Source organism: Cryptomeria japonica, chromosome 3 (assembly GCF_030272615.1).
Source record: "Cryptomeria japonica chromosome 3, Sugi_1.0, whole genome shotgun sequence".
Classification (NCBI taxonomy): Eukaryota; Viridiplantae; Streptophyta; class Pinopsida; order Cupressales; family Cupressaceae; genus Cryptomeria; species Cryptomeria japonica.
In genome coordinates, this window is record NC_081407.1 from 795,674,420 (window position 1) to 795,918,212 (window position 243,793).

The window sequence follows — 243,793 nt, forward strand, 5'->3', positions numbered from 1 at the left end:
ATTATTTTAGTCAGGATAGGATTTTATTCAAGGGAGTTCAGTTGTGCATACTTAAGAGCTCCATGAGAGAGAACCCGATAAAAGAGAAACATAGTGGAGGTTTAGTCAAACATTTTGGCATTGACAAAACAGTTGCATTGATGAGTGACTAGTACTTTTGGCCTCAAATTCATAAGGATTCTAAGAGATATGTGTAGAGTTGTAGAGTTTATCAAGTTGCAAAATGTAGTAGTTAGAATGTAGGATTATATAAACCTTTGATAGTACCGGTAAGACCTTGGGAGGATATAAGCATGAAATTTGTACTTGGATTGCCTAAGACACTAAGAGGGAATGATTCTATATTTGTGGTAGTGGATAGATTTTTGAAGATGGCTCATTTCATATCTTGTAAGAAGACATCAGATGCATTGCATGTAGCAAACCTATTTCTCAAGGAAGTGGTGAGATTACATGGATTACCTAAGAGCATAGTTTCAGATAGAGACACTAAGTTTGTTGGTTATTTTTTTAGAACACTTTGGAAGAAGATGAAGACAGATTTGAAGTTTAGTTCTACTTCTCATCCACAGATTGATGGACAGACAGAAGTTGTTAATTGGAGTTTGAGAAACTTGTTGAGATATTTAGTGGGAGATAAAACTGGAAGTTAGGATTTTATGCTTGCACAAGAAAAGTTTGCCTACAACAATTCATTGAATAGAAGTATCGGAAAAAAACACCTTTTGAGATTTCTACCAAAGTGCATCCTATAGGAATATCATAATTGAGAGGCATTAGCAGTGAATAGATATTCAGGTTAAACAACAAATATAAGGAGAAGGTAGATGAGAAGAGGAGACATAAGAAATTTGAAGTTGGCGGTGAAGTGATGGTATATTTGAGAAAAGAGAGATTCTTGATTGGCACTTATAATAAGTTGTAGATGAAGAAGTTTGGACCCTGTAAGATTTGGAGGAAGTTCAGTTCTGGAAATGCATATGAAGTGGACCTACCAGATAGTCTAAGTATTTCACCTATATTCAACATTGCAGATCTTCATGAGTACCATGAACCAAAATTCAGTGAGGATAGTGTTGCAGACCTTGAGAAACAATTGTCCCAGAAGGAACCAAATCAGATTGAAGAGATTTTGGATAGTAGGATTAGGCATAGTACCCAGAATAGTCAGTACAAAGAATATCTTGTGAAGTGGAAGAGCAGACTAGTTGAAGGTTCATCTTGGATTTCTCAGGCAGAGGTAAACCACCTTGGTTTCCCTCTAACCCTAGCAAAGTGAGAGGCACACTTTTTCATTAACCCCAGATGTTTGATGCAAGAGAATCCCCAGTTCACAACAATCTTGCATCAACCAAAAACATTTTACTTTCTCTTTTGTTTTCTGTTTGCAGTTTTAGTTTTCTTTTATGTGTGTCCCGATTTTGGTTCATCAGATCTTTTGGAGTTGGATTCTACTTGAAGACTTGATCACCTTTCTTTCTTTCAGACCGCATCTCATTTGGATCACTTACTAGCAAGATATTGCTATCGGTTTCCATGATAGTTTTTTGTTACTGGTTTCTTTTGTTACTGATTTCCTTTGTTACCGGTTGCTTGAGACCTATTCTAGTGATCTTCTGGAACCCATTCTGAAGCTTGCAGAGCCTTGGGCATTGATTTTGATGTTCCTTGATGTGTGGCCAACCTTTTCCCATGATCCGTGTTTCATCCTTTGGATTTTCTAGAGGAATCTCTTAGCGAAGGCCGACCTTGTTCATTTTGCATGTTAGGTCTTGTTCTTTTGGTTTTGATCCCTTTTGGGACAACTGTATCCTTTGGATCGATATATATATTTGTAATCATGCTTTAGAATGTAATAAATTAGAATTAACCAAAGTATCAAATAGATAGACTATGCCTAGAAGATAGATCTTTCAATTCAAGGTCCCGGTTGTCACCTATTCTACTAGGCTTGTGTGTCGGTCTGTTGTAACCCGGTTGTTACCAATTGGATGTAATCAAATTTCATGTAATAAAACTATATGTTCTACATTGCCTCCATCATATCTGTGCATTTCCGTTGTGTTTACTCTTGCTAACTGGTCCGAGCTCATCTCCTTGAGGTCCCTCCTCACCGGTGACTGCTTCAAGATGTCCATCAAAAATCCTTCTAGTCTGCTCTCATTGTCTCAGTCATAGGACTACAAATTGAACTGGAATTTCTAATGAATTTTTTGTTGAAACTAGCCAAAACATGAAATGATCTTACCTCTCCAATTATTTCCAGTGTAGGTCATTGACCAATCGCTTCTACTTTCTCTGGGTCCATCTTCAATCCATCCACAGATATCATAAATCCCAAATATACTAGTTCTTCCTTCATGAAACTACACTTCTTAAGGTTTATCAACAATTTCTCTTCTCTCGACCTCTACAAAATTTGTGTCAAATCCAACAAATGCTCCTCTTTTATCTTCCTAAAAAGTAAAATGTCATCCAAATACACAGTCACAAACTTACCCATTAATTTCTTCAATACCTCATTCATCAACCTCATGAAAGTACTCAATGCATTAGTCAGTCCAAAAGGCATCACCAATCACTCATATAGTCCTTTATTATTCATGAATCCAATCTTCCACTCATCCCCTTCTCTGATTCTAATCCGATGATATCCACTCTTCAAATTTATCTTTGTAAAATATTTGTCTCCATTCAAATAATCTATTATGTCATCCATCCTAGGCAAACAAAACCTCTACTTCACTATGATCTACTTTATGGCTTTGCAGTCAGTACACATTCTCCACTCTCAATCCTTCTTAGGTGCTAACACAATAGGGACCACACAAGGGCTCAATATTTCTCTAATCAAACCTTTCCTCGACAACTCTTCTACGTGTCTATTTAGTTCTTCATTCATTGTTGGTGTCACCCAATGTGCATCTTTGTTTGGCAAACTAGGTCCAGGAATCAAATCCATACAATTACTAATACTCCTCATAGGTGGTGTATACGGTGAAAAACGATGATGATAAACTATTGTAAAACCACAAAGATCCAACCACAATAAACCCTAGTTCTAGAATTAAACATTCACCATACACCAATGAAGATACCTAAGAACATGCAATTCAATAAATGAAGCAATATTACCATTCACATGCCAAGTAGGGTTTCAATCTCCATTGTCTCCTATCTCCATTGATCTTGTTTGATATATTTTCTCTCAGATTTTGTATGTGCACAAGAGCTCAAGAAAGAATGGATTGTGGTTAGGAAGTTGCTTGATCACAAGAAGGCTTGATTGAATAAAGTACTGATTAGCTGATTGATTGGTTAGAGTTGTGAAAGACAGAGAGTATCCTTTTATATTGAAAATGGTTTAGAAAATAGAGGGATAAGATTAAGAGATGAAAAAAATAAATGGTTGGCTAGGATTAAAGGGTAGGTAGAAGAAATAATAAAATAATGAAGGGGGTAAGTAGAGGAAAATTAAGAGATGAATAACATTTGTCATGGAAGAAAAAGCTAATGAATTAATTAAATACATAAAGATTTATTTAATTAATAGAACAAGTGGGACAAATTAGATAAATAAGATATTTAATTAATTTAGGGAAATATAATTTAAATATATAAATAGAATTAATTTAACTAAGAAAAGGGTTAGAAGAGGATAAATGAATTAATTATATAAATAAAGATTTATTATTTAATAAAAGACTTAGGATAAAGTAATTAAATAAATAAAAATATTTATTTAATTAAAGAGGATAGTTTTAAGTGTCTATAGGTGGCAATCCATGAGGTACGTTGTCTGAAATTATGTCTTCATATTCTATCAGCAACTCCTTTATCTCCTCTAGTTTCAAATCAGACTTCTTATGGGTTTAGACATAGCACATATTTTCACTCCTCAAACCATCCAAAAAAATTTGTCCATCAGCTAAAAAAACTCTAACATTTTTACAAATCACTCTTAACAGTCTCCCTAAGGCAACAAAGCTCATTTCATCCCATTTGCAACAATAGTATATATGTTCTTTCCCCATCATGCAATGCTTATCTATCATATTGTCATGGCCTTTCTAATAGGATATGACATACATCCATAGGATAATATCACATAGAACTTCATCATGGTAGGATCTGATCTTAAATTTTACCAAATACTATTCACTCACCAGTACTTTATGATCATCCCAAATCCATGCTATCTGGTAGGGTTTAGGGTGTTTTAACCTCTATAACTTCAACCTATTCACCAACTCTTCTGAGGATAGATTATCTGAACTACCACTATCAATTATGACTTGGCAAAACTTACCTTCAACCTTACACCTTGTCCAAAATAAATTCTTCTTCTACTACAATTCTTGGTCTATTTCATTCTAACATAGGGTTCTCCTTATCATCAAAGCTTCTCCATCTTCAATTTTTTTCAGGGATCCAGTAGGCTCCTCATTAGAAAAAGTATTTCTTCCACTGTTCTCTGGCCTCCTATTTGAATTAATTTATTTACATTCAAAATCTTGAATTCCTTCTTCTCTGCACTTAAATCAAGTTCCTCCAAACTTCCTCTTTTCATCTCTCTTATAACCCTTATTTTGGTAGCCATTTTGTCCACCATTCCGATAAAAGTTCCTATCATCTCTCCAGTGTAAATTATTATCCTTTCATTCTTCCTTTCCTTTGTTATTCTCTGCAAAAGATCTTCCATTTTTGGTAAATGTTTTGCCTCTTTGAAATCTTCCTTCTCTTCCTCTTTACCTTTGTTCATGTCTTTTGTTCAACTTTTCGTCAGCTTTCAAGGCATATTGATAAGCCTCTTCCACACTCTACAACTTGATTAAACTGATCTCCTCCTATATACACATCCACAATCCATCGATATACCTCACGATATATTCAACCTTATCCTCTATATGTTTGGATATGATGTTCAACTTATAGAATTCTTCGGTATATTTCCTCACACTAGACTCCTTCTACTTTAGGTTTTGCAACTTCTGAAATAAATTCACTTGATAATCCACAAGTAAGAACTTTGCTTTCAACTTACCATCCTATCCCAATATTTAATTTTCTCCTTGTCTTTTCTCTGTCTATCTGTCTACAAATGTTCCCACCATAGGAATGCATGTCCTTTCAACTTTGTGCAAGCATACTTCACCTTCTTGTCTTCACTTGTGTTTTCAAAATCAAAATATTTCTCCATCTTCATGATCCAATCTATCAATTAATCTGAATCCAACTTACAACTATATTTTGGTGGATTAAAATGTAGTTTATTACTTACGTGAGTTAGGGCTCTCAATAATCTTTCATCTCCTTTCTCGAGTTTCAGTTGACCTCCATCTTCTGGTTCAACATTCTGCTCTTGTTCATCATCACTCACATCATCACTATGTAGACCTCTTCTTTAGGTCATTTCAAAAGCTTCCAATTGTACCACAATATATCTCAACATATCCATCACCATCAGATCTGCATCTCTCTATGCTCCACATATAACATTTCCTCTTCATGCCATTTAGACAAGTCCTTTGTAGCTAAAGGTCAGATCCACAATCAACCATCCTACAACAAGTTTCAACAAGACACAAGCTTCCTAGATAAAGAACCTATTGGCAATTGAAACTTATCCGGTGACTTTTGATGCTTGATTTATGGTCTAGGGTTGTCATTGATGGCAACTCTTCTCAGAGATTCAATTTGACGGTCGTGATTCATCCTATCTGGAAGCTGGAGTTAACCGGTAGGTAGTTAATCGGTAAAACAAGGTTGTCTCGATAATGTTGTGATCTAGAATGACTTCTGATGATTGTAGTGATTTTGGTGGTTGATCTCATGTTTTTGGTGAATGACAAGATCTTTAGGAAGCATTTGATTATAATCTTTTGGTCTAGTGCTATGTTTTGATCGAGATTGAGGCTGACTTGGAGCTACACATTACACTTCTTGAAGCCAACTTGAAGGAGATTATCTTTATGTTAAGATTGGATATATAAGATCGAATTGGTGATTAGTTTTTGTGGTAATAAAATTGTGGTGATCTATTTTGGTGTGATGAGAATAGTTTCATGTGCACATTTGGTTTACAGATAATTTGGTAGCTGACTGAGACAGAAACAGAGTATTTGCAAAGCGAGGACAATTAGAGATCTTGTGCTTAACTAAAAATCATTCTTGTATTATCAGATGCTATCTCAAAGTTCATTTCATTGTATTCTTTCAGTGTAACCAAGTTGTAAGTCAGTGCAACTTCCCTAAGGGTTGTAGCCTTTCGAGTCATTGTAATTGAGTGGTGAGCTCTAGGCAGTGAGCCTAAATGCAAGTGTATTCCCCATCTATGTAATATTTGTGTACTCCTAGCCATAGTATATGAATATTGTGGGTTCTAGACCCACTGTAGTTTTTCCCTTTCTAGGTTTCCACGTAAAAATTCTGGTGTTGTGGATCTGTTGTTTATTTATTGCATGTTTATGTTCTTTTCTGTTATGCATTGTTAATTGGTGGATAAAGAATAAGTTTGTGGATTTGATTTCCGGTAGATCACTGATTCACCTCGTCTTAGTGATCCTTGATTCTAACAATTGGCATCAAAACCTAGTTCCTCTGAGGAAGCTTAACCACTTGAGGAAGATCTAAGAGATTGATTCAATGGATTCTGATTTTCAGAGACAACTCAATGTGGCACTTAAGGATCTTGATGCAACTAGAAGTGAGATGTTTACCTTAAAGAAGAACCTGAATGTTGCTGATGAATTCATTAGTGAGTTGAAGGATCAAACAAGTGTCTATAGAGAAAAGAGGAAGGAATTAATGGACAATTTGAAGGAGAAATAAGATCAGATCATGGAATATCAGGACAAGGCTGATGAAGTTAACAAGCTTGAGAAAGAAAATGTTGCTTTGAAGAATGAGATGCAATCCATTGTGATGAGTTTGACTAAGGAGATTGAGGACTGAAAGAAGAATAAGGAGAATCTAGAACAATCATTGAAGGAAAGACCTAATGAATGTTTCAGGCTTACCTATGAGAATTATCAATTGAAGCTTGAGTCGACACAATCAAGGAATAATGGTCAAGAACTTGAAAGAAAGATTGTTACATTGGGGGATGAACTTTCTATTGCCAATAAATATATAGACAAATTCAAAGCCAATTCTATAAGGCTTGATGAGATGCTGGAATGTCAGAGACATGCAAAGGATATGTGAGGCCTAGGATTTGAGAAAGGTGAATCCTCCAGATTTGGACAAGGCAATATAAAACTTGATCAAAAGAAGAGCAAGAATCCTCTGGTAAGACAACCTAATTGGTGCAACTCACCTAGCACTCCAAGAATGTAAGCTTTGATTTTCTTTTAGTTTTGTGTGTTAATGTGTGATGTAATAATGGACCAACCATCGAGGACTTAGTAGAGCCATGGTTGAGTTATCCAAATTTTGTTTTGAGTCAATTGTGCTCACGATGTTGTTAAGTTGAGAAGTGAGATACTTATGTAGTTCACTAGCAAAATACTCTAGATGAATGTATTCATGAATTAGGAGTCAATGGAGTTGTGTTTAGGTATTGTAAGGTGTTTGAGGACCTTCAAGAGTCTTAGAATGCAATAGAATATGAAATTCCATCCTAAAGCAAAAGTTGTCAAAAGTTGTTGAGCAACATTTTGCAATTTCTTGTAAAAGTTGCATTTTTGGTTATGGGAATTAGGTAGTTGGTTGAACTAACTGAAATAGGTGGATATAAGCCAAATTTAACTTCATTGTATGGGTTGGAGGATTGGAAATGCAAGAGAAATTTTTTGGTTTGTGAAGCTATCTTGTTTCCACTAGTTTTTGATAGTTTTTGTCTTGTTTTCATTCCTTGTACGGTCCAGTACGGACTAGATGGTGTAAAATTATTGCCATATTGTATGTTCATTGTATTTTCTTTCAATAAGGTTGATTTGCAGGTTTGATTGTTCCAGATTGTAAAGATTTCTCTCATTATTTGCAACTAGGAGCAAAACCCTTGCAAGTAGGGTTTAAGATCAAGAAATGGCTCTAGCCTCGGCATTCTTTGATGGCACTTGTTGAAATAATTAAGAATACTAGGTTAGGGTTTGTACATAGTTTTGGAATAGAGTGTGTGATGTTGCAGGTCCAAAAGGAGGAGAAACAATGAAGACCTAGGCTCACCGCTAGGAGTAGGTGAGTTAGGACAGTAAGCAAAGTGTGATTTGTAAGCACTTAGAGATTGATGCAGGCCCAATTAGCATATGTATGGAAATACCTCAAAGTGTCATCGAAGGTTTCCAGTGTGTTTAGAGCATTATTTTTTACTAGTGAAAGGTTCTAGACCAATTTTGTCAATCCACCAGTTAAGCCTAAAACCCCACAAAATAGAGAAGCATTGGAAATAACACCTGTATGGATAACTCAGATGCAATTTTCCAGTATTGTCTATAAATTCAAAAAGGGTATACAAATACATGATTTATTCCTGGTCTTATTTGAGACTTCTGCAAATTAAACCCCAAAAACCGCTTAAGGAGGGCTAATGCAATTAGGCCTATTTAGGTGCCAATAGAGACCTAGAAGGCTTGAGAAACCGTGGAGATGGAGTTGGTGAGTTACAAAATTCAAAACACAATGAAAACACCTTATTAATGTAATGGGAAACCATAAGAAGAGTTGGTGTGTTAAGATCCTAGCAGGAGTGGTTGGAGCCCATGAGAGGTGAGTGTGAGTAACTGGGGTGACAACCTCAAGTGGAGGAGTTGATTATCTGGAAACCATTGGCTATACCTAGGAGGAAAGTAAAGAAGGTTCAGACCTTGGAGGTCTCATTTTCATAACCCTTACCAAGTGTCATAAGAAGGACTTGAGTAGTTGTAGGTTTGAGTAGGACAAGTCGCTCAAGAAGGTGAAGAAAACAAGGCTCCAAGACTCTCTACATCAGAGTGGTATCAGAGCCATACTTTGAAAGATTTAGTGTATGTTAGATTGTGAAGAATCAGAAGGAAGTTCAATGCCTCCAAAGGCAATGACTCCAAAATTCATCTGGTAGATGGTGGTAGAGATGATAGAAGGATTGAAGGATGCAGAAGGAAGTAGAGGAACCATAGAGGTAAAGAAGGAGAAGGGAAAGGTTAAGACAGAATGGGGTGATGAGACTGATGAAGAAGTGGAAGATAGAGAGGAACCAGCAGTAGTAGCTATGACTCAAGACTAAAATTTATTCCTAGATGCAGTCAAATCCATTTCGAAAGACAACCTGGATGGATTACCCAGATATGGAGGAAACCTCAATGGAGAAGAGTTGCTAGATTGGATAGAAGCTCTCAATAATCTTTTTTATTACAAAGAGTTAGTAGAAGAGAAAATATTCAATGTGGGCAAACCAAGAATGAGAGGATCAACATTGGTTTGGTGGAATATGATGGAAGAAGAAAGGATACAAGAGGGAAAAAGAAGATAACCTCATGGGAGCGTATGAAGATCAGACTTAAGGCACAATTCCTTCCAAGAGATTATGAAGTTCAAATTCATAAGAGACTGCAAAATATGAAACAAAGGGAGTTAGATGTTAATGCATACACTGAAGAGTTCCATAAGTTCATCTTGAGGGCTAGGAAGCATGAGAATGAGGTGGAGAAGCTGTCCAGGTATATGAATGGTCTTAGACAGAATATACAAGATGAGATAAGTATCCTCACACCAGACACTGTCCATAAGCGTTTTCAATTGGCCCTAAGGGCAAAAGAGAAGATCAAAAGGAGGAGTGAGCAAAATCAGAAACATAAGGGAGTAAAGAATTTTAGAGGTAGAGGGAACTTTGGTAGAGGGCAGAAATCATAAAGAAGTGAAGAGTAGCAAGGTCAAGAAGGTAGTGGAGAGTCTCAGAGAGCAGCATTTAGAGAATCTTATAGAGGAAGGAGCAATTTTAGGGGCAGGTTTGGAAACTCGGGTAGAGGAAATATAGTTTTCACTGGTAGATGTTACCATTACAATCAAGTTTGGTATACCATTAGTAAGTGCCCGGGGAAAGCCTCAAGCTCGATAAATTCATACATGGGGGAAAGAAGAACTCAATAATTGCAAGAGGAGGACACTTAGAGTGTAACTTCTGCAATCAGTAAAGCAGGCCCAGTGACAGAGGGAGAAAATTTGATGATGAGGAGAACAATGCTCAAGATACCCCAAGCTAAAGAGCCACCACAAAGGAAAAGCATGTTTAGGACCACTTGTAGGTCACATGGAAATATTTGTAAAGTGATTGTAGATTCAAGTTCCACTGAGAATATTTTCTCAGTTGAAATGGTGGACAAACTCAAACTAAAAAGATTACCTCACCTCACACCCTACAAGGTGTCATGGCTCAACCGGGGTCAACATGTATTGGTTGATGAACAAGCATTGGTGGATTTTCAAATTGGTGAGTACAAGGATAGATTATTATGTGGCATATTGCCTATGGATGCTTGTCATTTTTTGTTGGGCCTTCCATGGTTGTATGATGTGAAAGCTACTTGTGATGGGGAGAAGAACAACTATCTTATCACCAAGAATGGGAAAAAGTATCAAATGGATCCACTACCTAAACCAAAGGAACAAAAAAAAATAGGCTCAAGTGTGATGTTGATGAGTGGAAAAGAGTTTCTCAAAGTGTTGAAACAAGAAGGACATCAAGGACATGCTATAGTGTTGAAACTTAGTGAAGAAGCTAAGGAAGATCCAATGAGTGAAGTGACTCAAGAGGTGCAAGGACTACTCAAACAATATGTAGAAGTGATAGGGGATGACTTACCTGATTCCTTGCCTCCAGTGAGATATATAAATCATCAAATAGACTTAATACGAGGGGCCAATCTACCAAATAAAGCTGCCTACAAAATGACACCTACTCAAAATGAAGAGATCGACAAACAAGTGCAAGAACTCTTAGACAAAGGGTTTATTAAGAAGAGTTTGAGTCCATGTGTTGTTCCTACTATGTTAGTGCCTAAGAAGGGAGGCAAATGGAGAATGTGCATGGACTCCAAAGCAATCAACAAGATTACTATAAGGTATCAATTTCCCATGCCAAGGATTGAAGACCTATTAGACAATCTAGGAGGTGCAAGCTACTTCACCAAGGTGGACTTAAAATATGGTTACCATCATATCAGAATCAGACCTGGAGATGAATGGAAGACAACCTTTAGAACCAATGCAGGCCTATATGAGTGTTTGGTAATGCCATTCGGCCTAACCAATGCACCTAGTACCTTCCAAAGGCTCATGAATGAAATCTTAGTTGAGTTTATTGGTAGATTTATAATTGTATACCTTGATGACATTATGCTCTACAGTAGGTTCAAGGGGGAACACCTCAAGCATTTGGAGATGGTTTGGAAAAAGTTGAAGGAGGCTCAACTCAAGATTAACCATGAAAAATGTGAGTTTTTGAAAACAGAGCTAGTATACCTTGGTTTTGTTATTTCTCATGGATGTCTAAAAATGGATCCAAGTAAGGTAGAAGCAATACTTAATTGGCCTATCCCTAGGGGCATAAGTGAAGTTAAAAGCTTTCATGGAATGACATCTCTTTATAGGAAGTTTGTGAGAAACTTTATCCATGTTTGTGCTCCTATTCTCAAAACTATTAAAGGAGGGATTAAATGTCACTTTAAGTGGATAGAGGAAGCCAATAAGGGGTTTGAGATGTTGAAAACCAAGATAGAAGAGTTTCCAACCCTTAGATTGCCTGATTTCAATCAGTTGTTTACAGTAGAATGTGATGCAAGCCAAAGGGCAATAGGGGCAGTTTTAAGCCAAGAGGGACATCCTATAGATTTCTTCTCAGAAAATTTAAGTGAAGCTAAGAAAAGGCACTTGACATATAACTTGGAGTTGTATGCAATGGTCCAAGATTTGAAAAAATGGCATCACTACTTGCTGCCCAAATAATTTACAGTCTTCATTGACAACCATGCTCTTAGTTTTCTCAATGGGCAAGAGAAGTTGAACCAAAGACACCTAAAGTGGGTTGATTACCTACAATCTTATACATTCACTATTAAACACAAGAAAGGGACAACCGACAAATTTGTTGATGCACTAAGTAGGAGAATCATGACCATGCAGGAGATTCAATTGCAAAGTGTGGGTTTGAGTGAGTTAAAAGACCTCTACAAGGATGATATGGATTTTCAAGAGATATATAATTTTTGTATTGATTTTTTTAATGTCTCACATGTATCTTATTCAGAATACATGGTACAAGAGGGTTTGTTGTTCAAAGGTCATCTTCTTTGCATACCTCAATGTTCTATGAGACAAAATATTATTCAAGAGAAGCATCAAGGGGGTCTAGGAGGTCATTTTGGCATTGATAAGACTTTGGAGTAGGTTGGTAGGTTTGATTATTTGCCCAAGTTGCAATCAGAAGTGAGAAGGTTTGTAGAGAAATGTACCATCTTCTAAAGAGAAAAAGGAACCTCAAGTAATGCAGGTCTATATCAGCCCTTGGTCATACCTCAGAGGCCTTGGGAATGTTTGAGCATGGATTTTGTGTTAGGCTTGCCTTGGACACCAAGAGGATTTGATAGTGTGTATGTGGTAGTAGATAGGTTTAGAAAAATGGCACATTTCATACCTTTCAAGAGTACCAATGATGCCACCTATATTGTAGGCCTCGTCTTCAAGGAGATGGTCAAAATTCATGGTCTTCCAATTAGCATTGGGAGTGATAGAGATGTGAAGTTTTCGAGCCACTTTTGGAGGACAATATGGAGGAAATTGGGCACCAAATTATCTTTTTCATCTGCCTATCATCCTCAATCAGATGGTTAGAGAGAAGTAGTCAATCGGTCATTGGGTAATTTGCTAATATGTCTTACGAAACAACATGGGCAGACTTGGGATCTAGTACTTGGACATGCAGAATATGCATATAATGACCCAGTGAACAATAGCATAGGTAAAATTCACTTTGAGATAGTGTATGGATTTCATCCTAGGGGCATATTAGAGCTTAGAGATCTCAGTTCAATGACACCTAAGAGTGCACAAGGGGAGAACTTTGCAAAAGGCATTAAAGAGGTGCATGATAAGGTAAGGCAGTCCTTACAACAAAAATCCAAGAAGTACAAGGTTATAGCTAATAAAACAGGGAGGAAGCTACAATTTCAAGTAGGAGACTTAGTGTTGGCATACCTTAGGAAGGAGAGACTTCCAAAAGGGCAGCCTATCAAGCTCATTATGAAGAAAATTGGACCTCTCAAGGTGGTGCACAAGTATGGGCAGAATGCCTATGAGGTTGAACTTCCACCTACCTTGGGGATATCTTCTATCTTTAATGTATGTGATCTCTATCCATACAAGGGAGAGTCACCAATAAATCAGAAAGACATGCCATCACTGGTTCAAGATTGGATAAAGGATTTGCCACCTAGTCAACCAGTTGAGTTAAAGAGTATCTTGGATACCAAGTTAGTAAAAAAGACAAGGAAAGGAGTTTACAAGAACTATCTTGTTAAGTGGATAGAATTACCAGATTCAGATGCCATGTGGATTTCAGAGGTAGATATACTTCAGCATGGAGTGGATATTTTAGACCTTATAACTCAAGGGACTTGAGTTCTTTGACCCAGGGGAGTATGGTGTAGGGCACCTAGTGTTGGCATTACAATAAGCTGGGAGATTGTTGGCATTACAATAAGTTTCTTGGTTGATTATTCTAAGAAGGTTGTTGGAGATGAATGATATAATTGATAAAGGATGATTACTGTCTTAATATTATTGTTTTGTCATTGATGTCAAGAAATTTATTTTCTGATTCATTATGATGTTGCCATATCTTAAAAAGTATGTTTTGATGAGTATATAGATGTTGGTAAATGACATAGAAAGAATGTGAAAATGAAGGGGAGTAATAAGTTATTCAATGGGAGACTATTACCAAGTTAGACAATGATGAGATTATGATGTTTTCATTGTTTTGATATCCTATATATATGTATTCGAAGACTGAACAAGGAGGAAAAATTTCATGCAATAGAATGAGTAATGGTTTGATACTATTCTATTTTACCAAGAAAGGAGCTAGTCAGTAAAATCCAAGGTTATCGATGTCGGTTAAAGAAGAAAAAGTCACCGAGAAGAGAATATCTACCGAGTAAATTTTAGTATTAACTGAGTATCAACCGAGTAGTAACAGAATGCATTAAATGAATGAATACATTATTAAATGAAGGATGCCAATGAGTTGGAGATTTATAGAAGATTGGAATATCGTGAAAGAAGTTTTTTAAGGATCAACGACAATGGAAATTCAAGAGTTAGATCTACAGCACATATTTAATGGTCCTAACCGAGCACAAGCACCAAGAAAGGAATACAAGTTTCAAGGCAAGATAAAACATTTTTTAGATCAAAGAATACAATGAACCTAGTCAAGTTTGAGGATTTGATGGTTAAGATCAATCATGGGAAATGTGATTAAGGAGATTAAGCGGTAAGGAATTTCTTATAAATAAAGTAAAGTTGATGAACAAATTATGCGGGCAAATGGAAACACAGTGATGCTACAGAAGTGATAACCGAATACAAAAGATTGAAGAACAGATTGAGAAGCCCAACAAGGAGAAAGATAAGTCTTATGACAAGATTATCTTGAGTACATTGAGCACATAGAATCTACTTTAACATTTTAGATGTGAAGTTGTAGATATATTTTATTACTATTATTTATTTTTTGAAGTGATAGGAAATCTCTTAACCGAGTGGACTTAACAGTCTTATTTGTAAATCCTCTAGGAAGGTAACATTCTGAATGAGTGTTTGAAATTCTTTGACAAGGTCACTTCTAACAAAGTGAAGATTCTGATAGATCTGAAGGAAATCCCTTAACTGGGTCACATCTAGCAATGTGTATGTAATCTTTAACATGATTTTCTTTTAACCGAGCATACTCTAGAAGAGTATATTTTCTTGTAGGTCCGAAATCCCAAAGTGGTTTTCCCCTATTAGGGTTTCCATGTTAAATCTGGTGTCAAATGTGATTTAATGTTTTATGTTTATTTGTTTATGAGTTTGAATGATTTACAGTCATAGTTGCATATTAAGAAACAGTGCTACCAAGGTTGAATCTGATTAGAATACTGGATTGTGAGTTTATCTGATTCACCCCCCCCTCTCATCTAACTAACAATTGGTATCAGAGCTTGGACTCTAAAAGAAAATTTTAAAGGAACTTGAGGCAAGATCCGAAGATGTATAAAAGGGATGCAACAAAGTTGAACAAGTCAAGTTTCTCCATATGGTAGAAAATGATGAAGCTGCACTTATCAGGAATTGGTGAATATGCAACATATTATTTGAAGAATGATTACATTGCACCTAGCACCTACCCTATGACAATGGAAGAAATAAAGGCAAAGCAAGCACATTTTCAAGCAATGATTGAGATAACATCAACTTTGACTGACTTAGAGTTTAATGATCTAGAAGGTTGTAATGATGCCAAAGAAATGTGGAATAATCTTATATCTATGTATGGCGAAGATGAACATGTTCAAAGAGAAAAAGCAGACAGTCTACAAGGACAACTTGAATCCATGAGAATGAATGAAGGTGAGAACATTATCCAATATAGTACAAGGTTAAAGGAAACTGTCAATCAAATCAAAGGAGCATGAGGAACTATTGACGAAAATGATGTAACAAGTAAGTTGCTGAGAACACTTCTACCTGCTTATGCCATTAGAGTCTCTGAAATCAATGAATTAAGGTATGTACCAAACATGCAATTCTCTTTGGATGCTACTATCGGTAAGCTACATGCTTTTGAGTTAAGTAATTTTGATAATAGTGGGTCTTCGGTAAACAAAGTTGAATTTGCTTTCAGTTCTTTTCATCTTGGTGAATCTGATGATTAAAATGATAGAATGTATAAGTATGCTCAAGGAAATCATAGTGGAGCAAGTGAGAGATTTCACAAAAAAATGGAAGAAGTACACAAACTATATGAGGAAATCAGAAAGCAAGAAGATTTTGAAGCATTATTGGCCAGAAGGTTACCGAGAGGCAAAGGTAAGTATAAAGGGAAGTTACCTTTGAAATGTTTTAACTGTGATAAAATTGGACATATGGCTTCTAACTGTCCTGACAAAGATGATGCTAAATCTGATGAGACTGAGAAGAGGAAGTTATATATGTGGCTATCAAAGATGGATCTGATGAAGAAAGGTATGAAGAAAAATCCTTAATATCACACATAAATAAAAATGATTCTCGGATTATAGATAGTGGATGCTCACATCACATGACAGGTGATAAACACAAGTTTGTTAAATTAGAAGATTATGATGGAGGTTATGTAAGATTTGGTAATGATGCACCATGTCCTATGAAAGGTAAAGGATCTATCACACTTCTTGACAATGCTAAATGTGATGATGTATATTGGGTTGAAGGTCTGAAATACAATTTGTTGAGTGTAGCACAACTAAACAATATAGGATACCAAATAGAATTTCAGAAAGGAATTGTCAAAGTTCATGACAAACATGGAAAGTTGGCTGCTACCAGAACTCAAACAAGAGGTAAATACATTTCACCTTGACTCAACTTGAAACAATTGTTTGTATGCAAAAATAGAAGATACCTGGTTATGGCATTAAAGGATTTGTCATGTAAATTTTGATAATCTGATGAAAATAAGTAAGAAGCATCGTGTAAGTGGTCTACCGAGCTTGGAAAAACCTGTGAATGCAATATGCCAAGGATGTTAGATGGGTAAGATGACAAAATCAAGCTTTACAAGTAAGTCTTACACTTCTAAATAAATTTTAGATCTTATACACACTAATCGTTGTGGTCCTATGAAAGTACAAAGTTATTATCGTGATAAAATACTTCATATTATTTGTGAATGATTACTCAAGGATGATGTCAATTATGTTTCTAAAAGAGAAATCAGAAGCTTTTCAAATGTTCAAATGGTATAAGGCAAGAGTTCTTAAAGAAACAGGAAGACAGTTGAAATGTCTTAGATCTGATAGAGGAGGAGAATTCATTTCTGATGAATTTAACTTATTTTGCAATGATCATGGTATAAAGAGACAAGTGTCAGCACCAAGGACACCACAACAAAATGGGATAGCTGAAAGAAGGAACAGATCAATCATAGATTGTGCCAGAACTTTGATGATAGAAAAGAGAGTACCTCAAATATTTTGGAGAGAAGCAATAAGCACTACATTTTACACCCTGAACCTAGTACAATTGAAGAAAGGAACTATGAAGACACCTTATGAAATCTAGTATGACAAGAAACCAAATGTAAGTTATTTTAAAATATTTGGAAGTAGAAATTATGTTCACAAAGATGACAGAAATGAAAAATTTGATCACAAAAGCGAGGAAGGGACATTTCTTGGTTATTCCTCTAGGAGTAAAGCATTTAAATGTTTGATCAAATCATCTAACAAAATTGTTGAAAGTGCAAATGTGAAAATTGATAAATTTGTAGAAAGGAATGATGAAGGAAATTCCAAAGAACCAGAAGATTATGAAGAGTTTGTATATGTACAACTGACCAGTTTTACCGAGAAAACCAATGAAAAAATTCTCAGTTACCGAGTGATTAAGAAGATCATACAGAGTCTACCAAGCCTATATTAGCAAAATATGTCAGAATAAATCATGCATCAAGTTAATTATAAGAGATAAGGATGCTCCAGTGATGACAGGGAACAAACTGAAACACAACACATGTCTGATATCCGAATTTGAACCTAGAATGGTAAAAAAGGCATTAAGCAATGAAGATTGGGTGAATGCTATGACATAAGAGATTGAAAAAATTAAGGAAAATGAAACATGGACGCTGGTCCCAAGACCAAAAGAGAAAAATGTAATCGATACAAAGTGGATTTTCAGAAACAGGCTAAATGAAAAAGGTGAGGTCATTCGGAATAAAGCAAGGCTAGTTTGCAACGGTTATGCTCAAGAAGAAGGAATAGACTATGGGGAGACTTTTGCACCTATGGCAAGACTTGAAGGAGTAAGAACATTGTTGGCATATGCTGCTTACAAAAATTTCAAGGTATATCAAATGGATGTTAAATCTACATTTTTTAATGGTATACTATAAGAAGAAGTCTATATTGAACAGCTGAAAAGATTTATTGAAGAAAAGAATAAAGATCAAGTATGTAAGTTGAATAAAGCTTTATATGGTCTAAAGCAAGCACCTAGAGCATGGTATGAAAGGTTGCACTCTTACTTAATAAAGATTGGATTCATGAGGACTAGTGAAAACAACAACATGTATATGAAGAATGATGAGGAGAATGGAATATTGATGTTAACCATATTTGTTGATGATATTATTTTTGTGGAAATGATTCTTTATGTAAGAACTTTCGAAATGAAATGTGCAAAGAATTTAAGATGTCACTAATCGGTGAGATAAAGTATTTTATAGGTTTACAAATACTACAAATGAAAAATGGGATTTTCATTACTCAATCCAAGTATATTAAGGAAATCTTGAAGAAATTTGGAATGGACGATTCTAAACCTGTGAGTACTCCTATGACTACTAATTGTAAACTATCAAAGAATGATCAATTTGCATCTGTTGATGAGACACTTTACCGATCTATGATTGGAAAGTTGCAATATGTAGTTCACAATAGGCCTGATATAGCACATGCAGTAGGTATAGCTGCAAGATTTTCTACAAATCCCAAAGAAACTCATATGACAACAGTCAAAAGAATTTTTAGATACTTGAGAGGCACTAAAGATTATGGTCTACTAAATGAAAAGAGGAATGATTTTGACTTAAAAGTCTATACTGATGCTGATTGGGCAGGAAATATTGATGATAGGAAAAGAACAAGCGGTGGAGCTTTCTTTTTGGGAGAAAGACTAGTATGTTGGCTTAGCAAGAAACAAGGATGCATTTCACAGTCAACAGTTGAAGCTGAATATGTCATTGTAGCGTTGAATTGCACCAATATAGCATGGATCAAACAACTGTTGGAAGGAATGACTGAGACTGTTACCAAGCCAGTAACTATATTTTGTGATAATACAAGTGCTATTAACATTTCAAAGAATCTAGTAATGCACTCTAAGACAAAACATATTTCTATAAAGTATCATTATCTTAGAGAAGAAATTCAAGAAAAGAAAGTTGTGCTAGAATATGTTAGCACAAAGGAACAAATCACAAACATCTTCACAAAGCTACTACCAAGGGACACTTTTGAGTATCTCAGAAGTAAGTTAGGGGTCCTACCCCTATCTACCACTCACTTACAGAGTTCGGTGACAATATCAATTATATGACTCCATAGAATACTATTTGTGAGTTGATGGTGATTTACACACTTTAGAAGGATGTCTAAAGTTGTGTAGGAAATAGTGAATGAATACAAATTGCTCTGACTGAGATACATTTGTATATGTTTTTGAACTACAAGGAAATTACTTCATAGGGAGTAATTATGGATCAGTCTTCCTTTTGGCATTGTTGTCAAAGGGGGAGAAGATTATCAAAGGGGAGAATATTACCAAAGAGGAGAAGATTATCAAAGGAGAAGAAGATTACAAGATGTGTTTACAGCTCAAGGATATTAGGAGAAGAATAACAATAGTTCAAATCAATTGGAATAAATCAAGTTGGTATTGCCATCAATGCCAAAGGGGGAGATTGTTGGAATTACAATAAGTTGGGAGATTGTTGGAATTACAATAAGTTTGTTGGTTGATGATATTGAGAAGGTTGTTGGAGATGAATGATATAATTGATAAAGAATGATTACTAGCTTAATATTATTATTTTGTCATTGATGTCAAGCAATTGATTTTCTGATTCAGTATGATGTTGCCATATCTTAAAAAGTATATTTTGATGAGTATATAGATGTCGGTAAGTGACATAGAAAGAATGTGAAAATGAAGGGGAGTAATAAGTTATTCAATTGGAAACTATTACCGAGTTAGACAGTGATGAGATTATGATGTTTTGATTGTTTTGATATCCTATATATATGTATTCGAAGACTGAACAAGAAGGAGAAAATATTTCATGCAATAGAATGAGTAAAGGTTTGATACTATTCTATTTTACTGAGCAAGGAGCTAGTTGGTAAACTCCAAGGTTATCGATGTCGGTTAAAGAAGAAAAAGTCACCAAGAAGAGAATATCTACCAAGTAAATTTCAGTACTAACCGAGTATCAATCGAGTAGTAATAGAATGCATTAAATGAATGTATACATTATGAAATGAAGGATGTCAATGAGCTGGAGATTTATAAAAGATTGGAATGTCATGCAAGAAGTTTGTTAAGGATCAACGACAATGGAAATTCAAGAGTTAGATCTACAACACAGATTTAGCAGTCCTAACCGAGCACAAGTACCAAGAAAGGAATACAAGTTTCAAGGCAAGATAAAATGTTTTTCAGATCGAAGAATACAATGAACCTAGTCAAGTTTGAAGATCTAATGGTTAAGATTAATCATGAGAAATGTGATTAAGGAGATTAAGCGGTAAGGAATTGCTTATAAATAAAGTAAATTTGATGAACAAAGTATGCGGGCAAATGGAAGCATAGTGATGCTACAGAAGTAATAACCAAATACAAAAGATTGAAGATCTGATTGAAGAATAGATTGAGAAGACTAGCAAAGAGAAAGATAAGTCTTATGACAAGATTATCTAGAGCACATTGAGCACATAGAATCTGCTTTAACATTTTAGATGTGAAGTTGCAGATATATTTTATTACTGTTATTTATTTTTTTAATTGACAGGAAATCTCTTAACCGAGTGGACTTAACAGTCTTATTTGTAAATCCTCTGGGAAGGTAACATTCTGAATGAGTGTCTGAAATCCTTTGACAATGTCACTTCTAACAAATTGAAGATTCTGATAGATCTGAGGGAAATCCCTTAACCGGGTCACTTCTAGCAATGTGTATGTAATATTTAACAGGATTTGCTTTTAACCAAGCATACTCTAGAGGAGTATATTTTCTTGTGGGTCTGAAATCCTATAGTGGTTTTTCCCTATTAGGGTTTCCACGTTAAATCTGGTGTCAAATATGATTTAATATTTTATGTTTATCTGTTTATGAGTTTGAATGATTTACAGTCATAGTTGCATATAAAGAACAATTCTACTGAGGTTGAATCTGATTAGAATACTGGATTGTGAGTTTTTTTGATTCACCCCCCCTCTCATCTAACTAACACCTAGCACTCCAACAATGTAAGATTTGATTTTATTTTAGTTTTGTGTGTTAATGTGTGATGTAATAATGGACCAACCATCAAGGACTCAGTAGAGCCATAGTTGGGTTTTCCAAATTTTGGTTTGAGTCAATTGTGCTTAGGTAGTTCATTGGAAAAATACTCCAGACGAATGTATTCATGAATTAGGAGTCAATTGAGTTGTTTTTAGGTCTTGTAGGGTTTTTTAGTACCTTCAAGAGTCTTAGAATGCAAAATTGCATCCTAAATAAAAAGTTGTCAAAAGTTGTTGAGAAACATTTTACAATTTATTGCAAAAGTTGCATTTTTGGTTATTGGAGTTAGGTAGTTGGTTAAACTGACTGAAAAAGGTGGATATAAGAAAAATTTTACTTCATTGTATGGGTTGGAGGATTGGAAATGCAAGAGAAAGTTTTTGGTTTGTGAAGCAATCTTGTTTCCACCGGTTTTTGATAGTTTTTGTCTTGTTTTCATTGCTTGTATGGTCGAGTATGGACTAGATGGTATAAACTCATTTCCATCTTGTATGTTAATTATATTTTCTTTCAATAAGGTTGTTTTGTAGGTTTGATTCTTCCAGGTTGTAAATATTTCTCTCATTCTTTGCAACTAGGAGCAAAACCCTTGCAAGTAGGGTTTAAGAGCAAGAAATGGCTCTACCCTAGGGAATTCTTAGATGGAACTTGTTTAAATAATTAAGAATGCTAGGTTAGGGTCTGTACATAGTTTTGGAATAGGGTGTGTGATGTTGTAGGTCCAGGAGGAGGAGAAAGAATGAAGACCTAGGCTAACCGCTGGGAGTAGGTGAGTTAGGAAAGTAAGCAAAGTGTGATTTGTAAGGACTTGGAGATTGACGTAAGCCTAAGTGGCATATGTATGGAAAGCCCTCAAAGTGTCCTTGAAGGTTCCCAAGGTGTTTAGAGTAGTATTTTTGACTGGTGAAAGGTTCTAGACCAATTTTGTCAATCCTTCGGTTAAGCCTAAAACCCCACATGATAGGGAAGCATTGGAAACCACATCTATGCGAATAAACCAGATGCACTTTTCCATTATTGTCTATAACTTAAAAAAGGGTATCCAAATCCATGATTTATTCTTAGTCTTGTTTGGGACTTTTGCAAATTAAAGCCCAAAAACCGCTTAAGGAGGGCTAATGCAATTACGCCTATTTAGGTGTCGGTAGAGACCTAGAAGGCTTGAGAAACCATGGTGATGGAGTTGCTGAGTTATAAACTTTAAAACAAAATGAAGACACCTTATTAATGCATTGGAAAACTATAAGAAGAGTTGGTGTGTTAAGATCCTAGCAGGAGTGGTTGGAGCCCAAGAGAGGTGAGTGTGAATAACTGAGGTGAAACCTCAAGTGGAGGAGTTGATTATCCAAAAACCATTGGCTATACCTAGGAGGCAAGTCAAGAAGGTTCAGACCTTGGAGGTCTCATTGTCATAACCCTTACCAACTGCCATAGGAAGGACTTCAGTAGTTGTAGGGTTGAGTAGGATAAGTCGCTCAACAAGGTGAAACAAAAAAGGCTCCAAGACTCTCTACATCACTAATGCTCCTAAATTCAATGGTAGATGTTTCACTTACAATAAGTTTGGTTATATCAAAATTCAGTGCAGAAGTGGGATGAATAATGGAATGATGAACAACATGAATAATGTTCCTACCTTTACCGGTCAGTGTTTCATATGTAGTAATTTTAGACATAAGTCAAATATGCGTAGAGAAGTAATGAATAAATTTCAAAACAAGAGATGCCATGCTTGTGGAATATTTGGACATATCTCTAATTAGTGTAGGATAAGACCAAATTAGATGAACTTCAGACCTATGCAAAATAATGTTGTTTGCAGAGCATGCAACAAAACCAATCATATTACAAAGTATTGCAGAAGAAAACACAATGCTCGGGTAGATAAGAACAAATAAGATGAAATGTGAAAGGAAAAGGTTGATGAGACTAGAGATCAAGATAAGAAGATGTGGGTAAAGAAGGATAAATCTAAGGCAGATAATGGATCTGTACCAGAATCTGGTGCAAAACCTTCATCCGATAACTAGGGCTTTTAGTCTTAGTCCCCAACAAACTCATACAAATGTTGCAGTACCCCTTGATGAGATATTTCATCAATGGATCAGAGATGAGAGGAATTGAACTTAAATTGATATCTAGGATTCAGATGGCTAATTTCAGCATCCGATAGTTAATTAGGGCATCCGGTTGGATATCTAAGGTGCATTTATTTCAAAGTGAAATTAGGGTTTTCAAGTTAAAAAGGGCAAATATGAGAGTCATTATTCACTTTGTGAATAGTTTTTTCGAGCTATAGAACAAGGTGAATAGGCATTCCAGGTGATCAAAAAACTAAAAGGCAATCCAACGAGTGATCTAGGGCATTCAGAAGTCCGTTGAGGTATTTTTCGAAGAGCATTTCTGAGTTTGGTTTCCCAAAACTTTCAAATGGCATCCCTGTCTTCCATTGCTACTCTAGTAGTTTTTGAAGTTAGGGATAGACCTTGTCCCATGTTCAAGAAGCACCCCTACAAATCCATTGAGGTTGACCTGGTTGGAGCTTCCTCTTTGATTCCGCATTGAGTTTTGCATGTTGATGATGTACGAGCCTACATTCACTATGAGATTGAGGAAACCGGTAATGAAGATATTTTGGACCTTTATACTGATAGCTTCATGGATGAAATCAACAACCCCAAGATAGAATCTGCGTAGTTGTAAAGAAAGGGTTTCACTCAGTTTGTGAACTTTTCATCATTCGATGAAAATGAATGGGTGAGGTATGTACTAAGTAAGATCAATGTTGAATTTATATGGCTAGAGAAACCTTATAATATTACTGCAGATGTGATTAGGGTGGTAACCTATTTGAATCAAATCAATGACAAGCTAGGGTTACGCAAAGTCATAAACCCTGCAGTCAAAAAATCAACTGGTGCAGAGTTTGATGGGTGTTCAATGAAAATCAACACAATCGAGGATGATGTCAAGTTTGTTGCGATGGTAATTGGTTACAAGGTGTACTAGTCTAACTGACTAAATTCTATATCTGGCACTACCATCCATGTAGCCTATCAGATGGTCAAAGAAGATGCTCATTATGACTTGTGCAGTGTTCTGTTGGAGGAGTTGATTATAAATTTGAAGAAAATTAAGCAAGATAAAAATCATGTCTTCAAATTTGGTTCCTTGGTTATTTGTCTGGTGCTTTACTTTGTGACTCAGATCCCCATAACTGGCAGAGTATAGTGGGCTTTTGACAGATTGGTGGCCCAACAAATAAAGAAGTGGCTTGATAGACTTGGCAATAGGGATAATCAAAATGTTTCTTTGTGGGCATTCTTCAAGACTTTTCAAGATAAAATGAAACAAAGAGTTAGAATCCCCAAAGAAATTGTGAAGAAATATGAGGGGACAATCTGCTTTATGGTGAACAAAGATGAATGTCTTGTGGAAGTGGTTCAACCCAAGACAATATGGATAATGCCTATGGTCTATGAGGTTGATGAAGCCACTTTGGATGCCTATGCATAACACTTGCTAAACATTCTAGTAGACACCAAAGAAGAAAGGTTCAGAACTTGCTAAGAGAAATCAATAGAGTTGCACACCAAGTTCACCAAACCGGCTAGGAAAAGAAAAGTTGCAAAGATTGTGGAGGACATCCTTGTTGAAGAAGGTCACCCTTGTGAGAAGGTCAGAGCTACTAGGGATGCAGTTGAGAAAGAAAAGAAATAAAATATTGCACTTGCTCCAGTCAAGGTGAAGGTAACAGGGTCTTCTCCTACTCCGGTGAAGACACCTCTTGTTGAAGCAGAACCCTTGGGTTCTTTTGCAAAGGGTAAAGGTGTTCTGAGGAAGAAGAAGAAACCCCAAAGAGAGTATGTGGCACTTTCTCTAGTGCAATCTAAAACTAAGTTAGATGTGGACATTTCTAAGGCTCCAAAGAAAGGAGAGTTTTCTATAGTTATCCGGAAACCCCAATCTAGTGCTAAGAGGAAAGTGCAAAAGGAGAAGAAAGAAAGGTCTAATCCTGTATCGGCAAGAAAGCCCAAGTGAGGAAAGAGGATGAAATCTGACTTGGATGAGGATATAGAATCCGGTAAGATGAAGACCTCAAAAATAAAGTATCAGATTAATCCTCCACTGTCTATTCAAGAATTAATTGATGAAATTATTAAAGATGGAAACATGAAGAACATTTTTGTATATTATGAGAATATGGATGATAAGGGTAAGAGGAAAATTGAGGAAGTTATAGTTTTGTACATGGATGTATTTAGTAAAGCACTGATTGAATTAGAAAAAAATCTTCTAAAATATTTGTATAGTTTAGTTGATGCTAGGAGAAAAACTGCTAGCCAAATGGATCGAGAAATAAAGGAGAGTGAACTGGTCAATCAGTGCACCAGTATCACTATTGAGGAAATTCATAAATTGATTTTAATAGATAATAAAAAGGAATTTAGGAGAAAGCATAGAGTAAATATCTTGATAGTTGGAAGAGTTGAAGAAATAAGGAGAGAAACTAGTGCAATCTGGAAGAAGTTTCTTCTTGAGAACCGGCTAGTAGAAACTGTTTCACAAGATGAAGCCACTCAGTCAGAAAATCCTCTGGCAAATGATGTAAATAAAGAGGAAGACACTCAGGATGTTGTAGAGAAACAAATTTTGGATTTTGTAGAGGTTGATTTTGCTAAACAGAATGATAAATCAACTGAGGCAGAGGATAGTGCACCAACTAGTGACTCTGGTGCACAAGAGGAACCTAAAGAAGAAAAATACAATCAACTTGAGGCTGAGAAAAAGGAAGAAGGAGAACAGGAAAAACTGGATAAAGGGAAGGGTGAGGTACCAAAAACTCTGATTCTTATGCAAATTGACACATAAAAAATTCAAAGCCAAGGGAGTTTTCCATAGTTTAATATCAGTTTTCACAAACCTTTCAATTAGATGTCTCTAGTAGAGAAAATGATTGTTGTTGTTGCTCTCTAACCACAACCCAGTCAAGAATTAACACAATCAGATTCAGAAGGGAAGACACCTATTAAAAAATCAGTTAAAGTTTTGGAACAGGTAGTATTGGAACTGCAACTTGATGCAAACACTAGTTCATCTAGTAAGCTTCAGAACATAGTAGATCATATATCCACTTAGTTTGATACTTTGACCAAGGTATCAGCCAGGCACGCTATGGAGAAATTTAAAGACGCCAAAGTTCAATCATTTTTGCAAATGATTAGTAATGATAAGGCCCAACTAGATAAGGAACTAAAACTAATTGATGAATCCTTAGCGAAAGGTGGCAAAATTTATGTCTTGTCTAATTTTGACCAATTTAACTACTGAGATAGACAAGCATTTAGATAATTGTGGAGGACAATTAGCTCATATTTCTTAGGCTTATAATCCTACAGCTGACTTAATTGACAGTATTGAAGGCCAAATTTTAATTGTTATGGAGTAGATTATGAATTTTGAGAAGGAGAAGGAGAGAATGATTAGGCAGACAAGTGAACTTCAAAACCTAATTGGTCCCCAATTGAGATTGGGAGACTCCAATCAAGACTGTGGCTATAGAATTTCATGCTTATGTTTTGAATGGTTTTGTTTTAATTTTGGAAAAGTTCTGGATAGGTCGGAACACATATCTTGGGTTTCTTTAAATGGGATATGTAGATGTCCTTAAGCATGTATAGATTTTATCATCTGGTGTGTGTGTGTGTGTGTGTGTGTGTGTGTGTGTGTACATGCAATTTTATTGCATAACCTATCTTTGGCATTGTTCTGAAAGGGGGAGAGATGAGGTGAAAAATGTTTAGGCTAGTTGTCTGTATGGAGTGTACAGTTCGGTGACATGGATTTTTGGATTTTTGATCTAAGGGGGAGCCATAGAATTATTTCATTCTTTTTCATCTGGTGTACAGGTTTCTACACTTAGTCATTTTTCACAGGTGTTTCCATCAATGCCAAAGGGGGAGATTGTTGGCAATTGATACTCATCTGGTGACTTTTGATTCTTGATTTATGGTATATGGTTGTCATTGATGGAAAATCTTTTGGAGATTCGATCTAGTAGTCGTGATTCACCCTATCCAAAAGTTGGAGTTAACTAGTACAGAGTTCACAGGTAAAATAGGGCTATCTCGATAATGTTGTGGTTCATAATGACTTTCAATGTTTGTAGTGATTTTGGTGGTTGATCTCATGTTTTTGGTGAATGGGAAGATATTTAGGAAGCATGTGATTATAATCTTTTGGTCTGGTGCTATGTTTTGTTCAATATTGAGGCCGACTTGCAGCTACACATTACACTTCTTGAAGCCGACTTGAAGGAGATTATCTTTATGTTAAGACAAGATATATAAGATCAAATTGGTGATTGGTTTTTGTGGTAATACAATTATGGTGATCCATTTTGGTGTGATTGAGCATAGTTTCATGTGCGCATTGTTAGTAGCAATCAAGAACGAAGACTGAGGGGGGGGGGGGTGAATCAGTCTTCACTGAATCACAACAAATTAAACTTCAAAACATACACTTATAAACTGCAACAATGAATTAGATAAGAAAATTAACAGCACAACACACAACACAAATATTTTAATGTGGAAAACCCAATTAAGGGAAAAAACATGGTGGGAACCTACCCACTATAGGATGATACTCTGTAGTAGTATGTGGAAATATTACAACGGGGAATGCACATGCAATCATGCACACTGCATAGAGCTCACTTCTCAAACAATATATATCTAGAAGTCTACAACCCTTAGGGAAGTCTCACTGACTTATAATACGATTCAGACTACAATCCAAAAGAAATGAACTACAATGATAGCACCTACAAATGCCTGATGATAGTTCTAATTAAGCACAATTGTCTACTTTGCAACACCAATCTCACCTCAACTCTACACTAAATGATAAGTCTCTTTTTTGCACAATCACCTCTCTTTGATAATACAGACACAATACCGACACTAAATTACATAAGTATCTCACCTATAAATACAAATCATCAACCTTGATAACAAGGTTGACTAAACCCTCAACCCTCAAATCATAATTATAAAAATTATATTAAACGATATAAAGATCGATCACCAAACCAATATAATGATTTGAATTTTATAACATGGACCTAATTCAAATTCTCAAATGATCACATCCACCGGAAAACATACCAAGATCAACCGCAACACGCTACACTACCAGAAATACTACAAATAACAAAATAATCATCACCGGTTCACAAAAGTCACCAAATAATCGCACAATGATCAATTTGGGTCACCAAAACAAATAGGAAATGACTAAGAAACACCAAAAAGAACATTATAACTATCCAGAATAGTTGCACTAACACCACTTTTCAAATCTTTATCGATCAATATCTAGAAAGATTAAGAAAACAACCAATCAGCAATAGTCACAAAAAAGAATAACTTGCGGAGCACCAAATCATGAACCATCAAAAATGAAGATATACAAGATCATCCCAAACAATATCCCAAAGTCTCACAAAAAGATCAAATCACACTAGAATATACTGGAGGAAATACCAGATTCTGCAATACAGTGATCGACAAAACCAAACTTCAAAATCGGACCAGAAACTCTTTCCAAACTCACCAGAATAAATCATAGGAATATGTTGAAATCAATGACAAAAACATATCCTAGTAGCAATAATGACAACAACCAAATCCAACAATCTGCCCCTTTGGCATTGATAGCAACATATGAATGTGAAAAACAATTAATGCAAAGAAAGAAGATATCACCAACAAAAACTCCCCCTAGATCAAAATAGATAAAGCACTTTTTCACATGATCTCTCTCCCCCTTTGATAGTAATGCCAAAGATCTCCAAAATAGAAAATCAAACTCTCTCCCAAAATAGAATCATGAATCTCTCTCTCCCTAGGATACACAACCAAATCAACAAACTACTCCACCAGTAGAGAAGCATCAACTCATCAATCCAAATAAAAGAATAAGACTTTGAATTACACCAAATCGATGCAACTCAATGCATCTAATTCTCATCAGGAGGGGTGGATACCCCTGACTTGTCTCTCAAATAGAAAAATGTATCATTAGGCAAAGGTTTAGTGAAAATATCAGCAATTTGTTCCTTTGTAGATACACACTCCAAGTTCACCTTCCCTTCACTAACTTTCTCTCTCAAGTAGTTATATTTGATCGATATATTCTTAGACTTTGATTGTTGCACTAGATTCTTTGACATGTTTATAGCACTGGAATTATAACAATATATAATTGTAGGCTCATCATAAATAACTCTGATATCTTTCAACATTTTCTTCATCCAAACTATCTTAGTGCAATTACTAGCAACAACAATATACTCAGCTTCAACAATAGATAAAGATACTGAATCTTGTTTCTTGCTAGTCCATGAAACCAAATTCTTACCTAAAAAGAATGCTCCATCGGTAGTACTCTTCTGGTCATCAACATCAGCAACCCAATCTACATCAGTGTAAGCACATAACATGAAATCATCATTCTTTGGATACCATAAACCATAATCCACAGTTCCCTTTAGATATCTGAATATCCTCTTAACAACAGTGGGATGACTCTCCTTTGAATCAGCTTGATATCTAGCATCCATACACACAGCATGCATAATGTCAATCCTAGTATGAGTAAGATATAGCACTCCACCAACCATAGATTTGTACAAACTTTGATTAGCTTTAGGAGATTCATCTTTTTTGGATAGTTTACAACCAGTCACCATAAGAGTTCCAACCAGCTTGGAATCATCTAGTCCAAACTTATTCAACAGTTCCTTCACATACTTAGTTTGAGATATAAAGATACCTTTTCCTATCTATGCATATGCAAACCTAAGAAAAACTTCATCTCACCAATCAAAGACATCTCAAAATCTTTCTGCATATCACTGGAAAACTTCATACTCATATCATCATCACCACCAAAGATAATGTCATCAACAAAGACTTCAACAATCAAAATGTTATCATTTTCAATTTTAAGTACAAATTACTGTCAGCAGCACCTTTGGTAAATCCTAATTTCAACAAATATTTATCTATTCTAGCATACCAAACTCTAGGAGCTTGTTTCAGTCCATAAAGTGCTTTCTTCAACTTACATACCATGTCTCCATCATCCGATAGTGAAATTCCATTAGGTTGCTCAATGTAAACTTCTTCCTCTAGATCACCATTCAAAAATGCAGATTTGACATCCATCTGATATACCTTGAAATCTTTATAAGCAGCATAAGCAAGTAACCAGCTAACAGCATCAATTCTGGCAACCGGGGCAAAATTTTCTTCATAATCAATCCCTTCACATTGTGAATACCCTTTGCAAATCAGTCTATCTTTATTTCTGACTACTTCACTGGCTTCATTCAATTTGTTCCTGAAAACCCACTTAGTACCAATAATAATGTTTATCTTTAGGTCTAGGCACAAGTTACCAAGTGTTGTTCTTTTCAATCTGATCCAACTCTTCTCCCATGGCTCTTATCCAGTTTTCATCTTTACAGGCTTCAACAACATCTTTATGTTCAAATTTGGAAATCAGACATACTTCTTCTGCAACTACCTTCTTCTAGTCATCACGCCTTTATTCTTGTCACCAATAATCTAATTCTTAGAATGATTCAATCTAACATACTTCGGAGTCTTCTTATTGTTATGATCCTTAGGTTCCTGCACATCATCACCAACAACAACATCTGGATTAATAGTTTCTACCAGATCATTCTACTTAGGCTCTTCAGGCTAAATAGGAGTTAAACAAACATGTTGACCATCATCATAAGCTCTGATCTCCTTCCCAAGGTTCTCGTCCACCTTCACATTTTCACTCTCAACTATCTTTCTCAGTCTCTTGTTATAGCACCAATAGGCTTTACTCTTTGTGGAATATCCAAAAAAGATACCTTTATCACTTCTATGATCAAACTTTCCAAGATCCTCATCTCTCTTAATATAACATTTGCTACCAAAAACTTTGAAATATTTGAGAGTAGGAGTATGACCAAACCAAAGCTCATAAGGGGTCTTACCGATATCACCTTTGATATGAACTCCATTGAATGTATAAAATGCAGTGCTAATATATTCTCTCCAGTAGACCTCTAGAATATTTCCTTCAATCAACATGGTTCTTGCAGCATCCAAAATAGTACGATTCTTCCTTTCAACAATCCCATTTTGTTGTGGAGCCCTAGGAGCAGATAGTTATCTTTTGATTCCATGCATCTCACAGAATGAATTGAATTCACCGGAACATAATTCTCCATCTCTTTTAGATCTCGGATACTTCAGCTTCAATCTAGAATCAATTTCAACTTTAGCTTTGAATATCTTAAATTTCTCAAATGCTTATGATTTTTCCTTCAAAAAGACAAACCACATCATTCTGGAATAATTATCAATTAGCAACATAAAGTATCTATCACCCTACATACTTCTAACCTTTGTAGGTCCACATAGGTTAGTATGCATAAGGTCCAACAATTCATCATATGTATAAGGTTTTCTCTTGAAAGAAATCCTTGTTTGCTTACCCAACTGACACTCCTTACATACCGGATTAATAGGTTTAACAATTTTAGGTATATCTCTAACAACTTGTGTAGAATTGATCTTGATTAATGAATCAAAGTTTACATGACACATTCTTCTATGCCACAACCAACTCTCATCTATTTTAGCAATCAAACAAATTTTCTCACTAGCATTCAAATGAAAAATGTTACCTTCAGTCCTAATCCCAGATGCAATTTGTATACCGGAGGCATTCTAGATCTTGCCTTTACCATCCTTGAATTGTAGATCATAACCCTTATAAACCATATGTCCAACACTCAAAAGATTATGCTTTAAACCTTTAACATACAAGACATCATCAATGTTATGCTTACCATCAAAAGAAATAGAACCTCTCCCACGGATTACATAGGATTTTCCATCTCCAAATCTAATTATTCCACCATCATACCTTTCTATGCTTACAAATTTTCTTTTGTTACCATTCATATGATGTGAACAACCTCTATCAATCACCTATACACCCTTTTCTTCTACCTTGGCAGCCAAAGCTTTCTCCTGAACAAACAACTTCTAGAATCACTAGGTATCAGTCTTATTGGCAATATGATGGATTTGGTCAAGTGTTGTTATTTATGTCAACACTATATCCCAGTTGGAGACTATCCCGGTTGGAGACTATTTCGGTTGGATCTATCCTAGTTAGTCTTGGTGATCTTCTTGGTTTTAGCTACGATTTTGACCCGGTATGATAAGATCTTTGTAATCAGTTTTGGATGCTTATTATGGATGATTATATGCTTGCTATATTCTATCGGTTCATGATTTGGTGATCTGATTGTTATTTATTTTAGTATTTACTTTTACTAGTTAGCTTCTGGCTTTCTTGGTTAGCTTTTGGCTTTCCCAGTTGGCTTCTGGCTTTCCTGGCTAGCTTCTGTCTTTCCCGGTTAGCATTACCGGTAAGCAATATTGGGGAATTGGTCAGTGGATTTTGGTTCAGCTTATGGAATTGGTTTCTATCATGTTGAAGGTGTTTCTTGGTTGTGTCCTGAGTATCTGGTGACTTTGCATTCGATGGTGTGTTGTTATGATGGTCCTCTTTGGATCCAGTTAAAATTTTTGTTATTTCACTGAGGGTTTCTTCCAATTGGTGAAGTGTGTTGGATTTTGGTTTTAGTAGAATTTTAGATGGATATAATTATTTGGATACTTGAATTAGGTCCAAGCTATTTAATGTAAATCATAATATTGGTCTGGTGGTATCATGTGTTGTAATTTTTATAATTATGGGTTTATGGGTTTAGGGTTTAGTTGACCTTGTCAATAAGGTTTATGGTCTCTACTTATAGGTGACTTATTCATGTAATTGTAATCATGGGTATGGATGGATAGTGGTTATGTTTGCATTATCAGAGAGAGGATTATGTCTGAATAAAGTCATATCATTCTAGTGAAGGTTGGAAAAGTTTTGTATTGTAGAGCAGACACCAGTGCTTAATCAGAACTGTATCAAGCATTATAAGATGATACTTTCACAGTTCATTCTTTTTGGATTGTAGTCTGATGTTTATGTAAGTTAATGAGACTTCCCTTTGTGATGAGCAATGCACTCTAGGTTGTTATCCTTTCTACAAGTGCAAACCCCATTGTAATTATACATAATACTACTACAGAGTATTCATCTGATTGTGGGTAGGGTTTCCCACCATTATTTTTTCCTTTCCAAGTTTTCCACATCAAAATATTGGTGTTATGTGTGTTGTGCTTTCATGTTATATCTTTCATTGTGTTGTCCTCTAGTATAAGCTTTATTATTGAGTTAATTGTTGTTCTTGTGTGATAATTGATTCACCCCCCCCTCTTAATTATTTCCTGGTATCAGTGTTGTCTAACAAGTCTATCATCTTTAATGACAATAAACACAACTTCATCTCCTTCTGATTCATCATCTGTAACACCTTCATCTGCATCATAATAACAACTCTTCTGGTTCCTAAACTTTTGGTTAGACTTCTAAGGCTTATCATACTTTCCATGCTTCTCATATCTATCATTCCTATCATACTTATTAAAATTATCATGTTTGTCATACTTAGCCATTCTCTTTGGACATCTAGAAGCAAAATGTCCTATCTTATTACAAGAAAAATATTTCAAGGGAAACTTTCCATCATACTTATCAGCACCTTTAAACAATCTCTGAGCAATTAGTTCTTCAATCTCATCAAGCTTGTTTTCTTTCTCTATTATCTCTCTTCTTTCTCATTCATATCTAGATGTCCTAGACTCATCAAGATCATACTTTTTCTTGCCAGATGCTGATGTTGATGCTCTAAATGTAGTCTCAAACTTTCCATGTGACTCCAAATTTTCTTATCTCAAATGTAGCAAGTTTTCCAACCAACACATCTCTTGTCACTATAGTCACACTCTAGATCTCATTAATAGCACCAACCTTATGTTTATAAGCAAGAGGCAAAGATCTCAGCACCTTAACAATGATCTCATCTTCCTCAATCTTCCCACCGACATTCCTAATACCAAGGACAAGTTCATTCACTTTATCCATGTATGAATGTATGTTATCATCATCTCCCATATTTAATGTCTCATACTTTCCTTTCAACCTCTGCAACTTAGGAACTTTCACTTGGCTGTCACCTTCATATAGGATCTCAAGCTTCTCTCAGATCTCATGTGTGGTCTAAAGTCCCATAACATTTCTCATTTTAGAATTAGTCAAGGAACTAAGCAATGCTTCCTTCGCTCTAATATTATATTTTGCTTCCTTAATCTCATCAGGAGTGAATGGTCCATTCTAAGGAACAACAGAGACATTCCTAGCAATCTTCCAATAATCTTCTCCAAGACATTTCAAATGCACCTCCATCCATCTCCTCCATATAGTATAATTACTTCCATCAAACCTCAGACTATCCTTCTTGAAAATAATACCTTGAGTTGTCATCCCAGATCTCCTCAAGCAATTAAGCTTCTACTGGAGGATATCGCTTTGATACCAATTGTTAGCAGCAATCAAGAAGGAAGACTGAGAGTGGGGGGTGAATCAGTCTTCACCAGATCAAAGAAAATTAAAATTCAAAACATAAACTTATAAACTCTAACAATGAATCAGATAAGAAAATTAATAGCATAGCACACAACACCAAGATTTTGACGTAGAAAATCCAGTTAAGGGAAAAACCATGGTGGTAACCTACCCACTGTAAAATGATACTTTGTAGTAGTATGTGAAAATATTACAATGGGGAATGCACATCCATTCAGGCACATTGCCTAGAGCTCACTGCTCAAAAGATATATGCCCAAAAGGCTACAACCCTCAAGGAAGTCTCACTAACTTACAATGTGATTCAAGCTACAATTTGGATGAAATGAACTACAATGATAGAATCTACAAATTCCTGATGACAGTTCCGATTAAGCACAATTGTCTACTTTGCAACACCAATCTCACTTCAACACTAAACTGAATGATAAGTCTCTTGTTCACACAATCACCTCACTCTGATAATACCGAGACCTAAATTACATAAGTATCTCACCTATAAATATAAGTCATCAACCTTCATAACAAGGTCGGCTAAATGATGCATAATGACAGGAACTTTGTGCATTTGGAGAAGGATGCTAGGGTTACCAGCTCCAAGGATATCCCTCACACTTCGAGGAGGACCAGACAAAGCACCAAGGTTGTGGAGACCCCTTTGCCTCAGGATCTTCTTGACCTCAAGGAAGCTGCAAAGGCCATGATGATGTTGGAGAAAGAGGCTACTGATGGCCTGAATATTTTCATGTAACTGGTCTTGGTATCTTTTTGTTGTTGTGTTCATCAACACCTCACTGGCTTTCTGATATTCTTTTCTTTGGTTGTTGTGTCTCTGCTATCTTTTTCTATTGCATCATGTTTTGTTTCTTTATTGATAGTCTTGGTCTAGTTTCTTTAATTCTCTATCTTTGGCTCTTGATGTAAGGGGTTTCGGGTCCCCTCAAAACCTTTTTTTGCTTAATAAAAAATGAGGTCGGCTAAACCCTCAACTCATAATTATAAAAATTATATTACACAATACAAATATTGATCACCAAACCAATATAATGATTTACATTACATAAAATGAACCTAATTCAAATTCTGAAATGATCACATCCACCAGAAAACACACCAAGATCAACTACAACATGCTACACCACTAGAAATATTGCATAACATGAAAATCATCACCAGTTCATAAAAACCAACAAAAATTTGCACAAAGATCAATGCAGATCACCAAAACAAATAGAAAATGACTAGGAAACACCAACACAAACATTAGAACCATACAAAATAGTTGCACCAATACCATTTTTCAAATCTTCATCGATCAACATCTAGAAAGCTCAAGAACACAACCAATTAGCAACTGTCATGAACAAAGATAACTTGCGGACCACCAAATCATGAACCATCAGAAACAAAGATACACAAGATCATCTCAACCAATATCCTAAAGTCTTAGCACAAGGTCTGATCACACCAGAATATACCGGAGGAAATACCAAATTCTGCAAAACAATGATCAGCAAAACCAAACTTCAAAATCGGATCAGAAACTCTTTCTAAATTCACCAGAATAAATCATAGGAATATATTAACATCAATGACAACAACATATCGTAGCATAATTAATGACAAAAACCAAATCCAACAATCTCCCCAATAATCCAACACACATCTAGTTTACAGACAATTTGGTAGCTGACTAAGACAGAAACAAAGTATTTGCAGAGTGAGGACAATCATAGATCTTATTCTTAACCTGAAATCATCCTTGCATTGTCAGATGCTATCTCAGAGTTCATTTCATTGTATTCTCCTAGTGTAATAAAATTGTAAGTCAGTGAGACTTCCCTAAAGGTTGTATCCTTTCGAGTCATTGTAACTGAGTAGTGAGCTCTAGGAAGTGAGTCACAATGCAAGTGCATTACCCATCTATGTAATATTTATGTACTCCTAGCTATAGTATATGAATATTGTGGGTTCCAGCCCCACCATGGCTTTTCCCTTTCTAGGTTTCGATGTAAATTTTTTGGTGTTGTAGATCTGTGGTTTATTTGTTGCATGTTTATGGTCTTTTATGTTATGTATTGTTAACCGATGGATAAAGAATAATTTTGTGGATTTTATTTCTAGTAGATCACTGATTCACCCCCCCCCCCAATCAATGATCCCTAATTCTAACAAAAGCTTCACTCTGATACCAACTGACGCAACCATGACAGGAGGGTCCTCAAAGAGAATTGTCTGGATCGTGCAGTAAGATCAACACATCAGAAACAATAATACATGATAGAGAGAATGCTAGATCAGGCTTTACCTATACCATGAATTCAAATACATCTAGTTGTCAACATCCGAGCTACATTCAGGCTAATAGGCCTGATTCAAAATACACATTCAATATGAAACCAAAGAGATGTTCAAATTCAATCTATATCTATCAGATTATAATCAAACTATCCACTAACTCATCTAAGATCTAATACATCAATATATAGCATTTGGAACAAATCTGAGTCAGCCAAAGAAAGATTACAATCCCCAAGGCAGGAAAGTGTAATGTGCAAATAGGTCAGCCCTAAGCATGAAGAAAATCCTTCGAAAAAGAGATGAAATGAGATGTGGACCAAAAGGAAGGTCAACCAAGCATAGGGGAACATCGCATGAAGTTCCAATCGGCTCCGCAAGTCAATGAAATGATCTACAAGACAGGGAAACACCATCTAGTCTTTAGAGTTCAAACTGGTCCAGAAACTGAGAACTGCCAGACAATCCGAAAGAAAAATTTTATTGCAAAAAAATGTCTAAATGAGCTGAAATCCAAGATCAACGTACAAGAACATGTCTACAAGCCAAATCTAGCTCAGCAAGGAAAATGAGCAACTCAGAGGGGTCTGGAGTGAAACACGGAAACTAAATTGAACAAGAAACAAAACAAAAAGAAAATATATTTTGGTTCATGCAAGATTGTTATTGAACCAAGGATGCTCCTACATCATGTATTATCCCAATGTCAAGTTGTTGGAGATAACATAAGTTTCATTCCTTATACTCTAGGTCCTAGTTGATATCCTAGTCAGTCTAGTGTCACGGTTGAGTTGTCTTATGGCGCATTGTAGTATTTTGTTTGACCCTTGTGTCGGTTTGCCATGAGAGCATTTTATTATTTAATTAATTAATAATTTATTAATGATAAATAATTTTTTATTATAGTTTGATTGTTTAATTATTATTTGTCTAATTTATTATTGAGGTTTAATATTTATTTGTATTATTTAATTATTTTATATGGTTTATTATTTATGTATTTCCCTTGGTTATTTTATTTATTTATTGGGCCTTTAGATTATTATTTATATGTTTATTTATATAGTTGTGATGTTGATTTTATATTGATTTTGATTTATTAGATTATTGGGCTTTTGTATTTTATTTTTCGCATAAGGTTACTTTATTTAATGGTTTGATTAATTATTCCTCTTGTTACTATATGGTTAATTGATATAATGTAATTACTACCTACCCTTTTATCTAATTGGTTGATTTCATGGGGGTAAGAAAATAAAACTATTTTATATTATTTACCTTGATTTTATGCATGGTAGGTATAATATAAGGTTTATAGGAATATTTTGATTTCCCGATATTCTTCTATAGTTTTTTATTTCAAATATATTTATTGAGTTTTTTGAGAGTGTTGATGAGTTACCATTTGGGAGAAATTTGGTTGCATTTGGAGTTTAGAATTTGGTGGAAGCTTGATCATTGAAGATTTTATAATTGGATTTGGAGTTTTCATGGTTGGATTTGCCGGTTTGGACCTTCTCTACTTCAAATTTTCTTGCCTTCACTTTGATTTTTCCAAGTTGGAGCTTCAACTCTACTTTGACATTTCAATTTGAAAAGATTGTCTTGTTTGTGTTTGTTGAAAGATTTATTGTAAGGGAGATTTTAGTGTTTGAAGATCCCAATTCTTGTTTGGAGAGTTGATTTATGTATATATGTATATATGTGTGTGATAGTGGAAAATTGACAATTTGGGTATTGTCAGGAATGTATATTCAACATTTTCCTTTATGGATATGTGTATTCCCTTCCTTGTGGTCTAGTTGGGCTTTTAAATTTATTTGCATTGTTGTTTGTTATCTCAGTGTACTCTATTGGATCTCCATGATACTATGTGAGTTTGGTAAATTTCTATGCATGATTGTGTGAAGGAGGTGCAGGGATTTGATGTTGGATTTCATTTGTATGATTTGGTGATTTTAATTTTATGTTTTCATAGCCTTATTTTGTCCTCCCACACCTTCTAGGAGTGTTATTGGTCCATTTTGTGAGCCTATGTGCAAAACTAGATATGATCATCACTTATTTTCTTCGTTTTCCATCATTTTTACACTTTTCTATGAATGGGCTATTGTAGACCTCAGATGCGCTAAAGTTTTACATTTTTGTGCTAGGGAATGCATCCTATGTGCTAATCTGGTCTTTGGATGCCCTAAACTCCTTTGAGTTTTTCATATTTGTCAGTTTTGTCCTCTATGGTCATTGTTCTAGATTGTGGGCTTCTAACAGAGGCTTCTTTAGTTTGTTTTGGGTTCCCACACATGTCTTGTGATGTGGTATTAATCATTTCATAGTTTATTTGGGCTCTGGTAAGATGTTTGGTGCCTTACCATTCAAGATTGTGCATATGTGTTGCATAGCTCCAACAAAAGGGAGAATGCCTTGCTGTAGAGGAATGAATTATGTGAGCTCCAATGAGAGGATTGTGCCTCACTATTGAGGGTCTATTTGTATATGCATGAGTAAGATTAATTTGTAGCTTACACTTTCTTATTGTTATGTTTTTGACAATGAAGGCTCTTGCTTTATATGTTGACTTTATGGTCCATATTGTCCCTCAGTTTTGTATCACTAATATTGTGATTTTGGATTCATCTCATGTTGAGCCTTCATGATGTTATTCCTAAGTTATTATGGATTTTATTGACCCTAAGGTCTTGGTCCATGGATAGGGAGATTTCGGCTCTTTCATGTGTAGGACCAGATTTGTCAACAATAGGCTCTAAGAGGTTCCTAGAGAGGATGCTTAGGGTCTAGACCTATCATGGAACAACATGAAGAGTTTACGTTTAATCAAGTGATAACATAATTAAATAATCATAAGTGGGTTGGGTAGAGGTGAATCACCTTAATAAAATAAGAAATATATTTTTGGCCTCAACTCATGACCCTAGGGTAATTATGTTGATCCAGGAATGGTTGAGTAGACCTTAGTAATCGAGGTACGCCGAACTCCCTTGATTTCTCATAGGTTGAGACGGCTCCGCATGGGTATCACAGATGTCGAGATAGGTTCCCATGGTGACTATGTGTGATGACATTCTTTCCCATTATGTGTTTATGATCCTTATGCTATCTTTTGTGGATGTCATGTTGAGTTCCTTGGTTGTTAGGTGTCAACCTAGGTCTAGAGTGTTAGTTGTAACCTTGTGTCATCTCGTAGCATGGGGGGTGGTTCCTTATTAGGTCCACATGGTCAAGTGGTTTGATGCCTTCTTCCATTGTAATGTTCTTCATTGGATTCTAGCTTGCGTGGATATGGATTTATTTCTTCTCTTCATATGGATGGATCGTTGGAGCATAATCTATGTAATTGAGATGTAACCATGTATTTTGTATCATGAGAAATATGTAAATATTAAGATGATTATGTTACTAGTATCTTGTGAACATAAGTAATAGAACTTGTAGTGGGATGAATTCATGATGATTTGTAATGGATATTCATTGTGTATATAATTCTAGACTTGAATTTAATGAAATGATTAAGTGATGTGACTACATTATCCTATGTGTATCTATGGTTGTGGCGAGTTACTAATTATCTCATGGAAATGAGTATGTAAGAGTAGCTTGTAGGCATGTACGATAATTCTTAAAGGAAATGAATTAGATATGCATTAGATGATGTGATCATGCTAGATGGTTTTAAAAGGGCATTATAAACATTTGATTTGGTGTATTAAAATGAATCCAAGAGTTATTGGGGTTATATCGGATATGCATTTGATAGCTCCTATTTCCCATAATAGGAAGGAATTAATTGAATAGGAAATTAAATATAATGGATGTTAATGGTTTCATGGCAATGGTTGTGTATGTAGTAATGATAGTTAAGTAATGACATTGAGATACCCTAGGGAATGAATGATTGTTAGATGTATTATTATTACGCTTGCATATTATGTTGTTGAGATTATGGTTATGCTCAAGTTGATTTTGTATTCATAATACATTATGATTTATACATATGAGTAATGGTAGATTAATATGATGCATTAGTAGATGCATTTTTTTTTAATTATTATCTCCATTTGTTAGCTAGATTAGTTGTTTTATCTAGGGTATTTTGGCGGGTATTACATCTGGTATCAAAGCTCATGTTCATACACTAGACACTCTGGTTTTAGATGAGCCATTATGCATGTTAGCACTTCAGCTTGGGATAGGCTAGAGATTTATCCCTTCTTGTTATTTTCTTGCTTTTATTTCCCTAGATCTTTTAGCTTATAGTTTATTTTGCATCTTGGTTAGACAAGATGCTTTCTAGAGGTAGATGTCTTGGTTGTGGTGGTCATATGGATACTCGATGGAATCCTCATCCTGAGGTTTCTAAAGAATCACAATACGAGGAGGAGCGACATGATCAGAGGTGGAAAGAGCGCAAGGTGGTGATGTGATCCCACAATTGGTTAATGTGCTTCAAGAGCTTCTTGATCATTTGGGTCTGAGATAGGAGGAGAATCAACAAGAGGGATCTCATCACTCTAGTCATCAAGATAGAGAGGAGTATCAGGAGTGAGTGAGGGAGTGTTCATGTTTGCCTCAATAGAGAGTTGACACAGCTCTAGATCAGGATGCAGTGGTAGCAGGTCACATAAGAGATCGTCTTAGGTCTTGCTCTCCCACTTTCAATGGCACTAGTAGTGGTATGAAGGTAGAGACATGGCTTTTGGATTTGGGTAGGTGTTTTTCTATGCATCCATATAGTAGTAACACCAAGGCTACATGTGCGATTATTCATCTTCTCAATTTTTCTTCCACTTGGTGGCATATGGAGGAGCAAAGTTGAATTTGGATATTGCAATAGTGTCGTGGGAGTTGTTTCTTGAGGAGTTTCATGCTTATTTTTTGTCCAATCTTTCGAGGTAGAGGAAGGGTGATGAGTTTCATGATTTGAGGTAGCAAGATATGACAACTGAGCAATACAAGCATAAGTTCTTTGATATTAAACTATATGCTAGCATAGCATATGATGAGCTTATGTTGATACAACATTTTGTTAGAGGTCTTAATGATAGTATTAGTGGTGGTTTTTGGCTTCTTGAACCTAAGACTATGAAGGTGGTTGTGGAGAAGGCACACTTGATTGAGGAGAACCTGACTTTGACATTGGGAGGTATGCCCAGTGTATAGACTATTAGTGCTCCAGTTTTGGGGATTAGTTGAAAGAGGTGCATAGTCATAGGCATCAGGACTTTTTAGGAATCACTCTCCATCATCCAAGAGTGGGAACTTTCAGTAGAAGGAGAGCTCTTATAATTAGGGTTTTGCTTGCAAGTATAGGTCTTATAGTGATAGAGAGCATAATAGGCAGTGTGCTATACACTTTCAGGCTTTGCAGTCAATGCAGGGTTCTTAGTAGAACTCTAGTGGAGGTAGTTTTCAGCAACCTAGTGCACCCCTAATTAGCCATGGTTTTAGCAGAGGGAGTTGTTTCACGTGTGGTAAGAAGAGAAATTATGTAGTGAACTATCCTCAACAATATTCTCAGATGTGAGCTCAAAGGCCAGTAGCTTCAGAACCCATAGTTGGTGATGATAGTTTTGATACTTAATTATAAGTACAGATGCCAACCTAATAAGATGAGAGGGGGGGGTGAATCATACAACCTTAGTCTTCCATAAAAACAATAGATTCAACCTCGGTAACATATACTTCAGTAATATAACCAAAACTGCTAAACATGCAAACTCAAAAGCATATAAACATCATAAAACTCATAACACCAGATTTAGCGTGGAAACCCAAATAGGGAAAAACCACTGTGGGATTTCGGACCCACTAAGAAATATACTCTTCTAGAGTATGCTCGGTTAAAAGAAAATCCTGTTAAAGATTACAAACACATTGCTAGATGTGACCCAGTTAAGGGATTTCCCTCAGATCTGTTAGGATCTTCACCTTGTTAGAGGTGACCTTGTTAAAGGATTTCAAACACTCAATCAAAATGTCACCTTGCTAGAGGGTTTTACAAATAAGACTGTTAAGTCCACTCAGTTAAGAGATTTTCTGTCACTTCACAAAATAATAGTAATAAAAATCTATTTGCAACTTCACATCTAAAATGCTAAAGCAGATTCTTATTTGCTCAATACAATCTAGGACTTATCTTGTCCATCTGCTAGGCTCTATACTGTGTTAATATAATAGGTCTTCAAGCTTCTGTGCTCAGTAATCACTATGTAGCATCCCTGTGCATACACTTTCCTGCATACATTTTTTATCAACAGTTCCTTATTTATAAACAATTGCGAACCGCTTAATCTCCTTGATCACATTTCCCATGATCAATCATAGCCATCAGATCTTCAAACTTGACTAGGTTCAATGTATCCTTCGATCTGAAAACGTTTTACCCCGCCTTGGAACTTGCATACATTTCTTGGAACTTGTGCTAGGGTATTGCGGTACAATCTACACTGTAGATCTTCCTTTGCCATAGATTATTTAACAAACTTCATGCATGACATACCAATCATTTAATCAGTTCTAGCTCATCAACTTCCTTCATTAAATAATGCTTTTATTCATTCAATGTATTTTGTTATTACTCGGTTGCAACTCGGTAAATACTAAACTTCACTCAGTAGACATTCTGCCTTCATTAACCGATAGCGATAACCTTAGGGTTTACCGACTAGGTTCCTTAGGGTTTACTGACTAGGTTCTTTACTCGGTAACATAGTATAGTATTAACCTTACAATTAACAACATATGTAGGATATCAAAACAATCTAAACATCATGATCTCATCATTGTCTAACTCGGTAATAGTTGCCCATTGAAAAATTTATTCCTCCCCTTATTCATCACATTCTTTCTGTGTCTTTTACCAACATCTTTATACTCGCCAAATCATACTTCTTAAGATATGGCAACATCATGCTGAATTAGAAAATCAATTTCTTGACATCAATGACAAAATAATAATATTAAGACAGTAAACATCCTTAATCATTTATATCCATAATCATCAACAACCTTCTCAATATCCTTATTGAAATGCCAACAATCTCCCTTTGTCTATTATAATGCCAACAATCTCCCCCTTTGGCATTGATGGCAAAACCTTTTGATTTGACCTAATTGATTCAGATTGCTATGATTCTGAAATGCTGAAATGCTCTCCCCCATACATTAGTCTTCTCCTCTTTTCTTCAGTCTTCTCCTGCTTTGACAACAATGCCAAAAAGTAAAGAATGAAAACATAATTTCTTCCTGTATGAAGTGATTTCTTGTTGTTATGTGTCAACTTAGTCTCAGTCAAAGCATTTTGTCTTCAATTCCTGTTCCCTGTTATTGTTTCCTACACACCTTTAGAAAACATCCTAAAGTGTGTAAATCAGCATCAACTCCTAAAAGATATTTTGTAGAGTCATCAAATTGATGATTTCACCGAACTCAGTTAGTGAATGGAAGATAGGGGTAGGACCCCTAACTTACTTCTGAGATACTCAAAAGTGTCCCTTGGCAGTGGCTTGGTGAAGATATCTACTATTCGTTCCTCTGTGCTAACACACTCCAAGACCACTTTCTTCTCTTGAGCTTCTTCTCTAAGATAATGATATTTGATAGAGATGTGCTTTGTCTTAGAGTGCATAACAGGATTCTTTGAAATATTAATGGCACTAGTATTGTCACAGAATATAGTTACTAGCTTGGTAACTTTCTCATTTATACCATCCAACTGTTGTTTGATCCATGCTATATTAGTACAATTCAATGTTGCAGCAACATATTCAACTTCTGTTGTTGACTATGAAACACATCCTTGTTTCTTGCTAAGCCAACTCACTAGTCTTTCTCCTAAAAAGAAAGCTCCTCCACTTGTGCTTTTCCTGTCATCAATGTTGCCTACCCAATCAGCATTAGTATAAACTTTTAAATCAAAATCATTTCCTTTCTGATATACTAAGCCATAATCTTCAGTGCCTTTCAAGTATCTAAAAATTCTCTTGATGCTGTCATGTGTGTTTCCTTGGGATCTGCAGAGAATCTTGCAACTATACCTACTGCATGTGCTATGTCTGGTCTGTTGTGAACAACATATTGTAGCTTTCCAATCATGGATCGGTAAAGTGTCTCATCAACAGATGCAGATTCATCATTCTTTGATAATTTACAGTTGGTAGTCATAGGAGTACTTACTGGTTTTGAATCCTACATTCCAAATTTCTTCAAGATTTCCTTTATGTATTTGGATTGAGTAATGAAAATCTCATCTTTCATTTGCAGTATTTGTAAACCTATAAAATACTTTATCTCACCACTTAATGACATCTCAAATTCTTTTCTCATTTGATTTCCAAAGTTCTTGCATAGAGAGTCATTTCCACAAAATATAATATCATCAACAAATATGGCTGAGATTAGTATTCCATTTTCATCATTCTTCATGTACATATTGTTGTTTTCACTTGTCCTTATAAAACCAATCTTGATTAAATAAGAGTGCAATCTTTCATACCATGCTCTAGGTGCTTGTTTCAAACCATATAAAGCTTTGTTCAATTTACATACCTGATCTTTATTCTTGTCTTCAACAAATCCTTCAGGTTGTTCAATAAAAACTTCTTCTTCTAATATACCATTCATAAATACAGATTTGACATCCATTTGATATACCTTGAAATTTTTGTAAGCAGCATATGCCAACAATGTTCTTACTCCTTCAAGTCTTGCCATAGGTGCAAAATTCTCACCATAATCAATTCCCTCTTCTTGGGCATAACCTTTTCAAACTAGTCTTGCTTTATTTCTAATGACCTCACCTTTTTCATTCAGCTTGTTTCTGAAAATCCACTTTGTACCAATTACATTTTTGTCCTTTGGTCTTGGGACCAGTGTCCATGTGTCATTCTTCTTGATTTTATCAATCTCTTCTGTCATAGCATTTATCCAATCTTCACTGTTAAATGCCTCTTTCACTATCCTCAGTTCCAATTCAACTATCAGACATGTGTTCTGTCTCAGTTTGTTCCTTGTCATCACTGGATCATCCTTATCTCCTATAATCTGACTTGATGCATGATGTCTTCTGACATACTTGGCTAATACAGGCTCGGTAGGCTCTGTATGATCTTCTTCATCACTTGGTAACTAGATATTCTCTTCATTTTCTTCAATAGTTCTCTTGGTAAGACTTGTTGGTTGAACATAGACAAATTCATCATAATCTTTTGGTTCCTTGGAATTTCCTTCATCATTTCTTTCTGCAAATTCATCAATTTTCACATTTGCACTTTCTACTATTTTGTTAGATGATTTGATCAGACATTTAAATGCTTTGCTTCTAGAGGAATAACCTAGAAATGTTCCTTCTTCACTTTTCTGATCAAACTTTCCATTTCTATCATCTTTCTGTACATAGCATCTACTTCCAAAGATTTTGAAGTAACTTACATTAGGTTTCTTGTCATACCAAATTTCATATGGTGTCTTCAAAGTACCTATCTTCAGTTGTACTCGATTCAAGATGTAAATTGTTGTGCTTATTGCTTCTCTCCAAAATGTTTGTGGCACTTTATTTTCAATCATTAGGGTTCTGGCACAATCCACAATAGATCTGTTTCTTCTCTCAGCTATCCCATTTTGCTGTGGAGTTCTCGATGCAGAGACTTGTCTTTTAATACCATGATCATTGTAGAATAAGTTGAACTCATCAGATGTGAACTCACCTCCTCTATCAAATCTAAGACATTTCAGTTGTCTTGTTGTTTCATTTTCAACTCTTGCCTTGTACCATTTAAACATTTGAAAAGATTCTGATTTTTCTTTTAAAAACATAACTGACATCATCCTTGAGTAATCATCCACAAATAATATGAAATATTTATCACCATAATAACTGTGAACTTTCATAGGACCACAAAGATCAGTGTGCACAAGATCTAAAATTCCCTTAGAAGTGTAGGACTTACTTGTAAAGATTGATCTTGTCATCTTACCCATCTGGCATCCTCAGCACATAGCATTCTTAGGCTTTTCCAAACTCGATAGACCTCTTACTCGGTGCTTCTTACTTATTTTGATCAGATTATCAAAATTTACATGACAAAACCTTTTATGCCATAACCAGGTATCATCTATCTTTTCATACAAACACTTGTTCCAAGTTGAGTCAAGGTGAAATGTGTTACCTTTTGTTTGTGTCCTAGTAGTAGCTAACTTTCCATGCTTGTCATGAACTTTGACAATTCCTTTCTGAAATTCTATTCGGTAACCTATGTTGTTTAGTTGTGCTACACTCAACAAATTGTATTTCAAACCTTCAACCCAATAAACATCATTGCATTTTGCATTGTCAAGAAGTGTTATAGATCCTTTACCTTTTACCAGACATGGTGCATCATTACCAATTCTTACATAGCCTCCATCATAATCTTCTAATGTAATAAATTTGTGTTTATCACCTGTCATGTGATGTGAGCATCCACTATCTATGATCCAAGAATCATTAGTATTTATGTGAGATATTAGGGCTTTTTCTTCATACCTTTCTTCATTTGATCCATCTTTGATAGCCACATAAACTACTTCCTCTGTATCAGTTTCATCTGATTTATCATCATTGGATTCCTCATCAGCTATTAGGCATGACTTTCTATCTCTTCTTCTGAAATCTCGGTGTCCCCTGTAATGATTATCTTTCTGTCTATCATCTCGGTAATCTCTTTTTTCAATAGATTCTTTGTCAGGACAGATAGAATCCATATGTCCTATCTTATTACAATTGAAACATTTCAAAGGTAGTTTTCCTTTATACTTACCTTTGCCTCTCGGTAACCTTCTGGCTAATAGTGCTTCAAACTCTTCTTGCTTTCTGATTTCCTCATACAATTTGTGTACTTCTTCCATGTTCTTGTGAAATCTTTCACTTGCTCCACTGTGATCCCCTTTAGTGTACTTACTCATTCTATCATTGTAATCATCAGATTCACCAAGATGAAAAGAACTAAATGCAGATTCAACTTTATTTACCAAAGACCCACTATTATCAAAATTACTTAACTCAAATGCATGAAGCTTACCAATAGTAGCATCCAAAGAAACTAGCATATTGGGTACAGACCTCAATTCATTGATTGCAGAGACTCGGATTGCATAAGCTGGTAGAAAGGTTCTTAACAACTTACTTGTTATATCCTTTTCTTCAATAGTTCCACCTGCTCCTTTGATTTGATTGACAATCTCTTTTAGTCTTGTACTATACTGGGTTATGTTCTCACCTTCATTCATCCTCATAGATTCAAGTTGTCCTCTTAGACTATCCACTTTTGCTCTTTGAACATGTTCATCACCGCCATACACAGATATGAGCTTGTCCCACATTGCCTTTGCATCATTGCAGCCTTCTAGATCATTAAACTCTGAGTTGGTCAATGCAGATGTTATTTCAATCATTGCTTGGATATGTTCTTGCTTTTCCTTTATGTCATCCATTGTCATTGGATAGGTTCTCGGTGTAATGAAATCATTCTCCAGATAATATACAACATATTCTCCAACTCTTGATAGGTGTAGCTTCATCCTTTTCTGCCATGTAGAGAAACTTGACTTGTTCAGCTTCGGTGCATCCCTCTTATACATCTTTGGATCTTTGCCTCAAGTACCTTTAAACTTTTCCTCCGGAGTCCAAAGCTCTGATACCAATTGATAGTTCTGATACTTAATGTTAAGTACAGATGCCAAGCTAATAAGATGAGAGGGGGGGGGTGAATCATACAACCTTAATCTTCCATAAAAACAACAGATTCAACCTCGGTAACATATACTTCAGTAATATAACCAAAACTGCTAAACATGCAAACTCAAAAGCATATAAACATCATAAAACTCATAACACCAGATATAATGTGGAAACACAAATAGGGAAAAACCATTGTGGGATTTCGGACCCACTAAGAAATATACTCTTCTAGAGTATGCTCGGTTAAAAGAAAATCCTGTTAAAGATTACAAACACATTGCTAGATGTGACCCGGTTAAGGGATTTCCCTCAGATCTGTTAGGATCTTCACCTTGTTAGAGGTGAGCTTGTTAAAGTATTTCAAACACTCAATCAGAATGTCACCTTGCCAGAGGGTTTTACAAATAAGACTGTTAAGTCCACTCGGTTAAGAGATTTTCTGTCACTTCACAAAATAATAGTAATAAAAATCTATCTGCAACTTCACATCTAAAATGCTAAAGCAGATTCTTATTTTCTCAATACAATCTAGGACTTATCTTGTCCATCTGTTGGGCTCTATACTCTATTAATCAAATAGGTCTTTAAGCTTTTGTGCTTGGTAATCACTGTGTAGCATCCCTATGCATACACTTGCCTGCATACATTGTTTATCAATAGTTCCTTATTTATAAACAATTGCGAACCGCTTAATCTCCTTGATCACATTTCCCATGATCAATCATAGCCATCAGATCTTCAAACTTGACTAGGTTCAATGTATCCTTCGATCTGAAAACGTTTTACCCCACCTTGGAACTTGCATACATTTCTTGGAACTTGTGCTAGGGTATTGCGATTCAATCTGCATTTTAGATCTTCCTGTCGATTTTCCTTTGCCATAGATTCTTTAACAAACTTCATGCATGGCATACCAATCATTTAATCAGTTCCATCTCATCAGCTTCCTTCATTAAATAATGCTTTTATTCATTCAATGCATTCTGTTATTACTCGGTTGCAACTCAGTAAATACTAAACTTCACTCAGTAGACATTCTGCCTTCATTAACCGATAGCAACAACCTTAGGGTTTACCGACTAGGTTCCTTAGGGTTTACTGACTAGGTTCTTTGCTCGGTAACATAGTATAGTATTAACCTTACAATTAACAACATATGTAGGATATCAAAACAATCTAAACATCATGCTCTCATCATTGTCTAACTCAGTAATAGTTGCCCATTGAAAAACTTATTCCTCCCCTTATTCATCACATTCTTTCTGTGTCTTTTACCGACATCTTTATACTCACCAAATCATACTTCTTAATATATTGCAACATCATACTAAACTAGAAAATCAATTTCTTGACATCAATGACAAAATAATAATATTAAGATAGTAAACATCCTTAATTAGTTATATCCATAATCATCAACAACCTTCTCAATATCCTTATTGAAATGCCAACAATCTCCCTTTGTCTATTATAATGCCAACAGGTGATGTAGGGAGGTCTCATTGTATATTTGTAGTGATGGATAATCGTCAGGGTGAGTGTAAGAGTGCAGCCATGGAGACTTTGGTTCATGGAAGAACAACTTTCTTTAGTGACCATGCACATTTTATAGCATCGAGAGTTGATCCTTAGGGGTCGCAACATGGAGAAGTTAAGGCCCCAATGGTACTTCAGTGATGATTCTCTGGTTTTTCAGGAGAATACAACGCAGATGAGAGAGTTATTTCCCTACTTGTTTTAGGCTTCTAGGGGTAAGCCTAGGACAAGGGCGGGAGGATGTAGCGCCCCTCCCTGATTCATTTTTCCTTTTGTGCATTGATAAACTATATTGATATACCTTAGACTATTTTGTGATGCACTGATTTGATGCATATGGATTCACCTATGATTTTGATACTTATTATGGATGATAGACATATCGTATTTGCACTTGACGTTATGATCTCATGTTGATATTTCTAGATTATTATGATTATGGATTAATATTTGATGATCTTTATGCACTCATTTTATATGTATGGTTTATATTTGCCTATGGTGATTTGATGATATCTTATTGTGTACTAACATTAAATATCATGATTATATTGGATACATCGATGACTATGATACGTGCTTGGTTGTTGCGATTGTCTTCTAGTGTCTTCGTGATAGGGACGATGTCATTCTCTATGACATTGTGATTCTGTATGACTTGTCTGATTATTTGTGATATGTACATGTTATTGTATATGTACATCATGGTTATTGGTTGTTGCAGGATTGCACGTACTAGACATCGACTCCTCCCAGTCTCACAGGCCTAAGCGTGTGTTATCCCAATGGCAAGTTGTTGGAGATGACATAAGTTTTCTTCTTTATATTCCAGGTCCTAGTTGATATCCTAGTCAGTCTAGTGTCGCGGTTGAGTTGTCTTGTGGCGCATTGCAGTATGTTGTTTGACCATTCTGTCGGGTTTCCTTAAGATAATTTGATTATTTAATTAATTGATAATTGATTAATATAGTTTATTAATGGTAAAACTAATTTATATTATAGTTTTATTGTTTAACTATTTTTTGTCTAATTTACTATTGAGGTTTATTATGTATTTGTATTATTTAATTATTTTATATGATTTATTATTTATTTATTGCCCTTGGTTATTTTATTTATTTATCGAGCCTTTGGATTATTATTTATGTGTTTATTTATAGAGTTTTGATGTCAGTTTACATTGATTTTTATTTATTAAATTAATGGGATTTTGTATTTTATTTTGCCCATACAGTTACTTTATTTAATGGTTTGATTAATTATTCCTCACATTACTATATGGTTACTTGATATAATGTAATTTCTACCTACCCTTTTATCTAATTGGTTGATTTTGTGGGGGTAAGAAAATAAAACTATTTCATATTACTTACTCAATTTAATGCATGGTAGGTATAATATATGGTTTATAGAAATATTTTGATTGGCCTATATTTTTCGATAGTTTTGATTTCAAATTTATTTATTAAGTTTTCTAAGAGTGTTGTTAGGTTACCATTTGGGAGAAATTTGCTTGCATTTGGAGTTTTGAATTTTATGGAATCTTGATCATTGAAGATTTCGTGATTGGATTTGGAGTTTGCTTGGTTGGATTTGCCAGTTTGGGCTTTCTCTACTTCAAATTTCCTTGCCTTTACTTCGATTTTTCTAGGTTGGAGCTCAACTCTACTTTGGCATTTCAATTTGAAAAGATAGTCTTCTTTCTATTTGTTGAAAGATTGATTCTATGGGAGATTTTAGTGGTTCAAAATTCTCGTTTGGGGAGTTGATTTATGTATATAAGTATATATGTGTGTGATACTGGCAAATTGAGAATTTGGGTGTTGTTGGGAATTTATATTCTGTATTTTCCTTTATGGTATGTGTATTCCCTTCCATGTGGTCTTGTTGGGCTTTTAAATGCCTTTGCATTGTCATTTTGTATCTCATTGTACTTTAATGAATCTCCATATGTTACTGTGCAAGTTTGGAGAATTTTTGTGCATGATTGAGTGAAGGAGGTGCAATGATTTGATGTTGGATTTCATTTGTATGACTTGGTGATTCCAATTGTATGTTTTCATAGCCTTATTTTGTCCTACTGCGCCTTCTAGGAGTGTTATTGGTCCATTTTGTGAGCCTATGTGCAAAACTGGACATGATTGTCACTTATTTTCTTTGTTTTCCATCATTTTTGCACTCTGCTTTGAATGTGCTATATTGGACCTCAAATGCACTAAATTTTGACATGTGTGTGCTAGGGAATGCCTCCTATGCACTAATATACTCCCCAGATGCACTAATCTTCTCTTTGGATGCACTAAACTACTCTGAGTTGTTAGATTTGTCAGTTTTGTCCCGTGTGGTGACTTTTCCAGATTGTGGGCTTCTACCAGAGGCTTCTTTAGCATTTTTTGAGTTCCCAAAGATGTCTTGTGATGTTTTATTTATCATTTCATAATTTATTTGGGCTCTGGTAATATGGTTTGTTCCTTACCGTTTAGGATTGCACATATGTGTTCCATAACTCCAACAAGAGGGAGAATGCCTTGCTATAGAGGAATGAATTATGTGAGCTCCGGTGAGAGGATTGTGTCTCACTATTAAGGGTGTATTTGTATATATGTGAGTAAGATTAATGTGTACCTTACTCTTTCTTATTGTTATGCTTTTGACAGTGAAGGCTCTTTCTCAATATGTTGGCTTTATGGTTCATATTGTGCCTTAGTTTTGTATCACTGATGTTGTGATTTTGGATTCATCTCATGTTGAGCCTTCATGATGTTATTGCTGATTCATTGTGGATAATGTTCACCCTAAGGTCTTGGTCCATGGATAGGGAGAGTGAGCTCTTGCATGTGTAGGACCGACGTTGTGAGCAATAGGCTCTAAGAGGTTCCTAGAGAGGATGCTTAGGGTCTAGACCTATCATGGAACCATATGAAGAGTTTATGTTTAATGAAGTGATAACATAATTAACTAATAATAAGTGGGTTGGGTACAGGTAAATCACCTTAATAAGATAAGAAATGGATTTGTGGCCTCAACTCATGTCCTTGGGGTGATTATGTTGATCCGAGAATGGTTGTGCGGACCTTGGTGATTAGGGTAGGTCAAACTCCCCTAATTTCTCATAGGTTGAGATGGCTCTGCATGGGTATCATGGATGCCAAGATAGGTTCCCAGGTTCCCATGGTGACTACATGCGATGACACTCTTTCCCTGCATGTGTCCATGATCCTTATGCCATGATTGTTGCTAGGCCACTCGGAATTTGTTGGTTTATGATTAGCCTTGTGACATGACTTGATTTATGGTTACTTGGTTGTTATCTTTTGTGGATGTCATGTTGATTTCCTTGGTTGTTAGGTGTCACCCTAGGTCTAGAGTGTTAGTTGGAACCTTGTGTCATCTCCTAGCACGGGGGTGGTTCCTTATTGGGTCCACATGGTTGAGTGGTTTGATGCCTTCTTCTATTGGGATGTTCTTCATTGGATGATAGCATACACAGATATGGATTTATTTCTTCTTTTCATATGGATGGATCTTTGGAGCATAATCTATTTTATTGAGACGGATTCATGTATTTTGTATCTAGAGAAAGATGTAATTGTAAAGAGGATTATTTTACTAGTATCTTGTGAACATAAGTAATAGGAATTGTAGTACCTAGATGAATTCACGGTGATTTGTAATGGATATTCATTGTATATGTAATTCTAGACTTGAATGAAATTAAATTATTAAGTGATATGACTAGGCTATCCTATGTGTATCTATGGTTGTGGCAATATATTGATTATCTCATGGAAATGATTATGTAAGAGTAGCTTGTAGGCATGTACGATAATTCTTAAAGGAAAAGAATTAGATATATGCATTAGATGATGTGATCATGCTAGATGGTTTTAAAAGGGGATTAGGAACATTTGATTTTGTGTATTAAAATTAATCCAAGTGTTATTGGGGTTATGTAGGATATGCATTTGATACCTCATAATTCCCATAATAGGAAGGAAGTAATTGAGCAGGAAATTAAATGCAGTGGATGTTAATGGTTTCATAGCAATGGTTGTGTATGTAATAATGATAGTTAAGTAATGGTGTTGAGATACCCTAGGGAATGAATGATTATGAGATGCATTATTATTACACTTGCATATTATGTTGTTGAGATTATGGTTATGTTCAAGTTGTTTTTGCATTCATGATATGTTATGATTTATACATATGAGTAATTTACAATTATATCCATAAAATAAGGCTATGAGAAGGAGATGGGTGGAATGTTACATTAAAGAATAAAGAAGGATTATATGAGTGGATAGTTGTGCTATTTGGGTTATCTAATTATCTAAATGAATAACATATTTGGGAATGGAAACTTTTTATCATAATACCTACGTTAATGATATATGAGAGTCACCAAAGATAAATTGAATAAAAATAGAATTTGTAATTTTTTTTTATTATACAAAGAATTTGTAGGTTTTTTTATACAAATACAAAAGAGGTAATTAGTTATTAATATTGACAATAATTAATTATTTAGGAGTTTTAACAGCTGAAAGATGTTATGAGTATTAATATTATCTATTGGAAAGTTCAATTTGATAAGGAAAATCAATTGTCTATTTTGATTAAAATTTTAATCAAAAAAAAAAATTAAAACAATTATAATACCACATATATTTAAGGCATTATGATGTTGGAAGTACTCATCTTATTGAATGATAATCAGACTTTGAACAATTGTAATCTTAGGTTACATTGTCTCATAAGTATATTTAATGGATTTCATTTCTTAAAGCTATAACTTTATATATAGGGTGGAACTAAAAATGTGTGTTCTAATATTTAACCTAAGTAAGATACAAAAATTAAGAATATGCTAAAAATAACCAATCAACTATGGTAGTTTATGATAACTAATGGCAACTATTAGAAGTGTAAGCAATCATCTAAAGTTAGGTTGGGGAATAATTACAAAGAGTGTTATAATTTAGGCCCATCTACTTTGGGCACCAAACCTCTCTTGGTGGAAAATGGTTTTTCAAAACCATATCATAGTTTTTAGTTTGTTTAGCATGTATTTATTAGGTTCTTGGAGTAGTAGTTTGTATGGTTGTTTTGTAGTTATTATTATGCTATTAAACGTATTCCATATGAACTAAATAATACATTGGACAACTTTTGAAGTGTGTTTTTATCTTTGAAAGGGTTTCCCCCACACAAATTTTGTATTATGGTATAACATTTATTGTGTTTAATGTGCTCCTTCTATAATTGAACTTTTTAAAAAATTAGCATAATACTCTCCATTTTAGATTAGTGTAAGAGGTTTTTTTTTGCATACCTAGCTTCCTTACCCCCTTTAATGATAGAGTATTTAATTTGCATGCATGCTTGTGAGTGCTACTACTTTTAATATGGATGATTACTTTAAGATATACATGCAACTCAATGTGGGGAAAACTATAATAATGAAATTGATATACCCATGTCATTTCCCATTTAGTTTTATGCTCATTTAAATGAAATGTCTTGAAATGTGTAAATATTGACAAATGATACAATCTTGTGCAAAGATGAGCTCATTTTCTTAGATTTAATCCACCCATATATATAACTTGATACACTTGATTCTTACCTTGTCCTTATATGCACATAATTTTGTACATTCACCTAATCCAGACATGTGTAAATATTGACAGATGACACAATCTTGTGCCAAAATGAGCTCAGTTTCTTAGATTTTATCTACCCATATATATAACTCGATACACTTGAATCTTACCTTGTCCTTATATGCACATACTTTTGTACATTCACCTAGTCCATATATTTATAAGACTAACTTATAAACTTAGCTCCATATAGCTAGTAGGCACTTTGATTTGACTATTTTCTCACCTAAAGCTATTTCCATGAATATAGGGCCAACCCCATATTGTTCATGGACTTGCCTTTTTCCTTTCTAAACTTTAGATTAATTTTTTGTTGATTGGCACCCATTTATTTTCCCAACCTAAGTAGACCAAGTAGGTGTTTATCGAAATCTAACACTATATGCTAGTAGTTAAATACATTCAATTAATTCACTCTAGTCATCTAAGAATAATTCAAAATTAACTCATTTTAGAGCAAAATAAATAGCAACCAATAGCAACACACTTGAATTTGATACACAAAAAGGTGAAAGGAATCTACATGCATCATCTAGGAGGCTTGACTCTCATCTTTCAACTTTGTAAACATTTTTTGGGGGTTAACCTAGTGAGAAATCATCTCTTTGTGATACAACATGGCTTTTCCAAGGTATTTTCAAATATTGCTATCCCTTAGATAGAGAAAACTCAAGCATACTAGTTGAATAACAAAGCAGAGTTTATATTGTGTAGGGTCACTCAAACTCAAAATTTGAATCTTTGACAAGAAACTTATCATAAACCTAAAACTCGATCCATCATAATGTACAAAACAAACATATAATATGAAATATTTTATCAATAGAAAGATACATTTTCTTTAATATATTGTGATCTAATACTAGAATTTTCATTGTTGATATATACCTTATAGACATAAAAGTACTACCTTTGTCACATTTGTTTTTAATAAATAACAAATACAATAATCAATTCATCATTCTTCACTGTAATTATTTCATCTAAACTAATTAATTTAATATTTTGAATTACAAAAATACACTAACATATTAGTTTCATAATTAAAAATAAAGCACATCACTTAAATTAAAAAAAAACCAAAAAAACAACTTACAATAAATATATAAAGCACAACACTTCAATTAAAGAAACCAAAAAAACAACTTACAATAACTATTTCTGTTTTCCAAAACTACTGCATAAAGAATCTAGATTGTAAAATACACCCAAAACAGTGAAAAACGGGGCACAAACCGTCAAATTTTAATCTTTATTTAATGCCCACTAACTTTTTGCTTGTGTTTTTTAAGACGGTGCTTTGTAATTAACCTTCTACATTTTTTTAATTTGTTTTTTAACGATTAATACATAGAACTGTGTTTAAGTATTTCCGGAAAAAAATAGTTTGATCCAGACAGAGCAATTCTTATGCAATCCATGGTAAATGTTTTCCACGATTTTAAGAAGAAACCATCCTGAACTACAAAAGCTACTATCAAAATAGAAAACTATTACAGTTGTTAAACCAATTTAACAGTTTAACAGTTGAACACAATGAAAGGAGATGTAGGGCAGGTAATTTGTGCATCATTTGAACGACCATAGAACAGATGGTGTTCTCCCATGGACAAAATAATGCCGTGATCACCAACAGCAACACTTTCTCTGACATTCACCAGACCCACTTATCCCAGAACTAGAGGTTGGTTTTCTTGGGACAGAGTTTGGAAAAGAGCAGATGATACTGCGTTTAACAGCTAAAAAATTTCAAGTTTCTCCACGTTTATGAGAAATGTGTGAAAAAGATCAGTAGTTCATCCAAGGCATGATTTTGGTCAACAGATGGGAAGGTAGAAGGGGAGGAGTTTGCAAATGAAACAGTTTGGAAGAGGAGGAGTTCGTGAGTATTACAGAAAACTAATAGGTGATGATGGCTGACAGGCTACTGGGCTACCTCAATTTTATTTGCTCTCCCCTATCTCCTTTGCTCCTTCCTATGAATTCCGATATATAGCATTTTTGGCATATACTGAAACATCCACATATATCACAATGATAGGCAGGGTCTTCAACACAGCACATGGTGCAATGCATGTCGGCTGAGATTTGTTCCACAAGGTGTGATGATGGGTGTGCCCTCAACCAGGGTGCATCTTCAAATGTTTGCTTATCTTCCACTTCTTGCTTACTCTGGATCAAATTTATCAAAGGTTCCCCTTCAGTTTTACTTGAATACACTTCCCCTGCCCCATTTCTTAGCTTTATCCTTGAATTTATATGTTTGTCGATATTACTGTCTAACGTGTCCACTAGATCTTTTCCTTTCCCTGTGAAAATTTCATTATGAGTTCCATCAATTACCATCATCCAAACGGTACCATTTCTTCTGGATAGGCAATCAAGAGACAGAAGATCTAGCATTAGTCTCTGAAGGCTCCCTGGTTTTTCATCCTTCTCTTGCTTTTTAGTTGCTATCTCGTCCTTCTCTTCCTTTTAATTGCTATATCACTCTCCTTCTCTTCCTTTATAGACTCTATCTCATCCTTCTCTTCCTCTAATTTTTGTCTCTGAAGAATCCCTGTTTTTTCATCCTTCTCTTCCTTTTTAGTTGCTATCTCATCCTTCCGTTCCTTTTTAGATGGTATCTCAAACTTCTCTTCCTCTAATTTTTCTCTCTGAAGAATCCCTGCTTTTTTGTGCTTCTCTTCCGTTTTAGATACTATCAGATATAACAGATAATGTATGTAGTGCCAGAATCTTTTCACATTCCTACTGGTCAGGCTCAACCAGGCAATTCCATTAATGTTCTCTAACTTCTGTTTATGCACTGGTGCTTCTTCTTCTTCTTCTTCATTGTTAATATGGAGCAGAAAGCTCCTCCTGCCCGCATGGATTATCGCGATTCGGTAGTGATCTTTGCCCATTTGTTTTGTTACATGGTTTAACTTGTAGATAAATTCTGAAATCTTCTCCGGATCTCCGCCATATAACCAGATCATGTTAAAACTGCTCAGATCTTTCTCACTGACCTCCTGTAAAATCAAAATATAATTATTATTCTGTTGGATCCAAAAATTTATCTCACAAATTTGTAGTACGAACACAATCTACGAACTACAAAAGTGCAAGTATTTCTCAGACCATTTTATTATACCCTTAGCATGGTGCTGGGTAAATATAGGTTGATCCAACTTACCATGAAATTTGTGAAGAGAAAGTACAGGTGGGATGAACTCTGTATTTCGCTCAGTTTATTTGAGCCGTAGGCTTCTCCGGAGGATTGGACATCATTGAGAAATAGCCATGCTTCTGGCCCCAATGTGGCCACATTGAGCATCACATCTGTAGCAGAGAAAAGACGCGAAGGAGCCAAGCACAAAAGCATAGGTGTTTCACAGAACCCCATTCTTTCCCTTAAAAAAACTGAGATAGTAGTTGACAGATCCATCAAATATGGCTCTGAAATCCCTCCCCATTGCATGGCTTGTTTTAGATTCTCATAAGTTTGTTCTAACAGATCCTTATCAGAAGTTGTGACTGGACCCCAGATCCATTCAACTTCAAAGCCATACTTTGTAAAAGTGTCTTGCATCTCTTTGTACATTTTATCAAAGTCTGAGATTTGGGGTTTAGATATCTCTAGTGTTGAAATAAGTAGGAAGACCATCTTCTCGATCGTCTTCTCCTGTGGCTGCAACACATCATTTTAAAATACATTAGAAAAAATTCTCATTTTTTTTCTCTTCATGATTCTACTTAAGAATAAAATAAATCAGAAAAATTAAGTACCGGATTAGCCATTCTGGACATGAACTCTGTCTCTTTCTCCCTAAACAGCAGCTGCAGCAATTTTTTGTTGTTTTCATTTTCTGGAGTGGCTAGTACAATCATTTTTTCAAGTTCGTGGTAGTCTTGAATGTTGAAACTTTTCCCCAGTAACACACCTGATATACTCTCCCATCCTTTCAAGAACATACAGCCTGCTGCGTCCTTATGATCAACCACTGTCTTAATTATATAAGTTCTGAGGTCCCAAAACTCAGGGCCTGCAGTTTCTGCTAAGGGTTTATCAAATAAAGAGAGGGCTTCAGAATGGTCAGGTGTATAGGCAATAACTTGGTCTACTAGTTTTGTTGGGATTGCACTGAAAGATTTCCCAACATAAATGACTTTCATGTCTGTCAAATTTGTTAGGAGCTCATCAACATTGTTTTCCAGCATTTCTCGATCCCATCGTGAAATGTTATGATCAAAAATCAGTGCCAGGGTACTGCCTTCTGAGATTTCTCTTGAGGAGAATGGCTTCCCTTTCTTGTTAATCAGAACCGCTTTGCCTCTGAAAAGTTTTTCTGTTGTCCTGTTCAAAATCTTCTCTATTGAGTTGGCGGGCATTCTCTGGAACAGTGAGCATATTAACATAAATAAAAATAAAAATTTTAACATTATAACAAAAGCTATTCTGTAAACGAATAATCCACTTTTAATTGAAAAAAAAGCAAAAAAACTATTCTGTAAACACTTTCAGACTCACTAGAATATACAGAGCTTATTTTTCAAGTAAGTTTGCCACTATTTAAAAAAATAACATTAGAATACAGCAGCGAGGACAATGAGTCAAAACTCATTACAAAAAACAGACTCTTTGATCAGGCTGCTCAAATGGTAATGTTATGACAAACTTACTTGAAAGATAAGCTATTCTGCACAAAAACGGCTATTTAACAGAAGTAATGAGATATATTTTTTAATAAAATGACTAGTGACTGCGAATTGCAATAATACCTCCTTTCCTGTTAGCACAGAAAAACGGCAAAGCTTAATTCTCCATCTTGCCCATTGATCTTGCAGCTGTGGACTTCCTTTAATGTCTACAATTCTCAAGCTCATATTTCTTTCCAATGTCTTCATCCACTTGCCCTCCAGAACAGGACAGTCAGAAAGGTTTAGATCTCTTAACGCCTTAAGGCGACTGAATCGATTACACAAATTTCTCAATTTGTGGCAGGATCTTAGATTTAATACTTCAAGACATATCAGCTGACTAAAGCTCTTTGGAAGCTCACGCAATTTTTCACAACCTGACAAATTCAATTTTCTAAGCCACTTCAATTGATTAATTTGAGAGGGAAGCCGAGGTAAAATGGTGCAATGAGCTAGTGATAGATCTTCAATCATGTTACCCTGGCAAAATTCATCCGGCAGTTCTGTCAAGCTTGAGCATCCTGACAATCTAATGGCAACCAATTTTGGCTTCGACAGGGTTTGAGGAAAGTTATCTGGAAGTTTCTGTAGCTTGCTGCAGCCTCTTAAGTTGAGTAGCTGCAACAAGGAAAGCATCTCAAAATTCGCAACAAGCAGTTTCAAATTCTTGCAATATGAGAGGTCAACCTCTTCAAGAGAACTCAACAGTTCAAACTTGTCAGGAAGCTTCTGCATATTTTGACAATGTGAGAATGTGACTTTCTTCAGTTTACCCAAACACACAAAGCTTTCAGGGAATTGTTTTAATGCTGAACAATAACTCAATACCAATTCTTCTAAAGATTCCAGTTGCCCAAATGATTCTGGAAGATGTCTCAATGATGAACAATAACCTAAATCCAGCTTCACCAAATTTATAATGGTACCAAATGATTTGGGCAATTTTCTTAGGTACTTACAGTCGTGCAGGTCCAACTTTCGGAGAGCATACAACTGAGTCAAACTTTCAGGGAGTTCCACTATACTGCATGTACTCATGCACAACTCTTTTAGTCCTTCACAAGTTCTGAATATCTTGGGGTCAGGTACACCTAATTTTTGAAAATTCTTGAGCTTTAGCACTCTCAGGTTATCTATTTTCCATGGAATCAATTCCTTTTCCTCGTTGGATCTGAAGAGTGCATCTCCACACAGTTTTACAACTTTCAATTTTGGAGGCAACTGCATGAACAATTAAAACATCTATAAGATATCCAAAATCAATATACTAGACATCCATCCATCTAGCTCTTGCCAAAAGCAATTCATCAGGGAAATAAATGGAGAATGTTATACACATCTTTAACAAGGTTAAAGAGTTTTGTTATCATAAGTATTTTAATTTTCACTGTGTGTTTTCTGCTTTGGAGATCTAAGGGTTAATTGAGGGTTAATAAGGGTGGTCTTCTCCACATGAGAAAGCTTTCATAGCAAGACATAGTGATATTAAGACTACATTTATGACTTTGTTCTTAGGTTGGGATGTCCTTGTTCCGCATCTTGTGTAGAAGGTTAGAAGCAATAAGTTGGCTGAAAGGCCTCTAAGATGTTTGATGAACATGCATAGTAGTTGGTTCTAAGATTTGATGATTGACCATCTCCACCCCGTGAGACTAAATTACTCATACATAATTTTTCATAATTATATTTATTTTATGAACTCAAATATTTTATAGGTTGTAATACCAACTGACTACTTTTTCTTGAAAACCATCTAAACCATATTTATATATTTTAAATATTTAATATAGTAAATACAAAATTTAATTAAAAATATGATATGCCAAGAACGTGGTTCCATATTAACTTTAAAATATCTCTTCAGGAACTGCCATTTGTAGCCCCCAATTACTAACAGAAACTTCTTTAATATTCTTATTAAACCAGTTTCATATGATGTAAAACAATTTTTAAAAAAGTTCAAATTATAGTTCATATATATTGCGGTAAATTAAAATTTTCAAGCAACCATACAAACATACTATTTCATAGGACCATTTTCTGTTGTGTACTCCAAAAATTTCTGTTAAAAAATTGTTAAATCCTTCTACCATGGGCCCATTGGATAAGAAATTCATTCCCATTTTTAGAAATAGGGATAATTAAAGACTAGATATACTTACCTGCGAGGGATTAAAATTCACATCTTGATCAGAGCTGAAATAATTCAAGTGCCGAAGCTGGTCTAACTGGAAGGGAAGATTCTTTGAAGATCTACCCACGTGTAAAAATCTCAATCTCTGAAATGACTTATTGTCCTTATCCAGAATAGAGATGGACTTTTTATCCTTATCAACAACAGATATGGAGCTTTTCGATGAAAGAACTCTGAGAGTCTCCATAAGATATAGCTTATCAAAGGGTAGCTGAAGTTCCTCTTTATCATTGGGTAAAAAAATCCCTTTGATCTTCTGCAAAACTAAAGCCTTGCTGCATTAGAACACTTGAATACCAAGAAAAATATCATTCATAACCTGAAGATTGACAGGACAATTCATACCTGGTTGCTATCCAAAGCCTTTTTGAGCTCATCTCTTTTGGTTAATCTTACTCTTTTTGTTCGTGAGAGACCCCATTCACAGAGGACGCCCGGAACGGCTATCTTATTGTTATGACTCTTTGTCACCCATGCATTTTCGTGTAGTGTTTCAACCTCTGTCTTTCCAACGATGAAGGGAATTTCATCCCAATCCCATCCCACAAAGAAAGCACAAATATCAAGAAATGCATCTTGAGCCGGGGCTGAAAGATTCAGAAATGCATTTTCAAGGGCAAATTTGAAACCCGTCTTGACAAGATTTTCTTCGTCAACCCATCCAGAAACTTTCTTTCTGGTGTCCTTATTTGCCTGTTTGCGTCTGTTGAGGTATTCACTGACCATCTCCTGAAGCAATGGAGCATAGCTACGCTCTGAGATAATCTGAGTGTCTCGAGCACCTTCTATTTCATGCTTTTTACATGTAAACCCACACTCTTGTTGGGAGATGTCACAAGCAACCTGACTGTATTTCTACTTCTGATATCCATATCGAACATCTTTCTGAGATCCCCTGCTCGGAGAATATTGTCAATCCATAGGAAGGCAGATTCATTTTTTTTAATCTGGATTCTTTCCCCTTTTTTTCCCTTCTTTCTTCCCACTGAAAAGAGATTTACAATCTCAGAATGCAACTCAGATACATTTGGGTTAAATTCCATATCCTTGTTGAAAATTTTCTTGCACAACTTCCAACCTTCAAAATCGAGCTCCACTTCCAAACGACCATAGATGTCTGCTGCCAAATCTGTCTTGCTCTCTCCACTATCACCTTGTATGATCACAGCCACCTTATTCCCTTTGCTTTCATCCAATTTCAACTGTTTAATTATTTTTTTAACCTTTATCTCTCGTTCTTGTTCTTCTTCCATTATTTTTTCAATAATCTCTTTCTCTGTTTTTTCTTCTTTAACTTCTACTTGCTCAAGACTTTTTCTGGCGGTATCTGCCCATGCAAGTTATATTAACAGCTTATAGAGGATTGGAATGCACTGAATATAGAAAATCAGCGAACAAAATTTGTGATTTGTTAATAGATTTCTTTCAGACACTGACATATGCTTGGAATTCAGCTTACATCAATCAATATCTATATAGTGAGTTTGATTTAACCTGAACTGAAGTCCGGACTATACTCTGATATATGGTCTGAATTAGCAGAAGTAAATTTTTTTGAAGACTGTCTATGTTTTCAAACATTTATAGCTAAATTTAGCCGTTGGATTTGTTTGATCTTAAATATTGGTTTTATAAACTTTAGTCATTTCAAACAATTATTAGGATATATAAAGAGCAGACAAGGTAATATTAAATGTTTTTACGTTTAATGTTATACTATGCGTTTGATGCAGATTAATTTCAGATGAGGTGATTGATAGTTTATTAGATTTTACATTATATTGGAAATTATAGATAACATAGGGTTACCTGTTGGAAGATCTGTATCATTATCTTGTTTAAATCTTGGGAGAATAACAAATTTGAGTGCCACATTTGAATAATTTTAATTTCTTAATATAGAAAGGTGTTAGGGAAATAATTGGGTTGCTGATAAATTTGATTGATGATTGATGATTTATTAAATTGTACTGATATTTATTGTCAAAAAACATATTGATAATATTTTATTATCTTATTAATGTCTTCTTTATTCTCAATTTTCTTTTTATTTATAAATTGTTTTTTAATATTTCCTTGCATTTTCTAAACTTTATTTTGGAGAATATGATTCTCTTTTTTTAATATCATTTTGTAGGAAATGGTTCTATATTTTTATGGAAGATAACAAATTTATTAGATCTTTGGTGTATATTTCGTAGAAATTTTTGTATTAGTAAATTATTGAGAGAATTGAATATTAGTTATCATCATAGCCCAAAACATATCAAATTTAATTATTGGGAGGAAGAAACAACTAATTTATTTTTGAAAAAAGATATAGGAGATGAAATACTTACAAGATTAGAGGTTCTTGAAGCTTGACAAAGCCATGAGAACTTTGAAAAGAAACTAGATCGGAACAATAGATTTGATAGAGATAATTACTAAAGATATAAATCTAAATATGACACAAAATGACAATTAAAGTTTCTTATATTAAAGGTTAATAAAAGGTAAAGATGTTGATAGATCATGAACTCGAGAGTTAGTAAAATACTTTGAGATAGCTTGGGTACTGAGGAAGACAATCCAACTGGAGTTAAATTAGTAACATTAATATGAAGTGGCATACTTCCTTAGGCCAAGAGAACCTACAGTTCATCTTAGAGGAAATTAAATAAAGGAGAAAATTAGATTATGGCCGAGCAATATTCTAATGCATGTAAAGGCTAATTTCTACCATAATTACTAACAAAAATATTTAAGGAGTTCAAAAATCTTAGATAAAAACCATAAATTGTTGGAGATTCTTATATGTAGTGGTGATGAAGTCCATGTTTTGGTGTTGTCATTGATGCCTCATGTTTGTAGAGATATTGGTAAGATATGATGATTTTCATGGTTGGATGTCAAGCCTAATTTTGGTGATGATACTTGGTATGTTCTCATATCATTGATGCTTGCACTTGATGATGATGATAATGATAATGATAATGATGATGAGTTATATTGAAGAATAGCGATAGTGATGAAATTCATGATTAAGTTTCATGGTTCATGGTTGTGTGTCAAGCCTTGTTTGTTGTGAGTAGAGATGTAATCATGATGATATCATATTAAGATGAGGATGATAAGCATTAAGATGAGGGCTAGAAGCATCAAGATAAGGATTAGAAGTATTAAGATGAGGATCAGAAGCATGGTGATGAAGTGGATATGATGTTGATAGTCTTGTACATGCTACAAATTGTTTCTTAATCTCTTTTGGTGCTTCTAAGTGTGTAAATGGTGCTACAATGATGTTTTGGTCTCTAACAGATTGATGAAGTGTGAATAGTATAGGAAAGAGTTATGGAGATTGTTTGGGAGAATTCTCTACATTCCTTTGTTCTTGAAGATATGATCTTGTGGTTTGGGATTTAACAATTATGTGATGTGGATGTTGCACTACAACCTTTTATGGTCAATGTTGTTCCCATAGATGGTTTTTGGTAAATGCAATATGTTGGCAATTTGGTTGCTTGTCAAGGCTGGTCTAAGAAAGGCTTTGTGTTTATTTGCATTATTGTCTCAGCTCATGCAACTTGGTGTATATATTTATATTGAACCTATGAAGTGACTTAGTTCAAATTTCAGGTTATGAAATGTACTTGAAATTTGTTTGTCATTGTTCTACCTCATGACTATGTTGTTTGGGTTTTTGGGTATAAAGAACTTTGTATCTATTTGGTTGCGCTAGCTTATTTTGGCATGATAGTGTGAAAGAAGTATATGTAAATTTTGTTGAATTTTCAAGGAATGTCTCTATGTGGTCCACATTGCAATGGTCGATCTTTTTGGTGTTTCATTTTGTCTAGAGTTGGTTCTCAAGGTGATTTGTGGCTATCTAACAAACAAAGCTTATTTTCTTACTTGCACTATGCATTTAGGGGTTTGTGCTAGCATTGGAGGTTTTTTTGAGTTATCTTTGGGCCATGCTATGTCCTAATGTGAACCATATTATGTAAATTTATTTGGATGTTGTGTTTTTGGGATGACTAGTTAAGCACTACACATTACCTTGTTGCAAACTTGGGAAGGTGTGTGCCAATGTTTTTGATGTTTGGGATTGCAGGGGAAGGTGTAATGATTTTTTTAGGTCCACTCTATCTCCTAGCTTGGAACACTTTTATTATAATATATGTATTTGAGGCTAACTTGTTGGGGTCATTGCTTGTCCCTTGTTCTAGCCGACCTAACTTGATGTTTTCTTTTTCTTGCGGGTGGTATATATGGAAGATCAAATCAAATGCAAGTGTGGATTGTGAAAGATGTGAATTTAAGGAAGTAAAAGTGTGTGCTGGAATTTGTGGAGCTGAATTGCATAATGGTTTCTTGAGACCTAGCATGTTAAGAGAACCTACTTTCTAAGGAGGCTACTAGAGGTTGTAAGTTGAAGGCTTATTCATTGTATCTTAAATTTTCATGTATCCTGCTCTAAGATAGTGAATGTTCTCACTAGGTCCCTTGTATCTTGCTATGAGGTAGTGAACTTCATCAACAAGTCATATACGAGCAGTGTGCTTCCTTAGACAGTGAGCCTTAAAACAAGTTGTAATAGTTATTCATATATTGTAATTTAACTCTCATAGTGGTTTTTTCCCTTTTTGGGTTTTTCATATAAATCTGGTGTTCTCTTGTGCATTGGTTTTCCTTCCTTTATCTTTTATTACTTTGTATTTATTTAAAGCTTTTAATTGTGCTAAAGAGTTTAAGTGAAGATATTGATTCATCCCCCTCTTAGTATCTAGGTGTGTTTGGCAATTGGTACATTAGAGAAAGGTTCCTCTGAAATAATCTTAGCAGCTTAACTAAGGTTAAGGAAAACACAAGATGGATCTTACAAGGTACCTAAGTTTTATGGAAGAAGCTACACCATTTAGAAAGTAAGAGTGGACTTTCATATTTGTCTTATTTAGTATTTTGAGTTTGGAACTCAATTTGAGATGGTTATACTACTCTTGCTACTTCTCCAATAGATCCGAAAAAATTAGGTTTATGGAAACAATGGCGAAAAATGCAATACAATCTTGGGTGGGTTGGTAGATTTAAAATTAGTGAAGGTGATGTGCTGCAACATTGCTAAAGAGGTTCGAGAAAGCTTATAAACAACATTTATGAAGGAGATGAGAAAGTAAAGCAAATCAAGATGCAAAACTTCATATGCAAATTAAAAAAATTGACGATGTCCGAGGATGAAGATTTTGTCAATTATATGCACCAGGTAGATAAAGTGGTAAATAGAATCAGAGGTATTGGCAAAGAAATGAATTAAGATAAGGTTGTGAAAATGGTACTTAAATATCTTCCCAAATCTTATAGTTGTAAGGTATCAACTATTAAGGAAGTTAGGACTTGAATAAATATTCAATAGGTCAACTATATGGTGCTTTCACTATATTTGATATGAGAGAGTTTGACAAAGATTCTCCAAAGAAGGTAGCAACTTTCAAAGTTAGTAAGAAGCTAGAAGATGAAGAAACCGATCAACTTGGTGGCTTTGATGAAGTAGAAGCAAGCTTTGTGAGAAGACTAAAGAAGGACGCTGACAAGTATAATGGTAAGTTACCTTTCAAATGTTTTAATTGTGAAATAATTGGTCATTTTGCATCTAAATTCACCTTTAGAGAATCAATAGATAGCAACAAAAGAGAAAATATCAAAATAAGCCTTTATTAACGAAGGAAAGCAATTGTTCTTTAGTAGATGAGGACCAAGATGACTCAAATGATGAAACACTCTTCATGGCCTTGAAAGTTGGTAACAAAAAAGGTAATATTGAAAAACGTAAGAACTCTGGTACCTTGCAGACAGACAAAGATAGTGAAAAGTCTTTTCATACCAAGGCCTATTCCTTGACTTAAAAGTGAAAAAGCTCATAAAAGAGTTACTAGCATGAAATGCATGACTTTGTGTTTTATGTTCAACAAAGGGAGCTATCAAAACATCATCTCATTGAATTATTGATTCTTCTACTAGCTAATCCATATTTTTCTAAATAAATCTAACTTTGGGTATGCTAGAACCCTTGGTTACTCTAATTGATTGATTCAATCTAGGGGTAGAATATTATCCTTGATTTGAAATACCTAGCAAGGTAATAATTATATTTACATGAGGATTCTAGAAGATCTAGTTAAAGAAACTAATGAGCTATTGGTATCTAGTATTGATAAATCTGTTGGTAATTGACATCATCTGGTAGTCACCTTCTGAGGTGAATTCCATTTTTGGGTTGTCATTGATTGCAACTCATCTTCAGGAGATGGTATCTCCTCATCTAGATTTATCACTTTATCATTTTGTCTAGATAAGGCCAATCGGTATACACCCTATGGTTTAAACTTGTTAACCGGTTATTCTTGGTACCGGTAATTTATATTATGGGACCTGGTTAAGTCATTTGAGGAATTGAAGGTAGTGTGTCAGGCCGACATCAAATAAGATCATCGAGATGATTTGCAATATACTTTATGATCCGAAAGGAAGCCAACAAGTTTAATTTTATTGTGAAGGCCGACATGATGAACAAGTTATAAGGGTATATAAGGGAGATCACTTAGTGATGGATTATATACATACATATGATGTAATTTGAGATGTGAAAGAGAGTAAGATTGATAATGTGCGAATTGATGAGAAAATGATAGTGTATGTGCATAGTTGCACATGCACAATCCTAACCAGTAGCAGAACAAAGTATCAATATCACCTATTTAGTTGAGGATCTTAGAGCTACAACTGAAATTATCTAGCATGGTCAGATGCATCATTTAAGTTCAATTTTGTTATAAACTATTTTGTAATGATCTGTAAGTCAGTGAGACTTCCATATTTGTGTATTTGAGTAGCGAACTCTAGGCGGTAAGCCTGTATGCATGTGCATACCCCTCTATGTAATATTTGTATACTTTGATCAAGTATATAGATATTGTGGGTACCAGCCCCACCGTGGTTTTTCCCTTTACAGGGTTTTCCACTTCTAAATATTGGTGTTATGGTATTGCTTCTTGTGTTCATTTTTTTATGCACTTTAATTTTATATTTTGTCATCCGATTGATCAGCAATAAGTTCATAAATTATTACACTGGTAGAACACTGATTCACCCCCCCCCGCTCTTAGTGTTCTTGGATTCCAACAAAATCTCATGTTTTTTGTGAATTCTTTTTCCTCTTAATTTTATACAACTATTACTTCTTTAATTGAGCCTTGAGTTGGATCAGGGGTTTTCTTCAATTTTCTTTTCTCTCTTATTTGATATTTAATCTCCCTTTCATTAGGAATCATAAACACTTTTTTATCTTATAGGTTGGAAAGATTAATGCTTTAATACTATTGAGATGAATCATAGCTAAGTAGCATGAAAATAGGTTATAAAATAATAAAAGCATTAACAAATAGAATAGAACAACTTATTTTAATTAAAATATGCATTGAATAATTATAATATCTTTTACAAAAATGTAACTATCTAATGAAATTAGCTCTAGAAACCAAATGGTTTTTTCCTATGATCTCTACATCTATAATTTTCATCTTCAGATAATATATGAACACAAATGCTCAAAGTAAGGAAAATTAGACTTTATTTGATAAAATTAAAATATTTATAACAAATGAAGCTACCTAGCTATAAAGAGATTCTAGCATATCTTGGGGCTCAAAATCTTACACCCAAATTCACCTTGAGTGACCTTGGATGGAGAGTAAGGGTCATCACATATGTGTATAGGTATTCGTGCTTTTTACAAAATTATTCACATGGTCAAGTACATGAAACAACGCCCTTTGCATTAGTAAATATATACATTTTTATCCAAACCATGTATCTAAGGGATTCACATGAATTGATAGGGATTCAAAATTCATCCCTAATTCTTATTCAAGGCCACTAATAATTTCTTTGGGTGAGTAGGGTGGTATGTGTTTTTTTTAGTTTGAATGATGGGGTTTATAGATTAGCTTGTTGAAGGGTGTGATTTCATAGACTGCTAAATTCCCCTAGTACCTTATCATTTGGGTCATTTGGGTCAATAATTCCCCTTGTACCTTATCATTAATATTTTTTTAAGGCCCAAGGTTAGTAGTTATAGGAATTTGTTCTAGAGATGTTAGTAGTTTGAATTAGTAGTTAGGGTGTCATTTGGGTCAATAATTCCCCTAGTACCTTATCATTAATATTTTTTTGAGGCCCAAGGTTAGTAGTTATAGGAATTTGTTCTAGAGATGTTAGGATACAAGGGAAATCAAAGGTTCATAAACCTTAAAGGGAGGTACAATGGGATGATAAGAAAGTGACGAATATGATCCTTGTAAATAGATTTATAAGAGGGAAGGTTGGTAGGAAAACCCTAAAGAATTAAAAGAGGAAAGAAATGTGGTGAGTGAGCATCAAGATTTAGAGATACTTGATAAGGATAAAATGTAAAAATTTGAAGATACATGATGCAAGAAGGATTAAGGTTAAGATTGCAGAGATACCTAATCTAGGAAGGAGTGGGGTTTGGGATAATTTAGAAGGAGTGAGGATTGGGTTTTAAGAGATTCCCAATCTAGGAAGGGAAAGGATCAAGTTTCAAAGATACCCAAAGCAAGAGGAATCGAGGATCTATGTTTAGAGATACCTAATGTACAACAAGGAATGAAGATCAATATTTGGAGATATTTGTTGCAAGAGTGGGGATCAATATTTAATTAAATTATACTAAGAAATAGGGAAACAAAGGAAACATATGTTGGAAATGAAGATCCTAAACTCCCATAGAATTAAGACCCACATAAATGTGTCATGGATAAAAAATCATTAGTTCAAGAGAAATCCATATCGCTTCATTACTCAATGGGTTAAAGTAAAAAAATACTCCATATTATTAACCTTATTATACATTAGAAAATAACCATTTACAAATAATGAGAGTTTTGGGATTAGGAGGGAGGCATGTTAGGAAGGAAAGTCATAGGATCCCAAAATGTAAGGAATTGGGAATTGAGGACATGAGGGAAATAACACTAGAGCAAGAGGAATTCAAAAGGTATAAAACCTAAATAATTTGGGGAATGAGGAAATGTATAAAAAGGTGCCAAGGTAAGGAAGGCCACAAAATACATAGAAGGAAAATAATTGAGAAATTGGAAAAGCAAGGGATGTTAGAAAGACATGAGAGCATGAGAGAGTCTAGGATCCTACCCAAGGATATAAAGGAACCTAAACACCCTTATACAAGTAGAAATTGGGATATTATAGTATTATTTAAATAATTCATAAAGGTCAATATGTAATATTGATATGAACTCTGTTGAATGTGTAGACTGTTGTACTCACTACTTCTCTCCAGTAGATGTGAGGCAATTTGGCTTCCATCATTATGGTTCTTATTGTATCCAAAATGGTTCTATTCTTCCTTTCCACTACTCCATTCAGCTGAGGAGTCCATAGTGTAGATAATTGTCTCCTAATTCCATTTGTCTCACAATAACTGTTAAATTCATGAGAAGTGAACTCACCGCCTTGATCTGATCTTAGACATTTGATTTTGAATCCATTTTCTATTTCAACCATTGCTTTAAAGATCTTGAATTTATCAAAAGCTTCAAACTTCTCCCTTAAAAATTCACCCACATCATTCTAGAATAATCATTAATTATTAGCATGAAATATCTATCACCTTGAAAGATTTTGGTCCTTGTTGGACCACATAAGTCAGTATGTATCAAATCAAGCACATCGTTAGATTTATCATGGATACTCTTAAAAGAATTTCTAACTTTCTTTCCCAATTGACATTCCTTACATACCGAATTATGAGGCTTTATAATCTTAGGTATATCTCTAACTGCCTTTGTTGAACTGATCTTAACAATATAATCAAAATTAACATGACATAACCTCTTATACCATAACCAACTCTCATCCATATGAGAAATCAAATATGTCTTATCACCAGTGTTCATTTGTTGAAGTGAAAGATATTACCTCTAGTCTAAGTACTGATTGTAATATCCAAACCAGTTTTGTTAATGATTTTGCATTTTTTGTCTTTGAACTGAAGTTGGAATCCCTTGTCCACCAATTGACCAACACTTAGAAGATTATGCTTTAAACCTTCTACATAGTAGACATTATTAGTATTATGCTTGCCATCCAGAGAAATAATACCTCTACCTTTGATCAAACATGCTTTGTCATCTCCAAATCTAACTTGACCATGACTGAATTCTTGCAATGATAGAAATTTTCTTTTATCTCCAATCACATCATGTGAGTATCCACTATCAATTACCATTCATCCTTGTCTTCAAATTTTGCTGCCAGTGCCTTTCTTCATTTTGGATAACCAGTTCTGGTTCATCTTCCCTTATAGCATAGAACATCCATTCCTTTCTGTTGTCAGATCCACTAGCAGAGTCTCTTGTCGATTCATCATCTGAATCATCACTTACTCCTTCCTCATCTGCTATGTAGATTTATTTTTTCTTGAATCTATATTTGTTCTGATTAGGCTTAAATGATTTCTTAACTCTTTCTTCAAATCTTGCATTCCTTTCAGGATATCTAGATGCAAAATGACCAATATTATTGCATGCAAAACATTTAAAAGATGCTTTTCCTTCATACTTGTAACTTCCTGTCGGTCCTTTATGTACTCTTCTAGCAAATAAGGCTTCAAGATGCTCAAATTCTTCATCCTCTTTCCTCATATCTTCCAATTCCTTTGCATATAGAGCTCTCCAATCACTTTTGTCGGTAGATGATGATGCATGAAAAGTAGGTTCAGAATTTGCAGTTCCAGAAGGTCCAAATTCTTCAAGCTCAAAAGCAGATAATTTCCCAATCAGAATGTCTTTGTTAACTGAAGTGTTTTCCATTGTTCTCAATTCATTAATTGTAGTAGCCTTAATTATCTTCCATACCTTATCTTGCAGTAGCCTTCAAGTTTTCATACCTTACCTGCTAACCATCAAGTTTAGCAATTTTGATAGCAAGGTCACCTTCATTCAGAATTTGCAATTTATCCCACATAACCTTTGCATATGATTTATCAGTCAATCCCATGATTTGTTGATCAGTAAGTGCACACAAGAGGGCTTCTCTAGCTCTGCAATCATTTTCAATATTTTTGTCCAAGTCTGCTGGAGCAGGATTGTCAGATGTCAGATCATAAGGTGTGTATCCTTTCTTAGTGATTTTCCAAATATCCTTGCCAAGACATCTAAGATGAGTCTCCATTTGTATTTTCCATATCCCATAGTTTGTTCCATCAAGCTTAGGAATTTACCATCTCAAGATAGTTGCTGGTGGATTTGAATTGTTAGTTAACATAGGATCTACCTCAAGCGGTTAAGATTCTATAAAAGAGGACCAAAGCTCTGATACCAATTGGTAGAATAACTGGTGGACAACTGAGAGGGGTAGGGGATGAATCAGTTATCGACAGATTATATTAATCAAACCACATAATAACCTTTAATCAGAGCTCATAAACATGAATACCGGAATAGCAAAAACAGATACTGGTAAGCAATAAAACTTAAGAATGAAACAAAGAATTAACACAATGCAACCATACCACATAACACCATGATTTGTACGTGCAAAACCCAATAAAGGGAAAAACCACGGTGGGAAGCCTACCCACAGTCAGATAATACTTCTGCAGAAAGTATGTGATACAATGAGGGGCTTGCACATGCAGGAAGGCACACTACCTAGAGCTTACTTCTCATTACAAAGGAGTCACACTGACTATAGAGAGGTTATAACCACCTCAATATAAAATAGACAACAATCCAAGAGAATGAACTACCAATGATAGTATCTACCATGCCTTATTACAGTCTTAGTTAAGCTCAATAGCGAAGGCCTTTGAACTCTTACATAAACCCAATTTGATCTTCAATGATCGACCAAATCCTCTATCTGAATGATATTACATTATTCACACATTGAATTTCCTTTTCCATGACCACTCCTATTCTCATGATCTATAGTGAGATCTTACATCAATTTATAGAAACCCTAAGACCTAAACCAATTAAGATGGCCACCTAAAAGATATTATAATAAGATCATTACATATAACCACATTACAATGATATGCCATATCGACTTTAGACCAAAACAACATTAACCAATCCATAAATCATCCTGGTAACATGTAGGGAACACATTACATGATATCAGTCCATAACCTGGATAGGTACCAGACCTAATCTGGGTCCGCCACGCCAAAGCAATGTCTCCAATCAATTGAGGCATGAACACAGTCACCTTCAGCATCCTTAATTTCATCTAGAAGCCGCACCAACACCACTTATACATCCTATCAAAGATTCTCAATAAAAATCTCTGCTGGTAAACCTTGAACCCTTATCAATATAGGCTTACTAGAATGTATGATAGCATTTGATCACCAAGTCAATGCCAACTGACCAAAACATACTCCAAAAACATGTAACACATCAAACCAAACATATTCCTTTGATCCAAAAATATTGGTGATGTCCAACTGATAGTTTCTTCTGCTGATAACATTAGTTCTTCTACCGGTAACCAAAACCTGTTTGTTGGTAGCTAGCCATAACGGCTAGTGTTGACATTAATGACAAAACATCAATGTAACACATAATAAATTCCTTCATATTGCCAACATCTCTTAACTCAATTCTCTTCATAGTATGCATTAAACTCACCAAAAATGAATTCTTCACCTCTATCAGATCTTAGACACTTTAGATTCAATCCAGTCTTAGTTTCAACCATAGCTTTGAAAATCTTCATGAACTTCTCCAATGCTTCAAACTTCTCTTGTAAGAAGGTAACCCACATCATTCTTCAATAATCATCAATCAACAACATGAAACACCTATCACCCTACAAGATTCTCACTCTAGAAGGACCACACATATCAGTATGTACAATATCCAACAATCCATTAGAATTATGTTGTTTTCTCTTATAAGTAACTCATGTCTTCTTCCCTAATTGATATTCCTTACATACTGAATTGGAAGGCTTTATTAACTTCATTAGAACTCTCACTGCTTGAGTAGAACTTATCTTAACCATACAATCAAAATTTACATAACACATTCTTCTATGTCAACTTTCATCAATCTGAGCAATCTAACAAATTTTACCATGAACATTTATCAATCTGAGCAATCAAATAACTTATACCACTAGCATTCAAGTAAAAGATATTACCTTTAGTCTTTATACCTGATGCAATCTTTATTCCAGAAAAACTCAAGATCTCACATTTGTCATCCTTGAATTGCAAGTTATATTCCTTATCAACCATCTGACCAACACTCAAAAGATTATGCTTTAAACCTTCAACATACAACACATCATCAATATTGTTCTTACCATTAAGAGAAATAGAACCTCTACCATAGATTAAACAAGCTTTGTTATCACCAAATCTTACTATACCACCATCATACTTTTCCAAATTTATAAATTTACTCTCATCACCTGTCATATGATGAGAGCAACCATTGCCAATTATCCATTCATCTTTCTCCTCAAATTTAGCAGCCAAATCTTTCTTCTCATTAATTCATCTTGTAGATCTGTATTTACAAGATCATCTTCCTTGATAGAAATGAACACAAATTCATCTCCTAAATTTCCCTTATTCAACTCATCATTTGTCACACCTTCATCAACAATATAATAACAGTTTTTCTGATATTTAGGCTTATATGGATTAAATGGCTTCTTAGGATTTCTATCTCTTTCCAGACACCTTGATGCAAAATTTCCTATCTTATTACATGAAAAAAATTTAAGAGGTAACTTTCCTTCATACTTACTGACACCTTTATTAAATCTTCTGGTGATAAGTGCTTGAAGCTCCTCAAGCTCTTTTTCTCATATTCGGATACTCTTGTAGAACTTTCTCTTGGATCATATTTGTGCTTCCTAGAAATAGTAGCTTTGAATGCAGATTCAGTCTTAGGAAGAGAGTCTCCAAACTCACTCAGCTCAAAAGCAACAAGTTTACCAATCAATATGTCTCTTGTCACATTTGTCACGGTCCGGATCTCATCAATAGTAACAACTTTATGTTTGTAAGTAGGATGCAAGAATATGAACACTTTAGCAACAATCTCAAATTCTTCTAATACTCCATTGGTACATCGGATTCCACACACAAGATAATTCACTTTCTGCATAAAAGAAGTAATGTTCCTATCTTCACTCATCTTCAAGTTCTCATATGTTCCCTTCAAGCTCTACAACTTGACAATCTTTACATGACTATCACCTTCATGTGAGGTCTCCAATTTTATCCACATTCCATGAGAAGTCTCTAAGTCCATAACATTAGTCATTTCAAAATCTAACAAGGCACTCAAAAATGCTTCCTTAGCTCTAATATTGAATCCTACTTCCTCTATCTCATCTAGAGTAGTAGGACCATTTTGAGGAACATTATATATATTTTTAGTATTCTAGTACTCCTCTTCAATGCATCTCAAATGACATTGCATCCATATTTTTGAGAGAGTGTAGTTTGTTCCATCAAATCTCAAATCTAAAACTTACTACAACTTAAACCATAAATTAGATCTGATGATTAATAGTTTAAAGCATGAAACAAAACCACATCAATAACACACATAGCACCATGATTTTTGAAATCACAATGGGAGCCTACCCACAATTAGATAATACCTTGCTAGGAGTAAGTGTAAATAGTGCAATGGGGAATGCACATACATTCAGATACACTACCTAGAGCTCACTACTCAAATACAACATACCCAGAAGGGCTACAACCCTTACAAAAGGCTCACTTCCTTAAAACAAGTCTCATTGACTTACAAAAACATTTGGATTACATCTAGAGAATCATGAACTAATTAAATAGCATCTCCACATGCCTTAGTAGAGTTCTAGTTAAGCTCACTGTCAAATCTTCTCTGCAACACACTTCTTTGCATAACTTTGCACAACTTACTTGCTACTAAATGATTGATACATGTTAATGCATCATTTATTCCTCATGATAAGAGCAAGTCATCCTTTAAGATTTTCAGTCAGAGTCCTAATCTTTCTTGTGATACCTCGGTTCAAGTCCTTAGTACATCTGTAAATCCGTTTTCAATCATAAAATTCAAGTTTAGGTAATTGGTTGAACTTTGTGAACATGTTGAACCATTTTGAACTGGGTTCAATAGGTTCATTTAGGTTCCATAGGTTCCTAAGTGTTCAGGGAGGTTTTTTCATACTAATATTTTCTCTAAGTGTCTTGCAGTGGCTCTCTAAAAGTTTCTTGTTCGGTGATATGTTACTTTATTTCTCTTGGGGTTTTGAACTCATTAAACCAAGTTCAAGAGGTTCAAACATGTTCAACATGTTCAGTATAGCACAAGTGGTCAGCAACTTGATATTATTAGTTTTCTTGGCAAAATTCTCCTTGAGCGCGGCGTACATCTTGAACTACTTGAACGCCCATGAAGTCTGTTTAGGATGTTCATATGTGTTTGAAGTTGGTGGGTCCTACGGGTTTTAATGATTTGATGGTGCATTCATTTCTAAATATGAGGAGGCAGAACCATGTCTTAAGTGACATCAATCCTTGGTTTTTCGAAGTAAGTAATCATTTCGAGAACTGGCGGTTACTTCAAAAATGCTGCCATGCATTCAGTGCATGCATGCGATGTCTAATCCACAAACTCAACACACTCAGATTGAAAATTGGAATTATTGAATTCAATGTTTCCATATCATTGCCTTCACTAATAAGGTATGAAGGATTGTTAGTGCTCTGCATTTGTTCCTCGCTACTGTGTCTTTGTTTTTCCTGGATAGGAGTCTTGTTTGCTGCTAGTCGTCGTCTAGCTATTCAACTGTGAAGGTGAGTCTTTTTCTTGTCCTCTCTAGTGGTTTTTGCTTGCATTTGCTCTCTTACAAATTTTTTTGTTGTATACAATATAGGCTTATTGTTTAAAATTATGAAGTCCACACTACATTTGTTTGGGAATATTTTTAGCCTGACATCCACTAAACCCATAGTTAGCGATACTGACCTAAAAGGGGAAAACCTTGAGGTGTTGAAAGAGATGGTGTTCAAGGGAATTGACAAGTCTTTTGGTGTGGAGATTTTGAGTAGCGGTTTCATAGAAACCACAGCTTTTCCCCTAGCCATACCTTGCCCAGAATTGATTCGGGAATGTATTGCTAGATACGACCCAGTGTCTGAAACCATTAGGAGAGACAATGGTGAAACCCTTCTTGCCATAAATCGTGAAGTAAATTCCTTAGTCTTCAAGATACCTGGCTACCAGTTCTCCAACTTTTCCCCTGCTCAGTCAATCACCGAGTTCAACGCTGACAATACTGGACACCCTAACAATGTAGCAAAATTCTGGTTGAAGGTTCCTCAAAGAGGTGGTTCCAGGTTACCCAAGAATCCTAATAAGAATCACATGTTGCCTCACATTCATAATGTAGTGCTTTTGTTGCACCAAGCCAGAGGATCCGCTGAAGCTTATAGCTTCGACGATTGGATTTATTGCTACGTGGAGCTGGTTTTAGAAGGGAAGCAATATTTGGATTGGGCTGAATTGATTGCGAATTCAATGAGAGAACAATTGAGTATGGCTAAACAGTTCAAACAGAACTTCTTTATGTCTTCATATCTCTTGTATTGTTTGGCGTGTGTTAAAGAGTTGGTTGGAATACCGAAATAGCTCACTGAGGAGGATGTTCCCGTATATGAGTTCTATCCCATGCTGCAAAAGGATAAAGCTTTACAGGATTTCAGAAGGGTGCACAATGCTTTTCTGGGTGATTTGTGTCATGAATTGAAGAATATGAAAGCCAAAAGAATCTCTGAAGATGCACAAACTTTGATAAAGAGGTTTGGTAGTTTTTATATCTAGTTTCCATGCTTCTGTTACATACGGGTAGGTGGCTTTGAAGAGGAGCCCTTCAAGCTCCCTCACTTTTGTTCAGATTGCTTTGTCTGGCGGAGATATGTAGGCAACTAACCTCCATAATCAGAAAGGCACAACCTAGGGACAAATGGGAAGGTCATTTTCCCATCCAATTGGGTGTGTTGTCTTGTAGTTCGATGTCTGACGCTTTGAGTATAGGAGCAGACGTCAGGAATTTCAATTTTTCCCTATATCTTGAAAGGAAAGGTTTTGATAATAAGGGATTTTCCCAAAGTCTTGGTCTAATGCCATACCTTCCAATGCCATAGTTAGAGGATTTCTGGGAAGATTGTACAGATGAACTTGAGGTATTCAAAAGGGGAAACATGAGATTGGTGTTAGAACAAGTTGTTTCATTATAGATAAAGTTTGATACTAAGGGGCTCGAAGAGGATTATCTAGAGCTATTTGAACTAGGGTACTTAGCCCATGCAAAAGTTGAAATGCCTCCAATTGACTGGGATGAGGAAGAGAAAGATGATATATAGTTAAGGACCAAAGGAGTTTTGGAAAGGAACATGGCGTGGGTGGCCAATAAGAAAGCAATGAAATCAGGCATTAAGTCTAATTCTGCGAGAAGTAATAAGGATCCTTTACCTTCACCAAAGCGTCTTTCTAACAATTCTTCTATACCTGTTCGTGTAGGTAAGGATAACAAGCCGCCCTAGCTTAGACATAGGTCTACTTCAACTTTGGATTTTTGTACTCCTCGGCATACCCAGTCCCGAAGTGCTGCTCAAAGAAAGATACATCAGGCAAAAGGATACAGGGGTGAAAGATACCATTCTCGATGCCCAGATATTTGAAATTGAAGACTTGGATGGCGACGTTTCTAGTGCCCTAGATTCTCATACGGTAACTGTGGCTATGATGCCACCTTCCAAGATGATCGAAGGAACCACTGGTTCCAGTGCAACTCCTAAGTGGTTGACCACCTTGGTGAACAAAAAATGGAGTTTTCTTCCCGTGACTATTCCAATTCAGAAAATGGTCATTAAGTACACAGAGAAGAATCCAAAGCCGAAAAGGTGCAAGACTACCGCTCGCCTGGACACTGATGAGGGAACTGGAAAATGGGTTGCTGAAATCACCTCGTATAAACCCAAGGATGGAAACAAGGAGGCTAGCCCTGATGATTTCAAGATCACAAAGGTGGAATTGGGAAACATGAGTAGAGACACAGACAATCATTTCTTCCAAGTATCGGCAAAGAAAATGCTCACTAGGTTGGAGAAGGATGGGTGAGAAAAGAGAGAACTAAAGCGACACATAAACGTTCTGGCCCAGTTCATCAATAGTATTGGTTGCCTTGGGGCACTCCCAATATCTCATTCTATAGAGAACTTTGACCCAACTTCGTCAGAAAATAAAAAGTTAATTAGCCAAGTTCAACGGGCCAAGAGTATTGCTGAAGCTGTGGAGAAATAGATTGAGGGAATAATCAAGGACGGCGAGAAGTACATTACTGACTCCCGAAGGCTATGCGATGAGATATAGGGCCTTATTGCCAAAGTTCAAAATTAGCTTGTGCCATGGGAGAAGGAGGAGCACAAATGGCAGAATATCTTGCCTTTGTTTGCCAGAATAGAAGAATATGGAGTTACTAGGTTTTTGACAGAACACTCAATCAAGCTAGTGGCGGATGAATGTCAGCTTTTTATGCTGAAGAAAACCATGATGTGGTGAGTGCTTACCTTCAAGTCTGTGATCACCGATGCAAAGACCCCTTTTTACGAACTCTAGGATCTCTAGTGTAGCATAGTTAATGATAACAAGGTGGTTAACCCTGACCATGATTGGCAGTTGGGAATTTGTGGGTTGAACACACAGGATGCAATCAGGTCTTTCTGGATGAACATGGAGAAAATCAAGGCCAAGGGTAATTTCACTCCCGAAGATATAACAAGGGTGGCTAGGATTGAGTCTATGACTTTCATTGGAAATGATCAACTATCGAAACAAGGCGAAAAGATGGTGAAGCACCGGCGGAATAAGGAGGCGGCGAAGGTGAAGCTCAACGTGATGAAAGTTCCGAGCCTATCCATTGTTCAAGAACTCACAACCGCTCACGACGCTCACGAAAGCAGAGAGGATGATGATGATGGAAAAGTGGCATAATGCATTGATTCAGGCCTGGTTCCCTTTATTCTTGTAATTTCTCATGGTTATGCAAAGACTTCGGGACATCTATCCCAAAATACTTCTTGTTGGTTTCATAACTGTTTACGGGGGAGGTTGAGTTTTCAGGGAGACCTCCCCTGTTCTAAAACTATAAATTAAGGAAAGATAGATAGTATGGGGGTTAGATTTTGTGACCAATTTTTGGTTGGTTTTTTTTTTTTGGTTTTTCCCTCTGTTTTGTGGATTTTCTGTTTTGTAGAAGAATCAGACTGCTAAATCTGGAATGGAAAAGATTTATACATGTATTTTCGTGCCTTTGTTGCATAAGAATATATATATAGAATGATCATACTGTTCTTGGGAGAAGAAAAATCTGTATGTTTTGAATCTGTGTAGATACATGTCTTTGCATATGTTTATCTAATCAAATAACAGTAAGGATCTTTCCATTACAAAAAATTATTATTCTTCTAATATTCCTTCCTTTGAGTGTTTGTTTTCTTCTAGAGAAGATTTATGTTTGAGGATAGATTTGGTTTCTTAAATCTGTTCATTCTTTATTAAACCTATGGAAATGGTGTACTGAACTTTGTTTTAGTTGCTGTCATCTCATATATTAAAAAGATAGGAAAAATTGCTTTCTCCTTTTTAGGAAACATGTGTGAAATATCGGCCTCTCATCCAAGAATGAAGTAGGCAGCCTTACATGCTTTTGGGTTAAAAGCTACTATTCAAATTAAAATAGTTAAAAGTATTGCTTAAAAAACTGAGATAGGGAGCTGTACCTATGAAAAATTAAGAGGGAAGTGGTTTATACAACACTTACCCAGCTATTTAGTGAAACACTTGTCCTTAAAATAAGGCGATAGAGTTCAAAATTGATCATTTAAAAAAATGGACAAATCTGTTCATTAATAGATTTTTGGTGACTCTGCTGGGGAGTTTAACAAAGAGAAAACTGAACATTTAGTAGACTGGTATGCCATAGACATAAAAAAATGGAGCCTATAATCGGAAAAAATTCACAGAGTTTGTTTTGTGAAAGACAGTTCTATAATTCAGGAAACCGTTGAGATTGAGATTTGCTTGAAAGAGCTTAGGATTCCTAAGGGTGATAACACTGGATTCTCGTCCATATACCAAAGTGCAAAGGAGAGAAGGAATAATTGATAATTGTTTTGAAGAATTGCAAGGGTTGTCATTTGCCACAAACTTTACTCCCAAAAGAAAAGCTAAGAGCAAACCTTCCTCTCCTGTCAGAGTTACTCATACACCTTTTTCTTCAAACCCTTGGCAAGCACTAACACTTACTGGAGTTCAAGCCCCTCCCCTTGTAACCATTTATCCTATGTTCATTATGGCCCAACCATGGGGTGTTGCTGTTGGACCTCTTGCTCTCGCAGCTCATAATACACTTCCAAAAGGGGTGAGGGATGTTTTACCTAAATATAATGGAGACGGAAAAGTCTCGGTTGAAGAGCACTTGAATTCTTTTAATGTGGCCACTGGAATTCTGGCAGTCCAATATGAGGATGTGGCCGTTAGGATTTTTGCCCAAACTCTCACTGAGGGGGCAATAGATTCGTTCAGTCATCTGCGAGCAGGATCCATAACTGACTGGCAAACGATGAAAACCGCTTTTGAGAAAAGGTTCAAAAGTGCTGATGACGAACATTTGCTACTGGCTTAGCTCACACAAATGAAAAAGGAAATTCATGAACCAATGAGGGACTATGTAGCCAAGTATAATAAGATTATCCACAAAATTCCTCAAGCCAAAAGACCAACTACGGATAATCAACAATGTTTCTTCATAAATTCCATGCCACCTGATGTGGGTTTTCATCTTAGAAGAGGTAGGTCGGCTGATCTGGAGACTACACAAAATGAAGCTATACAGCTTGAAGATGATCTGGTAATAGCCGAGAAATGGAGGAAAGATGTACAAACCCCTCAGGGCCAACCTCAGGCATCTACCTCTTCTATTGACCCAGTTGTTCAACGGCTTGTTAATGATATTATTGCTTTGAAGAGGCAGATACCCAAGCCTGGAAGTTCTTATCCATAGCCTTATCAGGATATAAGCAGGAAAACTCCAAATCAGTATAACTATGGATGACCATTGCAATTACCTGCTGTTCCACAAAGATTACAAATAGATGGAATTTGATGGAAGCTGCGCCAACTCTGGCTCTGGAGCAGGGGAAGTTTTGCTGTCACCCACTGGTAATATTTTCCTATTTTCTTTCAAGTTTGATTTTAAAAATACTAATAATACTGCAGAGTATGAGGCATTATTATTAGGATTAAATGAGACCAGATGTAAAGGTATCAAATTGCTCAAAGTTAAAGGTGATGCAGAGTTGATTGTCAGATAGGTGAGAACTATTTATACAGTTAAGAATGATAGATTGAGACATTATAGAAATAGGGTTTGGGATGAGTTAGAATTATTTGATGCTTTCTCGATTGAAGCCATTCCGAGGGAACAAAACAATAGGACAGATTCGTTGGCCGTTTCAGCTTCACTTTTATTACCGCATCCAGACTTTAAGGATAATTCATATAGGATTGAAATGATTTATAGGCCTAGTGTCCCTGATAATGTAAATCATTGGCAAGTGTTTGATGCGGATGCATAGATCAAAGATTTCCTAGAATGTGTTTAGTCATTCTCCCAATCATATTTTGAAGGTTCTGAAAATGCCTGCAAGGAGTTTAGTCCAGACCTAGATGTTGATCCTACAAATAGTTTTATTCAGCTCAAAGGCAACAAAATTCCGAAAGGGCTAGTGACTCTAGAGAGGTTTTTCACTAGAGATGATGCATTCATAGGCAAGAAAGTTCCCAAGGATGACGGGAAAGGAAGTTGCGAGAAAATAAATTTGGGCGATAGTCCAACCCAAAAGAGGTAACAATTGGCAAGTGTTGTTCTATGGAGGAGAAGCGAGCACTTGGCACACTGTTGAAACAATACATTAATGTTTTTGCTTGGTTCTACTATGACCTGAAGGAGTTTAGAGATGGGAATTTTCAGCATTAGATTCCGTTGAAGCTAGGCGTCTCTCCTTTCAGGCAAAAATTGAGGAATTTCAACTCCATAATGGTGGATGCAATTTTTAAAGAGGTTGATAAAATGCTTCAGGCCATAATCATATATCCAATTCATCACTCTACCTGGGTAGCCAACATTGTGCCTGTAAGGAAGAAGAATGGGGAGATTCGTATTTGTGTTGATTATGAATCAGGCAAGTCTGAAGGACAACTACGCTTTACCCAATATGGACCACATTCTGCAGACGGTATCTAGGTTAGAGATGATGTCGATGTTAGACGGTTTTTCTAGTTACAATCAAATTAGTGTTGTAGAGCATGAACAGCACAAGACGGCATTCATCATTCCGTGGGGAACATTCGCATATAACTGTATGCCTTTTGGTTTAATAAATGTTGGAGCCACCTTTCAAAGAGCTATGGATTCCTCTTTTAAGGATTTTTGAGATAGAATTATTGTTGCTTACCTGGATGATCTCACAGTATTTTTGAAAGAAAGGAAGAACCATCTTAGGGATCTGAGTGCAGTTCTGCAACATTGTCGAGAGCACGGAATCTCCCTGAACCCAAAGAAATTAGTTTTCTGTGTCACGAAGGGCAAATTGCTAGGACATATTGTCTCAAAGGGAGGAGTCATGATCTATCATGAGAGAGTTAATGCAATTCAACATCTCAATTTAACTTCCAACCGGACTAGAGTAAGGTCGTTCTTTGGTCAAGTGAATTTCTTAAGGAGATTCGTTCCGGAGTTTGTAGAAACTACAAAACACATCATCAGCTTGTTAAGCGAACAACATCCTTTCAAATGGACTAAAGAGGCCAAAGAAGCTTTCAAAAGAATCAAGGGTTCAGTTGCAAATGCGCCTACTCTCATTAACCCGGATTTCACAAAGGACTTCATTTTGTATTGTTATGCATTAGAGCATATGATGTCTGGAATACTATTACAGTTGGATGAATTTGTGGCCAAAGCACCTATAGCATTCATGAGTATCCTGGTCAAGAAGCATGAGCTTAAGTACTCACTCTTGGAGAAACAGGCCTATGACATAGTTAAAGCTGTGAAATAGTTTTGGTACTATATTTTGCACTCCCACTCTTTGGTTTTTGTCCCAACTCCACAGTGAAAATCATTTTAACTCAGCAAGAGGTTGGACTAAATAAAAGAGCAACTTGGGTAGCAAAAATTCAAGAATATGATTTAGATATTTGCCCTATGAAGACAGTCAAAGGACAAGGCTTATGCAGGTTGATACCAGAAAATGAGATGGAAACAGAAGCCGAATTACCATTAACTCTTTTTGTTGGATTGCAGGATACCTAGTTCTCTGATGTGGCCTATTATTTGACTTATGGTAGCTGCCCAAGTCATTTGTCAGCAAAAGAACAAAGGAATCTTAAGTTAAAAGCTACTAAGTATGTAATTTGGCGGGATGTTTTGTACAAAAAAGGTTTAGATGGAACATACTTAAGGTGTGTAGATAAACCTCAACAGCAAAAACTCTTGGAGATCTACCATGGCGAAGCCTGTGGGGGACACTTCTCATTGTCTGTTACTGCTTTCAAAATTTTGAGGAATTGTTTTTATTGGCCAGGCATGTTTAGGGATGCATATATTTATGTTAAAGAGTGTGAGAAATGCCATCTCTTTTCTGGGAAGCCACATTTGGCAGCCTTGCCTTTAAGGCCTATGGTAGTAGATGAACCTTTCAAACAGTGGGGCATTGATTTCATAGGACCAATAAACCCTCATTCCAGTGCTGGTCATATGTACATTTTGACAGCAACTGACTACTTTACCAAGTGGGTAGAAGCCATTCCCACTACAAGAGCAAACTCAGAGGTTGTGTGTAGTTTTCTCAAGGATTACATCCTAGTCCGTTTTGGGGTTCCCCAAAAGATTGTTGCAGATAACACATCATATTTCTCTTTTGAGGAGTTGACTATGTTTTGCTATGAGCATCAAATTACCCTCTCACATTCCTCTGATTACTTTCCATGGGGTAATGGACTGGCAGAGTCCAGCAACAAGAACCTGATAGTCATCATGAAAAAGTTGGTTGATGAAAGTGCTTGAAATTGGCATAAGAAGGTATATGAGGCTTTGTGGGCAGATAGGACCATGCCCAAGAGGGCCATTGGAATAGCACCTTTTGATCTTGTGTATGGGATTGAAGCAAAACTTTCTTTACCTCTGGAATTATTAGCAGCCAAGCTGCAGACAGTAGTGGAAGATTCTTTCTTTCAGAATGCTTTGGAGAAAAGAATTATGTACCTAATGAAGTTGGAAGAGGAGAGGGAGTTGCTGGTGAATAGAATCTCAGAGCTTCAGAGCCGAGTGAAGAGGATTTTTGATATGAGAGCTCGGCCAAGAGGTTTCCTAATAGGAGATGAAGTGTTGTTATGGGATAAAAGGAAAGAGCCAAAGGGTGCTCATGACAAGTTTGATTCATTATCGAAAGGCCCTTTCAAGATCTGTGAAGCGGTGGGACAAAATGCTTTTAGACTCAGCTATGCCGACAAAGTGATTATGCCCTATACCTAAAACGAGCAAGATCTCAAGCTCTACAAATTGTAAGTCCTGTGGTCGAGAGTTTTGTATATAGTAGCTTAGGTGTTCTTAGTTGTGAGTCACCTTATCCTTTCCCCTTTTTGTTTTTGGTCATGCGAAACCAGAGTTTGAGAGTTCTTTGCATTTTCCTTTGTAAAATACAATCCCCAGTCAGAGCCAATGTTACTATGTCATTTATTCCTCATGATAAGAGCGAGTCATCCTTTAATATTTTCAGTTGGAGTCCTAATCTTTCTTGTGATACCTTGGTTCAAGTCCTTAGTACGTCTGTAAATCCTTTTTCAATCATAAAATTCAAGTTTAGGTAACTAGTTGAACTCTATGAACATGTTGAACCATTTTGAACCGGGTTCAACAGGTTCATTTAGGTTCCATAGGTTCCTAGGCGTTCAAGGAGGTTTTTTCATACTAATATTTTCTCTAAGTGTCTTGCAGCGGCTCTCTAAAAGTTTCTTGTTCGGTGATATGTTACTTTATTTCTCTCCGGGTTTTGAACTCATTGAACCAAGTTCAAGAGGTTCAAACATGTTCAACATGTTCAATATAGCACAAGTGGTCAGCAGCTTGATATTATTAGTTTTCTTGAAAAAATTCTCCTTGAGCACGGCGTACATCTTGAACTACTTGAATGCCCATGAAGTCTGTTTAGGATGTTTATATGTGTTCGAAGTTAGTGGGTCCTGCAGGTTTTAATGATTTGATGGTGCATTCATTGCTAAATATGAGGAGGCAGAACCATGTCTTAAGTGACATCAATCCTTGGTTTTTCTAAGTAAGTAATCATTTCGAGAACTGGTGGTTACTTCAAAAATGCCACCATGCATTCAATGCATGCGTGCGATGTCTAATCAACAAACTCAACACACTCGGACTGAAAATTGGAATTATTGCATTCAATGTTTCCGTATCATTGCCTTCAATAATAAGGTATGCAGGATTATTAGTGCTCTGCATTTGTTCCTTGCTACTGTGTGTTTGTTTTTCCTAGATAAGAGTCTTGTTCGCTGCTAGCCGTCGTCCGGTTGTTCAACTGTGAAGGTGAGTCTTTTTCTTGTCCTCTCCAGTGGTTTTTGCTTGCATTTTCTCTCTTACAGAAAGTTTTGTTGTAACCGATTTAGGATTATTGTTTAAAATTATGAAGTCCACACTACATTTGTTTGGGAACATTTTTAGCCTGGCATCCACTAAACCCATAGTTAGCGATACTGACCTAAAAGGGGAAAACCTTGACGTGTTGAAAGAGAGGGTGTTCAAGGGAATTGACAAGTCTTTTGGTGTGGAGATTTTGAGTAGCGGTCTTGTAGAAGCTGCAACTTTTCCCCTAGCCATACCTTGCCCAGAATTGATTCGGGAATGTATTGCTAGATACGACCCAGTGTCTAAAACCATTAGGAGAGACAATGGTGAAACCCTTCTTGCCATAAATCGTGAAGTAATTTCCTCAGTCTTCAAGATACTTGATTACCAGTTCTCCAACTTTTCCCCTGCTCAGTCAATCACCAAGTTCAACGCTGACAGAACCGGACACCGTAACAATGTAGCAAAATTCTAGTTGAAGGTTCCTCAAAGAGGTGGTTCTAGGTTACCCAAGAATCCTAATAAGAATCAGATGTTGCCTCACATTTATGACGTAATGCTTTTGTTGCACCGAGCCAAAGGATCCACTGAAGCTTATAGCTTCGACGACTGGATTTATTGCCAGGTGCAGCTAGTTTTAGAAGGGAAGAAATATTTGGATTGGGTTGAATTGATTGCTTATTCAATGAGAGAACAATTGAGTATGGCTAAATAGTTCAAATAGAACCTCTTTATGTCTTCATATCTCTTGTATTGTTTGGCTTGTGTTAAGGAGTTAGTTGGAATACCGAAATAGCTCACTGAGGAGGATGTTCCCATATATGAGTTCTATCCCATGCTACAAAAGGATAAAGCTTTACAAGATTTTAGAAGGGTGCACAATGCTTTTCTAGGTGATTTGTGTCATGAATTGAAGAATATGAAAGCCAAAAGAATCTCCGAAGATGCACAAACTTTGATAAAGAGGTTTGATAGTTTTTATATCCAGTTTCCACGCTTCTATTACATACGAGTAGATGGATTTGAAGAGGAGCCCTTAAAGCTCCCTCACTTCTGTTCAGATTGCTTTGTTCTGGAAGAGATATGCAGGCAACTAACCTCCGTAATAAAAAAGGCACAACCCAGGGACAAATGGGAAGGTCATTTTCCCATCCAATTGGGTGTGTTGTCCTGTAGTTCGATGTCTGACGCTTTGAGTATAGGAACGGACCTTAGGAATTTCAATTTTTCCCTATATCCTGAAAGGAAAGGTTTTGATAATAAGGGATTTTCCCGAAGTCTTGGTCTAATGCCATACCTTCCAATGCCACAGTTAGAGGATTTCTATGAAGATTGTATAGATGAACTCGAGGTATTCAAAAGGGGAAACATGAGATTGGTGTTAGAACACGTTGTTTCATTGCAGATAAAGTTGGATACTAAGGGGCTCGAAGAGGATTATCTAGAGCTATTCGAACCAGGGTAATTAGCTCGTGCAGAAGTTGAAATGCCTCCAATTGACTGGGATGAGGAAGAGAAAGATGATATACATTTAAGGACCAAAGGAATTTTGGAAAGGACCGCGACATGGGTGGCTAATAAGAAAGAAACGAAATCAGGCGTTAAGTCTAATTTTGCGAGAAGTAATAAGGATCCTCTACCTTCACCAAAGCGTCTTTCTAACAATGCTTCTATGCTTGTTCATGTAGGTAAGGATAACAAGCCGCCCCAGCTTAGACATAGGTCTACTTCAGCTTTGGATTTTTGTACTCCTCAGCATACCCAGTCCCGAAATTCCGCTCAAAGAAAGATGGATCGGGCAAAGGAAACAAGGGTGAAAGATACCATTCTTGATGCCCAGATATTTGAAATTGAAGACTTGGATGGCGATGTTGCTAGTGCCTTGGATTCTCATACGATAACTATGGCTATGACACCACCTTCCAAGATGATCGAAGGAACCATTGGTTCTAGTGCAACTCCTAAGTGGTTGACCACCTTGGTGAACAAAAAATGGAGTTTTCTTCCTGTGACTATTCCGATTTAGGAAATGGTCATTAAGTACATAGAGAAGAATCCAAAGCCGAAAAGGTTCAAGACTGCCGCTCGCCTAGACAATTATGAGGGAACTGGAAAATGGGTTTTTGAAATCACCTCGTATAAACCCAAGGATGAAAACAAGGAGGCTAGCCCTGATGATTTCAAGATCACAAAGGTGGAATTGGGAAACATGAGTAGAGACACAGACAATCATTTCTTCCAGGTATCAGCAAAGAAAATGCTCACTAGGTCGGAGAAGGATGGGCGAGAAAAGAGAGAACTAAAGCGACACATAAATGTTCTGGCCCAGTTCATTGATAGTATTGGTTGCCTTGAGACACTCCCAATATCTCATGCTCCAGAGAACTTCAACCCAACTTCGCCGGAAAATAAAAAGCTAATGAGCCAAGTTCAATGGGCCAAGAGTATTGCTGAAGCTGTGGAGAAATGGATTGAGGGAATAATCAAGGACGGCTAGAAGTACATTACCGACTCCTAGAGCCTATGCAATGAGATACAGGGCCTTATTGCCAAATTTCAAAATCAGCTTGTGCTATGGGAGAAGGAGGAGCACAAATGGCAGAATATCTTGCCTTTGTTTGCCAAAATAGAAGAATATGGATTTACCAGGTTTTTGACAGAACACTCAATCAAGCTGGTGGTGGATGAATGTCAGCTTTTTGTGCTGAAGAAAACCATAATGTGGCGAGTGCTTACCTTCAAGCCTATGATCACTGATGCAAAGTCCTCTATTTACGAACTCTAAGATCTCCAGTGCAGCATAGTTAATGATAACAAGGTGGTTAAACCTGACCATGATTGGCAGTTGGGAATTTGTGGGTTGAGCACACAGGATGCAATCAGGTCTTTCCGGATGAACATGGAGAAAATCAAGGCCAAGGGTAATTTCACTCCCGAAGATATAACAAGGGTGGCTAGGATTGAGTCTATGACTTTCATTGGAAATGATCAACTATTGAAACATGCCAAAAAGATGGTGAACCACCTGTGGAATAAGGAGACAGTGAAGACGAAGCTCAATGCGATGAAAGTTCCAAACCAATCCATTGTTCAAGAATTCACAACCGCTCACGACGCCCGTGAAAATGGAGAGGATGATGATGATGGAAAAGTGGCATAATGCATTGATTCAGGCCTGACTCCGTTTATTCTTGTAATTTCTCATGGTTATGCAAAGACTTCGGGACATCTATCCCAAAATACTTCTTGTTGGTTTCATAACTATTTACGCGGGAGGTTGAGTTTTTAGGGAAACCTCCCCTGTTCTAAAACAATAAATTAAGGAAAGATAGATAGTATGGGGGTTAGATTTTGTGACCAATTTTTGGTTGGTTTTTTTTGTTTTGTTTTTTCCCTCTGTTTTGTGGATTTTCTATTTTGTAGAAGGAAGAGTCAGACTGCTAAATCTGGAATGGGATTTATATGTGTATTTTCGTGCCTTTGTTGCATAAGAATATATATATATATATAGAATGATCATACTATTCTTGGGAGAAGGAAAATCTATGTGTTTTGAATCTATGTAGATACATGTCTTTGCATATGTTTATCTAATCAAATAACAGTAAGGATCTTTCCATTACAGAAAATTATTATTCTTCTAATATTCCTTCCTTTGAGTGTTTGTTTTCTTCTAGACAAGATTCATGTTTGAGGATAGATTTGGTTTCTTAAATCTGTTCATTCTTTATTAAACCTGTGGAAATGGTGTATTGAACTTTGTTTCAGTTGCTATCATCTCATATATTGAAAAGATAGGAAAAATTGCTTTCTCATTTTTAGGAAACATGTGTGAAATATCGACCTCTCATCCAAGAATGAAGTAGGCAGCCTTACATGCTTTCGGGTTAAAAGCTACTATTCAAATTAAAATAGTTAAAAGCATTCCTTGAAAAACTGAGATAGGGAGTTGTACCTATGAAAAATTAAGAGGGAAGTGGTTTATACAACACTTACCCAACTATTTAGTGAAACACTTGTCCTTAAAATAAGGCGACAAAGTTCAAAATTGATCATTTAAAAAAAGGGACAAATCTGTTCACTAATAATACAATATTCACACATAAAATAATACCTCTCAATGATTATTACATTCATTTATACAAGTCATCAACCCATGAAATAGAGGTAAGCTCAACACATGCTACATATTACAAAAATATAATTACACATGCTATAACAATGCATGCAGATCAAAACAATGTCGGCTAAGATGTAGTCTGGACCTAAACAACAACCAAAAATATGAAATACCTCCAATAATTATGCCTTGATCATCTGCAACATGCTACCACATCATGAATATCACATAATACAAAGAACATCACTGAACAAGGAAAATCTTCAATAACATACACAATAATCAATGCAGACCACCAATGCGCATAGAACATGATATAGAAACATTCACAAGCAATGTGAATTGCACCCCAACAACCGCAACAACTCAGATTACTAGAATCATCATTATATCTCTACCAAAGATCAAGAAAACCAACATAACTGATTGTCAACCTGAAAGATTCACTTGTGGATTTCCACATCATGAACCAATCGAACTAAGAATACACATCAACGTTCAGAATACATCCCACATATCCGCAAGTAAAGATATTATTATTCTAGAGCAATACACACAAATTTACCAAAACCTTTTAACGCTAAATAACTAAAATAACCAAGAGGCATGCCCGATAGGTATAATGGATCACAAAAATCAATCAATTCTTTATGTAGACCTGTGATAATTTTGTTGAATCAACTAGAGATAAGTATCTCAAAACCCATTAATTTGAATCAGCTCATCTACAACACACAGGATAAACCAACTCATTCAATTTGACTGCAACACTGAAACACAAAGAGAACATATTCCTCTATCCAACAATTCTCCCCATATGTTGACATCAATGACAACATATCAACCAATGTCCAACAATCTCTAACATGCTACATGCTTTATCTACTCATTACCATGTTGCTAACTTTGGAGGATGTACGCTAAAATGCAATGTTTGGGACTACTTTAAAATATATGTTATAAGATGTTTTTTATTCCTCTGTATCTTTTGACTTGGACTACTTTCATTGCAATTATATTGTATGGCCACCCTTCTAGGATTACTCATTGTCCCATGTTTTGGTCAACCTAATTAATATTTTGTGATGATGTAGATAGTATATATAGAATATTATTTCATTTGCACGTGTGTGGATTAGATTTGTTCGAAAAATATGTAAAATTGAGTTTGTATATGTGTGTACTGGAAATAATAGAGCCTAATTATCAAATGGTTGCTTGAGGTAGTGAGTCAAGAGCAACTACATTTCAGGGAGATTGCTAGATGTAATGGTAACATCCATAATAAATTCAAATGATTAGATTTAGAGGTCAAAATAAAACAAGGATGACATAAATAATTACAAGAAAATATTTGCAATCCTAAGCATGTAGGTATAGAGTAATTTAGCGAAAAATAAAAATTTTATATATATTCCAACTATTTTGGTTATTTGAGAATAAAGCACATAATTATTTTAGAAGGATATTTTCACACAATTAGACCATATTGAATTAGTGCAATATGGACCATCTAACTATATATATGTTGTGTATGATCTTGTATATATGCATAAATGAAAATAAATATAAAGTATGAAAAAAATATATTTTTGATTCATGCAAATTACAACTGAATTTAAATTAAGTTTTCTTTAAATTCTAACCTTGCATTCACTTATAATTAGTGTAGGTAATGCTAGGGGATGTGTTCCTATCATATTTTTGTAGATAATGATAGGATGGTATAGATACAAAGGGAAACATTGGATGTATATGAGCATTGAAATATTAAACACAATTGATGCTTTAAGTATTAACTATGTGCATGCATTTGATCTTGTAATTGTTAGGTCCCGGAGACAACTGAGATGGGGGGGGGGGGGGGGTGAATCAGTTGTCAAATAAATTCAAAATAAAAACAACTTAACCAACTTACTGCTTAATACCAGTGAACCAATCTTTTATACCGGTGGACAGTTTTATCAGATAATTGCAATACCGGTAAAGATTAATGCATGAAACAAAAAGACAAAGTCATCCACAACACTTAACACCAATATTTGTACGTTGAAACCCTATAAGGGGAAAAACCACGGTGGGAAACCTTACCCACAATCAGATGATACTACTGCAGATAGTAAGTGTATACAAATGGGGTCTACACATGCAGAAAGGCCAAGCGCCTAGAGCTCACTGCTCAAACAAAAAATAGGAGTCACACTGACTACAATTGGATGGTTAAATCCAATAAGGATGTACTGCTCAAAATAGCATCTTCATATGCTGAATTCAGTACTGGTGTAGTTCTAATATGCTTTCATAAAAACCTTGCTTCACCTTCAAATGATGTCTGTGTGTATAGCTCTTCTTAATCTCGCATATACCTTCACACAATTCTTCTTCGCATTCCACATCTGATCTTACAAATAAGATCTTACATTTATATCATAACCTAGGACCAATTTTAGTAGGTCATCTCTAAGAGATATTACAATAAAATCAATTTACAAATAAATTAATGCCCGATGCAATAACCGATTCAACATGTCATCTTAATGCATTTACAACAATAATAAGTCATCTCCATAGCGTGCCATGCTGATTTGGAAAAGATAAACCTGCCGGTGTATAACCTGGACCTATTTGATGGTAACAACAAATATGCAAATACGAATATGCTAATAAATGATTTTCCAAGACAAAGTGTCCAAACGGTGTCTTCAACATAACCAAGTGTTTTCCATGCCATTCTAGGTGCCGGTGATCATTATATCCTGCCGGTGTACCAGATACTGGTGACTGTGCATAAGTCATTTGCTTGCTGGTGAATGTTGCTGATTCTCCAAAGTGCCATAGTTAATAAGGTTTAGTAGGTGTTGACATCAATGACAAAACCATACCAAAATACCAACAGTAATTGGATGAAGGGTATCTATAATTGCTAGCCCACGGAGCAAGTAGAAGGTTCATGAATCAATATACTTTAGGTGAAGCAAACTAATATGTTAGTATGCAAATAGTTTAAGTGTTTAGCCATTGTTTTTAACACAAGTAGATTAAATGGCTAACAAACAATCATGTGCAAATCAATTAACTTTTTTTATAAGACATCTTTTCAACACAAATTTCAAACTATTTTATTCATACATGTATTTTAAGTAGGTTAATTTTAAAATATTTTAATTAACTATTTTTAATTTATTACCTAAGATTTAAAGTTTTGTGACTTTTTTTTTTTTAAAGTGATTTATTTAATTTACAATAACTACTTTAATTTTTTTTTATTTATCACCATTTTTATTTTCTACCATGCGTCTTACTATCTTTTCCCCCTCCAAGTGTAAGCCAACCAAGAATGAAGAGGAAGGGGTTTGGCAGGTGGTGGAAAGGAGAAAGACTAGACGTCGAAGGAACACCATCATATCCTTTCAGTCCCTAATGTGATTCTCCTTGGTACAATGACTCACTCTGCATCCTCGACCAACCCGTTGCTCGGAGGCACTAAATACGCCTACTTTCCCCCTTCCTTCCCTCCTCCCTTAGGACACTTCAATAGATCGGTGGGTCAAGTTAGAGAATACAGGAAGGTTTTAAATCATAGATGGCTCAACGCGAATCCTACATCACGGGGCTTTTCTTGGCAACCCATGGTGGATTCCTTTAGGGTAAATAGATATAGGAGAGCAACTCCTCCTCATTCTGCAAAGTATGAAGATCGGTCACAGTCGATTCCATCGACCCCTAAAGGATGAAAACTTGAGATAAGGCTGGATTTAGAGATTCTCCATCAGAACATCATCTTTCACCAAAGTAATAGCTTCATTGCTACGTGGTGAGGCTCTCATCATTCCTTCGAAGATGTCAAAGGTTGGTGGGAGACTAAATTTCATAACCTAGTAAGTACCTTCAATTTGGGCTCTCAATGAATTCTAATTACATGCATTGAATCTAGTGTTAAGTAGGATATGCTCATAAGTAAGGAGAACTTGCTTAATGGATGTATTTTTCACTGCATTGACTGGGTTCCCAACTTTAACCCTAAAATTTTTGTATTCAATAGAAACTTGCATTAGGTCAATATTGGCCCCCTTCATGTTGAATTTCATGTCTCAGAAATAATAGAATCACTTGTGTTACGGCTAGGGAAATGCCTGGCCTTTGTAGGTATACAGGATAATTTTTTTGAAAAAGACAAAGTTACGTATCGATCTCAAAACTACTAACCCTAAATTGAGCCCTTTTGAATTAATCACCTCAACAAGAAAATGGCAGATCATCCCTTCAATTTATAATGGAATTATTGATGCTTTTGATATGGCCATCTATCATAAGAGCAACACAATTAAAGAAACAATAATCAATCATAGCTTCATTTAAAATAACCAAAACATTCACATGAGGCAGCCAATCTCAGCCCCTGAGTCTCACCCCAACCCTCTCCCAACCGCGCCCTCAGTCGGCCCATCTCCCTCTGACAAAATCAGGGCTGATTTGCCTTCCTTTTCCCCACCATTTCACTCCTTAGTAATGGCATCCAAGAAGGATAAAACCACACAATCTACTTCAATTAGCAAAGGAGATCACATTTCCCCTCTTAGGGATCCACATTTAGTCCCAATCCACTCCCCCATGGATAATAGAAATTTGAGCCATCCTCTTCCTGACAAGCAATATCCTCCCAACATAGTGCAAGTTAACAACAATTTGGACAAACAATCTATCTCCCTTAGCAAAGAAGCCCTTAACAACCTACTTGAATTCACCAATGCCTTGAAGGCGGATATAGTAGAACAAATAGAGATAGTGGAACACAACCTGCCTGATAAAGATGAACTCAAAGAAAAAGACCACATTTTAGATTTAGGAGGCCCAAAGGATTTCAACCTCAAGGAGGCCCAGATGGATTCAATAATCAACACTTCTCTGCCTCCACCATCACTACAGTCTTTGACTAAATTCGAGATTCCCGAAGAAGCCTCCCCTGATCTTTGTATTGAAACCCCTTTGGAGGTAGGCCCGCTTGGTCTAGCTCTTAATTTGGTAGGTAGGAATAAGCCAAACTATGGATCTTCTTAGAAGAGAAGAGGGAGAAGATCAAATTTAGAGCTAAGACTCATGAATGGGAAGGCTCTATACCAATCTAGGTTAATAGACATTTTCAATGTAGGGAGGGGGAAGTTCCCTCCCGCGTCACCATGAAGTTAATTACTGGGAATGTTAGGGGCATTAACACCCCTAACAAGAAGCACATCCTCAAGTGCTGCATTGTCAAGGTTAAAGATGAAATAACTATTATTTAGGAAACAAAGCTAGATAGTGATAGAGGAGAAATTTTTGGCAAATGTTTAGGAAGCTTCAATTGGTCAGGAATCCCGATGGTAGGGGCATCTGGAGGTCTAGGTATTATATGGGACCCCAGACATATCTCATTAGTAGCTTTAGAGACTAATAGATTTTGGATGGGTTCAGAAGTTAAATGTGATAGCAATAACCTAAATTTTATTATGATCAATGTTTATGGCCCCACTCCAAATGATTTAAAGTGAATAGTCTGGGATGAACTTTCCTCTTTTATGAATAAATATAATAACAAAAATTGTATCATAGGTGGTTTCTCTAGAGAACCTCAGTCTTTAGTAGATTTCGGAAACTGGACCTTCCTGAATAACCTCATGGATATTCTTATAGACAATGGAGTCTTTATGTGGACCAATAGAAGATCTGGTTTGAGTATGATAGTAGAGAGACTAGATAAGTTTCTTATTAAGGACAACTTAGGAACCCTTAACAACAACCTAGTCAAGGCTTTCATATTACCTATCTTAGGTTCTTATCACTTTCTAATCCAACTAACCATAGTCGAAGACCTTATGCTGATAAACTGCCCATTCAAATTTGAGCTCATGTGGCTGAAGGAAGAAAACTTCATTTGCATGGTAGAAAAATGATGGTCATCATTTAAGGTTTCTAAATCTAAGCTATTTTGTTTTGTATCTAAGTTAAAAATGATCAAACAATCTCTCCTAACATGGAATCATGAAAACTTTGGCAACATCTTTGATACTAAAACCCAAATTAAGTTAGAGTTAAAAGAAGTAAATGAATCTGTGATTAAAGTTGGAATGGATCAAGACTGATATATGCAAGAAAAACTACTTATGAAAAATTATGAAGATATTTTGTCAAAAGAGGAAACCTTCTGGAAATAAAAAATCAAGAGAAACCTAGCTCGGTGAGGGGGATAGGAATACAAAAAAATTCATGCTAGCACTAAAGCTAGAAGAAGCACAAATAAAATAACCAGTATCGTTGATGATAATGGTCGCTTGATAGAAGATCCCGAAGGAATAGCCAAATTAACTGTTAACTTCTTTCAACTCCTACTTAACTCAGAATCCTCCAACCTTGTAACCTTGGAAATTCTTCTACAAAACATTCCTAAATTAATCACTCACGAGCACAATATGTCTTTAAATAGAAGTTTCACAGTAGATGAAATTGAGAAAGTAGTTAAATAACTACACCTGGAAAAAGCACTCGGGTTGGACGACTTTCCAATTGCCTTTTTTCATTCGTGTTGGCATTTTTTGGGATTACATCCAGTGGATGCTCTAGAGGGCGCCAGAAAATCAGCCAGGTTTTTCCAAGAGATTAATAATACCTTCATTGCTCTCATTCCAAAAAAGGCTTTGGCAGCAAGCCTGGAAGAGTTTAGACCTATCGCCCTCTATAATACACTCTATAAAATCCTTACAAAAGCATTAGCTAATAGACTGAAAATCCTCCTCCCAATTATCATCTCAGAAGAACAATCTAGTTTTGTTCCTGGCAAATCAGGTGAAACTGGCAAGACTCCTTATGAATTATGGTTTGGACATACACCTACTCTTAAATATTTTAGAATTTTTGGAAGTAAATGTTATATCAAAAGGGATGATTCAATTGGGAAGTTTGATCCTAGATGTGATGAAGGGATATTTCTTGGTTATTCAATTAAGAGCAAAGAATATAGATGTTATAACAAAAGATTACAAAAAATTGTGGAGAGCACAAAAATGAGAGTGGATGAGAAATATAGAGATCAATCTATATTATATGACAGAGAACCGACAGTGAAAATGAACATAAGGAATCCGATAGTGCCTCAACCAATACAAGACACTACGACAATTACACCGAAACAATCAGAAAATTCAACTATGACTGATGATCAAGACAGAGAACTTGAAGTTCAAAAGACACTAAGGTATGTAAGATTAAATCATTTTGAAGATCAAATCATTGGAGATAGGAACAAGGGAGTTATGACAAGAAGAAGACTGACAAATGAAGAGGTATTTCTTATTTCTCAACTTGAACCGACATTTTTTATTGAAGCTTGTAAAGATGAATATTGGTTAAAGGCTATGGAAGATGAATTAGATCAAATAGAGAAGAATAACACTTGGACTTTTGTTCCCTAACCTAAAAATAAGTATGTTATTGGAACTAAATGGGTTTTTAGAAATAAACTAAATGAGAATGGTCAAGTTATAAGAAACAAGGCTAGACTGGTTTGTAAAGGATATTGTCGAATGGGAGGAATTGATTATGGTGAGACATTTTCACCTGTAGCTAGAATTGAAGCTGTTAGACTATTTCTTGCCTATGCAGTATATAAGAACTATAAGGTCTATCAAATGGATGCTAAATGTGCATTTTTGAATAGTGAGCTTGAGGAAGAAGTATACATTGAGAATCCTGATGGATTTTCACTAACAGATGACAAAGATATGGTTTCCAGGTTAAGGACAACTTTATATGGTTTGAAACAAGCTCCTAGAGCTTGGTATGCAAGGTTGGATAAATATCTTTTGAAGCTTGGTTTTACTAAGGGCAGTGCTGATAGTAATTTATATTATAAGATCATTGATAATGATATTCTGATTATTAAAGTATTTGTTGATGATATAATTTTTGGAGGTGAAGATAAATTGTGCATGGAATTCTCTAATAATATGAAGGATGAATTTGAAATGTCTATGATTGGTGAAATGAGATTTTTCTTAGGTTTGCAGATTACTCAAACTGACAACGGGATTTTTATCTATCAAAATAAGTATCTAAGGGAATTGTTGAAGAAGTTTGGTATGGATAATTCCAAACTGGTAAGTACTCCTATGGTGACAAGTGATAAATTATCTATCAAAGACATATCTGCACTGGTAAATTCGATAAGGTATAAGTCTATGATTGGTGGCTTGTTATATCTAACTCAGACTAGTCCCGATATTATGAATGCAATAAGTATTGTTTCAAGATATCAAAGTAATCCTAAAGAAAATCATGAATGTGCAGTAAAGAGGATATTCTGGTATTTGCAAGGAACAACAAAGTATGGCTTATGGTATTCTAGAGATGATAACTTCATTTTATGTGCATATATAAATTCAGATTGGGCAGGAGATACTGATGATAGGAAGAGCACTTCTGGTGGAGCTTTATTTCTTGGAAAGAAACTAGTTTCATGGATCATCAAAAAATAGTCATGTATTTCTTTATCTACTGGAGAAGCTGAATATTTTGCAACAACAACTAATTGTACACAGGTCTTGTGGATGAAGCAAATGTTAAAGGGTATCAAGGTAAATTGTAGTGAATCGGTAGCTATCTATTGTGATAACTTTGAAACTATTGACATGTCTAAGAATCTGGTATTTTACTCTAAGACTAAGCATATATCAATTAAATATAACTTTATGAAGGACAAGGTGGAAGAAAAGGAAGTCAAATTGGTTTATGTGAACACCAAAGAGTAGATTGTAGATATATTCATTAAACCATTGTCTAAAGAATCATTCGAGTATTTGAGAGATAGGTTAGGGGTATCTACCTCTCTGACAAAAACTTAACTGATGGAGCAATGCATCAGTCTAGTATGCATCATCAACATTATCCTTTGCTCCAGATTGACGTAGTGGTGCGACTACTCATGGGGAGTAGTCAACTTTGAGAATCATGGGATTTTGATATCTATGTCATATCCTTAGCATTGATATCAAAGGAGGAGAGATACATGATATGAAAAATAATGTTATATGGGAGAGATTCAGATCAAGTTTCAGATTGGACTGCACTCCTCAATGGGAGTTGCTAAGATTTTTTAGGATTCTTTAGTTATTCATTGTTATATCTTCTATGAGAAATTTTTGGCATCGATTGGCACTTAGATGTTTTATTTTTCACATCTAGTGTTGCCATCAATGCTAAAAGGGGAGATTGTTGGCAATATGAAGGAATTGATTATGTGTTACATTGATGTTTTGTCATTGATGTCAACACTAGTTGTTATGGTTGGTTACCTGCAGCCAGGTTTTGGTTACTAGTAGAAGAACTAGTGTTACCGATAGAAGGGACTACCAGTTGGAGACCACCAACATGTTTGGATCAAAGGAATATGTTTGGTTTGATGTGTTATTCTGGAGTATTTTTTGGTCATTTGGTATTGACTTGGTGATCGGATGCTATCATACATTCTAGTAAGCCTATACTGGTAAGGGTTTAAGGTTTTACCGGCAGATATTTTAACTAAGAATCTTCGATAGGATGTATAAGTGGTGTTGGTGCGGCTTCTAGATGGAATTTAGGATGCTAAAGGTGATTGTGTTCATGCCTCAACTGATTGGAGACATTGCTTTGGCATGGTGGACCCAGATTAGGTCCAGTACCTATCCAGGTTATGGATCGGTATCATATAATGTGTTCCCTACATGTTACCAAGATGATTTATGGATTGGTTAATGTTGTTTTGGTCTAAATCCGACATGGCATATCATTGTAATGTGGTTATATGTAATGATCTTATTGTAATATCTTTTAGGTGGCCGACCTAATTGGTTTAGGCCTTAGGGTTTGTATAAATTGATGTAAGATCTCATTGTAGATAATGGGAATAAGAGTGGTCGTGGAAAAGGAAATGTAATGTGTGAATAATTTAATATCATTCAGGCAGGGGATTTGGTCGATCATTGAAGATCGAATTGGGTTTATGTGAGAGATCAAAGGACTCCAGTATTGAGCTTAACAAGGATTGTAATCAAGGATGGTAGATGCTATCATTGGCAATTCATTCTCCTAGATTGTTGTCCATTTATATTGAGGTGGTTATAGCCTCTTTGTAGTCAGTGTGACTCCTTTGTAATGAGTAGTATACTCTAGGTAGTGTGCCTTCTTGCACATGCAGGCTCCTCCTTGTATCACATACTTTCTTAAGAAGTATTATCTGACTGTGGGTAGGCTTCCCACCATGGTTTTTCCCTTACTGGGTTTTCCATGTACAAATCATGGTGTTATGTGGTATGGTTGCATTGTGTTAAATTTTTGTTTCATTCTTAAATTTTATTGCTTACCGGTATCTGTTTCTACTATTCTGGTATTCATGTTTATGAGCTTCAGTTAAAGGTTATTAAGTGGTTTGATTAATATAATTTATTGATAACTGATTCACCCCCCCTCCTCCTAGTTGTCCACTAGTTATTCTAACAAGAGACAATTATCTCCTCCTAGGACACCACAACATAATGGTGTTAAAGAGAGAAAGAATAGAATTGTTCAAGAAGCTGCTAGAGCCATGATGATTGAAGGAAATATTCTGCATATGTATTGGAGATAAGTTGTGAGAATTGTAGTATACATTCTTAACCCGGTAAATGTCAAAGGTGATATTGGTAAGACTCCTTATCAGTTATGGTTTGGTCATGCTCTTATTGTTAGATATTTCACAAGTTTTGGAAGTAGATGCTATATCGAAAGAGATGAAGATCTTGGAAAGTTTGATCCTAGATGTGATGAAGGAATTTTTCTTGGTTATTCTACTTAAAGTAAGGCCTACTGATGTTATAATAAAATATTGAGAAAGATAGTTGAAAGTATTAATGTGAAGGTTGATGAAGGTAATGTAAGATAGATTAGATCTTGCAGATATGACTCTGATAATCAAGATGCCAGTTCAGATGAAGGTAAACAAGTACAGACTCAAAGTCAAGTTCATATTGATCCAGAAAAGTCAAAGAATGAAGAGAGAGGTGCAAATGCTTGTGCAGAAGAAAGAGTTCAAGAGCTTGAAATTCATGAAAATCTTAAAACTCCCAGGTATGTGAGGTCGAATCATTTATAAAATGAGATTATTGGTGATAAGAATAAAGGTGTGATGACTAGGAGAAGACTTCCTAAAGAAATTTATTTAATTTATAAGATTGAACCTAAAAAATGATGATGAAGCATGTAAAGATGAAAATTGGATTAAAGCTATGGAAAAAGAACTAAATTAGATTGAGAAAAATGATAGATGGATTCTTGTTCCTAGACCTAAGGATAAAAATGTAATTGGAACTAAATGGGTATTCCGCAATAAGTTGAATGAATAGGGTGAAAATGTTTGAAATAAAGATAGACTTGTTTGTATGGGTTATTCACGGGTGGAAGGAATTGAGTATGAGTAAAAAAAAATTCTAATAGCTAGAATTGAAGTTGTTAGATGATTTCTTGCCTGTGCTACTCACAAAGATTTCAAATTTTATCAAATGGATGTCAAATCAGCCTTTCTTAATGTTAGTTGGAAGAAGAAGTCTATATTGAGCAACCAGATAGATTTCAGCTGACAGAGGAAAAGGAGATGGTTTTCTTGTTGAAGAAAGCATTGTATGGACTGAAGCAAGCCCCTAGACCCTGGTATGCAAGATTATATAAGTATTTGATGAAGCTTAGATTCAATAAAGGTACTCGTGATAGTAATTTTTATTTCAAGGTTGATCAAAATAACATTTTGATTGTTGAAGTTTTTATTGATGATATTATCTTTGGAGGAAATGATTCCCTATGTAAGAAATTTGTTGAAGAGATGTAGAATGAATTTGAGATGTTTGTGATTGGTGAAATCAAATTATTTTTAGGATTGCAAATTACTCAATTGGATAAGGGTATTTTCATATCTCAATCCAAGTATGCGAAGGAATTGTTGAAGAAATTTGGTTTTGAGGACTCTAAACCAGCTGGTACACCTATGGTGACATGATGTAAGTTGACAAAGGATGATGATTCTATGAAAGCTAATTAGAATAGATATAGATCTATGATTGGTGGATTATTCTATTTGACTCAAACTAGAGCTAATATAATGAATGTTGTGTGTCATTTTGCTAGATTTCAAGTTGATCCTAAGGAATCTCATTTTACTATTGTAAAAAAGATTTAAATATTTGAAAGGGACAATTGATTTTGGTTTGTGGTATCCTAAGAATGATGAATTTACCTTGAGTGCTTTTATAGATACTGATTGGGTAGGTGATGTAGATGACTCGAAGCGTACTACTAGTGGTGTAAATTCTTTTTACATAAGAATTTGGTCTCTTGGGCAAGTAAGAAGCATAATGTTATTTCTTTATCTACTGCAGAGGTTGAATACATTGTTGCTACTAGCAATTGTACTCAGGTAATTTGGATGAAGCCAATGTTAAAGGATATAGGAGTTATTTATGATGAGCCTATTGCTATATGTTGTGATAATTCAAGTGATCAATATTTCAAAGAATCTGGTGTTGCATTCCAAAAAAAATCATATATCAATCAATTTTCATTTCTTGAGAGAGAAGGTGAATGAGAAATAAGTTAGATTGGAGTATGTATCTACAAAGGAACATATTGCATACATCTTTATTAAGCATTTTCCTAAAGATACTTTTGAGTATCTTAGAGAGAAGTTAGGGGTGATTTCCCTTCCCGATGAGAACTAAGATGCATATATTTGCATCAGTCCAGTGAACTTCATAGAGATATTTTGTGATCTGGATTGATAAGTGAGGCTGCTACTCAGGGGAAGTAGTTAGTGTTGGTGTTCAGTGGTTCAGATATATAGATTTGTGAAGATAATTCAAAGGGGGAGAGAATCCCGATTCTTGAGCCTTTGTCATTGATGCCAAACAGGGAGAGAAGAGAATGTGAAAAACCTTGAAGCATTTTGGGGTAGGAAATCAAAGATTTTTTATTTGAGTTGTTTGTCAAAGAGGGAGTTGATTCTTGAGATTTTGAAGGAGATTGTTGTGAGTTGATTTCTTTCTTTTCATTGATTTTTTTTCACATTCATATGTTCCCATCAATACCAAAGGGGGATATTGTTAAAGATTGTTGGATATTGGTTGATATGTTGTCATCGATGTCAACATATGGGGAGAATTGTTGGATATACGAATATGTTCTATCTGTGTTTCAATGTTGTAGTTAGATTGAATGAGTTGGTTTAGCTTGTGTGTTGCAGCTGAGCTGATATGGATTAATGGGTTTTGAGATACTTATCTGTAGTTGATTCAACAAAAGCATCAGAGGTCCACATAAAGAATTGATAAAGTTTTGTGATCCGGTATACGTACTGCATGTCGCTTAGTTTTTCAATTATTTAGTGTTGACAATTTCAGGTAAAATCTGTGTATTGATCCATAATTGTAATATGTTTTGTTGTGGATGTGTGAGATGTATTTTGAATATTGATGTATATCCTCAATTTGATTGGTTCATCATTTGGAAATCCACAAGTGAATATTTTAGGTTGACAATCAGGTATGTTGGTGTTCTTGAGGTCTGGTAGAGAGATGATGATGATTCTAGTAATCCGAGTTGTTGTGGTTCTTGTGATACAATTAATATTACTTGTGAATGTTTCTAGATCATTTTATATGTGTATTGGTGGTCTGCATTGATTATTGTGCGCGTTATTGAATATTTTCCTTGTCCGATGATTTTCTTCATGTTATACAACATTCATGATGTGGTAGCGCATTGCAGATGATCAAGGCATACTTCTTGGAGGTGTTTCATATTTGTAGTGGTTGTTTACATCCAAACCATGTGTTAGCTGACATTGTTTGGGTCTGCATGTATTGTTATAGTGTGTATAATTATATTTTTGGTAATATGTAGCATGTTGGGACGACCTCTGTTTCATGAGTTGATGACCTGTATAAATTAATTTAATAATCATTGAGAGGTATCATGCTATGTAAAAATATTGTATCACTCATTCAATAGTAGGGAGGTTGTACGAAGTTATGAGAAGAAGTGTGTTGCAGAGAAGATTTGACTGTGATATTAATCGAAACTATACTCAAACATGTGGAGATGCTATTTCAGTAGTTCATGATTCTCTAGATTTAATTTGAATGCTTTTGTAAATCAGTGAGACTTCATGTAAGGTAGTAAGCCTTCCCTAAGGGTTGTAGCCCTTTTGGGTTTCTTGTATTTGAGAAGAGAGCTCTAGGCTGTGTGCCTGAATGCAAGTGCATTCTCCATTGTAATATTTACATTTACTCCTAAAACGGTATTACCTGATTGTGGGTAGGCTCCCTCTATGGTTTTTCCCTTAACTAGGTTTTCCACACCAAAAATATTGGTGTTATGTGTATTATTGATGTGGTATTGTTTCATGCTTTAAATTGTTAATCATCGGATCTGATTTGTGGTTTAGTTTGCAGTAAGTTTTTGAGCAAACTGATTCACCCACCCCCTTCTTAATTTGTTGCATTGTTGCAAACATAACATATAACCAATCAGCCCAAAACATATCCTTCAAATGTATTAACACAATGCAAATCCTGACAAGGAATAGTAGGACCCAACCAAAACTTAATACAAACTCCAATGGTGACACAAATCCAAAAACCAATTTTACATTAGCTTTTGGGGGGTCAAATTAACTCATTTAAAAGTTTTTAAAAAAAAGTATTTAGTCCTTAACTCATTTAAAACTCAAATATATTTATTGAGTTTTCTGAGAGTGTTGTCGAGTTACCATTTGGGAGAAATTTGCTTGCATTTGGAGTTTTGGATTTGGTGGAAGCTTGATCATTGAAGATTTCATAATTGGATTTGGAGTTTTCGTGGTTGGATTTGTCGGTTTGGATTTTCTCTACTTCAAATTTCCGTGCCTTCACTTTGATTTTTCCAGGTTTGAGATTCAACTCTACTTTGGCATTTCAATTTGAAAATATTGTCTTCTTTGTGTTTGTTGAAATATTTATTGTAAGGGATATTTTAGTGTTTGAAGATCCCAATTCTAGTTTAGAGAGTTGATTCATGTATATATGCATATATGTGTGTGATATTGGCAAATTGAGAATTTGGGTATGGTTAGGAATGTATATTCTACATTTTCCTTTATGTATATGTATATTCCCTTCCCTGTGGTCTAGTTGGGCTTTTAAATTCCATTGCATTATTGTTTTTTATCTCATTGTACTCTACTGGATCTCCCTGTTACTGTGTGAGTTTGGTAAATTTCTATGCATGATTGTGTGAAGGAGGTGCAGGGATTTGATGTTGGATTTCATTTGTATGATTTGGTGATTTCAATTTTATATTTTCATAGCCTTATTTTTTCCTCCCACACCTTCTACGAGTGTTATTGGTCCATTTTGTGAGCCTATGTACAAAACTGGACATGATCATCACTTATTTTCTTCGTTTTCCATCATTTTTACACTCTGCTTTGAATGTGCTATTCTAGACCTCGGATGCTCTAAATTTCTACATTTATGTACTAGGGAATGCATCCTATGTGTTAATCTTCTCTCTAGATGTGCCAATCTGGTCTTTGGATGCGCTAAACTCCTTTGAGTTTTTTAGATTTGTCAGTTTTGTCCTGTGTAGTCATTGTTCTGGATTGTGGGCTTCTACCAAAGGCTTCTTTAGTTTGTTTTGAGTTCCCAGATATGCCTTTTGATGAGGTATTAATAATTTAATATTTTATTTGAGCTCTGGAAAGATGGTTGGTGTCTTACCATTCAAGATTGTGTATATGTGTTGCATAGCTCCAGCAAGAGGGAGAATGCCTTGATATAGAGGAATGAATTATGTGAGCTCTAGTGAGAGGATTGTGCCTCACTGTTGAGGGTCTTTTTGTATATGTGTGAGTAAGATGAATTTGTAGCTTACACTTTCTTATTCTTATGCTTTTAACAGTGAAGGATCTTGCTTTATATGTTGACTTTATGGTCCATATTGTCCCTCAATTTTGTATCACTGATATTCTGATTTTGGAATCATCTCATGTTGAGCCTTCATGATGTTATTCCTAAGTTATTGTGTATTATATTCACCCTAAGGTCTTGGTCCATGGATAGGGAGAGTCGGCTCTTTCATGTATAGGACCAGGTTCGTCAGCAATAGGCTCTTTAGAGGTTCCTAGAGAGGATGCTTAGGGTCTAGACCTATCATGGAACAACATGAAGAGTTTATGTTTAATCAAGTGATAACATAATTAACTAATCATAAGTGGTTTGGGTAGAGGTAAATTACCTTAATAAAATAAGAAATGGATTTTTGGCCCCAAATCATGACCCTAGGGTAATTATGTTGATCCAGGAATGGTTGAGTAGACCTTGGTGATCGAGGTACATTGAAATCCCTTGGTTTATCATAGCTTGAGACGGCTCTACATGGGTATCACGGATGTCGGGATAGGTTTCCATAGTGACTACATGTGATGACATTCTTTCCTAGCAAGTGTCTATGATCCTTATGCCATGATTGTTGTTATAGGCTTCTAGGAGTAAGCCTAAGACAAGAGGGGGAGGATGTAGTGCCCCTCCTTGATTCATTTTTCCTTTTATGCATTGATAGACTATATTGATATACCTTAGACTATTTTGTGATGCTTTGATTTGATGTATAAGGATTCACTTATGATTTTGATGCTTATTATGGATGATAGACATATCGTATTTGCACTTGACATTATGATCTCATGATGATATTTCTAGATTATTATGATGATGGATTAATATTTGATGATCTCTAGGCACTCATTTTATATGTATGATTTGTTTTTGCCTATGGTGATTTTATGATATCTTATTGTGTACTAACATTAAATGTCATGATTATATTGGATACATCGATGACTATGATAAGTGCTTGGTTGTTGTGATTATCTTCTAGTGTCTTCGTGATAGGGATGATGTCATACCGCTCATCGCGAGCATGATATGACGTTGTGATTCTCTATGACTTGTCTGATTATTTGTCATATGTACATGTTATCGTATATGTTGTATCATGGTAATTTGTTGTTGCAAGATTGCACATACTAGACATCAACTCCTCCTACTCTCACAGGCCTAAATGTGTCTTATCTAAATGGCAAGTTGTTGGAGATGACATAAGTTTTCTTCCTTATGCTCTAGGTCCTAGTTGATATCCTAGTCAGTCTAGTGTCGTGGTTGAGTTGTCTTGTGGTGCTTTGCAGTATGTTGTTCGACCCTTGTGTTGGGTTTCCTTAAGAGTATTTGATTATTTAATTAATTGATAACTGATTAATATAGTTTATTAACAGTAAAACTAATTTATATTATAGTTTTATTGTTTAATTATTTTTTGTCTAATTTATTATTGAGGTTTGTTATTTATTTATATTATTTAACTATTTTATATGGTTTATTATTTATTTATTTCCCTTGGTTGTTTTATTTATTTATTGGGCCTTTGGATTATTATTTATATAGTTTTGATGTCGGTTTTATATTGATTTTTATTTATTAGATTAATGGGATTTTGTATTTTATTTTGCCCATACGGTTACTTTATTTAATGGTTTGATTAATTATTCCTTCCGTTACTATATGCTTACTTGATATAATGTAATTTATACCTACCCTTTTATCTAATTGGTTGATTTTGTGGGGGTAAGAAAATAAAACTATTTCATATTATTTACCTCAATTTAATGCATGGTAGGTATAATATATGATTTATAGAAATATTTTGATTGGCCTATATTCTCCTAAAGTTTGATTTCAAATTTATTTATTAAGTTTTCTAAGAGTGTTGTCAGGTTACCATTTGGGAGAAACTTGCTTGCATTTTGATTTTTGAATTTGGTGGAATCTTGATTATTGAATATTTCATGATTGGATTTGGAGTTTGCTTGGTTGGATTTGCCAATTTGGACTTGCTCTACTTCAAATTTCCTTGCCTTTACTTCGATTTTTCTAGGTTGGAGCTCAACTCTACTTTGCCATTTCAATTTGGAAAGATAGTATTATTTGTGTTTGTTGAAATATTGATTGTAAGGGGGATTTCAGTGGTTCACAATTCTCATTTGGGGAGTTGATTTATGTATATATGTATATATGTGTGTGATATTCGCAAATTGAGAATTTGGGTGTTGTTGGGAATTTATATTCTGCATTTTCCTTTAAGGATATGTGTATTCCCTTCCTTGTGGTCTTTTTGGGCTTTTAAATTCCTTTTTATTGTCGTTTTGTATCTCATTGTACTTTACTACATCTCCATATGTTACTGTGTGAGTTTGGTGAATTTTTGTGCATGATTGGGTGAAGGAGGTGCAAGGATTTGATGTTGGATTTCATTTGTATGACTTGGTGATTCTAATTTTTTGTTGTCATAGATTTATTTTGTCCTCCCTCACCTTCTAGGTGTATTATTGGTCCATTTTGTGAGCCTATGTGCAAAACTGGTCATGATCGTCACTTATTTTCTCTATTTTCCATCATTTTTGCACTCTGCTTTGAATGAGCTATTTTGGACCTTTGTGCTAAATTTTAACGTGTGTACTAGGGAATGCCTCCTATGCACTAATATGCTCCACATATGCACTAATCTAGTCTTTGTATGTGCTCAACTGCTATGAGTTGTCAGATTTGTCAGTTTTGTCCTGTGTGGTGACTTTTCCAGATTTTGGGCTTCTACCAGAGGCTTCTTTAGTTTTTTTGAGTTCCCCAAGATGTCTTGTGATGTGTTATTGATCATTTCATATTTTATTTGGGCTCCAGTAATATGGTTTGCTCCTTACCATTTAGGATTGCGCATATGTGTTTCATAGCTCCAACAAGAGGGATAATGCCTTGCTATAGAGGAATGAATTATGTGAGCTCTGGTGAGAGGATTGTGTCTCACTTTTGAGGGTGTATCTGTATATATGTGAGTAATATTAATGGGTACCTTACTCTTTCTTAGTGTTATGCTTTTGACGGTGAAGGCTCTTTCTTTATATGTTGGCTTTATGGTTCATATTGTGCCTCGGTTTTGTATCACTAGTGTTGTGATTTTGGATTCATCTCATGTTAAGCCTTCATGATGTTATTGTTGAGTCATTGTGGATAATGTTCACCCTAAGGTCTTTGTCCATGGATAGGGAGAGTGAAATCTTGCATGTGTAGGACCGAGGTCGTGAACAATAGGCTATAAGAGGTTCCTAGAGAGGATGCTTACGGTCTAGACCTATCATGAAACCACATGAAGAGTTTATGTTTAATGATGTGATAACATAATTAACTAATCATAAGTGGGTTGGGTAGAGGTAAATCACCTTAATAAGATAAGAAATGGATTCGTGGCCTCAACTCATGTCCCTAGGGTGATTATGTTGATCCGAGAATGGTTGAGTAGACCTTGGTGATCGGGGTAGGTCGAACTCCCTTGATTTCTCATAGGTTGAGATGGCTTCGCATGGGTATCATGGATGCTAGGATAGGTTCCCAATTTCCCATGGTGACTACATGCGATGATACTCTTTCTCTACATGTTTCCATGATCCTTATACCATGATTGTTGCTAGGCCACTGGAAATTTATTGGTTTATGATTAGCCTTGTGACATAAATTGATTTATGTTTACTTGGTTGTTATCTTTTGTGGATGTCATGTTGAGTTCCGTGGTTGTTAGGTGTCATCCTAGGTCTAGAGTGTTAGTTGGAACCATGTGTCATCTCCTAGCATGGGGGGTGGTTCCTTATTGGGTCCACATGGTCGAGTGGTTTGATGTCTTCTTCCATTAAGATGTTCTTCATTGGATGCTAGCATACGTGGATATGGATTTATTTCTTCTCTTCATATGGATGGATCTTTGGAGCATAATCTATGTAATTGACACAAAATCATGTATTTTGTATCATGAGAAAGATGTAATTGTAAAGAGGATTATTTTACTAGTATTTTGTGAACATAAGTAATAGGACTTGTAGTACCTAGATGAATTCATGATGATTTGTAATGGATATTCATCGTGTATGTAATTCTATACTTGAATGGAATTAAATGATTAAGTGATATGACTAGATTATCCTATGTGTATCTATGGTTGTGGCGAATTATTGATTATCTCATGGAAATGATTATGTAAGAGTAGCTCATAGGCATGTACGATAATTCTTAAAGGAAATGAATTAGATATGCATTAGATGATGTGATCATGCTAAATGGTTTTAAAAGGGGATTAGGAACATTTGATTTGGTGTATTAAAATGAATCCAAGCGTTATTTGGGTTATGTAGGATATGCATTTGATACCTCGTGATTCCCATAATAGGAAGGAAGTAATTGAGTATGAAATTGAATGCAATGGATGTTAATGGTTTCATAGCAATGGTTGTGTATGTAATAATGATATTTAAGTAATGACATTGAGATACCCTAGGGAATGAATGATTGTGAGATGTATTATTATTACGCTTGCGTATTATGTTGTTGAGATTATGGTTATGTTCAAGTTGTTTTTGCATTCATGATACGTTATGATTTATACATATGAGTAATGCTAGATTAAAATTATACATTAGTAGATGCATTTAAAAGACAAAAAATTATCTCCACTTGTTAGCTAGATTAGTTGTTTTCTCTAACATATTTTGGTGGGCATTACAAATATAACCATGAACAAGAAACAGCATGTAATTGCAAGATGATGCTATAACATGGCTCACATGTTTTCAAATGCATGACCATTATTAGTGCAAATTTTAGAAGGAAAAAAACAACAGAATTTTGTTATAAGAACACTCATAATTTGTTTTAGACTTGACTTTAATTAAAAAATACAAAATTCTAGAAGCTAGAACAAATAAATTGTTCAATATAAACGAAAGTGCACCAAAAAGCCTAGGTTCGTATATTGAATCAATAATTGTTTGTTATTTTTACTTCACACAACATACACAAGAAATAACAGGTCATAGATTTCATAATTAGTGCATATGTAAGTAGGTGTGCACATGTAATACATATCATGTATAACATGCTTTGTGTAATGATTCATAGAATAAATTGGACCACATTTCTTCCACACACAGTTTCGCTCTTGTACCGTGTCTCTTTCCATTATTAACTTTCCTCTATGCTAACAATTGTCACCTTTGTTGCTCTTCAATAGCCATCAGTTTCCAAGCTTTTCAAACCTCACGTGTGTTTCGTGTAGCTGGCAAAAATATCTCATTTAGTTGACTAAGGCTCCATTTAACATTGTGAAGGTACGTTTGTTTGTCTTGAATTTAGCATCCATTTAAATTTTAAGTGGTTTATTCCACTTCAAGTTTGAATTAGCAATTTCTTGTCTAAAGAAGGATTATATGAGTGGATAGTTGTGCTATTTGGGTTATCTAATTATCTAAATGAATAACATATTTGGGCACGGAAACTTTTTATCATAATACCTACGTTAATGATATTATGAGAGTCACCAAAGATAAATTGAATAAAAATAGAATTTGTAGGTTTTTTTATACAAATACAAAAGAGGTAATTACTTATTAATATTGACAATAATTAATGATTTAGGAGTTTTAAATAGCTGAAAACATGTTATGAGTATTAATATTATTTATTGGAAAGTTCAATTTGATAAGGAAAATCAATTGTCTATTTTGATTAAAATTTTAATCAAAGAAATAAAATTAAAACAATTATAATACCACATATATTTAAGGCATTATGATGTTGGAAGTACTATCTTCTAGAAAAGGAACCCATCTTATTGAATGATAGTCAGACTTTGAACAATTGTAACCTTAACAAATATATTTAATGGATTTCATTTCTTAAAGCTATAACTTTATATATAGGGTGGAACTAAAAAGGTGTGTTCTAATATTTAACCTAAGTGATACAAAAATTAAGAATATGCTAAAAATAACCAATCAACTATGATAGTTTATGATAACTAATGTCATCTATTAGAAGTGTAAGCAATCATCTAAAGTTAGCTTGGGGATTAATTACAAGTGTTAGAATTTACGCCCATCTACTTTGGGCACCAAACCTCTCTTGGTTGGAAAATGGTTTTTTCAAAACCATCTCATACTTTTTAGTTTGTTTAGCATGTATATATTAGGTGCTTGAAGTAGTAGTTTGTATGGTTGTTTTGTAGTTATTATTATGCTATTAAACTTATTCCATATGAACTAAATAATACATTGGAAAACTTTTGAAGTGTGTTTTTATCTTTGAAAGGGTTTTACCCACACAAGTATTGTATTATAGTATAACATTTATTGTGTTTAATGTGCTCCTATAATTGAACTTCTAAAAAAATTAGCACAATACTCTCCATTTTAGATTAGTGTATGAGGTTTTTTTTTTGCATCTTCCTTACCCCCTTTAATGATAGAGTATTTAATTTACATGCATGCTTGTGAGTGCTACTACTTTTAATATGGATGATTACTTTAAGATATACATGCAGCTCAATGTGGGGAAAACTATGATAATGAAATTGATATACCCATGTCATTTCCCATTTATTTTTATGCTCATTTAAATGAAATGTCTTGACATGTGTAAATATTGACAAATGACACAATCTTGTGCAAAGATAAGCTCATTTTCTTAGATTTTATCCACCCATATATATATAACTCGATACACTTGAATCTTACCTTGTCCTTATATGCACATACTTTTGTACATTCACCTAATCCAGACATGTGTAAATATTGACAAATGACACAATCTTGTGCAAAGATGAGCTCAATTTCTTAGATTTTATCCACCCATATATAAAACTCAATACACTTGAATCTTACCTTGTCCTTATATGCACATACTTTTGTACATTCACCTAATCCATATATTTATAAGACTAACTTATAAACTTAGCTCCATATAGCTAGTAGGCACTTTGATTTAACTATTTTCTCACCTAAGGCTGTTTCCATGAATATATGGCCAACCCCATGTTCATGGACTTGCCCCTTTCCTTTCTAAAATTTAGATTAAATTTTTGTTGATTGACACCCATTTATTTTCCCAACCTAAGTAGACCAAGTGGATGTTTATCGAAATCTAACGCTATATGCTAGTAGTTAAAGACATTCAATTAATTCACTCTTGTCATCTAAGAATAATTCAAAATTCACTCATTTTAGAGCAAAATAAATAGCAACCAATAGCAACACACTTGATTTTGATACACTAAAAGGTGAAATGAATCTACATGCATCATCTAGGAGGCTTGATTCTCATCCTTCAACTTTGTAAACATTTTTGGGGGCTAACCTTGTGAGAAATCATCTCTTTGCAATACAACATAGCTTTTCCAAGGTATTTTCAAATATTGCTAGCCCTTAGATAGAGAAAACTCAAGCGTGCCAGTTGAACAACAAAGCAGAGTTTATATTGTGTAGGGTCACTCAAACTCAAAATTTGAATCTTTCACAAGAAACTTATCATAAACTTAAAACTCGATCCATCATAATGTACAAAACCAACATATAATATGAAATACTTTATCAATAGAAAGATATATTTTCTTTAACATATTGTGATCTAATATTAGAATCTTCATTATTGATATATACCTTTTAGACATAAAAATACTACCTTTGTCACATTTATTTTTAAGAAATAACAAATACAATAATCAATTCATCATTCTTAACTGTAATTATTTCATCTAAACTAATTAATTTAATATTTTGAATTACAAAGATAATTTGCAGACTTCCATTCTTGGCAGAACAGTCTTTTTCCAAAGAATTTTGGCGCGCAGTATCACATTTAGATTGCAGGAGCGAACCGTCTGCCAGGCTATTCCAAGGGTAAAGAGCGCAAAACTGCTGCGCCACAATGCATGCTGCTTGGGGTTGTTTGAACTGGAGAAGCGCCTGCATGTGTTGGTGGCTTCGCCGCACCAGAATTCAATGCGGGGAAACGGCAGGGTTTGGATGGATTACAGTGGCTTCTTGCAGTGATTGCACGGATTGACTCTGCTCGGCTCATTGTGCACAGCACTGCGGTTGCGCTTCAAAAAAGAAAGTTCGTGATTGGGATAATGACATACGCATTCAAATTTTACTGTAAATTCATGACCGAGGACTGTTAGATTTAGATTGGGGGAATAAGCCACGGGCATTTTCATTTTCATTTTCATTTTCATTTTCATTTTCACTGTAGCAGTGCAGAGAAGGACATTCGAACAGCTCATGACCCGTTTAATTCGCATGACCGTGTATTTAATCTGATGGACCCCTGGTATTCTTATCCAGATGCAGCCCTGGTAATCTGATACAAAATTCAAGTTGTGTTCCACAAAAGTATGGGTGAAACTAGGGTTATTGGTGAGTGGGCTGATGTGGGCTGGAATGATCCACCGCATGTCTCACAACTGGTCTTCACGAAGGGCAAATGGGTAGATATGGCGGCACAGAATTGGTTGAAGGTAGACTTACAAAATTTCAGACCAGTCTCCAAGTATTTTTGAGGCTTTTTTAGAGGTCCAAGCAGTGGAAATTGGCGGAGTATGGACAGATCTGATGAAGGGCATCAACGATTTTTGGATCGTAGGCATTTTGGTCAGGGCCCGCGGCAAAAGTTTATCCCAAATCATTTAAAGGGGTTTCCGGGTAAACGATCTACAGAGTTGGGAGGAAAACCGTCCTATGCAAAAGTTGTGAAGTTTTCATCTGTAAATGAGGCAATTAGGGTTTCTCAGTTGAATGTTGGTGAAAAGACGATGGACAAATAGTCTAACAGTAACCCGCTTGAGTTATCTTCATCACATCAAAGGAGGGATAAGGTAAGGGAAAAAGGCGATAAGGTAAGTGAAAATCAAACCGGCTCTGATTTAGGAGGTGGGTCTTCACAGGTATGGGCTCCTATTCCATACATTGATTTGCTTGATTCTGTTGTGGATTTGAAAGCTTGTTGTTTGCATACACATGCTATTTCTGGGGAAATATGGGAGGATGCAACTAGTTTATCTAAATTTCATCATAAATTGCAGGAAAAGTGGTTTGATATGCGCTATTTTCAATTACTCTCTGTAAATGCATTTATTATTGTTTTCAACTCTTCTTCTGTTAGGGATGAAGTTTTAAAATCTTCACATTACTGGTTTGGTAAAAATTTAGTGTTTGTTTCGGCTTGGAAACCATTATATGTCTCTACTTGGTCAAGCTTTAAATTAGTTCCTTTCTGGTTTGGCTTGCCCAAATTACCGTTTGAATTTATGGACCTAGAGGTTTTGGAACAAATTGGTAATACTTGTGGTTCTTTCTTATCATCAAGATTTGATTTTGTGGAGGGGGAGGTTTCGGTAAAAATATGTGTCCTGACTAACCCTAATAATGTTTGCCCTTGGACCTGTATCATTAAATCTCATGAGGGTATCTGGAAACAACCAATTAATAAGTTGGAGAAAGACTTTGGTAAAACTTCCTTGCAATTAGATGCTCCTTTTCTTATAGCTTTTTCGAAATCCTTTGTTCTGGATAAGGCAGAACATTGCTTGGGTAGTAACGATAATCCATTTCTGGATAAACTATTAGTTAATGGTTCCACTTGGAAACCTCTTGCTACTTTTGAGGTTAAACAGGCTATGAAGGATGTTGGGAAGCGAGAGGTTTATGTTGTGTCTCACGATCCAGAGTCTGTAGGGTTATTTACAAGTAAGGATCAGACAGTAGCTCACCAGAATATTGTGGTTTCGAGGGACAACAATGTTGATGATCTGCTTCCAAATCTCACTACCTCGAATTCCTTGGATAAGTCATTAAATGATAGTGGTGGGAATCTTGTCTGTCCTATGAAATCAAAATAATACTTAGAAAGTTGTCAGGGGATTGGTCAGATTTTTGCGAAGAATGATGGGGTTGTTTCAGAGTCTAATGTTGGGGTTTCTTCTCTAGGGTTTCCTGATGATGCTATCCTTGCTCAACAAGTCAAAGAATTGGTGTCTAATTCTTCGCAGCATGTTGATGTAGATGTGGATAATAACGCCGCCTTAGGAAATAATATTTAGTTAGGGGACATTCCTGTTCTTGTGCCAGATGAAAATCTGGCTCACCAAGTAAATGATCTTTTTAAAGATCATGAGCATTAGATGGATGAGGACATTATGAATAGGGTTATCTGTTCCATTGAGAATGACCTTGGGGGGAATTAAATCGACCCTTCCTATTTCTGCATCTGCTAACCCTTTTGAGGTTTTGGCCTCATCAGAAGTGGGCATCATAGATAATTTAGCCATGACTTCTCCTAAGTCAAGTAAGAGTTTACCAATTGTTCAAACTACTCTAATTAGGGCTTCATCTGTGGTTTCTCCTAGTAGGGGTAGGCCTCCAAAGAATCGAAAGACTCAATTGGAAATTGATGTTGGGATTTAGCAGACTTTGTCTCTTTCTCCTGGTGTTGGGAAAGGGAAGCATTTGGTTTCTCTTGGTGATGCTATGAAAGGAAGTGGTACTCCGAAGGGTAAGAGGAGTAAGAGGTGTATTATCAGTCCTCCTGTGACTAGGTTGGGGGCTATGAAGCATAATCTTCAAAGTAGTTTTGGAGAAGGAAAGTCTTCTCCGTCTAAAGGAAAGAGGGGAGCCTCGATCTCCCCTCGAGAGCAATGAGAATTATATCTTGGAATGTTAGGGGCTTAAATGCCCCTAACAAGAGGCGCTTAATTAAGTCCTAGATGGACTTAGTTAAGTGTGATATTTTCATGTTGCAAGAGACAAAATTGTCAAAGGATTCTGATGATTTGGTTTTTTCTTCTTGGAGAAAGTGGAAATTCCTCTCCTCTCCAACTTGTGTTGCATCAGGGGGTTTGGCATTGCTTTGGAATAACTATAACATTGAGGTTGAGCTAGTTGCTTCTACTATAAACTAGATGTTGGCCTTAGTTAAAAGAAAGCTTTCGAAGGTGAAGTTTTGGCTTTTTAATATTTATGCTCCTTCTGGTATTCAAAGGAAGACTAAATTATGGGGAGATCTTAAGAGAATTTCCTCCCCTTTAAGGCATGGTCCCTTTATAATCTTTGGGGGGGATTTTAATGCTATCACTGACTTGGGAGAAAAGAAAGGAGGTATTCTTCCTAATAAAAAAATTATGGAAGACTTTGGGATGTTTATTAAGGACATGGGTCTTTTTGATTGTCAGTTTTAGAATGGGATTTTCACATGGACAAATATGTGAAGAGATTTTTCTCAGATTGCAAAAAAGTTAGACCGGTTTTTGTTATCAGATGTTTGGATTAATTCAAAGTTCAAATTTTTTTCCTCTATTCTTCCAGTTTTGGGGTTAGATTATTTTCCAATTTCCCTATCAATTCTGGAAGATAAAGCTCCTTTTAAGTCACCTTTTAAATTTGAACCTATGTGGTTTAGAGATTCTTCCTTTTTGCCTTTGCTCAATAAATGGTGGAGTTCTGCTCCTTATTGCTCTAGATCCCGAATGTTTCAAATTTCTAAGAAGTTGAGATTTTTGAAATTTAATATTAGAGAATGGAATATCTTGCATTTTAAGAACATCTTTAAGGAAAAATAGAGGATTCAAGATATGATTGAATGTCTTAATTCACATGTGATTCAACATGGTATGGTGCCTCTTGTTTTTGATGAACTAAAATTGCTATAAGTAGAGCTTGAAGAAGTTTTGTCCAGAGAAGAAATCTATTGAAGACAGAAATTGAGGGAGATCTGGCTTTTAGAGGGTGATAGAAATACAAAAAAAATTCACTCTTCAACAAAAATTAAGAGAAGTAAAAATAGGATATCTTGTATTGAGTGTCCAAATGACAAACTTTTAAGAGAATAGGAGGATATTGCTTCAGAGGCAATTAGGTTTTTTAAGTCACTATTGTCTTCGAAGCATGGAGATCTTCATAATAACATTTCTTCTAATATTTCTTCTTTGGTATCTTCGGAAGATAATAAAATGTTGATGTTCCTTTTTCTTTGGATGAAGTTAAGAATGTTGTTTTTGCAATGAACCCTGATAAGGCTCTAGGGCCGGATGACTTTACTCCTTTATTTTTTCAGAAATGCTGGGATTTTGTGAGAAATGATGTTGTTTTATTGGCCCTTGAGGAAGCTAGAAGGAATAGGTCTATTTTGAAAGAGCTTAATAATACATTGATTACAATTATTCCTAAAAAAGAGGTTACCAAGACATTTGCTAATTTTTGCCTTATTGCTTTTATGTAATACTTTGTACAAGATTTTTACCAAGGCTATTTCTTTAAGGTTGGCTAAAATTCTATCTAAGATCATTTCTTTAGAACAAGGTGGTTTTTCTCCAGGAAGGGAGACAGCAGAGGGAGCTATAGTGGCACATGAGGTTCTACATTCTATTTCTACTCAAAGAATCCCGACTATGATCCTCAAATTAGATATGATGAAAGCATATGATAGAGTAGAATGAGGGGTGTTGTGTGTTGTTCTACTTAAATTGGGCTTTTCCAAGGCATGGGTCAAATGGATTCATTCTTGTATTTCTTCTACAAGGTTCTCGGTTCTAATTAATGGCTCCCCTTGTGGTTTTTTCTCCTCTTCTAGGGGTTTGAGGCAGGGGATCCCCTGTCTCTTTTCTTGTTCATTCTTCTAGCTGAAACATTTAGTTGGGCTGTAAGAGCCGCTAAGCTGGGAGGGCTTTGGAAGGGAATTAGGATTCAAAATGTTCCACAAAGCATTTTGCATTGCTTGTTTGTAGATGATACCTTGTTATTTGGTCAGGCCTCTTTGGGTGAGGCAAGAGTGATAAAGGGGATAATACAGAATTATGCATCCTTTTCTAGTCAAAGAGTCAATGTTGATAAGTCAAAGAATTTTTTCCTTCATGCTTCTCAATTGGTTCAGGATAGATTGAAGATTTTTTGGGGATTTGCATCTGAAAATCTTCCTTGTTCTTATCTTGGTATACCTTTCTTCATTAAGCAGGATAGAGTTGAGTTTCGGTATAAGATCATTTTAGCTATCTCTAGAAGGATCCTATCCTGGAATCATAGATGGTTATCTTTGGCTGGTAAGATTGTTCTTATTAAGTTTGTCCTAAATGTTGTTCCTATTTATCTCATGTCTGTTTTGCAGTCTCTGAAAGCGGCTCTTGTTAGTTTGCAAGATATTCTTAGGTCCTTCCTTTGGAGTAATAATAAAGATGGTAAGAAGAAACTCCCTCTGGTAGCATGGGATAAAGTTTGTTTGCCTAAAAACCTTGGGGGCATAGGCATTAGGAGTCTGGAAAGTTAGAATTTAGCCTTAGGTGCTAAGTTGGTTTGGAAATTGTATGAGAGACCATTCTCCTTTTGGGCACGGATTATGTTTGCTAAATATTTAAATAACGGACCAAGAGAATATGTTTTTCAAGTTTCTAATTTACCGTCTGGTTCAGCTATTTGGAATTTTCTATGTAAATGTAGATCAGTGATTTTGCCTCATCTCTCATGGATTGTACATAATGGTAGAAAGGTCAGGTTTTGGGAGGAAGTTTGGAATGGACATCCCCCTCTGGTGAACTCGAGGGATTGGTCTCCTTTAATTTCCACTCTTTCTTCCCTTTGGGGTGTCTTTGTGGCTAATTATTTTGAAATTGAGTATAGTGGGAATCTTAAGGTGGCAAAATGGAAATCAATTGAGTTTTTAGATATTGATCCAAATGTGAAATTGGAATATGAAAAGAAGTTGGTGGAGAGAGTAATAATTATTTCTGATGGTGACGATGAGCTTATCTAGACAAGGAATATCTCTGGTAAGTACACAGTTAAGGATGGCTATAATTCTCTCTTGGTTGCTAAAGATTTATCTACTTGGCCATTCAAGCTGTTTTGGCATATGGCTTGCCTCCCAAAGGCTGGTGCTTCTTCTTGGCTAGCAGTGCAGGACAGGGTCCTTACAGGAATGAGGTTGGATAGGTTGGGTATTACTGCAGTATTTTCTTGTGTCTTTTGTAATAAAAATTTAGAATCCTCTGCACACTTGTTTCTTCACTGTGATTTTGCCTATGCTTGCTAGTAGTGGTTATTTGAAAAGCTTAATCTATCCTTTGTTATTGGTAAGGATCTTCTTTCCCACTTTAGAGTCTGGCCTCTCTTGTTTGCCTCATCTTTCTATGCATGTCTTTGGATTATTTCTCCATCTATTGTGATTTGGAATATTTGGTTAGAGCGTAATAATAGGATTTTTAAACAAACAAGTTCTTCCTTGGCTGAGGTTTTATTGAGGATTGAATCTTCCATCTTTGAAGTTGCTTTGTCTTTTATTTATAAGAATTTGGAAAGCCTTACCTCTTTTTCTCATTGGGATGGTACGGTAACTCGAGTTTGGAGAATGTTATCAGTCTTACCTTCTCATGGATCTATTTTAAATAAAACTAATGCTATAAGTAAGAGAAATTTTACTTGCTGAAAACCTCCTCCACAAGGGCACTTTAAATTGAATTTTGATGGTGCTTCTCGTGGGAACCCTAGCCTGGCAAGGGCAGGTATGGTAATTTATGATCATAAGGTAAGATTTATTCAGCCTCTTTGTCATGCGATTGGTTTCAAGTCTAACAATTGTGCAGAATTCTTTGTTTTGTCCTTTGGTTTGGATATGGCTATATCTTTGGGAATCAAGCACTTGATAATTGAGGGTGATTCTATGGTTATTATTCAAAGTGTCATGAAAAAGAAGTCGAATTGTTGGCAATTACAATATATACTTGATCATATTTTGTAAAAATTAGACATTTTTGATTCCTTCTTGATTTCCCATTGTTATAGGGAAGTGAATAAGATTGCAGATTTCTTGGCTAACTTAGCCATTGATAGTGATGCTAATATGCGGGAGGTAAGTGCGGATGAGATCCCTTCCTCGGTTTTGGAATATTAGAAGTAAAGAAGTGCATAGTTGTAGTCTTCATCAACCTCCTTATTTGGTGTAGCTTTTCTTTGGTGTGGGTTCTGCTATGCTTGATCACAATGTTTATTTTGACAGGGTGTCTGATTATGGTTTCATTTCTGCTATGTGGTATAATTCTAACTAGTGGTTGGAGAATTGTGTTTCATAGACAGGGGTGGTTCAGACTGGTGTTTTTTGGCAGCAATGGATATGCATCCTTCGGTGATCATACTTTAATCTTCCTTCTATATGCTTCTATTGGCGGCTTCCTTTATATCTAATGCCGCTTATGTAATTGGGATGGGTTTTTTGATGTACTATGCCAATGGGCATTTGGTATTGGGTAGAATAGGCTTGTGTTACTTAAGCAATACTAAAGGGTTTTCTTACTGGTTCTTTTCTTTCAGTGCTTTTTGAACCAAACACTAAAAAACTTTTAAAATTTAATATAATTCAATGGTTCTATCCACTTTTACCAAAAAAAAAAAATTTTGAATTACAAAAATACACTAATATATTAGTTTCATAATTAAAAATAAAACACAACACTTCAATTAAAAAAAAACAAAAAAACAACTTACCTACAATAAATATATAAAGCACAACACTTCAATTAAAAGAAACCAAAAAAAACAACTTAGAATAAATATTTATGTTTTCCAAAACTACCGCATAAAGAATCTAGGCTTACAAAAATTTAGTTGCATACATGCATGGTCTCTTCAATTTAGATTGTAAAATACACCCAAAACAGTGAAAAACGGGGCACAAAACTTCAATTTTGAATCTTCGTTTAATGCCCACTAACTGTTTGCTTTTGCTAAATTTTTGTTTTTTAAGACGGTGCTTTGTAATTAACCTTCTAAATTTTTTTTAAAAAAATTATTTGTTTTTATACGATTAATACATAGAACTGTGTTTAAGTGTTTCCGGAAAAAAATAGTTTGATCCAGACAGAGCAATTCTTATGCAATCCATGGTAAATGTTTTCCAGGAATTTAAGAAGAAACCATCCTGAACTACAAAAGCTACTATCAAAATAGAAAACTATTACAGTTGTTAAACCAATTTAACAGTTTAACAGTTGAACACAATGAAAGGAGACGTAGGGTAGGTAATTTGTGCATCATTTGAACGACCACAGAACAAATGGTGTTCTCCCATGGACAAAATAATGCCGTGATCACCAACAGAAACACCTTCTCTGACTTTCACCAGACTTGCATCAGTTGATTAAAACATGTGCCAGACCCACTTATCCCAGAACTAGAGGTTGGTTTTCTTGGGACAGAGTTTGGAAAAGAGCAGATGATACTGCATTTAACAGCTAAAAAATTTCAAGTTTCTCCACGTTTATGAGAAATGTGTGAAAAAGATCAGTAGTTCATCCAAGGCATGACTTTGGTCAACAGATGGGAAGGTAGAAGGGGAGGAGTTTGCAAATGAAACAGTTTGGAAGTGGAGGAGTTCGTGAGTATTACAGAAAACTAATATGGGATGATGGCTGACTGCTATACTGGGCTACCTCAATTTTATTTGCTCTCCCCTATCCTCTTTGCTCCTTACTATGAATTCCGATATATAACATTTTTGGCATATACTGAAACATCCACACATATCACAATGATAGGCAGGGTCTTCAACACAGCACATGGTGCAATGCATGTTGGCTGAGATTTGTTCCACAAGGTGTGATGATGGATGTGCCCTCAACCAGGGTGCATCTTCAAATATTTGCTTATCTTCCACTTCATGCTTACTCTGGATCAACTTTATCAAAGGTTCCCCTTCAGTTTTACTTGAATACACTTCCCCTGCCCCATTTCTTAGTTTTATCCTTGAATTTATATGTTTGTCGATATTACTGTCTAACGTGTCCACTAGATCTTTTCCTTTCCCTGTGAAGTTTTCATTATGAGCTCCATCAATTGCCATCATCCAAACGGTACCATTTCTTCTGGATAGGCAATCAAGAGACAGAAGAGCTAGCATTAGTCTCTGAAGGCTCCCTGGTTTTTCATCCTTCTCTTGCTTTTTAGTTGCTATCTCGTCCTTCTCTTCCTTTTTAATTGCTATCTCATTCTCCTTCTCTTCCTTTTTAGACTCTATCTCATCCTTCTCTTCCTCTAATTTTTGTCTCTGAAGAATCCCTAGTTTTTTGTCCTTCTCTTCCGTTTTAGATGCTATCAGATATAACAGATAATGTATGTAGTGCCAGAATCTTTTCACATTCCTAATGGTCAGGCTCAACCAGGCAATGTCATTAATGTTCTCTAACTTCTGTTGATGCACTGGTGGTTCTTCTTCTTCTTCATTGTTAATATGGGACAGAAAGCTCCTCCTGCCCACATGGATTATCGCGATTCGGTAGTGATCTTTGCCCATTTGTTCTGTTACATGGCTTAACTTGCACTTGAATTCTGAAATCTTCTCCGGATCTCCGCCATATAGCCAGATCATGTTAAAACTGCTCAGATCTTTCTCACTGACCTCCTGTAAAATCAAAATACAATTATCATTCTGTTGGATCCAAAAATTTATCTCACAAATTTGTAGTACGAACACAAACTACGAACTACAAAAGTGCAAGTATTTCTCAGACCATTTTATTATACCCTTAGCATGGTGCTGAGTAACTATAGGTTGATCCAACTTACCATGAAATTTGTAAAGAGAAAGTACAGGTGGGATGAACTCTGTATTTCGCTCAGTTTATTTGAACAGTAGGCTTCCCCGGAGGATTGGACATCATTGAGAAATATCCATGCTTCTGGCCCCAATGTGGCTACCTTGAGCATCACATCTGTGGCAGAGAAAAGACGCAAAGGAGCCAAGCACAAAAGCATAGGTGTTTCACAGAACCCCATTCTTTCCCTGAAAAAAACTGAGATAGTAGTTGACTGATCCATCAAATATGGCTCTGTAGTCCCTACCCATTGCATGGCTTGTTTTAGATTCTCATAAGTTTGTTCTAACAGATCCTTAACAGAAATTGTGACTGGAACCCAGATCCATTCAACTTCAAAGCCATGCTTTGTAAAAGTGTCTTGCATCTCTTTGAACATTTTATCTAAGTATGAGATTTGGGGTTTAGATATCTCCAGTGTTGAAATAAGTAGGAAGACCATCTTCTCGATCGTCTTCTCCTGTGGCTGCAACACATCATTTTAAAATACATTAGAAAAAATTCTCATTTTTTTTCTCCTCATGATTCTACTTAAGAATAAAGTAAAGCAGAAAAATTAAGTACCGGATTAGTCATTCTGGACATGAACTCTGTCTCTTTCTCCCTAAACAACAGCTGCAGCAATTTTTTATTGTTATTTTCTTTTTCTTTCTCTTTTTCTGGAGTGGCTTTTTCATTTTCTTTTTCATTTTCTGGAGTGGCTTTTTCATTTTCTGGAGTGGCTAGTGCAATCATTTTTTCAAGTTCGTGGTAGTCTTGAATGTTGAAACTTTCCCCCAGTAACATACCTGATATACTCTCCCATCCTTTCAAGAACATACAGCCTGCTGCGTCCTTATGATCAACCACTGTCTTAATTATATAAGTTCTGAGGTCCCAAAACTCAGGGCCTGCAGTTTCTGCTAAGGGTTTATCAAATAAAGAGAGGGCTTCAGAATGGTCAGGTGTATAGGCAATAACTTGGTCTACTAGTTTTGTTGGGATTGCACTGAAAGATTTCCCAACATAAATGACTTTCATGGCTGTCAAATTTGTTAGGAGCTCATCAACATTGTTTTCCAGCATTTCTCGATCCCATCGTGAAATGTTATGATCAAAAATCAGTGCAAGGGTACTGCCTTCTGAGATTTCTCTTGAGGAGAACGGCTTCCCTTTCTTGTTAATCAGAACCGCTTTGCCTCTGAAAAGTTTTTCTGTTGTCCTGTTCAAAATCTTCTCTATTGAGTTGGCGGGCATTCTCTGGAACAGTGAGAATATTAACATAAATAAAAATAAAAATTTTAACATTATAACAAAAGCTATTCTGTAAACGAATAATCCACTTTTAATTGAAAAAAAAGAAAAAAAACTATTCTGTAAACACTTTCAGACTCACTAGAATATACAGAGCTTATTTTTCAATTAAGTTTGCCACTATTTTAAAAAATAACATTAGAATACAGCAGCGAGGACAACGAGTCAAAACTCATTACAAAAAACAGACTCTTTGATCAGGCTGCCCAAATGGTAATGTTATGACAAACTTACTTGAAAGATAAGCTATTCTGCACAAAAACGGCTATTTAACAGAAGTAATGAGATATATTTTTTAATAAAATGACTAGTGACTGCGAATTGCAATAATACCTCCTTTCCTGTTAGCACAGAAAAACGGCAAAGCTTAATTCTCCATCTTGCCCATTGATCTTGCAGCTGTGGACTTCCTTTAATGTCTACAATTCTCAAGCTCATATTTCTTTCCAATGTCTTCATCCACTTGCCCTCCAGAACAGGACAGTCAGAAAGGTTTAGATCTCTTAACGCCTTAAGGCGACTGAATCGATTACACAAATTTCTCAATTTGTGGCAGGATCTTAGATTTAATACTTCAAGACATGTCAGCTGATTAAAGCTCTTTGGAAGCTCACGCAATTTTTCACAACCTGACAAATTCAATTTTCTAAGCCACTTCAATTGATTAATTTGAGAGGGAAGCCGAGGTAAAATGGTGCAATGAGCTAGTGATAGATCTTCAATCATGTTACCCTGGCAAAATTCATCCGGCAGTTCTGTCAAGCTTGAGCATCCTGACAATCTAATGGCGACCAATTTTGGCTTCGACAGGGTTTGAGGAAAGTTATCTGGAAGTTTCTGTAGCTTGCTGCAGCCTCTTAAGTTGAGTAGCTGCAACAAGGAAAGCATCTCAAAATTCGCAACAAGCAGTTTCAAATTCTTGCAATATGAGAGGTCAACATCTTCAAGAGAACTCAACAGTTCAAACTTGTCAGGAAGCTTCTGCATATTTTGACAATGTGAGAATGTGACTTTCTTCAGTTTACCCAAACACACAAAGCTTTCAGGGAGTTGTTTTAATGCTGAACAATAACTCAATACCAATTCTTCTAAAGATTCCAGCTGCCCAAATGATTCTGGAAGATGTCTCAATGATGAACAATAACCTAAATCCAGCTTCACCAAATTTATAATGGTACCAAATGATTTGGGCAATTTTCGGAGGTACTTACAGTCGTGCAGGTCCAACTTTCGGAGAGCATACAACTGAGTCAAACTTTCAGGGAGTTCCACTATACTGCATGTACTCATGCACAACTCTTTTAGTCCTTCACAAGTTCTGAATATCTTGGGGTCAGGTACACCTAATTTTTGAAAATTCTTGAGCTTTAGCACTCTCAGGTTATCTATTTTCCATTCCTTTTCCTCGTTGGATCTGAAGAGTGCATCTCCACACAGTTTTACAACTTTCAATTTTGGAGGCAACTGCATGAACAAATAAAATATCTATAAGATATCCAAAATCAATATACTAGACATCCATCCATCTAGCTCTTGCCAAAAGCAATTCATCAGGGAAATAAATGGAGAATGTTATACACATCTTTAACAAGGTTAAAGAGTTTTGTTATCATAAGTATTTTAATTTTCATTGTGTGTTTTCTGCTTTGGAGATCTAAGGGTTAACTGAGGGTTAATAAGGGTGGTCTTCTCCACATGAGAAAGCTTTCATAGCAAGACATAGTGATATTAAGACTACATTTATGACTTTGTTCTTAGGTTGGGATGTCCTTGTCCCGCATCTTGTGTAGAAGGTTAGAAGCAATAAGTTGGCTGGAAGGCCTCTAAGATGTTTGATGAACATGCATAGTAGTTGGTTCTAAGATTGATGATTGACCATCTCCACCCCGTAAGACTAAATTACTCATACATAATTTTTCATAATTATACTTATTTTATGAACTCAAATATTTTATAGGTTGTAATACCAACTGACTACTTTTTCTTGAAAACCATCTAAACCATATTTATATATTTTAAATATTTAATATAGTAAATACAAAATTTAATTAAAAATATGATATGCCAAGAACGTGGTTCCATATTAACTTTAAAATATCTCTTCAGGAACTGCCATTTGTAGCCCCCAATTACTAACAGAAACTTCTTTAATATTCTTATTAAACCAGCTTCATATGATGTAAAAATTTTTTAAAAAAAAATTCAAACTATAGTTCATATATATTGCGGTAAATTAAAATTTTCAAGCAACCATACAAACATACTATTCATAGGACCATTCTCTGTTGTGTACTCCAAAAATTTCTGTATAACACAACTTAAAAAATTGTTAAATCCTTCTACCATGGGCCCATTGGATAAGAAATTCATTCCCATTTTTAGAAATAGGGATAATTAAAGCCTAGATATACTTACCTGCGAGGGATTAAAATCCACATCTTGATCAGAGCTGAAATAATTCAAGTTCCGAAGCTGGTCTAACTGGAAGGGAAGATTCTTTGAAGATCTACCCACGTGTAAAAATCTCAATCTCTGAAATGACTTATTGTGCTTATCCTTATCAACAACAGATATGGAGCTTTTCGATGAAAGAACTCTGAGAGTCTCCATAAGATATAGCTTATCAACCGGTAGCTGAAGTTCCTCTTTATCATTGGGTAAAAAAATCCCTTTGATCTTCTGCAAAACTAAAGCCTTGCTGCATTAGAACACTTGAATACCAAGAAAAATATCATTCATAACCTGAAGATTGACAGGACAATTCATACCTGGTTGCTATCCAAAGCCTTTTTGAGCTCATCTCGTTTGGTTAATCTTACTCCTTTTGTTCGTGAGAGACCCCATTCACAGAGGACGCCCGGAACGGCTATCTTATTGTTATGACTCTTTGTCACCCATGCATTTTCGTGTAGTGTTTCAACCTCTGTCTTTCCAACGATGAAGGGAATTTCATCCCAATCCCATCCCACAAAGAAAGCACAAATATCAAGAAATGCATCTTGAGCCGGGGCTGAAAGATTCAGAAATGCATTTTCAAGGGCAAATTTGAAACCCGTCTTGACAAGATTTTCTTCGTCAACCCATCCAGAAACTTTCTTTCTGGTGTCCTTATTTGCCTGTTTGCGTCTGTTGAGGTATTCACTGACCATCTCCTGAAGCAATGGAGCATAGCTACGCTCTGAGATAATCTGAGTGTCTCGAGCACCTTCTATTTCATGCTTTTTACATGTAAACCCACTCTCCTTAAGTGTTGACTCCACACTCTTGTTGGGAGATGTCACAAGCAACCTGACTGTGTTTCTACTTCTGAAATCCATATCGAACATCTTTCTGACATCCCCTGCTCGGAGAATATTGTCAATCCATAGGAAGGCAGATTCATTTTTTGTAATCTGGATTCTTTCCCCATTTTTTCCCTTCTTTCTTCCCACTGAAAAGAGATTTACAATCTCAGAATGCAACTCAGATACATTTGGGTTAAATTCCATATCCTTGTTGAAAATTTTCTTGCACAACTTCCAACCTTCAAAATCGAGCTCCACTTCCAAACGACCATAGATGTCTGCTGCCAAATCTGTCTTGCTCTCTCCACTATCACCTTGTATGATCACAGCCACCTTATTCCCTTTGCTTTCATCCAATTTCAACTGTTTAATTATTTTTTTAACCTTTATCTCTCGTTCTTGTTCTTCTTCCATTATTTTTTCAATAATCTCTTTCTCTGTTTTTTCTTCTTTAACTTCTACTTGCTGAAGACTTTTTCTGGCGGTATCTGCCCATGCAAGTTATATTAACAGCTTATAGAGGATTGGAATGCACTGAATATAGAAAATCAGCGAACAAAATTTGTGATTTGTTAATAGATTTCTTTCATACACTGACATATGCTTGGAATCCAGCTTACATCAATCAATATCTATATAGTGAGTTTGATTTAACCTGAACTGAAGTCCGGACTATACTCTGATATATGGTCTGAATTAGCAGAAGTAAATATTTTTGAAGATTGTCTATGTTTTCAAACATTAATAGCTAAATTTAGCCGTTGGATTTGTTTGATCTTAAATATTGGTTTTAAAAACTTTAGTCATTTAAAACAATTATTAGGATACATAAAGAGCAGACAAGGTTTAAATGGTTTTACGTTTAATGTTATACTATGCGTTTGATGCAGATTAATTTCGAATGAGGTGACTGATAGTTTATTAGATTTTACATTCTATTGGAAATTATAGGGTTACCTTTTCGAAGATTTGTGTCATTATGTTGTTTAAAGCTTGGGAGAATGACAATTTTGAGTGCCACATTTGAATAATTTTAATTTCTTAATATAGAAAGGTGTTAGGGAAATAATTGGGTTGCTGATAAATTTGATTGATGATTGATGATTTATTAAATTGTACTGATATTTATTGTCTATTTAGGAAAAAACATAGTGATAATATTTTATTATCTTATTAATGTCTTCTTTATTCTCAATTTTCTATTTATTCATATATTGTGTTTTAATATTTCCTTGTATTTTCTAAACTCTATTTTGGAGAATATGATTCTTTTTTTTGTATATCATTTTGTAGGAAATGGTTCTATATTTTTATGGAAGATAACAAATTTATTAGATCTTTGGTTTATAGTTCGTAGAAATTTTTGTATTAGTAAATTATTGAGAGAATTTAATATTAGTTATCATCATAGCCCAAAACATATCAAATTTAATTATTGGGAGGAAGAAACAACTAATTTATTTTTGAAAAAAGATATAGGAGTGAAATACTTACAAGATTAGAGGTTCTTGAAGCTTGACAAAGCCATGAGGACTTTGAAAAGAAACTAGATTGGAACAATAGATTTGATAGAGATAATCACTAAAGATATAAATCTAAATATGACACAAAATGACAATTAAAGTTTCTTATTTTAAAGGTTAATAAAAGGTAAAGATGTTGATAGATCATGAACTCGAGAGTTAGGAAAATACTTTGAGATAGCTTGGGTGTTGAGGAAGACAATCCAACTAGAGTTAAATTAGTAACATTAATATGAAGTGGCATACTTCCCCGGCCCAAGAGAACCTATAGTTCATCTTAGAGGAAATTAAATAAAGGAGAAAATTAGATTATGGCCGAGCAATATTCTAATGCATATAAAGGCTAATTTCTACCATAATTACTAACAAAAATATCTAAGGAGTTCAAAAACCTTAGATAAAAACCATAAATTGTTGGAGATTCTTATATGTAGTGGTGATGAAGTCCATGTTTTTGTGTTTTCGTTGATGCCTCATTTATGTAGAGATGTTGCTAAGATATGATGATTTTCATGGTTGGATGTCAAGCCTAATTTTGGTGATGATACTCGGTATGTTCCCATATCATTGATGCTTGCACTTGATGATGATGATGGTGATAATGATAATGATAATGATGATGAGTTATATTGAAGAATAGTGATAGTGATGAAATTCATGATTAAGTGTCATGGTTCATGGTTGTGTGTCAAGCCTTGTTTGTTGTTAGTAGAGATGTAATCATGATGATATCATATTAAGATGAGGATTATAAGAATTAAGATGAGGGATAGAAGCATCAAGATAAGGATTAGAAGTATTAAGATGAGGATCAGAAGCATGGTGATGAAGTGGATATGATGTTGATAGTCTTGTACATGCTACAAATTGTTTCTTAATCTCTTTTGGTGCTTCTAAGTGTGTAAATGGTACTATAATGATGTTTTGGTCTCTAACAAATTGATGAAGTGTGAATAGTATAGGAAAATGTTATGAAGATTGTTTGGGAGAATGCTCTACATTCCTTTGTTCTTGAAGATATGATCTTGTGGTTTAGGATTTAACAATTATGTGATGTGGAGGTTGCACTACAACCTTTTATGGTCAATGTTGTTCCCATAGATGGTTTCTGGTAAATGCAATATGTTGGCAATTTGGTTGCTTGTCAATGCTGGTCTGAGAAAGCCTCTGTGTTTATTTGCATTATTGTCTCAGCTCATGCAACTTGGTGTATATATTTATATTGAACCTATGAAGCGACTTAGTTCAAATTTCAGGTGATGAAATATACTCAAAATTTGTTTGACATTGTTCTACCTCATGACTATGTTGTTTGGGTTTTTGGGTATAGAGAAATTTGTATCTATTTGATTGCGCTAGCTTATTTTGACATGATAGTATGAAAAAAGTATATGTAAATATTGTTGAATTTTCAAGGAATGTGTCTATGTGGCCCACATTAGAGTGGTCGATCTTTTTGGTGCTGCATTTTGTCTAGAGTTGGTTCTCAAGGTGATTTGTGGTTATCTGACAAACAAAGATTATTTTCTTACTTGAACTATGCATTTAGGGGTTTGTGCTAGCATTGGAGGTTTGTTTGAGTTATTTTAGGGCCATGCTATGTCCTGATGTGAACCACATTGTGTAAATTTATTTAGATGTTGTGTTTTTGGGATGACTAGTTAAGCACTACACATTACCTTGTTGCAAACTTGGGAAGGTGTGTGCCAATGTTTTTAATGTTTGGGATTGCAGGGGAAGGTGTAAAGATTTTTTTAGGTCCACTATATCTCCTAGCTTGGAACACTTTCATTATAATATATGTATTTGAGGTCAACTTGTTGGGTTAATTGCTTGTCCCTTGTTCTAGCCAACCTAACTTGATGTTTTCTTTCTCTTGTGGGTGGTATATATGGAAGATGAAATCAAATGCAAGTGTGGATTGTGAAAGATGTGAATTCAAGGAAGTAAAAGTGTGTGATGGAATTTGTGGAGCTGAATTGCATAATGGTTTCTTGAGACCTAGCATGTTAATAGAACCTACTTTCTAAGGAGGCTGCTAGAGGTTGTAAGTTGAAGGGTTATTCATTGTATCTCAAATTTTCATGTATTCTGCTCTAAGATAGTGAATGTTCTCACTAGGTCCCTTGTATCTTTCTATGAGGTAGTCAACTTCATCAACAAGTTATACAAGAGCAGTTTGCTTCCTTAAACAATGAGCCTTAAAACAAGTTGTAATAGTTATTCATATATTATAATTTAACTCTCATAGTGGTTTTTTCCCTTTTTGGGTTTTTCATATAAATCTGGTGTTCTCTTGTGCATTGGTTTTCCTTCCTTTATCTTTCATTACTTTGTATTTATTTAAAGCTTTTAATTGTGCTAAAGAGTTTAAGTGAAGATATTGATTCACCCCCCTCTTAGTATCTAGGTGTGTTTGGCAATTGGTACATTAGAGAAAGGTTCCTTTGAAATAATCTTAACAGCTTAACTAAGGTTAAGGAAAACACAAGATGGATCTTACAAGGTACCTAAGTTTGATGGAAGAAGCTACACCATTTGGAAAGTTAGAGTGGACTTGCATATTTGTCTTATTTAGTATTTTTAGTTTGGAACTCAATTTGAGATGGTTATACTACTCCTGCTACTCCTCCAATAGATTCGAAAAAATTAGGTTTATGGAAACAATGGCGAAAAATGCAATGCAATCTTGGGTGGGTTGGCAGATTTAAAATTAGTGAAGGTGATCTACTGCAACATTACTAAAGAGGTTTGGGAAAGCTTATAAACAACATTTATGAAGGAGATGAGAAAGTAAAGCAGATCAAGATGCAAAACTTCATATGCAAATTAAAAAAATTGACGATGTCCGAGGATGAAGATTTTGTCAATAATATGCACCAGGTGGATAAAGTGGTAAATAGAATCAGAGGTATTGGATTAGAAATGACTTAAGATGAGGTTGTGAAAATGGTACTTAAATATCTTCCCAAATCTTATAGTCATAAGGTATCAACTATTAAGGAAGTTAGGACTTGGATAAATATTCAATAGATCAACTATATGGTGCTTTCACTATATTTTATATGAGAGAGTTTGACAAAGATTCTCCAAAGAAGGTAGCAACTTTCAAAGTCAGTAAGAAGCTAGAAGATGAAGAAACCGATCAACTTGGTGGCTTTGATGAAGTAGAAGCAAGCTTTGTGAGAAGACTAAAGAAGGACGCTGACAAGTATAATGGTAACTTACCTTTAAAATATTTTAATTATGAAATAATTGGTCATTTTGCATCTAAATGCACCTTTAGAAAATCAATAGATAGCAGCAAAAGAGAAAATATCAAAATAAGCCTTTATTAACGAAGGAAAGCAGTTGTTCTTTAGTAGATGAGGACCAAGATGACTCAAATGATGAAACACTCTTCATGGCCTTGAAAGTTGGTAACAAAAAAGGTAATATTGAAAAATGTAAGAACTCTAGTACCTTGTAGATAGACAAAGACAATGAAAAGTCTTTTCATACCAAAGCCTATTCCTTGACTTAAAAGTGAAAAATCTCATAAAAGAGGTACTAGCATGAAATGCATGACTTTGTGTTTTGTGTTCAACAAAAGGAGCTATCAAAACATCATCTCATTGAATTATTGATTCTTCTACTAGATAATCCACATTTTTCTAAATAAATGTAACTTTGGGTATGCTAGAACCCTTGGTTACTCTAATTGATTGTTTCAATCTAGGGGTAGAATATTATCCTTGATTTTAAATACCTAGCAAGGTAATAATTATATTTACATGAGGATTCTAGAAGATCTAGTTAAAGAAACTAATGAGCTATTGCTATCTAGTATTGATAAATCTGTTGGTAGTTGACACTCATCCGATAGCCACCTTCTGAGGTGAATTCCATTTTTGGGTTGTCATTGATTGCAACTCATCTTCAGGAGATGGTATCTCCTCATCCAGACTTATCACTTTATCATTTTGTCTAGATATGGCCAACCAGTATACACCCTATGGTTTAAACTTGTTAACTAGTTATTCTTGGTACCGATAACTTATATTATGGGACCCGATTAAGTCATTTGAGGAATTGAAGGTAGCATGTCAGGCCGACATCAAATAAGATCATCGAGATGATTTGCAATATACTTTATGATCCAAAAGGAAGCTGATAGGTTTAATTTTATTGTGAAGGCCGACATGATGAACAAGTTATAAGGGTATATAAGGGAGATCACTTAGCGATGGATTATATACATACATATGATGTAATTTGAGATACGAAAGAGAGTAAGATTGATAATGTGTGAATTGATGAGCGAATGATAGTGTATGTGCGCAGTTGCACATGTGCAATCCTAACCAGAAGTAGAACAAAGTATCAATATCACCTATTTAGTTGAGGATCTCAGAACTACAACCGAAACTTATCTAGCATGGTCAGATGCATCATTTAAGTTCAATTTTGTTATAAATCATTTTGTAATGATCTGTAAGTCAGTGAGACTTCCATATTTGTGTATTTGAGTAGTGGACTCAAGGTGGTAAGCATGTATGCATGTGCATACCCCTCTATGTAATATTTGTATACCTTGATCAAGTATATAGATATTGTGGGTACCATCCCCATCGTGGTTTTTCCCTTTACAAGGTTTTCCACATCTAAATATTGGTGTTATGGTATTGCTTTTGGTGTTCATTTTTTAATGCACTTTAATTTTATATTTTGTCATCCAATTGATCAGCAATAAGTTCATAAATTCTTACACCGGTAGAACACTGATTCACCCCATCCCCCCCCCTCCCCTCTTAATGTTCTTGGATTCCAACAAAATCTCATGTTTTTGTGAATTCTTTTTCCTCTTAATTTTATACAACTATTACTTCTTTAATTGGGCCTTGAGTTGGATCAGGGTTTTCTTCAATTTTCTTTTCTCTCTTATTTTATATTTAATCTCCCTTTCATTAGGAATCATAAACACTTTTTTTTTATCTTATAGGTTGGAAAGATTAATGCTTTAATACTATTGAGATGAATCATAGCTAAGTAGCTTGAAAATAGGTTATAAAATAATAAAAGCATTAACAAATAGAATAGAATAACTTATTTTAATTTAAATATAAATGGAATAATTATAATATCTTTTACAAAAATATAACTATCTAATGAAATTAGCTCTAGAAACCAAATGGGTTTTTCCTATGATCTCTACATCTATAATTTTCATCTTCAGATAATATATGAACATAAATGCTCAAAGTAAGGAAAATTAGACTTTATTTGATAAAATAAAAATATTTAAACAAATGAAGCTACCTAGCTATAAAGAGATTCTAGCATATCTTGGGGCTCAAAATCTTACACCCAAATTCACCTTGAGTGACCTTGGATGGAGAGTAAGGCTCATCACATATGTGTATAGGTATTCGTTCTTTTTACAAAATTATTCACATGGTCAAGTACATGAAACCATGCCCTTTGCATTAGTAAATATATACATTTTTATCCAAGCCATGTATCTAAGGGATTCACATGAATTGATAGGGATTCGAAATTCATCCCTAATTCTTATTCAAGGCCACTAATAATTTATTTGGGTGAGTAGGGTGGTATCTATTTTTTTCAGTTTGAATGATGGGGTTTATAGACTAGCTTGTATAAGGGTGTGATTTCATAGACTGTAGAATTAGTAGTTAGGGTGTCATTTGGGTCAATAATTCCCCTAGTACCTTATCATTAATATTTTTTAAGGCCCAAGTTTAGTAGTTTTAGGAATTTTTTCTAGAGATGTTAGGATACAAGGGAAATCAAAGGTTCATAAACCTTAAAGGGAGGTACAATGGGATGATAAGAAAGTGAGTAATATGATCCTTGTAAATAGATTTACAAGAGGGAAGGTTGGTAGGAAAACCCTAAAGAATTAAAAGAGGAAAGAAAGTGGTGAGTGAGCATCAAGATTTAGAGATACTTGATAAGGATAAAATATAAAAATTTGAAGATACATGATGCAAGAAGGATTAAGGTTAAGATTGTAGAGATACCTAATCTAGGAAGGAGTGGGGTTTGGGATAATTTAGAAGGAGTGAGGATTGGATTTTAAGAGATTCCCAATCTAGGAAGGGAAAGGATTAAGTTTCAAAGATACCCAAAGCAAGAGGAATCGAGGATCTATGTTTAGAGATACCTAATGTAGAAAGGAGTGAAGATCAGGGTTTGGAGATATTTGTTGCAAGAGTGGGGATCAATATTTAATTAAATTATACTCTGAAATAGGGAGACAAAGGAAACATATGTTGGAAATGAAGATCCTAAACTCCCATAGAATTAAGACCCACATAATTGTGTCACGGATTAAAAATCATTAATTCAAGAGAAATTCATATCGTTCATTACTCAATGGGTTAAAGTAAACAAATACTCCATATTATTATGAGACCTTATTATACATTAGAAAACAACCATTTAAAAATAATGGGAGTTTTGGGATTAGGAGGGAGGCATGCTGGGAAGGAAAGTCATAGGATCCCAAAATGTAAGGAATTGAGAATTGAGGACATGAGAGAAATGACACGAAAGCAAGAGGAATTCAAACGCTATAAAGCCTACATAGTTTAGGGAATGAGGAAATGTAGAAAAAGGTACCAATGTAAGGAAGGCCACAAAATACATAGAAGGAAAATAATTGAGAAATTGGGAAAGCAAGGGATGTTAGAAAGACATGAGAGCATGAGAGAGTCTAGGATCCTACCCAAGGATAGAAAGGAACCTAAACACCCTTATACAAGTAGAAATTAGGATATTATAGTATTATTTAAAGAATTTATATTGATTCTATATTATAAAAGGTCAATATGTAATATTCTAAAATTGTTAGTATCATTTCTTCATTGATAATAAGTTATTTATGAATCAATGTCCTATAAATTTGGAGGACATAAAAGACATGAAAAATATTCATATATTAGTTAAGTGAAATACCTCATGCATGCTATGGTATACATAAGCCTAAATATTATTCAATCAATGAGAGTTTTAAACAATTTTATGTCTAAGTTAAGTAAAGAACTTAGGATAGTGATAAAATATGTATTCAAGTATTATTTTGGTTTTTTATGTTCTTAATTTTTATATAAGAAGAGATATAATAGTACATGATGTTGGATATATAGAGGTTTGCAAATGTAACTTAGGTAAGTAATGTAAATAATATGGGGTCCACAAGTTGCCATATATTCACCTTGTTTAGTTGAGAGCTATTAGTTGGATGAGTAAGAGGAAATCAATAGTTTCTATTTCAACTACAGAGGCTAAGTTCTTTGAAGGAGGTGGTTCGATTATATAATTATACACATATAGTTTTGTATAATGTTAGTGATTATTTATTGTTATAGTTAGATTATTATTACTTAAAAAAATCCTACTTTTTGTGTCATAACTAAGAAAGTAGATATTTGTATCATTTTGTTTATAACATGGTTGAGAAGAAGATGTTAATTAAATAAAATAGATTTGATAATGTTGTATATTCTATGACCATACCACTTAGCACAAAAACATTTGTAATACTAGAAGAAGGATATAGGAAACTTTTCCTCTAGTAATATGCTCATGATTTGATCATATTGTGTCTTATATTTATACAACAAGTGGGATGTTATTGGAACATTTATTTTCACTTTGTACAACAAAAGGTTGACCAATTAGGTGCAAGGCTCTATAGTTAACAAATTATAAGTTTAGCCTATGTAGTTGATATATAAAATAGTGGTAAATCTAATTAATTAATGAGACATGTAAGGAAATGCACCAAGGAATAAGGCCACTTGAAGATGGAATATGAAGTCACAAAATTGATCTCATTACCTAGTTAACCTATAAAACTATAGATTGTGAAAAGTCACCTTGGGTAGGTGAAGGGTCATGAGACATATGAAGGATCATAATTGGGTGTCCTTCTGAGGTATAATCATGGTTTTGGTAGGCACCATTTGTCCTTTTATGTATCTCCCAAGCTTATAAACCCAAGGCATATGATCATGGTTTGATATAATGTTGTTTTTGAGTAAAGAGGTTTTGCTAGAGTAGTGCAATAATTCCACCAAAATTAGATTATGGATTGGAGACACTAGAATTATCCTACTCGTTATATTGTAATCACATTTTTTGGAGAATATAACAAGTGGTATTTATGTGAACATTGTGTGATTATTTCAATTTTCTAACTTTCTCATTGCATAGATCATTTGAATTTTTTTAGCACCACTGCTAATTTTTATTTGAATAACAAATACTCTTTGGAGCATTTTCTATCTATAGCCTTTGAAAGAAAGAAATAAATTTCACAATGTAATTTTTTTGTATTGAACTAAAATAAAATTTGCCTATACTAAATACTATATTTTCAAATACATACATGCAAATATAGACTTCCTATATATGTTTTATTTGAAGAGATATTTTAAAGGCACTATATTTAAATAATATTTTAAAATTTTGAAAGTAAAAAATATTATTATTATTTACATGTACAAATGACTTCTTATAATTTTTTATTATTTTATTATTCTTTCTTTATTTTTTCTATCACACATTCTTTATAAGTTATTTTCTACTCCATTTTTGTTTGAAAATTTATCAATGATTTCTATTAATTATGCACGTGTCTTTAAATTATTAATATTTATTACTTTAGTTATATATTCCTTACATATTACTTTGTTGACTATCTAATTTTTAATTTTATTTTTTTTAATACATCCACTTCACATGGTTGTTCACCTTGTGGCTGGCGGTGGAGAAGTTTTATGCTTGTTGCTCCAGTTCTCCTAGATCCTAGGCCCCTCGCTACCACTCTGGTGGTAGGGGTGGTTTTTGTTCGGCGACACTCTACTTCTCCACCTCGCGGGAGCTTTGCCTCCGCTTGGCCTTCGGATAATGCAGGGCCGACTAGTGGGGGCGACGCTAGTTGGCCTACGAGTAGTGGCAAAGGTGGATGGCCTGATTCTTCTAAGTGGCTCCCTCAATTGAATTTGGTTGTTTCCCCTAAAAGGGTAGAAGATAAAGAGGAAGGAGAGGCGAATTCTTACGAGGGGTGCTCCTTGCTTGATGTCACCTCAAACACCATTGATGTATGAGGTAAACCAGATGATCATGACTCCCCTCCACCTCTTGTTGGGTGTGCAATGGCTGCATAATTGTGTTGTTGCTTTGTGGGCTAGGCCCTTTGATTGTTTGTTTTTGTTTTCTATTCTCTAGGCTATGCTCTTTTAGACTTTGATTTCTGGGTTTTGCTTGTGTGATTTTGAGGGATGACCTTGTGTCCCTCTACGCTTTTGTTGTGGATATGTATATTATATTTTCCTATTAATAGATACTAACACAAATATTCATAGAAAGAAATGACTCTTTTCAAGAGCTTAAAAACAAGAAATCTAATTATAATTACACTTATAAGAATCACATGACGTACCAGAAAGCAATTGTTGTTGGAAACGTAAAATGTATACAAGCATTTGTGTACCCAAATCGTTGTATGCTTCCTTCACCAGTTTGCGATGCCTTACAACACTTTTCTTATACTTGGTAGGATTCATTACAAGCCTATGAAAAGGTATTCAAATTCAACAATCAGTGCTCTTGGTAGTAAGTATTGTGACAGGAAAAAGGTTGGAGCTGATAGATAGAACTTACTGCTCATATTTCTTCTCTTCTTTCTGAAGAAAACATTCAAATGATGCATCCACAATCGTAGACAACACCGGATCTGCATCTACGGGCATCTGATTAAGAATTGGGTAATCCTTGAGCTGATAAAAGGATTTAGCCAATACATACATTTTCTTAACAAGATTCCAACTACCCTTTCTAAAGAGGAGGATCATATCAAAGCGTTCTACAATAGCTGCAACAATTAAGATGCCCTTCACTCTCACATTGTCTTTGCAACTGTCCTCTACAAAGGAACTGGGTATCTGCAGAAAACAGATTAGATAAATAATCACATTTATTTCCAACATAGAAAAGTATTAAAACTGGACTAAAAGGTAATTATATAGGGTACCCGTTATCTACCTTTCTTGGCAGCATGCAAATGGTATGTGGCGGCGACAAGGGAGACTGCAAAGCATTGAGAGACCTGTTCAGTTTCTGTAGAAAAATAATTAACAAAGCACAAGGTAGAGGGAGAGGGAGGTAAAGATACCTGAAAAACTTCATCCATACGCTGGATCAGAAGATTAATATGAAAATCTTTGTTTTCATGGTTTTCTTGAATTGTGCGTACAAGATCAGAAGTTTTTACGTAGAAATTGTGAGATATGCCGGGTTTTGCCATTCTAAGACTTGGGTCTTCTATTGCAGTGCTATACAAAATCACTGTTGTCCTCATAAATAGGATAAACAACTTAAAGACTTCAATAATTCACAGTGAAATATAATATCTGAATACTAGCGTTTGTGAAGCTACTGAAGTCCAATGAAGTTTGAAGTCCGAGAATATTAGAAAGAGAATAAACTAAAGTTAAAAGCCAAAGTGGGATGAACAAGTAGCCCCCTTTTCTTTTGTCACGTCATTTTTTTCTCTGGGGCATCTAAATTCAGTACAAATTTTCTTTTCTTTTTCAACTGTAATGATTTGAATAAGTCATGTCTGAATGGCATGTTAATATATTATTTTTTAATAAAAAATATGTCATGTTTTAACATCAAATGAAGTTCTAAAATTCTTTATTAAACATTATGTTATATTCTTTCTTCTTTCTTTAAATCAAGAATAAGAATGCTCTTTTTAAAATAAAGAAGAAATGCTTGTGAAAATATTAGTTGTTTGTCTTCGGAAGGTATTCAAGTAGCTCCCTTTTCTTTTTTCTTTTGTCACATCATCATTTTCCTTTTTATGTCACATCTAAACTCCCTACAAATTTGCCTTCCTTCTCAAACTATTATGATTTGAATATGTGTAAATATCATGTTAATATATTCTCCTTGGAATCAAAGATATGCTGTCATGTTTCAACACCAAAAAGAGTTCTAAAATTCCTTATTAAATGTTATGTTATATTTTCTCTCCTTTTTATAAATGAAGAATAAGAGTGCTATTTTTGAAACAAAAGAGATGCTTGTGGAAGTACCAAAAAGAGTTCTAAAATTCCTTATTAAATGTTATGTTATATTTTCTCTTCTTTTTATAAATGAAGAATAAGAGTGCTATTTTTGAAATAAAAGAGATGCTTGTGGAAGTATTGATGGTTTGTTTTGGTATGGTAATTTAAGTAGCTCCATTTTATTTTGTCACATCATCCTTTTTTTTTATGTCACATCTAAACTAACTACAATATTTTTCTTCCTTCTCCAACTATCATGATTTGAATAAGTCATATCTCAATATCATGTTAATATATTCTCTTTTGAATAAAAGATATATTGTCATGTTTCAACACCAAATAGAGTTCTAAAATTCTTTATTAATTGTTATGTTATTATTTCTTCTTTTTCTAAATCAAAAGAGTGTTATTTTTTAAATAAAGGACATGCTTGTCAAAATATTGATTTGTTTTTCTTGGTAGGGAAATTGTATCATGTTCGAAGCTTGGAACTAGTGCATAATTTTACATTTTTTAGGTGACGATATCTTCATTGAATGGTTTAATGATCTATGTAATTTAATTATTAGAAAGTTAGTATTTTATATTTTTTCTAAATTATTATGATATTGATTTGAGTGTATGTAATTTATATAAAATTTAAATTAAAAAAAAGTAGTTATTTTCTTATATTATTTTTGTTTATGTTGTAAATATATTAGTTTAATGTTAATTAATTTATTTTGTGTATGAATTAATTTTAGAGATTTGATTTTATTAGACCTCTCAATTTTAAGTAGTTAAATTGGAATTTATTTTTACATCATGGAATATATTATAGGGTGAAAGTTCAAATTTGTATCAAACTGGGAAACATGTGTTCCAGATCCAACAAATTTATTAAGAAGCAATTTCATTTTTCTATCATTTTTGCCACGAGTATGGACACTTGCAAAGGAAATGTCTTGATTAGTCAAGTGCTAAAGTTCAACAACCTCTTTCTAGGATGGATGCATCCAATTATAAAGAAAAGGGTAAATCCCCAATACATTTAATATTGGTCCTAATTTAGATTGATTTATTCCTATGAAATATCGGTCCAAGACAAAGGCTCCAACTCATCGTAATAAAGCTGCATCAAGGGGGATTTTGGAAACAAATCCAATGTTCTTGAAAATGTTGAAGAGATTGACACAATGGAGCATGCTCATTCTATCAAGAATTAGGATATTCAAGGCATAGGTTTAGGTAGTCACATTCCATTGGTCCCTATTGTAAACTTGGACTCTTTGAGGTTCTCAGGGAAGGAGTTACTCCTTCATTGGTTCTAGTTGAGACCGAGGTTAATGATCAAGTAGAGGCATGTGACCTAGAGATGATTAGGGATTCTAATCCTCTATGTGATCTTCCTATGATCAAGATAACATTGAAGGGGTGATTGATCCTATGTCAAATTCTGGTACTCTGGTTCAGATGGTAACAAAAAACCATGGCTCTCTTATGAATCCACCATAAGAGCTTAAAAATGGGGGTTGTAGACAAAATAACTAAGGTGGGGAGGAAAAAGGACTTTGAAAAGGTAAAGGTGATGAGAGAGTCTTAAGTAAAATCTAGTGTTGTGAAGGCATTGGATTCTCATTTTGTCACTTCTCAAAATGATTTTAATTTGATGAAATGTTAGGAGGGGTGTGTGCAAGAAGTTGAGTCCACTTTTTGGCCAAAAAGTGGAATTGCTCTCCCTATTTTTTAGAATTCATCCCAAGTTATCAAAATTTTTGAAGCACTTGAAGATTGAATTTCAAAAAAGTCAGTAATGTGAATTGTAGTTCTCAAAGCCTAGTTTTCAAATATAATTTAATTTAATACTCGAATGATCTACAGATTGAGTTTCAATAGGCATTTCTAAATACCATTATTCAAAAGTCACCTTTTTAAGACCACACCATGCTATGGCAACCATAATTTGACCTAAATGAAATTATTTTTCTAAATCCTTTTAGGAAAACATTGGTAAGACACTTGAGATTTTTGGGAATATATTTTTGTAATGTTTTGCTAAATATTTTTTTATTAAATTTTTATTGGGCATAATTTCTATTTAGAAAATCCGATGACAAGCATAAGTTGACCTAAAATTACCATTTTTCTATTTTTTTTTCATTTAGTGAAAATAATTGTCTATAATTGTTATCATATTATATATTTATTTAAAAATGTTAAAAAAATTAAGAAAAAGAAAACCTATTATTTCATGTTAGAAAAATGACTTCAAATATATGTCGAAAGTCAGTATTTTGTATGGACACTTACACAAACTTCAAGTTGTAGGTCAAATGAGGTCCAAATCTAGGGTTTGTGTCCCCAAGCCTCTTTCTGAACTGAAAGCCAAAGCAAAAGTTGGGTAAAAAAGATATTTTTCATCAAGATGGGATCTCGTTTACTAAATGGGATCCTATTTGTTTTTTTTAAAATTCAAATGGCCCAAATACAAATGGGATCACTCTTAGGATACATTATCTTGTTTAGAAAAAATAAAGAGGACCTCATTTTATAAACGAGATCATATTTCATTTTTACCATTCTTTTTAAAATGGATTGTTGTACTTTTACAAATAATTTCTTATAGAATCATAGTTCTCTTATATGACCAACAACAATTATTTTTGCATTTTTTATAGATTCTTTTCTTGTTGATTCTCTTTGCTTGAAATATTCTATCCATTTTTGGAAGGATTCAATCATTGGGAGAACTTTGGAGTGGAAAAATGCACATGTGATGATCCATTTTGAGGAGGATTGAAAAGGATTTTTTTGGAATTTATAAATCATGGGATGAAAACATTGTGTTGGTCAAAATGAGAATCCTTGTGTTGTTGATGATGGATTTTTTTTTTGTGAAAATTGAAAGTAATGTTTTGATTTAATCTTCCTAATAAGATTTCTTGGAGACAGATATGAGTGTATTCCCATAGATTATACGAATATATTTTTTTTGAAAAAAATTATCATTTCAATGTTAACTCATGATGCAATTGATGAGAATGTGGAAAATGAGAAAGGTTATGGAAAAGTTAAGCATTTATATGAAACCAACGAAAAAAGATGTATCGCTTAAACATGTTTTGTCTACTATTGCAAGTGTCATTGAGTCTATTAGAGAAAAGAGTCAATCTAAATTTAAGAATGAAACATGATAAGATATAACAACTATGATAGTGAATAAAACAAATTTGAACAAAATAGTGTTAAGCAACAATGGTGGAATTTTAAAGATGCAACCTTAAAAAAATATTGTTAAGAGAAACAAAGAGAAGAGAATGTTGGCAATTGACACTCATTTGGCGGCTATCAATGCTTGATTAGTGGTTTAAGGTTGTCATTGATGGCGACTCTTTATGAGAATCCTATCTAGTAATCACAGATCTTGATATCCAAAAATGGATGTGAACCGATAGCCAGTTAACCGGTATTTCAGGTTAAGAAGAGCATTTTTGGTCTGGAAGATTTCTAGTGATTGCAGTATTACCTTGAATCTTTGAATATGCTTGATGAATAATTCTTGACAGATACACAAATGACTAAGTATGTGAGTGATGTCAAAATGAATTGATAGGATGTTTTTATATAGAGTCCCCTTGGTAAATTAACTATTAGGCCAACCTCTAATGGTCAAGTGTAGCCATGGGGACGTAAATTGATTTGGGAGGGAAAGTGCCTACCACATTTCAAATTGGGACCTATTTAAGGGGTACCGAGGCATTTTAGGGTGCCCTTGTCCAACATTAAGACACTTCACACTCTAGTCCTCCAAAAATAAGACCAATCAATCATGAAATAGGAGAGGACTACCTCCACCATGGGGCCCACCCAGTAGTGTCAATAAGTGACATTGGGGTTGGAGCAAAAGAGGGCCAAAACAGGCCTAGGGGAAGAAGATAGGATAGGTTAAGGTAGGAGCACAAACATGCGGTATAAATTGTTCCAATTACAATTTACAACACTACAATTATTAACATAATTTAAAAAATAAGTAAGAACAATTTTGTAGTGAATTGAATCTAGTGTCTAACTACTATTTTTTCATAAAAAAAGTAAATGTATTTGGTAAAAAAAAAAATTTCAATGCACTAGTAATAAAAATTTAGGAAAAAAAGAAGTAATGGTATGTTTACATAACCCAAGTACAAGAAAATTTCAATATAAGTAGAGGACACATGCTCGAATGTGCCATGTTTTAAAAATAAATAAATTGCTCAAACTATAATGTGCCATGTTGTACTATAACTTGCTCAAAAATTCATGAAATTATCTTGTAGTATGGGAAGCATAGAATACATGAGGTGAGTCTATGCAAAGTATTAAAACATGTACTACAATATGTAATGAAGAAAAGTGTGGTGCTCAGCTTTGTGTATTATAATGAGCATTATATGAACCAATTCAAAATTTTGTAATTAGATATATAATGGTGAATTGACTAAAATTTAATCTGTTTTATGTTATGTATTTGAATTACAAAATGACCTTGATCTAGAAAATCACACACTCTAAAATTTCTGCACAACCTTGAAAGTATAATGACAAGCTTGAATTGTGGATTTTAAGTCTTCAATAACTCATTTGCTTATGTATATCTAGATTTGGGATGCCTTAAAGTATTGTTGGGACCAACTATAAGGTGAGAGAATCCATGGCTTAGCTTAATTGTAGTCATGTTATATGTGATGATTTAATAGTATTTAAATGATATTAAAGACACATTAAGTAAAATGCAAATTCTAATGTATCTTTCCTTATGAATGTGTATGCTAATGTAGTCGATGTTCTAAAATGCTCTTGTAATGATGATGTTATGATTGATCTCTAGGTGATTTAAGGTGTTGTCCTTTTTATACAACACTTTAACATTTACATTTTTGAATTTATTATTTTATGACTAATGAATAATTGGAGTCAAGTTGGCTTCGACCCACAATTACATTTGATTTTGGAAAATGTAAATCATGTCCACCCAATTCAACATCACACCAATAATTTTCAATCAAGATTGGTCCCAAACTCTCTAGAGTTAAAATCAAATTTGCACATATTACTAACTCTCACTTTTAAAAAGTTAAAATTAAGTATTAAATTATGAAATTAAAAAGAAAATTAAATGACGGTGTAGAGGGCACAATAGAAACACTTTTGCCTCTACAAAATTAAAAGAAAAATAAAGTAAAATTAAAACTTATTCACAACTCTTAATTATTCCTTGTGTCTAAAAAGAAAGACAAAGACCATTTACTTTATTAAAAATATGACTAAATTACGAAATTTAAAATAAAAAAAAAAGTGGGTAGAGAGGATTATAGAAACGCTTTTCATCTCTACAAAATTAAAAAAGAATAAAGTGAAACCAATGTCACAACCCTTAATCATTTCTTATGTCTAAAAAGAAATACAAGAATCATTTACTTTATTAAAAGTATGACTAAATTATGAAATTAGAGTTAAAAAAAAGGGTGGGGTAGAAGGGATTATAGAGACACCCCTTTTGCCTCTCAAAATTAAAAAAATAAAAGAAAAATAGAAACGTAAGTTGCAACCCTTAATTATTCCTTATGTCTAAAAAGAAAAACAAAGATTATTTATTTATTTATTTGGATAAGTCCCAGCTAACTGCCTTGTGGGTTCATCCTACTTTATTAAAAATTCGGAATATTAATAAACAACTATTGTACGTTAAGTTATTGCTACTGTTTAAAAGCGCTTTACAATAACACAAGCCTCACTTTTTTTCAGCTAAACTAAATGCAGATGCAACACTTAAATCCTGAGATTTGTCTGTAATCTGTTCAAATTCATACCAGTCTGAAGCATTAAATACAATGAAAAATGATAAATCTCTATAAAAGTTTTGTCTCTTCTCCTCTGTTAATTGGTTCCCGGCAATAGAGCTCAGAATGAAGAAAAGTGAGGAACATATTGAGAAGAAAGCGTTGGGTTGCTGCAGCACCGTGTTGGCATGTCTTCCCTCAAAAGCTTTAACTTCTAGTGCCACTGCAAATCCTGCCAAAGGCAAGAGCAATGAAGCTGCTTCTGATGCCGACAACGAGTTGGAGGGGGAGGGGTTTGATTTTTATGCAACTCTTACGAATCACATAGAAAACTTCTTAAATCAGGCCAGAGATCAGGTTTGGATTCACTACTTTTTATTCATTTATGGGAATTTTGTCCCTCAGAGAAACCCTAAAAAGTAATGTGAAAGTGCAGGATGAGAAGTGGTCAGATCAGTTAGGATCTGTTGCGGCTGGCATGTTCACTTCGGCTGGATGGATCAATTCTTTGTCCACCTCCTCCAAGAACGCCTATGAGAAGGTAGGATTATCTTTCCCATTTCTGTATAAATATTTGTTGGAATCATTTCACACAGTGTACCATAAAAGGGGACGATACTCGACTGGGATTCGAACCTAGAACTTCCAAGTTATTTTTATACAGTTGCCTTACCGTCGCGCTTTCCCTTCGTAATCAGTTTTTTAATTTTTACAGTTCTCTTTTTATAATAAGAAACTGTTTCTTGCTTTTTTTTAATAGTAAAATGGGCACTTGAAAGTGACTGTTATTTTGGGTTTTTATTGATAAAAAATTGGAGCATATAATTATAGTGGCTAGAGGGGTAGAAACATATAATGTTTTGATTGTGGTAAATGTTTTTTTATATTAGAGTTATGAATATGGCAGTAAAAGTTTTTATATGGAAAAACATATAATGTTGCAATTTTTAAAAAAAGAATGTTTAAAATTAATATTTAGTTTTAAAAAATTAAAGACATAAACATTTTAAAATGTATATTAATGTTTGAATATATTTATTATAAATAATTTATCAATATATGATATTTAGTACACTTTATAAATTACAACAAAACAAAGAATTGTAAAAATAATGAATGATGATACTTTTAAAATGTAAAATAAGAAATTATTGACAGAAATGAAATCTTTATAAAAAAATAAACTCTTTTAATAAAAATAAATAATATAGATAAAATAAAATAATTATAAAGTAAAATAAAACAATTCTAAAATAAATATTATGTAAATAAAACAATAGATTGATATATCTTAACTTTCTCAAGATATAGATAAATTTAAGATAGTGATACTAAATAGTAAATTTTCTTTTATATTTAACTCACATAGAATTAACTTCATTGCAACCTAAATATGTATATGTGTTGAATATGAAAATTGTGAAGAGATGTTAATTTAAAGGATTTTATTTTACATTTATTAGATTAGTATGACAAGGGTGATTAGTTTATTGAAAGATTGATACTTTTAGATTTTTTTAAATAGTATATTTAAGATATAAGACTTAGATTAGTATCATTTAATATTATTTATAAGTATAGATATTTTAGATACATCTATCTAAAGAAATGATGTTCATAGATAGCAATTCAAACTATTTTGTTTAATTTTACTATATCTGTAATTTTTTAATATTTCCTTTTAAAATTTGAATATTTATATCTATTTTTTTAATTCAAAATTTAAACTTCTTATAATTTTTAAGAAAAAATATTTAATATAAATTTATCAAATATATATTTTTAACTGAAATAAATATTTTCAATGGGTCTACTCATAATTTAACAATATATATTTAAAATTTAAAATTTAACTTCATATCATTGTTTAAAAAATATTAAAAGTAAAAATTTTATTTTTTTAATGATTTAATATTTTGACATTTAAATGGTTGTCAATTTTGAGTTTTTAACACTTTCAGGCCATGACATTCCACCCTTTGATATCATTATAGAATGCTTATCCAAAATTATGTAAATACAATAATAGTTATATTAAAAAATTGAGTAAATATATTTTAATTTATTTTTTAGCTCTAAAGAATTAAGATATTTTTCTTCAACTTTTCAATGATTAAATTATTTTTTAATTTTAATTTTTAGAGTAATTATATGATATTGGTGATAGATGGATCTTTAAATGGGATTTGTGGAGAAAATAAAACTCCACCATAACATATTTTGGTGGACTAGGTAGCATACTTCAAAGTTTATATATGTGTTCCAAGTGCATCATAGTGTTCTATTTACAAGTCTTGTTTCTAACCTTAAGTTAGAGGTCAACATCGCCCTTGTAGATTTAGAAGTCAACAGTTCTCGATACTGTTCATCATATTTATTATTAATATGTATGGATCATAATCTAATTGCAATACCATATATTAGTGGTTGATTTAATTATGTGTATAATTTCTTTGTGTTATATGATTATGCATATTAAAATAAATATTATAATCAAATTATTGTTGAATGATCCCAAATTATTAAGTTGAATAAAATATATCTATAATAAATATGTAAAATTATTAAATAATTAACCTTTAGACAAGAGTGGATTCTAGGGGTGATTCCACAATAATGTGTCTCGATTGTGGATGCACCACAAAAATGAGTTTTCGAAGAAAATTTCTATTGAAAAATTCTAATTATAAGTTTAACTTTTCAGAATGAATGTCTTTCATTTGATATTAAATGCCTACCACATGTAAATAGTGTTCAAAAAAGTCATAAATTTGAATGAAAGTGAGTGGGTGCAAATGAAAGTATTTTCTCCATTTTCAAATGTAGGTTCCTATAATATCCTCCTTCTTTCTCTTATTATTTTTAATAAGAATTTTTTATTTGAAGAAGGGTTTTGAGCATCAAATGGAGTCACCTTGACATTCCATATTGTATGATCACAACTCTTCAAATAAGGTTTTTGATAAGTATAACATTGGATATATTTTATTTAGTTTTGTATTTATTAATTCTATATGAAGGTCAATGTTTAGCATATGTCAAATTTTTTTTAAATGCAAAAAAATTATTTAGAAACTATATGAACCTTGATAGTAAAATGTTGAATAATATAGCTCTGATCTACTGTAGATGATTGTAGGTTGATGATGTAATTCTTTTTAAATGTGATCACAAGTGTTGATGCAATAACATGGCATAACATGACAAGACATAAATTACCTAATAATAAACACATTCTTTCATTATGATTGATGTAATTTGATGCTCCATGGTGTCAAGATATTGAAGAATTCTTGAAGGATATGGTGGAACAAAATGTTGCCTTGATTTTATTTGAATTGTTGATTATTGGAGTGATTGATACCAAATGCTTGTGATGTAATGTGATGATAAAATGAATAGGAATAATTATCTTATATAGGGTTCTCAAGGTATTTCCTCAATTAGGTCAACCTCCAATGGTCATATTGAGACATTGTGATCCAAAACAAAAGAGAGGAAATGTACACAAGGATATTCAAATTTGGGCCTAATTTGGGAGGACAAGGGTGCCCTAGGTGCCACTGTGCTAGGACAAGGGCACCTCAAGCACCATGGTCTACCCAAAACAAGGTTAACATGTGAAAGATAGGGCGAACATAGCCAAAGATAGAGGTTCACACCACCATATGAATAGATGACACCAATTTTGAGGTAAAAGGTCGGATTGATTAGAGTTAAAATGGGTCACACTAAGGTAGAGGCACAAAAAGTCATGTAAATTGTATAGGGTTACAATTTACAACACTATATTTAGGCCCCACTTTAGCAAGAGTATGAGCCTACACACATACTCATGGTTAAGTAGAATAAAACTAGAGAGATATGAGCAACTAGGGGCAACATTACAAGGAGATAAGACATAACTAAATTTGAGGAAACAAGCCCCCAAGATTAGGATCTTAACTCACATAATCACATACAACCCGACACACAAAAAAGAAAAAGAAAAACAAAAGAAAAAAAGAGGAACAAAGATAAAAAGACACATGCAAAAGGGGGTTAGTACTAAAAACAAAGGCTTTGAGTCAATTAGTTGAAGAGACCTCGACAATCAAAATGTCTCAATCGCTAATATCATTCTCAGAATGTTATTGAAAGAGCACAAGCGGTCATATGTAAAGAGCAAGAGCATGACTCGTGCGATGAAACATGATCCAACAAATAGAAAGGCATGAACATATGCTATGGTTTAATGAGGGAAAAAGGAAAGGAAACATGGATTCCATAGGCTAGAAATTTGTGTTATGCTAGGTGAACCATATGGGAGAAAAAGAGGGAAAGAACATGGATTTCACGAGCTATAAAGTTTTTTTATGCTATGTGATCTATGGGAGCATAAATTATAATGGAACAATAAGTTATGTTGTGTGATCCATGTGGAAAGAGAAAGGAAGAGTTGAAATAGTTTAGCAAGCTATGTTATGCTAGTTCCACTCATCTTGCAAAGAGAAAAGGAAGAGTCAAATAGTATAGCATATTGTGTTATTCTAGTCAACTCATCCCGCAAAAGGGAAAATGAAGAATAAAATAGTCTAGAAAGTTGTGTTATGCTAGATAACTCATCCTATAAAAGGGTGTCAAGCAAAGTTTTTTTATTGCAAGGTGGTTCATTTGTGCAAATTGTAATAAAATATTTTTTCAAGCAAAGCTTTCTTATCACAAGGAAAGCAATTATAAAGGTGTTATTAAGAAAATTTAATAAGAATAATCGAAGAAAGCATTGTATGTAAGGAAATCCACAACATAAACTGAAAAAGAATAAACAAGAAAATCCATAACATGAATTGAAAAGGACAACCAAGAAAAACATTATATGTATGGAAATCCCACAAAATTGAATTGAACATAAACAACAAGGAGGCCACATATATGCCCCCCTTAAGATGTCAACAAAGCCTTACATTGATGTCTTAAGGTAAAAATATGAGACATGGATACACACCTTTAACACTAAGGAGTTATACTTTGAGAAACAATATACATAACCCCAATCTAAAAAGGAATAACTCTTTTAAAGAAAGGAGAAGATAGTTGTAAAAGAAGTATCTTGAAACAAGTGTAAAGGGATATTTTTCAAGGATACATTGTGAAAGGAGAAAGAGATATTTTCCTCAATATTTCTAGCCCCAAAAATAGAGGAGATATTTAATAAAGATGAAATATTTTAAGGGGAAAGGAAGCTAAGAATGTACACCTTCCCCATTGGTAGAAAAAGTGGATTATCAGTGAAGGATTGCATGCATCCATTCTAAGGAGAGATTATTCATAGAAGGTGTACTATTTCAAGAAAGGAATATATCTTAACAAAGGGACACATGTACATCCATGAAGGGAAATTCTATGCAAGAAATAACATCAAGTTATGATAGATGCAACTCAACAAAGGAAAATAAATTCCTTGAAAAGAGAGAAGATGATTGGAACATTATTGTTGGCCCCCAAGCATGGATACAAGAACAAGAAAGACTATTATGTTGCTAACCAAGGGGAGATCATTTATAAAGATATATACTTCTAAAGAAAGGAAAATATCCTCATTAGGGATACTTTTTTGAATAAGAGGATATGATTCTCAACAGGGATATGCATCCTCATAATATAGAAGAGATTCTTATAAAATATACAACTTAAGAAAGGGAAAGTAGATCCTTATGAAAGAGGGAAGGAATGATTGAACAAACTATTATATCCCCTAGTGTGGAGATAAGAATATCTAAGATATTATGTTGATACCAAAGTATGATGACACATGAAATTGTACCACCATCAATGACAATGAGCCCCTATTAGGTAAGATATTATTTTACACAGTGAAGAGCAACATAATAGACACTAATGCTATTTGATTACATGAAAAATTGGACGAAGAGATTGAATATCAAATGTTGTAAGAAGAGTACCATTTACTAACTTATCTCTTAAAGACTCCACAATCAATGGAAGTAAGACCATACACGAGATGATAAAAACAAAATAAGGAATTTGTGTGGTCAGTTTCTTGAGTTCCATAATTTGTAAAGGTGAACGAGTGATTAAATGGTCTCTTAGGAATGTTAACAAGATTTGGTCCTCTCTATCTGAGAAAGGAGAGTGATTAGGCACTATTCTCATGTCATGTGAAGAAATGTATGTAAACAAAGGAGAATCCGATACAAGAACTATAGGGAAATTGATTCCTTTTTCCATATATCCAATATCATGTCCACTACATCCTTGTTTAAAAAGCATGTCAAAATCAACATTGTAGTGCATATGAAATTCTAATGGTTTGAGGACTTCCATCATAAATTTAATTACAATTAGTAGTGTAAGTGTGTTGTGAAGCACCAAAAGTATGAATATATGAATAAGGACTAATCATTATTGAAGGATACATAACATCATTCATTTCACCATTGTTTTCATCTTCTTCTTTACTCAATATAATTTTAGGAGACATGTCCTCAAGGAAATGATGTTGCATTGATATTTTTTGATTATAAAAATAGTCTCTAGGAAATTAATAGGTCTCCATGTCCATTAACGTGTCAAGATTTTGGCTATTAAGATCTACACCATGTTGCTCTTGTACCAAATTATTCCCATGGGGGATTTTATTTTTCGGAGAAGAGTCATCATTCCTCAATGTTTCATCACAAAAAGAGATACCATTTAAGAAAGTGAATGTAGTATCTTCTCCATGTACCAAGGGTTAGTCATGAATAAGAGAAACTTCAAGAAACAGACAATCATGGTTGATCACGGCCTCATTGCTATAAGGGAGGGTATTGGAATAAATAGAAGGTAAAGCCTCATAAAGGGGATTGTTAATCATATCAACCTCTTGTAAAGCTTCATAAAGGGGATTGTTAATAATCAATATATCCTTATGAGTGGAATGAGTTTTGAGAGATGTTGTGTGTAATGACTCCCTTAACCCAAAATTCTCACTATTTTTTTTATTATATATATTTTTATGTACTTATTTTTAGTTCAATTAGATACTCAGGTACTTCTATTCAAATGGGATAGGCATCCATCCAACAAGGATAGACATCTAACCATACGGGTTACGCATATGTCCATATGGGACATGAGTTTCATCTATCCAATTCGAGATAGGCATCTACCCAAGTGGGATAGGCATCTATTCATAAGAATAGGGAATCTCTAGCCAGAGACTCATACTCATCGGGACCATCTGGGTCTCGAGTCACTCTCTAAAGACTACACTCCCCTACTAGGAGTGCACTGAGGTCGTCATCCTTAGGAGCCTATGAAATAATTAAATAAGCTTGAGTTCTGCCTCAAAATTTGTCCGAAAGCTTCAAGAAGTCAAGCAAAGGCATATGAGATTCCTTTTGATTATGCGTTGAGTTAACTTAATCTTTCATTTGTATTATCTAGAACCCTTTTGATTGAATGACTATATTGCTTCCAAAATCTAACAACTGACTCTTAACCAAATCCTAATCCTCATCCTCGAATGTCTGAGTACTAGGGACAACTTTGTCACTAGAGTACCCACATACTCATTTCAACATGGGATCGGGGCATAAAACATGTAGTTTTAGTTTTTATCTATGTTTAATGTAAACAGATAGGTGGGTACACAACCCTTTCTAGGGTCAATGTCCCAAACAGTTTCTTTGGGGTTGCTACCCATGGTGGTAGCTCTAAAGCTAAAAGGCTCAAGGTGGATTTATGCTTATGGCCTAAAACAAATAAGTCTCATTTTCTATGATTTACGTCACCCTTGACCCATTATCATCCATTGAATTTCATCAAGGTAAATAAATTTCCAAAATCATCACATACAACCAAACCCTAATGGGTTTTTCTAAAGTTTAATTGAACGGATGTTAGTTCATTTAAAATTTATCTTTTTAGGTTATCAATCCAAGGGGGATTACCTATCCCTTGCATTTTAACTTCCAAATGATCCTTATTTCTCCTTGGTGATTTATAGGGATGATGCCACATACACCATTGTTGCAACTTTTTTAGGTATTAAGCTCATTAGTTCAACATGACGATTTTACTTATAAGCATGACCTAGAGGCACCATAGATATAGAACACTACTAAGTTTTGGGTTTCTTCACCTATTGTTTAGTTACCTATCTAAGAATTCAACTATAAATTCATGAAAGATTAAGTAAAGCATTATTGTGAAACAACTATGAAATGAAACTATTACATACAAGGAATTATTGATTGAAATTTAAAACAAATTTTAATTTTACGTAATTGAAAGGAACATTTGTTTGAAAATGAAAATATATAAATCAACTACTTGGAAATTATTATTTCTTGAAAGGAAAGGATTATCAAATATAACTTCTTGAAAGGTAACTTTGAATGAAATATAAACAATTCTATTTGCTTAAAAGAAAAACTAACTAGTAATTTAAATGAGATTGCTTGAAAGGAAATATTAAATAATCATTTGAAAGGTGAATCTACATACTTGTAAAAATATTAGTTATTAAGGTTTGTAAAGAATCGAAGTACTTTTGGAATGTTTCTTACCTCTAAAACATTTTTAGGGATTATCAATTCTACTATCACCTTTATCATTTCTAGATCAACCAATATTCCTTCCTTTGATATGATATGCCTAAGATATTAAATCTTTTCTTCAAAGGAGGCACATTTTGATAATTTTACATACAAGTTATGTTCTGTTAACTTTTGCAAGACTAATTGTAGATGAACTAAATTTTCTTCCTCATTTTTATAGTATATCAAGATGTCATCCAAAATACCAAGACAAATTTGTCTCCATAGTCAACATGAAGCACACTATTCATTAGGTTCATAAAAGCAATTAGAGCATTGGTTACATCGAAAGGTACTACTATGAATTTCATAATGCCCATATCTAGTCCTAGAGATTGTCTTTGGAATATCTTCCTCCTTAATTATAAGTTTATGTTATCTTGACCAGAGGTTTATCTTTGAAAATAGTGTTGCTCCTTTCATTTGATCAAAAAGATTCTCTATTCAAGTAACGAGAACCTATTCTTTATTGTGACCTTCTTCAACATCCTATAGTTAATGCAGAGTCTTAAAGTCCCATCCTTCTTCTTAACAAACAAGATTGGTAGTCCCCATGGGGATACAAATGGCCTTATTATCCCCTTTTTGAAGAGTTCCTCCAATTTCATTTTGAGTTCTTTTAATTGAATTGTGTCCATTCGGTAAGGTGCCCTTGATATTGGTTCAACTCCTAGTAAAATGTCAATAGAAAAATCAAACTTCCTTTTTAGTGGTAAGCCTATTAATTCTTCTAGAAATATATCCTTGAATTCTTGTAGGAAGGGGGTATTTTCAAACGTTGGAGTATTTTCCTCTTCTTTTTCATCAAACCCAACCATATAGATTTGGGCCCCTTTTCTCCTTTCCTTCTTTAATTGCATGGCTGATATGGTTTCTATGCTAATAGGTCTAAGCCTTCCCTATATTTTGACCTTTCTTCCCCAATCATCCAAATTGTTGACCACTTTTTTGTATAAATATACATTAGCTTGGTGATCTGTTAGCCAACTCATCCCAATAATTACATCATATAATCCTAGGGGTGCCACATAAATATTTACCCTTGTTTCAAATTTAGGAAATTGTACCCTTGCTCTTGGTAAACACTTGGTCACTTCCCTAGTTGCGATATCCCCATACTGAACTATGCATGATAATTCCATTTGTTTCACTTAATGCTAATTTTCTAACTAATTCTAGTGAAATAAAACATTTTGATGTCCCATTGTCAATTAGAATTGAAATTGGTTGTTCAAATAGTGTACCTGTAGTTTCTGTGGGAACATTTTGAAATTTTGTCCTTTAGCTCCTAACTACCACATGAGTCCTTTGTTGGGGTCTCTCTTTTGGTTGGTTGGCCCTAAATTGACCTTGCATTCTTGAACATTCTCTAGAAAAATGGTTCCCTCCACACATAAAACACCCACCTGGTGGTCCCCGCTTTGCTTGATTCCTAGGAGGATCATTCCTTTCTTCACTGACTATTGGTGGATAAGTTAACATATTTTGTTGGTCATTTCTATTATAATTGTCTCTATTATTATTGTTCCCATCCCTCTGATTTTGATTAGGAGGTGGCCTTCTTTCATATGAATAACTCTTTTGATTCTTTTTGAAGTTTGTGTTTCCCTTGAATTCGTGTTTCCTTTAGAATGAATGATTCTCCTTAAAATTATACCTTGATGCTAATAGATCTTGAATCTTCCTTTCCTATTTTAAAGACTTCTCAAGTACTTTATTCATTCTTTCAAGTTCATGCATGTCAAATTCTACCCCTATGTTTGTATTTAGCCCCAAAATGAACTTCTTGCTTTTACTCTTCTCATCCTTTTGATACATGGGTACGTTCTCTAGAAATTTGGCGAACTTATCCCAAAATTGTTGAACTATGAAGGCAACTTATTGAAGATTATGAAATTATACCACCTTTTCATTAAAGAACAAGTGTGATAGCCACCTTTTACAAAAATGGTGAACACACTGATCCCATGTGATTGTCTATTTGTTATAACCACTTTTCTCCTTAGTATTAGTCCACCAACTAGCAACTTCCTTGATAAGTTGATAGGAACCCCATAATGCCTTAGTGTTTCACTGAAGTCCCTTAGTTCAAAGTATTTTTCTGTTTCATTCAACCAATCTTGAACTTCTTCACCAGTTTTCTTTACATCAAAGTTAGGTGGGGTAATCTTTTTCAAATCCTTAGATTGGTCCAACATATTATTTTTCCTCCTATTATCCATCTCATTTCCTACACCATGTGCTCAATTAATTTAGTATTTTTCCCAATGGAAGTAACTAGAAATTTATGACCTCATGTATGTGTCACCATTTATTTTTTATTTTTATTTAAATTTTAACCTTATTCCATTTATTACTTCTAACTAAAATTACTCATAAAATCAAAATCATCATCATTAACAACAACAACAACAACAACAACAACAACAAAAACAATAGGTTTTATCAAGGTCTAAAAAGAGGTTATGACATAGTGGATGATATAATTGAGATGAATTCATCAAGGGCTTCATCTAACATATCAAAGTCATCACTACAAAATGGCTAATCAAAGACATAAAAATCTTGTAAAAATAGATCCAATATGGTTGAAAAAGCTTACATTCTTCAAGATAGAGGTGAATTTTTTTGTTTTCTAATTTAAGAACAAAAAACCTTGGTGTAACTAAAGAAATAAAATGATGCAATCTAATGAAATAAAACATGCAAGGCACTAATGTAATGTAAACTAACACTATGAAGGACACAACAATACATGTAAGTCAGATGTTTTTTTTTTGTGATTTTTAAAATGAAATGACAATGATTTAAATGCAAGAAATTAAACAATGCCATGATTAACTAAGAAATGAAAATGCATAAAAATGAATGAATGCATCTATATTTGAAAATGTCATGCAAAATTGGACCTAAACTAGAAATCACAATTGATGCAAATGCAAGAAGAGTCGAGTTCAACAAAATGTAAGGTGGTGAAAATATGGTATTCACTAGTTTATCTATATAAACAAGGAACACACCTATTTCACTAGTTTATCTATATAAACAAGGAACACACCTATTTCACAAAACAATTACAATGAAGGAGATGCAATTGATAGGTTCACCTCCAAAGGGTGAATGCTAATTAATTTTAGATGGCTCCCTTTGTGAGAGTTGAATCGACTACTGAGAAGATGAAAATTGAATGCTAGAGCTAGGGCTAAAGATAGAAAATTGACATAAATGAATATGAACACATAGTTATAGATTTGATATGAACTTGTAAGATCAGATCTAAGATAAGGAAGATGAACGGGACCTATGATTGGAACTTGAGCCTAAAAAAGAAAGACAATGGAGCTCTGAATGATCTTATCCCTATAATGCTATATGTGGATGAAATGTATGTTTTTAAAACCAGAATGCTACTCAGAATCTACCCTAGAGGTTTCCCAAAAAATTCATCAGACAAAGGAGTGCAGAGCGACCCTGTTCTCCACTCTTTCCACCTATAAAAGCCATGTTTGATTGTTTGTTTACTCTACCAAACTCCAAATTTATAGTTGTTGAACTTGTAACTTGAACCTACAAAAGATAGAAAAATCTTGGGAATAGGGGTTTTCCTAGGTCAAATCCCAAGTTAAGAATTAATCCTTGAAATTGAATTGAAATAATAAAGTAAAATGCTAAATAATATACCTCAGATCTATTGTAGACGATTGCAGGTTGATGATGCAACGATCTTTGAATGTTGCCACAAGTGTTGATGAAATAATATTACATAACATGACAATACCTAAATGACTAACCCTAATATACATGCTTGCATGATGATTGATGTAATTTGATGCTCCATGGTCCCTAGATATTGAAGAATGATTGAAGGATATGGTGGAATGAAATGTTGCCTTGATGCTCTATGAATGCTTGATGATTGGAGTGCTTGATATCAAATTCTTTTGATGTAATGAGATGATACAATGAATAGGAAGAATGATTTTATATAAGGTTCTCAAGGTATTTCCCTAATTAGGCCAACCTCTAATGGTCAAATTGAGACATTATGATCTAAAAGCAATAGGAAGGAAACATGCATTGGGATATTAGAATTTGGGCCTAGTTTGGGAGGACAAGGGTGCATTAGGCATCAATGTCCTAGGACAAGGGTGTCTCGAGCACCAATGTCCTAGGACAAGGGTACCCCAGGCACCGTTCTCCACCCAAAACAAGGTGAATAGGCCAAAGATAAGGTGCACATAGCCCAAGACAAGGGTTCAGACCATCGTGTGAACAAATAACATCAATTTAAAATTAAAAGGTTGGAATAGGCTTGGATGAGAGGTAAAATGGGTCACACTAGGACATGGGCACAAAAATTGGTGTAAATTGTATAGGTTATAGTTTATAATACTAGAAAGTTAAATACAAAAATTGATGTAATTTGAGCATTAGACAATTGAATTAGGGAAAGGGTCAAAGAGAGTCCAAAATGAGTGAAGAAAAGTGCTTGGTATGTACTTTTCATCTCTACATTAATTGAGAGTAAATAAATAAAAGGACATTGTAGGATACCTATATAGGCCACTATAACCATGATCCCAACTATATTAATTGGTATCAAATAACACTTGAATTTATCATTATAAAATTAAAGGAAAAGGTGTCAAATACCTAAGTGGACTATGATAAGCATTCTCCCAAATGAAGAAAAATGATGGTGTAGGATACTTGGATCAATCATAATAACCAACAAAGAGGGAGGTGTAAGATCCATAAATTAATTCATTGTAATCATGCTCTCAAATGAAGAAAATGATGGTATTGGATACCTAAATTTACTATTGTAACCAATAAAGGATGCACTATAGCATATATAAATTGAAAATTATAACCAATTTATTAAATCAAAAATGATGGTGTGTGACTTATAGCAAGTTTTTGTAGCAATAAAATCTAAATTTAAGACCATTCTAATTCACTATATGTTAGGAATATGGTGTCTCAACCTTGAAATTGCAAAAGGTTACTATTGATAGGTGAGTCACAAGGGGTGTTGGGGGATAGCCCCTGTAGGGTGTAGTGGATCATCCCCTTGGTTGGGTTTTCTGGGACCATGTGCTTTGATGAGGGTTCAAGGGTGGTAATGCAGACAAGATTGGGGGGTCTATCATACTACCCAAGTTTGTACCCTTTTCTTATCATCTCACCCACATAAACACATTTGAAATTTTTTTTAAAGTTGGTATATTTATTAGAAAATCATTCTAGAATAATTACATATATTGAGTATTTTATCAAGAAACAAAAATTGATAAATCTACAATGCAAAACATTACCAAAGGAGAAAATACAACACATTGGTATTTGTTAATCCTTTACTAATGAATCTTTTATTGATATCCTCTTTGCAACCTATTTCCTACACTCTTATGCAATTATCTCAAGCAACATACATGTTCTTTCTCCAACTTTGCTTCTATTTATTGTGTAGTGCTCACCAAGATTACCCTAGAGAAACTAACCAACTTAACTAGAAATTAGAGACTAATTTTATTTTTTTAAATATTACTACAACACATTAAGCATAGAGTAAACACATACATCAACTAGACATGATCTCATTTAAATATAATGCACAAGAAAAATTAACTCATATCATTTAGTTTGAATTCTCTAGGGTAACTCAACACCATTACTTTACACAACATTAAGATATGAACAATGATAACTAAAAATAATAACATAAAATAACAATAATACATGTTTTTACCTTAATCTAATATTCATTCCATCTCATAACACATAGGAAAGTAACCATTTAGCCAAACCAATACTTAATCATGAATCATATAATCTATTTAACACTTTCTAACCAATAGGTTTATTTTAAAGGACTAATTCCAAATATTCCTAACAAATATTACCAACAACTAGGTACCCATAACAACTCTATATCATAACTAAAACAATTCCTTAATAGAAGGAATCACATAAGCCTTTTACGTGCTACACATTACATAATTGCATCTCATACAAGGATGATCAATACAAGTATACATTATCTACTTCAAAGGAATGATAAACTATAACTACATGAATCATTATCCGAATTACATAATATAATGATATCTCTCAAACATGGAGAATAAATCATAACTGCTCCAAGAATCTATAGAACAAGAACCAAAGAGATATAGAATCCTCAAAAATGCACATGCGCATCAAACAAAGAAAATCCCAATGGAAGAAGGCATCAAACCACCTGACCATGTGGAACCAAAAAGGTTCGCCTCCCATGTTTCAGTGAATGACATAAGGTCCCACACCCACTCTAAACCTAGGCTAACACCTAACCTCCAAGGAACATAAAACATAGGCAACGACAACAACTAAATACTAACAACATAAATAAATACACCAAGCAAGGCTTAACCACAAAACATAAACTCACTAGAGGCCACTATCAAAATACAAAGACTAAGGTAGTAGGACACATATAGGGAGTATCAAACATGAAACCAAAAACACTATAAATATAGATAAATTCATACACATCTATCATGAGTATCATAAAGGAGTGCGATATGGAAGGGCACTATATCCTCACCCCCTAGGTCTAGGCTAAGACTCTTGGAAGCCTAAGATCAAATAGGGAAAGAGCTCTCTCGTCCATGCTGCATCCTCTCATGTCACTGAAGACTCATCATTTTGGGTCCCATTGGATCCTTACTTGCTCTATATTGCGACCTCTGAGGGTTGTCTCTCGATGCTGCAGAATGCGCACGAGCTCCAAAGAAAGATGCTTGTCCTCTACCTGCAAAGCATTCCAATCCAAAACATGGGTAACATTAGGGAATTATGGCATCAAAACTGAAACATGGAACACATCATGGATGTGAGATAGGCTAGGTAGTAAGGCAACACAATAAGTCACATGATTGATCCTCTCCAAAATATCAAACGGTCCAATAGAATGAGGTGCCAACTTAGAGCCTTTTCCATAATAGATGTGACTCTTTCACGAGCAAACTCTTAAAAAAACCTTATCTCCCATAGAGAAATGTCGATTCGCATGTTGAGAATCTTCATACTTCTTATGCCTATCCCGCACTGCCATTAAATGCTCCTAAATATGAGTCACTTGCTGCTCAATCTCCTGAAGCATCTTTGGCCCCAAGAGAACTCGATCCTCTAAATGATCCCAACTCAAAGGCGTATGACAAAGCTTGAAAAGGAGACATACCAATTGAGCTATGATATCCATTATTACAAGAAAACTCCACCAATTATAGGTAATCATCCCATCATGACTGCTAATCCATGACATACATTTGAAGCATATCCTCAAGAACCTAATTACCTCTCTCTATCTGCCAATTTATCTTTGGATGATATGCTGAAGTGAAGTTCAATTGAGCTCCTAATGTATGATGAAGAAAAGTCCATAACAGTAAAGTGAATATTAGATCTCGATTTGATATAATCCAATGGGGAATCCCATGCAACCTCACGATATCCTCCATGAAAACTCGAGCCACTTTAACGGCTATATATGAAGATCGAATCGGCAAAATGTGTGCCACCTTGGTCAACATATTAACAGTGACCATGATAGTGTCATGTTGATGAGAAGAAATCAATATTTGACCAACAATAAAATCCATCGAAATGATATCCCATTTCCACTCCGGAACTAGATTCGACTGCAACAATCCAGCGGGATGTTGATCCTCAACATTTGCTCTTTGAAATTTTAAACATTAGGACATGGAATCTACTATATCACATTTCATACTAGACCAATGGTACAACTGTCAAAGATCCACATGTATCTTCTTGACACCTGGATGTACCGAGTAAGGTGCACAATGTGCCCTTGTCAAGATCAAAATGTAAAGCCCCTCTAAAGGAAGAACATAGATATGGCCTAAATGACAAAGAAGACCATCCAACTCTAAAGAATAGCCTGCAAATCTCCCCTCAAGAGTTCTCCCTAAAGAAATATCCTCTCTCACCTCCTCGTACCAAGCATATGAATGAAGTGTACAAAGAATCCAACTTCTCAAATCCATGCTGAGAGTCATTATTGATACTAATCAATGCATCCACCAAAACATTCTCCTTCCCCTAAATATACTTAACCTAAAAATAATACTCACAAAGGAACTCCATCCATCGATGTTGCCTACCATTCAAGTTTGACTATGTAAATATATACTATAAACTCCAATGATCACTATACAACTCAAACCGATGCCCAAGAAGAAAATGTCTGCATCTCACAAAAGCATGAATGAATTCCACTAACTCCAAATCATGAGTGGGATAATCCAACTTGTGATCCTTGGGTTTGAGAGACTCATAGGCAATCACATGTCCATTCTGCATAAGAAATGCTCCCAAACCTTCCAATGAAGCATCAATACATACAACAAAATCTCCTACTGGATTCGGCACTACTAAGATAGGTGCACTATTTAGACACTCCTTTAGGGTCTAGAAAGTTGTCTCACACTACTCCAACCACACAAACTTCTTACTTTTCTTCTAAAGAGAAGTAATGGGATGAGCTAATCTAACAAACCCTTGAATAAACTAATGATAATATCCGCATGCCCATATAATTGTGAACCTTTTCCAGAGTTGTAGGTGCTGGCCAATCCACAATTGCTTGAATCTTATAGGGATCCACTACGATACCCTCTCCAAAAATAACATGGCCTATATACTCCACCTCAGTCTAGAAGATCTCACACTTAACCGAATTGGCATACAATTGATTATCTTGAAGACACTGCAATACTTGTCTCAAATGCTCCTCATTCTCTTCCATAGTCCTTGAATATATTAATATGTCACCAAGGAACACAAGAACAAATCTGTCAAGGTAGGTCCTGAATACTCCATTCATCAAACACATGAAAATAGAGGGTGCATTGGTAAGCCCAAATAGAACCAATGTAAACTCACAGTGTCCATATCGAGTATTGAATGTTGCCTAATGAATATTTTGTTGGCAATTGACACTCATCCGGTAAGAGTTAATGGCATTTTGGGTTGTCATTGATGGCAACTCATCTTCAGGATATTGCAATTCATGGGAACTAATCTTCAAATTCACATATTCTTTGTTTGGATTAATCGACATTCATTACACTTAACTGACATTCACTTTTCTTCACAACCGGCTAAGTCCTGATCCCGACAAATGATCTCGGTAATGTGTATTTGGAACCTGGTAATGGATAGAACCTGACTAAGAGATCTTATGGCCCTGATTATTTCTTTCATGGAATTTATCATAATGTGTGAAGGTCAACATGATCATTGGGATTATGTTTGAAATTCATTATGATCCAAAAACTGACAGGTTTATACTTTTCATTGAAGCTGATATGGTGGAAGATAGAAGGATATTTAAGGAGATCCTTTCAGTGATGGATGAATGAATTTTTGGGATGTAAATTTTGACTGCAAATTATTGAGAAATTATTTGTATGCATTTTGGTTAGCGATTGGAAGGGTTTGTGTGCAGTTTCACGTGCACATCATAACCGGTAGCAGAACAGGGAAGAATAGAGCATCAACAAACTGATACACACTCAAGGATATCAGAGCATGAACCAGAACTTATCCAACATGGTTAGATGCATCTCATAAGTTCATTCCTTCTTGTATTTACTTTGTAATGCTTTGTAAGTCAATGAGACTTATTCTTTTGTGTTGAGTAGTGAGCTCTAGGAGGTTGGCCTGATTGCATTCACAATCCCCTTCATGTAATATTTGTATACCTTGATCAACTATATAGATATTGTGGGTATCAGCCCCACTGTGGTTTTTCCCTTTGGAGGGTTTTCCACATATAAATACTGGTGTTATGGTGTTGGCTCCTTTTGTGCTATTTGGTGTATGCACATTAATTTTATTTATTGTTAATCGGTTAATAAGCAATAAGTTAAAAACTAATATTACCGATAGAATACTAATTCACCCCCCCTCTCAGTGTTCTTGGATTTCAACATATTCTCATCATTAATTCAATGTTGATGATACCCTGACTTAAGATCTATCTTAAAAAATACCTTAGCATCCTTAATTTGATAAAAAAGATCATCGATCCTCAGCAAAGGGTAATGGTTCTTGACCATCACCTTATTCAACTACTGGTAATCTATCACAAGAGAAGAGATCCATCCTTCTTAAAATACAGGAACAATTCTCCCCAAGGAGATACACTAGGATAAATGAACCCCTTAGCTAATAAATCCTCCAACTACAGTTGTAACTCACTATTAGTTCCCCCTTGCAACTTTTTGTTTTTGAATACTCATACTTGCGAGTTGCTATATTGTGCTTTCATTTTTGTCGGTCTTTTGTTCTTCTCCGTACTTGAACTATTGAGCTATGTCTAAAATAAAGTTCAATACGTTCACGGTTCAAAGCGCGTTTCAAAAATTCATTAGTGGTCTTTATCCTCTCGAAAGCAAGCGTTCTATTGTCATCCATTTTGAACTTCGAACCCGTGAACCAAATTAGTTCAAGGTTCAAAATGTCTTTTGTAAGTCGTGGCAATGCATTGTTGTATAACGAGCGGATGTCTATGTTTTAATTTATTTTCCGTACTTGAACTTTGAACCAATTTTCAAAGAGGTTCAAAAAGTTCAAGTGGTTTAAATGGTTCAAGGAGTCTTCTTAATAATCTTTGTTGTCACTCGTTCCCGGTTATGTTGTATGTCGCTTGTTCCATGTTGTACTTTTTTTAATGCATTTGAATCGTTGAACTCTTTTTGAAATGGTTCAAGGTTCAAGAGTTCACTTCTAAGGCTCTTGATGATAATGAAAGTGGTGCAGACCTGTTTGTATCGGTCATCAGGAGGACTGCTTCTATTTTACGTAGACAGCCTGATGACAAAGCACAACCGGATAATGGAGCATCGGACGAAGGGATTTCTTGTTATCCTGACGCTCGATAGGAAAAATGCAAGTGGAAGACATAGTCATCGAACGTTGGGAGTGCCATGTAGATGTTATGCCGAAACCCAATAGGTAGTGCAGAGCGCGAGAAATTGCTATCGGCCATTGGAAAACAACATTTGATGTTACCCCGATGACCCGATAGAAAAAGAACAAGCACGGGAGCCGATTATTGGGTATCGATGAAGATTTGTTTTGGTTACCCCGATCTTCTGATGGAAGGTGCGAAATTTGCAAGCTTGCTATCGGGTATCGGAAGCCAGGTTCTGGGGCTATGCCGATGACCTGATATGAAAAGTGCATAATTTTTTTTCGTTTGACTTGTTAGTTGCATAAATAGTTTTAAATGTTGGTTTCTTTGATTTTGCAGGGCGGAAACTGATGGCTTTCCGTGTTTCCCATATAACCATTGGCCAGGTTGTGGCTATAAGATGAGATTTCTAAAACTTAAAAAAGGGCCGAAAACCTGTGATTTTTCGCACAGAAGATGATATTCATTTTAGTTTTTACCATGAATTATGGAAAACTGGAATGGTTGATTATCAATAAAGTGTTATGATATGTAGTCTTTGAATCTATGTGTTTGAAGATTAGTAATATTTCCTGGGAAGTTTTCTATGAGCATGATAGCATTTTATGATCAGTTATTTATGTGTTTTCTTCAATTCATGTTGTCATTACTTGTTAGCAGATCCATTGTGGATTGATTTGTGCTAATCCCCCTTGTCTTGTAAGGCATGAGAGAGAATCGATTAGACATCAATACTGCTGTGTATTTGCTATGCTTTGGATTTATACAGTAAGCATGTTTTTGAATCAGAGTCTGTGAACTTTCACTAGATGTTCAGAAGATTTTCTCTGTTTTCAGTTTAAAGACATTCATTTGTGTTGATGGATGAATGTTAAAGCCTTTTAGCATTTTCTGGTAAAAAGTGTGAACATATATAATAAATTCAATGCAAATCATATGAGGAGCTGGCCTCTAATGCAGAGGTTGAATTTTAATTAATTCATCCAACTGTTGGTAATTTGTTTCTTTTCACAAAAGGGCAAATCAGAGTCATATTTTGTTTTTATTAAGATTTCAGAAAAGAGACAAATCTATTTGCTAACAGATTCTTGGCAACTCTACTGGGGAGTCAAATCATAAGACCGGTTTCCTAGTTGCAAGACTAGAGTCAAAAGGATATACTAGGTCGCAAAGAAAGGAGGGGATAGTTGATTCTATTTTTCAAGAATTGCAGAACCTAAGTTTTGAACCCACTTTTTCACCTCAAAGAAGAGCAAGAAGTAGGCCTCCTTCCCTGCCCCCATCATCTCTTGTGTCCTCAGTTTATGAAGCTCTGACCTTGCATGGTATTACTTAACCAAATATAATCAACCCAACTCCTCTCAATACAATCTTTCCAATGGAAGTAAATAATTTGTGGGGAGCTGCAGTATGACCTTTGAATCTTACAGCAAATAAAAATCTTCCTAAAGGGGCGAGGGATGCATTACCCAAGTTTAGTTGAGATGGTAAAATTTCATTTGATGAACATTTGAATGCCTTTAAACAGGCTTGTGGGATATTATCCATGCAACATGAGGATGTAGCTGTGAGATTGTTTGTTCAAACACTAGTTGATGGTGCAACTGATTGGTTCTACCACTTGCCACATGGTGTAATAACAACATGGGATGATATTAAAAGTTGGTTCAAAAAAAGATATAGGACTGTGAAGGATGATTATACCTTGTTAGTCCACTTAACTCAAATGAAGAGAAATACATGAACCAATGAGAGAATTTGTGGCCAAATACAATAAATTAATTCAGAAGATTCCTGTTGCCAAAAGACCAAATGATGTGAACCAAAAGACCTTCTTTCTAAATGCAATGCCCCCAGATATAGGTTTTCATCTTAGAAGAAGTCCCGTAGCAGATTTGATAGTGACACAAAATAGAGCAATAAGTTTAGAGGATGACTTAATAATTGCTGGAAAATGGAGGAAAGATGTACAAACTCCCAACATGCAACCATCCACATCCTCAGACCCTGTGATACAATGCCTTATGAATAATGTAACTACTCTTAAGAGAAAATTACCAAAGGCTAATCCAACATACCGACAACCCTATCAAGATATTGGGAGAAGGCAGTTTCATCAGCCTAATTAGGGTAGGTTACCTGAATTACCTGCAGCTCAACCAAGATTAGCCATTGAAGCCCCACCTATAAAAACAAGTATGTGTGTATTTCATTTGACAACTGAACATGATGGAGCTACTTGTCCTGACATGCAAAAGTATTTGCAAATGGAAGCTACCAAAGATACTTTAGGGGAGATAAAAACAAGAGAGAGAGCTTTTGGAGTGCCTAGCGACTCTAGAACTTACTTCCTTGAATATGATTCAGATTTTGAACAAGGAGGTGATATATTGGTTACTTTGGAGGACCCCTCTTGTGCTATTTTGACGAGGAATCAAAAGGAAACTAAGACACCGTTTAGAACGGTTTCTTCTGTCGACTCAAAAAACTCTTGAAGATCCTAAGTCTTCTGATGTTAAAATTCTTCCAAGAGGTTCTTCTCCTTTTTCTTCCCTGTCGTCTTCATTTGATATTGTTGAATTCTATAAAGCATCTACTATTCAAATATCTCTTGCAGAATATTTGAGATTAAATCCAAAGGAGCTAGATAAGTTGGTTAAATATGTTAGGGATGGGAGTCAAGAATACACCAATGACCAAAACCTTGTTTTAGAAAGTTTTGTGAGTATTGAATTACCTTTCCATGATTATAGTTCACAAGAAGAATCTAGTTCTGCTTAGGGAATTTTAGGTGAACCTTCTCAAGCTTGTGAAGACAAACCCAATCCTTTCTATGTCTCACTACTTCTCAATGGTCATAAACTGAGCAACTATATTATTGATTCAGGTGCCTCTGATAATATTATGCCCTCATCTGTAGCTAAATATTTAGGGTTAACTTTGACTAAAACTTTTGGGAGATTCTACTCAATGGATGGTAAACAGGTTCTACTCATGGGCCAGGTTAAAGACGCTCAGGCTGTGTTGGCAGCGTATCCTGATAAAAGGTTGAAATTAACAATATTAGTAGCTGATATACCCACCAGCTATGGTATGCTTCTTAGTAGAACATTTTGTAAAGATCTTGGAGGAGAAATTAAGATGGATTGGTATGAGGCAGTTATCCCAGTTGGTAAAAAGCGAGTTAAGTTGGAGCCTAAGGTCAAGAACAAATTTGTAGTCTTCCCTTCAGATAATCCAAAGGCTTAGATATTATTTGAAGAGACTGAGTTTGGAAATTATCTCTTTCTTTCAGTTGATGAGAAACAAGAGAAGGAGGAGTCAGATATTACTAACAATAGCCTATGGACCATAGAGTTTGATGGAAGATGTGCTAGCTCCGGTTCAGGTGTAGGTGTGGTTCTGATTTCTTCCCAAGGTTATATTATTCCTTTTTATTTTAAATTGGATGTTAAGAATACCAATAATACAACAGAATATGAAGCATTATTATTGGGTATTTCAGAGGCTAAAAATAAGGGTATTAAGTTGTTAAGAGCAAGGATGATGTTGAGTTAATAGTGAAGTAGGTTAGAAATATCTTTTCAGTTAAGAATGAAAGATTGAAACATTACAGGAATAGGGTGTGGGATGAAATAGAATTCTTTGATGCCTTTTCAATCGAAGTCGTACCTAGGGAACAAAATACCATAGCTGATTCTCTAGTTGTTTCCGCCTCACTTTTATTGCCTCATCCATATTTAAAGGAAGATACATATAGGGTGGAAATGATCTACCAACTAAGTGTTCCCGACAGCGTTCAAAACTGGTAGATTTTTGAGGGAGATGCATAGATAAGGGATTTTGTAGAGTGTGTGCGGTCTTTCATTCACTCTTATTTTGAAGGTTCTGAGGATGTGTGTAAAGAATTTAGCCCTGATCCTAGGATTGAAGTAGGCAAAGATGTTATACAACTTAAGGGAAATAAGATCCCAAAAGGCTTGGTCACTCTTGAGATTTTTTTCTCTCAGAATGATGTGTTTACTAGTAGTAAGAAGATCCCAAATAAAGAAGATGGAAAAGGAGAATGTGAGAAAGTGAACATTGCGAGTGAGGAAGATCCGAAATGGATCACTATTGGTAAATTTTGCACTCTAGAGGAAAAACGTAAACTTATAGAACTTCTTCAGGAATATATTGATGTATTCGCCTAGTGTTACGATGACTTAAAGGTGTTTAGAAATGGGCGTTTTTGACATCAAATTCCTTTGAAGCCTGGCGCTACTCCTTTTAGGTAGAAGTTGAGAAATTTCAATCTAATGGTTGTTGAGGCGATTTCCAAGGAGGTTGATAAAATGCTAAAGGAAAGGATAATTTATCTTATACATCATTCCACATGGGTGGTGAACATAGTTCCAGTAAGGAAAAAAAATGGTGAGATCAGAATCTGTGTAGATTTTAGGAACTTGAATCAAGCAAGTTTAAAGGACAATTATGCTATGCCCAATATGGGTCATATCTTGCAGACTGTTGTTGGTTCAGAAATGATGTCAATGCTGGATGGGTTTTCTGGTTACAACTAGATTGGAGTTGATAAACAGGAGCAGTATAAGACTGCATTCATAACCCCATGGGGAACTTTTGCATACAATAGAATGCCTTTTGGTCTAACTAATGCAGGTGCAAATTTTCAAAGGGCAATGGATTCTTCTTTCAAATATTTCAGAGACAGGATCATAGTGATTTATTTAGATGATCTGACAACATTTTCAAAAGAAAGGAAGAATCATCTCAGTGATTTGTGAGCAGTCCTTCAATGTTGCAGAGATCATAGAATTTCTCTGAACCCGAAGAAGTTGGTTTTCTGTGTTACATAGCGAAAACTGTTGGGGCATATAGTTTCATAAGAAGGAATTAAGATTGATCCTGAACGGGTTAAGGCAATTCAGAAGCTCAGTTTGCCATCAAACCAGAATGGGGTAAGATCATTTTTCAGGCAAGTAAATTTCTTAAGAAGATTTGTTCCTGACTTCACAGAAACTACAAAGCACATTGTTGGGTTGATGAGTGAAAAAAATCCTTTCAAATGGACTGAAGAGGCTTGGGAAGCATTTGAAAAAGTTAAAGGTTCAATTACTGAGGCTCCTACTCTTATCAATCCAAATTTTAAAAAAGATTTTATTGTGTATTTCTATGCATCAAAGCACACAATGTCTAGGATCCTATTGTAAAAAGATGACGCAGGAGTTGAAGCGCCGATTGTGTTTATGAGCATTCCTCTCAAGAAACGCGATCTTAATTATTCACTTTCTGAGAAGAAAGCTTTCGCAGTTGTTAAGGTCGTGAAGCAATTTAGATATTACATTCTGCACTCTCATTCTATGGTATTCATTCCAGATACCGTGGTTAAGAGCATCTTAACCCAACAAGAGGTTGGACTCAATAAGAGGGCTACATGGGTAACCAAAATTCAAGAGTATGATCTAGACATATGTCCTACAAAATTGGTGAGAGGTCAGGGATTGTGCAAATTGTTTGCAAAAAACAAGGTAGAAATAGAGGAAGAATTTCCATTAACCTTGTTTGTTGGTTTACAAGACACCTGGTTTTCTGATGTAGCATATTATTTGACCTATGGTAGTTGTCCAGGGCATCTCTCTGCTAAAGAGAAAAGGAATCTTAAACTTAAGGTAGAAAAATATGTAATCTGGCAGGATATTATGTATAAGAAGGGCTTAGATGGTACTTATTTGCATGTGTAGATAAAGAGAAACAACAAAAGTTATTGCACGCATATCATAATGAGGCCTGCGGTGGACATTTTTCCTCAACTATTACTGCATTTAAAATTCTCTGAAGTTGTTTCTATTTGCTTGACATGTTCAGGGATGCATATAGATGGGTTGCAGAATGTGAAAAATGTAAGATGTTTACTAGGAGACCTCAATTAGTGGCTCTTCCTTTGAAGCCAGTTGTTATAGAGGAACCTTTTAAGCAATGGGGTCTTGATTTAATTGGTCCAGTGAATCCTTCGTCAAGTGCAGGGCATTCATACATATTGACAACAACTGACTATTTTACCTAATGGGTCAAGGCTATACCAACCAAGAGAACAACCACAAAAGGTGGTTTGTGATTTTTTGAAGAACAACATATTGGTTCATTTTGGTGTGCCACAAAAAATAGTGACAAATAATGCTTCATATTTTACTTCTCAGGAGTTAATGATATTCTATTATGATTATGGCATATCCCTAGTGCATTCATCTGATTACTATCGACAGGGAAACAATCAGACCAAGTCAAGTAACAAAAACTTTGTCAATATAATGAAGAAATTGGTTGATGAGAACACAAACACTTGGCATAACCATCTCTATGAAGCTCTGTGGGTTGATTGGATAACTCCAAAGAGAGAAATTGGTATGGCACCCATTGAATTAGTATATGGGATTGGGGCTCAAGTGGCGCTACCATTGGAATTGGCTGCTTCTAGACTTCAGACTGTGATTGAGGATCAGTTATTCAAGGATTCTATTGAGAAGAGGATTATGTATCTCACCAAGTTAGAGGAGGAAAGAGATGAATTGTTTGACAACATAACTCTGCATCAAGCTCATGTCAAATAGATATTTGACAAAAAAGAAAGGCCTCTGAAGTTCATGGAGGGTGATGAGGTCCTTTTGTGGGATAAGCGTAGGGAGCCAAAAGGTGCATATGGCAAATTTGAGTCGCTCTGGAAGGGACCATTTGTGATTCATGAGGTAAAAGGTCCTAACTCTTTCAAAATTGCATATCAGGATGGTACTACTCTTCCTTTGACCTATAATGGTTAGGATTTGAAATTATATCAGTTGTAAATAGGAGTCCCCTGTTGGTCTTGTATATAAGGTTTTGTTGTGTAGTTGAGTGTCTTTTCTGTTTTTGCTTTTGTTTGGGTTTTTGAATAAAGTATGAAACCAGAGATTTTGGAGTTCATTTCTACTTCTTCTCAGTCCTAGTCCCTAGTTAGAGCCAATGTTAGTTACCCCCTGCAACTTTCCATTTTTGAATACTTATACTTGTAGGTTGTTGTATTGTGCCTTCATTTCTATCGATCTTTTGTTCTTCTCCATACTTGAATCGTTGAAATCTGTCTAAAATAAAGTTCAATACCTTCATGGTTCAAAGTGCGTTTCAAAAAGGCATTAGCAGTTTTTGTCCTCCTGGAAGCAAGCATTCTATTGTCATCCATTTTGAACTTCGAACCCATGAACCAAATTAGTTCAAGGTTCAGAATGTCTTTTGTAAGCTGCATTAATGTGTTTATAATGAGCGGATGTCTCTGTTTTAAGTTATTTTCCGTACTTGAACTTTGAACCAATTTTCAAAGTGGGTCAAAAAGTTCAAGAGGTTTAAATGGTTCAAGGAGTCTGCTTAATAATCTTTGTTGTCGCTCATTCTCGGTTATGTTGTATGCCGCTTGTTCCCTGTTGTACTTTTTTTAATGCATTTGAACCGTTGAACTCTTTGTGAAATAGTTCAAGGTTCAAGAGTTCACTTCTAAGGCTCTTGATGATAATGAAAGTGGCATGGACCTTTTTGTATCGGTCGTCAGGAGGACTTACGCCAATGGCCCGATGTCAAAGCACAACCGGATAATGGAGCATCGGATGAAGGGATTTCTTGTTATCCTGACGTCCAATAGGAAAAATGCAAGTGGAGGAAATAGTCATCGGACGTCGGGAGTGTCATATAAATATTATGCTGAAACCCGATAGGAAGTGCAGAGCGTGAGAAGTTGCTATCGGCCATCGAAAAAAAGCATTTCGATGTTACTTCGATGACCCGATAGAAAAAGAGCCACCAGGGAGCCGGTTATCAGGTATCAGTGAAGATTTGTTTCGGTTACCCCAATCCTTCGATGGAAGGTGTGAACTTTGCAAGCTTGCTATTGGGCATTGGAAGCCAGGTTCTAGGTCTATGCCGATGACCCGATATGAAAAGTGTAGAATTGTTTTTCGTTTAACTTGTTAGTTGCAGAAATAGTTTTAAATGTTGGTTTCTCTGATTTTACGGGGTGGAAACTGATGGATTTCCATGTTTCCCGTATAACAGTTGGCCAGGTTGTGGCTATAAGATGAGATTTCTGAAACTTTAAAAAGGGTCAAAAAATTGTGTTTTTTCGTACAGTAGATGACATTTGTTTTAGTTTTTTTCATGAATTGTTGCAAACTGGAATGGTTGATTATCAATAAAGTGTTATGATATGCAATGTTTGAATCTATGTGTTTGAAGATTAGTAATATTTCCAGGGAAGTTTTCTATGAGCATGATAGCATTTTATGATCAGTTATTTCTATGTTTTCTTCAATTCATGTTGTCATTACTTGTTAGCAGATCCATTGTGGATTGATTTGTGCTAATCCCCCTTGTCCTATGAGGCACAAGAGAGAATCGATTAGACATCAATATTGTTGTGTATTTTCTATTCTTTTGATTTATATAGTGAGCATGTTTGTGAATTAGAGTTTGTGAACCAAAGTCTGTGAACTCTTCATTTGTGTTGATGGATGAATGTTAAAGCCTTTTAGCGCTTTCTGGTAAAAAGTGTCAGCATATATAATAAATTCATTTCAAATTATATGAGGAGCTTCCCTCTAATGCAAAGGTTGAATTTTAATTAATTCATCCAACTATTGGTAATTTGTTTCTTTTCACAAAAGGGCGAATTAGAGTCATATTTTGCTTTTATTAAGATTTCAAAAAAGAGACAAATCTATTTGCTAACACTCACTCAACTTTTGAGTGGTCATTAGATAAGGTGCTCTAGATATTGGCTCTGCTACGAGAACTAGGTCTATCAAAAAATCAATATCACTCTTAGGTGGCATACCCGATATCTCGCTGAGAAAAATATCTGAAAGCTCATAAATAATAGGATGATGACAAAAGAGATCATCTCAAATCTCTCTCTTATCCAAGTCATTCACTATTACTAAAAACAATTGACATCCTTGCTACAGACACCGCTTCAACTGCATAGCAGAAATCATATGAAGAGAAATAAGTCGCTGCACACCCACAATCTCCACATTCTCTCCATGGCCATCAAGGCATTGTACCCTTTATGATAACAATCTATCCTATTCTAATGCCTCAAGCCAATTCATGCCAAGCACAACATCGTAAGACCTCAATAAAAGAACACAGAGGTCCACAGTAACATTACAAACTCCTAAATCCAACACACAATCATGAACAAAAGAATCTACCACCACCTTGGAACTCGTAGCTAAGTCAACTTGCCACTTATTAGCTTTCTTTTCCATCGAGAGCCCAAATATCTCTACTAAAGATAGAAAAAATAATAATCTCAAGCTCCCAATATAACAACACAAAGAAAGAAACACCACCTATCTTAGTTGTAGGCTCCATAACTGTACCCTGGTGCTCAACCTGATAGTTATCAATTGCTGCAAAGAATCAGTGAGATCTCCCTACATCTCCTATAGTAGGCTCTGAAGTCGCTGGTCTCTGACTTGACATATGTATTGATCTCTAAGGGAAATGTACTTCTATATGAACCTTCTATCCACAAGTGAAGCAAGCTCCCCTACTAAATCCTTTACCTGTTAATGGTGCACTAGACTACTAAAAACTACCTCTATTAATGAAGCTTTGTTGAGAACTTTGCGCTACTTGAGTAGCGTTAAAACGCTTGGTATTCTACTGACTACACTCTTTCTCTACCTGACAACCACCACTAGGAGCATAATTATGACTTTGAAAATTCTTCTTTTGCTAATGATGTCCACCCTTGAAAGATGGAAAAAAACTCTTAGAAGAACTTGCTTCCTGTGACTGCATACCCCTCACACCTGAACTTGAAATTGGAGCACTATCAATCTTCACTCCTTTTTTTTTCACCTAAGGGAAAAGCCAAGTTCTCCTCAACCAACCATGCCTTCTCCATGACTACCTCCATAGTCTTGGGTTAAAAGACTCAAACTCCTCCACTGATACAAGCATTAAGTCCCCTAACAAAGTGTTGCACAAACATGACCTCATCATCTGCTATCCTCATATATTGCTTAAGTTGAAAGTACTTATGCTCGTACTGCTCAATTGACATAGCCAATTGCATCAAGTCATGAAACTCATCTACCTTCCTCTGCCTCCAGAGATCTTATAGGAAACAAGAATGAATCTCTCTAGAAATATCTCCCACGATATTGATGCAATGTCCAGGTGAAATTTTTTCTCCTCTAAATGCCACCAAGTGGAAGCAAATCCATGAAGACGCATGATGGCACACCTAGCCTTGGTGTTACTACTATAAAAATGCATAGAAAAAAACCTATCCAAATCCACAAGACAAGTCTTTTCCTCTCTCCCACTAATAGATCCATCGAAGATCCCTCATATTCCCTACTAGAATTGCATCCTGATCTAGTATTGCATCATCTTTCCTCTAAGGCAATCTAGTGCAACCATAATCCGGTGGGTCCTCAAAGAGAACTGTCTAGATCATATAACAAGAGTAACACAATGAAAGCAACAACACAACATAAATAAAATGTAAGATCAGATATTTGCATCATCATATTATCATCATAGAACATCTGGTAAGCAACTGGTTACATGTTGGGTAACATGCCAGATTACAATTTATCCGGACCTCCAAGAGGCATCAAAATTACAATTCCAGAATCACCCTCTAAAGGATCACATTAAACAATATATACCCTCTGGAACATATTTGGGTCGGCCACAAAAGATTACATTTACCAAGAAAGGAAAAATGAAACATCCAAATAGGTCGGCCCTAAAAATGAAAGGAAAATCCTCTGGAAAAGAACAACCAAGAGGCACAAATCGAAAGGAAGGTCGGTCAAACACTTAATAACATCGAGCAAGGAACCAAATAGATCCGCAATCCAAGAAATTGCTCTACATGAGAAGGAATCACCAACTGGCCGTTAAGCTCAAAACTTTTGTAGAACTAAGAAACAGACACTCCAGAAGGAATAACTCTTCGGAAAAGAATCCAAATAAATTGAAAATATAGAATGATGAAAAAAAGAAAGCTTACAAACCAAAAATTGAATATGTAATGAAAAAGAAGCATCTACTGAAACACACTGAGGGAAAACATAGAAAACTACTACCAGAACTTAACAAAAATAAAATTAAGGAAATATTTTTGGTTGATGCAAGATTTCTTATAGACTGGGGATTATTCTGCATCAGACACCCTAGGTAGAAAGAGATGTTCCATGTGAGGCAACTCATGAACATCGAAAAGGATTCAAAATATAGACTCCATGCTCATTTCTGATCCAAACATCTTCCTTGTCTGCAAACCTCTTCCTTACCTCCTCCGGAACCTCAACTAGATTCTCTAACTCCCGATTCTCTTTATTTCTCTTCCCTTGCTTTAGACCTGCACATTGTCTTTGACTAATTCTCTCCTTTTGCATCTATGATTTATTTCTGCCACAATACTTCATCCGGTTTTCCATCATAACCTCACTGCCATTTGGTTCTTTCTTACTATCAGGCTTATCTATTAGACACTTTTGTAAATCCATTCCTCCCTCTAGTACCACCTTTGCAACTGGTTTCTTAGCACTGAAAATTCTCTCAAGATTCAAGCTCTTCACTTATTTCTCATTTTCCCTCAAGGAAACCAATGTGAACTTATGCCCATCCATCTCAACAGTGATTAGGTTCCTTCTACAATCATAGATAACTCCTCTATCAAACTACCAAGGTCTCCCCAACAAAACATGGCAAGCACTCATAGACAAAACATCACATAAGACCTCATCCCTAAAAGGACAATTATTGAAATTCATCAAACACTTCTCTTTTACTTCCAACTTTTGATCATCCTGCAACCAACTCACCTAGTAAGTGAAAGGGTGTTTAAGCCTCTTCAATCCAAGCTTATGTACCATCTCCTCAGATACCGAATTATCACTACTTCCACTATCCAGAATAACGTTATAACACTTACCACCAGATTTACACACAGTCCAAAAAAGATTCTTCCTTTGAGTAGATCCGATATCTTCACTGCTCTTCTCCACCAAGACTCTTATGAACATAAGGGATTCTCCCTACTTCGGTTCCAACACATTCTCACCGGTAACTCTAACTTTATTGATACTCATTTGCCACACAATTCCTTGTCATCCCTTGCTTGCACTCAAAAGATATATGTCTCATTTATCCACACTTGAAACATCTTCCCAAGAATTCTCTACTGCTACTACCACTGCCTTTTCTCTGTGTCCTCCAATCTGGTTCTTTATTCCACTTAGGTTTTGATTCTTCTTCAACATTCTTCTTCTCTATACTGTCACTCATTTGTCCTTTATATCTCTCCTTTCCTCTAGGGTTATTTTGTTATCTTCTTTCCACTTTCTCCTTAGCCTTCAAAGAATATTGGTAAGCCTCATCAACTGTGGAAATATTCAGCATACTCATCTCATCCTGAATGCTAAATGCAAGTTCATTTATGTACCTAGCCACCTTCTCTCTATCCATCTCTCTATGTCCAGATCTGATCATTACCCTGTAAAATTCCTTGGTATACTCCTTCACACTCATGTTTCTCTACTTTAGGTTTTGCAGCTTCTTGAACAACTCCAACTCATAGTCTCCCAGAATGAACTTAGGCTTCAATATCACTACCATCTGCCTCCACCAGGTTATCTTCATCTCACCATTCTCAACTCTATCTCTCTTCAACTCCTTCCACCATAAGGAAACATGCCTTTTTAACTTAGTCTATGCCAACCAGATTCTTTGCAGGTCCTTAATATCTTCAAACTCAAAATAGTCCTGCAATTATCCAATCCAATCAATTAGATCTTTTGGATTTAGTGTCCCAAAATAGTTTGAAACCTCCACTTTATGAACTTTACTCACTTGTGCCACTTCTCTCAGAAATGTTTCCTCTCTTTTATATTGTACTCCTTCAGCCTCTTCGACCTCAAGCTCCTCTCTAGCCTCTTCATACTTATCCTCATATTCTAGATTCATTTGCAAACCAACCAACACATTTTGGATCTCATTCCTCATCTCATTCCTGAAATCCTCCATCATCTGCTCTACCCTCTGAGGGTTCATCCTTCTAGGTGGCATCTCCTCCTTTGCTCTAGTGCAACCGCCTCAACTTGATGATCTGACTACTTGTTTTGATTTCCTCACACTCAACGATCTATTGAACACACTCGCAGCCTACCTAGACTCAATGATCTTTTCACCCAAAGGAATGCCTCAAGGTTCACAACCTTCTCTGATACCACTTGGTGAAACTGTAATCTGGTGGGTCCTCAAAGAGAACTAACCAGATCATGCAGTAAGAGTAACACAATGGAAGCAACAATAGAACATAAATAAAATCCAAGATCAGATATCTGAATCATCATATTATCATCATAGAACATTCGGTAAACAACTGGTTACATGTAGGCTAACATACTAGATTACAATTTATCCAGACCTCCAAGAGGCATCTGAATTACAATTCCAGAAATCAATATCCTGATCACTTTCGAAGTGCCCTCCAAAGGATCACATAAAATAATATATACCTTCCCAAACATATCCGGGTCAACCAGAAAAGATTACATTTACCAAGAAAGGAAAAATAAAATGCGCAAATAGGTCAGCCCTAAGAATGAAAGGAAAATCCTCCGGAAAGTAACAAGAAAGAGGCACGAATCGAAAGGAAGGTTGGCCAAACACTCAAGAACATTGATCAAGGCACCAAATAGATCCACAAGCCAAGAAATTGCTCTGCATGAGAAATAATCACCAACTAGCTATTAGGCTGAAAACTGCTCCAGAACCAAGAAAGACACTCTAGAAGGAATAAATCTCTGAAAAAGAATCCAAATGAATTGAAAATATAGAATGATGAGCAGAAGAAAGCCTAGAAACCAAAAATCTGATCCACAATGTAAAAGAACCATCTACCAGAACACACTAAGGGAAAACACAAAAAACTACTACCGGAACTGAATAGGAACAAAATTAAGGAAATATTTTTGGTTGGTGCAAGATTGCTTATAGACCAGGGATTCTCCTGCATTACAATCAATCCCTCTCTATATCTTGATGTGCAACCCTATCCTAGTGATCAGAATGATGGGACTCTCCCTACTAATTTTCCTTTTACCTCAGTCCCAAATGAGCAAGAAGCTCCTGAAGAACATTAATCAACTGAGGAACTTCATCATTACTCTACTAGTTCTCACCCCTAGGTTTCCTCCCCCTGACGGTCATGTTGTTGTTCCTCCTGATGGGCCTCTTCAGTAACCTGAAGATGAGGGTTTCATCAAGTATCTATGTGATTACCTCACACACAACCTCTACCCCTAACATGCATCTTATCTAAACAAGCCACAAAACAACTATAAGATAAAATCTAGGGAAACTACTACAAGGGAAACAAACTTGTAAGGCTAACCTCAAGGTTTAACCTAAGATACTCTACTTCTATTCACAATGGGATCAACATGAAACCAAAGTACCCAATGTATGAACATGGGCTTTGATACCAGATGTAATGCCAACCAATATTACCCTAGATAAACTAACCCACTTAACTATAAAATATAGAATATTAAAAATAAAAAGAGTACTACAACACATTAATCATAGAGTAAATTCATACATCAACTAAACATAATTCTATTTAAACTTAATACATAAGTGGAATTAACTTGTATCATTTAGTTTGCATTCCCTAGGGTAACTCAACACCATTACTTTACACAACATTAAGATATGAACAATACTAACTAGCGATAATGGCATCAAATAGCAATAGTACATGTTTTTGCCTTAATTTAATATATTCATTCCATTTCATAACATATAGGAAAGTAACTATTTAATCAAACCAATACTTAATCCCGAATCATATAATCTATTTAACAAATTCTAGCCAATAGGTTTATTTTAAAGTACCAATTCCAAATGTTCCCAACTAATATTACCAACAAATAGGTATCATAACAACTCTATATCATAATCAAAACCATTCCTTAATAGAAGGAACCATATATGTCTTTAACATGTGTACACATTACATGATTTCATCTCATACAAGGATGATCAATAGAATTATACATTATCTACTTCAAAGGAATCATAAACTATAACTACATGAATCATTATCCAAAACATATAATATAATGATATCTCTCAAACATAGAGAATAAATCATAACTCCTCTAAGAATCCATAGCATAAGAACTGAAGAGATATAGAATCCTCAAACATACACATAAGCATCCAATGAAGAGAATGCCAATGGAAGAAGGCATAAAATCACCCAACCATGTGGAATCAAAAAGGTCCACCCCTCATGCTCCAGAGAATGACATAAGGTCCCACACACTCTCTAAACCTAGGCTAACACCTAACCTCCATGGATCATAAAACATAGGCAACAACAACAACTGAAGACTAACAACATAAACAAATACACCAAGCAAGGCTTAACCACAAAACACAAATTTACTAGAGGCCACTATCAAAATGCAAAGGCTAAGGTAGTAGGACACATATAGGGAGTATCCATCAATAACCAAACATATTTCTCATCATCATAATATCCCTGAGTATATCATCATCCACATAAAACCATATGTAATGTATCGACTATCATTGTTCAATATCTAGCATCAAACCAAAAGCATAATAAATATAGATAAAGTCACAAGCGTCTATGAAGATTATCATAAAAGAGTGTGATATGGAAGAGCACCACATATTGCTTCTTCTTAACACCATTAAAGGGTACATTTTATAGATATTATGTTGGCTTTATTTTCCCTTGAAGGAACCCCTATTTTATTAGGGAAATGTATTATGGTTGTGCATTGTGACATATTGTGATATTATAATAACTATTTATTTACCTCTAAATATCTAGTTGGTGATGCTCCTATGAAAATATTTCTTTGCAGGTATATTGCAATCTTCATGATCTGTAAACAATATATTGGGAAAATTTTAGGGTGTGGGGTTTATATTTTGAAAGGGTTTTCTCCATGTTATTCATTGTGTTGTGGTATGAACATTATTTATGTTTATTTTCTTATTAAAATTATATATCTATACGCATTAAAAATTGGGGGAACTAGTAAGAGAATAAATGACCAACCATAAACTGAAATCAATTACTAAATTCTCAAACACAATCAATGGATGAATGCAAACAAACTCAACAATTGTATTATTCATTAGAAAATGCAAACTTATTTTGAATCCTTGCAAAAGGCCTCCATTATTCTTCTCCCTTTTATGATATATGAAGTTGGCTCTTATAATTGTTGCACTCTACTTCGCAGTGTGATCGGACAAAAGCTCGAATACTATGGTTATTTTGAATGGTGATAGAGAATCATTTTTGCTTTTATGAATTTCATGATATTTATGAATGGTTTAAATTGGAATATCAATAAAATGATCAATGATTGATATTGGTTGAGAGGAATTGATGAGGATTTATTTAACTTCATGATTGGTGTTGACTGATTAGTTAACTGAGATGACTGGTCTATTAAGAGAATTCATTGAGTTATTAGGTGCATTGATGATTTTGTTAGAAAGAGGTGATTGTGAGTTGAAGTGGAAGTTAGTGTCAATCAAGAGGAAGAATAAACTAGCTATGTAAATAATAAAAATCATTTAAACATGTGCATTAGAAAAAATAAAATAAAATAAGGATTTTATTTATTTTAGAGGAAATTAATTTTTTTTAAATGTGGGCAATTAAATAAATTAAAGAATTTATTTAATTTTAGAATATTTAGTTTATTAATTATATAATTAAAATAATTATTTAACTATGAGAGAGAAATATAAATAAAATTAATTAAATAATTAACATGACTTAATAAATGTGTATGGTTGAATAAAATTAAAATAGTTAAATAATTAATGATCATTTAATTTTATTTTTAGTCTAGTCCATATCTAGGTGAGGCCATAAATGAGGGACCTCATCCCCAACATTAACATAACAACAACCTAGATCCATCATCACAACACCCCAATAGGGGCCCATGAGCACCTAGCAAGGGCACAAGCCTGCAAGCACCTAGCAGGGGCCAATAGTGCCCGCGAGCATAACATCCTATCAAGGGTTTGACATAGGCCTTAACACCTATGAAATAATTGGCATGAATGTCACAACAGTTCAGAATAACCTAGTGGGGATTTGAAACTTGGTGAAACTAGCAACAATGCCATAACTTAACCATCACACTACGAGATCAACCTCAATAAAGATCATTTAATTATTTATTCAAGAAAAGATTAATTAAATAAAAAATATTAAAATAATGTCAGAGGAAAATTAAATAATTGAAATTTATTTAATTATGAGAAGGGAGGGAAATGTTGATTTTTGAATTTGAAATAGAAGAATAAAGTTAATTTAATTACAAATTAAAATTATTTAATTAATCAAGAGGAAATTTAGTAAAGTGTTGTTTAGAGGCGTCAAGACATGTTTAGCTGTCTACTTTTTCCCCTCTTTGAGATAATGCGATTTTGAGCATTATTTGAAAGAAAATTTGTTAAAATTTTGCCCCAATATGCTAAGAGATAAAGGTAGGATGCCCTCTCGATAGATTGTTTGTGCATTAAATACTTGAATGATGTCTCAAAAAAAGAAAGAATATCAAATGAAAGATGATAAAATAGAAGAATGGTTAGTAAGAAGTGAATAATGTTAGTTGATGATAGACAAGGGTTGATCGATATCAGATAGAGATATTCATGATGGATTAAAAATTGATTGACTTACTAGTATTGAGCTTTCACTAATGTACTATATTATCATCATAGAGCCTTATATGTGGAAAATGCATATATTGCACCAAGGTATGGAAAGACCAAGGTAAGGACTATCCCTATGTTGAAACACACACAACCACTAAGAGGGGGTGGGGTGAATCACTGGTACCAATTTTAAACTTGTAGATTATGACTCTTTAACAAGATTAAACAGTAAGAAAAAGAAAAATGCAAAACATAAGATCAAAAAGTAGACACACTAGTACATTTGGAGCAGTTTTCTGATGAGCGTTCATCGGAACTTAGACAACTAAACTTTAGAATTCAGACGTATTTGGGGAGAAAATCCTCGTCACTATTTTTTTTGTCAGAGGTCTGACTATGAGATTCACGTCAGAAATTTCTATGCACCCATGGCATGTTTTTTTGATGAGGAGACGTCGAAATTCTGACCTTATTTCATTCTTTATCATTGTAACCTTTACCAATGACCCTTTATTTATCATTGTAACCTTTGCTGATGCATTTTACTTTTGCCAGTGTCCATCACGATAAGTCTTTCCGATAGCCTCATCGGCTATTGACAAGACAAGATTTCTCCATTATCACTAGGCGACATCTTTGTTTGACGAGACATCAAAATTCTGACCTCATTGCATCCTTTATCGCCATAACCTTTGCCGATGCATTTTACTATTGTCAATGGCTATCGGGATAAGTCTTATCGATAGCCTCATCGGCTATCGGCAAGACATGATTTATCCATTGCCGCTAGTGTGTGTTTTGTCGATGGACCATCTTCAAATGTCAAAATTTTGATGATTACGATGACAGACGAGGCTGCATCCTATGACATTTTTGTTGTCACAGGTATGGAAACATTTTCGGTTGTCTTGCAGTGTTCATCAGAATTCCAACCTTCCCCAACATTTAAAAAAATAAATCTTGACTACTTTTGTCTTCACTAATGACCCTTTATTATCATAACCTCTGATGATGCATTTTACTTTTTTCCATTGTCCATCAGGATAAGTCTTACCGATAGCCTCATCGACTATCAAGAAGACAAGATGTCTCCATTGCCACTAGTGTGTGTTCTGCCAATGGACTTCAACAGTGTATGCTACCCCGATCACATGTTTCTACTTGTCAGTGTTACCATCTAGTTGACTTTTGCTGATTACAAAGGATTAATATCAGCAACATTAATGTCAGTGAGCTTACAAAGGATTTAGCGCAGTAGGTAGTTCATTATCAAGAAGATAAAGATGAAATAGCTACAAGAATGCATGAGAAGACTTATCATAAGGAATCATAATAGTAAATGCCAAAAATGTCTTGCAACCAGTACATAAAGCATTCATAAATAGTCATACAGATAGTCATATTGTTGTTTAAAAATACTATCAAAGGAGGATATTATAAAGATAGAGACCTAGAACTCAGTATGCAGTCATGGATAATAGTGTAGAGTTAGGTATAGTGCTAGACCTTGTTTAAAGGAAAACATGTGATAATGCATGTGCCTAAGGAAAACTCTACAAAATAGTGAGCAACAAGACTATCAAGAACAATATTTCAATCTTAGGCATACACAACTCAAGGAGATAATGATTAACAAATAAAGCACTTATAAAGATATATCTAGTCATAAAAGATAATCCTCTGAGTTGGAGACATGAGAATATTGTAGAACACAAACTAGACAGTGCCATCATAAGGCGTACACTCCATTTCAAGGCTCCAAACTTAAGGGCAATACAAGGAGATTCAATCAATACCAATTGTAGTCCATAAAAGCCTTGTCGCAAAGCAAATCAAAGACAAAGTACAGTCATAGAGAGATAAGAAGATCAAGTCTATCAAAGGAAAAAGGAACTCAAAGGAATTCAAAGATGTAATAATCATAAGGCATGCACAAAGGCTCAATACAATGGTGATACAGTGTTGCAGACTAGTAATGAGGAGTGAAGAATAAGGATTGTGATAGAAATCGGGTTCTAAATACAAAGGCACATGACAATAAGTTTGAGACTAGACAATGCAACATGGAGATATGATCACCTTCTATGAGAAATGAAAGTGCAGCCATGATAGTATTTTTAAGTAGTTTGGACTACCATAAACATGCACATGGAAATGACTAAAGGGTGGGAGTTTCAGTTAAGTGAACTTTAAGTTAGAATGCAAGTTCCTAGTATCATTCATCAGTTCAGACATTAGTTTTTAGAGAAAATATGGATTTCTATGTTTGTCATTATTTTGAGGCCTGAAAAGTTGGAGATTTGAGGTTAATTTCACCAGGTAGAAGTCCCTCATAGGTCACGATAAGATGACTTTTAGATAATTTAATAGCTAAGTTACCAATTCAGGTACGCATATAGATACAAAATTGGGTACAGATTCACAAAATTGACAAAAAATTATCCTTGGATATGGGTACGGGTACGTCCACACACACACACACATATATGACATAAAATCTACTCAAATGATATAAGAGTAGTTGAGAGAAAAAATGATTTATTTTATGAAAGACTGAAATGAAATCAAAGTAAACACTCATATAGTGAATTGCATAGATGTAGAAACTGATTTGATTAATGATGCTCAATTAGGTCTTGAAACCCTCAGAGAAATATTGACAATACCAAATCTAGTCAGATAGTAGGACGACAAAATATAATGATAAATAATGCCATTATAACTATTGGAATATCTCAAAGCTGATTACTAATCAATATGATAACTAGTTGACCAATAAGAAATCACTAATAGTAGTTTCACATCCTTATGACAATATGAAGAAATCATCAAAAATATAAATAAAGATCAGATTGCACCAATGATGACAAACTGTGTATTTATGATAATTGCAATTTGAATAGTAGTTTGGGTCAAATCACACCCCTTACAAAAGGTTGTAGCGTATATGAGATAGCAATTTAAATTGTACACTTTGCAACCAACACTACTTTATTAATTTGCCCCAAAATTAGGCACAATAGATGATGAACAATCACTGAGGACCCAACCACCTAAGAAGGACCTTGGAGGAATCCAAGGGGAATCGGGCTCTAACTAGGACCCAGGCAAAATCAGAATTAGGATTGAGGGGTTTTAATGAAGAATCAATAACTTAGTTTAACAGTCAATTTCCAACAGTTCCACCTCCTTTTATGCATGCCCTTTCTTCAAATTCGATCCAAAATAAACTCAAAATGAACAATAAATGAACAAAATGAGGCAGTGTGTCTATTCTAAAACAAAATGAACAAATGTTAAGGAATGAACAGATAAAGTATGTCTATTCTAGAACAAAATAAACTCACAAAACCAATGAGGCATGCATTCACTTGTAATGGGGAACTGTCTCGTAGAAGCATGTTCACAACCTGCAACACTAAATATGTAACCTATAAACAAGATGCTTAGCATCAATAAGATTAACAGTGGAGCATAATGAAATATTGAAAAGTGTGTTACCTTATTGAGCTTCTCTTTGTTTCAAGAATAGTTTAATATTCTCTACTTAACAGGGCCAACCACACGAAGGTGGAAGCTCATTTGATCCCTCCCTCCCAAACTAAGAAAAATGATGTCGCAAGTACGAAAGTCTTCTTAGAACTAGTTATAAAGAACTTGAAATGTTAGTTATGAAATGATGTTTCAGTATAATATACCAAATTGAAATACTTAAACATAGAAAAATTGCAAAATGAACCAAAACCATTGAACATTCAACACAGTAACATCATGAACAACAGTCATTGACAAATGACAAGAGTAGCGGCTATATTACAACAATGTCAAAGCACTCTGATAAGATCAAAGTAGTGATAAGGTCAGGAAGGTTCACAAAGATTTGAGGGATCCTATAGCCTCTCTGCATCACTAGTATTCTCTAGAGTTTGTAAACTAGGCCAAGCAGTAAGTCAAGAGTAGCTACATTTAAAGGAGCTTGAAGGTGACCAACTCCCATCCATCTATGATTTGACTCCTATAAACCAACCATCAGCTGGGCAACTTGAAGGTGGCACTAAGATGAGGCAAGGTAGACAAAGATCCTCTCAAGATGCAGATTGAAGGATAGAAAGCTTATCAGACATTTCTTGGAGTGATAAAAAATGCAAATGTGATTGTGGCTACATATCAAAAGGTTTTCAAGATTCCTTTGAAGCAAAAACATGTGTTGTTATTAGATGTTAGATATGGATGAGCTTTCACTTTGATAGATTTTGCCAAAATGTATGCTTCAAAAGTATCTTAAAGAATAACTAGGAACAATGGAGTCCATTTTTGTGTTAGAGGTTTTGTTCACTTTATATTGAAGCCATTAAGCAGATTATACACATTTGTATTCATAATGAAAAGCAAAAGTTACAAAAAAATTGAAATCTGCACTATTGGCAAAAGTCAACCCAGTGGTAACACTTAAGACAAGTAGAAGCATGTGATCGAGATACAATACATTGATGAAGTCCATCGACAAAAAACACAGAAGCAGAAATGGAGAAATCATGTCTTGTTGATAGCCGATGAGGCTATCGATAAGACTATTCTCGATGAGAATGTTGGCAAAGCTTATGTTGAGACATAACGTATCGGGAGGAGCTATGCCGAGGGAAAAGACATCGGGGAAATTATGCCCATCACTTGAACAAATTTTAAGCTATCCGACACCTGATGAGACTAGCAGAATAACTCTCACCGATCAGCAGGAAGAGAGGTCATCGGCTTATGTTATCCCGATGAGTAAGAAAAAATCGGGAGGCTGTGAAAATCCTTGAACTAACATATGTCGATCAATAGGTTATTGGTTGATTCATTCACTTTGTGTGTTTGAAGGGATCTATTTAAGTTTGTGAACACCCAAAGGCATGTTTATATGTTGTTTTGATGCAATTACACTCCATTAATGTGCTTTGAATTTATGTCATTGTTTACATGAAGAAACATTTGACTGTCATGATAGGGAAAACAATAGTGGACATTTTTTCTTGTTTGAATGTTCATTTGGCTATTGATTAGTATTTTCTCATAAGGAAAGGAACACTCTCAAAGATTTGGGTAAAGACACTAGGCCATTTTTGTCTTGAATATCAGATTGGAATGTGATTTTCCTAATAGGGATATGACAGTTTTGTGAACCTTGACTATTCTTGCTTCCCTTGACAAGTCGGTACATCATAACGAATATTGTCCTTGAAGTGCATGATGGGGATAGTTTGTGAACATATGGGAAATTCTTGTTGGCATTTTGATGATGTTTTGATTGTCATTGATGGACACACACTTTCTTTATGATGGACACACACTTTCTTGATGTAAGAGTTATGACTCAACCAATAATTGTTCCAACCGGTATTGTGTATTGTGTAATGTATAGTCTTTAGACTATCAGTATTTTGTAGAAAATGTTTACTGGTCACAGATTGACTGAAGAACTCAAGTGGTATGGAGACCCCAAGCGATTCGAGGATCACAAGTGGTTTGAGGATCACAAGCGGTACGAGGGACCCAAGCGGTAGTTAACTTTTGATCGGAACACTATGATCTACCAGTCTTCATTTTTGACAAACTGGTAATCGGTATATTGTGCTAACCGGTATTACTCTATGATGAGTTACCAATCGGTATTTCTATAATGTGTGATGAGTTATCATCCATTGACACTTTGGCGGTGATGTTGTGCCATGTTACCCAATGTGTCTAGATGCACTAAACCTAGGAACTTATAATCTAATCCTAATGGATCGACATGAAGTCAAGTATAAGTCCTCTTTGGTGAAAAGAAGAGAGCATGCTAAGAAACTGATGGAACTTATTGAAAATAGCTCTTCTGATGAAGCAAAGATGGATGCCCTAGTTGAAGAAGTTGAAAAACTGAATGAATCTAAAGCCAACTTGAGAAAGGAGTTGGAACGTTTGACTATCAGAATGTGTTAAGAGATGGAGAATAGAAGGAAAGCTGAAGATCTGGTAAAAGACAAAGATCATGAGATCTCCAATTTGAAGCAAGAAATCAGTGCCCTTACCACTCATCTCCAAGAGAGTAAAGTGGAAAAAGAAGAAATAAAATGTGAACTAAACATGGCTATTTCTGAGAATGCAACCTTGATAGAATCTAATGCTTCTATTTCCAAGGAACTTACTGAGTCAAAGAAGATACTTGCCAAATTCAATTAGAGTACTGCTAAGCTAGAGAAAAAGCTAGAATTGGTGAAACCGGTAAAGAATAGCACTGGACTTGGTTTCTCTAGGTATGAGGAAGGTGAGACCTCTGGAACAAAAGCTGAAGCATCAAAGAAGCAACCAACATCCAAAGATAAAGGTAAGAAAAAGTTTAAACCTATTTGCTTTAATAATGTAGTATATTTTCTGGAAGAATTCACAGAAGCGCATCATCCTCAACAGAGTACATGGTGATAAGATGCACCTCGAGCGCACACATGACATCACACTGGAGGCAATTCATCTCGTCACCAGTTTTTGCAACATTAGAGAGGTGCTAGCTCTGAGGAAGGTCACCAAAACTGAAATGACAAAGCTCACTGGTTCGTTGAGTGACCAACGAGCGATGACTATAAACACCATCAAAGATGATCTAGTGAAGTATGCTTTCATGGTGATTGGTTACCGGATATTCTATGCCAGCAGAATAAATTTTGTCCCCACTACTGCAGTGAATGCCACTTACAGAATGGTCAAGGAAGACACTACATTTGATCTTTGTACCTGTTTGCAGAAGCAATTGCTATTGAACCTGAAGTCCATCAAACAAGACAATGCTCTAAGGTTTAGGTTTGGACAACTTTTGGTCAGTTTATTGTTTTACTTTCAAGGTTATTTTCTTGGAGTAGGTGATGTGCAATGGTTTGCTGACTTACCGATCTCCAAACAAATCAAGGAAAGTCTACAAATAGTGGGAACTAGATATCTTGAGGTTCTTAACAAGTATTTTGATGAATTCAAGCGGAAAATGAACCAGAGAATGAGGATATCAAATGATATTGTGAAGAAGTATAAAGATGACATCTGCTTCACAATAAAGGTAGATGAATGCATAATGGAAGCAGTGGAACCCAGAAAGGAAGTAGTTGAACCTATGGGTTATGAAGTGGTGAATGACATGTTGATCGGGTATGCCTCTACCCTACTTGCCTCACCACTGGATGCTAAGAAAAAGAGAACCGGTACCTACTTGGAAAGGGTAACACCAGTTGAAGAACCAAAATAGAAAAAGGATAAAGCAATGCCATCAGTATCTGCACTGGTCACCTCTGCCAGTCCAAAAGTGACCAAGTGGTCACCTGCTAAGAAGAAACTTGAGGTTATTCTTGCTAAAGTCTTTGAGAGGAAGTGGAAAACCAAAACCAACTCACCAGAGTCAGAAAATACTGAACTAGAAATTCAACCAAAGAAGACAAGACAATCAAGCAAGAAGGCAAAATCTACCGGTAATGTTCTTGCAGCTTCAGCATCGGCAAACATAGATATTTCCTCTTATAAGCCAATGATATATTGTCAGAGGACTATTAAGAATATTAAGAGGAAAGTGCTTGATGATTTAAAAGAATATTTTGATGATTTTACTGATAGTGAGAAAGAAGAAGTAGAACAGGAAATCATTAAATATTTATGTGTTAATGACTGGTCGCCATCAGAGATTAGATCAGTTACACCTGATTCTTTATATAATTCTTTAGATAAAAAATGGCACATTGCCATTGAGAAAGAATAGGAGATCAGGGAGAAATTTTTTGCACAATACTTTCCTGATGCTTCTAATTCAGAATTATTTGAGATAATGGACAAGAACAAAGGCCTCTTCTTCATGAGAAGGAGAAGACTCAGGCTGCTAGAAGGCAGAGCTTCTGAAGTGGAGAAGGACACACATTTACATGCTAAAGCTACTATTAGGTTACACCAAGCGTCTGAGGCCAATATGAAGGATGAACAAGAACTTGACCTGTCACCAGGTAAACTAGATGAAGTATTTAACAAGAAGAAAGAAGAAGAGAAGAAGAAAGAAGAAGACAAGTGGAAGAAAGAAGAGAAGAAAAAGGAGGAAGAGAAGAAAAAGTAGGAAGAAGACAAGAAGAAGGAAGAACTGAAGAAGAAACAAGAAGAGGAGCAAAAGAAGGAAGAGGAAAAGAAAAGAGCAGCAGAGGAAAAGGAAGCAGAGAAAACCAAACAAGCGGAGACTCCTAAGGCAATCGGTGGTCAAGCCAAACCGGTTGACACCACCAGTCCTATTGATCTTCAATCAATAGATGAGTCTGAGCTACTTCATAGCATAAAACTTGCATAGGCAAGATTGGAAGAATTGCAGAGGAAGAAGGAACATGATATCATTCAAACTGCGGTTGACACCCTTACCAGTCTGATTCCCTATACTAACCTCCCCAGTACCGATTCCTCTCTGTCCAAGCTTAAACTTCTTTGTACTGTAGTGGAGGACCAGGTACAATGCTTGGAAGATGTTGCTACAACCACTACAAAGAAGAATCATGAAAAGGCCCTCAACATTTCCTTATTCAAGAAAATGAATGAGCTCCGGTCACAACTTTTGAAGCAGCAGAAGGATATCAATGTTGCTATGGATGAGGGCAAATTACTATTGAGTAAAATCTACCAACCCCATCTATTTTGTGATGATATGCTTATCCAAAAAGATAAACTCCAATCGGAGTTACAGGTATATATAAGAAAATTCAAGATGCCATATGATTCATTCACTACATATGGGCAAACAATTCATCACTATCAGCTTTAGACTGGTAGGATGGACTCAGTCATCTACAACTGGACCAGAGATTTGTAGGAGCTTCAACTAGTCGTATTTCCAAGACTGCAAATTCTTCAGAAATGTTTTCTCAACCTGGAAGCCATCATGGTAACTCAAGAGATGAGTACCATTGATGCAATGGAAGAACTGGTATTCTAGATATAGACTGAAAGTGAGGTTACTACCTCATTACTTGAATCATGGACATTGACCATGAAAACTTTTATGCAGGACTTTAAATCTATTTTTGATAAGTTTCATTCCTTATTGTCATAAACATTTACTCTATTTTTATATATAAGGAAACAAGGGTTATTTTGCATTACTTTGTCATTGTTGGCAAAGGGGGAGTAGTATTTAAAATATTGGAGAATGTTACCATTTAGGGGGAGTAGTGTATATTGTAATTTCTGCAAAAAGGGATAGTGTATATGCTTAGGGGGAGTAATTTTGATTATGGCAATTTTTGTTGTAAAAACACTTAGATGTCAAAATTTTCCTAAGTGTTGCGATCAATACCAAAGGGGGATATTGTTGGAATTTTGATGATGTTTTGATTGTCATTGATGGACACACACTTTCTTTATGATGGACACACACTTTCTTGATGTAAGAGTTATGACTCAATCGGTAATTGTTCCAACTGGTATTGTGTATTGTGTAATGTATAGTCTTTAGACTATCGGTATTTTGCAGAAGACGTTTACCGGTCATAGATTGATTGAAGAACTCAAGCGATATAGAGACCCCAAGTGGCTTGAGGATCACAAGCGGTTTGAGGATCACAAGGGGTACGAAGGACCCAAGCGGTAGTTAACTTTTGATCAGAACACTATGATCTACCAGTCTTCATTTTTGACAAACCGGTAATCGGTATATTGTGTTAACCGGTATTACTCTGTGATGAGTTACCAACCAATATTTATGTAATGTGTGATGAGTTATCATCCACCGACACTTTGGCGGTGATTTTGTGTCGTGTTACCAAATGTGTCTAGATGCACTGAACCTAGGAACTTGTAATCTAATCCTATTGGACCGACATGAAATCAATTTCCTTTATAAGGACATCATGTATAGGGTTTGCATGTATGAGATAGAGAAGAGATGTGTGACAGAAGAGGTTATGTGCAATCATTGTAGAGAAGATTAAGTATGTGTGAAGAGTAAGAGTGTGTAGATATTGAAGACTGAAGTAATACTAAAATGCATTAACAATGAGCTATCAAGGATCTAATTAAGCTGACTGTGCTATTAGCTAGATCACTCACTTGTTGATTACTCACATCTTTGACAAGTCTAGAACCCTTAACCGGGTAAGCCCAACAAAGCCTTTGTAAATCCTCTAACAAGGTGGTTCACAACTGTGGATCCGAAATCCTCTAACAAGGTAGTCCTTTACAGGACTTATAGTTGGCAAATGCACACTCCAATGAGACATTGTAGGTGATTGAAGGTTTTGTCATTGATGGCAGCCTTACAATCCTATGACACCAGCAAGACAATTTACCGGCACCGGCAAAGACAGACTCTACATCGGCACAGAGACCATCGGCAGTAAAAGGAAGCATACCGGCATAGAAGCCGACAAGAATTTTGTTTGTAATATATTTTGTTAATTATTGTAAAATCATTGTAAGCCGACTTGGCAAGTTGTAAAATGACTCATATATATAAGAGATCATTGTAGAACATTTTGTAAGAGAAGGAGAAAATATATAGGTGAAATAAGGAAGACCTATTATGTGAATTATAGGTTAAGGGTTTATGTATGAAGCAAAGTTATAAACCGATATTGGATCTGGCATAGCAAATGCTATTTTGAAGTAGTACAACACATTGGATTTATATAATCCATTTTGTAAGTCAATGAGACTTCCCATTTTGTAATTGAGCAGTGAGCTCTAGGCACTTGGCCTTCCTACATGTGCGGGCCCCTATTGTAGCAGTAATATCCTCTTATTGGCCAGTAAGTGAATATTGTGGGTCACAAATCCCAACGAGGTTTTTCCCACACCGGATTTCCTCGTTAAACTACTGTGTTATGGTGTGTTTTTCATGTGGTTGTTGTTATCTATGTTTATTGCATTATTTCTTTGTTACCGGTATACAATATTAATATATTCTACATGTTTTAAGTTAAGAAAATCATTAAACCGGTTAGATACTGATTCACCCCCCCTCTCAGTATCTATGGGAATCCTAACAATTGGTATCAGAGCTTGGTCCTCTATTTTCAGAAGCCTAATAGCTTGAGGAAGATCTTGACACCGGTAGAGATGGAAAACTTGATGAAGCAATTAGAAGCAGCTCTCTCAGACTATGATGCAGAAAAATTGAAAAATATCAAACTTGAAGATGATCTAAAAGCTACACAAAATATTATTCAAGAACTTCAAGAAAATCTTACCATTACAAGAAACAAGAGAAGAGAACTTTGTGAAAAGATGCAAAATGAGAATGATGAAAAGGAAACTCTTAATGATCTAATGAATAAGCTGAAACAAGAAAACATGACAACAAAGAATGAGATGCAGGATATGACTATGAGAATTTTTAAAGAAATTGAAGATAGGAAGAAGAATGAAGAAGACTTGACTAGAAGACTAAATGATGCTGCAAATGAAAACACAAGACTTAGTTATGAAAATGATATGTTGAAGACAAATTTGATGCATGCACAGAATGACTCAAATGAACTCATGAGACAAAAAGGTATCTTGGAAGGAGAACTGGCTGCTACAAATCAACATAAAGAAAAATTCAAGAAAAGCTCAGAAGAACTTGGTGACTTGTTGAAGAATTAGAAACCTAATGGTGACACTAATGGTCTTGGCTTTGAAACTAGTGAAAGCTCCGGTACTGCAAACACACAGGATCATGGCAAACCGGTAAGACAACCTACTGCTTATAAATTTAATGGCAAATGCTTTAACTGTAACAAGTATGGTCATAGAGAAAATCAATGTAGATCTAGAAATTATTAGAATACTAATACACCCACCGATCAATGTTCCAAATGCAACAAAGTTGGTCATAATTCTAAAAATTGCAGAATGAATGTGAGATGTTATGTTTGTGGAAGATTTGGACACTTATATAACCAATGCAGATGACAAACCGACATAGGATATGGAAAAGCTATTCAGAAAAATAATGTGACTTGTTATGCTTGTAACAAAATTGGACATATTGCTAAATTTTGTAGAAGCAAGTCCTCACGAGTAAATAACAAAGGTCCTCATTTGAAAGGTAGAGAAAAAGTTGAAGAAGTTAAGTAGGAATTCTCAAAACAATGGATCAGGAAATCAAATCTAAATGGTGATAGGAACACTCCTCCACTGGTAGAACATAGTAACAATCCATCGGCAGAAGAGAGTAACACTCCACCAACAGGAGACTCTTCATCTAACTGAAGAAAATTTCCTTGAGGGTTTACCAATCAAATGTGAAACATGCTATTATTCCCTCAGTTGATGGTGAGAAGTTGAAATTACTTCTATACTGGCAGATAAGTTAAGTGATTACCTAACCGGTAAGCATTAAATGTGGTAGTTGGCAAAATTAACATTACAAATTAGTGTTTTAGGCTCCATTTTCATTTCACTGAGCATTCAAACAATCAAAGAGCGCAAAAATTCTTGAGTGAAGACATTTTGAGCAAAGAAGCAAAGCAATTCAGTAAGCAATCTTTCCTAAGGCAGATAAAGGTATTTATAATCATGGCTTCTTCATGTGTTCCCGAATTCATAGCAAACCCTACTTTAGTCAAAGTGACTAAATGCCATAGACCTGTATTCCAGTTAGTTCCCGAAATTGCTAAGAAAGATGATAATGTTGGTGCATTTTCTCAAATCCCCAAAGGAGTAGTTTTTGTTGAAGACCCTAGAATGTACATTCATCGTCACATAGAAGAATTAGGTGATGAGGAAATCAAGAGAATGTATAAGTGTGTAATTTGTGATGACTCCGACAATGTGAAACCTGAACACAAAATAGTTGAAACCTTAGAATTCATTGAAATTCTCAATATTCCGAATTTCCCTAAGGATGTTATAAGGATAGTTCTAAGCAGGGTTCATGGTGAATTCTTTTGGTTAGACTTTATTCACAAAATCACAAAAGAGGCAGTAAAAGTTGTGACAGGGTTACCCTCCACCAGTAACAGACCTGATAAGACAAAAAAGGTCTCAAATGAGCTGGTGATGAACCTAACAGGTGCAACATCTGACAAGAGATCTTTAAGAGTGAATGATGTAACCGACATCAATGTCAAATTCATTAGCATGATTTTAGGCTACAAAACCACACATGCAAATAGGTTAAACTCAGTCTCTAGCCTATGCATAAAGAGTGCCTATGATATGATCAAAGATAATGCAAAAATAGATGTGTGTGAATGGTTGAAATATGAGCTTATTGATAATCTTAGAAAAATTAAGAAAGACAAAAAGGGGACATTTAGATTTGGAAACCTACTTGTCTATTTAATGCTGCACATAACAAAACAGGTGCTCGGTATCGGTAATAAGAATCTTGGTTTTGATATACTGGTAGGCAAACAATTGTCTGATTTACTACATAACATAGGTACTTTCAGGCATTGAAGGCCCAGATGAATACTAGAGTCAGACTTTCACAAGCAATTGTAAATAAGTATAAGGATGAAATATGATTTGTTATTAAGAAGGATGAGATTTGGATGGAGGTAGTTATCCCAAGAACTATTTAAGTTACTGAAATGGGTTCTGAAACTGATGACCACATAATTGAAACATATGCAAAAGCCCTTCTGGAAGCACCCAAGGAACCTAAAGAAGAGGTATTTGGCAATGCTGAGACTATTGAGAATCAAATTCAGTCTAAGAAAAGGGTAAAGAAGGTAGAAGCAACAGTAAGAAGAGGATCTAGGCAAGCAAAGGCTATAAAAGAAGATGTACTTAAACAAACCGATATCACTGAAGGTGAGTTAGAAACACTACAGCCAGAAACTCACCTTTCACCGGTAGCAACTTCTTCGAAAAGTGATATGCCAGCTGAATTTAAAAGAGTTGTGAGAAAAAGAGAACCTTCACCGATATCTACACCTTCTCCTAGAAGAACTAGATAGAAACAATGGGCAGTAAGGCCCCCGACTAAGAAAGTAACTCCAAAGAAGAAGAAGTTAACACCCAAGAAGAAGACTCAACAAAACATAGCTCCAATTGAAAAGCTACTAGATGAAATAAAAGAGGATGGACAACTGAAAAACATCAATAAATTATATGATTCATTATCAGTTGATGACAAAGAGAAAGTTGAAAATAGTGTAATTCTACACTTGGACATTTACAAGAAATTTCTAATGCAAGTTGTAGATGAATTACTAGTAGAACTGTTTAAAAGACTTGAAGCTAGAAGGCAAGCTATTGTAGAGCTTGATAAGAAAATGTAAATTGAAAAACTACTTGTTTTTTATCCTGTCAACTCACCAAAAGAGATAGATGATCTGATCTCAGAGGCTAACCGGTCAGTATTTTCAACTGCACATCGGCATGTAGCACTTATGGTTGGTAGAGTAAATGAGGTTACAGAGGAAACTGCCAATGCATGGGACATATTCCTTGTAGAGAAGGAAAAGAAGGAAGATTGTAGAAAACCCAAACCCATCAAAGTATATTAGAAGGATAAGGATAAGGGAAAAGGCAAGGTTGGTGGACCACCTAGCATAAAAATAAAAGATAACTTATCCCCACTACCTCTAAATACTCCACCGGTAGTGACTACTGATAATAAACTGGATAGTGAGAGCATGGACATACCATAAGTGGACACAAATCCTAACTCTGAGGTATTATACACAGTGGACATTGATACTCAAAAGGTCAATATTGTGGTAGATAAGGATACAACTAAGAAGACAGATATGGCTAATGAGCAACTAGTAACTAATGGTACAGAAGGTAAATTGGCAGATGATAACACATAGCAACAAGCAGAGCAATAGGCTCCATCACCACAATAGGTTCACACAAAGTCAGTGCCACTGGCAATAGATGAGAAAGACAAACCTTTGCTTAAAGAAATGGAAACACAAACTGACCTACCAGAGGTCACCACAAAGAAGGATATTGCTCCCACCGGCGGAATACAGAGTTTTGGCTCTTCAAGTATAGAATTCAAACCAGCTAATGTAACAGAACTTCTTTTGGATTCCATAAACAAGATAACAGATTATAGCTCACAGGCTTACAAGGCAATAGATGACACCATTCCAATTTTGAAAATGATAGCACCAGAATGTAATGTAGATAATAAAGATTCTTTGAGTCAACTTGACACTTTGTCTAAATATATTACAGAAAACACTATGACAGTTGAACAAATAAAAGAGGAAGCATTCAAGGAGAGATTAGAGAAGGAAAAACACAAATTCTTTGAGGAAGAAATAAAGAAGTGTACAAGGAAATTTAACACACTTCTACCAGAACTATGTAGCACATTGAAGGAATTCAAAACTTTGTACAGGGATACATGTAAAACTAACTTTTTGACAATTGATATAGATGAGAAAATCGATAAGATAGAGGAAGAAATAAATCAACTAGCTGACAATTTCATTAATTCATCTGATTCATTATCAGTTTTTGAGCAGAAAATAACAGGTTTTGAGGAAGAACTACTAAAGTTGGAAAGAGACAAAGAAATAATAAAAGGAAAGGCTAAAGATCTTAAATGGAGACAGTCCAAAAATGGACTATCTAGCCTCCTTAAGGAAAGAAATATCTGATGCGTTGATTCAAGGACAGAAAACACCGACAGAGTAAATGCAACACCTCACCGGTATAGTTCAAAGGATAGAGGCCGCAATAAAGGACAAAAAAAAGTTCATTGAGAACTTGAATCTGGTTTTGGTAGATCTTTTTCAGATTGTAACCAACCGGTTACAAGGATGAAGCAGGAAACCACACTCATTGACACTTTGTCAACCTTTGTCATTGATGCCAAAGGGGGAGTAGTGGAATGAGAAAAATAATGAGAAAAATGACTCATCAACTCAGGGGGAGTACACATTCTTTTGGTACACATTTTTTGTAAGACAATACCGGCAGATTCTTTTTGGATGACAGTTTTGGGATTTTTCTCATGAGTGTTGCTGTCAATGCCAAAGGGGGAGATTGTTGGCAAATGCACACTCCAATGAGACATTGTAGGTGATTGAAGGTTTTGTCATTGATGGAAACCTTACAATCCTATGACACTGGCAAGACAATTTACCAGCACCGGCAAAGACAGACTCTACACCGGCACAAAGACCACTGGTAGTAAAAGGAAGCATACTGGCATAGAAGCCGACATGAATTTTGTTTGTAATATATTTTGTTAATTATAGTAAAATCATTGTAAGCCGACTTGGCAAGTTGTAAAATGACTCATATATATAAGAGATCATTGTAGAACAATTTGTAAGAGAAGGAAGAAAATATATAGGCGAAATAAGGCAGACCTATTATGCGAATTATAGGTTAAGGGTTTATGTATGAAGCAGAGCTATAAACCGGTACTAGATCTGGCATAGTAGATGCTATTTTGAAGAAGTACAAGAAATTGGAATTATATAATCCATTTTGTAAGTCAGTGAGACTTCCCATTTTGTAATTGAGCAGTGAGCTCTAGGCACTTGGCCTTCCTACATGTGTAGGCCCCTATTATAGCAGTAATATTCTCTTATTGGCCAGTAAGTGAATATTGTGGGTCACAAATCCCACCAAGGTTTTTCCCACACTGGGTTTCCTTGTTAAACTACTGTGTTATGGTGTGTTTTTCATGTGGTTGCTGTTATCTCTATTTATTGCATTATTTCTTGTTTACCTATATACAATATTAATATGTTCTACATGTTTTAAGTTAAGAAAATCATTAAACCGGTTAGATAATGATTCACCCCCCCCCTCTCAGTATCTGTGGGAATCCTAACACTTATCTCCTAACAAAGATCTAGATTCCTAATAGGATCTGTTTTGGTGAAGAACATTGTATGACCTTAATCAATCTAGTTTCTATTCTGCAGATAGTTACTTGAGAGTTTCTGCTCACCATGGTTTTTCCCATTTGGGTTTCCACGTCAAATATCTTGTGTTATGGTGATTGTTCTCTTGTGGTGAATGCTTTGTTTGTTATTTGGTTTGCATTTATCTTAACCAGTTTATTAGTGAATCTTCTATACCGGTTATCTGCTAAATTGTTTAGAAGTTTGTTTACAATATTTTTTAGTATACTAATTCACCCCCCCTCTTAGTATTCATCAATGCTTTCATTTGGTGGTTGTAAGTCTATCAAAGTTGAGCAAGGGGTTTATTGTGAGTCATTGTTGATGACTTGGTTGTGAGAAGGGAATTGTGAACAGTCAAAGTATGAATGTGGACAAACTAGGTAAAGCAATGGCACGTGACTTTGTGATGGTAATAGGATCAATCATTGGATACATTATTCTTTGAGGATGTTAGTACAACCTAAGTTTGGTAATACTTTGGAATAGCTCCTCTTGAGAACCCAATTGGGTGAGCTTTGTTACAAAACAAAGTTGAAGAATAATACTAATCAATGGCCAAATGAACATTCAAAGAAGAAAAAAATTTCACTACTATTGTCCCTATCATGACAGTCAAACTTTTATTCATGTAAACAGTGACACAAATTCAAAGCACATTAATGGAATGTATTTGCATCAAAACAACATATAAACATGCCTTTGAGTATTCACAAACTTAAATAGATCCCTTCACACACATGAAGTGAATGAATCAGCCAATGACTGCCCCAAACCCATGTTGCTTTCTCCTGAAAATTCAAAATGGAAGAAGAAATGTGAGGAATTACAGCAGGAAAATCAAAGAATTCTCAAACATATGCAAAGTGTTAGAATTGATAGTGCTTCTTTGTATTGAATAAAAGATTTGAAAAGATGTAGGGTCACTTGGAAGACTTTTGGGTTGTGTTTTAGAAAAATATGGACAATGTAGTATCACATAACAGGATAAAAAATAGACTAGGGGTCAAGCCGCATGAGAAGAATTTGGAGGGAGCAGATGCCAAAGAGATTGAGAAAATTAAAAGTCTACTTGCAAAGCATGATAAATTTGATGCAAAATTATAAAATTAATATAGTGTAAAGATGTAATCCAACATGGTATTCCTATGTTAGCTGACCAGAAAGGTGAAATTGAGGATAAGGATAAATGGATTGCTGAATGCCAGAGTCTCCTCAGTGTTGCCCTTGATGCTGCTCGGACAGATGGAGTAGAGTTAAAGGAAACCACTGCATAGATGGAGCGGTTTGTCACATTGGAGATCGTTGTCAGTGGCATGATTTATGTTGCGGATACCTATAAGTCGGAAAACTATTTGGAGCATATTAATAACTGTGGCAAAGTGCTTGGCAATTAGCTCTTGTTCTGAATGTTTCAAATTGTTGTCTTTTAAAGTCTTATGTAATATGTTTGTTATGTTGGTAGTGGTGTTAGGGTCAGTTAGCTAGTTTTTTTTAGTCAAGATATTAGTTAGTGTAATTCTAAATGAAGGGGTATGCCCTTTCATCTTGAAACTGAATCCTCATATGTATATATAGAGGATCTTTTGATGAAATGAGAGATAGATTCAATGATGCAATTATATACAATACTCTTGGGGTTTATTTTCTAGAAATGCCAAACTAGTTAAAAGATATTGTGTTATATGTAATCAGATGATTATCTTATGTTTGTTTCAATACAAAAATCAACTATTTTTCATCTCTAATGGTATTTATCTTTTTGATTGTTTGATTAGTTCCCTATGATAAATATATTCATTTAGATTGTTTCAATGTGCTATCCTATGTTATTATAGCTTGGGTTAAGTTTTAGCTTGATTATCAGTTTGAAGGATTGGATGTCAAGCTTTATTCTGTATTATTGGTCTTTTAGAGAAAAGTTAAATTCAGTAAGACTAATTGCAACATTATGTTAGGGGTGAAGGCACTAGTCTACTATTGTTTGAAGATAATTTAATTAGGTGTTTTTAGAGTAATCTCAATTAAGAAATTTGTAATGTCCCCACTTTGAAATAGGATTCAATAATATATAATAATAATAAAATTAAGATACAAAAGATTAAAAAAGTAAAATTTAAATTAATATATAAATTAAATATAATTAAAATTTTATATTAAGTTAATGAATGATCAAAAGACATAAAATGAAAAGGTGTGACTACCTCAAACATGAGATATAAAAGGGAGAAGAGAACCTCATTTGAAAGGGGGATAATTGGGGAATGAGAGCTATAGATCTTATTTAAATAAGAAGTGCAGATCTGATTGTGAAAGGTTGTGTCCCTTTAAAAGGGCAAAAGGAATGAAGAGGTGCACTCTTTCAAAGGGTCCTAATGGTGAAAGGGTGTGTCTCTTGCCAAAAGGCATACATGAAGAGAATTTGATAGTAATATTAATATAGAAAATGGAGGAAACTATAGGTGATTGTAATCTGGTATGTGCACACGATAATCACATCCAAGCTTCCGCCCTTTTTATGGTATGCATTTCTGTTTAGCACTTGCATATATTGCAACCCCTATATTAGTCTTTGAGTATTATTGGTCTAATACTTCTGCAATAATAATTTCTTACAATAATAATAATAACCTTTATATATACATATATATTAGAACGATCATTGATATTCAGTGGCCAATGTCACTTGAAGATAAAACTGGAAATAATGTGAAAATTACTAATTCTCTAAAATTGTAAGTGCTAAAAGATAAACGGGAATTTAGTTGGTAATAGATTAGATAATTGATGATATTTTGAGCACTGGTAAAAAAGTAAATAATTGGTAACAATCTGAGTATTGACAATAACTTCAACAACTGTTAATAATTCAAACAACTGATAATAAATCTGAATGCTGGTTATGATTCAAATATTGATAATCTGAATAAACTAAATAAATTCATATGGAGTAGGGAGAACTGCTAAAGGGCACCCTACCTGATAATATGGGTAGGGAGAACTGCTAAAGGGCACCCTACCTGATAATATGGGTAGGGAGAACTGCTAAAGGGCCCCCTACAGGATCATTAAGTGGGGAGAACTGTTGAAGGGCACACTACTTGATAAATGGGTAGAGAGAACTACTATAGGGCACCCTACATGATTATTAAGTGGGGAGAGCTATTGAAGGGCACCCTACCTGATAAATGGGCAGGCAAAATTGTTATAGGGAACCCTATAGGATCATTGGGTAGGGAGAACTACTATAGGGAACCCTACATGACAATATTGGGTAGGGGGAATTGTTGTGTAAGGCACCCTACATGGTTATATTGGATAAGGGCAAATGGTCAATCAAGACACCCCACCAAATCCTACATCACAACTCACTAACATAACTTATGATTCTATCTATGATATTATTACAAGGATCCCTCTTTATGTTATATGCAGTTAATTTTGTATATAGTCATTTATATGACCATTCCTTAATGAAATTTGTAGCACCTTCTGAGTTTATTTTTGCAGGTTTTTCACTACAACAGAGGCTAAGGTATTTTCTCTTAACCCCTAAACTAAGAATTGAGATCCATAACTAGGATATTTTAAGGCAGTTTATTAGGGGACATTACAAAATCATACTTATAATAAAGTAGCCTTTTATTTAAAGCATTCATTTACAAGAAAGCAATTCAAAGTTTTCAAGAATTATTTAATTGAAGTGACAATCTAAGGAATCATTTTCCCTGTAATGCACATAAACCTTGGAAACATTTAATTCCAATCTGGCATAGTTGAGAACAATGGGATTAATACCCATCAAAAGTCTCTTCTCAATCTTCCAAACACCCTTACAAGACAACAACTTAGTAGACATTAACCATACTTTGAGGAAGACAAACATGAAAAAGGCTGCCCTTACCTTGTAATGAAGCCAATCGCTCTGGTCAGTCTTGTTATATCATTGTTACATACTTATCCTCCAATTTATAGAAATGTCCAACGGTTTGAATGAAAGTTATGATAGTTCTTCCAAAACTACTACAGGCACAAGAAATCCAATATTAAGATAAACTATACAAGATACACATTATGAAGAAAACTAGTCAAAATTATTGATAACATCAAATGAAATATAGTGTTAGATTATATTCTACTTTATTTTAAAGTTCTATACAATACCTAGATTTCTATTAGCCCATAACAAAATACACAACTAACAAATAAAATGAGATAAATTATTCAAATTTCAAGCCTCCAACTCAAAACGATTCTGCATGATAGAACAAATATCGATTAGGACTTGTTTCACCTTGTGTTTTATGATGATGAATTCAATATGAACGAAAAAATTAATGTGTTGGATCACTCGGTAGCATATTATTTTGATTTAAGGCTAGTTGATAACAAGATGATAGATGGCATACTGGTGCTTGGAAATGGGTAGGATGAATGTTAGTAGGCACATGTGCATCTTTTAACACTTTTGTAAGGATATCTTGATGCATAGATAATTTTTTTTTAAATATCAAAATAGATCAATCAATTCTTCTAGGAGAAGAACATCTACAACAGAGATTGTGAGGCATGTTGTGGCTCTTGGTTGGCATATTCTGAATCGATTGGCCATGGTTGTAACATTATGTAGTCCTGGCAAAGAGATATTATCATTGAAGTTTCATTCATAGGAACATTTCCTTAGTCCAGATGAAAAGTATGAATTTGTTGAACAGGTAATGGTTACAACAACCAACCAAGTTGGTGTTGACATAAACCTAGCATCATCATGTGAATGGATGTTTTCTCTTCTACAATTTGTAGCTGGCCTTGGACCTAGAAAAGTTGCTTCCGTACAAAGGGCTATTTTGAGGGCTGGAAGGGTTTACAGTTGGAGAGAATTATTGACCACTCTACAAGCTATGAAGTGACTTGTCTTTATAAATGTTGTTGGTTTTTTAAGGGTTAGAGGAATCGAGGAAGCATCTTCTGGGAACCATGTTATGGATCCATTGGATGATACTAGAATTCATCTAGAGTCATATTAACTAGCCAAGAAAATGGCTGAGGATGTATCGTGTGAAGATGCATGAAAGTATATAGATGATATGGATGAGGAAACACAAGAAATGGCAGTTGAGCATGTTAAAAAATATCCCCATGTGTTAAAGGCCCTTGATATTGATGAATAAGCTAGAAGTGTGGAACAACAGACATCCAATAAAAAGTGGGAAACTCTTGTTGACATAAAGATTGAATTGGTACATGGATTTAAGAATTGGTGAACACCATATAAAGAGCCATCCCAGGATGAGGAATTTTATCTGTTAACTCGAGAAAATGAAGAGACCCTTTCAGTGGGGAAAATTGTACAAGCAACTTCCTGTAGAGTCCTAAATAATCATATAAAAGTTGCTTCCATACAAAGTGCTATTTTTGAGGGCTGGAAGGGTTTACAGTCGTAGAGAATTGTTGAGCCCTCTAGAAGCTATGAAGCAACTTGTCTTTATAAATGTTGTTGATTTTTTAAGGGTTAGAGGGACCTGGCAAGCAACTTCTGGGAACCATGTTATGGATCCATTCGATGATACTAGAATTCATCTAGAGTCGTATGAACTAGCTAAGCAAAATGGCTGAGGATGTATACTGTGAAGATACAAGACAAGATATAGATGGTATGGATGAGGAAACACAAGAAATGGCAGTTAGACATGTCAAAAAATATCCCCATGTGTTAAAGGCCCTTGATATTGATGAGTATGCTAGAAATGTGGAACAACAAACATCCAATAAAAAGTCAGAAACTCTTGCTGACATAAAGATTGAATTGGTACATGGATTTAAGGATTGACGAACACCATATAAAGAGCCATCGTAGGATGAGGAATTTTATTTGCTAATCGGAGAAAATGAAAAGACCCTTTTAGTGGGTAAAATTGTACAAGCAACTACCTATAGAGTCCTAAATAATCATATAAAAGTTACTCCCATACAAAGGGCTATTTTGAGGGCTGGAATGGTTTATAGTTGCAGATAATTGTTGACCCCTCCAGAAGCTATGAAGCAACTTGTTTTTACAACTAGCAACCACAAAATGGAGAAGTTAAGGAGGTTGAGGATCCATATTTTCCCAAAGTGGATACCATTAAACAAAGCAACTTGCAAAAAAATCTTGATGACAAGAATGAAAGGACCAACCTTTTGTACAGTTGTTGTCGAGAATCTATCTGCAGCAATTATGCTCGCTCCTCCCAATTTTTGTACCTTGAGCCTACTTATAATGATGGCGCGTAATTACTTTTTTTTAATACAACGTGTTCGTTGAAATTCCGACATGAAATACAAAATCTGCACTATCGGCAAAAGTCAACCCAATGGTAACACACAAGTAGAAACATGTGATCGGGATAGAATACACTGATCAAGTCCATCGACAGAATGCACACTAGCGATAATGGAGAAATCTTGTATTGTCGATAGTCGATGATGCTATTGGTAAGACTTATCCCACTGGACACTGGCAAAAGTAAAATGCATCAGCAAAGGTTACATCGATAAAGGGTCAAAGCTTATGTTGAGGAGACATAATGTATCAGGAGGAGCTATGCCGAGGGAAAAGACATTAGGGAAATTATGCCCATCACCTGAACACATTTTAAGCTATCTCGATGCCCGATGAGACTAGCGAGATAACTCGCACCAATCAACAGGAAGAGTGGTCATCGACTTATATTATCCTTGTAAGGAAGTTAAGTAGCGGAAACAACTCCCCACACTAACCTTGAGAGGAGGGTAATGCAAAACTTTTTCAGATCATTACAACAGTTACAGAAAATAGAAATAGATATAATAGCAATCATACCACAACACAATGATTTACGTGGGGAAAACCCTTTCGGGAGAAAAACCCCACCCTCCAAAAGCAGCTCAATATTTTATTCAGCAATCAAAAATAGATTACAAAATACTTGCAGAGCAAGCTCTTCGCAGGAGTACCATTAATCAGAGATCCAGAGGCAACTCAATAGCCATAAGACTCTTACACACAACCTCTATCTCACACACCTCATAAATAGGAGATACAATACAAGAAACCGTCAAACGGTATTACAAAACCATGGGCTAAAACCACCCAATAAGGTGTAGCCGAACTTATCTCCCTTCTATGACATGTTAAAGCACACATCAACACGTGTCGCTCCCTTTTACAGCTCATTTATGTATTCGATACAAATTATTTTTCCTATTTCAGGAGTACAAACTTCCGGAGGCCATAACTTGAGAACCGGGTGTTCGATTGACGAACCGTTTGAAGCGCCGGAAAGCTCGCGAAGTGCTCTATCACCTCGTAACCGCTTCGCCGGTTACGACCACTTTTCAGGGCATTTCGGAGCCTCTAAAGTCCCCAAAATTAAGTTTAAACATTTTATTGCACCCCTCCAAGATGAAAACTTTAATATCTTCAAAACTAGCTGTGACCTTGCAACGAAACTTTACCGGAATGCTTATCTAGCCAACCAGAAGCTTCAGGGAGAGTTTCGCACCATTTCGTGCTTAAATAAAAACTTACTATAAATAGTAACCTCACATAAATGCAAGGTTGAGACACCATTTTTCCCAACAAATCTCCCACTTGTTGAACACCTTGCATGAGCGGAAGGGAATGTCAACACAATGAATCAATTGCTAGGGGCCATAAGGCCCATAGACTCTGAACACCATCTGAACTTCTCTGTGCTCACAACCTTAGTTAAAGCATCTGCAACATTCATCAAAGTGTCCACCTTAACCAACTTCACCCTACCATCTTCGACCATATCTCTAACAAAATGATACTGAACATCAATATGTTTGGTCCGGGCATGAAATGTCGGGTTCTTAGCTAGGCTAATTGCACTCTGACTGTCACAGTAAACTGTCACTGTACCTTGTTTTATTCCAATATCCGAACACAGTCTTTTAAGCCAAATGGCCTCTTTACAAGCATGAGTAGCTGCCATATACTCTGCTTCAGTAGTGGATAAAGCAACCACAGCCTGTCGCTTACTCATCCAACTAATTGCACCACCAAACAAAGTAAACACATAAGCACTGGTGGATCTTCTGCTATCAATATCACCTGCCCAATCTGAATCCACATAACCATGGATATCAAGGGAAGTCATGTCTCCAACTGAATTACCATGATAACACAAAGAATACTCTGAAGTACCCTTCAAATATCTGAAGACTCTTTTGACTGCATCCCAATGAACTCTACCAGGATTAGACATATATCTAGAAAGTACTCCCACTGCTTGGGCAATGTCTGGTCTAGTACAGACCATAGCATACATCAAGCTTCCAACTGCACTCTGGTAAGGCACTCTGCTCATGTCTTCCATCTCCAATGGGGATGTAGGACAATCTGAAATAGATAGTTTCATTCCAACTGTAAAAGGAACACTCAATGGTCTATAATTTTGCATGTTGAACCTCTGTAACACTGAATTCACATACTTACTCTGGCCTAGCCATAGCTTTCTGTTTTCCCTATCTCTTCTAATTTCCATCCCAAGAATGTGCTTTGCTGCACCAAGATCTTTCATTTCAAATTTAGCAGCGAGCTGAGACTTCAGTTCTGAAATCATACATTTCCCTTTACCAATGAATAACATATCATCAACATACAATGCAATGAATAAGAAATGATCACCATAAGATTTATAATAAACACAGTGATCTGATTTAGAACGTTGAAATCCCAAACTCAACACATATGTATCAAATTTCTGGTACCACATCCTAGGACTTTGTTTGAGGCCATACAAAGATTTCTTCAATTTACAGACCAAATTACTTTTGCCTTTCACCACATAGTGCTCCGGCTGTGTCATATAAATATCTTCCTCCAAATCACCATGAAGGAAAGCAATTTTCACATCCATTTGCTCAACCTCTAAATCATAAGCAGTAGCAATAGAAAGCAAAAATCTAATGGACGTCATTTTTGCAACAGGAGAAAATATCTCACCGTAATCAACACCCTCAACCTGAGAGTAGCCTTTTGCAACCAACCTTGCTTTATACTTCTCAATGCTTCCATCTGAACCAATCTTTTTCTTGAACACCCATTTACAACCAACAGGTTTTCGTCCTTCAGGCAATGGTACAAGATCCCATGTATCATTCTTTTTCAAAGCTGCCATTTCTTCCTCCATAGCAATCTTCCAGGATTCTGCATCATTCATACCTAATGCCTCTTCTACAGATTTCGGTTCATCCACACTAGTATTCAGAGCAAAAATACATCTCCAATCATCAGGTGAATACCTTTCAGGTGGTTGTCTATGTCTTGTAGACCTTCGAACAAGCTGAGTTGGAGGTTCTTCCTCCTCTTCTGAAGATTCAGAGCTAGACGAGCTTTCCTCAAATTCTTGCCTATCTAGGGGTCTCGATTCAACTCTTTCAGGTGTAGAAGGAAGTTGAATCACATCTTCTTTTTTAGTCTGTTCTGGCTGCAATGTAACAGAAGGAGACTTAATTTCTCTAAAAATAACACTTCTACTGTGAATTACCTTTTGTGCAACAGGGTCCCAAAGCTTGTATCCTTTCACACCATAACTATACCCGATGAAGATACATTTCACAGCCTTGTTCTCCAACTTTGTTCGCTTCTCCTTTGGCACATGTGCATATGCCTCGCAACCAAAAACTATAAGATGTCTCAATGAAGGCTTGTGACCTGACCATGCTTCCATAGGCGTTTTATCAACAAGAGCTGATGTAGGAGACCTGTTAATCAGGTAGCAAGCAGTGGCAACAGCTTCAGCCCAAAACTTTTGTTCGAGACCAGCACCACTCAACATACTCCTAGCCTTCTCCATCAGTGTCCTGTTCATTCTTTCTGCAACTCCATTCTGCTGTGGAGAATACGGAGTTGTCTTCTGCCTGTTAATTCCACAGTCTTTACAGAATCTATCAAAATCATTAGAGCAAAACTCACCGCCATTATCAGTTCTCAAACATTTTATTTTCTTTCCAGTCTGCAACTCAACCATTGCTTTAAATTCTTTAAAACGACTAAAAACTTCAGATTTACTCTTTAGAAAATAAACCCATGTCCTTCTACTAAAATCATCAATAAATGAAACATAATATGTGGATTTTCCAATCGAAGAGACATCTACTGGACCAAACACATCAGAATGGATAAGATCCAAAACACCACAAGTTTTATGAGAACTCGAGTAAAACTGAACGCGGTTTTGTTTTCCATAAATGCAATGCTCACAGAAATCAAAGTCAAGGTTACAGTCATTCAAACCTTCAACAAGGTTTTTATTTTTCAAGGTTCTTAGACCCTTTTCTCCAATGTGGCCAAGTCTCTGGTGCCATAACATAGTCTTCTCTGCAGGTAACTTTGCTTCAGACGAAAGAGCACCCTTAGGTACCCAAAAACCATTTCCATCTGCTGAAGGTGAAACCTTCAAATCTTCCAGTGAAGTATCCACAGATTTGCTTTTTACAGAAGTGCTATTACACTCAACAGTGTATGCTTCAAGCTTATACAAAGTGCCAAACCTGACACCTCTAGCAACTACCATAGCACCCTTAATCATCTTACATCCTGTTTCAGAAAAGACTACCTGCACACCCGCATCTATCAGTTTGCTCACAGATAACAGGTTTCGTTTTAATCCAGGGATATGCAGCACACCATTAATCCCTTTTATTCTACCATCAGAAAACCTGATTCTAACCTTACCTCGACCAACAATGTCTAGAGGTGAATCATCACCCAAGTACACCTTACCTCCATTAAATCCTTCATATTCAGAAAACCAATCTCTATTGGAAGTCATATGAAAAGATGCACCTGAGTCAATTAGCCAGGCATCATTACCTGCATGAGTCGCCAAAGCCGCAATAAAGGCATCGCCATCTTCCTTGTCAGACTCAGAATCAGAATCGAACTTTTTCTTTTTCTTCTTCTTTTCTTCTTTGCAGTCCTTATGGATGTGACCCGGTTTACCGCAATTCCAGCAAATGACTTTGGACTTTCCAGGAGATTTCGATCTCCCTTTGGATTTGGACTTGCCGCGCTTCTCATTCTGCTTGCCTTTCTCCTTAGGTCTTCCACGAACGGTTAGGGCTTCCTTTGAACTGATGGATACCTTCCTTCGCATCTCTTCACCGAGTAGGGCACCCACCACGTCTTCAGATTTCAAAACAACAGAAGTACTACCGATAGCCATAACAAGAGAATCCCACGAATCAGGCAAAGAACAAAGCAAGATCTGACATTTCTCCTCCTCATCCATCTTAACACCGACGGATACTAATTGAGCCACAATCATATTGAATGCTTCTAGGTGGTCTGCAATTCGTCCACCCTCTTCCATCTTCAAGGAATACAATTTCTTTCTTAAGAAAATTTGATTTAATAAAGATTTCACTTGATACATCTCACCAAGCTTAGTCCATAGCTTCTTTGCAGAGTTTTCTTCATGGACATTGATTAGAACAGAGTCTGCCAGGCCTAGTCTAATTAGACCCTTGGCTTTTCGATCCATAACATCATACTGAGCTGCTGCAGTAGGATCTGAGGGCCTTTGGACATTCGCATCAACAGCATCCCAAAGATCTCGATCTATTAGCAGATCTTCCATCTTCAGCTTCCACATCTCAAAATTACTTCCATTAAATTTCTCCACCTCTATTCTCCCTGACGAACTCGCCATCTGAATATTCCTGCAACAAGATCAAAAAGTGTCTTCTGCACAAGCTCCCACTCAAATCTGGATTAGTTCAAAAAACCCAACTGCCCACAATTGAAACCAAAGGTGATCAGGCTCTGATACCACTAGTAAGGAAGTTAAGTAGCGGAAACAACTCCCTACACTAACCTTGAGAGGAGGGTAATGCAAAACTTTTTCAGATCATTACAACAGTTACAGAAAATAGAAATAGATATAATAGCAATCATACCACAACACAATGATTTACGTGGGGAAAACCCTTTCGGGAGAAAAACCCCACCCTCCAAAAGCAGCTCAATATTTTATTCAGCAATCAAAAACAGATTACAAAATACTTGCAGAGCAAGCTCTTCGCAGGAGTACCATTAATCAGAGATCCAGAGGCAACTCAATAGCCATAAGACTCTTACACACAACCTCTATCTCACACACCTCATAAATAGGAGATACAATACAAGAAACCGTCAAACGGTATTACAAAACCATGGGCTAAAACCACCCAATAAGGTGTAGCCGACCTTATCTCCCTTCTATGACATGTTAAAGCACACATCAACACGTGTCGCTCCCTTTTACAGCTCATTTATGTATTTGATACAAATTATTTTTCCTATTTCAGGAGTACAAACTTCCGGAGGCCATAACTTGAGAACCGGGTGTCCGATTGACGAACCGTTTGAAGCGCCGAAAAGCTCGTGAAGTGCTCTATCACCTCGTAACCGCTTCGTCGGTTACGGCCACTTTTCAGGGCGTTTCGGAGCCTCTAAAGTCCCCAAAATTAAGTTTAAACATTTTATTGCACCCCTCCAAGACGAAAACTTTAATATCTTCAAAACTAGCTGTGACCTTGCAACGAAACTTTACCGGAATGCTTATCTAGCCAACCAGAAGCTTCAGGGAGAGTTTCGTACCATTTCGTGCTCAAATAAAAACTTACTATAAATAGTAACCTCACATAAATGCAAGGTTGAGACACCATTTTTCCCAACAATCCTGATGAGTAAGAAGAAGTCAAGAGGCTCTGAAAAATCATTGGACCAACATATGTTGATCAACAGGTCAAATCCATGTTTGTCAGGATGCCGATGTGAAATTTCAACATGTTTGAATTCCGACGAACACGAGATATACTTTTTAAAAAAATTAACCGACAAAGAAAAAGAAATTCCATAGCTGGTTGGAAATGTTCGTCGGTTTTTTCATCTGAATTTCGACGTGAAATTTTAACACGTCGGAATTACGATGAACACAAGGTAATTTTTGAAAAAAAAAACAAATTAATCTGACAAAACAAAAGAAATGCCATAGCTTGATGAAAAATCTCGTTGAAAAACCGCTCCAAATGTATTAGTGACAAGACTATAACAAAAGAGTACATGGAAAACCCTAGAAGGGAAAAATCACAGTGAGAAATGTTGCTAGGATCTACTGTCTTAATCCAGCATCACAAAATGAATATTAATTGTTACAAGGACCTCAGTGGTCTCACATTTATGGGAACCAACCCTAAGGAGCACCAACATAGAGAAACCTTGGGCACCCACCTAATTGCGATTTCAATAGACCAACAACTTCAACCACCTAAAAAGTTAACCACAATGACACATATAATATTCTGCAACTCACACTTTCTGATAACCTTCTCTACATGTCTATAATTTGATTTCCATTTGTAACATAACTTGCTACCTTTTCTCATCACACAATCTCCTCCGTCTTACAATTTTTTCAATATTGCTCACACTAGTATTCTGCTAATCATCGACAACACATCTACCTTCCTGTTATGCATACTTTTGTTTATAATACTATATCAACATTCAGTAATGCATACACATATTACTCTTATCATGGATTCAATATAGATTTTGTGTTCATGAATGACCTCTATGTCCATTACACTACATCTTCAATATCTGCACATTTCAAAGACTTGAGACCTAATTTTAGTCTTCTACACAAAGAATTCCCTTCTCACGATGGTTACTCTAATTTTGTATCACTCAATCTGTAACTGACCTAGAATGAATTTCATATGGTTAGCCATTTCACTAGATTAAACATGGACTATTGATAGCATGAAATAGCACCACAAAATGAATGGTAGAGATCAAAGTCTAATTGCCAAGTTGCGGTCAGTTAGTCTCACTTTGACAAATGAAATAAAAAAACAACATGCCAAAGAGACATTGTTATATCATTGGGACATATTTAGAGTCATATTGATCTTTCAATAAATAACATTGAGATTAATAAAGAAAGGTTCATTGAGGAGACAAGCATCTATTGGTAGAAGTGTTCTTGAGTGTCACCAATCCTTCGATGACAAATATGAACACAAAGAAATGATAGTAATCAAAGAGACATATGTTCATGTGAGTTTGTTTGGGTCTCATCGATCCTTTGGAGACTATCTTGAGCATGGTGAAATGAACACCATTCAAGTGACACACTAGCATCAATGATAGTATGAATGAGTCTCATTGATTCATCAGTGAGAGAAACAAATTGCACATAAATCCCTTTAGTTCAAATGACTATTGTTCACTTGAAGGCATTAAGATCCAAACATGTTACTTTGCCTCAGAGCCACATTGATTATTGGATATACTTTAGTTGAAAAATCAACATGGGATCAACACTTTATAGGTCCCACCACGTTTACATCATCTGCTATATCATCAACCACATCTTCTTCATGTAGGTTCCACTAGCATGAACATAAAGTCCATCAAAGAGACTTGCGAACATCGATGAGAGAAAATTTCTATCACATCGATCAATAAATAACAAGTCATGAGGAAGAGGAAATAAAGCCCATCGAAGGTACTAGCACATATCAAAGAAAAACTTGTTTTGTTCCAGCGATCCTTCAATATCAAACTAAGAGAAAAAGGCAATAAAGCCCATCAAATAGACAATCACATGTTGATGGAAGCCTTAACAAGTCACATTGAAGAAAGATGAAGAAAAAAACATGAGAACAATGCAATGTAGAACCGATCATTGAATGTTAAACAAACCCTTCAAGAAGTCAACCTTGAAGAGATCACCAGCTAGAGCAAGTCATCGAGCTAATAGATAATAGAAGGCATACAAGAGCATTTAGAATTAGGGAATTTTTTGTAAGGCTAGGGTTTAGAGTTTAGGCGTCAAACATAGATGCTAAATCATGTTTCAACAAGTCACATATTTAGAGCTTAGATGAGAGAAATAGAAGCACAAAACTAAACAATTAGAACATTGGTTGACATTAATGCCAACTTAGAGAGCCATAGGCCAACAATCTCCCCCTTTGGTCTTGATGGAAATATCCTTGTAATGTGCAACATACCTACACAAATCAACATGACCATTCTCTATCTACACAAAAATATTTTCTCATTTCAACTCTATTTTGATGTTCTTGCATCCCTTCCTTCATATGTGCATATGTGTTGAGCTTGATGCACAAAGAAACTCTAAACGCTCCCCCTGTGGGATGTGCCAACAAACTTTAAATGCTTTGAACACTCCAAACTTTGAACACTTACAAATAAATCTATCACCATGATCTATTTTTTCTTTGAATACCACCATGATTTTTTTTCTCTCTGAATTCTTAATCGTACTTTTCTCCCCCTTTAACATCAATGCCAAAGATATTTGGTAGCCAACAATGAACATAAACCAAAAAATCAATACTAACTCCCCCTTTGTGAACCTTTCTAAGAACAGTACCCCTGAGAGGAACAATCTTGGTTTAGGAACTAGAAAAATAATATAAGAAGCTTGTCTTGAAACCATGACACATGAATGACATTCTAATAGATGGAGGTGAGGGATTGAACCCCCAATTTCTATCTCAAGTTCTCAAATGTATCTTTAGACAAAGACTTAGTAAAAATATCTGCTACCTAATCATTGGTAGGTACAAATTATAGTTTCACCTCATTATCTTCAATATTTTTTTTTAAGAAATGATATTTAATAGATATGTGCTTAGTTCTTGAGTGCATAATAGGATTCTTAGAAAGATTAATAGCACTAGTGTTTTCACACAAAATAGAGATAGGCTTAGAAAATTCTACCTTTAAGTCCTTGAGAATTTGTTTCATCCAAAGCACTTGTGTACAACAAGAAACAACTGCTATATATTTTGCTTCAGCAGTAGACAAGGAGATTGATTCATGTTTCTTTTCATGTCATGACAATAACTTGTTGCCAAGAAATAAAGATCTACCACTTGCACTCTTTCTACCATCAATACAACCAACCCAATCTGCATCTGTATAGGTTGTAAGTGTAAAATTATCCTTTTCACAACATTCACATGTGATTCCATAGGCATTGATTGAAATCTTGCTACCATACAAGCAACATGCATGATATCAGGTCTTGAAGTTGTTAAATAAAATAAACTTCCTATCATTGACCTGTACTTTGTCTAATCTACATTAGGTGATTCTTATTTTATTCGTAATGTGCACCTTGTTACTATTGGAGTACTCATAGGTTTGCATCCATCCGTCTGAAACTTTGTGATTATCTCTTTTTCATACTTGGATTGGGAGATAAATATACCTCTACCTAACTATGAGATTTGTGATCCAAGAAAGAAAGACAATTCTCCAAGCATTGACTTTCAAACTCAGACTTTATTTAAGTTGGAGAAATCATTGCACCTTTCTTCATTATTAACTCCAAACATCATGCCATTGGCATAGATAACAACAACTATCATATGCTTACCTTCTAACTTGAAATACAAGTTGCTATTAGCACTACCTCATTTATAACCTTGTTGTAGATACACATCTATCCTTGAATACCATGCCTTGGGGGCCTATTCCAAACCATCCAAGGCTTTATTTTGTATATACACATAATTCAGTTCGTCTACTATTAGAAAACCTTTTTGGTTGCTTCATGTATACTTCTTCTAAGTTTCCATTTAAGAATGTTGATTTGACATCCATTTGATATACTTTGATGTTCTTATGGACATACAGATTTAGAAACATTCTTATTGCTTCCAATCTTTCTATAGGTGCAAAGGTTTCTTCAAAGTCAATACCTTCAATTTGTGCATATCCTTTGCATACTAACCTAGCTATTTTCCTCATAACTTTGCCATTTTCATCAAGTTTGTTTCTAAATACCCACTTAGCTGCAATTACATTCATGTGAGTAGGCTCGAGAACAAGCTCCTATATTTTATTCTTTTCAATCTACATAACTCTTCCTTCATTGCCTCTATCCAACATTAATCCTTGCTGGCCTCATTGTAGTTCTTTGGTTCAAGTTCTAATAACAAAAATAAATAAACTTATTCACCTGACTTTGCAATGCCTCTCCTAGTTTGAACTCCACCATCCTTATCTTCAATGACTTATCCTTCAGGATGATTTTTCTACACTCTTTTTGAAGGTTACTTTCTCATATGTTCATCCACCTTTTTAGATGTTTTTTCTTCTTTAGGGGCTTCTTCTTCTCCTTCAACATCTAATTCATATTCACTATCATCTAATTTTTATTTAGCAGACTGTAAATTTTCATCTACCTTAACATTAGCACTTTCCATAATTTTATTGAGTCTCTTGTTGTAGTATCTATATGCTTTACTATGAGTGGAATATCCAAAAAATATTTCTTCATCACTTCTAGAATCAAAGTTGCCTAACCCTTCTTAATCCCTTTTCATGTAACATTTTCTACCAAATAGTTTATGACAGTAGTTGTTTTTTTAAACCATAGTTCATTAGGAGTTTGTTTGGAATTCACTCTGAGCTGCACTCTATTCAGTGTGTACACAATTGCATGAACAACCTCTTTCCAATACAAATCAAGTAGCTCCATTTCATTAAGCATCATCCTTGATATCTCCTTCATATTTGTGTTCTTTCTCTCAGCAACACCATTTTGCTATGGTGTTCTAGTGCAATACAAGATTGTCTCTTGATTCCATGCTTCTCACAATAGTCCTTAAACTCACTTGAGGTGAATTTTCAACCTCTAGCAGACCTAAGATATTTGAGTTGATGACCACATTTTTTTTCCATCTTCTTAAAAATTTGAATCTTTCAAATTCCTCTGACTTTTGTTTTAGAAATGTCACCCAAGACATTCTTGAATATTCATCAATGAGCAACATGAAATATTTCTCTCCATTTAGTGCTCTAGTTCTTGTAAGACCACACAAGTATGTATGCACTACCTCTAAGGGGTTTGTTGTTGAATATTCCTTTGACTTGAAGTTGATTCTAGCTTGCTTTCCAAGTTTTTGATTAAGGAAAAATAGGCTTTGAGGGGACCCGAAACCTCATACAATAAGTTTTGAAGGGATCTAAAACCCTTAGATTTTTCACGGATCTAGAACCGACATTTGAATGCTATAATAAGATACAACATAGACATTTAGCAGCCCGACCACAACCTAACAATACAAATTAAGCGTTACAAAAATTATGGAAAATGAAGAAAGCCTAAGACACCCCTAAAGAGTTTAAACAAACATGAACATAGGGAACAAGGTTCCCTCAACCCTAATCATGGAATCTATCCAAGATCCCACAATCTTATCTTTGAGCATGATCCCCACTATGATCAGCTTGCTTTTCAATATCTCCATCTCCATAGGAGATAAAGGAAAGAAGACAACAAAAAGGCCATCATCAACTCCCTTGTAGCCAAAAGAAAGGGTTTCATTAGCCCCCTAACAACACTTCCGGGCATATCTAGTAGCATCCAACTCCACCTCAATAGGAAAAAGGTCACCTCCAACCACATCCATCTCCCCCTCCATAGAAGGTAGGATGACCTCTATAGGAAAAACCAAAGTAACCCCAATATGTAGAAAATGAAACACAACGAACAATATCATGGAACCAAGAAGGAGAGGGACAATATAACCCTCATCACAAAGAGACCCAAGAGTCAAAAGATATAAACATAGAAAACCAAACCCCATCATTAGGAAAACCATATACCAAAGAGATTCCATAGGAATCCATAACAAAAAACTTCTCCCAAAAGATCAATATAAACATAGAAGTACAAGGAGAGAAGAGAAATAGAGAAATGACCATATTTCTTCCACAATGGATAAGAAGAAGTTGAGAAATAGAAAGAAGCCCTCAAAGAAACAAATGTGAAGCTCTCCCAGCCAGGGTAGAAAATAACTTCCACATAGCCCCTCAAAAATATGAACAACAACAAAACCCCAAAAGAAAAGAAAAAAGGATCTAGAAAAGAGCAGGGGTCAAAGATTAGGCGAACAAGAAATCCTCATGAGGTCCAATACCTCTATCCAACAACCAAACATGATCCAAGCTTGCTTTCCAAGTTGACACTCCTTGTAAATAATGTTTGTTGGTCTAGTAATGCAAGGCATATCCCTTACATTCTTTCTTTTGTTGATTTTGACAAGATTGTCAAAATTTATATGTCCTAATCTCCTATCCCATAACCATCTCTCATTATTTTGTCCCATGAGACAATATTTCCCATGCTTCTCCCTTCTCTTAACTTGTGTCATATTATGTATATTACCATTTTCTCTTTCATCTTCTGCAACAAGATTTCCTTACTTTGTCAATTTGATTTTGGAACCTTGAGAATTGAATGTAACATTATATCTTGTCACATATTTGACTGACACTTGGAAAATTATGCTTTAGACCTTTGACATAATATACATCATGCATGGGAAGCTTATCATCCAAATGTAAAGTTCCTTTACCTCTGATATAGAAAAAATAATTTTCTCCAAATGAGACTGAGCCACCATTCCAATCTTCAAACTTGGTTATATCACTTGACGTGTGATTTGAGCATCTATTGTTCAAAACCCATAAACTCTTCCTTTTATAGCATGTAAGGTTGTCTAGGAAATCAATGATTTCTCAATTTCTTCAATACCTTTCTTCTTCCAGACCTTCTTGAATTCTTTCTCTCTGCTTATAGAGGATTGAGTTTATACTATATTTGGTTTTTCTCTATATTCTTCTTACGAACATTATTTGCATTCTTTATTTGTGATACATAATTTACTCTACTATGCTTGGCAACATGAACAAAGTTGTTGCACTTATAACATATCAAGTTCATATCCTTTAAAGGAGAGAAAGAATTTCTATTTACAAAATCAGATTTTCTTCTAGAAGGAACTCTACACTCTATAGCTCTAAGGCCAAAATAATTATAATTATAAAAATAATTATAAAAGTGACAATTGAACCTGCTTGAAGCAGAGCTATATGCTAGAGAAGACCTTATTTTATTCTTCATATCTCTGACCTTGGTAAAGCCTTCAACATCCATCTTTTTCTTCTTCTTTTCATCAACATCCTTGTTCTAACAATTATTCATAGATTTTGAGTTTGATGAAGATACATTATCTAATCCAGTCTTCTTTTCTTTTGACTTAGCAGCAACAAAATCTATTTTTTGTCTTGGCTTTTCACCATCCTTTAATATTTTTCCTTCCTCATATCCTAACCAAGTGTATCTTTGGAATATTTCTTCTTGTAAATTATTTCTTCCATCATATTCTTGTTGCTTTCAAATTGATGAAACTTCTCAGACTGAAGAACTTATACTTTTCAACTTCATTTCTTAGAGATACTTTCTTTGCCTCAAGCTTGTGACATTATTCAATCTTGGCATCAAGTTCTGATTTCATTGCTTCTTCCATTCTCTTGGCCTGTTTAATTAGAATCTCTAGGATGCTGATATGTTTGTTAGAGTCCTCAAGCCTTTTTACTAGTTGATCCTTGTCTATTAATGATTCTTATATCCTCTTTGCAAATTGTTATTTATATTTCAAGAACTGATTCTTCTGTTTTATATTTTCCTTCTTTAGTTTTTGTATTTATTCAAGACCACAAATCAATTTTCCTTCAAGATCTACTTTACCCTCTTCCTTTTCATGAAAATCTGAATTTTCATTACCATTTAGATCAATTATTGAGTCTTCTTCAATCATAAATAAAACTTTATCATTGTCTTATTTCATTGCACTATTATTGATGTAATCAAAGATACTCTATTAGTACAGAGTCTTATTCCTTCTATTAAAATCCTTCCTTTTGAAAACAGAAGGTTTCTTTCCTTTCTTCCTATCACTGTCATCATCTTCATTATCTTTTCCACCATAGGGAAATATTGCAATAAAGTGTCCTACCTTACCATAGTTAAAGAACTTGAAAGGATGTTTACCTTTGTATTCTCCTTTACCCCTTTTTAGCATCCTAATAAAGTTAGCTTCTTCTTGTCTAAACTCCTCTAGATAAGTTTGTTCTACTTTTCCTTTCTTGACCGATTTGAATGATGCTTCTCTGCTGTTGGTTTCTTCATTACAAGTTCTCATCTCATATGTTGTGAGTGTGCCATGCAAGTCATCTAATTTGAGCATAGCAAGATCTTTGGCTTCATCAATAGAAAAGATCATGGAATCAAATCTTGTTGGCAAGGACCTTAGAATTTTTTCATAATTTACTTGTCTTTGACTTCCTCACCAAAACCCTTGATAGCATTGACAATTTTATCGCTCTAAGAAGATAATCTGGATATTATTTTTTTCTTTCATTTTAAGATTCTCAAACTTATCCCTATAGATCTACACTTTTGTTTGTTTCACTTTAGTGTCTCCATCATTGATAGAACACAATTTATCCCACACATCTTTAGCAGTTGCATAATGGATAACTTTAATAAACTTTGTGTTTGACATCCTGCAAAGAATTTCATTCTTTATCTTTGCATTGTTTTCATAATCTATCTTTTATGCCTTATCAGTAGGAGGTTGTTGAGGAATAGTGTATCCATTTACAACAATAATCAAAACATCAAAGCCTAATGATGCTAAATACGTCTGCATTCTGATAATCCAAAAATAATATTTTGCACCATCAAATAGGGGTTCTTTTTTTTTATGAATATCCTTCTTGACTAGCCATTGTGGTTATAATTCAAGATCTACCCAAGTTGATTAAACTTCCTTAGGGAACCTATTGCTTTGATACCAATTGTTGAAACACACACAACCACTAAGAGAGTGGGGGGTGAATCAGTGGTACCAAATTTAAAATTGCAGATTATGACTATTTAACAAGATTAAACAATAAGAGAAAGAACAAAGCAAACCATAAGATCAGAAAGCACAAAAGACCATAACATAAGAGTATACGTGGAAAACCCTAGATGGGAAAAACCACAATGAGAAATGCTTCTAGGATCTATTGGCCTAATCCAGCCTCACAAAATGAATATCACTTGTTACAAGGACCTAATTGGTCTCACATTTAAGGGTACCAACCCCAAGTAGATCCAACCCCTACTTAGCACCAACCCAGAGAAACATTGGGTACCCACCTAATCGTAGTTTCAATAGAGAAACAACTCCAATCACTTGAAAATTTAACCACAATGTCACATATTAGATTCTTCAACTCACACATTTTGATAACCTTCATTATATGTTTGCAACTTAATTTTCATTTGTATCATAACATGCTACCTTTTCTCATCACACAATCTCCTCTATCTCAAAATTTGTTCAATATTTCTCACACCAATATTCTACTGATCATCAAAAACAAATCTACCTTCCTATTATGCATACTTTATTCATAATAGTATATCAACACTCAGTAATGCATGCACATATTACTTAGATCATGAATTTAATACATATTCTTTGTTCATGAATGCCCTCTATATCCAAGAAATTGTATACTCAATATTTGCACATTTCAAAGTCAAAACCTAATTTTTCTCTTTTGCACATAGAATATCCTTTTGTCAACTATTACTCACATTCTATACCATTGCATCTATAGCTAACCTAGAATGAATTTCATATGGTTAGCCATTTCACTAGATTAAAAATGGATTGTTGATAACATGAAATAGTTCCACAAAATGAATGGTAGAGATTGAAGTCTAATTGCCAAGTCACAATCAGTCGCTCCCATTTTGACTAATGGAAGAAAACCAACATGTCGAAGAAAAATTGTTATATCACTAGGACATATTCTGAGTCATATCAATCCTTTAATAAAGAACATTGAGATTAATAAATAAAGCTTAATCAAGGAGACAAGCATCTATTAGTGGAGGTCTTCTTGAGTCTCATCAATCCCTCGATGAAAAACATAAACACAAAGAAATGAAGATCATCAAAGAGACATACTTATGTCGATGAGAGTTTGTTTAGGTCTCATTGATCCTTTAGATACTAGCTTGAGGATGGTGAAATGAACACCATCAAAGTGACACACTAGAATCGATGAGAGTCTGAATGAGTCCCATTATTTTATCGATGAGAGAAATAAATCGCACATAAATCCCTTCAGATCGAACATCAATCATTCACTTAGAGGATTTAAAATCCAATCAAGTCACTCTACCTTGAGGCCATGCTGCTCATTGGATGTACCTTGATTTAAAACTCAATGCAATCTCAACATTTTATGAGTCCTACCACGTCTACATCATCTACCATGTTGTTGGCCACATCTTCATCATGTAGGGTCCACTAGCATGAACACAAATTCCATCAAAGAGGAAGAGGCAATAAAGCCCAACAAAGGGACTAGCGCATATCGAAGAAAAAAATGTTTTTTTTGCCAATCATTTGATATTGAACTGAGAGAAAAAGGCAATAAGTCCTACCCAATAGACAACCACATATCGATGGAAGTATTAACAAGTCACACTAAAGAAAGACACAGAATAACACAGACACAAGGCAAAATAAAATGTTAAAGAGACCCTTCAAGCAGACAAACTTGAAGGGATCACTTGCTAGAGAAAGTCACTAAGAAAATAGAATATAAATGACATGCGAGAGCATTTAGACTTGGAATTTTTTTGTAAGACTAGCATTTAGATTTTAGGTGTCAAACAAGGTGCTAAATCATGTTTTAACAAGACAAATTTAGGGTTCAAATGAGAGAGAAAGAAGAAAAAAGCTAAGTGATCAAAACATTGATTGACATCAATTCCAACTCAAAGAACCATAGACCAACACCCTCTATGTAGACAAACACATTGAAGACAAGGAATGACCTAACTCATACTAGTGACAATAGATCCCTATTAGAATATGTGTGAAATTAACCACACAACATGTTAACCTTGATACTAGAAAGTGTTAGTTGACCTTTAACTTGCATAGGATGTTTTGATTATTCCAAATAGAACTCCAATCACACACCAAAAACGTAGTTGTCTCAACAAAATTATTAAAACAAACAACAAACAACAATCAAAGATAAAATTCATGATCCATCCTCGTCTGTTTAATCACTTGTGGATATCCTTGAGTAGCATAGGAACATGATATAAGATAAAATAAAATTAAAATATAAGACTCATTAGACCAAACAAGTCAACAACTATATTGATCATTTTACCAAAGATGCATTTATTGATAGGACAATGTTTGATAGGATGCCCATTGTAGGAAAGATGTATCCATGAGAACATGATATATAATCATATCCCTGTTTTAGGAACGATGTATCCATAAAGCCATGTTTTTTGATAAGGATGTTCAAACTAATAGGGAGTTGATCGATGAGGTTGAAGGCTAGTTTTGTTGTTTGTCTATTGATGTGTGATTTGTTATTCTCAATATTTTTATGTGATGTTTTAGTTGTGTTTTCAAATGCTAATGTATCTATCTTTGCAAAGGGATAACTTATTATGGATATTGAATGATGGATTGTTGTTGTGTTTTTTATTGTTTTTCCAATTTTTAGGGTTTTAGGGGTTATTTGATGGTTTTGGCCTTTCTAGGGTTTTCTAATATTTTTGGATTTTAAGGACATTTTTCAATGTTTTTGGATTTTTGAGATTTTTTAATGTTCTTGAGACTTTCTCAATTTTTGAAAGTTTTTTATTTTTTTTAGATTTTTGGATTACCAATTGAAGTAAAACACATATGTCATAATTTATTCTCAAGCAAGATGTATTTGTTTGCCTCTAATGTGTAGCAAGGTATAGAATGTCATGAATGGATGAATGAATTGGTGGGGTGGAAATGGATAGGTGAAGGATGAAGGTAGCTTATTATGGAATCAAAGCTAATTTAGTTTCCAAGGACTATCTTACAATGGGATAACATGTTTATCCAAGCTAAGGCATAATATATGATAGTGTAAGGTGATAGAATGGTGCGTTGAATGTCATGTGGTACACATGAATGGACATGTCAAGAGGTTTTCAAAAAACATGGTTTTCATTTTATGTCCTTAGTTTTGATCAAAATAAAGTGATGGATTTAGATAGGATGGAGATAGGATACATATATGATTATCAAGATCAAAGGTGGTAATGGATGATGGAAGTAAGAAACATAAAAGATAATGAATATGGACTTAAGGGTGTTGATAAAGGGAAGCAAATAGGATGCACATGATGCTTACAAAAATTCTTAGCCTTTTCAATATCAAAGGTAGAAAATAGGATATGGTTGTCTATAGGTGATGGATAGGGGATGAGGGACAATGGAAGATGTGGCAGGTAGGATATCATGGATGAAACTCGCCCCCAAGTGTAGAATACAAGAGGAAAATGGATAATACATAATGCTTATTTTCTAGGTTTTCATGTTATGGTATTTTATTAGGGTTCCACAAGAAGTGGTTTTCACTAGTGGATGAATTATTTCTCTCCATTATTTTTTATGTGACACAAGATGCCTGTTTGCCAAGTTTTTACCAAGGTGACATGGTTTTTTTATATATATTTTTTTATTTTTAACTTTTGTATTTTAAAATTTTTGGAAGACAATAGATGCATGCTAAGAGATGGTGGGAGGACTCAAGCATCTTGTTCTTTGGATGGTACTATTGAAAGATGTGCTACAATGGACCATGACTATTGAAGGTATGATCAAAGATGTTGGTATGGTGATCGTAAAGGGAGATGAAATGGATGATAAGATGCAATGGGGAAAGGATTTATGAAAAGGATTAAAAGGGATGTATGGGATGGAAGATAGGTATTGGATAATGGATGGGATATCATTGTCGACACACACCTTGATGGGTGATGGAGTAATGGAGGAAAAGTAGATTTTGGATTTTGAGATGGAGAAGTGGATGTGGATTTTTGACATAATGAACCAAAATGGATGTAGGAGGTGATAAATGATTTAGCAGATTTTAGGACACAAGGAACCAAAATGGACTTGAAAGGTATAAGATTTTTTAGATAGAGGAATGAAGGAAGCCTTTGGAATAACAAGTTTGGATGCCAACTCTTTAGAACATAGTGCTTCTATGAGCAACTTGGGAATCCACATGGTTTTTGATCTTCCTTTCCTTTGTGGTTCTTTGCAATGCATTGTTTCTATGAGCAACTTTGGAATCCGTGTGGTTTTAGACTTTTCTTTTTGTTGATGGGCCTTTGTGGCCTTTCAAATTGTTCTTTTTTCTTGTGGATTAGATTTTGCTTTGTTGTTACATGTTTTCGATGGGACATGTTGATTGTTGAATGTATGTGGATATTTGGACTTATAGATTTTATGCTTGGCATCCAAATTGCTTCTAAGAATGGGATGCATGGGTGGATAAGAATGATATGACAGTGTTTTGGATGGTTGATGTAGGTAGATGGTTGGAAGTTTCTTAAAGATGTGTTCCTTTATTGATCTTGATTTATGATAGGGTAAGTGGTGTTGGGACCTCCAAAATTTGTAAAATTTTGAGGGCCCATGTTTAGAAAACTGCTTGTGATACTTAACAACATCCCTGCAAAGTTTTTTCTGAGTGGCCCACTTTAAAGGTCAGTATCTTCACACCCATTGATTGTCATGAAAAACCACTTTGGGATACTATTAACTCCTTATCAGAGATGTCTTATGTTGGTTTGCATCCTTCCAGGATCAAATTTGATTAGTTTTTGAAGTCTTTGTTTTGGGGTCCTGAAATAGGTTTGTAGTTGTAGCCATCTTTGGAGAGTTACATTTTGTTGCCAGTTGAGTGTCATGTCAAATCAATAATTTTTGGTGATTATTTTGCATCTTAATGAACTCCCATGTCAATTTTTAGAAGCCTTGTCAATCCATTTGCAATTTGTTCTGATTTGTAGACTGGACGGTGTCAAATTTGCTAAAGTAGCCATGCATGTTGATTTTTATTTCATGGCCTAATGACCTGCATGCTAAGATGAGTGTTCCCCATGATTCTCTATATATTCATCTACCACTTCTCTTGATTGTAGCACCCCAACACTTATTTTGATATTTTATGAAAGCCAAATCCAAATGGAATTTGTAAGGGTTGAAAATCAGCATTTCTAGAAAATTCAGAGAAGGCAAGTTTGGACATTAATATTTTGCACATGTGATCAATTCAAGACAAACCCGTTTGTGCACGTTCTCACCATATCCAGATGAAGTGATTCCCCGAATGGCGGCCCTTGAAATTGAGGTTTGATATTTTTTCAAAGCAGTGACTTGGTGAGTTTTAGAAGGGTTTGAAAGGTGCAGTTTCAGAATATGCTTGAGTTAGCAACTTCAAACATAAAAAAATTTCACCTCAAGCATCATCATGAGAAATTGTTTGACATTCTGAATTCTCTATATAGTGTTCTATAAGTGTGTCCATTTTCAGGACGTAGAAAGGTGATTTGATAAGTTTTTGAAGCCAATTCAAGAGGCTACTTGAGTGGTTTTGATCGAAATTTAGAGTTGTGAAGCATCAAATTAAATGATGATCCACTCAAAATTTTGAATCCAAAATATATCCAGTCAAGGTTTAAAAGCATTTTCAGAGGTCAGTTGTTCATAAATGAAAAAAATTTAATCTAGCCATCAAGGACCGGCTAAGGTTGCAACCCAACCAGATCAATTAATGCTTATCTCAAGAAAATGTATTATTTCAATTAATTTGATTCAAATAGTATTGTATCCAAATTTATTTGGATGATAGAAAGGATGATATTATTTGATTCAATTAAGGTGCAAGAAGGGGGTTGAGGTGAAAATAATTTGAACAATTTTATTAGTGGTTTAATATATTTTAATGTTGACAACATGGGTAATTGCATTTTAAAATGTAATTATTGTGGTCGTGCAAGTATTTCAAGAATGTGAAAAAGAGGAAATGAGAATGAAAATTCAAATATATTTTTCAATTATAATTAAAAACCATACTGCTGTGAGCAACGAGTGAAGCAAATGAATATTGTCGGCCTGTGAAAATTTAATGGAGAGATTAATTTTTAAAGACTTCTCAAAAGTCATATATATATCCCCATCCCTCAAGGTGGAATGGTAAAATGAAAATACAACGCTGGGCAGCGGGGGAGGTAAGTAATTTTCCCCCACATCGCAAGGCTTTCAAAGCATGGGAAAGGAGGGTGCGGACCTGCGGGGAAGGAACTGAACTTCCCTGCCACCCCGCAAAGTAAATCTGGGCAGGAAAAATGCAACGCAAGGTGAACCAAAAGACAAAAAATGAAAATGTTCCTAAAGTCTTATAATTCCCTGTTGTCTCACAAAGGAGATTAGGGTATGATGAAAGTCACGTGGGGCTGCAGGAAGTGCCATGTTTGAAGGCGAAAGCACATTAGGCTTTTTGTATTGTCCATCTCAGAAGATGGTGACAAATAGCATGTTTCCAACTATGCATTGAGGGCTCTGCAAATCTAGTTCCTAGGGTTTTTTGTGATGTTTGGTTCACTCGAAGGGTCTCTTTCTATAAGCCTGCAACATCTCAAGCATAGTTTTCTTTTGTATACGGGCAAATTTGGAAATGATCATGAGAAAGTGTATGAACGGTGCCCAGAAATTCATCATAATCCTCCAAAGACTACGTGCTGGTAATTTGAAGAGAATATTGTAGAGCTTAGAACAATGCAAGGGCACTTATTGCAAAAGCATCAAACCAAGGTGTAGCTCTGCAACATGGATCAATGCCCGAAAACCTTGTAATTGGAACACCTGTTATGATTGCAGAGGTTGCATAGATGATGTGAATTTCTCTCTGGCCGATATTAACAAGGGAGATTGATATGGTTGTTGTACGAAGAAGAAAGCATGATCATTCACAATGGAGTGTTGCACACAGATGTGAGGGGCAGATTCAATGGCTAGAGATAGTATGAAGTGGCTATATCTTTCTAGCGCTGTGGAATCTCTCTATGCCCTATGTGTTTTCAGTATACCAACAAATCAATGTAATGAAGTTATATTCAACGTGGCTTTGGAAATGAAGGAAGCATGTTGGCATTCTTTAGATGGATATAACAAATCGAATAGTGTTTGAGACTATGATTGGAGACTGATATTGGTCATGAAGAGGGTGTTTCCCTGCATAGTAAAACTTTGGGGATTGGATATGCACCCCATTTTGGCCTGCACCATTACATCACACACCTTTGTCCTGATCAGAACAACAGTCTACCCAACACGCCATGCTTTCAGTAGTGAAGAACTGGGATGATGATAGCAACATGTAGATGTATCGAAAAAAGGCTTAGCGATGTTAGCAAAAAGTGTAGAATCTGAAACTACTCTATCTCCTCTGAGCCAACTGATTAATCAAATAAACTAACAGAAAGCAAACAATAACATCAATATATAAATTAACTTACATATCCCTCACAAATCACATAACAAGAATGGGAATGGGAAATTCATAAATTGTTAAATACTCTGTTTTTAATGCAGACCCAGAGATTCTTTATTTCAGAATAATTGAAATTACAAAGAGGTTGGCTTTTAAATAGAGATCACAACCTTTATTAAAGTCACCGTAGAGAAAAACTAACAACAGTTAACTCTGCTAATAAAAAACTGTTTATAACAAGAAAACTCTAAAATAACATAGCATGTGTAGCATGCTATATTTAGTAGGAAATAACTAATTTTCTATAGGCATGCACTATACGGTGATGGTTCTAAAGAAAGCTCTAACTGCATACATAGCATGCTTTATTTGTAAGAATCCTAAGAAAAACAAATTACTATAGAAAAATATGGAGCATGCGGTGAATGCAAAAAACTATGGTGGATCTGAGAGTTTAGCGATGCATGACAATGATTTTGTCTTTGACGGTGGAAGCCAAAAATAGTGGCTAAGCTCACAGATGCATTCTCGAACAGCATCAACTATCTTAATACTCCCCCTTGATGTTGACAGAGCTTACAATCTTATCTCATAGTGTCAAAAAACTGAGCATTTGCAACTGCCTTGGTGAATATATCTGCTAGATGATCCTGGGTGTTGATGTGCTTCAATTCAACATCCTTCTTCTGCACCAAATCTCGTATGAAATGATATTTTATATCAAAATGCTTTGTCCTACTATGATGAACCGGATTCTTCGCTAACTTGATGGCACTCACATTGTCACAATAAATTACTATAGGTTGAATTTGTTTTTCTCCAATTTCTTCCAAAACTTTTTTGAGCCAAAGAGCTTGTGTACCTGCTAAGGTAATTGCAACATACTCTGCTTCTGTAGATGAGAGGGCAACAATACTTTGTTTTTTTGAACTCCGGGTAATTAAACTAGAACCAAAAGAAAAACAATTTTCAGATGTAGATTTACGGTCATCCATACTACCTCCCCAATCTGAATCACTAAAGCCTACAAGATTGAACTTTTCAGAAGAGTAGTAATGAATACCAAAAATTAAATTCCCTTTCAAATACCTCAAAATCCTCTTGGCTGCCTTCATATGTATTTCAGATGGATTTGTCATATACCTTGAAACAAGTGAAACTGAATAGGCAATACCAGACCTCGTGTGGATTAGAAACATCAAGCTCCCCACAATACTTCAGTAAGTTGTCTCATTAACTAAATCAACACCATCATCTCTACATAACAAAACTCCACGAGCACTTGGAGTGGAGGCAGGGTTACAGTCAGTCATATTAAATTTCTTCAGCATATTCTGTGCATACTTTGTTTGACAAATGAAAATATCATCCTTACTTTGATAAACCTCCATTTCTAAAAAATATTTCATGAGACCAAGATCTTTCATCTCAAATTCTTTCATCATAGCAGCTTTGAATTCATCTTTCATTTTAGAACTACTACCCATATACAAAAGATCATCAACATACAAACTTATGATGAGAATATCAATACCTTGTGTGTAGTAAAGGGTAGGATCACTCTTATTCTTTGGAAGCCATTCTCCTGAAAGCATCCATCAATCCTGGCATACCATGCTCTTGGTGCTTGCTTGAGGCCATACAAAGCCTTCTTCAACCTGTAAACAAGATGCTCTTTTCCTTCCACTTCAAAACCTTATGGCTGCTTCACATATACTTCCTCTTCTAAGTACCCATTCAAGAAGGCACTTTTCAAGTCCATATGATGTATGCTCCACTTTTTCTGAGCTGATAATGAAATCAACATTCTTATGGTCTCTTGTCTTGCTACTGGTGCAAATGTCTCTTCATAGTCAATTACATACTTCTGTGTGAAGTCTTTAGCAACTAATCTTGCCTTGTGTCTTTCAACACTCACATCACTGTTAAACTTGGTCTTGTAGACCCATTTGGTGTCAATCCTTTTTTTGTCATGTGGAAGTTTTGTTAACTCCCAAGTGTCATTCCTATGAATGGAATCCATCTCTTCTTCCATGGCTTTCACCCAAACCTCATTAGTACATGCATCTTCAAAACATGATGGTTCAAAATCAGCCTTGGATAATAAAGCAAAATTCACTGTCTCACCTATTGGGTTTTCTTCATGTACTTGATTTCCTCTCCTCTGGTAGATATCACTCAATCTCCTTACCTTCCTTGTAGAACTTGGAGAAGAAGCTGGACTTGAACTTGGTACTGAAGAACTTGATGAAGGGCTGCTTGGAGGAGTTAAACCACTGGATATAGAAACATTAGTTGGCTGCTCATGATCAATATCAGCAATTACATCATCATTCAAAACAAATTTTGGCTTCTCAACATGGCCTTTTTGATGACCATAAACTCCCCCTTAATCAAAAATCACATCTCTTGAGACAATAAGCTTGTTAGTGAGGGGATTATAGAATCTATAAGCCTTGCTTTTCTCACTATACCCAATAAAAGTACATGACTCACTGTTTGCATCTAACTTCTATCTATTCTAATCAGGTACATGCACATAAGACAAACAACCAAAAACTTTGAAATGATTAACATTAGGCCTTTTTCCATACCAGGCTTCATAAGGAGTCATCTTTTCGAGTGCACTAGTGGGGCTACGATTGAGGATGTACACCACTATAGCAACTGCATCTCCCCAATAAGAATTGCTCAATCCTTTGGTTTGTATCATGCATCTTGCCATTTCTAGCACAGTATGATTCCTTCTTTCAGCTACCCCATTCTGTTGAGGTGTGTATGCAGTTGTAAGTTGCCTCTTGATGCCATTAAGATCACAATGACTCTGGAAAGCCTTTGAGCAAATTTCTCCTCCACGATCAGCCCTTCAACATTTGATCTTGCATCCTTTCTCATTTTCCATGAGGGCTTTGAAATTCTTGAATATATCCAAGGCTTCATTTTTAGCCTTCAAAAAATATACCCAACAATTTTGTGAGTAATCATCAATAAAAGTGATGAAATATGATGAATTACCCAGACTCTTAGTCTGCATAGGACCACATATGTCTGAATGAACAAGCTAAAGTGGGTGATGAGCCCTCCATGCATTACCCTTTGGAAAATTTTCTCTTGCATGCTTTCCTTTAGCACAACCTTGGGCAAACCATAAACTAATGCATGCGAGGTTAGAAACTTCAAACTATGAAAATTTAAATGCCCATACCTAAGATGCCATAACCAACTTGAATCCTCATAAGCCATATTTGCCAAACTGTTGTTATTTTCACCAAACCTCAAGGGGAACATCCTATTTCTTGTCATAGGAACAACAATGACCACCCTATTACCCTTATTCTTATCATAGATAGTACATGTCTTATTCTCAAAAACTAGTTTATAATTTTTCTCACATAGCTGCCCAACACTTAACAAATTGTGCTTCAATTGTGGAGTATAATAAATATCAGGAATACTCTTTATACCTTCTTTTGTTTGGACCTCCATAGCTCCTTTGGCAGCAACCTCCAATGATTTATCATCACCAAGCTTGATCTTGGATTTGAAACTTCCATCCTATGTTGAGAAAAACTTCTCATTCCCTGTCATATGGTTAGAGCATCCAAAATCTAGGTACCAAACATCTTTACTAGTATTTTGACCCTTGGCATAAGATAAAAATAAGTGATCAGGAGGATTCTCACTACTTTCTTGAGCATAGTTAGCGCTTTTACCTTCTTTCAATCTGTATTCTCTTTCAAAGTGGCCATACCTATTACAATGGTAACATTGAACATTTCTCTTATCAAATTTGCCTCTACCTCTTCCTCTGGAACCACCTCTTCCTCTTGAGCCACCTCTACCTCTTCCTCTTGAAGAATTTTGGCTTTGCCCTTTACCTTTGCCTTGATTGATTTGGGCACTACTGCTACTTGCATCTTCATTTTTTGTGATAAGCAATTTAGAGGAAAATGCTTTCTCTACACCTTCAAAAGAATCTTTCAATCTTTCTTCATGAGACATCAGAGATCCAACCAGTTGATCGAACTGTAGTTTTGTCAAATCCTTGCTTTCTTCTATGATTATTGCTACATGATTCCATCTAGGTGTCAAAGATCTCAACACCTTTTTTATCAAAACTTCATTGCTTACAATTTCCCCAAGTGTAGCCATTTTATTGACCACATCTTTGACTCTGACACAATAATCACTTATACTTTTAGCTTCTTGCATCTTTCAATTCTCAAACTCTCACTTCAATGTCTAAAGTTTGACCACTTTAACTTGATCACTACCCTGATAAGCTTCTTGTAGAGTCTTCCAGACATCTTTAGCAGTTGTTGCTCCTGATATTCTTGGAAATAAGCTCTTATCAAGAGCTATCTGAATGTGAAATAAAGCTTGAGCATTCTTTTTCCTTTCTTCCTTTCTTGTTGTTCTTTCATTGGTTGTAAGGGCATTCCAATCTGCTGGCTCCTCATAACCTGATTCAATAATCTCCCACAAATCTTTTCCAATCAAAAAGGTCAGCATCTTAATGCACCAATAATCATAATCATTCCCATCAAATTCTAGAATGGGCATATGGTTATAATTCGACATGATTAACTTTGGCAAAATTTCAACAATAAAACTTTAACCCAAAACAATTTTACCTACTTTGATACCACTTGTAGAATCTGAAACTACTCTATCTCTTGTGAGCCAACTGATTAATCAAATAAAATAACAGAAAGCAAACAATAACACCAATACATAAATTAACATACATATCCCTCACAAATCAGATTCATAAATTGTTAAATACTCTAATTTTAATGCAGACCCAGATAATTGAAATTACAAAAAGGTTGGCTTTTCAATAGAGATCACAACCTTTATTAAAGTCACCATAGAGAAAAACTAACAACAGTTAACTCTACTAATAAAAAACTGTTTATTATAACAAGAAAACTCTAAAATAACATAGCATGTGTAGCATGCTATATTTAGTTGGAAATAACTAATTTTCTATAGGCATGCACTATATGGTGATGATTCTGAACAAAGCTCTAACTGCATACATAGCATGCTTTTATTTGTAAGAATCCTAAGAAAAACAAATTACAATAGAAAAATATGAAGCATGCAGTGAATGCAAAAAACTACGGTGGATCTGAGAGTTTAGCGATGCATGACAATGATTTTGTCTTTGACGATGGAAGCCAAAAATCAAACAGCATCAACTATCTTAATAAAAAGAGTGTTCGATAAAAAATTGGTAAGGACCACGCGATTTGCATGGCAACGCTGAGAGAATGGACACCTAAGGAGGAAGGGAGAAACACTCATTACTTGATGTCTAATTCTAGCCAAGGTGTATGTACTGCTTGATAAAGGCACCGAAGGAAATATGGGTCTGAAACAACCATGTGGGTGTTGTAGAGGATCAAATAGGGCATTTAAGACTTCATGAATTTGGCATTGCATTGTGGACTACTTAATTTGTGGTTATAAGTTGAATTCAAGATCGCGGTTATGCAAGTGTTGTGGATTAATCTCAGTGCTTTTGGTAGTAAGGTATATGTTCTGAAGAGATGCACCAGTAATGGATTTCAGTAGGTACATGTCATTTCCTTTGTTGGAGCTAGGATTGAGAAGGAATGAGTTAAGCATTTGAGAATGTTGGAAGGATTGCAAGAAGAATAGAGGTTGCAATGTAATGGAGCCTTGACAAGGTGTGAGGAGGCTTGTTATTGCTCGAAATGAATGAGTAGCCATGGACGGTGATACCCCTATATTCCATGCCTGCAAACCATAAATGATGGACCAAATATTTTCCAATGCAGCAAATACAGTAAAGGGTTGTGATTATCTTGTTTCATATGCTCATGATTCTGAAGCTTTCTTGCAGATTGTCTGATTTTTAATGTAGTGTTTTATGATAATGGTCATGCAAAACATGGCTATTACGCTTTGGAGTTGTTTTGAATGCAATATTCTTTGTATGTTTTGTTTCAGTTTGAGGTCCAACACTAAGCTTAAATGGGGCAATACTCTGCATTCAACAAGCCTACATAATTATTTTTTGAAAGATGATGACAGGATGCATCAAAAGAATAATGGAGCATCTATTTTGCAACAAATTAGAATTATTTCAAACCTAATAGGGTCGTGCATGGTGGGGCAAATTAAATCACCAAGCCTGTTTCAAACCCAACATATGCTCATATCTTTACTAGGCAGGGATGTGACTTTCAGTAAAGATGGTTTGTACCCAATAATTTCTTGGCTTGATATTCACCTTAGTGAAAATATTTTGTAAATGAGTAATTATTTTCACCCCTAAAGTGAAAAAGGTAAGTTGGAGAAAAATTTCAGTCAAACAGATTAAAAGTGCAGTAGCAGGATGGTTATTTTTCACCCAGCTCAAAATTTGTTGATATGATGTGAAAAGTATGCCAAACACTCCCCACTCCATGATAATGGGCTTTTATTTTCATTACTCGGTGAATAATTTCAATAGGAATGTCTTTGGGAAGAAGATGAAAGCTCCAGACAAACAAATTTATGTTTTAGAAGAGGATAAGGTACAAGAGTAAAATACAACATTCACTTAACAAAATATCTCTGTCAAAGGCATATGATAAATGGGAAGAGATAGAATAATTCTATTTAAGTGCCAAATGGAAGAGTATTATTTTTTGACAAAGATGTCTTATTGCAATTAAAATATTTTCACTTAAGGTGAAAGTGAATGTCAAGGGAAAATGAACTTCAACCAAAAAATGACAAGCCAACCACCTTTAGAAAGGAGATTACTAAATTTGGTTAGAGATAAAATGCAAGCTACAAATAGAGACAAAAGGAATGATACAAAAATGAAAACTACAAACAAAAGTAAAAGGGCTTGAAACAGCAAGAGACAAATTTATTTGTCAAAGCAAATATGTGAGGTTGAATGAGACAAAATTTTCAGTTGCAAGCATGGGAGAAGAAAAGTGTGAAAGTGTTCGAGTTTTTCTCAGGCTGCCAGGTGTCACAAGCAAGCCCTAGGATGTAGATCAAAGGAAGAAAGAATATTCAAATTCAGATTTGAAAATCAAACAGAGAGATGAATTCCATGTGTCATTTTTAGGTTCATTCTAGGGTTTCTCTTTTGTCCTTTTATTCTTCTTTTCTCTTCATTTTGAAGGGTTCCATGTGAAGTATACGGAAGTTAGTCATTAGTTTGTGATATTTTTATGTTTTGAACTATATTTCTTGAGTTAATCTTATCATGTGACTGTCTCCAGGTTGAAATGTAATTTTTTTTGAATTAAAATAATCAAGGATTGTTCACATTCTTCAAGAACATTTGTCGTTGTGAGTTGCAAGTTGTGATTTCTTTCTATTCAAGGGGTAGAGTAAATGCTTTCATGAATGTAATGGGATTTTTATGTTTCCAAATGGATTGTTAAGAAGGTTTGTATGATATGATTTAGTGATCTTGTTGTTACCAGGTAATAACATTTATAAGATTTTCAGAGCATGTTTGAAACATGACAACATAAAATGTTTTCCATATGACTCCGCTGCCCTCTCTTTGGTATTGGTCAAGGTTATACAAGTTCTACTTCACTTTGGTCCCAAGTATTCAAAATCAAAATATCATTTTCCTTCTATTTCTAGAAGTAATTTTAGTGTAGAAATCAATCCCAATGGTTGAATGAATTGAGAAGCCAAGATTGTAGCCAAATCTAAAGATTATAAACTTTCATTGGTATATTTTCCTTGGGATATCTGCTATAGTTTGCAATGTCTGAACATGAAATAAAGTAGGTCATTTAGACATTTCTTAGGGAGACCCACCTTGGTTTTGCAAATCACAAACTGTAGGAGATTTCGGTCTAGTGACTTAATCTCATTCATTGGCCAAATCCAACCTTGAACTTGAGAATAAGAAAGTGGCTAATCCTTTAGGGTTTGGGAGTCTATTGACTTGGGAACCAACAAGTGGATTGTGAGCTAGTGGTGATATGGATAGTAGATCGAGGGATATAAGGACCTAATATGGATGGAAGGGATGAAGGCTTTATTTTTGGGATACAAGGACCCATAATGGATTTGGAGGATGAACGAATATGTACATGTTTGGGCTTAGAAGGGATGACCCGTTCTAGAAAAAATATTAACATATTGAGGGTGAGCTATATACCTAAGGCCATGATAATAAAAAATTTATTGATATGAAGGGGTCCTAATTTACCTTATTCATGTAAGCATAAGCCTTTGCCTTGATAATGAATTATTTGCCAAATATTTCTACCAATGGGATACTTGTTGCTTTCGAGACAAGATGCAAGTTCATTTTGAGGAGGATATAATGTGAAAGGAATGGCATGATCATGAAGTAGGACATATTACATGAAAGTAGAGGAACCCATTTGATATGTAAGGTATTAATGAACAACTTGGTTAGAGGTAATGGGATCCTGGGAAGGATTAGGATTATGAGGGGGAATTAGGTGGAGCAATGGGATCATCTAGGGAGGTGGGTGGAAATGGGTCTTGAGGGAAATTAGGAGCCTAGACAAAGAGATCATCTAGAGAGGTGAGATCTTGAGACAAATATGGAACTGAAGATATACTCTAATCTTGACATGGGAGAAGATCATTGGATAGAGTAGAAAATGTTCTTTGCTCTTGAATTGGACCATTGGATAGGGTGGAAGGGATATCATGATCTTGCTTCATAGGTCAATTATGAATGGGACATGGAAGGATACTTCACTCTTGAGATAGAAGGGGATCATATTGGATAAAATAAAAATGGATGAGGGTATCATCATAATACTCTTGAGAGATGGGATCTTGGTAAAAAAATGGATTGGATGAAAGGTTTGTTCTTGATCTTGATTTACATTAGGACTTGTTTCTTTTGTCTTTGGATTATCCTCATGACATGGATCCAATTCTATGGATGGGATATGAGTTTGGGTATGAACAGAGGATTCTTACATGGAGTCCATGTTTTGGTATATGATAAAAGTTGATTTTGAAGGGGACTCTCTTGAGTAAGTTTGATTGGGAATGGAGCATATGGAGCCATTGGATCTAGTTTTTCTTAAATTTTTTAAGGGATTTGTATAAAGAAATGGATTAGCTTATATTTCTACTATGGATAGCCCTTGGGGGTAAATGCAAAACGTATAATCATTGGCTATGTATCTTGAAGTGGGTCATTGTTGTGGTGCTTTGAGGAATGATGGCATGATGGGAGATGCTACTTCTGGCTCATTTTTTTCTTGGATAGCCTATTATAGAATCACCCAAAATAGATATGTCATTGGTGTGATTATTTTAGAAAAATCCATTGCTAGACATAGGTGGATTATTTTGATTGTGATTGGAAAAACTATCTTGACATATACCTAATTCCTCATTAGGTGACTTATTGGGATGACCTTCAATAGTATTGGCACTTTGATCGATAAGGTGTTGAATGATGTTCTTCAATCTTATGCAATTTAGAGTTTTATGTCATTTGGTCCCATGTTATTCATAGAAGTCATTGCCATTCCACCATGATGGTTTGAGGTGTCCTAGTTCAAGGTGTTTTATTTTTGGGAGTGTAATAACATTTGAATAGATTAGCTTCTTCAAAGTTGATTTGATGGGTTCTCCTAAGGGTATGTATCTTTGTCTTTGTGTGTTGTTGTTGATGTTTGTCAAGGAAAATTTGTCATCTAATTCTTGTAAGGTATCTCTCATTCAGTGTGTATGATGTGACTCTAAGGATTATCAAAGTTAATTGTACTAGTTGGATTGAATCTAGGGTAAATTGTAGGGTTTATTTATTTATTTATAGCTTACACTCGTGTGTTGACTATAAAATATTCAGGGAGTCATATCCTTTTGGATCAAAATTGCTGTCGACAATACAAGACTTTGAGACACACTTAGTGTTGTTCTATGGATGGAAAAGATGCCAATTAAAGTGGAGGCTATACTAGTTATGATGCTATGAACTTAGTGTAATGCAAGCAAGCTATGCTATGTTTTTGAATTTTTTTCTTGAAGTTTAAGGATGAAAATGCAACTAAGAAGATGACTATTCTTATGATTTTGGATTGTGGAAACTTTTGAATGCAAATATAAGGGTGCAAACCTAAGTGACTAAAGGGAAAATCTAGACGTCAAAGATTAAAAAAATCTTCATAATGATGGTTTTGTTGAAGTCTCACCTTTCACTAGACTTATGAGGTACAGGCTTGACTTGTTGATGGAGGAGATAAAAGAAAGATAATAAGGTCATTATGTCCTAGAAATGACTAAATGTGGTAAAAAACTCAATGTTTGCATTGCAGATCATGAAAATTGTAGTGGAGATTTTACAATCATGATACTCTAGTTTGGTTTTAGTTTCTGGTCACTTCTAATTTTTGCAAACAATTGGAATACACAACAGATAGTTTGTTTGTTGATTTTAATGCTTTAGATTTTTGTACGTGGGAATAGATTAGTGAAAAAATCTTTTTGCATTGGTGTAACACATTAATAATTCAAGACAATCATAAGCACTTACAACCTAGTACTCAAGGGTAAGATACTACTTTATTAGGGTAAAATGCCTATCCATTGTTCATAGATAGAGGTCCAGTGACACAACACTTGAGTTGTGACACTAGCTGAACTTTCCTCTTACCTCGAAGGTCTAGAGACCTTATAAACAATGAGATTTCTACCTTACTGAGGGAGGTACATGTGGAGTGTCTTTATGGTACAATACACATCCCTTAAACTATCAAGCAGTTACATAGGTTATCTTCTAAAATAAAAAAAATGGTTCATAGTAAGGGCTCCAAGAACATGGATGTGGGGCTAGAATGTGGAGACCTATTAAATGTCAATCAAGC

The 243,793-nt window shown here is 35.1% G+C and overlaps 2 protein-coding genes across 4 annotated transcripts; one reads left to right on the forward strand and one right to left on the reverse strand.

The window, feature by feature from the left end:
* Positions 1-124,678: 124,678 nt before the first annotated feature.
* LOC131075898 (uncharacterized) lies at positions 124,679-143,051 on the reverse strand. Of its 2 annotated transcripts, XM_058012842.2 has the most exons (10): positions 142,779-143,051; positions 142,649-142,693; positions 142,268-142,548; positions 142,047-142,177; positions 130,557-131,560; positions 130,204-130,467; positions 128,122-129,252; positions 127,060-127,734; positions 126,467-126,961; positions 124,679-126,302 (listed from the first exon to the last, which is right to left on the reverse strand). In XM_058012842.2, exons 1-10 carry the CDS (start codon positions 142,962-142,964, stop codon positions 125,331-125,333), a joined length of 5,184 nt encoding a protein of 1,727 aa, XP_057868825.2. In that variant the 5' UTR covers positions 142,965-143,051; the 3' UTR covers positions 124,679-125,330. The 2 variants fall into 2 exon arrangements, with proteins under 2 accessions (XP_057868825.2, XP_057868828.2); XM_058012845.2 differs by lacking the exons at positions 142,268-142,548; positions 142,649-142,693; positions 142,779-143,051 and having other exon boundaries at positions 130,557-131,550.
* A 6,354-nt stretch (positions 143,052-149,405) lies between these two features.
* LOC131874678 (uncharacterized) lies at positions 149,406-243,315 on the forward strand. Of its 2 annotated transcripts, none has more exons than XM_059218581.1 (3): positions 149,406-149,834; positions 149,914-150,018; positions 204,809-205,282. In XM_059218581.1, exons 1-3 carry the CDS (start codon positions 149,604-149,606, stop codon positions 204,905-204,907), a joined length of 435 nt encoding a protein of 144 aa, XP_059074564.1. In that variant the 5' UTR covers positions 149,406-149,603; the 3' UTR covers positions 204,908-205,282. The 2 variants fall into 2 exon arrangements, with proteins under 2 accessions (XP_059074564.1, XP_059074565.1); XM_059218582.1 differs by lacking the exon at positions 204,809-205,282 and adding an exon at positions 242,779-243,315 and having other exon boundaries at positions 149,412-149,834.
* Positions 243,316-243,793: the final 478 nt, after the last annotated feature.

What these genes read in the sequence shown, in the direction of transcription:
- LOC131075898 (XM_058012842.2), bottom strand. Translation starts at nt 142,964, where the DNA reads ATGAGGACAACAGTGATTTTGTATAGCACTGCAATAGAAGACCCAAGT. An exon ending in GTATGGATGAAGTTTTTCAG is followed by an intron (nt 142,694 to 142,778) that starts GTATCTTTACCT and finishes AATGCTTTGCAG; the next exon opens with TCTCCCTTGTCGCCGCCACA. An exon ending in CTGTGCTAACAGGAAAGGAG is followed by an intron (nt 127,735 to 128,121) that starts GTATTATTGCAA and finishes TCACTGTTCCAG; the next exon opens with AGAATGCCCGCCAACTCAAT.
- LOC131874678 (XM_059218581.1), top strand. Translation starts at nt 149,604, where the DNA reads ATGAAGAAAAGTGAGGAACATATTGAGAAGAAAGCGTTGGGTTGCTGC. An exon ending in TAAATCAGGCCAGAGATCAG is followed by an intron (nt 149,835 to 149,913) that starts GTTTGGATTCAC and finishes GTGAAAGTGCAG; the next exon opens with GATGAGAAGTGGTCAGATCA. An exon ending in CCAAGAACGCCTATGAGAAG is followed by an intron (nt 150,019 to 204,808) that starts GTAGGATTATCT and finishes TTCCTATGTTAG; the next exon opens with CTGACCAGAAAGGTGAAATT.